The 231,053-nt window shown below is 42.2% G+C and overlaps 2 protein-coding genes across 4 annotated transcripts; both read left to right on the top strand.

Annotated features, from left to right (window-relative positions):
• Positions 1 to 28,782: 28,782 nt before the first annotated feature.
• Positions 28,783 to 160,451, top strand: LOC118399911 (protein phosphatase 1 regulatory inhibitor subunit 16B). Its single transcript, XM_035796131.2, has 11 exons — positions 28,783 to 28,949; positions 73,699 to 74,107; positions 114,755 to 114,825; positions 132,468 to 132,613; positions 132,855 to 132,958; positions 148,374 to 148,498; positions 154,969 to 155,094; positions 155,384 to 155,459; positions 155,689 to 155,818; positions 156,136 to 156,307; positions 156,552 to 160,451. Exons 2-11 carry the CDS (start codon positions 73,843 to 73,845, stop codon positions 157,029 to 157,031), a joined length of 1,695 nt encoding a protein of 564 aa, XP_035652024.1. The 5' UTR covers positions 28,783 to 28,949; positions 73,699 to 73,842; the 3' UTR covers positions 157,032 to 160,451.
• Positions 160,452 to 172,548: 12,097 nt separating this feature from the next.
• LOC118399910 (protein FAM210B, mitochondrial) lies at positions 172,549 to 197,203 on the top strand. 3 transcript variants are annotated; one of them, XM_035796129.2, is made up of 4 exons: positions 172,549 to 173,315; positions 190,115 to 190,222; positions 190,897 to 191,084; positions 191,639 to 197,203. In XM_035796129.2, exons 1-4 carry the CDS (start codon positions 172,602 to 172,604, stop codon positions 191,856 to 191,858), a joined length of 1,230 nt encoding a protein of 409 aa, XP_035652022.1. In that variant the 5' UTR covers positions 172,549 to 172,601; the 3' UTR covers positions 191,859 to 197,203. The 3 variants fall into 3 exon arrangements, with proteins under 3 accessions (XP_035652022.1, XP_052329177.1, XP_035652023.1); XM_052473217.1 differs by having other exon boundaries at positions 172,549 to 173,334; XM_035796130.2 differs by having other exon boundaries at positions 190,897 to 191,038; positions 191,639 to 191,781.
• The last annotated feature ends 33,850 nt before the right edge of the window (positions 197,204 to 231,053 follow it).

The raw sequence follows: 231,053 nt of genomic DNA, 5'->3' as shown, positions 1-231,053 counted from the left end.
CAAACACGACGAGTTGAGTTTGTACCAAAAAGTTATATTTTGGTTTCATCTGACCATATGACATTGTCCCAATCTTCTTCTGGATCATCCAAATGCTCTCTAGCGAACTTCAGACGGGCCTGGACATGTACTGACTTAAGCAGGGGGACACATCTGGCACACGTCAGGATTTGAGTCCCTGGCGGAGTAGTGTGTTACTGGTGGTAGGCTTTGTTACTTTGGTCCCAGCTCTCTGCAGGTCATTCACTAGGTCCTGTGTGGTTCTGGGATTTTTGCTCACCGTTCTTGTGATCATTTTGACCCCACGGGGTGAGATCTTGCGTGGAGCCCCAGATCGAGGGAGATTATCAGTGGTCTTGTATGGCTTCCATTTCCTAATAATTGCTCCCACAATTGATTTCTTCAAACCAAGCTGCTTACCTATTGCAGATTCAGTCTTCCCAGCCTGGTGCAGGTCTACAATTTTGTTTCTGGTGTCCTTTGACAGTTCTTTGGTCTTGACCATAGGAGTTTGGAGTGTGACTGTTTGAGGTTGTGGACAGGTGTCTTTTATACTGATAACAAGTTCAAACAGGTGCCATTAATACAGGTAACGAGTGGAGGACAGAGGAGCCTCTTAAAGAAGAAGTTACAGGTCTGTGAGAGCCAGAATTCTTGCTTGTTTGTAGGTGACCAAATACTTATTTTCCACCATAATTTGCAAATAAATTCATAAAAATCCTACAATGTGATTTTATGGCACTCTTGCACTTTCACTGGCTGTTGTCATATCGAAGCCATAAGAATTTAGCCAAATACATTTAAACTCTGTTTTTCACAATTCCTGACATTTAATCCTAGTAAAAATTCCCTGTCTTGGTCAGTTAGGATCACCACTTCATTTTAAGAATGTGAAATATCAGAATATTAGTAGAATGATTTATTTCAGCTTTAATTTCTGTCATCACATTCCCAGTGAGTCAGAAGTTTACATACACTCAATTAGTATTTGGTAGCATTGCCTTTAAATTGCTTCACTTGGGTCAAACATTTTGGGTAGGCTTCCACAAGCTTCCCACAATAAGTTCCTCCTTGCTCAGACACGCTTTTTCAGTTCTGCACACAAATTGTCTATCGGATTGAGGTCAGGGCTTTGTGATGGCCACTCCAATACCATGACTTTGTTGTCCTTAAGCCATTTTGCCACAACTTCGGGAGTGTGCTTGGGGTCATTGTCCATTTGGAACACCCATTTGCGACCAAGCTTTAACTTTCTGACTGACGTCTTGAGATGTTGCTTCAATATAGCCACATTATTTTCCTGCCTCATTATGCCATCTATTTAGTGAAGTGCACCAGTACCTCCTGCAGCAAAGCACCCCCACAACATGATAGTGCCACCCCCATGCTTCACGGTTGTAATGGTGTTCTTCGATTTGCAAGCCTCCCCCTTTTTCCTCCAAACATAATGATGGTCATTATGACCAAACATTTCTATTTGTTTTTTTGCATCTTCACAAGGTCCTTTGCTGTTGTTATGGGATTGATTTTCACTTTTCGGCACCAAAGTGCGTCTCTTGGACACAGAACACGTCTCCTTCCTGAGCAGTATGATGGCTGCGTGGTCCCATGGTGTTTATACTTGCCTACTATTGTTTGTACAGATGAACGTGGTACCTTCAGGCGTTTGGAAATTGCTCCCAAGGATGAACCAGACTTGTGGAGGTCTATATTTTTCTATAGGTTTTGGCTGATTATTTTCATTTTTTTCCTTCTTCTTTTGATCTTCCCATGATGTCAAGCAAAGAGGCACTGAGTTTGAAGGTAGACCTTGAAATATATTAACAGGTACATCTCCAAATGACTCAAATGATGTCAATTAGCCAATCAGAAGCTTCTAAAGCCATGACATCATTCTGGAATTGTCCAAGCTGTTTAAAGGCACAGTCAACTTCATGTATGTAAACGTCTAACCCACTGGAGTTGTGATAGTGAATTATAAGTGAAATAATCTGTCTGTAAACAATTGTTGGAAAAATGATTTGTGTCATGCACAAAGTAGATGTCATAACAGACATGCCAAACTATAGTTTGTTAACAAGAAATGTGTGGATTGGTTGAAAAACAAGTTTTAATGACTCCAACCTAAGTTTATGTAAACTTCCAACTTCAACTGTACATATCCCAAAGAAGCCATGAATTACAGGCAACATCCGCACCCGGCTAAAGGCTAGAGCTGCGGCTTTCAAGGAGTGGGACACTAATCCGGACGCTTATGAGAAATCCCACTATCCCCTCAGACAAACCATCAAACAGGCAAAGCGTCAATACAGTACTAAAATGTAATCCTACTACACCGGCTCTGAAGCTCGTCGAATGTGGCAGGGTTTTCAAACTATTACGGACTATAAAGGGAAACCCAACCACGAGCTGCCCAGTGATGAGGCCTACCAGACAAGCGAAATGCCTTCTATGCTCGCTTCGAGTCAAGCAACACTGAAGCATGCAATGAGAGCACCAGCTGTTTCGGACGACTGTCTGATCACGCTCTCCATAGCCGATGCGAGTTAGACCTTTTAACAGGTCAACATTCACAAGGCCGCAGGGCCAGATGGATTACCAGGGTGTGTACTCAGAGCATGCACGAATCAACTGGCAAGTGTCTTCACTGACATTTTCAACCTCTCAGCAAATCATAGATGATATGCTGAGAGGTAGATGTTCATTCTCCCCTATCCTCAGTGATTCTCTCCACAGAACAAAGAAGCAGCCCCCCCCCTTGCTTCTCCTTCACCCAAATCCATACAGCGAATGTTCTGAAAGAGCTGCAAAATCTGGATACCTACAAATCTGCTGGGCTATACAATCTGGACCCTCTCTTTCTAAAATTATCCTCCAAAACTGTTGCAATCCCTATTACTAGCCTGTTCAACCTTATTGTGGCTACCTTCACATAACCTGGTACAGTGAAGTCTCACTGAAGCTAGCTGGCTGCTTATACAGTGGAGAGAACAAGTATTTGATACACTGCCGATTTTGCAGGTTTTCCTACTTAGAAAGCATGTAGAGATCTGTCATTTTTATCACTTCAACTGTGAGAGACGGAATCTAATCAAAAATCCAGAAAATCACATTGTATGATTTTTAATTAATTAATTTGCATTTTATTGCATGACATAAGTATTTGATCACCTACCAGCCAGTAAGAATTCCGGCTCTCATAGACCTGTTAGTTTTTCTTTAAGAAACCCTCCTGTTCTCCACTCATTACCTGTATTAACCTATTACTCCTACCCCCTACTTTTTCGAACGTTCTGTTAAAAATCGCGCAACATTTCAGTGCCTTGCTACTCATGCCAGGAATATAGTATATGCATATGATTAGTATGTGTGGATAGAAAACACTCAGACGTTTATAAAACTGGTTAAATCACGGCTGTGACTATAACAGAATGTGCGTTTCATCGAAAAGTGCAGGAAAATCTGATCACTGAAAATGGGAAAATATATCCATGCACCACTAGAACCCATTGTTAAACGTGATTCACATTAAATGGGGCCAAGGTTGCAATACCTACAGCTTCCACACGATGTCAACAGTCTTGTCATTTGCATACGATTTGTTTCTTGGTCAAACAGACACAAGGCAGCGCAGTTCTTCCGGTCTCCGACCGGATATTTTGGTTGAGATTTACCCAGACATTATTTCCAGACGTACAGCTATAGAATATACATCGCCTTGTGATCAATTTGATCGCTTATTAACGTTTACTAATAACTAAAGTTGCATTACAAAAGTATTTCGAAGTGTTTTGTGAAAGTTAATCATCGACTTTTTTAATTTAAAACGCTATTTTCTTCATAGATCAATATCTAGGCTATATATGGACCGATTTAATCGAAAGAAAGAACCAATAGTGATGTTTATGGGACATCTAGGAGTGCCAACAAAGAAAATGGTCAAAGGTAATGAATGTTTTATATTTTATTTGTGCGTTTTGTGTAGCGCCGACTATGCTAATTATTTTGTTTACGTCCCGTGCGGGTCTTTTGGGGTGTTACATGCTATCAGATAATAGCTTCTCATGCTTTCGCCGAAAAGCATTTTACAAATCTGACTTGTTGCCTGGATTCACAACGAGTGTAGCTTTAATTCAGTACCCTACATGTGTATTTTAATGAACGTTTGAGTTTTAACGAGTGCTATTAGCATTTAGCGTAGCGCATTTGATTTTCCAGATGTCTAGATGGGACGACTGCGTGTCAGGTAGGAGCAAGAGGTTAACTGCACCTATTTGAACTCATTACCTGTATAAAAGACACCTGTCCACACACTTAATCAAACAGACTCCAACCTTTCCACAATGGCCAAGACCAGAGAGCTGTGGAAGGACATCAGGGATAAAATTGTAGACCTGCACAATGCTGGGATGGGCTACAGGACAATAGGCAAGCAGCTTGGTGAGAAGGCAACAACTGTTGGCGCAATTATAAGAAAATTGAAAAAGTTCAAGATGATGGTCAATCACCCTCTGTCTGGGGCTCCATGCAAGATCTCACCTCGTGGAGCATCAATGATCATGAGGAAGGTGAGGGATCAGCCCAGAACTACATGGCAGGACCTGGTCAATGACCTGAAGAGAGCTGGGACCACAGTCTCAAAGAAAACCATTAGTAACACACAACGCCATCATGGATTAAAATCCTGCAGCGCACGCAAGGTCCCCCTGCTCATGCCAGCGCATGTCCAGGCCCGTCTGAAGTTTGCCAATGACCATCTGGATGAGGAGGAGGAATGGGAGAAGGTCATGTGGTCTGATGAGACAAAATAAAGCTTTTTGGTCTAAACTCCACTCGCTGTGTTTGGAGGAAGAAGAAGGATGAGTACAACCCCAAGAACACCATCCCAACCGTGAAGCATGGAGGTGGAAACATCATTCTTTGGGGATGCTTTTCTGCAAAGGGGACAGGACGACTGCACCGTATTGAGGGGAGGATGGATGGGGCCATGTATCGCGAGATCTTGGCCAACAACCTCCTTCCCTCAGTAAGAGCATTGAAGATGGGTTGTGGCTGGGTTCTCCAGCATGACAACGACCCGAAACACACAGCCAGAGCAACTAAGGAGTGGCTCCGTAAGAAGCATCTCAAGGTCCTGAAGTGGCCTAGCCAGTCTCCAGACCTGAACCCAATAGAAAATCTTTGGAGGGAGCTGAAAGTCTGTATTGCCCAGAGACAGCCCCGAAACCTGAAGGATCTGGAGAAGGTCTGTATGGAGGAGTGGGCCAAAGATCCCTGCTGCAGTGTGTGCAAACCTGGTCAAGAACTACAGGAAATGTGTTTTTTGTTTTAGATTCCGTCTCTCACAGTTGAAGTGTACCTATGATAAAAATGACAGACCTCTACATGCTATGTAAGTAGGAAAACCTGCAAAATCGTCAGTGTATCAAATACTTGTTCTCCCCACCGTAACGTTAGCTGTGGGCAACAGGGTTAAGTAGCTGGCAGGGTTGGGTAGGTTACTTTCTAAATGTTATCCATTACATACATAGTTACCTGTCCAACACTGTAATCAGTAACATAACTTTTGGATTGCCCAAACTCAGTAACAATCTGATTACATTCAGTGTCTTCTAGATTACTTTCCCCTTAAGAGGCATTAGAAGAAGGCAAAAATATATGTTACCAATGGAAAGACATGCAGGATAAATCAATGTTAAAGTTTACATAGCTGGCCACACATGGATGTTACATTTGACTTTATGGGTTGGTTATGTAGGCTTCTTCTAACCCATCGCTTTCTACTACATATAATAATACAATTAAATTATCTTTTTTTAAATGTATTTTACCTTTATTTTACTAGGCAAGTCAGTTAAGAACAAATTCTTATTTTCAATGACGGCCTGGGAACAGTAGGTTAACTGCCTGTTCAGGGGCAGAACGACAGATTTGTACCTTGTCAGCTCGGGGATTCGAACTTGCAACCTTTACAATAATATATATAATTTCTAAATCCAAAAAGGGATGAGGCAACTACAGAGGTGTGCGACTTTGAGCATGTGTCCATTTGGCCTATGGGTGTATTTTCTCATCAGCATGAATTAGATTGAGTAATAAAAGCCCTACTTTTATTCCATAGGCTGTGATCTGCACTATGCAGCTGTTACATGAGCACATTTTCTCTGGCTGTCCACTGGTTTCAAAAAACAAAGCAGCCAAAACGTATTAAATTCAAATATACATTTAGATTTGTGAACAGCCATTCACAACAACCACAATCTGTAAGGTGCAAATAACTAAATGAGAGAGCAACAGTATGGTTCACATCAATGCGTTATGTAGATACCAATAATAAGTGACATCCGTGTCACCGTAGACTACACCACTGCTGTCATCCTTACCGCCAAGTGTTTATTCAAGTTGGATAATCTTTGGATGCCGACTACAGTCGCACCATTGGAAGACATAGCTTGGACTGTAGCCTACAAAAGCCTATTCCTGCTCTTTTCAATGTTGATTTGAATGTCATTGAGAAAACAGAAGTGTCAAAAGATTTTTTTCTCAAACATCCTTTCTGAATTTAAAAGTAATCCTCAAAGTAATCATCTAGTTTTTCAAAAGTATCTGTAATCTGATTACAATATTTTTCATTGCAATGTAATGATTACAGTTACCGGTTTTTGTAATCCCATAGATGCAACAGATTATATGTCATCCGTTACTCCCCAACCCTGGTAGCCTGCTAGCCAGTTATTTTCATGAACTGAAGTTCGATTTTAATAGGAGAACAACATGTGGCTACCTAGCTAATACTCACATGGATTCCTAAATGATTGCTAAGAATATTGAAAATAACTGCAGTTTCTGGTCATTGTTTTCAGGCTGGTTGCATTGGTGCTAGCTAGGACGGTACCATGCTAAAGCTAGTGTTATTTGACGGGTATCTTTTTTGACACGCAAAGACCCAAACAGCGTTTCATAAGTGAGTGGCCAAGCCCTTTTCACACCTACAACCTGTTTATTCATCAAAACCCAGTGTCACATTCGTCGTATTGATGAGACCAAGGCGCAGCGTGATATGAATACAATTCTTATTTAATGAAACGAAGAACACTAAACAAACTAACAAAATAACAAAAACGACCGTGAAGCTATAACAACAAGTGCTGACCCAGGTAACTAGACATAGACAATATAACCCACAAAACCAAAATGGCAACCTAAATAGGATCCCCAATCAGAGCCAACGATAAACAGCTGCCTCTGATTGGGAACCAATTCAGGCCACCATAGACCTACATTTACCTAGACATACAAAAAACCCATAGATATACAAAAACCCTAGACAAGCTGAAAACACACATACCCACCCTCGTCACACCCTGACCTGACCAAAATAATACAGAAAACATAGACAACTAAGGTCAGGGCGTGACACCCAGCCCTTTCATGCCACCGCCAGCTATTGCGCTCATAATTCCTGTTGTGAAAATATAAAAAATATTTCTGGCACACTCCTAGACCTATAGCTCTATGGCTAATGCTTAGGTTTACCATTGCCTTCTATGTTTGTTCAAATAGAGCCCCCGTTGTCTTTAACCAAATGTTTTTTTTACACAGTTAAACAGTTATATACAGTCTTTTAGATCTGTCTTACTTACAATTTCTTTATCAAACTAAGATTATTAATAGTCTGCGTAGTTATATTTTCATTACAGAGTAGACTCTCTGTGAAAGATCTTGCCTGCGTCACTGGGTTTGTCTCCAACTGAAACTGTGAATGTTTGTTTGCATTGGAAACTCAGGTTCAGGCCTCATTTGGCTTGTCTGCTGACGTGTGCATTATGCTGCATGGCTTACGAAGACCGTAAGCCTTTACTTGGTAAAGGTCCAGTGGGCATCTGTGTTTGCCTATCTATCTACAGTGTCTATGCCATTTTACACGCACATGAAGGAGTCAGTCTTGTCAACAACAAGCGACACAGCCATAGAAATAGAATCACTGACCAGTCATAGAAACATTGCTTCTATTTCTGTGGACACATCTTTAGATAGCCTCAGGCCTACAATATAAGAGAATACTGTAGAACTGAGATAGATAGCTATTACATGTGTATTTAGTTGCATGTGTGCCTACTTATCAAGCATGTGTATTATTTGTTGTCTTTGTAAAGTGTACTGAGACATGTTAAATGCACTGTAAATAAAATGTGACGACTTATTATTGCATATAACTATATTTACTGGATGTATGCAAGTGAACATTATGGACACATACAGATGTGTTCGGTTAGATTAGATGGTTTATGGTGTTACTTTGGGTTAGCACAATAAGGGTTCACTTCAGTGGGTATTATGTAAAGTAACGAACAATGGCTGCTGTTGAAGCCGGACCAAATCTCCTGCTATTTTTAGCCAGCTCTCCTCTCCCACTATTCATTTATACTGTAGTAATATCCTGAGCAGAGATTAACCCTGATCTAAGAGTGGCATGTTGAGTCTGGGGTCAGGGTGGTGGAGGGAGGGATGGGTGGTAGAGGTGTAGGCACATAGAAATATAATGAATAGAACGGGAATGGAACCTTTAACTGTGGCAATTTGACTGGTAAACTCATAGATGTGGTAAATCAAACTCGACCAAACAATGGAGTTGCCATGGAGATGGGTGGGGGAAAGGCCATGGGGTAAAGATCCCGAATCTCCTCATTGCCCGCCAGCAAAATTAGCCTGCATTTAGGCTATTGTTTATATGTGTATATGTCGAGGTACAAATATGGATGTCAACCCCAACACATGTTCATATCATCACCAATCAACTGAATTAGAGTTAAAAACGACTGACCGCCACATGTCTGTGTGCTAGCTATGCTAACCACCTTGTACGAACGGGAGTTAGAATTTAATAGTCACTTCTTCTAAACCTGAAAAGGGACAATTTCTAAATGTTATGCAGCGAAAACCGCCAAATATATCCAAATCAGACTTAAGTAACCACATCGTGGGCCTCTTTGCAATACATAAATCATGACAAATGTGACAGATAAACTTTGTTAGAACAGATGTGTTGAATGTGCACCAATCTGGTCATTGGAACGGTCGGCTTTCCATTGACTCCTTTACCGCATCTATGGGGACACTCGCAATGGCTGCCTGGTATTGTGATAATAATAATCATTTCCATGGTAATGAGGACTGTTCATTCAAATGATGTTAACTGATGTGGCTCATGCAATGGAATGTATTTTGTGTCATGTCAGTAAAGTTGACTCATGAAATCACAGCACAGATTGATGGGTACACTTCCTGCTTTTACATCCTGCTTTGCTCCTATGGGTACACTCAAACTGGCTGCCAATCCACCCATTATGCCATCATTTACTTGAATGGGGACGCACGTTCTATTTCTATGTGTAGGCCTATATTTGCTCATTTCCTGCTGAATTGATTTCCTTCTCAAAATAATTCAAATAGATCCATTGGGTTACAGAAACAGCCTGTGATGAAAGTATTAGTTTTGATTTTGCTTGATTTTACTCATCAAACAAAACATTGGGAAATTGATATTAGAATAATCAACTCAGCTGAGTACAGACAGAGAGTATAACCTACATGTAAAGGCGTTACAAGTTGTGTTCTAAACATAAGCATGTTGTAATATGAAGCTGCCTGACGACATCATTAACACGCATTAGAAGGGTGATGTGTAGGCTGTGCTCTCAGAGCTAATAAGGATTCCTTAATAGATAACCTAGCATGATGTAAACACATCTCAACAACAGCGTATGTAGCTGGGTTGCTTGTGTTACACGCACCATTTGTCATGTGGATGTAACCACTACAGCAACATTGCAATGCTGTCACCTTAGTTCCTGATCAGTACTATTGGAATCTGCAGGCTATAGTGAAATGTGCAAACAAACGAAGATGGCAAAGGGAAGCCCTACTACAGTATTTCCTCTGGGTAACTCGGGTCCTTTAGGGATGTGGTGTGTGAAGGCTTTTGTTGCAGCCCAGCTCCATCCGACTTTAGTAAAGCGCCACCAGCACCACCCTGTGGACTAGATTATGTATTGTACCAGTACTAATCCGTAAAGCATTATGTTATCTGATTTATAAATATATGGCCAGCATTTTTTTTATTGGTGGCCAGGTGGATAGTGGATTAGCATGTTCACTGTCTGTCAGTGCTTATCTGTGTATTCCTTTAAAATGATTAATTCACTTTTTCCATCCACACAGTATTGAAAAATTGTACTTACCTAATTTCACCACTGGGTGTAGCTATATGCTTTCAATACAAAAATCTCACTCTACATACGGTAGTGCAGTGTGATATTTTAGCCAATCCGTTGAGGTTTATTTGACCTTTCTCCGATTGATTTAAGAGTTGTATGTAAATATCTTAGTCCTCTTGGCCCCCTTCTACTAAAATTACACACAATGCTTGTTCAGGCCTCTTGTATCTCAGACAAATGCTGATACGGTTGCGCATGTGTCTTTGCTAGAATTTAATGTCATACTGGTGCTTTGTGGTCTGGCTGTGACAAAAAAGTTTGAATCAAGATTCCCTTAGTGTTACCCCTTGCGTGGTTTTCATGTTTTTGTTATTTTGTTATTCACCCAATGTTTCGCTGCGACAAAAAAGTTTGAATCAAGATTCCCTTAGTGTTAACCCTTGCGTGGTTTTCATGTTTTTCTTATTCACCCAATGTGCGCGGCGGGTCTGATGGACCCACAACATTATTGGGTTTTTAAAACAATACAGCCATAAGTTTCCGTAAAAATACTTAATACTTAGATAGTGACTTATATCAATTACAAGTAATATAGACAGCACACATGGTTCACATTTGCTATTTACCTCTGCTCGATCACATGAAATCACACCACACCAAATGATCACACCAAATGAGGGACAGAGTTTTGCTGTGTGTGTGTTGCAAATGTATTTCTTGCACTTGATGCATGTGTACTGTGTCTTTCTGTCCTTCTTAGGTCCACACCCATCACAGTGCTTCTTGTTGTTGCTACCGGCTGCAATCTAGAATGATGAAAACACTTAGTTTGGGAATTTTACTAACAACTCACTCACATATATAGTTACAGCCAAGGTAGGTGAGTCACACACACACACACACACACACACACACACACACACACACACACACACACACACACACACACACACACACACACACACACACACACACACACACACACACACACACACACACACACACACACACACACACACACACACACACACACACACACACACACACACACACACACACACACACACACACACACACACTCCGGTATTGGAGTTGTTGGTTCTGATGGGGCACCAGCATCCTCCTCCTAAATCCTCCTCACGATGGCTTCAGAAGCTGGGGTTCTTGGGGCATGTTGCCTCCTCTGGATTTGGGGTCTTACCAATGCCTTGCCCAGCTCCTTGAGAAAGAGCCATCTCCTCTGGAGCTTCCCTCTATTCCAATCTGGGTTCAACGCCATCCAGATGACAAACACGTTATACGCCGAGATGTCCAAGATGTTGAAGAATATCACAAGTGGCCAATGTAGGGTATCTCTTTTGCAGATGTAGCCAGTCACCGGCTTGTCTAAATTGTCTACCCGTCCTTTTGTGGCATTGTTATCTATTACGATTTCTGATTTTTGATGTTCCTGGCCACAGATTCTCCCATCCCTATGCAGCGTACTCATGAGTACTACATTTTAGTCTTTATTTGACACGTAGGACCCTAGGGACATGTCGGCCGTGAACACAAACTTAGAGAAATTGATAGGCCTGTTCTGTGTATTCAACAGCTGAGGTGGGAGCTCTGGCTTGTTTTTTCGTACTGTATGTACCATCGTCAGCTTCCTCTTGAGGAGCTCCTGTCCCAGCTGCGCAAAGTAAAAAAGTTATTGAATGATGTTGTGGCCACGGAGTCCCTGTGTCACGTCCAGGACAACCTGCATCCCTTGGTTCTTCTCAGGGGCTCCTCCATCTGGCTTCCCCGTATACACTTGCAAATTCCATGCATATGATGAAGCAGCATCACAGGCAGGCCCAGATCTTGATTCAATATTTTGCGGGTTTAGACGGTATGTACTGCCTGAAGGGGCAGTGGCCCCTAAATGGCATAAGCTGCTCATCAACAGTACTGTTGGGCCCAGGGTTGTAAAACTGGGGAAGGCGGTCCACCCACATGTCCCACACTGACCTGATTGCAGCTAGCTTGTCTCTCTGCCGCCGAGCTGGTCTGGTGTCTTGGTTTTCGAAGCGGATAATCCTGGAAATAATGTGGAAGTTTTCCAGAGACATTGTTGCATGGAAGGAGTTCTTCTGCCAGTTTCTGCATCCCACAGGGATTCTGTGGATTCCTCATTGGACCTGAAAACATCAGCAAGGATAAGAACTCCAAAGAACCCCATCGCTCTCCAAAAACACGCCTTCCCTCCAAATTACTGCAGTCCAGAATGATTTTCTGGTTGGTGTCTCGGATGAACAGTTCAAAAGAAGACTTTATGTCCTGCACATGAGTAACTGCCATCTGCGTCGGTCCTGGTTGCATCCTTATCACATTGGTAGCTATGTAGTCTCATTCCTTGGGCAAGAAGACCATTCAATTTCACAATTTTTTGACATCCATATTTCTCCTCTTGCAGGCTGCTGATGAGCTGGTTGCTAACGGGCTGGTCCTGGGGCTGGCTGCTGACGGGCTGGTCCTGGGGCTGGCTAAGGGTAAATCTCATCCTCTTCTTCCAACTCACTGTCAGACTCTGAAGGAAGCAGGAACTGTCTATCTTCCAAAGTGGAAGAAGTTCCTTCCACGGTAGCTTCTCTTTGCAAAAATTATTTCCAAGGCACTCTGAGCAGAGATAATTTTTGACATGCTGGTTGATTGTGGTAAGGAGCTACACATGCAAAGCAATTTATTTGTTGTGTCCCTCCCCCAATTTGCACCTGGCTGGGTTTGTAATGACCTCGATGGGAGACAGAGAGCTGATTTCAAGTGCAGGGTGCAGCAGGTGTTTATTTGTAAAAGACCACAGGAGGCGGCAGGTAGCTGGGTCCAGGGGCAGGCAGAAGGTCATACACAGGGGATCCAAAAGGTCAACAGTACAGGCAGGGAAAAGGCTAGTAACGTCATCCGGGATCAGGCAATAGGTTGATAACGTGAAATCCAATCGGCTAAGGTACAGGCAGGGAATAGGCAAAAGGCGTCGTTAGTGAGGCAGGCAAAAACTATCATACACGGGAGGATCAAATTACGGGAAAAACAGAGCTCCGAATAGAAGTGTGTCACAAAAAAAACAATATCTCACAATGATGTGGTGCAAAGAACTGAAATAAATGGTGTGTGATAATGACATACAGGAGATCAGAATTCAGGTGATTGGGATCTGGAGAGTGGGCTGCGTTCAGGGGATCTACATGTTTGAAAGTGTGAGTTGGAAGCAGACCTTACAGTGGTAGAGTGTGGGAAATACAGATTTTGTTTTATACAATGTATCGAAATAATGTATTGTAATAACATTGTGCAGGTTCCCGCAAGACATTGTGTGGTTTCACATACTGCAAAGGGTAAAGAGTGCGAGTAAAGCAGGAGACAGGGAGACAGGCAAGGAGACAGCACCAAGAACCTGCTATGTTGAAAAATCAGGCCCAGGGAGGAGGAAGACAGAGTGAAGGCACACAGCAAACCTTTTTGTTTCATTTGTACTTGTTTTCACCTACATTGGGACGCAGTGTGCACCCAATGAAAATGTATTAATTTACATGTTCTTCACAGAAAATGAGCCAAGGTAAATGAGCCTCAGGTGGAAAAAAGTATTCATTGTATCATTTTTCCTTTAGTAAACATTGAAAATGGGTCCCACAGACCTGAACACCACACACGGGTTAAGTATAGTATACTTGTGTAAATATATTACACTGTCATCTATGGGCATTCTCACTGCACTCATCTCCCGCAGACTTCTGCTCTCCCTCAGCTCTGGTCACAGACGCAGGCCCAAAACGACATGATTTCCACCAGAGCAGAACTGTCATTTACATGACTATGTAACTAACCTTACTGTTTTTGTTTAGTTTACCGAGTCTTAACACCAATACTGCCGAACAAAACTACCATGACTCAAAGAGAAATGGCCTGACTGTGACTGATGTTCTTTACTTTAACAGAAGCACTAACTTGAAAAGTGGACTTGGTCAATGAACGCCAGTGGCCGAAGAGACGCATGGACAGTGAAGTAATTGATCTATACTCAACAAAAATATAAGAGCACCATGCAACAATTCCATTGATTTTTACTGACTTACAGGTCACATAAATTTAAATCCATTCATTAGGCTTTAATCTACAGATTTTAAATGACTGGGAATACAGATTAGTTAGTCACAGATACCTTTAAAAAAAGGGCCTCACAATGGACCTCAGGAACTCATCACGGTATTTTTGGCATTCAAATTGCCATCGATAAAATGCAATTGTGTCCATAACTAATGCCTGCCTATAACCCCACCGTCACCATGGGAAACTCTATTCACAAAGTTGACATCAGCAAACCGCTCGCCCACACAACGCCATACATGTGGTCTGTGGTTGTTAGGCCGGTTGGACGTACTGCCAAATTCTCTAAAGCAATGTTGGAGGCGGCTTATTGTAGAGAAATTAACTTTAAATTCTCTGGCAACAGCTTTCCTGCAGTCAGCATGACAATGGCACACTCCCTCAAATTTGGCATTGTGTTGTATGGCAATGACAAGTGCACATTTTTTAGTGGCCTCTTATTATCGCCAGCACAAGGTGACTGTAATGATAATGATGTTTAATCAGATTCTTGATATGCCACGCCCGTCAGGCGGATGAAATATCTGCCAAAGGATAAATGCTTACTAACAGGGATGTAAACAAATGTGTGCAAGATTTGAGAGAAATAAGCTTTTTGTGCATATGTAACATTTCTAGGATCTTTTATTTCAGCTCATGAAACATGGGTCCAACACTTCACATGTCGCGTTCGTATTTTTGTTCAGTGTATGATCATTATTTAATTTTTACCGTAGCTAGGTAAATCATTGAACACAGAGATGAGAAATTGTGAAGATGTAAATAGATTGCAGAGACAATCACAGTAGGCCTCAGTGTAGGAGCCACACACTCCCATCCCGTTGCTATTGTCACTCACAGCATGACACTTTGCTAGTCTTCTTGTAGAGAGACACACTGGTGGGTAATCATGACTGGCTCTGACAGGTCTGAGCGAGAGAACCAATCCAAAAAGCTGACATGTTTGTTAGCCTGACAGCTAAATTTGGGCTGTGACTGACGACATCAGACAACCGAGGCTTGCTCTGCAGTTTCCAACAACAACAAAAAAACGATTTGAACATTTGAAGCTCAAAATCTAAAATATGGAAAACGGACAATGAACAAGATCAAACAGGCAGCAGATAATGATACAGAGACAGATAAGTGATAACATTATGTAAATGTGTAGTGTGGGTTACAACTCACAAATATATAGTACAATTCATAAACATGAAACACAATGCTGAAATGTAAGTCACAATCAAAATGTAAAATACTTTATTTGTGTTTTATTGAGCTTGCCCGGCTTAATTAACCAATATAAAAAAAGTTCCAAAATGGAAAACCCTGCCTATCTGGTATTGCAGGGAGACTCATGCAAACGCTAAAAGTATTTGAAAGATTGAAAATAGTATTGAACCAAGGGCTGATATACACCATAATGAAGATTAAGTGATTTATTTGGATTATTATAAAGTAAATACTTCTGGCAAAGTAGTGAGACCGATCAATATTGCAGTAGCAGTGCAAGTTACAGAAGGTTACAAAAGGTCAGAGGAAGTTGCAGATGCAGTAACTGATAGAAGACCATGATTTACATTGCTGTTACCAACAGGAAGTCACTTCTTAAAGATTCATTAGAGTAACTGTCAAAACAAATGATTTGTTTTCAGTTGAGCAGCCTGACTGAGACATAATTTACAAAATAGCCTCCATCACTCTACTCAGCAAATTGGATGCAGTCTATCACAGTGCCGTGCCATCTGTTTTGTCACTAAAGCCCCATATACTACCACCGCTGCGACCTGCACGCTCTCGTTGGCTGGTCCTCGCTACATATTCGTTGCCAAACCCACTGGCTCCAGGTCATCTATAAGTCTTTGCTAGGTAAAGCTCTGCCTTATCTCATCTCACTGGTCACCATAGCAACACCCACCTGTAGCACACGCTCCAGCAGGTATATTTCACTGGTCATCCCCAAAGCCAACACCCCCTTTGGCTGTCTTTCCTTCCAGTTCTCTGCTGCCAATGACTGGAACGAATTGCAAAAATCACTGAAGTTGGAGACTTATATCTCCCTCACTAACTTTAAGCATAAGCTGTCAGAGCAGCTTACCGATCGCTGCAGCTGTACACAGCCCATCTGTAAATAGCCCATCCAACTACCTACCTCATCCCCATATTTGTTTTTGTTCTGCTCTTTTGCACCCCAGTATTTCTACTTGCACATACTCGTCTGCACATCTATCACTCCAGTGTTAATTGCTAAATTGTAATTACTTCGCCACTATGGCCTATTTATTGCCTTTCCTCCTTACTTCATTTGCACACACTGTACATAGATTTCTATTGTGTTATTGACTGTAAGTTTGTTTATCCCATGTGTAACTCTGTGTTGCTGTTTTTGTCGCACTGCTTTGCTTTATCTTGGCCACGTCGCAGTTGTAAATGAGAACTTGTTGTCAACTGGCCGTACCTGGTTAAATAAAGGTGAAGATGGAAAAAAACAGCAATCTGCAAATATCTTCAGCCCTGGACAACAAAGCAAGCGATATGTAAATGATCTATCCATGTATTCTTTGGCCATGGTGAAACCATCTCATCTCGCCCTCTGCTGGAGAGTCACTAGTATTGCAGCTCTCTCCAGTCCTAAGCGAAGTAAACACCATTTGGTAAATGAGTCTGTTACAATCAGTTCAGAGATCGTGCCATTGCACTTTTGTAACTATGTGATTTATCTTACACTTGCTCGTCTTCTCTGAATCTGCTCGTCTCCCTGAGTCTGAGGAAAAATATCCTCTATAAAAGCACAGCTAAAAAAAAACATATTGTGATTCCAAAGTGAGGTTTGATTTACTTCAGCAAGCGAATATGGTTGAAATTACTGTCATTACAAACAGAAACTTGATGAAATGACATTATAATGAAGTCAATCCCCCTTATTCCAGACCAGGTCATATATTATTAAATTCTTTAAGTCTGCCAGCCAGCGATTGGAAAACACAGTGAGTCTCCCCAGGAGGCTGACCTCCCCTGGATTGAAAAAGCACACTTTATATACCAACTGACAGAAATGTCCTCCAGCCTCTAAAAAGTTACAAAGTGACCCTATTTGACCAGACTAACCCTTAAAGAGCCATGGTCAGCATGTGTCAATTCAACTTAGCTTGTAAAATAAGGGTTAATTAACATCCTTTTCTACGGTGAACATATAACGAAAGCAAAAGTGGATGCTTGATCACAATCTGTTTATAGTTTTAGGGACATCTAACAACCACACCCACAAACACATCCAGGCAATACCAAATAGCTGAAGAAATCCTCGCAACCAACCGGAATTTTGCACCAAACTCCAGTTGCCATGTCATTACACTACTGACCCTTGTTGATGACATCTTACACAGACATGACACTAGAGGTCTGATTGGGACATAGACTGTTTTCTTATTACCTGCTTCTTTTTTTGTTTACTTGACTCTTATTATTGGTGTTATTGTTCTTGTTTAAAGTGCTTGAGGAAGCTAGCACACAAGTATTTCACTGCACCTTTTACACCTTCTGTAAATTGCGCATGTGACAAAAACAATCTCATTTGTCTTGCTGTAATGTAAAACGAGAGCTGTAGATAGTCCTACGCTTGACACTGAATTAACATAAAATCATCCAGGAGAACTGTGAAAGACAACCTGTCTGTCTGTCTGTCTTGAGCTAGCTATGCAAATAGCTCCTCTCAGATTCCACCTGTCCTGCAATCTCACTACAATCAGTCTTGTTCATCTCATTGCAATCAGTTTTGTGTGTCTGGAGACACCCAGAGATGATGTGGCAAATTGTATTCCCTTGTTGATGGATAAATCAGTCACAAAATCACAAAGGTCGGCCTGCATGTATTATATTAATTGTATGCATTTTATCTCTGCGTAATTACAGATGCAGTTTTATTGCTGTGACGTGTTTCAAAGATTGTTTGCAGTACATGCGCATAAAAACTCATTTAACTCAACATCAGTTTAAATGCATTTTAAGCAAGCTGTGTCCCCCATTGCTCATCGCTGCTGGAGTCATCATCTCTGCTGACCTTCATTCCATCTCCGACGACCACTGGTGTTTTTAATGTTAAATTATGTTAAACTACCAGACTCCAATACCGGAGAGTGTGTGTGTGTGTGTGTGTGTGTGTGTGTGTGTGTGTGTGTGTGTGTGTGTGTGTGTGTGTGTGTGTGTGTGTGTGTGTGTGTGTGTGTGTGTGTGTGTGTGTGTGTGTGTGTGTGTGTGTGTGTGTGTGAACCTGATGTAGCCCTACCGTCTCGCCCTCTATATCCTAGTTTGTGTTTTGTTCATTGTGTGTGTAAAAACATCCCAGACACTGTATGATGTCATGAAAAATTAAACATGTTCAGACTATTAAGGGATAGGCGTCCCGTCAACAGGGATGTTGTAAATCATGCAGCGCCGTGTGTCACTATCGCAGATTTTAGAGACAGAACAAATGTCGGTACATATAAGTGTCTTATATCGGCTGAAAGCTTAAATTCCTGTTAATATAACACCACTGTCCAATTTACAGTAGCTATTACTGCAAAGAAAAATGCCATGCTATTGTTTGAGGAGAGCTCCTAACAACAAAACACTTTTTTCACTGCGATAGGTTTGATAAATTCAACTCTGAAGGTGAAATGTGTGCTTACATTCTGAAATCTTACTCTGATTTGTCATCCAAAGCGTCCCAGAGATAACATGAAGCGTCGTTTTGTTAGATAACATCTTTTTACTTATCTTAATAGGGTCCATATAGCATGCACACTCGATTTTGTATTTCCACTCTTTCAATTTGCGAAGAAAGGAATTTGTGAAAAATCTAACCCTAAACATTGTTTCAACCCATCAAATTACGTTCATATTTATTGCTCAGAGATCCTAGAATGTAACCAGACTTCACTATATCATTAGGAGTGTAGTATAGCCTATAGGACACCAAACATGGTTAGAGAGCGACGCCTTCATGGCGCGCCGATGACGCGGGTGGTCTTCACTTGATTGACTGTAACATTGTCAAATAAGCACCAATCGGGGTCAAAAAAAGCTAGCTAGATAGCCAATGAGCTGGGCTTTACGGGAGTATTCTAACATTGTGCAACAGCAAGCCTTTTCATTTTGGACAAAAATGGAAAGAATATGGAGAGTTACGAAGTTATGAAGACTGGATGTTTTGCAAATGTTGAACTTAACAATATGGCTAATAATATTGGAAAAGCTAAATCAAAGTCCAGGTATACAGATTTGATGACATTATTGCCGAAAAATGTAAATGAATCCTTCACAATTTGCCCAAATGTACCTGGGTGACTTCACACTAAATGTCATGTCGCTTGCTCGTACTTCCAGTTATCAGTCTGAAACTTTTCTCATACACCGTTGCCCTCTTGTGGACACCATCGGAACCAGAGTGATGACTAGATCTGGGACCTTTCTGTTGCATTTCAAAGATGGTGGTAGAGAAAAAAACTGGTTTGTTTCATTTTATTTTCTTCTACCAGATCTATTGTGTTATTCTCCTACATTCAATTTACATTTCCACAAACTTCAAAGTGTTTCCTTTCAAATGGTACCAAGAATATGCATATCCTTGCTTCAGGGCCTGAGCTACAGGCAGTTAGATTTGGGTATGTAATTTTAGGCTAAAATTGAAAAAAAGGGGGCGATCCCTAAGAAGTTTTAAACCGTCTACAAATGGTTAAAAACCCTTAGCAACTATGATGGAAATGGGAGGAGGATGGGTTAGGAGGTTAAGGGTGTAGGAAAGGAAGAGGAGGAGGAGAAGGAGGAGGAGAGGCTGGGTGTGTACTGTCGGAACAGTATGGGACGAGGAGTGGTTGGAAGGCTGGGGGTGACTTTGCTCTGTCAAGCCATTGACCTAGATTCAGCAAATCAGTAGTAAGACTGTTAAGATATCAAATGCAGTATTTTAGCCGTGTATTTTAGCCGTATGATATTAACCACAAGGCAGACATTTTTCCTAATTCAGGGAAAAAATATTACTTAAGATCTGCACACGTAGCTTGTGTGCTAGTTTTGGTATAAATCTGCAATTGACCTCAATGCATGATTTATACAAAAGTCTGAAAGAAGAGCACGGATCTCAAGTCAGGATTTTGGTCTCAGTGTTTAGCTCGCCAAGCACACATGATGTGCCAACAGAGCGTGTCCTCATATGCAGATGTTTGCTTTCTTTAGGTCAGAAAATGTTACATTCTTATCCATGATCCATTTTTCACAATAGGTGTGTAGGCCTGTGTAAATGTATACATCCTGTGCATTTTCAACTAATCTCTTCTGTCTCGCTTAACCTGTAAGATGTAAAAAGAGCCCAAGAGGAACACCTATGTGAGAATGCTGTTCATTGACTACAGTTCAGCATTCAAAGATATTGTTCCCTCCAAGCTTGACACCAAGCTCAGAGCCCTGGGTCTAGACACTGCTGTGAGGACTGGTAATAACACCTCCACACTGACTCTTAACACAGGCCCCCCCCCCCAGGGGTGTGTCCTTAGCTATACTCCCTGTTCACCCACGACTGTGTGGCTTTGCACAACACCAGCTCCATCATCAAGTTTGCTGACGACACCACGGTTGTAGGCCTGATAACCAACAACGACGAGTCAGCCAATAGGAACGAAGTAAGTGAACTGGCAATGTGGTGCCAGGACAACAACCTATCCCTCGACTTCAGCAAAACAAAGGAGTTGATCGTGTGTAGCATGAATGTGTGTGTGCGCGCACGTGTGTGGATGTGTGTCACCTCATGCTCCAATACTGTATGCCCAACGGTAAGGGAGTGAACAGCTCATCGCTAGCGTGTGTGGGGTCCTTGATGACGCTGCGGACCTTCCTCGGGCACCGTTTCGAGTAGATGTCCCTGATTGGTGGGAGAATGGTCCCAGTGATGTACTGGGCCGTCTTCACCACCAGCTGGAGGGCCTTGCGGTCGTGGATGGAGCAATTTCCATACCAGGCCATTATGCAACCGGTCAGGACGTCGTAGTTGGATAAGACCCCGTGTGGAATACCACATTTCTTCAGCCGACCTTGTCAAATAGAGACACTGTTGCGCCCTCTTGACAAGAATGGTGATGTTGTTGGTCCATGTCAAGTCCTTAGTAATGTGGACACCGAGGAACTTAAAACTGCTGACTCTCTACTACAGTCCCGTTGATGTGAATCGGGGCATGTTCCCGCCTCTGCTTCCTGAAGTCAACAATCAACTCCTGTTGCCAGTTCACTTACCTCCTCCCAAGTCACGGCTGACTTGTTTGATTCAATCCTATTCCCTTTGGCCCTCAGAACAGCCTCAATTTGTCGCGGCATGGACTCTGCAGGGCGTCGAAAGTGTTCCGCAGGGATGCAGGCCCATGTTGACTTCATTTACTTAGCAAGGTTGTGTTAAGTTGGCTGGATGTCCTTGTCCATTCTTGATACACATGGAAACTGTTGAGAGTGAGAACCCCAATAGCAGTGTACCCCATTCAAAGGCACTTAAGTATTTTGTCTTGCCCATTGGCACACATACACAATCCATGTCTCAATTGTCTAAAGACTTAAAAATCCTTATTTAACTTGTCTCCTCCCCTTCATCTACACTGATTTGAAGTAGATTTAACAATAAGGGATCATAGCTTTCACCTGGGTTCACCTGATCAGTCTATGTGTACTCGGTGTATAACAAGAGGAAAACTGCTGATGCACAGCTAAGTTACGAAATTGCACCTTGTGTATCGTACTATTCTAACTCAACAGTAAGTTGACTTGTTTTATTTAATCTTTACCTAAATTGTAGTAACAACCTGTTTAATTCTGATATTGTCCCCATAGCTTTAAATCTCAAGTATTTTTCATTTTTTGCTTGACTGCACTGAGCCACGAGATCCAGTCAAGAAGCAACTCCCCAGGGAATTGTCAAAGTTTTCAGTCTCAATTTGCTTTAACCTCATGAAATGACTTCCATGATTTTGACAAAATGAAGCCTGGTTTGTTCTAATGTAACTTTAATATGGTAGCTAAGCCTAAGAGCTCCTATCTAGCTATGGTTCGTCTAAACGTCAGCATTCAGCTACTGCCAGCGTGTTTATGTGAGGATGCAGCAACTATTTTGTCTAGCTAGCTAATGTTACCTAGCTGTGTAGCCTACATTATACTATTATGTGTATGTGTCACATCCTGACTTTAGTTCCTTTTTTATGTCTCTATTTTAGTTTGGTCAGGGCGTGAGTTGGGGTAGGCATTCTATGTGTTGTTCTATTACTGTGTTTGGCCTGGTATGGTTCCCAATCAGAGGCAGCTGTTTATCGTTGTCTCTGAGAACCATACGCAGCCTGTTTTCCCACTATAATTTGTGGGTAGTTGTTTTCTGTCTCCTGTGTCTGCACCAGACAGATCTGTTTCGTTTACGTTCGTTCTCTTGTTATTTTGTTTTTGTGTTCAGTTCAAATAAATATTAACATGGACATGTACCACGCCGCATATTGGTCCGATCTATCCTACTCCTCGTCAGAAGAGGAAGAAAACCGTTACAGTATGGTAATGTTACTGTACTTGTTTTTGTAAAAGAGGCCTAAACATTCATTATTGATATGCTAACATTACTTGATCACTATACCTATTGTGAAATATATTTCCCTGGATGTATAAATGTAAAGCATCTTTTTGGCATTTCCACTCAGTACCAAATATGTGACTAGTTTCAGGAAACTACTTCACAAAAGAGCTATTTGAACGTAAATTTGTATTTTCTCCTCAAAATGCATTTTTTTGGGGCAGAAATGCCTTCTGGAACATGATAACTTTCATGTGCCTTAAAAACAAACATGTATGCCATCTGTAAATACCAATAAAATTGTTAAATTACGAGCCTAGTTTGTTTAACCACAGAAAAAGTGTGCAAACTTCCTGCTATGCATGATTGGCTGAGAAAATGAGTGGGCTGGACATGCCGAGAGATGAGTTCGGATTGGTCTGCCATGTAGCGTGCTTCTGTTTATTTGAGCTGGTCAGTATGCGTAGTGGGAGGAGATGGAGCTAAATGGATTTTAGCTGACATTCTGCACATTTTCTCATTGATGAAGCATTTCATCTCCAAACTGTTTTTTGTTTCGAAAAGTAGAATCTGTATCAGAGTCAACTGTGTTTTGTAGACTTTAACCTTCAAGTTTTTAAAAATGGTGCTGTTTAAAGACTGCAAGGGTGAATTAAGTTATTGCACTATGTATTGTTAGCAAATTGAATGTGTACGGACAAGAAAATAAACCATTTACTTGTCTGCACATGCTCGTGGATTGTTGCATTATTCAAAAGCTTATTCACAGTCCTGCCATTAATATCTGGAGCTGTCCACCCATTTAAGTCATTATTCTGAACTATGGGTACAATTGGGGGGGGGTATTAATATCTAACTCCTGCTCCACTCTTAAGTTGAAGTTGAACTTGTTGACTGATGCCAAGGTAAGAAGGGAGTAGCTGCGAACCAGAGGACTGCAGCTAAGGCAGCACTGGTCCACACCTGCCCAATCTGTCGGTGAGTAGTTTGGTTGGTACTGTATGTACCTTTAGGTTCCTCTACATGTGAGGGCTATTGTACTGACCTAGGTTGTACAGTCAGTGTTTTATAAAGGTAGTAATTTGTTGGATCATATTGCTTAGGTTATAATGTGTCAACTTTAAATTCAATCTAAGCCACAGATGATCTTTCTCAATTTTTTTCTTGACCTTAAAACCTCTTGCGATGAGCAATCCCGTATCCGGGAGCGTAATTATAGCCTCAAGCTCATTACCATAACGCAACGTTAACTATTCATGAAAATCGCAAATGAAATAAAATAAATATACTGGCTCACAAGCTTAGCCTTTTGTTAACAACACTGTCATCTTAGATTTTCAAAATATGCTTTCCAACCATAGCAACACAAGCATTTGTGTAAGAGTATTGATAGCTAGCATAGCATTAAGCCTAGCATTCAGCAGGCAACATTTTCACAAAAACAAGAAAGCATTCAAATAAAATCATTTACCTTTGAAGAACTTCGGATGTTTTCAACGAGGAGACTCAGTTAGATAGCAAATGTTCAGTTTTTCCAAAAAGATTATTTGTGTAGGAGAAATCGCTCCGTTTTGTTCATCACGTTTGGCTAAGAAAAAAAAATGAAAATTCAGTCATTACAACGCCAAACTTTTTTCCAAATTAACTCCACAATATCGACAGAAACATGGCAGACGTTGTTTAGAATCAATCCTCAAGGTGTTTTTCACATATCTATTCGATGATAAATAATCTGTGGCAGTTGGGTTTCTCCTCTAAACCAAATGGAAAAAATGCATGCAGCTGGAGATTACGCAATAATTTCGACGGAGGACACCAAGCGGACACCTGGTAAATGTAGTCTCTTATGGTCAATCTTCCAATGATATGCCTACAAATACGTCACAATGCTGCAGACACCTTGGGGAAACGACAGAAAGTGTAGGCTCATTCCTTGCGCATTCACAGCCATATAAGGAGACATTGGAACACAGCGCCTCCAAGATCTGGGGCATTTCCTGTTTGAAATTTCATCTTGGTTTCGCCTGTAGCATCAGTTCTGTGGCACTCACAGATAATATCTTTGCAGTTTTGGAAACGTCAGTGTTTTCTTTCCAAAGCTGTCAATTATATGCATAGTCGAGCATCTTTTTCTGACAAAATATCTTGTTTAAAATGGGAACGTTTTTCATCCAAAAATGAAATACTGCCCCCAGAGTTTCAAGAGGTTTTAATAGATGCAGATCCAAATATTTGCAAGGAACACTTTGAACGCAAGCATCCCAAGTTTCCAATGATCCCAGTACTGGTTGATGTGCAGGCCTAAGTGACCACACACACTCACATGAACCTACAGCTGGGGTAAGATTCTTCCATCATTCACACACAGTAGACATAGTGTAAACCACCAGGGTTGTCAATAAAATGCTGTCCTCAATGCTTAAGTTGTATTGTCTATGGACTCAATTTGAGGAAATGCTGTGATCATTCATCGCCTTTAATGTTGTGATTCACAGATATACGATGACCACGATTTGAATGCTGCATCTGTGACGGAATAATGTCGAGGGACACGGGCTGAGACCTCGAGTATAACTGGACATGGGCCAGGTTTTTGTGACAATGACCTAAAAGGGGTGCAGAAGCAAACCAGCTCCCCATTTTATGTTTATTCCATGGGAAACCTTTTCTCTAGCTACCCCTTATTCCACACTATGCCTTTAATGCACCATGGTCCTTCAATGTTTGACACTTTGGAACTCTCCATCTTATCTCGAATAAACATGCCCTACCTTCAACCCTTTTCCCTATGCTGCTTCCTTCACTTGTTCTTCTGATTTGATAACATCTAGACTCGGTGACAAAGTGTAAAAGTCTTGTATAAAATATTATATATATTTTTTGAAATACTCCCCCCACCTGTTTAATGCTGTCCTCATTCTGGGGTTCAAACTGAATGCAGTGGTACATGTGCTGCTCACAATTGACTGTAGCAACATGGACCTTGACAAGAAGGGTGTTGATATAGCTACGTTTAGGCACGACTTCTTTGTTTTGAGTCTATTAAGTGTGTTTCTCATTCTGATGGAGTTGACCTAGTATTTTATATTAAACCTACCTTAAGCATCCAGCTTTTCTATTTATAACTCACCCACCAAAATCCCAATATGCTGTTTTTCATGTTGTGTTATTTGTGCTGGTCTAATTCCTAGAATGGAAAATCTGAAGAATCTGTGCGCTCTAGGATAGTAATAATAGTTCATATGATGTTCTTCGATGTCCCAGGTTTGTGGCATTGAGTAATAAATGATTTAATATTTAATTCAATGTTTGTTATGTATAAAAGTAATGTATGCATTGTTTACTATTTTGATTTCTTTAAAACAATGTAATTGTTGGAATTTAGTGTATTAATGTGATTGATGGGTTACTAGGTGCATTCTTGTCAAGTAAATATACTTATTCACTCATGATTATGGATACATTCTGCAATTGGTTAATCTAGCGTTGAATCTGCAACAGAGCATGTGTGACATGGAGTGGAACAGGGGAACCCAAGAGCAGACTCAGGCAAGGAAACTGGGATGAAGTAACCAAGGTATTTTATTGCAACTCAGGAGGAGATGGAGTGCAGGCCAGGGGAAGTTCAGGTGGGTTGCAGGAAACCAGGTACGGAGGCTGAGGCTGGAGCGAGAGGGGTTGGGACAGGGAAAGCAGGTCAGGGGGGGAAACCAAGGGAGTAGTAGAGTGTGGAATCCAGGACAGAGTAGCAGGATGACGAGATGTGGGACTGGAGACAGGGACCAGAGTCAGAGCGGGCAGAACTGTAGCGGACAGGAAAACAGCGTCAAGCAAGGAAAACAGACACAACATGATAACAGGATCTGAATAGTAAAAAACAGCTAGAACCGTAGACTGACTGAGCAGAGATTACGATCTGGCAGTGTGGAAGTGGCAGGACTGAGTATTTGTAGAGGTCTTGATTATGGAACAGGTTGCAGCTGGTGGGGATCTGCTCTGACTCCAGCACACCTGTCTCCACCCACACAATCACAGAGAGAGAGAGAGAGAGAGAGAGATAGAGAGAGAGAGAGCGCGAGCGGGAGAGGAAGAGAGGTCAAGTAGACACAGGCAGGTCAAGTAGACACAGGATGAGCAGTCGAGGGCGTTGCAGGAGCAGATGTGACAACATGTCAACAAGTTAATTATGAATTGCTTCAACACAGCAGGGCATTCTGACACCATGAATGTAATTATATTTCAACCTTGTTCATAGTGTTGGCAGAACACTATAAGGGATTAAATAAAGACATCCACTGGCTGAAGGAGACAAGGATCTGGTAAAATAAGAGTGTTACTAATATCATCTAGGTAGCAAGCTAGCTATATAGGTTCTTCGCAAAAAAGTATTCATGGCACATAAATATCTGACTGCTACTGCTACTAGGATAGTATTCTGTAGAAGACAAAATACCAAATGCATAAATAAGACAAATATTAGTTAAATGAAATATTGAACATTCAATTAAAATGTTCAATGTATATTTAGCTTTGGATCAAGGTAGCTAGTAGATGATGTGCAGGAGCTTGCAGGGATTTGTAGTCTTGCATGAGGTCTACTTTGATGCCAATTAGCATTTTTGATTCTGAGAGTAAGTAGAGTGGAATATAGGGATAAAAGCCACCTTGTCCAAAATAAATTGACACGTTATCAAAACATCAAGCCTGGGTATTCCTACACGAAACACAGCCCATATTTGTAGTCTTTATAAAACCCGCAATGGATAAAATGAACAGTGAAAAAACGTTTGGAACCACTTCCGTGTTTGACTGCTAGGTTTTAATGGTGTCCACTGTGGGGCTGTGCAACTAGAATGTCGTGTTGCCAGCCACAAAGCAAAGGTAAGGCAAGGATGTCATGTGGATTTAAAAGTTTTAAATCTCTTTTGCCACTCCGCTCCTCAGACTCTCCATCTCTCCAATAGTGGGAATAGGGCCAGAGAGAGAGAGAGAGAGAATGCATATCTCATTTAATTTTCATGGGCTCTGAGATATCGACTCACTGCCTTTTTCTTCTCTTCTGGGTTTTAGCCAGTAAAGTTAAGGTGCTTAGAATTAATTATTATCTTCTGTGGTATTAATATGTTTCAATTTAAGTCACCGAAGTTGAGCTACAGTACAGAGATATTGCTTTATAATTGCTTACCTGAGAGTACCTTTGAATTGTTTCTAATGTATCAGTGGTGTAAAGTTGATTTTTGGGGTATTTGTACTTTCCTTATTATATTTTTTGACAACTTCTACTTCACTACATTCCTAAAGAAAAGTACGTACTTTTTACTCCATACAACCGAAAGTACTCATTTTGAATGCTTAGCAGGACTATAAAATGGTCTAATTCACATACTTATAAAGAGAACATCCCTGGTCATCCCTACTGCCTTTTATCTGGTGGACTCACTAAACACATGCTTCGTTTTTAATTTAGTGATGGAGCACACCCCTGGCTATCCGTAAATAAATAAAAATGAGAAAACCAGATGTCAGTGTTATCTTAATATAAGGACTTTGAAATGATTTCTATTTTTATTTTTATTTTTTACTTTTGATATTTAAGTATATTTGACCAATTACATGCACTTTTGATATTTAAGTATACTTAAAACCAAATACTTTTAGACGTTTTACTCAAATAGTACTTTACTGGGTGACTTTCACTTTTACGTGTTATTTTCCATGAAGGAATCTTCACTTTTTCTCAAGTATGACAATTGGGTACTTTTTTTCTCCACCACTGCACTCCATATGTGTGTTGTCTGTCTGCATTTTACCCGGGTCTCCTCCTTCTCTCTTTTTCTCATCCGCAGACCCGAACTCGAGAAGTGACTTCTCGCTAGGGGCGTTCTCATATCTGCAGGGGGCGGCAACTAGCGACAGAGCTGCGAGAGCTTCCTTGCCTGCCCAGCCACGGTGGCTTTTCTTCTGTGTCGCTACTAGTTAGCCACAAGACGCTAAACGCTGCTGCAGGCTTATCCCAGTGAGTGAAATTGGAACTAATGAAAACCAAGTAACAGTCGGTGAGTACAACATTATTTTACAAATGCGATCCGTTTTCGGTGGAGGTCTTCGGTTCGATTGATTCAAATGAAACAGCGGAAAGAAAGGAGGTTTTTTTCAGAGCAGTGAGGATAGCGGCATTGGGAGGGTGCCAAGAAGGCATGTCTATAGCTTTACCGTTACATTATCGTGCATTACTGTAACCAATTCTTCTGTGCCGTTGCTGGCTCCACGAATGTTGCCCAGATTCTAGAAAATGAACACATCATACTGATTTCTGCACTATATCTCAACAATGTTTCAATCCTACTTGTATGTTGCTGGCTGGCCACTTGGGATTTGAAGAGGCAACAGTGTTCGCTACACCAGTTCGTAAGGTGTAGGGAGGAAGGACCGAAAAGAAGGATGATTGTCCATTTCAATTTGATAGATTGTGTTACTACTCGTTCCAGAAGTCACAGTACCGCGCGTTCGATGGGGAAAGACTGCCATGGGCATTTTATGATAATGTTCAGATGGATTCCTGTATTCATTCTTTAAAGTAGCTCACAAGAGAGAGGTTAGGCTACTGTCTGTTTGTATTTAGACTACTATGCGGTCTGGCAGTATAACATAATATAATATATTGGTCAATGAAGTATAGTGTTGTACCAATAGACTGCTTTATTCCACTTGTGTAGGCTAATACCCCAAAACAACTACTAGCATGCAATTACAGAGTAGCCTAATTAGCAGTAGTTGAAAAAGTACCCAATTGACATACTTGAGTAAAAGTAAAGATACCTTAATAGAAAATGACTCAAGTAAAAGTGAAGGTCACCCAGTAAAATACTACTTGAGTAAAAGTCCAAAAGTATTTATTTAAATATACTTAAAAAAAGTAAATGTAATTGCTAAAATATACTTACGTGTGAATAATTTCAAATTCCTTATATCAAGCAAACCAGATGGCACCATTTTGTTGTTTTAATTTACGGTTTGCCAGGGGCGCACTCCAACAGGCAGACATAATTTACAAAGCATTTGTGTTTAGGGAGTCTGCCTGATAAGAGGCAGTAGGGATGACCAGGGATGTTCTCTTGATGTGTGTGAATTGGACCATTCTCCTGTCCTGCTGAGTATTCAAAATGTTTTATTTTATTTTATATTTGGGCTCCAGGGAAAATACATTATTTTCTTTAGGAATGTAGTAAAGTAAAAGTTGTCCCCCAAAAATATAACCCCCCCCCCCAAAAAAACGACTTACGTAGTACTTTCAAGTATTTTTAAGTACTTTATGCCACTGCTAATTAGCCCACTATGCAATATTGGTAACCTACTAGACTAGATTAATTACAGCATTAATGGTAATGTAAATTGTTGCCTGGAGCTTGGTTGGTTTTGCTTACACTGTACGCATTTAGCTTGTGGTATTCTTCCGAATCAAACATTCTTTAGGGTGTGATTCGCTCAAGATAACAGCATAAGCCTGGTATAGTATTGGCCATGTCCTTTTTGTTGTTGTTGCTAAATGTGCCTTTGGTAATATGTTCCGCTCTCTGGCACTTTTCTCTGGCACTTTGGGTAGTGTAGCCCTTAAATGTTTGATGTGTGGGGACGTCTTGAGAGGTTTATATTGCTGTTTCTCTCCTCATCTGCACTGGCTATCAGCTACCTTTCAGGATGGGCCATCAGACATAATACACTGTGCCCACTGCCCACACAAACACAGTGCTCACACACACATGCTGGCAGAGCCATAATCACACAGGAACAATTGCCACACACACACACACACACACACACACACACACACACACACACACACACACACACACACACACACACACACACACACACACACACACACACACACACACACACCTCAGGAAGCATTCCAACATGCTTGTTGTAATCAGATAACTGATCACTGCATAATCACTGCATGGTAAGTGAACAGGCCTAGGCATGGCTTAGAGCAGAGAGGACATTTGACAAAGCCCAGGTCGTTATCAACCAACATGTTGCAATCTCAATAGAAATCCAGAACATAAAAGCACTGGGTTTGGTCAGCGGGCTGGTGTGTGAGAGAGAGGATGTGTGTGTGTGTGTTGAACATAGCAGCAAGGAAATAGGCTTTCTGCTACTGAAAAATAAGCAGGCTGGATATCATGTTGAAGTGGAACTGCTTTGATAGCAATCATCATGGATTTGATCTTCCACTAGTCTACAAGCTGAACCGGGCATCAAAGGTTTCAATGTTTAATGAGAAGAGAAATCTCTAAATCATGGTGTTGGAATAATGCAGAAGTTGGGGTACAAAACTAACTACAGAGACAGAATATATTATACATCCAGTTACTAGTTCCTCTAGAGTGCACACGGCAGTGCATACCCAAAGCAGGAGTATAGTATTGTCATCTATTTCTACTAGTACAGGTACAGTGAGATAGTAATGACTGATAATGTGTGCAACAGTGAATGTCTGTGTGTTTTGGCTGCATGTTTGGCCTTCCCGCATTGAGCCATCTAGTGCTGCATTACAGACAGTAGTAGTGTGACGGTCATTCTGCCTCAATGGCTAAAAGACACAGCATTTCCTGTACTGTCCCCAAGCATACTAGCCTTGCCTTGCACCAATTACTAGCGGTGTTCTACCTAACTGGCTACAAGGGCATCTCCTGCAGACACTTTGTCGCGAGGAATGTTGTCCTATAGCCCTACACGAGTTCTACCTCATCTGCTCTACCTCTGGTTAAAGGAGAAGTTTACTAGTCCAGTTGAGTTGTCTCTCTCTTCCTGGGGTGCAGAACTGAGATGGCAGCAAAAACGGGTCATGTGACTTGTGACTGCTGGATGCAGGCCTTTTTCTTAAAAAAAAAAAAAAAGTTGTATTTGACCTTTATTTCCCTAGGCAAGTCAGCTAAGGACAATTTATTATTTACAATGACAGCCTACCAAAAGGCCTCCTGTGGGGACGGGGGCTGGGATTAAAAATATATAAATATAGGACAAATCACGCGTCACTGCGGGTTAGTGAATGGGGGTTAGTGAATGCATGATTCACAAATTTGCGCACTGTGGACAAATGTATTGTTTTATTGAAAGCATACAGGCAAATAAGTTATTTTTGTCAAGTATCAAGAAATGTTTTGTCAGGAAATGTGTACTTTTTCACCTAAAAAAAAAAAATATATATATATATATATATATATATTTTGTTTTAATGTAGCTGACTGCCACAGCAGCAGAGATGGGTAACAGCTGCACATCTGCACCCTCATGGGGGAAACCTTGCTATGTAGAAACATCACAATATTCCCTTATATGGAGTTTGATGACAGAGATTCTTGTTTTACCGGGGGGGTACTGAAGATGGTACAGTTGCGTTATAGTTTTTCTTACAAAAAACAGCCAACTTGATTTAACAGTTTCTCTGGAATAATGGATTTACTTTTTCAGTAACTAAAGTTGTGAATTCAAACGTTGCAGATTTTTAAAATTCATTTTTGATAAAACAGCATACTAATCAGCAAAAAAAGACATATGTGTGTGTGTACATGTATACAACTGTCCTTTATAGCCTATCTGAAACTGCCTGACATGTCATCCTCACTCTCTACCAGCCTGTATAGAAAGTTGTTGTGTGTAAAACCAGTCTGTCAATGCCAAATAAATCAGTCCACCCTCAACACTAGATTACTATGGAATTCTTCATCATGCAGTATAGCTGTATACAGTATTTATACTTTTTCTATAAAAAAATGACACCTCAAATAGCCTAACAATGAGGAAAGAGTAGTCAGCTTAAAGGATACATTTAGCCACTATTTATTGTTGAACTTAGCAGGTTTTGTCTGGATAATAGTTTACAGAAATGGGCTTCAATCAAGGTAAATAAAATAAAAAAGACTCAATGCAGAGGCCTACAGTAGCAGTATGCAACTGCGTCGCCTTGTATTTTTGTGTGCAAATGTTTTCACCACGGCCCGTAGATCCAGGTTGTGGGCCCGACTGTTTTCTTTACTGAATATTGGCAACCCAGACAGTCTTTCCTGAGACATTGTGCATTATATATCCATTGTGCTGCACACAATTTAAACTGCGGGCTCTATTGATATGCGTGTTGCAGAAGTTCAGCTGTACTGCATGATTCACATTTTAAAGGAACATTTCACGCTTTAGCATTTTGTCGGCTCAATCTGAAAATACCTTTACATTTCTATTGCGGAATCTGTATCGTTTCAGCTTTACAGATTTGAGTAGAGCCCTGTCTTGAATGATGCATGAAGAGCTATACCAGTGATAAGGGACTGCTGATATTTCAACCACACAACTCAAACACTGGTTTTCCTGAATCAAAGCTGGGGACGAGAGACTGAAAAACAGCTTCTGTCTTTATGTAGCGTTGTTTTGTCCTATTTTTATTTTTAATCCCAGCCCCCGTCCCCGCAGGAGGCCTTTTGCCTTTTCGTAGGCCGTCATTTTATAAATAAAAATTTGTTCTTAACTGACTTGTCGAGTTAAATAGAATTGTATTTTTATCTCCAGGCCATCAGACTGTTCAATTGTCACGACTAAGCAGGCCTCTGCCCTGAATTTAGTCACTTGCAGGATTACCACCCGATACTCTACCCTGCACCTTAGACTGCTTCCCTATGTACATAGTCATTGAACACTGGTCCCTTTTAATAATGTTCATATACTGCTTTACCCTCTTCATATGAACACTGAGTGCACAAAACATAAGGAACACCTTCTCTTTCTATGATAGTTTTCACCTGGTCAGTCTATGATCCCTTATTGATGTCACTTTATAAATCCAATTCAATCAGTGTAGATGAATGGGAGGAGACTGGTTTAAATACGTATTTTTAAGCCTTGAGATAAATTGAGATGTGGATTGTGTGCGCTATTCAGAGGGTGAATGAGCAAGACGAAACATTGAAGTGCCTTCAAACGAGGTGTGGGAGTAGGTGCCAGGCGCACCGGTTTGAGTGTGTCAAGACCTGCAAGGTTGCTGGACTTTTCATGCTCAACAGTTTCCTGTGTGTAAAGATGGTCCACCACCCAAAGGACATCCAGCCAACTTGACTCAATTGTGGGAAGCATTGAAGTCGACATGGGCCAGCATCCAGGTAGAATGCTTTTGGCACCTTGTAGAGTCCATCCGCCAGCCAATTGAGGCTGTTCTGAGTGCAAAAGTGGGAGTGCAACTCAACATTAGGAACCCATTCCTAATATTTTGCGCACTCTGTGCATGTCTCCATGTGCAATGGCGATAACACAATAAGAGCACCTCAAAATTCAAGGATCAGGCTAGGCTGCATATCTCTGCAAGCTTGCTTTTGTTGCTTTCTCTTCTCAAAGGTGCCTTTTTGTATTTTGGCACTGCGCCAGATCCAGTCCATGGAAACACAATAGCAAAAGCTATATCATTAGATGGCATCTCTCCTTCATATGCATCTTCACTGAAGTGCTTGCTACACACAGGTTGGCAGCAGGAGTGTTTACATCGTATTTACTATTTCTGTATAATTTACCGAAAAGTATGTTTCTACTTAGTATGGTTTCCCCCACATGGGCACACATGTGCAGTTCTTACTGTGCAGTAAGAACTGCAGTTCTTACTACAATCTTCGCTACTCTGGCATTCGCCTACCTCCAAATAATTATATAAAATAATGTTTTGGGTGAAAAGTACTTTTGACAAAAATAGCTAATTCGGCCGTACACATTCAATAAAACAATGCATTTGTCCACTGTTCGCTGATTTGAGGATCAAGCATTCACTGACAACGGAGCAGAGCAAGGTTTGCATCCAGCAACATCAGGAGTCACGTGACTGTTTTTGCAGCTGGCTCTGTCCTGCAATCCAGGGAGAGGGCAAACTCCACTGAAATGGTTTCAATGTATGGAATCACTTGGGAGTTTCTGGATTTTGGGTAAACTTCTCCTTTGACACTGTTCTCATTGGCTACCTCACTAACTGGCTACCACTAACACCACATTTCCTACAGTATCCCCAAGCATGCTAGTCTACTGCTGCTGAACCAATCAATGGCTGTGGTTCAGTGCCCACAGGAAGTTAGCTCAGTGTTTGCGGCCTGTGCATAAATGTCAGGAAGACGTGTGACCTGTGAGGTTTACTTTATCCCTCCGAAAGTATTGTGAAAAGCCGAGCACAGACGAGCTGAGCACAGCCGAGCGGCGGCGGCTTATACTAGCGTTGGCATAGAGTGGCCGCGGCACAGAAGAGTAGAGTGGCGGCGACGCAGAAGAGCACGCAAGAGCGAAGAGCGGGCGGCGGCGGCGACGCAGAAGAGCGGGGCGGCGGCGAAGAGCGGGCGGGCGGCGGCGGGGGCGGGCGGCGGGCGCGACGCAGAAGAGCGACGCAGAAGAGCGGGCGGCGGCGGCGACGAAGAGCGGGGCGGCGGCGGCGGCGACGAAGAGCGGGCGGCGGCGGGCGACGCAGAAGAGCGGGCGGCGGCGGCGGCGACGCAGAAGAGCGGGGCGGCGGCGGCGCGCAGAAGAGCGGGCGGCGGCGCAGAAGAGCGGGCGGCGGCGAGCAGAAGAGCGGGCGGCGGCGCAGAAGCGCGCGGCGCGGCGCGCAGAAGAGCGGGCGGCGGGGCGGCGGCGCAGAAGAGCGGGCGGCGGCGGCGGCGGCGCAGAAGAGCGGGGCGGCGGCGGCGGCGCAGAAGAGCGGGGCGGCGGCGGCGCAGAAGAGCGGGGCGCAGAAGAGCGGGCGGCGGCGGCGCAGAAGAGCGGGAGCGGGGGCGCAGAAGAGCGGGGAGCAAATCAACCTACTTCCTTAACCTCTGGGATGGCTTTCTAAGAGGTTATTATTAGGCCACTTATCTTGAAAAAGGTATCCTTTGTAAAATAGATGCTCTGCTTTTGGCCCCATTTCGATGTAAATGGACAGCATGACTCAGTGCCTGGTGGTACCAGGGCTGTTGGTCAGATCTCCAACGCATTGGTGCGGCTGGCTTCCTTCCGGGTTAAGCAGGCATTGTGTCAAGAAGCAGTGCGGCTTGGCTGGTTCGTGTTTCGGAGGACGCACGGCTCTCGCCCTTCGCCTCTCTACTCTTTCAATTGAATTCATTGTTGCAATTTTTTTAAATGTAGCCTACCCTTTTCAATTTAGTTTGTGGCAAAAATAAGGTTTTTAGGGGTAGGAACCCCACCAGACTGCACCTCCGCTTTTATACAAAGTCAGGTGTCCATGAATAGACCTACAGGTATGATTTGAAGAATAAAGCGGGTGTTAAACAGGGCCTTTGAAACACAGAACGCAACAGTTGACGACTCCATTGTTGACACTTTAATCAAATCAGTAGGCCTACATTACCAAAAGTATGTGGACACTTGCTCATTCCAAAATCATGGGTATTAATATGGAGATGGTCCCCTATTTGCTTCTGTCCACTCATCTGGGAAGGCATTCCACTAGATGTTGGAACATTGCTGGGGGACTTGCTTCCTTTCAGCCACAAGCATTAGTACGGTCGGGCACTGATGTTGGGCGATTATGCCTGGCTCTGTCTGTGTTCCAATTCATCCCGAAGGTGCTCGATGGGGTTGAGGTCAGGGCTCTGTGCAGGCCAGTCAAGTTCTTCCACACCAATCTCGACAAACAATTTCTGTATGGACCTCATATTGTGCACAGGGGCATTATCATGCTGAAACAGGAAAGGGCCTTCCCCAAACTGCCACAAAGTTGGAAGCACAGAATAGTAGAATGTCATTGTTATAGCATTAAGATGTCCCTTCACTGGAACAAAGGGGCCTAGCCTGAACCATGAAAAACAGGTCCAGATCATTATTCCTCCTCCACCAAACTTTACAGTTGCCACTATGCATTGGGACAGGTAGCGTTTTCCTGACATCCGCTAAACCCAGATTTGTCCGTTGGACTAACAGATGGTGAAGCGTGATTTCTTTACTGCAAAGAACGCCTTTCCACTGTTCCAGATTCCAATAGCAGTGCGCTTTACACCACTCCAGCCGACGCTTGGCATTGTGCATGTTGATCATAGGCTTATGTGCAGCTGCTCGGCCACAGAGACCTATTTCATGAAGCTCCCGACAAACAGTTCTTGTGCTGACGTTGCTTCCAGAGGCAGTTTGGAATGTCGTGACATATGGGTCTCCTCCACCATCAGTGAGTGCGGGCGTGTGTGTGGTGGAAGCCCTAACCCAATAAATAATGTGCCCAAAAAATAAATTCAACTCTTACAGTGCCTTCAGAAAGTATTCGTACCCCTTGACTTATTCCACCTTGTTGTTTTACAGCCCGAATTCAAAATGAATTAAATGTAATTTATGCTCACCCATCTACACACAATACCCCATAATGACAAAGTAAAAACATTTTATTTTTAGCAAATTTATTGAAAATGAAATACAGAGATCTCCGTAACATAAGCATTCACACCCCTGAGACAATAAATAAGTATAAGAGCTTTGCACACCTGGATTGTACAATATTTGCAAAATCATGTTAAACACTCCTGAGGTGCTGACTTGCTGCACCCTCGACAACTACTGTGATTATTATTTGACCATGCTGGTCATTTATGAACATTTGAACATCTTGGCCATGTTCTGTGATAATCTCCACCCGGCACAGCCAGAAGAGGACTGGCCCTCATAAGCCTGGTTCCTCTCTAGGTTTCTTCCTAGGTTTTGGCCTTTCTAGGGAGTTTTTCCTAGCCACCGTGCTTCTACACCTGCCTTGCTTGCGGTTTTAGGCTGGGTTTCTGTACAGCACTTTGAGATATCAGCTGATCTAAGAAGGGCTATATAAATCAATATGATTTGAACATTAGTATTATTGCACAGACTCTATTGCACAGAGTCCATGCAACTTATTATGTGACTTTTTTACCCCTGAACGTATTTAGTCTTGCTACGACAAGGGGGTTGAATACATATTGATTCAAGACGTTTCGGCTTTTCAATTTTTAAAAATAAAACGTGTATAAATTTCAATATATAATTATACTTTTACATTATAGTCTATTGTGTGTAGGCCAGTGACACAATCTCAATTGAATCAATTTAAAATTTGGGCTGTAAACACAACGAAATGTGGAAAAAGTGACGGTGTACTTTCTGAAGGCACTGTATACTTTTCTGACGGTACTGTACATTACAAGGGATTCACTCACAGACTATGAAGACGCACCATTCTCTCCCAATCCTCCGTGAAAGAAATTGACTGCAGCCAACCACAGCGCACAAGGATAGTTACTGAGAGGTGGAACATACAGTAGACTGACAGTGTTTCCCTGTCACCGCTCACTTTGTGACTGACAAGGGGTGCCTGTTCTGTCAATAGATCACTAGAAGATGCATATCGTTCATTCTCATGGGAGAATGCTATAAAATGACTTTTCTGACTAGCGAAGTGAAACTTAAATGAAAAAAAGCCTAGTTAATTCATGATGTGGAAAATGTAGCGCTTATGGAGAACATGTATACTCGGGCAGGAGATTTCTCTGCTTGGTAAGACTTAACACACTGTTGTAGAACGCCGCAGCCCGTCTGGTGTTCAACCTTCCCAAGTTCTCTCACGTCACCCCGCTCCTCCGCTCTCTCCACTGGCTTCCAGTTGAAGCTCGCATCCGCTACAAGACCATGGTGCTTGCCTACGGAGCTGTGAGGGGAACGGCACCTCAGTACCTCCAGGCTCTGATCAGGCCCTACACCCAAACAAGGGCACTGCGTTCATCCACCTCTGGCCTGCTCGCCTCCCTACCACTGAGGAAGTACAGTTCCCGCTCAGCCCAGTCAAAACTGTTCGCTGCTCTGGCTCCCCAATGGTGGAACACACTCCCTCACGACGCCAGGACAGCGGAGTCAATCACCACCTTCCGGAGACACCTGAAACCCCACCTCTTTAAGGAATACCTAGGATAGGATAAAGTAATCCTTCTCACCCCCCTTAAAAGATTTAGATGCACTATTGTAAAGTGGCTGTGGCTTATGACTGGATGTCATAAGGTGAATGCACCAATTTGTAAGTCGCTCTGGATAAGAGCGTCTGCTAAATGACTTAAATGTAAATGTAAATGTAGTTAAGACGTAGTGAAATATGGGTCTCCTCCTGCATCAGTGCCGCATGCGTGTGTTTGGTGGAAGCCCTAACCTAATATTTAAAAAGCTTTAAGTGATTCTAGCTCATCTCTGCCATGTTGACATCTGTAATGGTGTGAAATATTGATGAGGTCAATTACGTGGTGTTCTGTGTGTGTCTCTCTCTTCTGGACAAATCGTGTTTGTTACGAAAACAATAACTAACCTACCTATTTTGCTGCACTTGTCATGTTTAGGGGTCTTAGGCCTAGCTACAGGGTCTGTAACCTGATTGGATGTGTGCATGCATTTGAGAAGTAAGGGTGTGCAACTAGGTTTGTTGACTGTGGGTACCTAGGAGACATCTACCTTTACCATAGGTCCAGGGCCAGCTCCTTCTTGGTCGGTGGATTATTATGATTTGTTCTGTATTTTTGTTCAGATGGTGACGAAACATAAATATGTACAAAAAAATTAATAATAAGCAAGGCATGTCCAGTCTAGAAACTCAAAAAACAAACTAAAGGCCTTACCGCCATCAAATAAAACCAGCAGCCTCATGGCCCTGCCAGAAAGGTCACTCACTGACTATCACCTTATTTGGCAGCACCTGTGTGCAAATAAAGGTTCGGCTCAGCGTTTAGACCCGGTAGATGCTGCCACCTGGGGATGGATTGCGGATCATGGTGTTGTGTTTGTCTATGTCCTAACACTAAACCCCCCCTCCCCCCATTCATAACACATTGCAGCTTTAGAAGCAGGAACTTGCTGACCAGACAGAGTTGTCCCTAAACCTGGCTGCGGGTAAGAGATGTGGTATTGAAAAGCTAGCAGTAAGAGAAACAACTGTGTGTGGGCGTGCATACTTTCACACTCTTTCACATGTGCTGCTGCTACTGTTTATTGCCTATCCTGATTACCTAGTCACTTTTACCCCTACCTACATGTACATATTATCTCACCTGCCTCATTGACTCAGTACCGGTACTCCCTATATATAGCCTCGTTATCTTTGTACTATTTAATTATTTTTTTTTTATACTTTTTCTTGCTTTTTAAACTTTGCATTGTTGGGAATGGGCTCGTAAGTAAGCGTTTCACGGTGAAGTCTATATCAAATGTTATTGGTCACATACACATATTTAGCAGATGTTATTGCGGGTCTAGCGAATTGCTTGTGTTCCTAGCTCCAACAGCGCAGTAGTATCTAAAAACGATTCGCAACAATAGACACATCTAAAATAATGGAATTAAGAAATATATAAATATTAGATTGCGCAATGTTGGAGTTGCATTGACTAAAATACAGTAGAATATAATGTATACATATGAGATGAGTAAAGCAGTATGTAAACATTATTAAAGTGGCCAGTGATTCCAAGTCCATGTATATAGGGCAGCAGCCTCTAAGGTGCAGGGTTGTGTAACCGGGTGGAAGCCGGCTAGTGATGGCTATTTAAGTCTGATGGCCTTAAGATAGAAGCTGTCTCTCGGTCCCAGCTTTGATGCACCTGTACTGAGCTCGCCTTCTGGATGATAGCGGCGTGAACAGGCAGTGGCTCGGGTGATTATTGTCCTTTGATCTTTTTGGTCTTCCTGTGACATTGGGTGCTGTAAGAGTCCTGGACGGTGTGTAGTTTGCCCCCATTAATGTGTTGGGCAGACCACACCACCCTCTGGAGAGCCTTGCGGTTGCGGGCAGTGCAGTTGCCCTACCAGACGGTGATACAGTCCGACAGTATGCTTTCAATTGTGCATCTGTAAAAATTTGTGAGGTTTCAGGTGACAAGCCAAATGTCTTTAGCCTCCTGAGGTTGAAGAGGCTCTGTTGCGCCTTTCACCACACTGTCTTTGTGGGTGGTCCATTTTCAGTTTGTCAGTGATGTGTACGCCAAGAAACTTGAAGCTTTCCACCTTCTCCACTGCGGTCCCGTTGATGTAGATTGGGGGGTCCACCCTCTGCTGCTTCCTAAAGGCCACGATAATCTCCTTTGTTTTGCTAACGTTGCGTGAGATGTTGTTTTCCAGGCAGCACACTCCCAGAGCCCTCACCTCCTCCATGTAGGCTCTCGTCATAATTGATAATCAAGCCTACTACTGTTGTGTCGTCTGAAAACTTAATGATTGAGTTGGAGGTGTGCATGGCCAAGCAGTCGTGGGTGAACAGGGAGTACAGGAGAGGGCTCAGAACGCACCCTTGTGGGGCCCCACTGTTTAGAATCAGCAGGATGGAGATAGGGTCTAGGGTCTCGAGCTTGATGACGAGTTTGGAGGGTACTATGGTGTTAAGTGCTGAGCTGTAGTCGATGAACAGCATTCTCACAGATATTCCTCTTGTCCAGATGGGTTAGGGCAGTGTGGTTGCGATTGCGTCGTCTGTGGACCTGTTGGGGCGGTAAGCAAATTGGAGTGGGGTCTAGGGTGTCAGGTAGCTTGGAGGTGATATGGTCCTTGACTAGTCTCTCAAAGCACTTCAGGATGACGGAAGTGAGTGCTACGGGGTGGTAGTCTTTAGCTCAGTTACCTTCATTGTTCTTGTTCCCAAGAAAGCTGTGGCCGTCTTGAAGCATGTGGGAACAGCAGACTGGGATAAGGATTGATTGAATATGTCCGTAAACACACCAGCCAGCTGGTCTGCGCATGCTCTGAGGATGCGGCTGGGGATGCCGTCTGGGACTGCAGCCTTGCGAGGGTTAACACGTTTAAATGTTTTACTCATGTCTGCTGCAGTGAAGGAGAGTCTGCAGGATTTGGTAAGACATCCTGGTCCACGACGGGGCTGGTTTTCTTTTTGTAATCCGTAATTGACTGTAGACCCTGCCACATACCTCTAGTGTGATCGAAGCAATCTTGAAGTGTGGAATCAGATTGGTTGGACCAGCTTTGAACAGACCTGAGCGCGGGAGCTTCCTGTTTTAGTTTCTGTCTATAGGCAGGGAGCAACAAAATGGAATCGTGGTCAGCTTTTCCGAAAGGAGGGTGGGGGAGGGCCTTATATGCATCGCGGAAGTTAGAATAACAATGATCCAGGGATTTACCAGCCCTGGTTGCACAATCAATAGGCTGACAGAATTTAGGGAGTCTTGTTTTCAGATTAGCCTTGTTAAAATCCCCAGCTACAATTGAATGCAGCCTCGGGATATGTGGTTTCCAGTTTACATAGAGTCAAATGAATTTCGTTCAGGGCTATCGATGTGTCTGCTTGCAGGGGAATATATGCGGCTGTGATTATAATCGCATAGAATTCTCTTGGTAGATATTGCGGTCCGCATTAGATTGTGAGGAATTCTATGTCAGGTGAACAGAAAAGACGTGAGTTCCTGCATGTTGTTATGATCACACCACATCTCGTTAATCATAAGGCATACCCCCCACTCTTCTTCTTACCAGAAAGATGGTTGTTTCTGTAGGCATGAAGAAACAAGCTGGTTGGACCGACTCTGATAGCTTGTCTCGAGTGAGCCATGTTTCCGTGAAGCAAAGAACGTTAGTTTCTGATGTCTCTCTGGAATGCTACCCTTGTTCGGATTTCATCTACCTTGTTATCAAGAGACTGAACATTGGCGAGTAGTATGCTCGGGAGCGGTGCGCGATGTGCCCGTCTCCGGAGCCTGACCAGAAGATAGTCATTAATAATATCCACTTAAGCCTACCCCCTACTTTTTCGACCATTTTGTTAAAAATCGCGCAACATTTCAGCGTCCTGCTACTCATGCCAGGAATATAGTATATGCATATGATTATGTGTGGATAGACAACACTCTGATGTTTCTAAAACTGGTTAAATCATGGCTGTGACTATAACAGAACGTGTGTTTCATCGAAAAGGAGAAGAAAAGCTGATCACCAAAATCTGGAAAAAATATCAATCCGCCACTTGCATGTATTGTCTATTGGAAAGCAAATTACATGGGGCTGAGATTGCAAGTCCTACAGCTTCCACACGATGTCGCCAGTCTTGTCAATTGCCTGGGCTTTGTTTCTTGGTCAAACAAGTAAGAGAGAGCCCATTCCTTCCGGTCTCCGACAGGATGTTTTGGCAGAGAAATTTCCGACCATGATTTGAAGACGTGGAGCTATTGAATACACATCGCCCCGTGATCAATTTGATAGATTATTAACGTTTACTAATACCTAAAGTTGGATTACAAAAGTATTTTGAAGTGTTTTGTGAAAGTTTATCGTCAACTTTTTTTATTTTAATAAATGACTTTTGCCGAAAAGCATTTAAAAAATCTGACTTGTTGGCTGAATTCACAACGAGTGTAGCTTTAATTCAGTACCCTGCATGTGTTTTAATGAACGTTTGAGTTTTAACGAGTGCTATTAGCATTTTGCGTAGCGCATTTGCAGATGGCTGGATGGCACGCCTGCGTGTCGGGTGCGTTTAAGAGGTTAAGTTCAGTTACCTTTGCCTTCTTGGATACAGGAACAATGGTGGCCATCTTGAAGTATGTGGGGACAGCAGACTGGGATAAGGAGAGATTGAATATGAACGTAAACACTTCAGCCAGCGGTCTGCGCATGCTCTGAGGACGCGGCTAGGGATGCAGTCTGGGCCAGCAGCCTTCTGAAGGTTAACGCGTTTTAAATGTTTCTCACGTCGGCCATGGAGATGGAGAGCCCACAGTCCTTAGCAATGGGCCACGTCGGTGGCACTGTGGTGTCCTCAAAATGTGCGAAGAATGTGTTTAGCCTGTCCGGAAGCAAGACGTTGGTCTCGGTGACCTGGCTAGTTTTTTCTTTGTAGTCCGCGATTGTCTGTAGTCCCTGCCACATGCGTCTCGTGTCTGAGCTGTTGAATTGCGACTCCACTTAATCGCTATACTGACGTTGGGTGGTATTTGCGATCGTGTATATGGTTCGCCCAATGCCAATTTTTGTCAATTTCATGGGGGTCTTCTCTTACTTATGAACTCAGTCATCGTATCCGTGTATGCGTCTAGATTATATTCGCAAGCTACTCAGAACATATCCCATTCCACGTGATATAAAAAAAGTGTGGATTCCGATTGGTCAGACCAGTGTTGAATAGTACAAAGCACGGGAACTTCCTGTTTGAGTTTCTGCCTATAGGACGGGAGGAGCAAGATGGAGTCGTGGTCAGATTTGCCGAAAGGAGGGTGGGGGAGGGCCTTGTAAGCATTCTGGAAGTTTGTATAGCAATGGTCGAGAGTCTTAGTAGCGTGAGTAGGACAGTCAATATGTTGATAGAACTTCGGCAGCCAAGTCCTCAGATTTGCTTTGTTAAACTCCCTAGCTACAATAAATGCAGCCTCAGGATATGTGGTTTTCAGTTTGCATAAAGTCCAGTTAAGTTCTTTGAGGGTCATCAAGGTTTCGGCTTGAGGTTGGATGTAAGCGGCCGTGATGATGACTGAGGAGAATTCTCTTGGGAGATATTTCATTGTGAAGTATTCTAGGTCGGGTGAACAAAATGACTTGAATTCCTGTATGTTCCTAGAATTATACATGAGTGGTTAATCATGAAATGCACCCCTCTGCCCTTCTGCTTACCGGAGTTATTTATTCCTGTCTGTGCGAGGTACTGAGATTCCTGGTCTATTTTTCATTGTTTCTCAACAGGATGTTGCTGATTGGTCCCTCAGATAGTTAGCTAACATTGATTAAGTCAGCTATACAGTGCTTGGAGAATCAATGAGGAGAAGCATATATTGTTGGTTACTGGCAAAAGTGGTTGAGAATCATTATTTGACGTGGATATTTCCTTGTGTGTTGAAGGCTGAAGTTTGTGTGCTGGCTGGGTACCAGTATTTCAGCAGCCAAGACAGTCTTTTATGTAACCGGCCTGATCTGGTACAACGTCTGGGGAGACGATGACCCAGAATCAGGTTGACCTGAGTGCTTTAAATCAACCAAGGAAAGCTTTCTCATTATACATTACCGCCCCCCCGCAGTGCCAAGTAGGACAAGTAATCCAGACTGAATAAAACATCCTCCTAAGTCCTTGGGGATGGAGTAGGGAGTAATAGAGGGGTGGACAAACTCGAGGAAGGTAAAGAATGTTCAAGATGCTGGGAATGGGTGGAGGGCGGGATGAAGTAAGGAAGACAGGCAGGCATTTGATGAGGAGTGGTACAAGTAAGAGGAGAGAGTAGATAAGGGCAAGTATGAGATAAGGGCATTTACTAGGGATGGGTGGTATACCTCTCACGGTATTTGAATGTTTGGTTTGTTAAAAGTGATGCGCTGTGTGTATCGTACATTTTTATAGTGTACTTCGCTACTTGAGTCATCTCTCTCCATACTACTTTCCATACAGCCTTAGCCCCGCCCCTGTCACTCAAGGAGCGCATTTGTTGTTCCTCAACCATGAGCCGCTTGCATTCAGTCTGCATGGTCATTGCAGCACATGCAACAATGTTGATGACAACGATGCTGTTTTCAATTTGCTTCTTAATATAAATTCACTAGCTTTTTATAATTACACTGTTGGTTTGCTTCTTACATCTGCAAACAGCTAGTTTGTCTTTTCTTAGCAAGTTGGGCGTAAATCTTTGTTAGCCATTAATGCTAATCGTTAGTTAGTTGGCTGGCTAGCTAGCTAGCTAGCTAGCTAGCTAATAAATCTACTGAGTCAGAACAAATTTAATGAGCTATATAGCCTGATAATACCAGTGACGATGTAGACCTAAATCGACATGTTTATGCAACGATATCTTCTAAATTAGAGGAATATGCAAAGAATGAACATGTTAGCTCCATGAAGAAGCTAAGAGAGAACATTCAATGTAGCCAAAGATTATAGGATCCCCGAGGAAGCACTTATCAACACTTTGGTTCCTACCTTGTCAAAATAACTCCTCCCTGGCATTTTCATTTGTTGTCATGTCAAACAATACTGTATTCAAAGTGCCCACTATTATATTCTAACAATAGAATTAGAATAATCATCCTATTTCCATGATTCCAACAGTTTCTTGTCTTACATCTGCAAGCAGAGTCTGAACATCATACAGGATGGCATTGTCACCCTCAGTCTGTGCAATGTCTACTGCTATAGGTTTCAGGCAGTTTACCACTCTCTCCCTAAACACATCATCCAAGAGGATCCTTTTGATGGGTCTGTCCATATCGGCTGTGATGTGGACATTTCTTGGAGAGACTCCTTCCCCTCCAGGAGACTGTCAAACATGATGACAACACCACCCCAATGGGTGTTGCTGGGCAGCTTCAATGTGGTGCTCTTATTCTTCTCACTTTGCTTGGTGAGGTAGATTGCTGCTATGACTTGATGACCCTTCACATGCCTAACCATTTCATTGGCTCTCCTGTAGAGTGTAATCCTTTGTTTTCAGTGCCATGATATCCTTGAGGAGCAGATTCAATGCATGAGCAGCACAGCACATGGGTGTGATGTGAGGGTACTTTAGACCAAGCAGCCTTCATGTTTGCAGCATTGTCTGTCATCAGTGCAAATACCTTCTGTGGTCCAAGCTCATTGATGACTGCCTTCAGCTCATCTGCAATGTAGAGACCAGTGTGTCTGTTGGCCCTAGTGTCTATGCTTTTGTAGAATACTGGTTGAGGGGTGGAGATGTTTGTTAATCATTCCTTGCCCACAAACGTTCGACCACCCATCAGAGATGATTGCAATACAGTCTGCTTTCTCTATGATTTGCTTGGCCTTCCCTTGAATTCTCTTGTACTCTGCATCCAGCAAATTAGTAGATAAAGCATTTCTGGTTGGAAGGGTGTATGCTGTGCAAAGAACATTCAGAAATCTCTTCCAATACACATTGCCTGTGAGCATCAGAGGTGAACCAGTTCCATACACAGCTTGAGCAAGACATTCATCAGCATTTCTGACTACATTCCTCCAATTAGTCACAAAAAAAATCTGATTCCAGGAGGACCATGAGCTATTGCTATCGATAAGGTGTCTGATTCATAATTTTCACTGAAAAATAGAAGTAGAGGGACTTTTTTTCAGAGATTGCTTTTTGTGTGAGCTGGCCAGATGATTCTGCATCTTTGTTGCATTCTTCACATATGATTGTTGCACCGTATTTGCAAATGTACACAGCTTTTCCTTCTACATCATGTTACACAGTACATGTATGTTTTGTTCGATAATGTGCATATTCATATCAAAAATCTGTTTACATTGGCGCATTACGTGCAGTAATGTTTTGATTCCAAAACATCCAGTGATTTTGCAGAAATACTCATAATAAACATTGATAAAAGATACTAGTGTTATTCACATAATTAAAGAGACTCCTCCTTAATGCAACCACTGTCAGATTTTAAAAAAAACTTTACGGAAAAAGCATTAAAAAAAAAAGCGCTCCAACCCAGCCAAAGAAATATCCGCCATGTTGGAGTCAACAGAAGTTAGAAATAACATTATAAATATTCACTTAACTTTGATTTTCATCAGGAGGCACTCCCAGGAATCCCAGTTCAACAATAAATGACTGATTTGTTCCATAAAGTCCATCATTTATGTCCAAATAGCCACTTGTTGTTAGCGTGTTCAGCCCAGTAATCCATCTTCATGAGGCGCGACCACTACGTCCAGACAAAAACTCAAAGTTCCGTTACAGGTCGTAGAAACAAGTCAAACGATATAAGGAATCAATCTTTATGATGTTTTTAACATAAATCATTAAGGTTCCAACCTGAGTATTCCATTGACTGAAGAAAAGCACTGGAACGAGAGCTAACTCTGTCGGGAGCGTGCGTCACGAGTCTGAGACACTCTGCCAGACCCATGACTTCACCCCATAGACACTGTATTCGGTAGGCCAAACTTAGAAAAACTACAAACCTCAGATTTCCCCACTTCCTGGTTGGATTTTTCCTGCCATATGAGTTCTGTTATACTCATAGACATCATTCACAGTTTTAAAACCTTCAGTGTTTTCTATCCAATACTAATAATAATATGCATATATTAGCATCTGGGAGGAGTAGGAGGCAGTTCACGCTGGGCACGCTTTAAATCCAAAAGTGAGAATGATGCCCCCTATCCCAAAAAAGTTAAACAGCTTGGAAAATTCCAGAAAATTGTCATGGCTTTAGAAGCTTCTGATAGGCTAATTGACATAATTTGAGTCAATCGGAGGTGTCCCCTGTGGATATATTTCAAGGCCTACCTTCAAACAGTGCCTCTTTGCTTGACATCATGGGAAAATCAAAAGAAATCAGCCAAGACCTCCACGTTCTGGTTCATCCTGTGGAGAAATGTCAAAACGCCTGAAGGTACCACGTTCATCTGTACAAACAATATTACGCAAGTAAACACCATGGGGCCACGCAGCCGTCATAGCACTCAGGAAGGAGACGCGTTCTGTCTCCTAGAGATGAACGTACTTTGGAGCAAAAAGTGTAAATCAATCCCAGAACAACAGCAAAGGACCTTGTGAAGATGCTGGAGGAAACTGGTACAAAGTATCTATATCCACTCTAAAACGAGTCCTATATAGACTTAACCTGAAAGGCTGCTCAGCAAGGAAGAAGCCACTGCTATTCACAAAACAGATGGCATCATAAGGCAGGAAAATTGTGGTTTTATTGAAGCAACATCCTTAAGACATCAGTCAGGAAGTTAAATCTTGGTCGCAAATGGGTCTTCCAAATGGACAATTACCCCAAGCATACTTCCAAATTTGTGGCAAAATGGCTTAAAGACAGCAAAGTCAAGGTATTGGGGTGGCCATCACAAAGCCCTGACCTCAATCCCATAGAAAACTTGTGGGTAGAAGTGAAAAAGCTTGTACGAGCAAGAAGGCCTACACACCTGACTCAGTTTCACCAGCTCTGTCAGGGGGAATGGGCCGACATTCACCCAACTTTTTGTGGGAAGCTTGTGGAAGACTACCCAAAACGTTCAACCCAAGTTAAACAATTTAAAGGCAATGCTACTAAATACTAATTGAGTATTTGTAAACTTCTGACCCACTGGGAATGTGATGAAAGAAATAAAAGCTGAAATATATCGCTCTATTATTATGACATTTCACATTATTAAAATATTGTGGTGTTCCTAACTGACCTAAGAAAGGGAATTTTTACTAAAATCAAATTTTATTTGTCACATACACATGGTTAGCAGATGTGCGAGTGTAGCGAAATGCTTGTGCTTCTAGTTCCGACAATGCAGTAATAACCAACAAGTAATCTAACTAACAATTGTGTAGGGGGATAAAGAATATGTACATAAAGATATATGAATGAGTGATGGTACAGAGCGGCATAGGCAAGATACAGTAGATGGTATTGAGTGCAGTATATACATATGAGATGAGTATGTAAACAAAGTGGCATAGTTAGTGGCTAGTGATACATGTATTACATAAAGATGCAGTAGATGATATAGAGTACAGTATATACATATGAGATTAATAATGTAGGCTATGTAAACATTATATTAGGTAACATTGTTTAAAGTGGCTAGTGATATATTTTACATTTCCCATCAATTCCCATTATTAAAGTGGCTGGAGTTGAGTCAGTGTGTTGGCAGCAGCCACTCAATGTTAGTGGTGGCTGTTTAACAGTTTGATGGCCTTGAGATAGAAGCTGTTTTTCAGTCTCTCGGTCCCAGCTTTGATGCTCCTGTACTGACCTCGCCTTCTGGATGATAGCGGGGTGAACAGGCAGTGGCTCGGGTGGTTGTGGTCCTTGATGATCTTTATGGCCTTTCTGTGACATCGGGTGGTGTAGGTGTCCTGGAGGGCAGGTAGTTTGCCCCCGGTGATGCGTTGTGCAGACCTCACTGCCCTCTGGAGAGCCTTACGGTTGTGGGCGGAGCAGTTGCCGTACCAGGCGGTGATACAGCCCGACAGGATGCTCTCGATTGTGCATCTGTAGAAGTTTGTGAGTGCTTTTGGTGACAAGCCAAATTTCTTCAGCCTCCTGAGGTTGAAGAGGCGCTGCTGCGCCTTCTTCACGATGCGGTCTGTGTGGGTGGACCAATTCAGTTTGTCTGTGATGTGTATGCCGAGGAACTTAACTTACTACCCTCTCCACTACTGTCCCATCAATGTGGATAGGGGGGTGTTCCCTCTGCTGTTTCCTGAAGTCCACAATCATCTCCTTAGTTTTGTTGACGTTAAGTGTGAGGTTATTTTCCTGACACCACACTCCGAGGGCCCTCACCTCCTCCCTGTAGGCAGTCTCGTTGTTGTTGGTAATCAAGCCTACCACTGTTGTGTCGTCCGCAAACTTGATGATTGAGTTGGAGGCGTGCATGGCCACGCAGTCGTGGGTGAACAGGGAGTACAGGAGAGGGCTCAGAACGCACCCTTGTGGGGCCCCAGTGTTGAGGATCAGCGGGGTGGAGATGTTGTTGCCTACCGTCACCACCTGGGGGCTGCCCGTCAGGAAGTCCAGTACCCAGTTGCACAGGGTGGGGTCGAGACCCAGGGTCTCGAGCTTGATGACGAGCTTGGAGGGCACTATGGTGTTAACCGAGCTTGGAGGGCACTATGGTGTTGACAGAGGTCAAACATTTTCTGTAAGTCTTCAAGGTTTTCACACACTGTTGCTGGTATTTTGGCCCATTCCTCCATGCAGATCTCCTCTAGAGCAGTGAAGTTTTGGGGCTGTTGCTGGGCAACACGGATTTTCAACTCCCTCCAAAGATTGTCTTTGGGGTTGAGATCCGGAGACTGGCTAGGCCACTCCAGGACCTTGAAATGCTTCTTATGAAGCCACTACTTCGTTGCCCGGGCGGTGTGTTTGGGATCATTGTCATGCTGAAAGACCCAGCCACGTTTCATCTTCAATGCCCTTGCTGATGGCAGGAGGTTTTCACTCAATCTCATGATACATGGCCCCATTCATTCTTTCCTTTACACGGATCGGTCGTCCTGGTCCCTTTGCAGAAAAACAGCCCCAAAGCATGAGGTTTCCACCCCCATGCTTCACAGTAGGTATGGTGTTCTTTGGATGCAACTCAGCATTCTTTGTCCTCCAAACACGACGAGTTGAGTTTTTACCAAAAAGTTATATTTTGGTTTCATCTGACCATATTACATTCTCCCAATCTTCTTCTGGATCATCCAAATGCTCTCTTGCGAACTTCAGACGGGCCTGGACATGTACTGGCTTAAGCAGGGGGACACGTCTGGCACTGCAGGATTTGAGTCCCTGGCGGAGTAGTGTGTTACTGATGGTAGGCTTTGTTACTTTGGTCCCAGCTCTCTGCAGGTCATTCACTAGGTTCCCCTGTGTGGTTCTGGGATTTTTGCTCACCGTTCTTGTGATAATTTTGACCCCACGGGGTGAGATCTTGCGTGGAGCCCCAGATCGAGGGAGAATATCAGTGGTCTTGTATGTCTTCCATTTCCTAATAATTGCTCCCACAGTTGATTTCTTCAAACCAAGCTGCTTACCTATTGCAGATTCAGTCTTCCCAGCCTGGTGCAGGTCTACAATTTTGTTTCTGGTGTCCTTTGACAGCTCTTTGGTCTTGGCCATAGTGGAGTTTGGAGTGTGACTGTTTGAGGTTGTGGACAGGTGTCTTTTATACTGATAACAAGTTCATTCCTCTCTGTTTGAGCTGGGTGAGTAGGCTAAATCAGCTAGCTGCTAGCTAATTGAAAGTGAGAAAAAAAATACAACAAAATATATTTTTCTCTCACTGCTGCTTCTCCTTAATTTCTTAAGACATTATTTTTTTCAAAGATGTTCAACTATTGTCTTTCCATTTGAGTACACAACTCTCCACATTTATGCACAGCTGTGCAAGCTATCTGTTGTTTATGCTTTCATTACTAGATTCATTCTCCGATCCTTTGATAGGTTGGAGATGTCCTCCGAAGTTACCATACTTACTGTGTAAGTCTACGGAAGGGTGTGAGAACCATGCGCCTTCTAGGTTTTATATTGATGTCAATGTACCCATAGGTGGACAGAAAATAGGTGTCCTCCGGCTACACCATGGTTCTACCCCAGAGAGTGCTGTTGAGGCTACTGTAGACCTTCATTGCAAACAGTCTTTTTTAATCCGTTTTTGGGGACAATATATTTAGTGTGGTTTTATCAAAAAATTATAACTTCAATGTTTCACTATTTTATATTTTCTCAAATTCACTGAGTAGAATGGGCCTCCCCTTCCTCCCTGAAGAGTCTCTTCTGCTTGACACCGAGACCTTCTGAGCATAACCCTCTCACCAGACTCATTTAGATCAGCATGAGAACAATGGTAAAAAAGACATCTCAGTAAATTAACTCGTATGATAATGACTCGCTATGGGGAAAACGAGAGGCTATTACTACACACGGAATGCAATTTGACTTCAATGTATTAGCTAAATAAAAATGATTTCACTCAAATATAACCCCCAGGTATTTAGAGTGCACACTTACTGACACTGCCCGTGCTTGCAAGCTATAATGTTGTCATGCATTGGTAACTCGAATAAAAGTATTATGAATGATTCAGGAAAAATTAATGGAAATCTCAATGTTACTCACAGTACTGAAGTCCCTGGAACAATAATTCCAATGCTGATGTGTATTTATAATGCAGGGCAAAAAATGTTCCTGCATGCAATGGAAGAAGTCTTCAGGTCATCCCAGAACAAAGTAGCTCCCGATCTGACGAAGGCTAGTTCTTGTTGAATCGACGATGGCTAATCTTCCACATGGCAGGTGAATTCAGGTAAATTCGATAGATGGATGCTTAACTAGTCTTGTAACAGGAAAGTAGGGTTAAATTCAAGTTTTAATGCTACATGCACAAGTACAGTGAAATGCTTGACTTGCATGCCCTACCCAACAGTGCAGTAACAATATCAAAATGGTATGAACATGAGAAATAAGATGGGAAGCTATATACAGAGTCAGTGCCAATACCAAATGTACAATATGCAGGGATACTGGAGTATCTGAGGTAGATATAGGTGGGGATTAGGAGAAAGTGATCTGGATTATTATTAATAATAATAATGGGTTAACAGTATGGCAGCAAGTGGTGGTTGGATGTGTGCGTAGTTGTGAATGCCATACTGTAACATGCTACACAACAGTGAGTGATTCACAAGGCTCTGGTCTCATTGTTGTGTGTTTTAAACAAACACCACGTGACTGGGGACTACTAGTAAGCTTCATAATGAAAAATTATGTGACAAGTGAAATGAAGAACGCAGTCTTTTTTTTTGTCTCCTAAAGTATTGCACAAGTTGACAGCAGGTACAGTGCATTCGGAAAGTATTCAGACCCCTTGACTTTTTCCACATTCTGTTTTGTTATAGCCTTATTTTAAAATGGATTAAATTGTTTTTCCCCCTCATCAATCTACACGCAATACCCCATGACAAAGCAAAAAACGTTTATTTTTGTATTTTTTTGTATTTTTTATACATACACACACAGTTGCGGTCGGAAGTTTAGCCAAATACATTTAAACTCAGTTTTTCACAATTCCTGACATTTACTCCTGATAAAAATTCCCTGTCCTTAGGTCAGTTAGGATCACCACTTTATTTTATGAATGTGAAGTGTCAGAATAATAGCAGTGATTTATTTCAGCTTTTATTTCCTTCATCACATTCCCAGTGGGTCAGACGTTTGCATACACTCAGTATTTGGTAGCTTTGCCTTTTAAATTGTTTAACTTGGGTCAAACATTTCGGGTAGCATTCCACAAGCTTCCCACAATAAGATGGGTGAATTTTGACCCATTCCTCCTGACAGAGCTGGTGTAACTGAGTCCGGTTTGTAGGCCGCTTTGCTCGCACACACTTTTTCAGTTTTGCCCACAAGTTTTCTATGGGATTGAGGTCAGGGCTTTGTGATGGCCACTCCAATACTGTGACTTTGTTGTCCTTAAGCTGTTTTGCCACAACTATGGAAGTATGCTTGGGGTCATTGTCCATTTGGAAGACCCATTTGCGACCGAGCTTTAACTTCCTGACTGATATCGTGACGTTGCTTCAATATATCCACATCATTTTCCTGTCTCATGATGCCATCTATTTTGTGAAGTGCACCAATCCCTCCTGCAGCAATGCACCCCCACAACATGATGCTGCCACCCCCATGCTTCACTGTTGGTTTGGTGTTCTTTGGTTTGCAAGCCTCCCCTTTTTTCCTCCAAACATAACGATGGTCATTATGACCAAATAGTTCTATTTTTTTGTTTCATCAGACCAGAGGGCATTTATCCAAAAAGTACGATCTTCGTCCCCATGTGCAGTTGCAAACCGTAGTCTGGCTTTTTTATGGATGTTTTGGAGCAGTGGCTTCTTCCTTGCTGACTGAGTGTCGATATAGGACTTGTTTTACTGTGGATATAGATACTTTTGTACCTGTTTCCTTCAGCATCTTCACAAGGTCCTTTGCTGTTGTTCTAGGATTGATTTGCACTCTTCGCTCCAAAGTATGTTCATCTCTCGGAGACAGAATGCATCCCCTTCCTGAGTGGTATGATGGCTGCGTGGTCCCATGGTGTTTGTACTTGCGTACTATTGTTTGTACAGATGAACGTGGTACCTTCAGGCGTTTAGAAATTGCTCCCAAGGATGAACCAGACTTGTGGAGGTCTACAATTTCTTTTCTGAGGTCTTGGCTCATTTTATTTTTCATGTTCCCTTGATGTCAAGCAAAGAAGTACTGAGTTTGAAGGTAGGCCTTGAAATACATCCACAGGTACACCTCCAATCGACTCAAATTATGTCTATTAGGCTATCAGAAGTTTCTAAAGCCATGATATTTTCTGGAATTTTCCTAGCTGTTTAAAGGCACAGTCAACTTCTGACCTACAGGAATTGTGATACAGTGATTTGTAAGTGACATAATCTGTCTGTAAACAACTGTTGGAAAAATTATTTGTGTCATGCACAAAGATGTCCTAACCGATTTGCCAAAACTATAGTTTGTTAACAAGACGTTTGTGGAGTGGTTGAAAAACAAGTTTTACTGACTCCAACCTAAGTGTATGTAAACTTCCAACTTCAACTGTACATATCCCAACCAGAAGCCATGGACTACAGGCAACATCCACACTCAGCTAAAGGCTAGAGCTGCGGCTTTCAAGGAGTGTGACCCTAATCCGGACACTTAAAAGAAATCCGTCTGCCAGACGGGAGCATGGAGAACAAACCATGACTCTGGCTGAAGTAAAACATGATCAGACACCGCCTGGCATGTACGTCCTGGAAGGCAGGGAGCTTGCCCCCAGTGATGCGCTGGGCCGTCCGCACCTCCCTCTGTAGGTGGTACAACCAGTAAAGGATGGAGCCGCTGTGAAAGTTAGAGGCCATGCCTAATAATCACATTTGACTTGTCAGATGCACCAAATACAGCAGGTGTAGAATTTTTTACAGTGGAATGCTTACTTACAAGCCTTTAACCAACAATGCAATTTTAATTAAAAAAAAGTGTAAATATTGACAAAAATAAGTAAAAAAAATAAATTAAGAACATTTCCGCCTCCTGATGGATGAGAGGCACTACTGTGCCTTCACTACTGTGCTGGTGTGAGAGGATCATGATAAGTGCTCAGTGATGTAGACACAGAGGAACTTAACTCTTGAACCATGGTTGTGGGTGTGCACCCGCCCTTGTTTCCTGAAGTCCACGATCAGCTCCTTGGTCTTGTTAATGTTGAGGGAGAGGGTGTTGTTGTCCTGGCACAATACTGTCAGGTCTCGGACTTCCTCCATGTATGCTGTTTTTGGGGATAGGACTTTTGGAAGTCAGTTTGAAACATGGTGACTTGGACAAGGAGAGGTTGAAAATGTCAGTGAAAAGGCCTGCTAGCTGGCCCGCTGTGGAATACCATCTGACACTGCTGCCTGAAGAGTATTGACCCGCTTAAAAACCTCAGCCTCGGGGAGAGAGATCACTCAATCTTCCGGATGAGCGGGGGCCCTCACTCATGGCTCTGTGTTGTTTTTATCGAAGTGTACATAAAAGGCATTGAGTTTGTCTGGTAGAGAGGCACCATTAGGTACTGTACTGTAGCCCCTGTTAAATGCAAGTCTTTTTTTTGCTAAATGCAATTTGTAATCTTTAAAGATGTGAACATTTTTAAGCTCAACAAACAAGTGTCTGTCGCCCTCTTCTCTCATGTACAGAATCACCCGTTCGATCCCTAAACTCCCGTGCAACAGCAAACCCAGTTCATGTGATTGGCTCAACTTGTTTGATGCAATACAATTTAATATACTCGGTAGTAAAATGTAAAGCTTCTAATACATGGTTTTAACAGGGTATTACACCAGTCAGAGAGAGAACGAGAATATCAGTTTGTCTGACTGGTGTTAGGTGGTGATTTACATGAATCAGTGGGACCTGGAGGAATAGCTAGGCAGACCTGGGCAGTGGCCTGGAACATACGACCTCGGCTGGGTGGGCTAAGAGGAGTTCTACCCCGCTCAGCTGCATTAACACAGACATTGAGGAAGGGGAGGACAATCCTCCTTAGTGAATTCCATAAAAATATAGTGAAACAGTTTAATCTTAAGACTAACAGTACTAAATATATTCACATCACCAAATAGTGAATTAAAACACAGTTTTGCAATAGCCTTAAAAGCACTCTCTGTGGTAGCACCATGGTGGTTCTCGTCTCCTTCCATAGACTTATGCCCTCCAACCTATCAGAGCCCTTACAGCATGAACTGACCTATTGTCCACCCAATAAAAGGATCAGCGGATTAATCTAGTACTGAAAGCATAAGCTACAGCTATCCAGTACTGCAGTGCATAAAATGGGGTGAGTAGATCACTCAGACAATAGTTGAACAGTTTTGAACAAATTAGTTTCCCCAAAAAGGAAGGAGAAGTGGGAGAGAGCTGGCTAGATTTGAGATTTTTTTTTTCTTCACTTAGCCAGGGAATGCAGCTAGCTACTCAAACACTCAGCTCAAATGGTAAAGGATGCTATGTTAGCTAGCTGGCTATGGCAATCCAACACTGGAGCTCTTCCAAGTTGAGGTAAGTTTCTAGTTTTATAAATGTATTGCCACCGGTGTAATTGCTAAACCGATTGCTGTACACTGTACTGCATGATTGTAGTGGGTTTACTAACGTGATAGTTCTAGTAGCTATGTTGATTATGACATTAGACAATATGGCGACAACCACGTAGGTTGTGTGTAGCAGATAAAATAAAAAAATGTGTGTAGCGGTTATGGTATGAAGGTTTGGCTCGGGAAGTTTTTATTTTGCTTGGTCACAGACAGCTGTTGTGTTGTGCAATGAAGTCCAGAAGCAAAGGGAAAAGGTGAGAGGAGGAGAGCACATAGATATGAGAAGTAATCATGCAATGAGCAAAGTGATCATGCTCTTTGTATATGGCTGCCATTTTAAAAGTGAACCTTGTGTGCGGGTGATCAGGGGTGTATTCAAAACATCTCTTAAACGGAATCAAATGGAACGAAACAGGATAAACATACATTAATTTTGTCCAACAGAAACTCTTGTTGAAACTGTTGGACTAATGGACTAACTAGATCAGGTAGGTATTGGCCAGGTCGCAGTTGTAAATGAGAACTTGTTCTCAACTAGCCTACCTGGTTAAATAAAGGTGAAATAAAAATAAATGAAAGGTAGAGATGGGCAATAGTGTGCAAGGAAGTATGGAAAGTGTCATTGTCTGTCACTTTGATTACAAAAAATATCTCGACCTGTGTACCTATGTTGTAAACGTTTATTATTGTAGGCTAGTTTATAGCAACATAATGGGTATAGGGAAAACGTTTGTATCATGTAGTAGCCTATATTGAGCTGGGTCAATGGAATATGAATGCCAGTCATCAATATGCTGTAATAGAAATAAGGCCATTCTCATATAAAAAAAAAAAAGTATTCCCTTAATAAACCGCACCGACCGCCATTGACTGAGGGCCATTGTGTGTTTTTAAAGATGTCATGTCCACAGTCTCTTGCATCTCTCACTTTCTCCCTTTCTCTTTCACTCTCTCAATTCAGTTTAATTCAATAAATGCTTATTGGCATGAATGGGTGGGCCACTGTTGAAAGAGCAATGTATGGGAAGTATTCCTTAAATGTACAATATGTTTGAGCAGCAATAATACTGTATATATCAATAAAAAAATTATACATGGATAATAATAATAACAAAAAAATTAAACAAACCATGACAATTGGCAAACGGGACGTCCTGAGGACATTCGGCGACGTTCCCATTAGGTCCCTTAAGGGTTCCGGTGTGAAGTTATCCCACTGACGTTCTAAGTGCGTTGTGTAATGGTCCAAAGGGAACGTTCTTTTGGGGGACATTTGTCTCGTTCCCAGGATGTCCCGGTGATATTCCCGAGGACATCCATGGGACGACGTCTTGCCGAATTTAGGCGGGCGTTTTGTTAAGTCCTAACAACAAATAATTTTTTGCAGTGGAGAAATTAAATGTACAAGGGCTCATGTGTATGACATGGTGGGGGATCTATTGTCTCTCTTTTATATTATGACAGGCCAGTACATAATCTGCAGCAAGATCTACTGTCTCTGTTTTCTTCTAAGAAACTACAGATGTTCTCAACAGGCAGTTCACGAAATCCTGCAATTCTTTCTTTCCAGTTAAAGAGACGAGTACTTTTGGTTCAGTCATTTTGAGCACTGGAGTAGGAATTGATGCTCATTCTCTACTTCACCCGACCCACAGTCCTTACATAGTATTTCTTCTCTGACCTTGGAGAGAAGAAATATAGCCCGTCTCTGTCTCTATTGCCAGACTATGGTCACCGAGTTGGTAATCCTTTTTAGAATTCTTTGATTGTTCACTAGGTTGTTGTGCTAATTTGACATCTCTATTTGCAATGAAGTTTGTAATTAAATTGAATTGGCCAATACATGTGTATATATTGGATATATATTTATTTGTTAGAATTTTGTTATTTTGTGGTCGAATGGTTTAATTTCGCTCTTGTGCGCGTGCACTCTCCTCTCTCTCTCTTGATTAAACGTGCCAATCGACTTCTATTGGCCATTGATATTGTTCTCTGTCGTTATTAGGCCTCCGGCTACCTTTTTTTAGGCTATTCAAACAACTTTTTGAGATGGAACTCTGTTAGAAAGCATACATAAAACGATAATGGGGAGTTCTGACTGGACATAGTTCAGTGCTTTTGGTGGACTTCTCTGCTCTGTATGTTGTACATTCCTCTCTTGCGTTAAGGGAAAGGGGGATACCTAGTCAGTTGCACAACTGAAATGTCTTCCGCATTTAACCCAACCCCTCTGAGTCAGAGAGGTGCAGGGGGGGGGCTGCCTTAATCGAAGTCCACATCCTCGGCGCCCTGGGAGCAGTTGCTGGTGGTGGTTAACTGGCTTGATCAAGGGAAGAATGGAAGATTTTTTTTCTCCCCCCCCTTGTGGCTCGGGGATTCGATCCAGCAACCTCCCAGTTACTGGCCCAGCCCTCTTAACCACTCTGCTACCTGACGCTAAATGTCCGCACCGTCAACAAGGGCAGCACTTAAGTTTTGCCCCATCTCATTTTGTTACCCAATCAATTCATGCTTCATGGCGGAATGTTATTATCTCTTTTACTAAACTCGGTGGAAATTGATGTGCACCAGATTCGTTCATGTAGAAATGAACTGACCTAATTGTTTGGTCAAAGACTAAAAAGTTGACGTAACCGTTACTGAGAATGTCATTGCAGTTAAACTGGTCTGTGCTTAGCTCACTGTACTTCAACGACTGCTACCTTAAGAACTGGCAGAGAAGCTCATGGATGAGCAAGAACTGAAATCTTGACTACACATCTATTTTTGTTTACTAGGAAATAGAACTTGTGTTAAATTAGTAGTTAGGATGAATGTAGATCCAAATACAAACATTGTCGATTTAGACGATACTATCGTACTATTGCCCAACCCTAACGTGTGTGCCTGCCACTGAAAACAGTGGTTGTCACTCTGCCTCCTCTGAGGAGGAGTAGGAGGAGGAGATTGCAGCTCTTGACTGGAACTATTTATAATACAATGCTATGCCCCCTCACTGCACAGCTGGCAGTGGGACCAGCTCTACCCTGCTACAGTCTGCAATTTCCCCTCCGCTGTCGCCTAGGAAAAACCCTATGATTGATGGGGTCGGGACCCATAGCCCCTCCCACTTTTTTATTTTTGCAATTGCCTCTCAGTGAAGTGTAGGAGCTGACTGAGTAATACACCCAAAAAGTAGACCTTACTTAGACTAAAGAAAGTTGCACAGTCACAAAATAATGAATAGCTTGGATTAATATTTGGGGTGCAAATGTATTTTTTGTATTTTTTCTTAACTCCACTATGTGATGATAGAAACGTGTTTTTAAACCATATCTCAGCCATCTCCCGGTGCAGCTCTCTCTCTCAGCTCTTGTGTAGTCACATCGTATTTGTTCCAATCATGGCCTCTCATCCATTTAGGTTTATTGATTTCTGTCAGGTGGAAACATGGAGAGTTAGAGTTGGAGCGGGAGGGGTCCAATCTGTGTGATATAGGATGATCGGATGGCCGTCCCATGGGCTGCGTGAAAATAGGATGGCCTTGGGCCGGGCATGCGCTACTGATCTGTGTGATTCAATAAGATGGCCACACTGTTGATCTGCTGGATATGGCAGAGAGAAGGTGATTACAGGGATCCAGCCAGGGCTGTGCACAGACCTTTCAGGGAGCAGGTGCTCAAAATGGGGGGAAAAAAGGGCACCCGCCGGCATAATAATTCATATCATGAAATTCATAACATACGAACTGCCTCTGTAGAGAATACAAATGTTTACGCATAAGCCTATTCAACAACACTCGCTCATCACAAATTGTAAGCAAGCTTGTCACAGTACTTCCTAAAGACATGATTAACATCAGAAAAAGAGAGCAGGCTGTCAGCTGATCATTGATGTTGATTGTAAATCTGCTAGTTATCAATTTTTCTTTTCGCCAATTTATATTCAATGCTCTTATAATAATATTATTCTTCTAACTGATGATATGAAGGCTGGCTAGTAGCTTGTGTGGATATTTTAGTATATGGTGTTCAGCTAGAGTCTAGACTAGAGGTCGACTGGTTATGATTTTTCAACGCCGATACTGATTATTGGAGGACCAAAAAAAGTCGATACCGATTAATCAGCCAATTTTTTTTTTTCATTTTTAAAAATTAATCAATACATTTTTGTAATAATGACAATTACAACAATACTGAATGAACACTTATTTTAACTTTAATATAATATAATACATCAATAAAATCAATCGCCAGTGTAATAGTATAGCTTCCGTCCCTCTCCTCGCCCCTACCTGGGCTCGAACCAGGAATACAACAACAGCGACCCTCGAAAAAAAAGCAGCGGAACAACTACTTCAAAGGTCTCAGCGAGTTACATCACCGATTGAAACGCTATTAGCGTGCACCCCGCTAACTAGCTAGCCATTTTACATCGGTTACACCAGCCTAATCTCGGGAGTTAATAGGCTTGAAGTCATAAACCGCTCAATGCTTGAAGCACAGGGAAGAGCTGCTGGCAAACGCAAGAAAGTGCTCTTTGAATGAATGGTAACGAGCATGCTGCTGCCTATCCAACGCTATGTCAGACTGCTCTATCAAATCTTAGACTTAATTATAACATAATAACACACAGAAATACGAGCCTTATGTCATTAATATGGTCAAATCCGGAAACTATCATCTCGAAAAAACAAAACGTTTATTCTTTCAGTGAAATACGGAACCGTTCCTTATTTTATCTAACGGGTGGCATCCATAAGTCAAAATTTTCCCTGTTACATTGCACAACCTTCAATGTTATGTCATAATTACGTAAAATTCTGGCAAATTAGTTTGCAATGAGCCAGGCGGCCCAAACTGTTGCATATACCCTGCGACTCTGCGTGCAATTAACGCAAAAGAAGTGAGACAATTTCCCTAGTTTAATATTGCCTGCTAACCTGGATTTCTTTTAACTAAATATGCAGGTTTAAAAAAAATATACCTGTGTATTGGTTTTAGTAAAGGCATTGCTGTTTATGGTTAGGTACATTTGTGCAACGATTGTGCTTTTTTTAGCAAATGCACTTTTGTTAAGTCTTCATACAGTTGGCAACGAGCCAGGCGGCACAAACTGCTACATTGAAATCAAACAACACTGATTGACAATACATTTCACATGCTGTTGTGCAAATGGAATAGACAACAAGTGGAAATTATAGGCAATTAGCAAGACACCCCCAATAAAGGAGTGGTTCTGCAGGTGGTGACCACAGACAATTTCTCAGTTCCTATGCTTCCTGGCTGATGTTTTGGTCACTTGAGTGCTGGCGGTGCTTTCACTCTAGTGTTAGCATGAGATGGAGTCTACAACCCACACAAGTGGCTCAGGTAGTGCAGCTCATCCAGGATGGAAAATCTATGTGAGTTGTGGCAAGAAGGTTTGCTGTGTCTGTCAGCGTAGTGTACAGAGCATGGAGGCGCTACCAGGAGACAGGCCAGTACATCAGGAGACGTGGAGGAGGCCGTAGGAGGGCAACGGCAAGGACGGCTACCTCCGCCTTTGTGCAAGGAGGAGCAGGAGGAGCACTGCCAGCGCCCTGCAAAATGACCTCCAGCAGGCCACATGTGCATGTGTCTGCTCAAATGGTCAGAAACAGACTCCATGAGGGTGGTATGAGGGCCTGACGTCCACAGGTGGGGGTTGTGCTTACAGCCCACCACGCCGTGTAGGACGTTTGGCATTTGCCAGAGAACAGCAAGATTGGCAAATTCGCCACTGGCGCCCTGTGCTCTTCACAGATGAAAGCAGGTTCACACTGAGCACATGTGACAGTCTGGAGACGCCGTGGAGAATGTTCTGCTGCCTGCAACATCCTCCAGCATGACCGGTTTGGCGGTGGGTCAGTCATGGTGTGGGGTGGCATTTCTTTGGGGGGCCGCGCTGCCCTCCATGTGCTCGTCAGAGGTAGCCTGACTGCCATTAGGTACCGAGATGAGATCCTCAGACCCCATGTGAGACCATATGCTTTTGCGGTTGGCCCTGGGTTCCTCCTAATGCAAGACAATGCTAGACCTCATGTGGCTGGAGTGTGTCAGCAGTTCCTGCAAGAGGAAGGCATTGATGCTATGAACTGGCCCGGCGTTCCCCAGACCTGAATCCAATTGAGCACATCTGGGACATCATGTCTCGCTCCATCCACCAACGCCACGTTGCACCACAGACTGTCCTTGAGTTGGCGGATGATTTTGTCCAGATCTGGGAGGAGATCCCTCAGGAGACCATCCGCCACCTCATGAGGAGCATACCCAGGCGTTGTAGGAAGGTCATACAGGCATGTGGAGGCCACACACACTACTGAGCCTCATTTTGACTTGTTTTAAGGACATTACATCAAAGTTTGATCAGCCTGTAGTGTGGTTTTCCACTTTAATTTTGAATGTGACTCCAAATCCAGACCTCCATGGGTTGATAAATTTGATTTACATTGGTCATTTTTGTGTGATTTTGTTGTCAGCACATTCAACTATGTAAAGAAAAAAGTATTTAATAAGAATATTTCATTCATTCAGATCTAGGATGTGTTATTTTAGTGTTCCCTTTCATTTTTTGAGCGGTGTATATTCTTGTATTGATTTTTTTGTTTATGGTTAGGTACACATTGGTGCAACGACAGTGCTTTTTTCACTAGTGCTCTTGTTAAATAATCGTCTGGTGAAGTAGGCTATGATTCGATGATAAATTAACAGGCACCGTATCGATTAAATGCAATGCAGGACAAGCTAGATAAATGAGTAATATCATCAACCATGTGTAGTTAACTACTGATTATGTTAAGACTGTTTTTTTACAAGATCCGTTTAATGCTAGCTAGCACCTTACCGTGGCTCATTGCTGCACTCGCGTAACAGGTAGTCAGCCTGCCACACAGTCTCCTTGTGGAGTGTAATATAATCGGCCATGATCGGTGTCCAAAAATGCCGATTACCGATTGTTATGAAAACTTGAAATCGTCCCTAATTAATTGGCCATTCCGATGAATCAGTTGACCTCTAGACTACCTGTGTTAATGCAGTTGGGTCAGATCGTTTTAGATCCAACCTCTCCTCTCTGCTGCCCGTATTAGCGAACCAGACAGAATACTGATGATGTTCTCAGGTGACCCAGTGGCGAAGCGGTCTAAGGCACTGCATCACAGTGCTAGAACAGTCACTACAGACTCGGGTTTGAACACTGGTATCACAACCGGCCGTGATCAAGATTCCCATAGGGCGGCGCACAATTGGCCCAGCGTAGACCGGGTTAGGGGAGGGTTAGGCCGTCATTGTAAATAAGAATTTGTTCTTAACCTTAATTTAAATAGGCAAGTCTGTTAACTATTGAAAAAAAAAATGTATAGCTGAGCACCATATACTATATATATATAAAGTTATGCTGCTCTGGCAGTATTGTTGATATTTAAACTAGGTAGCTTGCTTTATACACATGACCGGTGATCACATCTCAAGCCATGCATGTTTAGATACTAGGCACTTGCCATCTCCGTACTTGGCATCCAGGGGAAAAAAGCCCCAACAAGGCTTAAGAGTTCTGTACAGGGCAGATCAACGGACGGGGTGGGGGTGGCAAACTTGTTGTCAGGCCGACTTGGGGGCAATGGGTTCAGATCAACGGCAAAAACTGTATACAAAAAAACGAGAGCTTTTTTTATTTTTTTTGAGCAATGGTATATAAACTCAGCAAAAAAAGAAACAGAAACCTGTCTTTCAAATATAATTTGTAAAAATACAAACTACTACATGGTTTAAACTCTTTTTCCAATGCTTGTTCAATGAACCATGAACAATTATTAAACATGCACCTGTGGAACGGTCGTTAAAACCTCTTAGGGATCCCTTATATCCAATTCCCGATCGAATCCCATTAACGGGATTGATTTGACAACATCCAGTGAAATTGCAGTGCGCCAAATTCAAAAACAGATACTTATAATAAAAATTCACAAAACATACATTTGTAATACATCAATAATGCTTAACTTCTTGTTAATCCAGCCGCTGTGTGAGATTTAACGATATAATTCATGCCTTACCTTTGAAGATATTCTTCTGTTGGCACTCCAAAATGTCCCAGAAACATGACAAATTGTCCTTTTGTTCGATAAATTCCTTCTTTATATCCCCAAAATGTCAATTTATTTGGCACATTTTATTTAGAAATACACCGGTTCCAACTCGCCCAACATGACTACAAAGTATCTAATAAATTACCTGTAAACTTGGTCCAAACATTTCAAACAACATTCCTAATCCAACTTTAGGTATCCTAAAACATAAATAATAGATACAATTTAAGACTGGATCTACTGTGTTCAATACCGGATGAAAACAATGTGAAGCGCGTTCCAGGTCGCACGCACCAAAAGACTTGAGTCCATCTGAGTGACACATGGAAAGAACAGGACTACTTCTACATTTCTCAAAAGAAAAACATCAACCAATTTCTAGACTGTTGACGTCTAGTGGAAGCCATAGGAACTGCAAGCAGATTCCTATTAAAAAGGGCTTACCATAGAAAACTAATAGAAAACACCATTGACCTCAATTTTTTTTCCCCCTGGATGGATTGTGCTCGGGGTTTCGCGTGCCAAATAAGTTATGTTATACTCACAGACATTATTCATACAGTTTTAGAAACTTCAGAGTGTTTTCTATCCAAATCAACTAATGATATACATATCCTAGCTTCTGGACCTGAGTATCAGGCAGTTTACTTTGGGCACGCTTTTCATCCGAATGTGAAAATACAGCCCCCTAGCCCAAAGAGGTTTTAAGACACGAACAGCTAACAGACGGTAGGCAATTAAGGTCACAGATATGAAAACTTAGGACACTAAAGAGGCCTTTCTACTGTCTCTGAAAAACACCAAAAGAAAGGTGCCCAGGGTCCCTGCTTCTCTGCGTGAACGTGCCTTAGGCATGCAGAGTGCAGATGTGGTCAGAGCAATCAATTGCAATGTCCGTGTGTGATTTCCTACAAAACAGTTATGTCAGTGTTCTGCCATGGCCAGCGAAGAGCCCGGATCTCAATCCCATTGAGCACGTGTGAGACCTGTTGGATCTCAGGGTGAGGGCTAGGGCCATTCCCCCAAGAAAGTCTGGCTAAAGACTTAGCAAGCAAGCACGCCTTTTTAGGTTCCCACATCTGCGTGTGCAATGATCAGATTTATACTTATGTATAATATGCCCAGGCAAATATTCTTATACATGCCTATGTAGCCTGTAGCATTATCTCAATTTGATATGCTACTTCCATGCATTTGCTCCCATACCAGCTAAAAATAGAATGTTGTCATATCACTGAGGAAAAACACCTTTACCTTGTCACGTAGTTAATGGGTATTCTAAGGCTACAGTGTTTGGTTTAATGTTTAAATAGTCGCTGAGATTATATTTGGTTATGAATGCAGGAATGGTACTTTGATGCATAGCCTATGTATATCGGATCAAGGAACCAAGCAGTGCAGCTTCATGGCCCACACAACACTGCCCCCACAGCGTCCCAATGAACTCTCCAGTTCAGTCATGGATTTGGCGCTGCGCAAAAATCTGTTGCGAGCGACGTAGACGTCTGTCGACCGCATAACAGCGACATTAGAGAGGAGGACAAGACGGCAGGTATTTGAACCACTACATGTGCTGCTCGGTACAGTAGGAGTGGACTTGAACTAGCCTAGCAGTGGTGATCAGTAAGAGTGGACCACAATGACACTGCAGGACAAAAAAAAAAACTGGCAGTGTGTCCAGATAGCTCAGTTTGTAATATTTTGACAATTATTTGAAAGCATCTCTCATTTGAATATCTGACATACATGAGATGAAACGGATTCATTAAATAATCTGCTTTTCTTGTGAGCCGATTCTGGTAACGCTGAAATCTGCTGCCTTATTGAGCTTATCGAATCACATTTTATTTGTCATATGCACATGGTTATCCGATCTGTTCTGGCTTTAAATCTGTGATGGATTTGGACCGTCCTGATCAATGACCGGGTAAGCCCAAACGGTCCACTGTTTGAGATCAGAATTCTGGGTTAAAAGTGTAAAACTCTCTCCGGAACCATTTCTCTGATGTTTGTAGAATGTGCACACACTATCACTGTCTAGTTTGATATAGGGCAAGGAGAAACAGAAGTGTGTGTGTGTGTGTGTGTGTGTGTGTGTGTGTGTGTGTGTGTGTGTGAGAATCACTGTAGGTAATGTGATTACTCTCCCTGTGATTTGATCAGAGGCAGGCCTTCATCTCCTGTGTTGATGCTATTTAGCTTTCAGACTGAGCAGAACAAACAGTGGACATTTTCTTATTTGCCACACAGCATGAGACGCTAATTCACTTTACTGCCCGCTTCGCCTGCTAATACCTCCAGCCAACTTTACAAGACATGTTTCAGGCCTTGTTAACATCCTTAAGAGGAAACTCACGTGTGTGTGTGTGTGTGTGTGTGTGTGTGTGTGTGTGTGTGTGTGTGTGTGTGTGTTACTGCATTATGCATCAACATGATTTTCCCCTGTGGTAGAACAGTTAACCACTTGAGGGGAAATCGGTTGAACAGCCCAGTTGAACATATATATATATATATATATACACACACACTGCTGTGTCTTACTATACTTGTGAGGACTTTTTGGGGACCAATAATTGATTTTCATTAAAATTCCCATTTTCCCTAACCTTAACTCCTAACCCCAAAATAACCTTTTTATTTTTACAAGTCTCTGAATTTTAGTTGGTTTACTATTCTTGTGAGGACTTCTGGTACTCACAAGTATAGGAAACCGTGTCCACACACACCCCAGTAGTCTCCTGAGCCATATCCATTGGGACTTTCTTCTGTGCCTTAAAATATAGAAATCTAGCACAGTTTAAACTGCATCAGTGCGTTTCTATTTCCCAGTTTGGCGTCTTGGTTAAATCACTGTGCTGTAAAATGAATGCCTTCTGTTCCGTTTCTCCCTCATCACTTAAAGAAGTACTGTGACTGTGTTTTAAAGGTTGACACAAAGACAACACCACCACTTGATTTCAGGCTTTATCATTTGATGGTTATTGAAAAGTGATTGACAAGCCAAGACATGGAACCATGTCCGACCGTTTTGTGTTTTATTATCTTCCAAAATGGTTGGTATCCCTTATCGCCACCGACCTCTATCTGGCAAAGCACAGTCGTCGGATTTGAGAAAGGATGGTTGGAGGAATTACACTTGCCTGCTTTTAGAGAGCGCGCGCATACACTATTCTTTCTCTTTCTGAAGTTTGTTGCCACTGACCTTGCACACTCAAGATGACAGTAGAGAAGAATTGGGTTACAGCCGTCTTCCTGTCCGTGTTGTGAGAGAGCTAGGTTGGTTGCACGGGTTTCAGCCGCAGAAGGGTTCTGTGCAGTAGCGGCTTGAACAGGGGTTGTTTTCTAGATGGAAACTCTGTGAAACAAACTGCCTAATAGATCTGTGACCTGGACTGTGGAAAATATAGGCCTCTTAATTTACAGATTTGTTTGGCCTCTATGAGAGATGATACGAACTAGATGAATCCCCAATGGGAAACTGATGCTCATATTGATCCTAAACCATGTGTGGTACAGCAGGGTCAAGTATAGCCAGCAATTGGAATGGTTGCTAGGGGAATGACCTCCAGCTGAGTACTTTTCCTTAAGAGGGCATGGCAGCACTCAAATTGCCTAAAGACTTCAAGGGGCGAGTGTTTTGGAAAGTGCATGTCACGTGAGGTATAGTACGAGTACGACCGAAATGATTTGGAGCTTTTAAGCTTTTGACGAGTCCTGTCGACTTCATGCTTCTGTTTTCAACGTTTTAAAGTCTGACCCTGTAGAGGTCTGAAAGAGCCAGGATTGAATAGGCTTTTTTTCTTAATTCAGGCCTCCTTGTTTGCACCACGCTCCTGTCCCTTGTGCCTTTTACCTTTTTGAGTCATTGCTTATGCCCGACCACTGTCACACCATGGCTAGTTAGAGGATGTCCAAGTTCGTGCCTCGGTAGGATTTCCCATACAGATATTGTATACCCTTTTTGAGGATAGGTAGTCTATCCGATGATGCCGTTTTGAGCATGTGTGCCATTTTATATTATAGCAGCCAGTCTCTCATGACAGACTGTTAATCAAGTATTTCGTGGCCAGCGCATGCAAGATCGGGTTCTGAGTTGAATTGACAGTCACAACCATCGCCCTGACTGATAGTGTGTTGTGGGTGAACAGTCAGTCAGTGAGGAAGTGAGACATACTGTGGATGAGTATGGTTCAGGCCAGGATGTGGTTACTGGAGTCGAATGAATGTACTGAGGCTGACATCTGACAGTCGTCTGGTTTCAACGGCACACCAGAGAAATTAACAACGGCCAGGGTATGATTTTGCTCACAAATGGAAAGTTCAGACAAAATTGCATCGAGCAGAGGAAATAACAAGTAAACACATTTCCCCATCGTTTGATGTACTGAGGCACGTCTATTCTCTGTTATGCGCCAGTTGCTATAGTTAGACGCATCATATATTGGTTTGTTGTTGAGCTTGCAGCAGCCGGAAGTCTGAGGCTGGTTATTAGTAAGTCTACTTATCACAGAGCCGGTTACTACAAAACCAAAGGGCTTCTGTGGCATTTCCATCAAAAAGGACCCATGAGTACCAACATGTTAAGTTCATAGGAGCATATCAAATTGGGTGTCAAATGAAAGCTAAGAGTTTATACTTTTGGGAATTGAAGGCATAGATCTATATTTTTCAACCATTCTCCATCTTAAAAGTCAGGCATAAGTAAAGGCTTTTCTGATGGAAACGAGGCATCTACCAGAAAGTCTTAAGGTATCAGAAATGCATCGGAACACAATGTCGACGTAAAGACCCCGTCCAACGAATGTCAACACTTGTATTTAGTTTGCGAAATGATTTGCCTTCTGTATGTTTAAAAACATTGCCTTGTAATTTACGTGACTAAAAACCCACAAGTCTTCAATATATTTTCAAATTTCTCCCCCATGTGAGGAGGAAGGATAATGCAAGTTCACAGACGTAACAACAAAAGGTAGACATCAATTAATTATCGGGATTTTTACTGATATCAATTTTGTTTATGAAATTAAAACTTGTAATTCCATAACCTAAATTAACAAAAAAATCTGAGATGGAATTACTGCAGCTGAATTGGCTGCAATGGGAAATCATAATAGTCAGAAACTACAGTTGGGCCACCTGCTACTGTCCTCACTTCCACTGGCATATAACAGTTTTTTTTTCTCAGTTGTCTGGTGGTCAAACCAAGAGTGTTAAAACAGTGAGTCTGGATAACCCCTCCTCTCTCACCCTCTCTCCAGTTAATGTCCCCGCCCAACTCTTACTGACACGTACCCATGAGCCTCTTCACTTTCTATTTACTTTAACCCGCATCCTCACCCACTGAGGACCGGATGTCCATAGATGTTGAAAAGTATTTGAAACTTGACCTTAACGTCTACAGACGGACCCAACTGGACCAAATCGCAAAGCTATCATAGACTTATGTTTCAATAACGTGGTATATTGTACTGAACTATACTCTAACCTACTCTGCTGTATTGTACTGTACTCAACTGTGCAGCACTGTGATTACCAGACTTGTGAAACATGAGGAGAATGACATTCATATCCATAATTATGCATTTCTCTGTAGTACAGATCAGGGACCCATGTTGTCATTTTGTTACCGGGTGTAAATTCACTTTACATGCATACTGTAATTCAATATCCAAAATAGATCTTTTCAAACTCAAGATGCCATGTCATAGCTGACACCCCATTCTTTCTTTAGATATTTAAGAGTTTTTGGAAAACGTGGACGCGTAAAAACCTGACGAAGATTTTATTTGCATTTTTTCTGGATATTTTGTTTTGGTACTGTTTTAAATACAGTAAGAAGGAATTGTTGATTTTGAATGTTTGAAAACTAGTAGTGTTTCACCAACTACTTTGCAGACAGAGTTCAGTGTGTCCAAACGGAGGGCATGTTGTCCGGTCCTCTGGCAGTGTCTCAGGGTTAAATTCTCAGGCCGACTCTTTTCTCTGTATATATCAATGATGTTGCTCTTGCTGCGGGTGATTCCCTGATCCATCTCTACGCAGACGACACCATTCTGTATACTTCTAGCCCTTCCTTGGACACTGTGCTATCTAACCTCCAAATGAGCTTCAATGCCATACAACACTACTTCCGTGGCCTCCAACTGCTCTTAAACGCTAGTAAAACCAAATGCATGATTTTCAACCGTTTGCTGCCTGGACCTGCACGCCCCACTAGCATCACCATCCTGGATGGTTCCGACCTAGAATATGTGGACATCTATAAATACCTAGGTGTCTGGCTTGACTGTAAACTCTCCTTCCAGACTCGTATCAAACATCTCCAATCCAAAATCAAATCTAGAATCGGCTTTCTATTTCGCAACAAGGCCTCCTTCACTCACACCGCCAAACTTACCCTAGTAAAACTGACTATCCTACCGATCCTCGACTTCGGCGATGTCATCTACAAAATGGCTTCCCATACTCTACTCAGCAAACTGGATGCAGTTTGTCACAGTTCCACCTGCTTTGTTACTAAAGCACCTTATAGGACCCACCACTGCGACCTGTATGCTCTAGTCGGCTGGCCTTCGCTACATATTCGTCGCCAGATCCACTGGCTCCAGGTCATCTACAAGTCCATGCTAGGTAAAGCTCCGTCTTATTTCAGTTCACTGGTCACGATGGCAACACCCACCCGTAGCACGCACTCCAGCAGGTCTCTCATTGATCATCTGTAAAGCCAGCACCTCATTTGGCGGCCTTTCGCTCCAGTTCTCTGCTGCCTGTGACTGGAATTAATTGCAAAAATCGTTGGAGACTTATCACCCTCACCAACTTTAAACATCTGCTATCTGAGCAGCTAACCGATCGCTGCAGCTGTACATAGTCCATCGGTAAATAGCCCACCCAATTTACCTACCTCATCCCCATACTGTATTTATTTACTTTTCTGCTCTTTTACACACCAGTATCTCTACCTGCACATGACCATCTGATAATTTATTACTCCAGTGTTAATCTGCTAAATTGTAATTATTCGCCTACCTCCTCATGCCTTTTGCACACAATGTATATAGACTCTTTTTATTTAAAAAAATAAAATAAAAATTCTGTGTTACTGACTTGTTTATTGTTTACTCCATGTGTAGCTCTGTGTTGTTGTCTGTTCACACTGCTTTGCTTTATCTTGGCCAGGTCGCAGTTGTAAATGAGAACTTGTTCTCAACTAGCCTACCTGGTTAAATAAAGGTGAAATAAAAAATAAAAAAAATGTAAGTAGTGTCTGTATTTTTGTACCCATTAACTAGTGTTGTTGACTGCCTGTCTTGGGACTGGGATGAGTGTGTACTACAGTGGAGAGTGAGGTGTATACTCTCTAGTGAGGTGTATACTCTCTAGTGAGGTGTATACTCTTTCTAGTGAGGTGTATACTCTTTCTAGTGAGGTGTATACTCTCTCTAGTGAGGTGTATACTCTCTCTAGTGAGGTGTATACTCTCTCTAGTGAGGTGTATGCTCTCTCTAGTGAGGTGTATGCTCTCTCTAGTGAGGTGTATGCTCTCTCTAGTGAGGTGTATGCTCTCTCTAGTGAGGTGTATGCTCTCTCTAGTGAGGTGTATACTCTTTCTAGTGAGGTATATACTCTCTCTAGTGAGGTGTATACTCTCTCTAGTGAGGTGTATACTCTTTCTAGTGAGGTGTATATTCTTTCTAGTGAGGTGTATATTCTTTCTAGTGAGGTGTATATTCTTTCTAGTGAGGTGTATATTCTTTCTAGTGAGGTGTATACTCTTTCTAGTGAGGTGTATACTCTTTCTAGTGAGGTGTATACTCTTTCTAGTGAGGTGTATACTCTCTCTAGTGAGGTGTATACTCTCTCTAGTGAGGTGTATACTCTCTCTAGGGAGGGAGTGGGTACTCTTTCTAGGGAGGGAGTGGGTACTCTTTCTAGGGAGGGAGTGGGTACTCTTTCTAGGGAGGGAGTGGGTACTCTTTCTAGGGAGGGAGTGGGTACTCTTTCTAGGGAGGGAGTGGGTACTCTTTCTAGGGAGGGAGTGGGTACTCTTTCTAGGGAGGGAGTGGGTACTCTTTCTAGGGAGGGAGTGGGTACTCTTTCTAGGGAGGGAGTGGGTACTCTTTCTAGGGAGGGAGTGGGTACTCTTTCTAGGGAGGGAGTGGGTACTCTTTCTAGGGAGGGAGTGGGTACTCTTTCTAGGGAGGGAGTGGGTACTCTTTCTAGGGAGGGAGTGGGTACTCTTTCTAGGGAGGGAGTGGGTACTCTTTCTAGGGAGGGAGTGGGTACTCTTTCTAGGGAGGGAGTGGGTACTCTTTCTAGGGAGGGAGTGGGTACTCTTTCTAGGGAGGGAGTGGGTACTCCAGTAGGGGGGGAGTGGGTACTCCAGTAGGGGGGGAGTGGGTACTGTCTAGTGAGTGTTACATCATACTGTAGTGCACAGACTACTGTTGAGAGAAGGACGCTCAAATCAAAGGAAACAAGATAAGTCGGGCATTAAGCCTGCTGAAACAACAAGGAATCGAGAAGTATTTGTGGCATTTACTAAGCTACGAGTACTACTGTATACTGTTAAAAGTATTTTCTTAGTCTCTTAGTTCCAAGTTCATGGGTTACGGAGTTCAAGAAAGCGTTCTCTTTTGTACTAATATCATCTATCTCCCTCTTTCTCCCCAGCGGGTGGTCTAGTCACAACTGTCCTGGTGGCGAGGATGATGATGATGGGAGTTGGCTACTACAGCCGAAGGTGCAGCCCCCCACGCTAGTACCAGTCTACAACCCCTGGTCACCCTTTGAGCCCTGGTCCCACCTGTCCCCACCATGGCCAACCACCTGGAGCTTCTGAATGAACTGCAGCAGTTGGATAAGGTGCCTAGCCTGGAGCGACTAAGGGCCGCCCAGAAGCGCCGCACGCAGCAGCTGAAGAGATGGGCAGTCTATGAGAAGGAGATGCAGAACAAGAAGCGCAAGGCGGACAAGAGGAGGAACACCAATCATGCCGCAGCCATGGAGGCCAAACGACATGTATCGTTTGCAGCTAATGTGGCGCTATTAGAGGCGTCGGCACGGAACGACCCTGACGAAGGTAGGAGGAAAGGACACACACGCATACAGATAATTTCACCATCAGAGCACCCTAAACAGTAATGAAAAAGACAGGGTCAAGGAGAAACCATTTAATGTTTCCTGAAGGGGTGATGTAGTAAAAAGCAGTATTAGTATTATATTGTATTTTTCTGTCTACAGTAACTCTAAAAAGTGCTTATTCCACTCCAACCAAATCATACCAGACTCTATCATTAGATTTCAATAGATGTTGTTATTAAACTACAGATGAAGCCCAGCCGGTATGATGCTGCTACATTTTATTTATTTAATGAGTAAATACTGCCCAGTTGTTCAGAAAGTGTTGATGACTTTCTGTAACTAACCAATTTCATCCAAAATGGCACCCTTTTTCCTGTTATGGTACACTCCATTTGACCAGAGTCTGCCTTTTTAGGCGTAACTACAGATTCTACCAAGCTGGTGCTGCTGTTCTGTCCTTTCAGTCAATAAACTGTGGTGACATGAAATCATACCTGTTGTATGTTTCATCCAATCTCCTTTGGCTTTATATTAATGCATTTGTTTGGCATTAAAATGGCCTGAGGCTCTTTCTATATTCGGACTGTGGAGGAGTAAAATTGTGTTTTTTTTACTCATGTATGCTGCACATAAGCATGAATGATTTCAGTCACACACATACATATATATATATATATATATTCACATTCGTGTTCAAGCTGTGATACATTTAGAATGTAGAGGCATTGGAACACATGGGATATTTCTGTTCTGGAATGTTTTGTTAGATTGTATACAGTGCCGTTGCAAAGTATTCGAGCCCCTTACCCTTTTTTCACATCTTGTTATGTTACTGCCTTATTTTATTCCGGATTAAAACAGTACACTTTTCATGGTTCCAGAAATAGAGAACTGGTGGTTTGTAGAACTGAACTAAAAGCATTAAGATCTGTTGTTTATAATCCACAACTTGAGGTGAGTGGGCTGCTTGCCAGGCCACCACTTATTGTCTCCCTTCTAGTCTTGTGCACCAATAAACAAACTCTCAACAGTGACACATCGATGTCATTTTAAATGTGATTACAGTTGAGCTGGACTTCTTCTGAGCATATCCAGATTGCCTGTGGGCTGAGCTGTTGTGTGTGTGGTGTGTTGTATTGCAGTGCTAGTGCTGCGGTGGGGTGTACTGCGGTGGGGTGTACTATAAAAATCTAAAATGTTGATTGCAATACCTGTCATTGAAATGAAAGTTCCTTTTTCAAATTTTAGTACCGCTTTAACATAATGTAGAAACATATATCCTATTGAGATGCATTGCATTGAACATTGTACACAGTCTCCAAGGAGCGTCAAGTGTGTGGTGACAACATGCAAGACATTTCTCCTTCATTCATTGCTGTGATCATTGAGCTCCTGAATAAGTGATCCATTTTCCTTTGTTTCAGTCACCCGAAATGTTTACAAGGTGTAAAACAAATGCAGCCCGCAAGTAGTTTTAGAACGAGCGGCGTGGTTTATGAATGTAAAATGTGCCTCCCCCAACCCGTGGTAAAGAAACAAACAACCTTTGGCAGGTGATATGGGTCAGATCTTTTGAACTGTTTGGGTTGGAAAGTTTTCACTTTTTATTAATGGTGCAAGCATGACGTTAACAAATCTTCACTTGGGAACTGATGGTACAGCGACGCCTTATTACAACAATAAAAAAATAAAAAAAGATGTATGTGTTGGTTGACTAGAGTGTAAACCGCGTACGGTGTGTGTGTGACGTGACAGAGTGAGACCCAGTCAATCAGTCTCTGTGGCAGCTGGCTAATTGAGGATTGTCGGGTTCTCTTAATCTGGGCTGTCCCTCTGCTCTGCTCCTAAACTGCTACTCAGTGACGGGGAGGGAGAGCGAGAGCAAGCAGAAGGTTGTAGGTAAAAAGAGAGGAGGGGGAGAGAGAGGGGGAGGGAGAAAAATGCAAAGGAATCGACAGACTGGGGCAGGGAGAAGGAGAGAAAGCGAGAGAGTAAAGTTGCTAATAAAGTCTAAAAAATTCCCCCATAACGAGTAATCACTTACACTGCTTTCTCAGAAAAGAAATGAGACTTGAGGGTGACTACTTAGTGCTTAGCCTAGCTATAGAGTGCAGAGAGCTAGGCCAGTAGCCACAGAGCCTACATAGCCTAGCTACAGTAATGAGATTGCTTTGATGATGGTTTGAACTATGGCTTAATGTTTGGTTTTCAGTGTACTGCAGGGATGATCTCTGTGTGTGTGATACAACCACAGCATCATCCTGTTTACCCTGTAGTCAGTCAGTCAGTTCACTAATGTGAACATAACAGTACTGTGTTTGTGGTGTGTGTGTGTTCTCATATAGTGAAGTAAAACACAAGTATTTTTACGTATGTGTAGACTGTCCTCTTTTCTACTGCTTATCCATGGGTTGCCATGACGCTTCCTATGTCCATTACAGTTCAGACCAGAACCATCCTTGTCAAGGTTACACGTTGTACTAACTCAGTCCCTATTGAAGCTACGGATGAGGTGCTTCCTGTCTGTTCACCATTTACACTCCAAGCAATCGTCATGAGAGCTGAGGCCCTGAGACCTTGTCTCGCTCCCAGTGATATTACGTGAAGGCTGCGAAATTGCTCTGAACCTGCTGTGTCTGGGACTGATGGCTGTTTTGCGTTGATATTGGGCGGGACTGATTTAGCTTTTTTGTCTCTTTACAGCCTCATGTGACAGGGCTACATGTTGATGGGAATTAGACAGGAGATTAAAAAGATGTGGCTATCAAATATGCAGTATATCCACATTTTAACATCGCCCTGAAAATCCTGAGATAGATATTTTGGAGGAAAATCTCCAGCCAGCTATTTGAACTTTTTTTGTCTCATCTCTGTGGTTCCTGTCTTCTCTGCTGCATCCACAAGCTCACATGACGATGTCAACACCCACTGCACTAAGCACAGATCTGTTTACATCTAACTAGCAGTGTGTAAAAAGCCTCTAAGTGATGTTTTAAAAATACCTTCTGGATCCCAGATCCATTTGGACACTGTGATTTTGCTTGGTTGGTTCACCACCACTGCTCACCATGTCTCTCGTATCACCATCATTACATTACCGCAGAGGAGGACCGCTAAAGGGAAGTATGTGAAAACAGGCAAAGCTCATTTTGGGAGGTATTTTGCAGGGATGCAAACGAGTCACCTTTTGACGAAATTTGCCATTTTGAATCCAAAATAGGGAACCTACGTGATTCGTGTAGATCTGATGAGGAAAGTTTGCGTTTGGTCACTACTGGTTGAAAGCGAACAAGTCGTGCACATTTGGAGCAATACTGGCCATATCCAAGGCTCGAGCCTGGGCTCGGCCAATCGTTCACATAACAACAGAATGCAGCATGTGACTGAATAGACAGCCATCTTGGGTGTTACAGCATCAGCGTGTGCTCTGGAAAGACGGCGAAGAGTGGAAAAACTGTTTGCCAGTTACATGCTGACTAGACCGGGTCGCCTATGTTGATTTTTGTCCACCCAGACCAGACGCGATCAGGACACGCAGGTTGAAATACCAACACAAACTCTGAAGCAACTATATTAACATAGGGACACGTCAAAAAACATTAAACATTTATGGCAATTTAGCTAGCTTGCTGTTGCTAGCTAATTCGTCCTGGGAATTAAACATTGGGTTGTTATTTCACCTGAAATGGGCAAGGTCCTCTATTCTGACAATTAATCCACAGATACAAGTGTAAACTGAGTTTGTTTCTAGTAATCTCTTCTCCTTCAGGCTTCTTCTTCTTCTTCTTTGGACTTTATATGGCGGTTGGTAACAAACTTTAAGGTGCATTACCACCACCAACTGGACTGGAGTGTGGACCTCAGTTCATCTTTCAATCACCCACGTGGGTATATGCTCCAAAAACCCATGAGGAGATGGGAAAAGCGGGACTTGCAGCGCGTCAAGCATCACAAATAGAACCAAGTTGTATTTTAGCGCCTGGCTACCCAGACGCGTGCGAGCAGTGTGGGTGCAATGATTGAATAACATGTATGAGTTCATTTATTTTGCAATGCAAGCGGTGTGGTCAGTATGTTACAGCAGCGCTTCCCCCTGTATGACAACAATGAGGTAGTTGAGAAGCCTAGAGACGACAGTTATGAAGCGTACTTCATGAGCTGTAACCGAAAAACAACTGGCATTTTGAGAGTTTGAGGTGAAGGAGCACGTGTGGTGGAACAAGAATGGTTAGCATTGTTAAGTTTCTTGCTAGCTGGATCGAATTGCCTGTTAGCTAGCCAGAGAAATGTTGAGCAACATTAGCTAACTTAGTGGATCAAATAATTGAGTTGATCGTGTGAATATTAGCTGGTTAACAGAGTGTGAGACAGCTAGCTAACCTTACAATGTCAGATGAGGTAACGTCATCTCGAGGAACCAATTAGCTGTATAGTATTAACTGGTATACGACGACTTCCCGTTCCTCAAGCTATAACATTAGTTGCTCTCTGGAACCTGGCAATCTGTGTGAAATATTCACTAGTTAGTTTGTTTGTTAATTAGCTATCTATGAACTAATGTTTTCCCTCTGTGGTTAATTTTCAGAATGAGGGAATTAGGGGGAAATGAGGTGTTGCTTTTAAAAACAAGTGGATTCAAGGATCAAGTGTAGTTGGAGCTGGGCCTGGCTTAAGCTGGATGCCACTATAGAGGTGAAACCACACACTTTCTCACGTTTTCAATACAGTGGATAACAAAGTGGTATGTCAGGTTTAATATGCCTGAAATGGATCAATCAATTATGCCAACAAAGTGTCTCATGCTCTGCTGGCACATTGTAGAACATATATACACGGGCAAAAGTGTACAATGTAATTACGCTCAGTGTAGCCCAACGAGATTTGCTTTTGGAGTGTTGAACTTGACCCACTGTAACACTTGTGTGCTTTTAGGGGCGATTTAATTTTAAATTTTTAAATGTACTCAGTGAAGGTTATTTTTGTACACGTAGCTTTGTGCACTTGATCGACGTCTATTAATATCCTAGCCACTATAATAGAGCAAAAATACAATGCCTGTTTGTTTTGATTCTACTTTAAGTGCAGTATTTAGTGTGGTCACAAGCGTTCTATTATAAAGACTGTCATGGCTAACAGTCTTTATAATATTAATGTATTGTTTGTTCTTTGTACTTGATTATCATTTGCAATAAAGTCTAGGCAACAAATAACGTTGTATTGCTTTCCTTAACATTTGTAGCTGTGAGTTAGGTTTACATGAACCACTTTTTATTTTACACACAGAGACTGATCATGTAGATTAATGTTCTTTTGTTATTAATTAGTACACAGTTGAAACCTGAATTTCAAGAAGGAACCCAGCCTAAAAGTCACTAGAAATGTGCATTTTAAAGTTAGCTTGGGATTCAGTGCAACAAAAATAAAGGTAATCTTTTTTTGGGCCTTCACCAGTTTGCATCCCTGTTTTTTATTTTATTATTATAATTTTTTGACTTGAGATCGACATACTTGACTCTGAATTTTATCAGAAGTCTCTCATCGACATCCTTTGAACTATTTACGCAAAATTCAGAGTAGCTGGCGCTTAACTCCACCCTGATTCAGACCCTAAGAGCATAAGAATAAAAGTGGAACTGTAGTATTGGTCTGCTTTCCCCTTTTTCTCTCCCTATTATTACCTCCTGTAGAAACTAAGTGTCTTTTTAGTGGACCTGTTCCTCTCACTAATAAGGAAGTAGGAGTAGACAGGCCCTTTGAGACCTAATAACTGTCTTCACAGCTCTCATACATACAGTACACACACGCCGACTTGACTGTTGCACTATTTAAACCGGGTCAAACTTGACAGTTGCGCTAGTTTGACTTGACAGTTGGTCTAAGCACGACTTGCGGTCAACCTAATCTACAACCATCAACAAACAATATTTCATTCGTGTCCCTCCCTTGCCATGCCATAGCCTTCCTGTTGCTATCTCAATCTAAAATGACTACAGATTTGTAACATCAATTATGATGATAGTATGTTGACCTGACTTCCTTACTGACATTCTCTTGCCCTGTGGCATTGGAAAACCAGGTTACGTAATTGACAGCATTTTGGAATAGTCAGAAGACCTTTTACACAGTGTAGGTTACTGTATTCTGGGGCAGTGTTTTCTTGTGGTTTGTATGTAGAGAAGAATGATCAATAATTAATGTGTTGCGTTTCATGTATCAGAAAGAGTATCTAACCGTTTTTGTTGTTGGCTGAGTAGTACACTCTGTCCAGTCCAGACCACCCAGTACTAGCTGTGTCTGTCTGTAGCCTACCCTATACTGTCTATTGTCAGTCCTTTGTGTCTGTAGGCTGTAAATACTGCAGCTCTGAGCAGGGCACTCCAATCCACTCTGTACTGTCTGTGGCCTGTCAGTACTGTATCTCCGAGCAGTACAGTCTGTCCAGTCTCCTGAGAACTCTTCCTCTCCAATTCAAATTAACATTCCTGAGGCCATTTTAGTTCAGCCAGACAGGGCTGAGCTTGTGAGGAGAGAGGGCTCCTGAATGGCACTGCTACCAATGGGCAAGAGCTGGCATACACTGGCACTACTATTCCCTCTTTCCCTGGCACCCATGGTACCAACAGGCATCATCACAATATGGTCCGTGGCATCACAAGATTAACAGGGCAGAAGAACTGAGAGTCCGCTAAGAACTAACATGATCACTGGAGCTGTAACGAACTAACGCCATAGCTTACGAACACAAACCTCCAGTAGAGAGAGTGGGACCAGTGACTAATTGAGTGAGTTTTTGGCTTGCTAATGCCTATCAAATTAAGAATTGAAAGAACATTCTTATTTACCAACAGCAAGCATCCAAAAACCGATAGGGTTTTATAAAAATGTCTTTATTACTGTGTCCTAACCCTGTCCCTTCAATAATTTGTAATTTTCAAGATCATTATATACTGTGCCTTCAGAAAGTATTCACACCCCTTGACTTTTACCACATTTTGTTGTTAGAGCATGTGTTGTTTAAAATGTATTCAATTGAGGTTTTTCGTCACTGGCCTACGCACAATACCCCATTTAATGTCAGTGGGATTATTTTTTTGACGTTTTTTATAAATTAATTATAAAAAATGTAAAGCTGAAATGTCTTAAGTCAATGATTATTCAACCCCTTGGTTATGGCATGCCTAAATTAATTCACGAGTAAAAAATGTTCAAGTCACAATTTCTTTTTTTTTTCTCCTCTTTTTTTTTTAATGACTACCTCATCTCTTTACCCCACACACACCATTATCTGTAAGTATCCCCAGTCGAGCAGTGAATTTCAAACACAGATTCAACCACAAAGACCAGGAGGTTTGCTTGTAATCGTTAAGGACTGGGTAGTTTTTCAGGATAAAAAGAAACAGAATGGAGCTAAGCACAGGCAAAATCCTAAAGGTTCAGTCTGTTTCTCCACAGACAGTGGGAGATGAATTCACAATTCCGCAGGACAATAACCTAAAACGCACGGAAGTTGCTTACCAAGATGACGGTGAATGCCCCAGAGTGGCAAAGTATGTGTTTACTTAAATCTACTTCAATTCTCAGGTCCTGCCATAGATTTGTTTTCTAGCAATGATCAACAACCAATTTTACAGAGCTTGAAGTATTTAGAAAATAATAATATGAGAGAGGGAGAGTCTTTCCCGGGACTGTGCCCTGCGACCAATTGCACACCTGTCCCACCCTTGATCTGGACTGTCTCTATGACCATGTTCACCTGTACAGGGAGACAGTCCCCATCCTTGCCAAGACTCTCAAGGACGTTGCTTTAAACCGCAGCCCGACCTCTCCAACCAGGAACAGCGGTGCAATCTCCATCCCATAGTTCTGGTTGGATTGTGAGTGTTTATCTAATTTTGAAGGTAATAAAAAAACAGTTATGAAATCTTTTTACGTTGCATGTTGGAATTTACAAGGATTGAAGTCCATGGAACCCAACCATGAAGCATCACGTCCCAATAAATTACATGGTACTAAAACAGGCCTAATAGATGGAATGCAAGCAGTACAGAAATCTACCAAAAAACAATTAGTAGCCAAACAATACAATCTCTCCTAGGCAACTTTTTAGTCTTTTTTTTGTCTCCTACAGCAATGAAGGTGCAAATCTGGCTGTTTTGGAATATGAACATTTAACATTTACATTTAAGTCATTTAGCAGACGCTCTTATCCAGAGCGACTTACAAATTGGTGCATTCACCTTATGACATCCAGTGGAACAGCCACTTTACAATAGTGCATCTAAATCTTTTAAGGGGGGGGGGGGGGGGTGAGAAGGATTACTTTATCCTATCCTAGGTATTCCTTAAAGAGGTGGGGTTTCAGGTGTCTCCGGAAGGTGGTGATTGACTCCGCTGTCCTGGCGTCGTGAGGGAGTGTGTTCCACCATTGGGGAGCCAGAGCAGCGAACAGTTTTGACTGGGCTGAGCGGGAACTGTACTTCCTCAGTGGTAGGGAGGCGAGCAGGCCAGAGGTGGATGAACGCAGTGCCCTTGTTTGGGTGTAGGGCCTGATCAGAGCCTGGAGGTACTGAGGTACCGTTCCCCTCACAGCTCCGTAGGCAAGCACCATGGTCTTGTAGCGGATGCGAGCTTCAACTGGAAGCCAGTGGAGAGAGCGGAGGAGCGGGGTGACGTGAGAGAACTTGGGAAGGTTGAACACCAGACGGGCTGCGGCGTTCTGGATGAGTTGTAGGGGTTTAATGGCACAGGCAGGGAGCCCAGCCAACAGCGAGTTGCAGTAATCCAGACGGGAGATGACAAGTGCCTGGATTAGGACCTGCGCCGCTTCCTGTGTGAGGCAGGGTCGTACTCTGCGGATGTTGTAGAGCATGAACCTACAGGAACGGGCCACCGCCTTGATGTTAGTTGAGAACGACAGGGTGTTGTCCAGGATCACGCCAAGGTTCTTAGCGCTCTGGGAGGAGGACACAATGGAGTTGTCAACCGTGATGGCGAGATCATGGAACGGGCAGTCCTTCCCCGGGAGGAAGAGCAGCTCCGTCTTGCCGAGGTTCAGCTTGAGGTGGTGATCTGTCATCCACACTGATATGTCTGCCAGACATGCAGAGATGCGATTCGCCACCTGGTCATCAGAAGGGGGAAAGGAGAAGATTAATTGTGTGTCGTCTGCATAGCAATGATAGGAGAGACCATGTGAGGTTATGACAGAGCCAAGTGACTTGGTGTATAGCGAGAATAGGAGAGGGCCTAGAACAGAGCCCTGGGGACACCAGTGGTGAGAGCGCGTGGTGAGGAGACAGATTCTCGCCACGGCACCTGGTAGGAGTGACCTGTCAGGTAGGACGCAATCCAAGCGTGGGCCGCGCCGGAGATGCCCAACTCGGAGAGGGTGGAGAGGAGGATCTGATGGTTCACAGTATCGAAGGCAGCCGATAGGTCTAGAAGGATGAGAGCAGAGGAGAGAGAGTTAGCTTTAGCAGTGCGGAGCGCCTCCGTGATACAGAGAAGAGCAGTCTCAGTTGAATGACTAGTCTTGAAACCTGACTGATTTGGATCAAGAAGGTCATTCTGAGAGAGATAGCGGGAGAGCTGGCCAAGGACTGCACGTTCAAGAGTTTTGGAGAGAAAAGAAAGAAGGGATACTGGTCTGTAGTTGTTGACATCGGAGGGATCGAGTGTAGGTTTTTTCAGAAGGGGTGCAACTCTCGCTCTCTTGAAGACGGAAGGGACGTAGCCAGCGGTCAGGGATGAGTTGATGAGCGAGGTGAGGTAAGGGAGAAGGTCTCCGGAAATGGTCTGAACTTTTATATTTGACAAATTAGCCTCCTTGGCTAATCTACAGAAATATAAGAGCAAACCAAAAATAATATATAATTATAATTTGTTTGATAATGATGGCAAAAATCTAAAAGTAATTGAGAAATATATCTAATCAAAAACACAGAGACCCAGACAACAAAAATACACGATTTCAGTATGGGGGAAACACTGAAGCAATACAAACACACCCTAAGAACAAAAAAGGAACAGCCCATTAGAAATCAGCTGGATGTAATTGAGGAATCCATAGAATCAAACCACTTCTGGGAGAATTTGAGTAAATTAAACAAACATCATAAGGAATTGGCTATCCAAAATGGGTACAGTTGAAGTCGGAAGTTTACATACACCTTAGCCAAATATATTTAAACTCAGTTATTCACAAGTGATTATGATTGATTGTTTTTTATAAGATAAGTTTAATGCTAGCTAGCAATTTTTCTACTGCATTCGTGTAACAGGCAGGCTACTTGTGTAGTGCAATGGTTAGAGCGTTGGACTAGTTAACTGTGTGGTTGCAAGATTGGAACCCCTGAGCTGACAAGGTGAAAATCTGTCGTTCTGCCCCTGAACAAGGCAGCTAACCCACAGTTCCTAGGCAGTCAATGAAAATAAGAATGTGTTCTTAACTGACTTGCCTAGTTAAATAAAAGGTATTAAAAAAAATCAAAAATAATCAGAAATCGGCACCCAAAAAAACAGATTTCCGATTGTTATGAAAACTTGAAATCAGCCCTAATTAATCGGCCATTCCGATTAATCGGTCGACCTCTAATTGACACAATGTTTTTTCATGCCAATAAAGCAATTTGAATTTGAGAGGGGGAGGGAGAGAGAGGTCATGAGCAGATGAGCTGCCTAATGTTTCTGCATGTTTTTACAAAACATATAGATTTAGTGTTAGATAAACTTGGATTTTTTTGTCATCAACATATACAGGGTTGAATAAATTGTCTGTAGAGCTCAGAGACAGGATAGTTTTGAGGCAATGATCTGGGGAAGGGTACCAAAAAATGTATACAGCATTGAAGGTCCCGAAGAAGACATTAGCCTCCATCATTCTTACATGGAAGAAGTTTGGAACCACCAAGACTTCCTAGAGCTGGCCACCCAGCCAAACTGAGCAATTGGTGGAGAAGGGCCTTGGTCGTCTGCTAAATGACTTAAATGTAAATGTCAGTAAGGTGTCCAAGAACACGATGGTCACTATGACAGAGCTATGGAGTTCCTCTGTGGAGATAGGTTGTCCTTCTGGAAGGTTCTCCCTTCTGCAGCACTCCACCAATCAGGCCTTTATGGTAGAGTGGGCAGACACAAACCACAATTCAGTAAAAGGCACATGACAGTCTGCTTGGAGTTTTCCACCATAATTTGCAAATAAATCAATTAAAAATCCTAAAATGTGATTTTCTGGATTTTTTCCCCCTCATTTTGTCTGTCATAGTTGAAGTGTACCTATAATGAAAATTACAAGCCTCATCTTTTTAAGTGGGAGAACTTGCACAATTGGTAGCTGACTAAATACTTTTTTGCCCCACTGTAAATACTCTCTGACCTGAGAAACAAGATTTTCTGGTCTGATGAAACCAAGATTGAACTTTTTGGCCTGAATGCCAAGCGTCACATCAGGAGGAAACCTGGCACCATCCCTATGGTGAAGCATGGTGGTGGCAGCATAATGCTGTGGGGATGTTTTTCAGCGCCAGGGACTGGGGGACTAGTCAGGATCTAGGCAATGATAAATTTAGCAAACTATTGTGGAAGTTCTTACACAGATAACCAAAGTCAATCTTAAATTAATCATTGTGTATTGTCAGCGCGCTGGAGAGGTTCCAACAAACTTAATGCACCATAGTGAATGACTGGGCAGACCCAGCAGTTGTCTTCTATACAGCTATATTTGCATGTTTTAGCATAATTCATTAATCATTACCTTTTTGTTTCATTTGTGTGACAGACCAATACTGGTTCATAACAAGTGACAGACCAATACCTCACAAGGCTTCTTCTCTCTCAGCTGAGACCTTAACTGACACATATTTTGTTCTCAAAACAAGGTCTGGGAGTACTGCCAAATTGCTGCTACTGATAGTGAGGATTTGTACAGTCAGCCACTTGCATGAACACAGAAATTGTTTTATAGAACAGCACATGAATAGAACATAGAAATGAGTTATAAGAAAAGCACAAACATTAACATTTCCATCACATTCCGTCCTCTTATCACTTATTTACATTTACATTTAAGTCATTTAGCAGACGCTCTTATCCAGAGCGACTTACAAATTGGTGCATACACCTTATGACATCCAGTGGAACAGCCACTTACAATAGTGCATCTAAATCTTTTTAGGGGGGAGAAGGATTACTTACCCTATCCTAGGTATTCCTTGAAGAGGTGGGGTTTCAGGTGTCTCCGGAAGGTGGTGATTGACTCCGCTGTCCTGGCGTCGTGAGGGAGTTTGTTCCACCATTGGGGGGCCAGAGCAGCGAACAGTTTTGACTGGGCTGAGCGGGAACTGTACTTCCTCAGTGGTAGGGAGGCGAGCAGGCCAGAGGTGGATGAACGCAGTGCTTATGTGATAATAATCATTACATTTTAATGTAAACATTTCGATTCTAGTTTCAATGTCAACACGTTACTCCTATTAAAATAAGGGGAATCAACACTAGAAAAAAAGACAGACATTTCATCATTTCAATCCCTTCATTCTGGGTTATACAATCCAATTAGTATGGTAACACTATCATCATAATAAGGGATACTTAATGGGAGTGAGTATCAAAAATGCACACCCATACATAACGGATCTGTAGATTCAGAGGTGTTTAAATCTCAATGTTAATCATTATTCCATATCTCTTACCACAATCGGGTTGGATTGACTTATGTTTTTCACTAACTGTCCATGGGACATCAACCTAGCCAAAATATGAAACCAGTTGTTTAACAATTTTGTTAAGACCTTTCCTAAGGTCGGTGCTTGCTCATCAGCTCAGTGTTCCACATAATGTAAATGGATTAAGGGTTTAGATGACCTTACCCCCAGCTTTTTTGAAGGTTATTTTTTATTTTTATCATTACTCATTCTCCGTATCTACAGGGGGAAATGCGGGGTCATCCAGAGTTGGCAGCTTATTCCTTTCACCATCCTCTGGAGGAGTAGAACATATTTCAGCAGCTATCATGTTATCAGCCAGAGGCACATCACCTTACAGTATGTTAATAACATTTCACAGGGAAGAGGGAGAGAGAACACATGTTATAACAGTTTCACACCAACCTTGCTAAGAATTAGATTGGGGCAAGGTTAGCCCAAGCTACAATCTAGTGTCTCTCCTCACATTTTTAGGGCACAGCTCTGTCTCTGGAAGCCTTGCCTTTCCAAATCATAATTCTAACTATTGATAACCCAAATGTAGAATTATAGTGCTTTGTTGGTTACGGGCACTGTTGACCCCCCCCCTTCACGGCACTCATTCTGCCATCCCTGGCATTTCTTCATGTTCTTCAGATAAGTGTTTCAGTTGGTCCTTTTAATGGCACATGTTCAAAGTGGATGGCCCTTGATGTCTCTCACCTGAGCCACCACTGTCCTTTACAGCTATTGTAGCCAATGTTGACATTTACAGCCGGTTAGAGGGGTTGTTGAGGTTCACACTCTGTTCTCGACCGAAATATCTCCCATGCATAGGTGGTCACCTTTATTTATTTTCGAATGACAACACAGTTGAACCCCCCCCCCCTCACCTATCATCTTTGCTATCTCACTGTGGCGATACAAGTCATGGAGTCAGAGGGCTAATCGGAGAAATGCCGACCATCCAGCAGACCTAATCTGGTGAGATTTGTTATTGAAGCAAGACCAAAACAAAGAAAAAAGAAAACAACAACAGCAATACACATCTATCACTCAAGGTGGGGAAAACTTCAATCCATTTGAAGTAACATACTGACCACACCCCTCGCATCACAAAATAAATGTACACATACATGTTGTTCAATCACTGCGCCTGCATGGCCAGGTGCTAAAATATAACTTGGTTCTACTTGTGACACTCAACTCGCTGCAAGTCCTGCCTCCCCCATCTCCTCATTGGATTTTAGGAGCATATACCCACGTGGGTGATTTGAAAGATAAACTGAGGTCCACACTGACTTCAGCTTTTTGGTAATGCACCGTAAAGTTGGTTGCTAACTGCCATATAAAGTCCAAAGAAGGAAAATAATCCAGGAAGGAGGAAGAGATGACGAGAAACAAATTCGGCTTACCGTTTTATCTGTGGATTAATTGTCGGAGTAGAGGGCCTTGTGTATTTCAGGTAAAATAACAACCCAATGTTTATTTCCCAGGACATATTAACTAGCAACAGCAAGCTAGCTAGCTAAATTGCCGTAAATGTTTAATGCTTTTTGACCTGTCCCAAAATGGTTCAGAGTTTGTTTTGGTATTTCAACCTGCGTGTCCTAAATCGTGTCTGGTGTGGGTGAACAAAATCAAATTGAACGCAATGGCGCACGCACGTGTGCACAGCATGTTACTGTTGTCCATTACCAACTATTTTTTTTTTGTAAAATGATGTACAGGCAGGCATGTGAAGAAAAACAATGTTCCTTTTTACCAAAGGGCGCCATGGAACCGGTAATTCCCCCTTTGGACACATCGCATCGTTATTCATGCATACTAGCAGCATACCACCCTGCATACCACTGCTGGCTTGCTTCTGAAGCTAAGCAGGTTTGGTCCTGGTCAGTTCCTGGATGGGAGACCAGATGCTGCTGGAAGTGGTGTTGAGGGGCCAGTAGGAGGCACTCTTTCCTCTGGTCTAAAAATATATCCCAATGCCCCAGGGCAGTGATTGGAGACGCTGCACTGTGTAGGGTGCCGTCTTTCGGATGGGATGTTGAATGGGTGTCCTGACTCTCTGAGGTCATAAAACATCCCATGGCACTTATTGTAAGAGTAGGGGTGTTAACCCCGGTGTCCTGGCTAAATTCCCAATCTGGCCCTCAAACCATCACGGCCACCTAATAATCCGCAGTGTACGATTGGCTCATTCATTCCCCTCCTCTCCCCTGTAACTATTCCGCAGGTCGTTGCTACAAATGAGAACGTGTTCTCAGTCAACTTACTTAATGGATAAATAATGTAAAAATACATTTAAAAACACTGCCTGTTAAATACAAAATATATATTTTTTAGAATAAATCCAATCAAATTATCCATAAGGAAATAGTTGTATCCCATAAGGTAATGGGAAAATAGACTAGAAAGCTCTCTCTCTGCCCTTCTCGTGGTCTGAATCTCACACAGGACTATTGATAAATTATACACTTCTTAATTATTTATTTTTTCATGGCACATAAAAGAAATCCTGTCTTCCTCATGAGGGTGATCAGACTTCATCAGGTGAGTTTAAGTGAGGTTTTTTTAAATATATGTTTTTAAAAGATATTTCAAACATTTCAAAACATTTTGTGTGTCAGGTTTACATTGGGTTTTTCAGTAAAATAATTCTAATCAAGAGAATTTGTTTGCAACCAAAACTCTGACAATATAAATTTTCATTTGTGTACAGCATCCTTTCTAACCTGTGAAAACCCCTCTAAAACCAAATAAATGACCCCACACTTCTAAATCAAACAGAGTATTAACCATTAACAAATATTCATTAACCTCTTGCTCCTACCCGACACGCAGGCGTCCCATCTAGACATCTGGAAATGCAAATGCGCTACGCTAAATGCTAATAGCACTCGTTAAAACTCAAACGTTCATTAAAATACACATGCAGGGTACTGAATTAAAGCTACACTCGTTGTGAATCCAGGCAGATTTTTAAAATGCTTTTTGGCGAAAGCATGAGAAGCTATTATCTGATAGCATGTAACACCCCAAAAGACCCGCAGGGGACGTAAACAAAATAATTAGCATAGTCGGCGCTACACAAAACGCACAAATAAAATATAAAACATTCATTACCTTTGACCATCTTCTTTGTTGGCACTCCTAGATGTCCCACAAACATCACTAATGGGTCTTTTTTTTAATTAAATCGGTCCATATATAGCCTAGATATCGATCTATGAAGACTGTGATCAAGGAAAAAAATTGTGTTTTATAACGTAACGTCATTTTTTTAAATTAAAAAAGTTGAAGATAAACTTTCACAAAACACTTCGAAATACTTTTGTAATGCAACTTTAGGTATTAGTAAACGTTAATAAGCGATCAAATTGATCACGAGGCGATGTATATTCTATAGCTGTACGTCTGGAAATAATGTCCGGGTAAATCTCAACCAAAATATCCGGTCGGAGACCGGAAGAAAGGCGCTACCTTGTGTCCGTTTGACCAAGAAACAAATCGTAGGCAAATGACAAGACTGTTGACATCGTGTGGAAGCTGTAGGTATTGCAACCTCGGCCCCATTTAATGTGGTTCACATTCAACAATGGGTTGAAGTGGCGCATGGATATATTTTCGCATTTTCAGTGATCAGATTTTCCTGCGCTTTTCGATGAAACGCACATTCTGTTATAGTCACAGCTGTGATTTAACCAGTTTTATAAACGTCTGAGTGTTTTCTATCCACACATACTAATCATATGCATATACTATATTCCTGGCATGAGTAGCAGGGCGCTGAAATGTTGCGCAATTTTTAACAGAATGTTCGAAAAAGTAGGGGGTAGGAGTAACAGGTTAACAGGTGGGTTGAGTGGGTGCTGGCATGTGTGTGGCAAAAATTGTAGGGTATACACAAACAAAATGGCCAGGCCTTGCTTAATTTGGGAGGTCCCTTAACAGCTGGATCTGGGCACTTTTTAAATGCTCTCCCAAGGCACCTGCCGCAGGAAGCCTTCCAAAGGGAGAGATACAGAATCATTGATAAACATGAAAAGTACACTTGGTAGCGGACATTCCATCAGTCCCTGGGAGATAATAAAAATAAACGTACTTAGTTTTCACTATGCTACATTTTTAATCAGTCCTTAAAATTCTTAACCTTAAATCGAGTTTACTGCATCTTGGGCAGGAAGTCTTAATAAACCCATGGGTATACATAATTATACTTCAGACACATCAGATGATCCGGTGTCCTGTAAAGCTCAAATGGGCACCTTTTTAAAGTAAACAACTCTCTTGTAATCGTAATCTTTTTGACATGTTGCATTGACATGCAATTCTGTACAAACTACTCCTAATTTCCACACTGTGTCTCTCACAGCCTGTTTGAGTTCAGTGTGTACTGGTGGCTATCTATTGTTCCATCTACAGTTCCTCTATGTTTTTATTACCAATCTCTGTTGGATATTCACTTTTTGCTTCAATATTTAGTAAATGTCTATTTTAAGAATGTTATGTCATGTTTTGGAGCGATCAATATGTATTAACTGGGATGGCACGGTCTTAGTCCCCAGTAGATGTCACGAAGCATCCATAATAAGTCTGGTACCTGAGACGACAGGGAAATGGGTGCAGTCTCCATTTTGCCTACTCACAAATTGGTTTAGAACGTCATAATTTGGGATATCAACGGAAACTCCATTGGGAGTACAATAAAATACCTTTTTAAGTATTCATGTTCAACATTCATTGTTTCTATTTAACAGGGTATGGGCTTATTTCAAAATGCATTACCAGGGTGGAGGAAATCTTCTAAGCGTTTATAGTTTTTGTTGGTTAGGGGTAAGTCAAGTCCCGTACAATGCTTTAACCTTATCATACAAATGATTCATAAAGGGACCACTCTGAACAGAATACTTTTTACTCCACTTATATACAGTTTGGCAAAAAAAGTATTTAGTCAGCCACCAATTGTGCAAGTTCTCCCACTTAAAAAGACGAGAGAGGTCTGTAATGTTCATCTTAGGTACACTTCAACTATGACAGACAAAATGAGAAAAGAAATCCAGAAAATCACATTGTAGGATTTTTAATTAATTTATTTGCCAATTATGGTGGAAAATAAGTATTTGGTCAATAACAAAAGTTTATCTCAATACTTTGTTATATACACTTTGTTGGCAATGACAGAGGTCAAACATTTTCTGTAAGTCTTCACAAGGTTTTCACACACTGTTGCTGGTATTTTGGCCCATTCCTCCATGCAGATCTCCTCTAGAGCAGTGATGTTTTGGGGCTGTTGCTGGGCAACACGGACTTTCAACTCCCTCCAAAGATTTTCTATGGGGTTGAGATCTGGAGACTGGCTAGGCCACTCCAGGACCTTGAAATGCTTCTTACGAAGCCACTCCTTCGTCTACGCGGAGGGTGTGCTAGTTGTATATTATTATGATTATTTTTCTATTCTTACTTCTTTAGGTCATCATAATAACCCATTATACAAATATTATTATTAATTTATCTATAGTAACTTTCATATCACCATACATAATAACGTTATACATCAAACTCCACCTGTAGAACCAACGGCGGTGTTGGACACATGCCTAGATAACGTTACAGATTGAAAAACTCAGCTCACAGAACTGGTTGGGGCATTAATTCACCTCTGTCACACGTGAGATAGTCCCCTGATAGCTCTCATTCACTTAGTACTTAATAGCTCAATTTCAATCCTCTTATTATCCACATTTCAATCTCCTACCGTCCAAATTTCAATCAATCAGCTTATTATCCAAATTTCAATCAGCTTAACACGTCCTTTCCACACCCACACAACTCTCACACCGGGGCTAAACCCCTGTTCAGTTAATTGTGACCCGATTTAGGAAACTAGGCATATGTCACAAGTCAAGACTACTTTGGCAGAAATGCCTTCTCGAACATGTGAACTTTCATGTGCCTTATTAACAAACTTGTATTCCATGTGTAAATACAAAGAAAATTGTTAAATTTACGAGTCTTGTTGGTTAAGCCACACAAAAAGTCAGATACCTACCCACTAGCCATGATTGGCTGAGATGGAGTGGGCTGGACATGCTGAGAGATGAGTTCGGATTGGTCTGCCATATAGAAGTCTTATTTGAGCTCGTCAGTCTGTGTTGATTATCCTGGCGAACATTTTTTTTAAAGTCATGTAAGTGTTGCTCTCCACTTTCTGGAGGATCAAGTTTTGAAATGAGTGGAATTAGATTATGATAGCTAAAGAGATGGAGAAAACACCTGTCTCTGGATTACATCTTCAAACTAAGGTCAACCGTGGTATGGCATTCCTGACAGGGCGACACGTCCATGCATGATGATAGTCCAGTGTTAGCTAGCTACATTTTCAGATATTACACGTTTACAATTTTGACAACGTTGTTTCATTTCAAGCTAAAGTGTACTATTCGCTAGCTAGCTAACGTTATCTGGCTGGCTGCCTAGCTGACATTATTATTCATGTCCCAGAGCCATTTGCTTTTCTAGTTAGAGCCTGCTAACATTGAACCTGGTTGGTTAGGTCCCAGCACTGTGGCATTGTTGGCACTGTGTTCATTGTTGTTTAAATAGCTAACTTTAACTGGCTGGCTCGTTAGCGGACGTTACGTGACGTGTGAACACCCGTTGAATATGGCCGGTGTCAGTAAACGTCTGCAAAAAAGCATAATGAAATTGTTGCCAGCAGAGCTGGGTAGGCTGTTTCCATGTTATCCATAGGTAAACAATTAATCGGCAAGAGCGCCAAGTGTGCGCTCTGAGAGCGAAATGAGATGGGTGGGGCTAAAGCTTAAGAGGATGCGACCGATGCTGAAGAGCTCTTCACGAGATACCAAAAACATTCAAAGGCAATTTTCTCAAAAGTGTGTTTACAAGTTGATCAACTTTCAAAGCAGAGTTACTTTCCCATTGTTCCTCAAATGCTGTTCTCAGTGGTTCCCCGACCACATACACTTCTCATACATGCCTAAAATAACACCTTGTGCTATTACCAGGGGTTCTCAGAACACGCAGCAATTTGTCACAAATGTCTATAGACAATTTTCAGTGGGGCCTCTCCTTTCTTCACTTCATCCTAGCCTTCCACTAAGACTAGTTCTTAGCCTTCTTCTAAGAAGGCTATAATCGATGCAGCGCTGGGTGATGATTTAACAAAAGCTAATTTGCGACAAAAGCACAATCGTTGGACGACAGTACCTAACCATAAACACCAAGGCCTTTCTTAAAATCAAGGCACAGAATAATATATTTTTAAACCTGCATATTTAGCTAAAAGAAATCCAGGTTAGCAGGCAATATTAACCAGGTGAAATTGTCACTTCTCTTGCATTCATTGCACGCAGTCAGGGTTTAGGCAACAGTTTGAGCAGCCTGGCTCATTGCAAACTAATTTGCCAGAATTTGACGTAAATATGACTTAGGGATTCCACCCGTTACATAAAATACCGAACGGTTCCATATTTCACTGAAATAAACGTTTTGTTTTTGAAATGATAGGTTCCAGATTCGACCATATTAATGACCAAAGGCTCGTATTTCTGTGCGTTATGTTATAATTAAGTCTATGATTTGATAGAGCAGTCTGACTGAGCGATGGTAGGCAGCATCTGGCCCGTAAGCATTCATTCAAACGGCACTTTTGTGCGTTTTGCCAGCAGCTCTTTGCAAGCACAGCGCTGTTTATGACTTCAAGCCTATCAGTCTAATGGCTGGTGTAACCGATGTGAAATGGCTAGCTAGTTAGCGGGGTGCGCGCTAATAGTGTTTCAAACGTCACTTGCTCTGAGACTTGGAGTAGTTATTCCCCTATACAAATGGTATAGAGAGAAATAGTCCTATAAATACTATATTAACAACAACCTAAAACCTCTTACCTTGGAATATTGAAGTCTCATGTTAAAAGGAATCACCAACTTTCATGTGTTCTCATGTTCTGAGGAAGGAACTTAATCGTTAGCTTTTTTACATGGCACATATTGCACTTTTACTTCTCCAACACTTTGTTTTTGCATTATTTAAACCAAATTGAACATGTTTCATTATTTATTTAAGGCTAAATTGATGTTTATTGATGTATTATATTAAGTTAAAATAAGTGTTCATTCAGTATTGTTGTAGTTGTAATTGTCATTATTACAAATACATTTAAAAAAATCGTCTGATTTAATCGGTATCGGCTTTTTTTGGTCCTCCAATAATCAGTATCGGATTTGAAAAATCATAATCGGTCGACCTCTAGTTTGAAGTACATTACCACCATAGTTACTGTAGTAGGTCAAAGCTGTGTTCTGGAAAACATTGGTAAAGCTTGGGTGGAATAGGCATTGTGGTGCTCATGTGAATTTCCTTTCTTTTTCAGTTTCAGACCAATGCCTATTCTCACTTAAAACTGTTTTTTTGGTTTTAATAAGTTAATGATTTAGAAAGTGTCTTGACATTGTAATACATTTGGACTCCAGTCTATGGAGTACATAAAAATAACATATGTAGCCACGGTAGAAAGAGTACATTTACATTTACATTTAAGTCATTTAGCAGACGCTCTTATCCAGAGCGACTTACAAATTGGTGCATTCACCTTATGACATCCAGTGGAACAGCCACTTTACAATAGTGCATCTAAATCTTTTAGGGGGGTGAGAAGGATTACTAGCCTAATTTATGTCAAATTCATTTGATAGAGCGTTGTTGGAGCTCCGTAGCGAAAGTAAAACTGAGTTACCTCTGCTGCAGAGGATACGTTCATTAGAGTTACCATTTTAGCCCACATAAATGCTTCAGTGTTCAAGTAACAGACACATGGTCATTGCTGCAAATAAACTACGCTACTTAAGGACACCAATAAGAAGAAGTTGCTTCGGCCAAGAAACACGAGCAATTGACATTAGAACATTGGAAATCTGTCTTTTGGTCTGATGAGTCCAAATTTGAAATTTTTGGTTCCAACCGCCGTGTCTTTGTGAGATGCAGAGTAGGTGAATAAATTATCTACGCATGTGTGGTTCCTACCGTGAAGCATGGAGGTGAAGGTGTGATTGTGTGGGGCTGCTTTGCTGGTGACACTGTAGGTGATTTATTTAGAATTAAAGGCACGCTTAACCAGCATGGCTACAACAGCATTCTGCAGCGATACGCCAATCCATCTAGTTTGCACTTAGTCCCACTATCATTTGTTTTGCAACAGGACAATGACCCAATGCACCTCCAGGCAGTGTAAGGGCCATTTGACCAAGACGGAGAGATATGGAGTGCTACATCAGATCACCCGACCTCAACCCAATTGAGATGGTTTGGGATGAGTTGGACCGCAGAGTGAAGGAAAAGCAGCCAACAAGTGCTCAGCTCATATGTGGGAATTCCTTCAAGACTGTTGGAAAAACATTCCAGGTGAAGCTGGTTGAGAGAATGCCAAGAGTGTGCAAAGATAGTTTTGATGTATTCACTATTATTCTACAATGTAGAAAATGGTAAAATAAAGAAAAACCCTAGAATTCGTAGGTGTCCAAACTTTTGACTGGAACTGATATATATATATATATATATTAATAACAAACATACCTAACATGTATAGTATTTTCTCTGAAGCTCGGTTTATTAGCAGTGTTCAACGTACATCAGACAGATGTAACCTACTGCATAAGCTCCCTTTCATTCCTGTCTCCTCTGCCGCTGCTGCACTGGTCTATAGGGACACTCTGTAGTCAGAATTAGCATGTGTTTGAACCCATTAAAACACTTTCTCTCACTCGCCCTCTCCCCCCTCTTTCTCTGTTTTGCTCTCTCGTTCTCTCTGTGTTGCTCTTATTTCCCCTTCTCTCTGCTCTCGCTCTCTATTCTCTCTCCCTCTCTCTCCTGCTGCTCATAGCCACTGTGGCCTTATTTCGTAGCTAGGTTGCATCTATCTCAAGTCAGTCACTGTCAGCATACTGCCACACTCTGTAACACTCAGTTATCTTAATGGTTTCAATTTCTGCCTATACCAAACATCATGCAGCTAATTGGATTGAGTTCCCTAAAACAACCCAGACTTTTATTCATGGAAACTATTAAACTATTCAATATGTTTGACTCCCGAGAGGCCTATTTCTCATTAGGATTCGACTTGGTTCATGACTTGAGTTCAGCAGTACAGTTGGAAAGATGGTTCTATGTTCTAAAATGGAGGTTAAGATTAAATGTGCACAGTTGTGTAAATGACTTAAGTAAAAAATAATTAATTTGTTTTTGGGGTAATCTGTCCTTTACTATTTATATTTAAAACAACTTCTACTTTTATTCCACTACAATCCTCATGAAAATAATGTTCTTTTTACTCATTTTCCCTGACACCCAAAAGTACTTGTTACATTTCGAATGCTTAGCAGGACAGGAAAATGGTCAAATTCATGCACATATTAAGATGACATCCCTGGTCTTGTCTACTGCCTCTGATCTGGCTGACTTACTATACACAAATGATTTGTTTGTAAATGATGTCTGACTGTTGGAGTGTGCCCCTGGCTATCCGTAAATTCCAATAACATGAAAATCGTGCCGCCCGGCTTGTTTATTGTAAGGAATGTGAAATTATTTATATTTTCACTTTTGATACTTAAGTATATTTTAAAACTAAATACTTTTACTCTTAGTGTTTTACTGGGTGACTTTCACTTTTTCTTGATTCATTTTCTATTAAGGTACCTTTACTTATACTCAAGTATGACAATTGGGTACTTTTCCACCACTGAATTTGCAGTTGCTGTCAATATTACTGAGCTTCTCATTAAAATGAAACCGAAGGGGAAAGGTCGTTTCAGTCTTTTATCTCCTGATCTGATACAGGTGGGATTGTGGGATTTCTGGAGATTGCATCACTTTAGAAGCATCTCTATTGGAAAGACTAGCCTAGAGCTTTTCTGAAAGGGATGTGGTCTAAAATGTGGTTGTTAAGCTCCTGCTTTTTCCTTATTAGTAGTATTTTAATGATTTAAAAAAAAGATTGCCGGGGTGGAAAGTGTGTGGACTTACTTACTGAGCAAAACATAATTTACAGCATCAAGTTCTTAGCTTTTACATGCCACATGAATGACTATGGTGGTGACAAGTTTCAGAGACAATTGCACAAATTGTAGACACCACTGCATGGAACAGGTAGGACATGCTTCTGTAGCTTTCCCCTGTGAATACACAGTACTACATTCAGAACTATACAAAACAATTAAAGATTCAACATTGTCATGTGTTATAATAAAAAAAACATTGTTTGACGTTGCCTAGCTAGCTAGCAAAGTGTGTTGTATATTATGCCTACTTTGGCATAACTAACATTAGCTACGTTAGCTACACAATAGTTATCTAGCTAGCTTTTTATTTTAGAATAATGGGAAAATGTTGCACAATCCAATCCTTTAAAAAAACTAAAAAAACAAGATAACCATACACACCTACAGTCCTTTGACATTTTATACCTCTCCTATAGGCAGAATAGGACTAATGCAGTGTGGACTGAGAGATTGCACAAATTGATGTTAAAGAAGCCCTATTGGAGAGGGAGAAGAGTTCTGTCACAAATTACCTCCTATTCCCTTAGTCACTTGTCTCAGGTTACTGCATCTTCTGCTTGGTTTTCCTAATGTGATGATTAGTGAACATACAGTTAAAGTCTTAATAGCGGCTCATATTGGGTAAATTATATCAGTGTTATGCTAATTATACAAAAATGGTTTGTCAAGATCAGTGTGGAAAAACTTGACTGGCCTGCACAGAGCCCTGACCTCAACCCCATCGAACACTTTTGGGAGGAATTGGAACACCGACTGCGAGCCAGGCATAATCACCCAACATCAGTGCCCAGCATCACTAATGCTCTTGTGGCTGAATGGAAGCATGTTTCAACAGCCATGTTCCAACACCTAGAGCAGTGCTTCTCAACACTGGTCCTCTAGTACCCCTCAACAGTGCGCATTTTTGTTGTAGCCCTGGACAACCACACCTCACTGAGGGCTTGATGATTCGTTGACAAGTTGAATCAGGTGTGCTTTTCCAGGGTTACAGTAAACATGTGTACTGTTCGGGGTACTGGAGGACCAGGGTTGGGAAACACTGATCTAGTGGAAAGCCTTCCCAGAAGAGTGGAGACTGTTAGAGCAGTAAATGGGGGACCAACTCCTTATTAATGCCCATGATTTTGGAATGAGATGTTCGACAAACAGGTGTTCATATACCTTTTGTCATGTAGTGTACTTTATAAAGAAAAAGATTTATCAGAACTCAGAGGATATGCCTTCTTTAATGTCCACTCGGGTCTGTGTGCTCCCCCACACACACACACACACACACACACACACAGCGGTTAGTTAAGATAACAGGAAGGGTGTGTCAGACTTTCTGTGTTTATTGATCTTTTATCGCTTTAGAAGCATCTAGCCCCTCCCCCTCATCCCTCTATCGAAATGTAGCGACGCCCAGGAAGACATTTTGGAGATTCCGTACAATAATCACCATGGCAACCCCAATCAGAGATTCCTTTATATGATTATGGTAGAAAGTCCCTGTGCCTTCTCTCCCCCATAAGTGTGTGTGTGTGTTTTCCCACTGTTTTCACTGCTAGAGACGGTGTGGTCTGTTCTGCTCTCCCAGGGGCTGACGGGTGTGGAACATTTGTACCAACAGATAGGAATCGCCCTCAGTGTGCGTCATCACCTCAAACTCTCCTCTCTAATCTATCTCTCTCATCCTCTGTTCTTTTTTCAGCCCTCTAAATTTCCCACCCTGTCAATTATAGAGCTTTTATTAGTTTGAGTATGCACGTTAATTTCTAGAAATTAAAAACTAGAGCCATAGAGAGGATCATCAATCTCGAGATGCTGTGTTTTGTTGTTGCATTGTGTAGTGTCGTCTTGTTTTGTTGTTGCATTGTGTAGTGTCGTCTTGTATCACATTGTGTCATGTTTGTTTGTGTGTGCATGTGTATTGTGTGGATGTACAATAATTGCACGTTGAATGTGTTGAGTCAAAGCTAGGAACAGCAAGGCAGTGATTTATACGGCAGCGTAGCCTAGTGGTTAGAGCGTTGGACTAGTAACCAGAAGGTTGCGAGTTCAAACCCCCGAGCTGACAAGGTACAAATCTGTCGTTCTGCCCCTGAACAGGCAGTTAACCCACTGTTCCCAGGCCGTCATTGAAAATAAGAATATGTTCTTAACTGACTTGCCTGGTTAAATAAAGGTTTTAAAAAAAAAATACACTCATCGTTAACACGTAATTTCTGTCTGATTCAGATTGAAGGGATTAGAAGCTGTAATTAAGCAATAAGGCCCGAGGGGGTGTGGAATATTGGCCAATAGGGCCCCACAGGGGATGTCATAATATTCATAAAACCTAGCGGTCAAACACAGAAATTGTGTTTTTTTTCTTCACCATTCATTTTTAGAACCACTTCAAACAAGGACCTGTAGGCTTTCCCTGGCGTGATGTTTTGATAACCGTGTAAATCTCTCTCGGACAAGGGGACTTTTATCAGGGGACTTTTGTCAGATTCGAAAATGCTAATTAGCATCAAAGTAGAGATCATGCAAGACTACAAATCCCTGCAAGCTTGCATGTCATCTCTAGCTGACACCTTTGCTTCCTTAATCCAAAACAAAAGATATATTTAACATTTTAATTTACTATTCCATATTTCATTGAACTAATATGTCTTATTTATGCATTTGGTCTTGTACAGAATACTATCCTAGTAGCAGTCAGGTATTTACAATGTTCCATGAATACTAGGCTAGTTTATTTTTTAAATTGTTTTTTTGCTGCTTAGCTCCATTAGCAACACAATTATTTTACCACATCCTCTTCCCTTTCAGCCGGTGGAGGTCTATATTTAAACCCTTGTAATGTCTGGTAACAATATGATCGAGGTGAAAGCTATTTCAATTCATGGTGTCAGAATGCACTGCTGTATTAAATAACTAACTTGTTGACATGCTCTGTTGCAGATTCAAAGCCAGATTAACTCGTTGCAGAATGTATCCATAATCATGAAAGAATACGCATATTTATATGACAAGAAAGCACTAGTCACCAATCACGTCAAACACCTGTACTCCAGCAGTTACATTGTTTTTAAAGAAATCAAAACGGTAAACAATGCATACATATGCATTTTAAACATAACATCTAAATTGAAGTACTATTTAAATGATTTATTAATCAATGCCACAAACCTGGGAGATTGAAGAGCACCATATGAACAATTATTATTACCCGAGAGCTCACAGATTCTTCTGCTTCTCTATTCTAGGAATTAGACCAGCACAAATAACACAACATGTAAAACAGCATATTGGGATTTTGGTGTTTGAGTTATAAATAGAAAAGCTGGATGCTTAAGGTAGGTTTAATATAAAATACTAGGTCAACTCCATCAGAATGGGGAAACGAGGAAGCCTAAATGTCTCTATATCAACACCCTTGTCAATTTTACAGGTCCATGTTAAATTAACAGCTCCCCCAGGCCATGCCCAGCCAACCAGAAATAGATTTTCCTCACAAAAGGGCTTTATTGCAGATAGAAATACTCCTTAGTTTCATCAGCTGTCCGGGTGGCTGGTCTCAGATGATCCCGCAGGTGATGAAGCCGGATGGAGAGGTCCTGGGTTGGTGTGGTTACATGTGGTCTGCGGTTGTGAGGCTGGTTGGATGTACTGCCAAAAAAATATAAAATAATAATAATAAATGAGGTGGCTTATGGTAAAGAATTCAACATTAAATTATCTGGTGGACATTCCTGCAGCCAGCATGCCAATTGCACACTCCCTCAAAACTTGAGACATCTATGGTGTTGTGTGACACAACTGCACATTTTACATGGCCTTTTATTGTCCCCAGCACAAGGTGCACCTGTGTAATGATCATTATGTTAAATAAGCTTCTTGAAATACCACACCTGTCAGGTAGATGAATTATCTTGGCAAAGGAGAAATGCTCACTAACACATACAGTGCCTTGCGAAAGTATTCGGTCCCCTTGAACTTTGCAACCTTTTGCCACATTTCAGGCTTCAAACATAAAGATATAAAACTGTATTTTTTTGTGAAGAATCAACAACAAGTGTGACGAAATCATCAAGTGGAACAACATTTATTGGATATTTCAAACTTGTGTATCGCATATATATATATATATATATATATATATGCGATATATAACTGTATCGATGTTGCTTACTATATTAATGATCTGCTGTCCAGAAAGTAACCGCTAACAGAGCAATGTCTTCCCGCAGTAAAGCAAGCACACTGACTCGAGAGAGGATGCTAATCGGTTCATCTCTGAAACCTCTCAAAAGCCAGACCAAAATAATGCAGCTATCCAGGACTCAAATCATTACCGGTTTAAAATCGAGCATAAACTGTATCCTAAAACGTTGTTTACATACGACAGACCGTTAGATGGTCCCAGAGGGGAAATCAAAGCCAGTTCTGTTCTTCCATTTTGAAAAAGGAAATGTTTTCTATTCTTCAGTTCATGGACTATTTTAGCTGTTTGCCCAGCTGAAATTTGATTGGGTTTTTGTCGTGTTTTGAAAATGTAGCTGTAAGGTTGTGAAATGAGGCAGCTTGACAATGAGACGGGCAGATACTATTAGGCAGGTGTAACTGCGATTTTAGATGTAAACATTTGAACACGTCAAAAAGAGAGGGCATCCACTGATGGGTTTCAGCTTACTACAGCCATGAATTTCCACTAAAATACTTATTTAAACACAGTGTTAGACTTCACGGGTCCAATAAGTTGGACCTGTTCCAAAATAGAACCCACCAGGATTCTATATATATCCCGTTTCGCATAGACTGGGTCGGATCTAGACCGGGTCCGATCCGAGTGAGGGAAGCAGCAGAAAATGATTTTCTAAAGCTACTTTATTATCCATAGCTGATAAAACATGAGAGGAGGGAGAGAGAGGTGCTGCTCTAGCAGGTGGGGCAGAAACCGTACTGTGAGCGAGTGACGGACTAGAGACGGAAACCAACCAAGTCGACTCGCGCTATAGTATACTAATACCTGCCATATCTAGCTTATTTATTATAAAATAATATTACCTAGTACCTGTCTTGACTGCATCAAACCAAGAGAAGCTACTTAAGCTAGCTAGCAAGGATAATTGAGGCTGCAGTGCATGCACATTCTCATCCTACAGTTACAAATGACTATGAAGTAGCTCGTGGTCACAGTAGCCAGTCCTTCTCCTTTACTTTTAATTCCGTCATTTTAATTCCATCTTCCATTTATCTCCTAACTTTTGCCAAACACAGAGCGAGGCTCTATGACTTTAGCCTATTGCCGCGTTGATGACTTATGATTGGCCAACAACACGCAACACGTACCACGCTCCACTCTTGTGAAAAGCAAGAGCAAAAGCATAAATAATTACATTTCTGTCTCTCTCTCTACTGCAGCAGTCGCTTACGGATCTGTACAGGCCCTTCTGTCAAGTCAGTTCAAATTACACATTGAGACCTGTGACAGTCATATCAAGTCTGACCCAGACCTGTGACATTATTTAGAATTCTGGATCAGGACCAACTCGGCTCCCGGATCGGGTCTCGAGTATTTGGGAACAGGTGAATCCGTTAAGACCTCTAACACCGACCAAGCTATAGCTGACAGTTTAGGAAAATGTAAAAATTGGATTGCAATTAAGTGGGGCAGATGGTTAATATGATAATGGTATCTCTAATCAGCCAAGGGTGAATCATAACTTCCACTGAAGTCAAATGTTCACTTGGTCATGCATTGATGTCAGTGGAAGTGAAAATAGGGTCCTTCTGTAGCTCAGTTGGTAGAGCATGGCGCTTGTAACGCCAGGGTAGTGGGTTCGATTCCCGGGACCACCCATACGTAGAATGTATGCACACATGACTGTAAGTCGCTTTGGATAAAAGCGTCTGCTAAATGGCATATATATATAAAATATATACATATATATAAAATCCGGATTCACCTCTCAGTGATTACAGTAAAGACACTTTCTAGTCTGTGTGGCAAGACACCGGGTGCTCCGCATGTTATGTTGGCGATACAGCGGCTGTGAGAAGAAGAACTAGTATATTTCTAATCAGTAGCTGAGCATGGGTACAGGAAGGTCAGAGGTAGTGTGTCAGTAACAGTAATCACAGAGGACAGGGATGCTGAGGAGGGCAGCAATGCCCTGGAGGCCTTAGACAAAAGCTGCTGACAAACTGGGAAGTGTAGGTTAGGTAGTGTGTACTATAGGCCTACAGCGTACTATACTGAGAGAGGGTCAAGCTGAGGTGAGAAACAGGGAGGGGTGTGTGTTTACGTATCGTGTGTGTGTGGAGCTGCGGGGGAGTTTTGGTGGTTTTAAAGACGGATACCCTGTGGGGAATTAGTAATGTGTGCAAAAATTATCATCCCAATCTCATTTTCCTGCTCCCTCTCTCTCCAAATCCCCCTCCTACGAACATCCCCCTTCACCCCCCCAGCTCACAGCCCATCACAGCACTCACCCCAGAGTTGTGTCCATTCCTGGGTCTGTTTTTTTTTCCGTTATTAAAAAAGCAGTACAGGCAAAGCTGCCAAAACAGAGGATAATGATGTGAAAATAACCCGGAAAGATCAGCCTGTCTGTCAACTGTGTTGTTCAGCTCTCCCCACGCTGGTTATACAGTATATTCTGTACGGTGCATCAGATCCAGCGGCTTAATAAACACATGTACGCCCACGCACACATGCACACACACACACACACACACACACACACACACACACACACAGGAAGGGAACAATAATAATCCAAAAGCCTTTACATCACCTGCTGTACTGTCCAACCAAAGTCACTATGGCGATAACATCCTGACCTTAATTTATGATTTTAATAACCTTTAATTTCTGCTCAAATGAATTCTAGAAATATGATAATCCACAATTAATGGCTTCTGGGTTGATGGATGGGGCAAATGTAAGAGGTAATCCAGGATAGCAGAAAGAGTGTCTGGGGCTACAGTACCAGCATAGACATTTAGCACCCTTTGTATGAAAGCCTGGCGTGTTCTGCACACACAATTTGGTCTGAAAGCATAGTAAGGTATTGAGACTGGTCATGTGATAACGTCTAATTTGATCTGAAAGCATAGTATGGTGTTCAAGAATAGTCTATTTGAAAAAGTCTAATTTGGCCTAGTCAGTTGTTCAACTGAAATGTGTCTTCTGCATTTAACCCAACGGGGAGCTGCCTTAATTGACATCCATGCCTAGGGAACATTGGGTTAACTGCCTTGCTCAGAAGGACTGATTTTATTGACCTTGTCAGCTCAGGGATTCGATCCAGCAACCTTTCGGTTACTGGCCCACCGATCTACCTGCCGCCCCTAAAGCATAGGTATTGAAAATAGTATGTTTTTTTTTAACCTTTATTTTACTAGGCAAGTCAGTTAAGAACAAATTCTTATTTTCAATGACTGCCTAGGAACAGTGGGTTAACTGCCTGTTCAGGGGCAGAACGACAGATTTGTAACTTGTCAGCTCGGGGATTCGAACTTGCAACCTTTCGGTTACTAGTCCAACACTCTAACCACTAGGCTACCCTGCCGCCCCGGCAGGATAGTCTGTGATAACGTCTAATTAATTTTGGGACCCACTTGTTTGTTATTCGTCAACAGGAAACTATAAAATAGTTACAATTATCATATGATATAATCTGAAAGCATTTCAGGACTTCTAAGTGACAAGGCAATGCATTTCTACACTTTCAGTTGTGTAGTCCTGGAACAGGAATATGCAAGGCCTCCGTTCAGGAAAGCTGTGATTGGTTCAGGCGAGGGAAGGGTTCTGGGGGCTGAGTCCGACCCCATTTATCAACTGCATTGTTCTGTGTGGCTTGAAAACAATTGAGTCAAGACTCTCCAGACACCAAACAGCACACTTTTCCGTGAACAAATAAGGGTAGTAATACCTGTTAATAGCAGAAAAACATCACACATTCCGAAACTCTTAAGGTGTATGCATTTTTCCCTGCTGAAACAGTTTGTGCATATATTACGACAGTTTTTGTTCGTTTTGGACTGCTTTTCGGTCACACAAAATGTTTAATGGTGGCAAGCCGCATTTTGAAGTCTACGCCCCTTAGTCTGTGATTGGTCAACTGGAGGGGTGATGCGAGTTTCTGCTTCCTGACGGCTCAGCCCGAAACTGGATTCAACATGGCGAACGACAACTGCGATCATCGATTGACCGACGAGGTACAAAAGTACCTTCACCAGTACGATTCTATCCATCTGTCCATATAAAGACCAGCATGTAAAATTTAAGTTCGTGGAGGGAGATTGCAGAGACCCTGGGGTCAACCGCTTGTTCAAAAAAGTACGGTAGGGTTCGCGACAAGTTCATTTTGACAAGTTTGTATTGCTGGCTTGTTCAGAATGTGGAAAGACTGACGTTTTGGAGTTTGGTTAGGGTTTTGTCGGCTGTGCGGGCACACAGTCTTTCTCAATGGCCAGCTGAATTTCGGAAGATTGAGGGTAGGTGAGACGCTAACGTCCCACCAGGCCAACATCCGGTGAAACTGCAGAGAGCTAACATTCTAAATACACCATTTGTTATAGTAAACATTCTTGTAAATACATGCATCTTACATCATTTAAAAGATGAACGTCTTATTAATCCAACCGCTGTGTCAGATTTCAGGGCTTTACTGCGAAAGCAAATATGCGATTTTCTGAGGACGGCGCCCCGTACACACAAGTATTACTAGCATTTTCCAACCAAGCTTCACAAAAGTCAGAAATAACAAAATTAATCGCTTACCATTTGAAGATCTCCCTCTGGTGGCAATGCCAAGTGTCCTAACTACACAGTGAATGTTCGTTTTGTTTGATAAAGTCAATTTTCATAGCCTAACACAAAACATTTTTAAACCGCTTGCGTCGTGATTTCCGTCTCATTCAACTTTGGACAAAGCGTTCGTGGTAATTACACACACTAAACAAATGTTTATCCAGTCATGGTTGGTTTCATTGCAATCCTGGTTGTTACTAACACAACCATACTTGATGGTTCTTCTCACCTGGGACGTATTGAACGAACCGATTTTGAAGACACCAATCAATGACCTCATTGCACACCAATGGTAGGGACCGGTCTGTCATTGATTGACTGTATTTTGGCCCACTGATCATCTTGAGATCTAGCTTGGAAGATAGCCAATGAGCTGAGATAAATGCCAATATGTAATGGTTATACACTGCTCAAAAAAATAAAGGGAACACTAAAATAACACATCGTAGATCTGAATGAAATATTCTTATTAAATACTTTTTTCTTTACATAGTTGAATGTGCTGACAACAAAATCACACAAAAATGAACAATGGAAATCAAATTTATCAACCCATGGAGGTCTGGATTTGGAGTCACACTCAAAATTAAAGTGGAAAACCACACTACAGGCTGATCCAACTTTGATGTAATGTCCTTAAAACAATTCAAAATGAGGCTCAGTAGTGTGTGTGACCTCCACGTGCCTGTATGACCTCCCTACAACGCCTGGGCATGCTCCTGATGAGGTGGCGGATGGTCTCCTGAGAGAGCTCCTCCCAGACCTGGACAAAAGTATCCGCCAACTCCTGGACAGTCTGTGGTGCAACGTGGCGTTGGTGGATGGAGTGAGACATGATGTCCCAGATGTGCTCAATTGGATTCAGGTCTGGGGAACGGACGGGCCAGTCCATAGCATCAATGCCTTCCTCTTGCAGGAACTGCTGACACATTCCAGCCACATGAGGTCTAGGATTGTCTTGCATTAGGAGGAACCCAGGGCAGACCGCACCAGCATATGGTCTCACAAGGGGTCTGAGGATCTCATCTCGGTACCTAATGGCAGTTAGGCTACCTCTGGTGAGCACATGGAGGGCTGTGCGGCCCCCCAAAGACATGCCACCCCACACCATGACTGACCCACCGCCAAACCGGTCATGCTGGAAGATGTTGCAGGCAGCAGAACGTTCTCCACGGCGTCTCCAGACTCTGTCACGTTTGTCACGTGCTCAGTGTGAACCTGCTTTCATCTGTAAAGAGCACAGGGCGCCAGTGGCGAATTTGCCAATCTTGGTGTTCTCTGGCAAATGCCAAACGTCCTGCACTGTGTTGGGCTGTAAGCACAACCCCCACCTGTGGACGTCGGGCCCTCATACCACCCTCATGGAGTCTGTTTCTGACCGTTTGAGCAGACACATGCATATTTGTGGCCTGCTGGAGGTAATTTTGCAGGGCTCTGGCAGTGCTCCTCCTTCTCCTCCTTGCACAAAGGCGGAGGTAGCGGTCCTGCTGCTGGGTTGTTGCCCTCCTACGGCCTCCTCCACGTCTCCTGATGTACTGGCCTGTCTCCTGGTAGCGCCTCCATGCTCTGGACACTACGCTGACAGACGTAAAAGAGGTTCATTCGCCATTGCAAATCCTACTCGACGGAGCCACAGGTGTTACGGATAGCAGTACATATTCAATAGCATTTTCAACAATTTTATATATTTAAATTATGGCGAATAAATCCGGAAAAGCTAAATCCCAAATTAACCCAAATTATAGAGGAAATAGATGGAGACAGCGAGACCGAGTTGCTTCAGGAAGATGAATCTTTCATCGAAGCTAGTTCTGAAATATTATTTGTTTTTTGTTTTTTTGGATTTTCTTATTTTATTTGCAATATATAAAAATATCATCTGTAATGAAATGTGTAAAGTACACATTGGCTATACTGTGTGGGTGTTTAAAAAAATGTATTTTACATAAACATGGAATGGAATAGCCCTTCACCATAGTGATTATGTTCCCTGTACTATATATATATATATATATATATATATATATATATGTGTTGATACAGGGCTCATACGTGAAAGTATTGTTACTGATTTAAAAAAAAATCTTTCACAGTGGCAGTGATTCTGATTATGAGCCGCCAATGTCTAGGTGTCCATCTGAATCTGGTTCATCCAGCCGGGCCCCCGCTGTCTCCGGCTCCACACCTACCCGGGCCATCTAGAGGTGTGAAGTCAGTGACAAAGAAGAGGAGGTGGGGAAGAGAGAAACCTGCAGACAGAGGGCCAGAGGGTCATTGGCACTCTGTGTTAGAAGATGATGTGGAACCAAATCCACCAGTTTTTAGACCCAAAAGGCAGCCAGGACCTCAACTAGACATGACTGCCAAGTACAGCCCCCTTCAACTTTTTCAACTGTTTTTCACCTCGTCAGTTGTTGATTCCCTGGTGTCAAACACCAATTAGTACAGGGCTAAGAAGCAGGCAGGAAAGAAAGAGGCATGGAAGACCATTTCCATGTCAGACCTTTGCTGCTACTTTTCAATGGTCATTTACATGGGCCTGGTGAAGTTGAAAACTCTAATGGACTACTGGAAAACGTCAGCTCTTTATCAACTGCCTTCCCCCATGACTGTCATGTCTTGTAAAAGGTTTCTGACAGTCTCACGGGCGTTTCACATCAGTGACCCAGAAGTTGATGGGGAGAATGACAAGAGGCACACCAAGGTTTGATAGGCTGTGCAAAATCAAACCGCTCTACCCCAACATCGTTGAGGCCTGCAAGACCTATTTTCAGCCCACCCAGAACCTTTCCATCGATGACAAGATGGTAGCTTCAAAGGCCAGAATCAGCCTCAAACGATACATGCGTAACAAACCAACCAAATGGGGTTACAAACTGTTTGTTTTGGCTGATTCTGTGTGTGCCTACACTTGCAATTTCTTTTATTTATGAGGGGGAAAACAGTTTTGCTACCGGTAATGGACTGCGTTATGATTCCGTTATGGAGTTATTGGATTTTCAACTGCTGGGGAAGGGCTACAAACTGTTTGGACAACTTCTACACAAGCCCTACCTTGTTTACAGAGCTGAGGAATCGGGATGTGTGGGCTTGTGGCACCATTCGGACCAACAGGGTCGGCTTTCGAAAGACGAAGGTGAACGACACGCCTAAGCGGGCTGAGCGGGGTACCATGCGATGGATCTGTGAAGATGGCCTGCTCTTTGTGAAGTGGATGGATACCAGAGAGGTGGTCATGTTCTCCAGTATCCACAAGTCCTTCAGTGGAGATCACATCGTCAGGCGTGTGAAGGATGGTGCCGGGGCATGGGCCACAAAAAATGTCCCCATTCCAGCTGCTGTGAAGGACTACAACAAGAGCATGGGAGGTGTGGACCTCCCATTTCATTGACATTGCTGTGGTGAATTCCTTCATCCTCCAGAAGGAAATGGCCAAGAGCTGTGGACAGCCCCCCATCTCACAGCTAGCCTTCAGGGAGCTACTCATTCAGGAGCTTGCTAGCCACAGCAAGTCCACTGCAGCACCTTCTGTCCCTTCTGCTCCAACCAGTGGTGTTCACCTGCCCAGATTCATCTCTGCAGGCATGAATGTGCCTCAGGGCAAACAGGTCACAGTAGGGAGACGTCGTTGTGCCCTTTGTCACAGGAAATGCCCCATCACCTGCATCACCTGTTCAGTAAGCCTCTGCTTTACAGCAGAAAGAGACTGCTATGGGCCATGGCACCAGCAGCACAATATTGTGTAAAGGACTGAGGGTCTTCACAATATTGTAAATATGTAAATAGTTACCCTTGTTGTTTGTATATATATTATATATATATATATTATATATTTATATTTGGGGGTGTTAGAATAGCATTTATGTATATAGTTCTTTCCTTCAAAATGTATCACTGTACCAATTCGGCCACTTGGGTACATTTGTGTGGGACACCTGGGTGACTTCATACTCAATGTCATGTAGCTCGCTCATTTTTAAGTTATCTGTCTAAACCTTTGCTCGGCTATTGTTGCCGTCTTATGTTCTTCATTCAAATCATCCACAGCATCCTATCTGTATGTTTGGCTGTTCTTGGTCATTTGAAAGATGATGCAGCCACAATAAAAAACAGAAAACGTATGTTATATTCTCCGACATTCAATTCACATTTCCACAAAATGCAGAGTTTTTCCTTTCAAATGATACCAAGAATATGCATATCCTTGCCTCTGGGCCTTAGCTACAGGCAGTTAGATTAGGGTATGTCTTTAGGCGGAAATTGAGAAGAAGGGGGTGGTACCCCGAAGAAATTAAACTAGATACTCGTTTTGATGTAAAAAAAAAAATATCGGTAGATATTAAATTAATGATAGATTTCTTGAGTTATCTTAGATTAATTCTGGGGAAGTGTATACTGGCTATGGCATCTCAAATGGACAAACGTTACTATTGCCACTTTTTTAAAATAATTTTTCAAGCGAAGGTCTCGTAAGGGAGTATTCGAGCACACTCGGTCGTTTCAGCTCGCCGCCAGCCGAACTGAAGCATGCTGATGCCTTTATTAGCTACACATCTCAACACTTTAACCTCTTTATTTTTTTGTCCCTTTGTGCTGTTTTTAGGCACTTTGTGTGCAGTCCATCGATTCCCGTGGATATCTTTGGCTGAGTCATCACTGTTTTGTCGGGACTCTGCAGGGTCTTTTTCTCCTGCTAGCCTAGTACCATTTGGTTCAATCATGGCTGAGTGACCCTTGTCATATCCTGTGGCGGACTGCAATAGCATCGAATAGTCCCCGCGATATGCAACTGTTCAGGGAAGTCAGGAACCAATACACGCAGTCAGTCAGGAAAGCTAAAGCCAGCTTCTTCAGGCAGAAGTTTGCATCCTGTAGCTCCAACTCCAAAAAATTCTGGGACACTGTGAAGTCCATGGAGAACAAGAGCACCTCCTCCCAGCTGCCCACTGAACTGAGGCTAGGTAACACGGTCACCACCGATAAACCCATGATTATCGAAAACTTCAACAAGCATTTCTCAATGGCTGGCTATGCCTTCCGCCTGGCTACTCCAACCTCGGCCAACAGCTCCGCCCCCCCAGCCTGTTCAACCTCTCTTTCATATCGTCTGAGATCCCCAAGGATTGGAAAGCTGCCGCAGTCATCCCCCTCTTCAAAGGGGGAGACACCCTGGACCCAAACTGTTACAGACCTATATCCATCCTGCCCTGCCTATCTAAGGTCTTCGAAAGCCAAGTCAACAAACAGGTCACTGACCATCTCGAATCCCACCGTACCTTCTCCGCTGTGCAATCTGGTTTCCGAGATGGTCACGGGTGCACCTCAGCCACGCTCAAGGTACTAAACGATATCATAACCGCCATCGATAAAAGACAGTACTATGCAGCCGTCTTCATCGACCTTGCCAAGGCTTTCGACTCTGTCAATCACCATATTCTTATCGGCAGACTCAGTAGCCTCGGTTTTTCGGATGACTGCCTTGCCTGGTTCACCAATTACTTTGCAGACAGAGTTCAGTGTGTCAAATCGGAGGGCATGCTGTCCGGTCCTCTGGCAGTCTCTATGGGGGTGCCACAGGGTTCAATTCTCGGGCCGACTCTTTTCTCTGTATATATCAATGATGTTGCTCTTGCTGCGGGCGATTCCCTGATCCACCTTTACGCAGACGACACCATTCTATATACTTCCGGCCCGTCCTTGGACACTGTGCTATTTAACCTCTTGCTCCTACCTGGCACGCAGGCGTCCTATCTAGATCTCTGGAAATGCAAATGCGCTACGCTGAATGCTAATAGTATTAGTTAAAACTCAAACGTTCATTAAAATACACATGCAGGGTATTGAATTAAAGCTACACTCGTTGTGAATCCAGGCAACAAGTCAGATTTTTAAAATGCTTTTCGGCGAAAGCATGAGAAGCTATTATCTGATAGCATGTAACACCCCAAAAGACCCGCAGGGGATGTAAACAAAATAATTAGCATAGTCGGCGCTACACAAACCGCACAAATAAAATATAAAACATTCATTACCTTTGACCATCTTCTTTGTTGGCACTCCTAGATGTCCCATAATCACTATTGTGTCTTTTTTTCGATTAAATCGGTCCATATATAGCCTAGATATCGATCTATGAAGACTGTGATAAACGGAAAAAAATAGCGTTTCATAACGTAACGTCATTTTTTAAAATTCAAAAAGTCGACGATAAACTTTCACAAAACACTTCGAAATACTTTTGTAATGCAACTTTAGGTATTAGTAAACGTTAATAAGCGATCAAATTAATCACGAGAAGTGAAAGTGTTTTCTATAGGGGTCCGTCTTGAAATACTGTCCGTGTATTTCTCAACCAAAATATCCGGTCGGAGACGTGAAGAAAAAGCCTGTCTCTTGTTCGTTTGACCAAGAAACAAAGAATTGGCAAATGACAAGACTGTTGACATCGTGTGGAAGCTGTAGGTACTGCAACCTCATCCCTATTTAATGTCTTTCGCCCATAACAATGGGTTGAAGTGGCGGATGGATATATTTTTCCACTTTCAGTGATCAGATTTTCCTGCACTTATCAATGAAACGCACGTTCTGTAATAGTCACAGCCGTGATTTAACCAGTTTTATAAACGTCTGAGTGTGTTCTATCCACACATACTAATCATATGCATATACTATATTCCTGGCATGAGTAGCAGGGCGCTGAAATGTTGAGCGATTTTTTTTAACGGAATGTTCAAAAAATTAGAGGGTAGGAGGAAGAGGCTAACCTCCAAACGAGCTTCAATGCCATACAACACTCCTTCAGTGGCCTCCAACTGCTCTTAAACGCTAGTAAAACCAAATGCATGCTTTTCAACCGTTCGCTGCCTGCACCCGCACGCTTGACCAGCATCACCACCCTGGATGGTTCCGACCTTGAATATGTGGACATCTATAAATACCTAGGTGTCTGGCTAGACTGTAAACTCTCCTTCCAGACTCATATCAAACATCTCCAATCGAAAATCAAATCAAGAGTCGGCTTTCTATTCCGCAACAAAGCCTCCTTCACTCACGCCGCCTAACTTACCCTAGTAAAACTGACTATCCTACCGATCCTCGACTTCGGCGATGTCATCTACAAAATTGCTTCCAACACTCTACTCAGCAAACTGGATGCAGTTTATCAGTGCCATCCCCTTTGTCACTAAAGCAGCTTATACCACCCACCACTGCGACTTGTATGCTCTAGTCGGCTGGCCCTCGCTACATATTCGTCGCCAGGCCCACTGGCTCCAGGTCATCTACAAGTCCATGCTAGGTAAAGCTCCGCCTTATCTCAGTTCACTGGTCACGATGGCAACACCCACCCGTAACACGCGCTCCAGCAGGTGCATCTCACTGATCATCCCTAAAGCCAACACCTCATTTGGCCGCCTTTCTTTCCAGTTCTCTGCTGCCAGTGACTGGAATGAATTGCAAAAATCGCTGAATTTGGAGACTTATCTCCCTCACCAACTTCAAACATCTGCTATCTGAGCAGCTAACCGATCGCTGCCGCTGTACATAGTCTGTCGGTAAATAGCCCACCCATGTTTACCTACCTCATCCCCATACTGTTTTTATTTATTTTATTTTATGCTCTTTTGCACACCAATATCTCTACCTGTATATTACCATCTGATCATTTATCACTCCAGTGTTAATCTGCAAATTTGTAATTATTCGCCCTCCTCCTCATGCCTTTTTCTACTGTATTATTGACTTGTTAATTGTTTACTCCATGTGTAACTCTGTGTTGTCTGTTCACACTGCTATGCTTTATCTTGGCCAGGTCGCAGTTTCAAATGAGAACTTGTTCTCAACTAGCCTACCTGGTTAAATAAAGGTGAAATAAAATAAAAAAATATACTAGAGGTTTGACATTAGCAAAAGAGGGAAGGACAACTCCTGCTTGGAACTTACTGTAAGTGGCCCCCCTCTTCCTCGGTTCTCTGGCCAGTGGAGAGAGGCTAAATGTGTGTTGTCGTTGTTCTTGTTGTCTGGCGTGGATGTGTGAAGTCCACGCTGTTCTACCATGGTTTGTTAATGTGTTGTCCCTTCTGTTTCTCTCCCTCTCTGTGTTCCAGTACGCTACCTGCTGAAGAACAATGTCAGTCCAGACTTGTGCAACGAGGATGGACTCACTGCCCTACACCAGGTGAGTTTATGTTCCTCTGTCACTAATTATAAACAATATAATTACTAAGTCCTTCAATCCACATATTTTTCAGTGGCAGTCATACTTTAGGTCCAAATAGTTCTCCCCAGTCGCTCTGTCTCTCTCTAAAATCCAGGACACCAGACACTCAAAAAATATATATGGTTAACCGGCACCATCAACTGATTGAAAACCGCTTAAATGTACCAAAAAGTTATCGTATAAAATAAACATACTTGGTGGTGTAATGTGTGATGGAGCTGGTGCCAGAAAACCAGCTCGGGCCTTCAGCTCAGTCAGTCTGCTTGTCTGCTTGTCTGTCTGTCTGTCTGTCCACAACACCAGATCATCTGTACTCTTAGGATATAAAACTGAGCCTTCTGAGCCCTCCCCAAAAAATAGCAGCCACATCCAAGGATTGGGGGGGTTGTGGCACTTGCGTGTGTTTATTAACTCGGCTCGCCGAGCCGAACCGAATGAGTGTGCTCACATACTCTCAATCTGTTTTCCGAGTGTCGCAGTGGTCTAAGACTGCATCCCAGTGCAAGAGGTGTCACTGGTTCGAATCCAGACTGCATCACATCCGGCCGTGATTGTGAGTCCCATAGGGTGGAGCACAATTGGCCCAGCATCGTCCAGGTTTGGCTGGGGTACGCCGTCATTGTAAATAAGAATTTGTTCTTAACTGATTTTGCCTAGTTAAATAAATAAAGGATTCAAATGTTTCATGCCATGCAGTGGTGGGCTGCGTGCATGTTCGTGCGTGCGTCTTTACTTTGTGTTTGTCTGAGGTAGTGTTATTAATGAGTTGTTCCAGGCCATGCTATTGTACCTGCAGTGTGGTGTGCTCTCGTTATGACACGGGGCATTAATCAATGCAGCCCGGCACACACTTTGGCTCCGTCTCTATTCATGTTTCCTCAATTCCGTTTCTCAAAAAAAATTACAAACAATAAAAGGCGTATGCTGCAATAAACCCCGGGACAGTAGAGGGCGATGAGCTGGTAATAGCCATCTATGGCCAAACAAGGAAGTGACAACACACCCATGCAAGGAAGAGGCGAGCGGGAGAATAAAATAGTGTACACAGAGAGACACTTGACTGGCAAGAAAATATAATTTGTGCGAATTACCCAGGATCTACTAGACTTTATGTATCAAAACACAAATAATAGGCGAGATACGGAGACAGAGAAGATGCCCGCTACAGGTTTACAAGGGTGGATGTAGGGGCATACGGTCGAGAGAGCTATGGTGGGGTGTTTCAAGAGTCTTTTGGGTCAAAACTGCAGAAGACCCTCGATTTACAACCGCCAGCTGTCCTGCCAGGTTGTAAATCGAGCCAAGTCCTCATGTTTTCCTGGGAGATGCAACTTTCCGCCTACAAGAGGACCTCATGCTCCCTTATACATACATTTATGTTGATAATTGACTGTTGGAATCAATTTCACTTCTGTTTCACATTTCTCTTGTTTATGTATACATGTAGGCACCTCTCTGATGAATTCTGTTTTATTTATTTATATACAGTACCAGTCCAAATTTTGGACACCTAATTATAGGGTTTTATTTGTACTGTTTTCTACATTGTAGAATAGTAATGAAGACATCACAACTATGAAATAGCACATATGGAATCATAATTTTTTGTGCATTAAAATAAAATTGATGAGAAATACAGTGTAGACATTACTAATGTTGTAAATGACTATTGTAGCTGGAAATGGCAGATTTTTGAAATATATTTTATTTATTTTTATGGAATATCAACATAGGCGTACAGAGGCCCATTATCAGCAGCCATCACTCCTGTGTTCCAATGGCACATTCTGTTAGCTATTCCAAGTTTATCATTTTAATAGGCTAATTGATCATTAGAAAACCCTTTTTCAATTATGTTAGCACTGCTGAAAGCTGCTGTTCTGTTTTTAAATTTTTAATTTTACCTTTATTTAACCAGGCAAGTCAGTTAAGAACATATTCTTATTTTCAATGACGGCCTGGGAACAGTGGGTTAACTGCCTGTTCAGGGGCAGAACGACAGATTTGTACCTTGTCAGCTCGGGGGTTTGAACTGGCAACCTTCCGGTTACTAGTCCAACGCTCTAACCACTAGGCTACGCTGCCGCCCCAGTTTAAAGAAGCAATACAATTTGCCGCCTTTAGATTAGTTGATTATCTTCAGCATCATCATTTGTGGGTTTGATTACAGGCTCAAAAGGGCCAGAAACAACAACATTTCTTCTGAAATGTGTCAGTCTTTTCTTTTTCTGAGAAATGAAGGCTATTTCATGTGACAAATTGCCAAGAAACTGAAGATCTCATACAACGCTGTGTACTACTCCCTTCACAGAACAGTGCAAACTGGCTCTAACCAGATTAGAGTCCTCAACTGGCAACTTCGTAAAATAGTACCTGCAAAACACCAGTCTCAATGTCAACAGTGAAGAGGTGACTCTGGGATGCTGGCCTTCTAGGCAGCGTGCCATTGGAACACAGGAGTGGTGGTTGCTGATAATGGGCCTCTGTAACACCTATGTAGATATTTCATAAAAATCCGCTGTTTCCAGCTACGATAGTCATTTACAACATTAACAATGTCTACACTGTATTTCTGATCAGTATGATGTTATTTTAATGGACAAAAAAATACATTTCTAAGTGACCCCAGACTTTTGAATGGTAGTGTGTATTTTTTGTGTGTTGGGCATCAATTATACCTTGACTATCACCATTCATTCTCGCTGTCGATAATTCTAATGTTATAACTTCTAATTGTAACTGTATCCACTGGCGAATTGGGAGAGAGTGGAGTGATTGCTATCAAGAGCCAACATATTTTTTTGCGGCAGTGTTGTCTGCCAGCAGTAATGGTCTCTGGTTGATTGAGACATTCAATGAGCTATCATCGTTAAGTAACATAGGAAATGCAAAGCAGTGAATATTTACATTCATGCACTTTGAAATAAATGTTGTAACTTTGTCCTAGAAGCATTTAAATGCACAGCACTCCCCACATCATATGAATGAATATGCCTACCTGATACAGGGGACACAGTGAACAGTTGGAAATTGGGGCCAGTTTCATCGTAAAGTTTCCTTTAAATACAGTCTGAACAAACTTAAAATGTATAAATTCATGGTTCAGATTACGGGATGCCAAGGTCCAATTTTCCCATATTCTGTTCCAGTTAAAGGGTTTGTCAAATTCACTTAGATCTGTGAACCATATGTTTTTAATGGCTAGTTTAAAAATGTTTTTTTTTCAAAAGTTTATATATTATAGATATCAGTCCTTTCGGGAGCCCAGATCATTTATTTATAAATCCCATCATTGGATGGTTTGGTAGTAGGGTTTCCCAAGGGATTCCTTAGGACATCATAGCTGACCTAAATTGTAAGTATAGAAAAGGAGTTGGCTGGTAATACTGTATGTATGTGTCGTTCCAATCTCGGAAGGTTGTCAAACCATTACTGTCCATGATATTGGCAAGGACACGGATTACACATTTGGATCATTGGGGGGATGCAAAAGGCCACCCTCCAGATCAAATGGCATTATTGTGAAATATTGGAGTATAGATGGGCCATTTTGATTCCCAGTTACATTGTTTTTCAATTTTGCACCAAATATACATTTTGTGAGCAAAAAAAAGCACCAAAGCGTAGTTGACATTGTTTAACCTATTGCGACGAGCAATCCCGTATCCGGGAGTGTAATTATAGCCTCAAAAGCTCATTACCATAACGCAACATTAACTATTCATGAAAATCGCAAATGAAATAAATATATTGGCTCACAAGCTTATTAGCCTTTTGTTAAGAACACTGTCATCTCAGATTTTCACAAAATGCTTTTCAACCATAGCTACACAAGCATTTGTGTAAGAGTATTGATAGCAAGCATAGCATTAAGCCTAGCATTCAGCAGGCAACATTTTCACAAAAACAAGAAAAGCATTCAAATAAAATAATTTATCTTTGAAGAATTTCAGATGTTTTCAATGAGGAGACTCTCAGTTAAATAGCAAATGTTCAGTTTTTCCAAAAATATTATTTGTGTAGGAGAAATCGCTCCGTTTTGTTCATCACTTTGGCTAAGAAAAACCCCCGAAAATTCAGTCATTACAACGCAGACTTTTTTCAAAATTAACTCCAATATATCGTCGGAAACATGGCAAACGTTGTTTAGAATCAATCCTCAAGGTGTTTTTCACATATCTATTCGATGATAAATCTCTCGTTTGAGTTTGGTTTCTCCTCTGTTCAAAATGGAAAAATGCACGCACCTGGAGATTACGCAATAGTTTCGACGGAGGACACCGAGCTGACACCTGGTAAATGTTGTCTCTTATGGTCAATTTTCCAATGATATGCCTACAAATACGTCACAATGCTGCAAACACCTTGGGGAAATGACAGAAAGTGTAGGCTCATTCCTTGCGCATTCACAGCCATATAAGGAGACATTGGAACACAGCGCCTCCAAAATCTGGCTCACTTCCTGTATGAAATTTCATCTTGGTTTCGCCTGTAGTATTAGTTCTGTGGCACTCACAGACAATATCTTTGCAGTTTTGGAAACGTCAGTGTTTTCTTTCAGAAGCTGTCAATTATATGCATAGTCGAGCATCTTTTCGTGACAAAATATCTTGTTTAAAACGGGAACGTTTTTCATCCAAAAATGAAATACTGCCCCCAGAGGTTCAAGAGGTTAAGGGATATATCAGTAAAGACCACATCTTACAGTGCAACAGGAGACGTCATATGTCTTTCTATACTCAAATAATGAGAATGTATAATGAGATGACATGAGCAGTAGATTTGAGGGAAATTGCTGTTATTTACTTCGATTGACAAATTGCCTGAGCTTGGGGCCATGGATAATAAAAATAGCAAAAGAGATCACGATGTCTGCTGCATCTAGGGCTTCTGAACGGAGAAGAGCAGATATCACCTGTTAGAACTATGGCTAAGAGATTGGCATAGTGGGCCTTTACACACCTTTACAAAATTGCAGATTTGGGCACTGATAAACGCTTAAATTTGAACACGGTGGCCGTACAATTAACATGCTGTACATGACGTCAGAGCTCTGGCTCTGCTCTTCACAGCCCTGCATGGGTTTTGACTGACAGAAGTTCTGTTCTGAACTTGAGCACCTGGGACTCTAGGTATTCTGAAAGATGAGACGTTGAGGATTATTATAAATGCCGCTTTGATGTCATACAAGCAAACACCCGTGAGTTCAATTGGGCACTTCACATTTCCATATCATAAAACGTTCACGATCACTTTGTTTGATGTACCATTACAAGATGACATGGCGTAATACCCTTGGTTGTTCTGAACAGACCAGTTAGTTCTCTCACTCAAACCCTTGTCATTTTTTTTGTCTTGTGTTGCACCTACCCCCATTTCCCAGGAATATTCTCATGTTACTGAATGTATCCGTGGTATTGTCAGATTTTGTTATCAACAAATGTGGCAAAAGTTAAGTAAATGTCAAATTCAATTAAAATCAACAGTGTAATGTTTGGATTCAGTCCTGTGTCAGGTGAACTGTTGTGTCCTCGTCTTTTGGTCTAATCATTCATTCTCCCATAATCTCGAAACGGTTCCCTTTCAATTGCTGCCATGGATATGCATTTCATATTTTTTCCGCGAGAAACATTTCAATTTAGTCCTATCCATATAGGCCAATTCCCACGAGTGTAAAGGGTTAATCATATTAATGAAATAGGAGCTAATTCCCATATGTTCCAAGACAGACCAGAGATACAGTAGGACCATTCTAGTCTATCAAAAGTGTTTTCTGCATCGAGAGAGAACCCAAGGAGCTGTTGTTTCTGATTTTAGTATTTACGATATGTAAGAGTCGACTGAGGTTATGAGGTTACTTTTTTTTTAACAAACCGCTTTGGTCCTGTAATTTTTGTTTGTTTTGGATAGAAAGTGTTGTTGGTGAGAGATTCGGCACAGTGCAGTGACGTTGCTCAGGCTGATCATCTCAAACATACTGTATAATTTATGTAGCTCTCTGCTCTGTCTGGCACCACTTGGTGATGGGTGGGTGGCAAGACATCTTCTCTCTCATGGAAAATAAATAAATGTCTCAATTTAATTTCCTGTGCGATTAGTCATAAGAAGAGAAGAGTAGGCGACTTTAATTTCATTTTCTAAGTTTATATGTTCCGTTAGTCTGTCAGCGTCATGTAAATATAGTAACTCATTTCATTTCGATGGTCAGCACCACACCTCAAAGTGTGTGTGTTTTCACTTTTGTGTTTGTTCTATTCTCTCCCTGGCACATAATTCTGGACCATGGGTGGCATGTCTTGACTGAGGGGTCTGGGCCTCTTGGTCCAGTGACAGGCCTCTATGTTGGAGCACAATGATTTGTTTGATTTATTTATGGAGTTAGAAAATACTTCACATATAGATAAAGAGAATACATTAGATCCAAGAGGATAACATAAAAGTATCATATAACAACTTACATCCAATATCGTTCTGGAAAGGAAAATAATGACCAATTGACTATACATGAAGAACACACACTAGCTTTGTTATTTTTAAACCTGCTGCAAATACCGTGAAAGTATTTGTGTGTGGGGGGGGGGGGGTTATTTTATCCTTGTGGGGACATAAAATCCTCAAGTCCCAACGGGGACAGTAAAACAAGGAAAACTCAGCCCCGTTTCCCATATCCCCATGAGCACAAAGGTTATTTTAAACTTCAGTGTTAGGGTCACAATTAGCGTTACATTTACATTACATTTAAGTCATTTAGCAGACGCTCTTAACCAGAGCGACTTACAAATTGGTGCATTCACCTTATGACATCCAGTGGAACAGTCACTTTGCAATAGTGCATCTAAATCTTAAAAGGGGGGGTGGGTGAGAAGGATTACTTATCCTATCCTAGGTATTCCTTAAAGAGGTGGGGTTTCAGGTGTCTCCGGAAGGTGGTGATTGACTCCGCTGTCCTGGCGTCGTGAGGGAGTTTGTTCCACAATTGTCAAGTCTTTTTTTACTTCAGTTAATTTGAGAATACTTTCTTAACACTTATTTTTCTTTCAACTGCATTGTTGGTTAAGAGCTTGTAAGTAAGCATTTCATCAAAATTTGATTTGATGTTAGGGGCTAGGGAAAATAGGATTTTGAATGGACATTTCTTTTAGGTCCCCACGAGGATAGGAGAACATAATGTGTGTGTGTGTGCGTGTGCGCGGGCTCATCTGAAGTGTCACGACACCAATTTCAGGTGTCGTCATCCAGCTGGCTTTGTTTTATCACTGATAGATCCTTCACACGTGATGATGAGTGCACTGGAATCTGAGAATTGGACACAGTTATGCCCTGTTCACCAGTGAGTTTGAGTGCCTTCACGAAAGTGTCACATCGTGTAAAGAAATGTCTGAACACATCTGAAGGCCTGTCAATCTCACTTGCTCCCAGAATAAAAGAGCAGTGATGTAAAGTAATTAAATAAAATACCCCAAAAAATGTATTAAGTAGTACTTTAAAGTATCTGTACTTTACTATCTGTATTTTTGGCAACTTCTACTTCACTATATTCCTAAAGAAAATAATGAACTTTTTACTCCATACATTTTCCCTGACACACACTTGTAACATTTTGACCGGAAAATTGTCCAATTCACACACTTATCAAGAGAACATCCCTGGTCATCCCTACTGCCTCTGATCTGTCAGACGCACTAAACACAAATGCTTTGTTTGTAAATGATGTCTGCGTGTTGGATTGTGCACCTGGCTATCCGTCAATAAAAACAATAAACATTTGTGCCGTCTGGTTTGCTTAATATAAGTAAGTTGAAATGATTTCTACTTTTGATGCTTAAGTACATTTTAGCCATTCCATTTACTTTTGATACTTAAGTATATTTAAAATCAAATACGTTTAGATTTTTACTCGAGTGGTATTTTACTGGGTGACTTTCACTTTTACTTGAGTCATTTTCTATTAAGGTATCTTTACTCTAGTATGACAATTGAGGACTTTTTCCACCACTATAAAAGAGTAACCCAGGAGTGCTTTAGAAGGTTTTGATATAATACCAAGCAACAGTACCACACTCCAGTATTCCATACTCTGTAGCCTTCCAACTAAACAAACACTGAGGCCATATTTACCTTTACTGTACAGTACTTCAGCCTTGTTCTCTCCTCTCACCATCTAGTCTCAGATATCCCTGACCTTGGAGCAATGTAAGCCAAAACACTTAAAACATTTTTTTTTTTTTACAGACAACTCTCTCAAGTTTGGGTAGGCGGGGCTTAAAATGCGTCCCAACTGATACATTGCCGGAAGCAAACCATCTGTCTAGAGACTACGCTTCACCAGGCCCTTCATTAACTCCTAACCACCCAGTAAAACAGTTCCCCTGTCTTTCAGCCCACAGTTTATGTATTAGACTCCGTACTATTAACCAAACACTGACTCCATAATATTATTTTGTTACCCTGGACCTTTACAGTGCATCAGCCTTGCTTTCTGCTCTTCCCCTGCCCACCACCCCTCCAATCCATACAACCCACAGCCAGAGCCCAGTAACACAGCCAGTGTTGTTATCCACACACACAGATGCACAATCTGCCTCTTTGTGAGGCAGGCCTTCGTCTCTAAATACTTTGCATGAGCAGTTATGAAAGACACATTATTTCCTTCCCCGGTCGGTTCATTGTCTTAGCGCAGGCAGAGGGCCGGGGGAGGCAGGCAACAGGGGAATTACAGGGAAAGGCTTGGGGGATTAGCCTAACAGCTAGTATGTGGGCTCAAATATGTGCGTTTTAAAGCGGGTTCTTATGGTAATGCTAATGGTGGGCTAGCCAAGCTGTAATCCAGATGAGGGTAAATTATTTTGACATGGACACAGTTGGGTTTGCCTGTACACTTTGCCTAAATGTACCCTTTGCCTAACACAAGCTGAAGATTTTGACTTTATCCAATCATGAGTACAAATGCAACATTTAAGTTGTAAACCATGTTTAGCTACTGTACATTTCACACATTAGAGGTGGTTTCTAGGGCTGTATTAATGGCAAATATTTTGTAGGCCTACAAATGTATTTGACTTTACTGTTTCCACTAGTGTTTACTCTGTATTTGATAGGAAATTGTGTGGTAACAATGGTTACTTCCTGGTGACTTTCAGTTTAAAAAGAAACTTTTTTTTTCTTTCAACTGTGGCTATGGCTCATGTTATTTCACCTAGACGAACTGTACCATGTACCTTGTAACTTTGTCTCTTCTGCTGTCAAACAGTTTGCACGCACGCACGCACGCATGCACACACACATGCACGCAGAAACACATCTCACACACACAGATCGCACAGGAAGAACAGAAATAAGCACCACCACCTGTATTATGTGTCATAATGTTCTGCTCCTTGAAGCCAATAAGGAAGTTATTAAACAAGTCTCTCTCACAGACATACACATTCTGTGTCTAAGAAGGGAAATATCCCGAGAACAAACTGATCTCTTGTCAAGCTCATAGTCTGTAGAGTTATGTTTCAAATACTGTGTGTTGGCAATTCCACGGTAACGGAATGATGCTGATAATCTGATTGTTCAGTTTAAAAGTATGCCAAATAAAAACTATTGATTTGAAAAGTAAAAAAACTAGACTACTTTGAACAATTTCCAACGTTTTGCAAAAACACATTTACTCACACAAGTGCAGATGTAAAGTTTGGTAATAGAATGACTGTAAAATCTCCCTCCAATTTAATGTGACCACGTTTTCCAATAGCTCTGTTAAATACCTACTCTGAATTAAGATTCAAAGATGCCTGAATAATGTGGTGTCAGCTATGAAATTATATCTATTTTGGTTACTGACCTACAGTAAGTGAAGTGGGTGAACACCCAGTAACAGCATGATGGTAACAGAATGACATGGTTCCCTGACCTGTACTATTGACCCTTTCAAACGGCTTTTTGAGGAGAAGTGGAAGTGAACCCTGGAACCCCAAAGAACTTCCGTTGTTTGTAAACAACAACCGTTAAATCGCGGCTGTAAATAGCTAGCTGGCTAAGCTTGCTAATCTATTTTAGTTGTTTTTTCAAGGTAAGAATTGGCAGTTTGACAGAATGTATTCCCAGGTGGGATGGTCCTTACGTCCCGAGACACATCCATTTTTCTAAATTAAAGTTTATAGATTTCCCAAAGAAGCATCGTAGTGGGCTGCATTGCCTGCATGTATGGCTAGTAATGTTAGCACAGCAGGAGGTGGTGGATGATGTGTAGCACATGGGTAAGTTGTTTATTAAGTTAACCATCTATTCTAGGTAACGTCAGGTATCTAGCTATCTACCTACGTGTAAATATGATAGACTGCCATCCATTAGTTGTTTTTTATGACACAAACATAAGTTTAATCTGCTAACAACAATGTTAGCTACCAAGCTAGTAGCGAAGCTAGCTAGCTAAAGAACAATGTCCAGTCCCAAAGAGAGAACTATGACAATAAAAAAGCACAATTGCAACGAAATATCAAATGTTACATCATTTGAGAATAATTAAACTGGTCTAATTTCTATGTTACCTAACCTCAGATACAGAGACCTGTGAAAGCTGCTATTCCCTGTCTGTGGATGAAGTTCACAAAGAAACTCCATCCAAGATCTAGCTACTGGATGTGCAGGTTTCTGTTACAGCCCTGACATTCTGATTCTGATTATTTTAAACCCCCTATTCATTTAACTATTCAATCTCCAGTGGTGTAAGGTACTTAAGTAAAAATACTTGAAAGTACTAATTAAGTAGTTGTTTTGAGTATCTGTACTCTACTATTTATATTTTCGACTACTTTTACTTCACTACATTCCTTAAAAAATTATGTACTTTTTATTCCATACATTTTCCCTGCCACCCAAAACTACTTGTTATATTTTAAAAGCTTAGCAGGACAGGACAATAGTCTAATTCACACACTTATAAAGAGAACATCCCTGGTAATCCCTTCTGCCTCTTATCTGGTGGACTCACTAAACACATGCTTTGTTTGAGAATTATGTCCGAGTGTTTTAGCGAGCCCATGGCTATCCGTTAATACATAAAAAATATGGATAATGGTGCCATCTGGTTTGCTTAATGAGGAATTTGAAATAATTTATACTTTTCCTTTTGATACTTACGTCTATTTTAGCAATTACAGTCGTGACCAAATGTTTTGAGAATGACACAAATATTAATTTTCACATTCTGCTGCCTCACTTTGTATGATGGCAATTTGCATATACTCCAGAATGTTATGTGGAGTGATCAGATTAATTGCAGTTAATTGCAAAGTCCCTCTTTGCCATGCAAATGAACTGAATCCCCCCAGCACTGCCACAAAAGGACCAGCAGACATCATGTCAAGGCTGGAGGTCACTCTGTCATGCTGATTGAGTTCAAATAACAGACTGGAAGCTTCAAAAGGAGGCTGGTGCTTGGAATGATTGTTCTTCCTCTGTCAACCATGGTTACCTACAAGGAAACATGTGCTGTCATCATTGCTTTGCACAAAAAAGGCTACACAGGCAATGATATTGCTGCCAGTAAGATTGCACCTAAATCAACCATTTATCGGATCATCAAGAACTTCAAGGAGAGTGGTTCAATTGTTGTGAAGAAGGCTTCAGGGTGCCCAAGAAAGTCCAGTAAGCGCCAGGACAGTCTCCTACAGTTGATTCAGCTGTGGGATCGGGGCACCACCAGTACAGAGCTTGCTCAGGAATGGCAGTAGGCAGTTGAGTGCATCTGCATGCACAGTGAGGCAAAGACTTTTGGAGGATGGCCTGGTGTCAAAAAGTGCAGCAAAGAAGCCACTTCTCTCCAGGAAAAACATCAGGGACAGACTGATATTCTGCAAAAGGTACAGGGATTGGACTGCTGAGGACTGGGATAAAGTCATTTTCTCTGAATCCCCTTTCCGATTGATTGAGGCACCCGGATAAAAGCTTGTCCGGAGAAGAAGTGTGTCATGCCAACAGTAAAGCATCCTGAGACCATTCATGTGTGGTGTTGCTTCTCAGCCAAGCGAGTGGGCTCACTCACAATTTTGCCTAAGAACACAGCCATGAATAAAGAATGGTACCAACACATCCTCCGAGAGCAACTTCTCCCAACCATCCAGGAACAGTTTTGTGACGAACAATGCCTTTTCCAGCAAGATGGAGCACCTTTCCATAAGGAAAAAGTGATAATTAAGTGGCTCTGGGAACAAAACATTGATATTTTGGGTCCATGGCCAGGAAACTCCCCAGACCTTAATCCCGTTGAGGACTTGTGGTCAATCCTCAAGAGGCGGGAGGACAAACAGAAACCCAAACATTCTGACAAACTCCAAGCATTGATTATGCAAGAATAGGCTGCCATCAGTCAGGATGTGGCCCATAAGTTAATTGACAGTATGCCAGGGCAGATTGCAGAGGTCTTGAAAAAGAAGGGTCAACAATGCAAATTCTGACTCTTTGCATCAACTTCATGTAATTGTCAATAAAAGCCTTTGACACTTATGAATGGCTTGTGTTCCATATTAACATCTGACAAAAATATCCAGACACTGAAGCAGCAAAATTTGTGGGATTAATATTTGTGTCATTCTCAACTTTGGGCCACGACTGTACATTTGCTTTTGATATTTATGCATATTTAAAACCAAATTATTTTAGACTTTTACTCGTGTAATACTTTGCTGAGTGACTCACTTTCTTTGTTAAGAATTTAGCCTCAACATGCTTTTGGGAAAGCTGGCCCAGATTATGCCTTTAAGTTTGACTTGGTCCTTGGGAAACCCATAGATGAGCATACAATGGTGAATGTGCGAGACTCTGATTTTCTAGTTTTCTGCTATGATGAATATTGGATTGGAATTGCAGATGATGATGGATGATTAAAACTTGGCCGTGAAGGTGAAATTCAAGCATTCAAGTTTCCAGCAAGGTAATTTTCTTGGCCAAACAGAGAGGATATGTCATGTACCAAAAACGAGCACAATCTCCCCCCCCTAAGGCACCAACCACTGCAACTGGTCGCCAATATCATTTGGGATGTAGCGACATCACTCCAATAGAAGATGCACTGAAGCAGTAGCTCAGTTGGTAGAGCATGGCGCTTGTAACGCCAGGGTAGTGGGTTCGATCCCCGGGACCACCCATACATAGAATGTATGCACACATGACTGTAAGTCGCTTTGGATAAAAGCGTCTGCTAAATGGCATATATTATTTATTATATAAAATAAAGTGAAAGACTAAATGAAGAATTAGTAGTCCTCTTGGCAGTTTTTTTTATTTCATATGAATATATCAGGACAAACCCATTGTTCTAACTTTAACTCTTCCCTCTACATTTTATAAATCATTATCATTTGAAGGTTAAGTGTTGAATTAACATTGAGGGAACACCATCTAGTGGTTAGAACCTGGTAAGGTAACACTTTATTTGGATTGTCTATCCGTAGATGCTCTATAGCAGGTATTCCCAAATTGGGGTACGTGCGATGCCGTCGGGGTACGGAAAATAAAAATGTGATTCAAATACAAAAATATATAATAATAATGTGTATGTGTGTGTGTGTATATATATCATTTTATTTTTGGCAGTGAAACGAGGCCACTCAGGTAAGAGAAAAAAATATTTTTTTTTTCCTTAACTGAGTAGCCTTGTTTCACTGCCAAAAATAAAATAAAACCATCTAGTGTTAAGCCAAATAATAACACAATGTCAAATACAGGTAGCATAGTCAAATAATTATCAAATCACATTAACTGTTACTCTCTCGCGGGAATTCCACTAACGGTCCATATGTAGCCAAACGTAGATATCTCACAACTCAATGAAACCTTCACTCTTGCGCAGACATTTAGAAACAATACATGCCCACTTGAGAAATAAGCCACAGGAGTTTTTTGAGTGACAATTAATGACTATAGAATAGTAATATATGTATAAAAGCAACAGATACCATTAATAAGAAGGGGCTAGAAGCGTCATATGGTGAGTTACCGAGTGGCTAGGACAGGCAAGCCCCATACTATTGTGGAGGACTTAATTCTTCCTGTTGCCACGGATATGGCTGGGACAATGCTGTGGGAAAAGACCCAAAAAACTATTCATCAAACACTGTTTCACGGTGCATCAGTGACATGGCAGGAGATGTTTTGAAACTATTACTGTTTCGCATACAAGCCAGTGAATTCTATGCATTACAGCTGGATGAATCAACAGACGTGGCGGGCCTGGCACAGCTCCTGGTATGTGTCCGTTATGTTAATGGGGGTCAATTAAGGAAGACATCCTCTTCTGGAAACCAGGACAATATTTTTAAAATACTGGACAGCTTTGTGACATCAAATGGACGTTGGTGGTCAAGATGTGTTGGTGTCTGTACTGATGGCGCAAAAGCCACGATAGGGAGACATAGCGGAGTGGTAACGCGCATGCAAGCAGTGGCTCCTGATGCCACTTGGGTACACTGCAGCATTCACCGAGAGGCTCTTGCTGCCAAGGGAATGCCTGACAGCTTGAAATACATTTTCTACAGAGAAAATGGTTAACTTCGTTAAAGCAAGGACCCTGAACTCTCGTATCTTCTACACTATACAATGATATGGACAGCGACCATGTAACGCTGGTTATGAAGAGGCAAGGTATTGACACGTTTTTTAAAATTGAGAGACAAGCTTAAAGTTTTCTTTTAATGACCATAATTTTCACTTGTCTGACTGCTTGCATGATGACAAGTTTTTCACACGACTGGCCTATATAGGTGATGTTTTTTCTCATCTGAATGATCTGAGTCTAGGATTACAGGGACTCACCGCACCTATATTCAATGTGCGGGACAAAATTGAGGCTATGATTTAAGAAGTTGGAGCTCTCATCTGTCTGCATTAAGAACAACACACAGGTCTTTCCATAATTGTCAAATGTGATATAGCGAAGCACCTGAGTGAGTTGGGTGCGCAATTACGCAGGTACTTTCCCGAAACAGATGACACAAACAACTGGATTCATTATCCCTTTCATGCCCTTCCTCCAGTCCACTTACCAATAACAAGAGAGCCTCATCGTAACTGCAACAAGCGATTCTGTGAAAATTGGATTTAAACAGAAGCCACTGCCAGATTACTGGATTGGCCTGCGCTCAGAGTGTCCTGCCTTGGCAAATCGGGCTGTTAAGGCACTGATACCCTTTGCAACCGCGTACCTATGTGAGCGTGGATTCTCGGCCCTCACTAGCACGAGAACTAAATCGAGGCACAGACTGTGTGTGGAAAATTATTTAAGACTAAGACTCTCTCCAATACAACCTAACATTGCAGAGTTTTGTGCATCCTTTCAAGCACACCCTTCTCATTAACCTGTGGTGAGTTATTTACAATTTTCGATGAGCAAATAAGGTTTTATATGTAAGATGGTTAAATAAAGAGCAATTATTGATGATTATTATTATTATTATTATTATTTGTGCCCTGGTCCTATATGAACTCTGTCATTTCCCACAAGCCGGGTTGTGACAAACTCACACTCATTCTTATGTTAAATATATCGTATAATGTGTGTGGCAGGCTTATAATGATGGCCAAAATCAACATTGACAATAATATAATGATGGCCAAAAACAACATTCACAATAACATTGTGAAGAACAAGGCTTGCTAGGGGGACAAAGCAATGCTTGTTGTAAGGACAACATGTAGACAGCATAGGTAACTAGTTAGAAGCGTGGGGGCTGGTGGCTAGCAAATCATATCTCATGTAAACAGCGCAATAAGCTAGCTAGCTAGCTAGTCAGAATGCTTGCGGCTAATAGCTAGCAATACTGAGCACAGTAGAACGCTATAGCCACGAAGCTAGTGGGGCATTAGCTAGCTAGCAGCTACCTCGTCGTCAAGGTGCCGTGGCTAGCTCAGTGCTGCCTGAAGAAAACTGTATGGGGGCAGAGTTAGTCTTCAGATAGTGGGCTCCTGCGACCGAATGACCCACGAGGCTGAGACCGTCGCTCTGTTTAACACAAACGGGAGAACTTAGGTTAAATTACGCGAGAGAAGGGAGCTAACAATGCTAATGTGTTGCAGGTAGGGTATGCTAGTGAGGTTAGCGTGCCTCTCAGCGAGCTTACCAAGTTAGTCTAAGCTTTGCAGCGTGGTATAATCGAGTTGCAATAGCTGGCCATGAAGCAAGCTACCAATGGAGACTGAGAAGTAGAAAGGAATTTTTACACAAAACAAAAAACTTTCGGTCAGTACTCAACTTCTCGACAGGGTCCGAAGACCTACGCTTGGCGGCGATGTCCTTTAAGGTTCACTTGTGAGCAGTTAAGTAGGAAAACAGGGATCCAGTCGATCTGAGGAGAGCTAGAGAATGGTTCCCTTTGTGAGGAAGAGCAGTGAGAATAACCAGAGGTCTGGAGAGTACCTCATTTTAAAGAGGTGATGGGCTCACATCATTTGCCACTCTACCTGTCTGTCTCCAATAGATTATTTTGATTGGTTATTCCAAGAGTAGGTGATCTTAGCGAATCCCCGTTGTGAGATATCAAAACAAATCATTGTAAAGAGAACTTTGTTTGTCTTTCAAGGTTTGCCATACAGTATCTCTGATCTCTATGTTCCTTTTCTTTCATTTGTCTCTGTCATTCTCTGTACAGCCTCTGTAAAGGCTATCACAGTGACACACCTCCATAGCATTAGCAGTGGTATAAAGTATCTAGGTAAAAATACTTTGAAGTACTTAAGTTGTTTTTGGGGATATCTATCTTACTTTACTATTTATATTTTTGGCAACTTTTACTTTTACACTACATTTCTAAGGAGAAATATGTACTTTTTTACTCCCATACATTTTCCCTGACACCCAGAAGTACTTGTTACATATTTGAATGTTCAGTCAGGACAGCAATATGGTCCAATGCACGCACATATCAATATAACGTGTTGTCATCCCGACTGCCTCTGAACTGGCATACTCACTAAACATATATACTGCGTTTGTAAATTATGGCTGAGTGTTAGTGTGCCCCAGGCTGTCCTTAAATAAATAGAAATGCTGCCCGTTTTGCATAATATAAGGAATTTGTAAGGAGCATATAGCATTTTCTTTTTACTTTTACTCAAAGATGACAACTGATACTTTTTCCACCACTGTACTTAATTATATTTAATACCAGATACTATTACTCAAGTAGTATTTGACTGGGGGTGACTTTACTTTTACTCAAGTATGACAATTGAGTACTTTGACCACCACTGAGCATTAGTTAGCTCCAATTATTTCTGATGGAGAAAACAATGGTTTTCCACACCCTGGTAATTTGTTTGTTTTACTCTTAGCCCACTTCTTGCTGTTAATTACACACACAACCCACACAGCAGTGGAAATGTCAGAGTAACATCTTTGTGATGCTTAATGTATTCTTAACAAGTCTCAGTGGAATTATAAAGTTCTATAAAATACATTTATACAGCATTAGAGATTCTGTCTCATAGATTCTACAGGGTCTTGTTACATCGATGCATTTAGTTTGTAGCATTAAATTAAGCTAATATTCCATTGCTTCCTCTCTTGCTACCTCTCTCGCTTCCTCTCTCTCTCGCTACCTCTCTCTCTCCCCCAGTGCTGTATTGATAACTATGAGGAGATGGTAAAGATCCTGTTGAATCGTAGTGCCAGTGTAAACGCCCAGGACAATGAACTTTGGACCCCGCTACATGCTGCTGCCACCTGTGGACATGCAGGACTGGTCAAGGTCCTCATACAACAGTAAGACAGTGGCTTAGTCACACTACACATAACACTGCAGCTTTCCATCTATATGTCTTGTATTTATTAATGTCAGATCTGTATTTTATTTGGTCCAAGACTATTACAGTACAGTGAGAGCATACATTTTTACTATGTTTTTGATCCCTGAGGAGATTAAACCCATGACCTTGGCATTGCAATCGCTATGCTCTAACCAATTAAGTCACACTTATCTCTTATTGGTTTTCCACCTTCCCAGTGGAGCAGACCTGTTAGCTGTGAACTCTGACGGCAACATGCCCTATGACCTGTGTGAAGATGACCCTACCCTGGATATCATCGAGACCGCAATGGCCAATCGAGGTGAGCGAATAAAAAAAAATATATACTTCTTTGATATGTCAGCCGGCTTTCACTGTAGCACCGGAAGTCCTAGTTCTCTGATATCCTCAATAATATAGCTGAACGGTAGAGCAGTGGAGGCTAGTGACTTGAAAAATGTGGGAGGATGGGAGACCCACGGAATAGGCGTGGACTGCACGGAGATGACAAAGCGTGTTTCAGAGATTGTCATTTAAATTTTTTTTTTTTTTTAACCTGAAACCACTTAATAAAGACATTTATAGTCAAATATTATTGGGCTACTTACACAGTGTTGGCAAGGGATCACAGCAGTGATTGAATGAGTGTATCAATCGATCAATCAAATGTATTTTTAAAGCCCTTCTTACATCAGCTGATGTCACAACGTGCTGTACAGAAACCCAGCCTAAAACTCCAAACGGCAAGCAATGCAGGTGTAGAAGCACAGTGGCTAGGAAAAACTCTCTAGAAAGGCCAGAACCTAGGAAGAAACCTAGTGGTGGCCAGTCCTCTTCTGGCTGTCCCGGGTGGAGATTATAACAGAACATGGCCCAGATGTTCAAATGTTCATAGATGACCAGCAGGGTCAAATAATAATAATAATCACAGTGGTTGTAGAGGGTGCAACAGGTCAGCACCTCAGGAGTAAATGTCAGTTGGCTTTTCATAGCCGATCATTCAGAGTATCTCTACCTACCGCTCCTGCTGTCTCTACAGAATTGAAAACAGCAGGTCTGGGACAGGTAGCATGTCCGGTGAACAGGCCAGTGTTCCATAGCCGCAGGCAGATCTGTTGAAACTGGAGAAGCAGCACGACCAGGTGGACTGGGGACAGCAAGGAGTCATCAGGCCAGGTAGTCCTGAGGCATTGTCCTAGGGCACAGGTCCTCCGAGAGAGAGAAAGAAATAGAGAATTAGAGAGAGCATACTTAAATTCACAGGACACCGGATAAGACTGGAGAAATACTCCAGATATAACAGACTGACCCTAACCCCCCGACACAAACTATTGCAGCATCAATACTGGAGGCAGAGAAAGGAGGGGTCGGGAGATATTGGCCCCATCCGACGATACACCCGGACGGGGCCAAACAGGCAGGATATAACCCCAACCACTTTGCCAAAGCACAGCCCGCACACGACTAGAGGGATATCTCCAACCACCAACTTACCATCCTGAGACAAGGCTGGGTATAGCCCACGAAGATCTCCCCCACGGAACAACCCAAGGTGCGGTGCCAACCCGGACAGGAAAATCACATCAGCGACTCAACCCACTCAAGTGGTGCACCCCTCCTAGGGATGGCATGGAAGAGCACCAGTAAGCCAGTGACTTAGCCACTGTAATAGGGTTTGAGGCAGAGAATATGAGTTGAGGTTTTCGGGGGGTTGACTTCAGTGCAGGACGGGTTGAGATGTTCAGGGGCTAGGCTTCAATGCAGGACAGGCTCACCATGGATGGATGGTGTTGAAGTGCTCAACTCTTCCATTGAGGACAGGATTTGACTTGGAAAACGAAAAACAATAACACAATGCAGTTAGACAAATGAGCTAATAAGTTCATCAAAGCAAGGATTAAAGTCACATTGATTTGTAATAATGTTATTATGTTTGCGTATGTGATGGACTATACATACAGTAATGAGAGAACATTGATAAGCTATTAGCAGTGCTTGGAGAGGAAATATTCCAGTGGATGAGAGGGCACATGAGACATGGCTTCAGTTCATATCAGGAGAGAGTTGACACTGTTGATGGAGTGGTCATCCCCTCTTAAAGCGGCAATATTTGACCTTTTGGGCGACCTGACCAAATTCACATAGAATTGTGTGTTATAGATCTGTCATTCTCATCGAAAGCATGTCTAAGAAGCTGTAGATATGTTCTATGTGTGCTATTTCTGTGTTTCTCGTTAAATTCTCTTTCAGTTTTGTACACCAGCTTCAAACAGCTGAAAATACAATATGTTTGGTCTGACCCACAATTCCAGTGGGCCAGAAGTGTACATACACTAAGTTGACTGTGCCTTTAAACAGCTTGGAAAATTACAGAAAATGTCATGGCTTTAGAAGCTTCTGATAGGCTAATTGACATTTGAGTCAATTGGAGGTGTACCTGTGGATGTATTTCAAGGCCTACCTTCAAACTCAGTGCCTCGTTGCTGGACATCATGGGAAGACCTCCACAAGTCTGGGTCATCCTTGGGAGCAATTTCCAAATGCCTGAAGGTACACGTTCATATATACAAACAATAGTACGCAAGTAAAAACACCATGGGACCACATAGCAGTCATACCTCTCAGGAAGGAGATGCTTTCTGTCTCCTAGAGATGAACGTACATTGGTGCGAAAGGTGCAAATCAATCACAGAACAACAGCAAAGGACCATGTGAAGATGCTGGAGGAAACCGGTACAAAAGTATCTATAGCCACAGTAAAACGAGTCCAATTTTGAAATAACCTGAAAGGCCGCTCAGCAAGGAAAAAAAGCTTGACTACGGTTTGCAACTGCTCATGGGGACAAAGATTGTACTTTTTGGAGAAATGTCCTCTGGTCTGATGAAACACAAATAGAACTGTTTGGCCATAAAGACCATCGTTATGTTTGGAGGAAAAAGGGGGGACGCTTGCAAGCCGACGATCACCATCCCAACCGTGAAGCACGGGGGTGCAGCATCATGTTGTGGGGGTGCTTTGCTGCAGGAGGGAATGGTGCACTTCACAAAATAGATGGCGTCATGAAACAGGAGAATTATGTGGATAAATTGAAGCAACATCTCAAGACATCAGTCAGGAAGTTAAAGCATGGGTCTTCCAAATGGACAATGACCCCAAGCATACTTCCAAAGTTGTGGCAAAATGGCTTAAGGACAACAAAGTCAAGGTATTGGAGTGGCCATCACAAAGCCCAGACCTCAATCCCATAGGGCAGATCTGAAAAAGCCTGTGCTCGCAAAGAGGCTTTACAACCTGACTCCGTTACACCAGCTCTGTTAGGAGGAATGGGCCAAAATTCACCCAACCTATTGTGGTAAGCTTGATGAAGGCTGCCCCAAACATTTGACCCAAGTTAAACAATTTGAAGATAATGCAACCAAATACTAATAGAGTGTATGTAAACTGCTGACCCACATTCTTAAAATAAAGTGGTGATCCTAACTAACCTAAGACAGGGGATTTTTACTAGGATTAGATATCAGGAATTGTGAAATCTGAGTTTCAATGTATTTTGCTAAGGTGTATGTTAACTTCTGACTTCAACTGTAGGTCTATGCAAGGGGGTGAGAAGTACAGGCCTCCTAGGTTTTGTATTGAAGTCATTGTAGCCAGAGGAGGATGGAAAATAGCTGTCCTCCGGCTACACAATGGTGCTATCCTAGAGCACAGAGTCCCAACTGTCTCCCTGGGGCCCCTCCAGAGATTTCAGATTTTTGTTGTAACCCTAAACTGACACACCTGATTCAGTTAGTCGAAGGTTTGATGATTAGTTGACTAATTGAATCAGGTGTGCCAGTTTAGGGTTAAAACAAAAATGAGAAACTTCTATGGCGGCCCAAGGAGAAGATTGGGAAATCCTGCCCTAGAGCAGTGGTTTCCAGCCGGTGTGCCTTGAGTAACTCTCAGGTCTGAGCGAAACCTTTCCTAATCTTGATTTTAAAAAGTAACACTCCCTTATAAACGTGACCCGTGGAATGCACATGTAATTTTCACTGGGAGCACCAGTGCCGCTCAGATTATACATTGAATGGGACCTGGTTACATCTGTATCGTTGTTTTATGTCCAGTGCGCTCAGGCTGTTCTTACATTTGTATCATGTGAGGGGCGCACATCACGAGCAAAGTCATTTTTTTATTTTACTTCACCTGTGAGAACCAATAGGACAGGCAAGTCCGATTAGGCTTAACTGTACCACAGCCTCTGCCATGGAAATAAACCGCATGGCTTTGTGTCGTGAGTTACACCTTTACAATGCAGAAAATGGCTAGTCTCTAGCTCAAACCTTTCAAAACAAAATACCTATTTTATAACTGCGGATTGTGGGACACTCTTATAGGCGAACACAAATTAATCATCATAGGTAAGGAACTATGAAACGGGTTCAAATGAACCCTTTTTAATCTATAAAAAACATTTGTCACAAAATAGATTTGCAGTATGGATCAGATGAGATGGAGGTCATTATCACAAAATAAATTCATAGGGACAGTTCTGGTATGCCGCAAAAAAAATGTTTATCCCATCAAGGTGTCCTACGGTTCAAAAAAAGGTTGGTAAGACTACCCTCTGGGGTGCTGTTGAGACTACTGTAGACCTTAATTGCAAAACCATGTGTTTTAATCAGGTATTTGGTGACATATACACTGAAGAAAAATATAAACGCAACATGCAACAATTTCAAAGATTTTACTGAGTTACAGTTCATATAAGGAAATCAGTCAATTGAAATAAAAGCATTAGGCCCTAATCTATGGATTTAACATGACTGGGAATACAGATATGAATCTGTTGATCACAGATACCTTCAAAAAGGCAAGGACTTGGCTCAGAGAACCAGTCAGTATCTGGTGTGACCACAATTTGCTTCATGCAGCTCGACACATCTCCTTTGCATAGAGTTGATCAGGCTGTTGATTGTGGCCTGTGGACTGTTGTCCCACTCCACTTCAATGGCTGTGTGAAGTTGCTGGATATTGGCGGGAACTGGAACATGCTTGTCTGAATATGCAGGCCATGGAAGAAATGGGATATTTCCAGCTTCCAGGAATTGATGTTGCCTACCCTCACCACGTTGGGTCAGCCCATCAGGAAGTCCAGGATCTAGTTGCAGAGGTCGGTGTTCAGACCCAGAGTCCTAAACCTGGTGATGAGCTTGGAGGGGATAATTGTGTTGAACGCTGAGCTGTAGTCAATGAACAACATTCTCACATAGATATTAGTCTTATTTAGGTGGGTAAGGGCAGTGTGGAGAGCAATTGAGATTGCGTCGTCTATGGATCTGTTGGGGTGGTATGCAAATTGGAGTAGGTCTAGGGTGGCGAGGATGATGGAGTTAATGTGTGCTATAACCAGCCTTCATGTTTACAGCAGTGAGTCCTACAGGGTGGTAATCATTGTGGCATGAAGCCTTAGAGTTCTTAGGAACAGGAATGATGGTGGTCATTTTAAAACGTGGGGATTACAGACTGGGACAAGAAGAGGTTGAAAATGACAGTGATTATGCCTGCCAGCTGTTCGCGGCATGCTCTGTGAACGCGCTCTGGAATACCAATGGGGCCCTCAGCCCTGCGGGTGTTGACCTGATTAAAGACCTTTCTCACGTCGGCTTTGGAGAGTTAAATCACCCAGTCCTCTAGGTCAGTGATGGCCCTCACCCGGCTCGATGTTGTTGTTGTCAAAGCGTGCACAAAATACAATAAGTTTGTCTGGTAGAGAGGCATTGTTGGTGTCGTGACTTTACTTTCATTAATCTGATGACTGTTATTTATCGAATCCACTAACTATGTTTAATTGTTACCCGATTTAAACTAATCATGTAACAATTAACTTCTTGGATATAGGGGGCGCTCTTTTAAATTATCGATAAAAAATGTCACGAAAAGATGCTCGACTATGCATATAATTGACAGCTTTGGAAAGAAAACACTCTGATGTTTCCAAATCTGCAAAGATATTATCTGTGAGTGCCACAGAACTGATGCTACAGGCGAAACCAAGATGACATTTCAAACAGGAAATGCCCGAGATTTTGAATGCGCTTTGTTCCGATATCTCCTTATATGGCTGTGAATGCGCAAGGAATGAGCCTACACTTTCTGTCGTTTCCCCAAGGTGTCTGCAGCATTGACGTATTTGTAGGCATATCATTGGAAGATTGACCATAAGAGACTACATTTACCAGGTGCTCCGGTTGGTGTCCTCCATTGCAATTATTGCGTATTTTACCATTTGCTTCAGAGGAGAAACCAAACTGCACAAATGACTTATCATCGAATAGATATGTGAAAAACACCTTGAGGATTGATTCTAAATGTTTGCCATGTTTCTGTCGATATTATGGAGTTAATTTGGAAAAAAGTTTGGCGTTGTAATGACTGAATTTTCGGGGTTTTCTTAGCCAAACGTGATGAACAAAACGGAGCGATTTCTCCTACACAAATAATATTTTTGGAAAAACTGAACATTTGCTATCTAACTGAGAGTCTCCTCATTGAAAACATCCGAAGTTCTTCAAAGGTAAATGATTTTATTTGAATGCTTTTCTTGTTTTTGTGAAAATGTTGCCTGCTGAATGCTAGGCTTAATGCTATGCTAGCTATCAATACTCTTACACAAATGCTTGTGTAGCTATGGTTGAAAAGCATATTTTGAAAATCTGAGATGAGTGTTGTTAACAAAAGGCTAAGCCTGTGAGCCAATATATTTATTTAATTTCATTTGCGATTTTCATGAATACGTTGCATTATGGTAATGAGCTTGAGGCTATAATTACGCTCCCGGATACGGGATTGCTCGACGCAATAGGTTAAGTCATTTGGAATTTGGGGCACCACGAGAGCAGTTGCTGATCTCCCGAATTAAACTCGAAAGGTCTTTACTTTTCACATCCATAAAACAGTCAACGTATTAAATCATAACCTCTTATCAGATCATCATTCTGAACAGTCAGAACTTTCTTGGATCTGCAAAACCCCAACCTTACTTGTGATTCAGTACTACACAAATTGGTTTAATTATTTATTTACTAGATAAATAAATGACACAGAATAAACATACACACTTAATACATGAGGAAAAGGTCCCTAGCAGACACAATATGTTGATTTTTTAAATATTTTTTATTTTTTTTACACAATGACATGAAGCGGGGGGAGAGAGAGAGAGAAAGAGACACTTGTCATTGATACATTTTAGAAACTATTTTCACAGTAATCATATACTTTGAACATGAACCACCACCTGTTTGGCATAAGAAATCATGAATGTGTTTAACGTTACATGTGAATGGCTTCATTCGCCGTTTATCTCTGTCGGAACCAGCCCTCCTTAGGAAGGTAGTTGGCCTTTCAAAAGGGGTCTCCCCTTTCCCGTCTTCTACTGTTGTTCACTCTGGAAGATGCTCCTTGGAAGTGGTTAGCCAGCCATGTCGACGGTTCCCATTGGTGATGCGAGTAGCATACTACGGTGATTTGAGAAGAGTAGTAGGATGGTCCCACTTAGATTTGCTTTTCTAGATATTTGGCTTAGGACTGGTAATAAGCTGTACCAGTGATTGTCCGAGAGAAGAGTTTTCTCCTCTCTCCACCTCGTGTTGATGGTCAGAGTTTGAACCACTTTACATGTGCAGCTGCAGCCTGGCGATGTTCTGATCTAGTCTGGGATTCATATTAATTCATATTACATGCACAACGTATTGGATGGAAACTTGACAGATAAAGGGGATATACACTGCTCAAAAAAATAAAGGGAACACTTAAACAACACAATGTAACTCCAAGTCAATCACACTTCTGTGAAATCAAACTTAGGAAGCAACACTGATTGACAATACATTTCACATGCTGTTGTGCAAATGGAATAGACAACAGGTGGAAATTATAGGCAATTAGCAAGACACCCCCAATAAAGGAGTGGTTCTGCAGGTGATGACTACAGACAACTTCTCAGTTCCTATACTTCCTGGCTGATGTTTTGGTCACTTTTGAATGCTGGCGGTGCTTTCACTCTAGTGGTAGCATGAGACTGAGTCTACAACCCACACAAGTGACTCAGGGAGTGCAGCTCATCCAGGATGGGACATCAATGCGAGCTGTGGCAAGAAGGTTTGCTGTGTCTGTCAGCGTAGTGTACAGAGCATGGAGGCGCTATCAGGAGACAGGCCAGTACATCAGGAAACGTGGAGGAGGCCGTAGGAGGGCAACAACCCAGCAGCAGGACCGCTACCTCCGCCTTTGTGCAAGGAGGAGCAGGAGGAGCACTGCCAGAGCCCTGCAAACTGACCTCCAGCAGGCCACAAATGTGCATGTGTCTGCTCAAACCGTCAGAAACAGACAGGGTGGTATGAGGGCCCGACGTTCACAGGTGGGGGTTGTGCTTACAGCCCAACACCGTGCAGGACGTTTGGCATTTGCCAGAGAACACCAAGATTGGCAAATTCGCCACTGGCGCCCTGTGCTCTTCACAGATGAAAGCAGGTTCACACTGAGCACATGTGACAATCTGGAGACGCCGTGGAGAACGTTCTGCTGCCTGCAACATCCTCCAGCATGACCGGTTTGGCGGTGGGTCAGTCATGGTGTGGGGTGGCATTTCTTTGGGGGACAGCACAGCCCTCCATGTGCTCGCCAGAGGTAGCCTGACTGCCATTAGGTACCGAGATGAGATCCTCAGATCCCTTGTGAGACCATATGCTGGTGCGGTTGGCCCTGGGTTCCCCCTAATGCAAGACAATGCTAGACCTCATGTGGCTGGAGTGTGTCAGCAGTTCCTGCAAGAGGACGGCATTGATGCTATGGACTGGCCCGCCCGTTCCCCAGACCTGAATCCAATTGAGCACATCTGGGACATCATGTCTCGCTCCATCCATTCTTTAGTCCAGGTCTGGGAGGAGATCCCTCAGGATACCATCCGCCACCTCATCAGGAGCATGCCCAGGCATTGTAGGGAGGTCATACAGGCACGTGGAGGCCACACACACTACTGATCCTCATTTTGACTTGTTTCAAGGACATTACATTGGATCAGCCTGTAGTGTGGTTTTCCACTTTAATTTTGAGTGTGACTCCAAATCCAGACCTCCATGGGTTGATAAATTTGATTTCCATTGATAATTTTTGTGTGATTTTGTTGTCAGCACATTCAACTATGTAAAGAAAAAAGTATTTAATAAGAATATTTCATTCATTCAGATCTAGGATGTGTTATTTTAGTGTTCCCTTTATTTTTTTGAGCAGTGTACTTTCCAAGTTACAGTATTTCCTTTATAACCTTTTTTAATTACATCACAAAATAAAAACCAACATGACATTCATTTTCTATAGATCATCTCCGACCATTCCCCGCATTCTTAGACATATTGTTATAGTATTCGCTTTAGAAACTGTTAAAGTTTTGGCATGAAGACTGTTTACAAAGACATTCCTTTGGTTAATATTGGAGAGGGAGACCTCTCTGGATCTCCTTTCCTTTAATTTACGACAGGGTGTGAGCTGTCAAACCGGTCCAGTTCCCTCCTCCCATCTGTGGGTGAGAGAGATTCTGGTTACCGCCAAGCTGATCTGACCCATTCTGATCCTCACAGGACCATCATGACATTGGGCAGATCACGGTTGGGTCTTCATTTGTAATCATAATGGACTGTAGCCCCTGCCACATGTGGCGGGCTTTGGAGCCTGTGTAATATGATTCCACCTTATTTCTATATTGTCCTTTTGCTTGTTTGATGACTCTGCGGAGGTCATAGCGGGCCTTATTGTACTTATTCCTGTCTTCGGTCGTAGCATCAGGATTGTATACGAAAGCTCTGTGTGGGGTAGCCTGCTCTTTAGTTTAGCACCAACCTCGGTGTTAATCCAGCACTTTTGATTGGGGAAGCAGCGAACCTTCACCGTGGTTACAATGTTGCAGATGCATTTTCTAATGAAGACTGTGATGGAGGTGGTTAGCTCGTCGACGTTATCGGCAGATTCTCAAAACATATTCCAGCGATAGAAAAGCCAGTTCTGTAGCATAACCTCTGTTTCTGGTGACCATTTCTCAACCAAGTGAATTGCATGTACTGCCTGTTTTAGCTTCTGTTTGTAAACAGGAAACAACAGTACAGAGTCATGATCTGATTTGCCAAATGGTGGAACTAGGCTGGGCCTTGTGTGCTTGTTTGTTGGTAGAATAGCAGTGGTCTAGCACTTTATCGCCCCTAGTGACATTGGAGACGTGTTGATGGAAGTTGGGCATCTCGTGTCTTAGTGACGCCAAATTAAAATAGCTGGCAACCAGAAAGGCAGCCTTTGGCTGTAGGGTTTCCTGCTTGTTAATAGCCTTTTACAGTTCGTTAACCGAGGAGTCCCGTCCCCGTCCCCCCCCCGTTCAGCTGAAAAGGTGGCACAGGGAATTCAAAAATATATTCTTTCGAAATATTTAACTTTCACACATTAACAAGTCCAATACCTCAAATGACAGATAAACATCTTGTTCATCTACCCATCATGTCAGATTTTAAAAATGTTTTACAGCGAAAACTCAACATATATTTATGTTAGACCACCACCAAACCAAAGAAAAAACGCAGCCATTTTTTACAGCCAATGATAAAATCACAAAAGCAGGATTAGAAATAAAATGAATCACTAACCTCTTGAAAATCTTCATCAGATGACAGTCATATGACATGTTACACAGTACATTTATGTTTTGTTCGATAATATGCATTTTTATAACCACAAATCTCGGTTTACGTTGATGCCATGTTCAGAAATTCCTCAAATATCCGGAGGAATTATAGAAAGCTACGACAGATAACAGAAATACTCATCATAAACTTTGACTAAAGATACATGTTCTACATATAATTAAAGATACACTGGTTCTTAATGCAACCGCTGTGTCAGATTTCTTTTTAAACGTTACGGAAAAAGCCTAACATTGCAATAATCTCAGACGGCGCTCAGACGTAACCGCCATGTTGGAGTCAACAGAAATACGAAATTACAACATAAATATTCACTTACCTTTGATGATCTTTCATCAGAATGTAGTGCAAGGAGTCCTAGTTCCACAATAAATCGTTGTTTTGTTCCATAATGTCCAATACTAGTGTCCAAGTAGCTGCATTTGCTATCACTTTCAGCTCACGTGCCCAAAAACTGACTGCTGGTCCAAGATAACTCGCACGAAAACTTCCAAAAGATATATTCCAGGTCGAATAAACTGGTCAAACTAAGTAGAGAATCAATCTTCAGGATGTTATTATCATATATATCCAATAACGTTCCAACCGGATCATACGTTTTCATCTGGAGCCGAATGGAACAGCCATATAGCACCCACAGAGAAATGCGCCACAGCAAAATGGCATTCTGTCGGGACAATGACTATTTTCCCTCCCATTAGGTCAAAGTTCACAGCAAATGCTCCATTCCACTTTCTACTGAATGAGGACATCTAGTGGAAGGCGTAGTGGGAAGTGCTTCCAGATCCATATCTTGTTGGGAAAGGAAGGGGCGATGATGTCAAAGTTGCTCCAACTTTCAGAATGTCACTTCTTGTTTGGAAGTTTGCCTGCCCTATGAGTTCTGTTATACTCACAGACATAATTCAAACCGTTTTAGAAACTTCAGCGTGTTTTCTATCCAATAGTAATAATAATATGCATATATTAGCAATCTAGGACAGAGTTCGATGCAGTTCACTATGGGCACGCAATTCATCCAAAGTGAAAATACTGCCCCCTATCCTCAACAATTAAGCTCCAGCTTGTTATTTTTATTGTCCTGAGATAGAATGTATGCACAATAACAACTGAAAACTCCCTCGAGATAGAAGGGTCGGCATTTGACCATCAGGTTTTCCAAGATTGGTAAAAAGTGGTCGACACTTCAACCGAGCTGGAATTAGCACACTAGTAGGGGTTGAAGTAGAGGCAACCCCCATTCTATTTCCCCGACTCCTCTGTGCTGTGAATGGGGAATCCATCGAGTTGGATAGCCGTGGGGTGTATCTTGTCCAAGAGCAATGTTTATGAAGAGCAAAGAATATTGCAGTTCCGAGAGTCCCATTGGCAGCAAATCCGTCGTACATTAGCCAGGAGGGGAGAGGTGGCAGGTTTTGCCACCAGCGTTTCATCTTGGGTAGCCCGAAAATTGGGTTGGAATTACAGAGTGCCCATGAGTCGAAGTAGAAATTGGGGTAAGTAACTGCTGATCTGATGTTCTAGAGTTCTTGTCAGTTGTAAGAAATTATAGCGGTTACATTTCGTGAAAATAGTGTAAAAATAAATGACAAAAATGGCAAAGGTGCTTGCAAAACGGTGGCCATCCAGTACGGCGCCCTCTTGTGTCATGAGGTGATGACAGTAGATAAATGGAACAATAATGGGCATCAGGATCTCGTCACGGTATCTCTGTGCATTCAAATTGCCATCAATAAAATTAAATTGTGTTCATTGTCCATAGCTTATGTCTGCCCATACCATAACCCCAACGCCACCTTGGGGTACTCTGTTCACATCAGCAAACCGCTCGCCCACATAACGCCATACAGTATGCTATCTGCTCGGTACAGTTGAAACCGGGGTTCATCCATGAAGAGCACACTTCTCCAGCAAGCCATTGGCCATCGAAGGTGAGCATTTGCCCACTGAAGTCAGTTACGACTCTGAACTGCAGTCGGATCAATACCCTGGTGTGGAAGACGAGCTCACAGATGAGCTTCCATGAGACTGTTTCTGACAGGTTCCCGCATTAATTATTCGGTTGTGCAAACCCACAATTTCATCAGCTGTCTGGTTTGCTGGTCGTAGACGATCCCGCAGGTAAAGAAGCCCGACATGGAGGTCCTAGGTTGACGTGGTTACACGTGGTCTGCGCTTGTGAGGCCAGTTTGACATACTGGCAGATTCTCTAAAAGGACTTTGGAGGTGATTTATGGTAGAGAAATTAACATTAAATTATCTGGCAAGGTGAACATTTCTGCAGTCAGCATGCCAATTGCACGCTCCCTCAAAACTTGAGACATCTGTGGCATTGTGTTGTGTGTCAAAACTGCACATTTTACAGTGGCCTTTTATTGCCTCCAGCACAAAATGTACCTGTGTAATGATCATGCTGTTTAATCAGCTTCTTGATTTGCCACACCTGTCAGATGGATGGATTATGTTGGCAAAGGAGAAATGCTCACTAACAGAGATGTAAACAAATGTGTGCAGAAAAAAATTGTGAGAAATAAGCATTTTGTGCGTATTTATTTCAGCTCATGAAACATGGGACCAACGCTTTACGTGTTGCGTTCAAATCCAGGCTCTGGCTGGGCCACGCAAGGACATTCAGAGACTTGTCCCGAAGCCACTCCTGCGTTGTCTTGGCTGTGTGCTTAGGGTGTTGTCCTGTTGGAAGGTGAACCTTCGTCTCAGTCTGAGGGCCTGAGCACTCTGGAGCAGGTTTTCATCAAGGATCTCTCTGTACATTGTTCCGTTCATCTTTCCCTCGATCCTGACTTGTCTACCAGTCCCTGCCGCTGAAAAACATCCCCAATGGCATGATGGTCCCATCACCATGCTTCGCCGTAGGGATGGTACCTAGCGGCCAACTTTAGGAATAGTCTTGGTGGTTCCAAACTTCTTCCATTTAAGAATGGAGGCCACTGTGTTCTTGGGGATGTTTTGGTACCCTTCCCTAGATCTGTGCCTTGACACAATCCTGTCTCTGAGCTCTACGGACAATTCCTTCAACCTCATGGCTTGGTTTTTGATCTGACATGCGCTGTCAACTGTGGGACCCAATATAGACAGTGTGACTTTCCAAGTATGTCCTTTCAATTTAATTTACCACATGTGAACTCCAATCAAGTTGTAGAAACATCTCAAAAATTATCAATGGAAACAGGATGCACTTCAGCTTCTCAACTTCTCATCGTATAGGGTCTGAATACTTATGTAAATACGTTTTTTTTATTTGCACAAAAAAACTGTTCTCGCTTTGTCATTATGGGGTATTGTGTGTAGATCAAGTAAAAATGTGCATTTAATCCATTTTAGAATGAGGCTGTAATGTAACAAAATGTCTAAAGTCAAGTGGTCTGAATACTTTCCGAATGCACTCTACTGAACCTGGTTACGCATCCAACATATTTACATTTACATTACATTTAAGTCATTTAGCAGACGCTCTTATCCAGAGCGACTTACAAATTGGTGCATTCACCTTATGACATCCAGTGGAACAGTCACTTTACAATAGTGCATCTAAATCTTAAAAGGGGGTGAGAAGGATTACTTATCCTATCCTAGGTATTCCTTAAAGAGGTGGGGTTTCAGGTGTCTCCGGAAGGTGGTGATTGACTCCGCTGTCCTGGCGTCGTGAGGAGTGTGTTCCACCATTGGGGGCCAGGGCAGCGAACAGTTTTGACTGGGCTGAGCGGGAAATGTACTTCCTCAGTGGTAGGGAGGCGAGCAGGCCAGAGGTGGATGAACGCAGTGCCCTTGTTTGGGTGTAGGGCCTGATCAGAGCCTAGAGGTACTGAGGTGCCGTTCCCCTCGCAGCTCCGTAGGCAAGCACCATGGTCTTGTAGCGGATGCGAGCTTCAGTGGAAGCCAGTGGAGAGAGCGGAGGAGCGGGGTGACGTGAGAGAACTTGGGAAGGTTGAACACCAGACGGGCTGCGGCGTTCTGGATGAGTTGTAGGGGTTTAATGGCACAGGCAGGGAGCCCAGCCAACAGCGAGTTGCAGTAGTCCAGACGGGAGATGACAAGTGCCTGGATTAGGACCTGCGCCGCTTCCTGTGTGAGGCAGGGTCGTACTCTGCGGTTGTTGTAGAGCATGAACCTACAGGAACGGGCCACCGCCTTGATGTTAGTTGAGAACGACAGGGTGTTGTCCAGGATCACGCCAAGGTTCTTAGCGCTCTGGAGTTGTCAACCGTGATGGCGAGATCATGGAACGGGCAGTCCTTCCCCGGGAGGAAGAGCAGCTCCGTCTTGCCGAGGTTCAGCTTGAGGTGGTGATCCGTCATCCACACTGATATGTCTGCCAGACATGCAGAGATGCGATTCGCCACTTGGTCATCAGAAGGGGGAAAGGAGAAGATTAATTGTGTGTCGTCTGCATAGCAATGATAGGAGAGACCATGTGAGGTTATGACAGAGCCAAGTGACTTGGTGTATAGCGAGAATAGGAGAGGGCCTAGAACAGAGCCCTGGGGACACCAGTGGTGAGAGCGCGTGGTGAGGAGACAGATTCTCGCCACGCCACCTGGTAGGAGCGACCTGTCAGGTAGGACGCAATCCAAGCGTGGGCCGCGCCGGAGATGCCCAACTCGGAGAGGGTGGAGAGGAGGATCTGATGGTTCACAGTATTGAAGGCAGCCGATAGGTCTAGAAGGATGAGAGCAGAGGAGAGAGAGTTAGCTTTAGCGGTGCGGAGCGCCTCCGTGATACAGAGAAGAGCAGTCTCAGTTGAATGACTAGTCTTGAAACCTGACTGATTTGGATCAAGAAGGTCATTCTGAGAGAGATAGCGGGAGAGCTGGCCAAGGACGGCACGTTCAAGAGTTTTGGAGAGAAAAGAAAGAAGGGATACTGGTCTGTAGTTGTTGACATCGGAGGGATCGAGTGTAGGTGTTGGTACCATGCTGGAAGGGATGTGGTTCAGAACAGGATGTCATCTGTCTGACTTATATCACTTCTCATCTGTTTTTGATTGACAGGCATCACCCAGGAGATGATCAACGAGACCCGGGCGTCTGTAGAGAGGAGAATGATGGGAGATATACAGGAGCTGCTGACTGCGGGAGAGGACGTCAACCGCAACGACTCACAAGGAGCTACTCTGGTGAGATGATATATACAACCAGACTTCTGGAAGTATTGGATCCCTTGATGAAGATGAGCAAAAAAGACTATAAAATAAATTATACAAATCCCGAGCTATATTGTATGCACTATTTATTTGTATTTTTTTCAATTATATTTTTTCATTCAAGTACAATTGCTTAGAGAAAGAGATTTTGTTTAACAAGTAATTCAAATTCAAATAAAAGATAGGGGTCCAAATGAAAATCAAATCAACCAAATCAAAACATATTTTCTATTTGAGATTCTTCAAAGTAGCCACCCTTTGCCTTTGACAGCTTTGCACACTCTTGGCATTCTCTCAACAAGCTGAGGTAGTCACCCGGAATGCAGTTTAATTAACAGGTGTGCCTTGTTAAAAGTACATTTGTGGAATTTCTTTCCTTCTTAATGTGGTTGATCCAATCAGTTGTGTTGTGACAAGGTAAGGGTGGTACACAGAGGAGCCCTATTTGGTAAAATACCAAGTCTATATTGTGGCAAGAACAACTCAAATCATCAAAGAGAAACAATAGTCCATCATTACTTTAAGACATGAAGGTTAGTCATTCCGGAAAATTTCAAGAACTTTGTCAAATTTCTTCAAGCGCAGTATCAAAAACCATCCAGAGCTATGATTTAACTGGCTTTCATGATGACCGCCACAGGAAAGGAAGATCCAGAGTTACCTCTGCTGCAGAGGATAAGTTCATTAGTTAACTGCACCTCAGATTGCAGCCCAAATAAATGCTTCACAGATTTCAAGTAACAGACACATCTCAACATCAACTGTCCAGGGGAGACTGCGTAAATCAGGCCTTCATGGTCGAATTGCAATTATTATTTTTTAAACACTACTAAAGGACACCAATAAGAAGAAGACACTTGCTTGGGCCAAGAAACATGAGCAATGGAATTAGACCGGTGAAAATATGTCCAAATTTGAGATTTTTGGCTCCAACCTCAGTGTATTTGTGAGATGCAGAGTAGGTGAACGGATGATCTCCGTATGTGTGGTTCCCACCGTGAACATGGAGGAGGAGGTGTGATGTGTGGGGGTGCTTTGCTGGTGACACTGTCAGTGAATTTTTTTAGAATTCAAGTCACACTTAACCAGCATGGCTACCACAGCGTTCTGCAGCGATAATCCATCCCATCTGGTTTGCGCTTAGTAGGACTATAATTTGTTTTTCAACAGGACAATGACCCAACACACCTCCAGGCTGTGTAAGGGCTATTTAACCAAGAAGGAGTGATGGAGTGCTGCATCAGATGACCTGGCCTCCACAATCACCTGACCTCAACCGAATTGAGACGGTTTGGGATGAGTTGGACTGCAGAGTAAAGGAAAAGTGCTCAGCATATGTGGGAACTGCTTCAAGACTGTTGTATAAAGCATTCCAGGTGAAGCTGGTTGAGAGAATGCTAAGAGTGTGCAAAGCTGTCATCAAGGCAAAGGGTGTCTATTTTGAAGAATCTGAGGAAGGCACAGTGATGCTGAAACATTGGTAAATACCCATTAAATTGCTGGGAGATTACACATGGAGTGTGTGACTTTCTTTGTTATGGTAGTTTATATTTTGAAGAATCTAAAATATATATAGATTTAACACTTTTTAAGTTACTACATGATTCCATATGTGTTATCTCATAGTCGCTATTATTATACAATGTATAAAATATAACAAATTAAGAGAAACCCTCGAATGAATAGGTGTCCAAACTTTTGACTGGTACTATATACATAAAGAAATAATGTACAATGGGGCTTTTACTTTTTGTGTGCTTTGAACTGAAGAACTGAAGGAACTGAATCCGAATGAGTAGCTGTGGCAATGAGAACGTAGTATAGGTTGTAAAGGAATGTGTCATGCCAGTGCCTAGCCTACTGTGAGGATCACATGCAGTGATTAAGGATTATGATCTAAAAACACTGAATGAAAGGATTTGTCTCAATCGAAAATAAACACAATTGAATAAAACAAATCGGGAAGAGGACATTAAAGTATACTATCCCAAAATAATGAGCCAAAGGTCATATACAGTAACCAGTTAATGGCCACATAACATGGATTTGTATTTGTGCATCTAGTTTACTGGGAAAGGTCAACCTTTCAAAAACACACACACACACACACACACACACACACACACACACACACACACACACACACACACACACACACACACACACACACACACACACACACACACACACACACACACACACAAACACACACACACACACACACACACACATATATAAGAGAGGAGACACACACACACACACACATATTAAGAGAGGGAGACACACACACACATATTAAGAGAGGGAGACACACACACACACACACATATTAAGAGAGGGAGACACACACACACACACACACACACACACATTAAGAGAGGAGAGACACACACACACACACACACATTAAGAGAGGGAGACACACACACACACACACACACACACATTAAGAGAGGGAGACACACACAGAGAGAGTCGGAGAGAGAGAAAGATGTACAGGCAGGCGTGAAAGGCCAGGCGAGGACAAGGGATGATCCTTTTGGCTGACTGTCAACCAGCAGTAATCTTTAAAGTAGCTGTCACGTGAAAATCTCACTTTTTTAAAGTTCATATTCTGTTAACTCATGCCCAAATGTTATTGACTCATACTATACTTCTATTTGTGGATAAAGCATAAATTGGAGAAAGAACACTTAAAAAAAAAACACCCCAAACTTGTATCTCAAACAGACCATTTAAAAAAAAAAGATTGCTATTTCTTCACGCTAGTTCATTTAGCAGACAAGATTTGCTTCGGATTCTGTGGCATATTTTAATTTTATATTATGAAGATCACAATTGGACATATTTTTTCCAAACCATTTCAAAGGAAGTGCGCACATGCGGCCATTCTGTGGTGAGCGGTTAACAAAGAAACTGGTCCTCCTGTATGTTTAATTTAGAATTATTTATACAACTTTAGTTGTGTGATACAAACGTTGGGCTATATGTTTTGAAGGTTAATACATTCTAAGTCTGCGTGATGGGACTCTAATTATGTTTTGAAAAAAGTGGCAAGCTGCACACACTTCATCACTCTCTCATTCACAATTTGACAAGCACTTGATAATATTCTCACCAGGCCTTAAATTTCCCGGCGGCATCCACCTTGTGTGGCCGTAAATGCACCCTAAAAAATCCATACCTTTTGTGGCCGTTGTGCCCTTGGGCTGAATATAATAAGCTAATAGTCATTTCAATTTTCCAGCTGCCGTGCTCCGAAGCACCTCTCTTTTCGTCATCCAACGAGATTAGTAGGCCAACAGCAAAATCACTAGCCCATGTCAATATACCATCCCCCATAGCACAAAAAATGACCTATTCTATCGGTCAACTTGTCCTTCTGTGCAATAAATAAATATTCCAAACCTACGCTAGAACAGTTGGGGAGATGCGATGAGGCTGACCATTTAGCTTAAAATGTTGATAAACTATGAGGCAATTTCTTCAAATTATAAGCACAGCACACGGCAGTAGGCTATAATGTTCCAAAATGTAATCAATGAGCTGGAAAACACTGCTCTCGAAAGTGACGACAAATGTGATTATGCATGTATTGCTTTATTATAAAAGTGCATTTTTATGGGGGAAATTATCCCCCCCAAAGTAGATAATCCCGCGCAGCTTATGTGTGCCAGTTAAACTCAGCACCGGTTAGAAAGCAGATGAATGTGCTCAATTTTAAGAAGTTATTTGGACACTTTAGTTGTGACACAAACCTTATTAAAACATATAGGCCTATGGGCTAGGATACATGAGGTGTGTGACTGATTTTGAAAAGTCGCAAAAAATAACGATATGTGTTTGATATGATGTTTCATGCCTTAATGCACAAGCTGGGCATCATTCACAAGTGATAGGTTAATATTGTCACCAATCAGACTATTCTTAATTATTTTTTTATTTTTTTTAATTTTACCCCTTTTTCTCCCCAATTTCGTGGTATCCAATTGTTTTTTAGTAGCTACTATCTTGTCTCATCACTACAACTCCCGTACGGGCACGGGAGAGACGAAGGTTGAAAGTCATGCGTCCTCCGATACACAACCCAACCAGCCGTACTGCTTCTTAACACAGCGCACATCTAACCCGGAAGCCAGCCGCACCAATGTGTCGGAGGGTACACCGTGCACCTGGCAACCTTGGTTAGCGTGCACTGCGCCCGGCCCGCCACAGGAGTCGCTGGTGTGCGATGAGACAAGGACATCCCTACCGACCAAGCCCTCCCTAACCCGGACGACGTCTAGGCCAATTGTGCGTCGCCCCACGGACCTCCTGGTCGCGGCCGGTTACGCGAACCCAGGGACTCTGATGGCACAGCTGGCGCTGCAGTCCACCGCCCTTAACCACTGCGCCTACCCGGGAGGCCGACTATTCTTAATTTAATGTTGTCTTTACATATACTAAATAATACAGTGCTTTAGGAAAGTATTCAGACCCCTTGAATTTTTCTACATTTTGTTACGTTACAGCCTTATCCTAAAATGAATTTAAAAAATGTTTTCCTTATCAATGGACACAATACCCCACAATGACAAAATTTTTTGCAAATGTATGAAAAATAACTAAAATCAATTATTGACATACGTATTCAGACCCTTTGCTATGAGACTTGAAATTGAGCTCAGGTGCATCCTGTTTCAATTGATCATCCTTGAGGTGTTTCTATAACTTGACTGGATTCCACCTGTGGTAAATGTAATTGATTGGCGAGGCAAACAAGATTCTCTGGTCTGATGAAACCAAGAATGAACTCATTGGCCTGAATGCCAAACGTCACGTCTGGAGGAAACCTGGCACCATCTCTACGATGAAGCATGGTGGTGGCAGCATCAGACTGTGGGCCTGGGAGACTAGTCAGGATCGAGGGAAAGATGAATGGAGCAATGTACAGAGATTCTTGATGAAAACCTGTTCCAGAGATCTCAAGACCTCAAACTGGGGCGAAGGTTCACCTTCCAACAGGACAACGACCCTAAGCACACAGCAAAGAAAACACAGGAGTGGCTTCGGGACAAGTCTCGGAATGTACTAACGTGGCCCAGCCAGATCCCGGACTTGAACCCGATCGAACATCTCTGGAGAGACCTGAAAATAGCTGTGCAGGGGATGCTCCCATCCAACCTGACCTGACAGAGCTTGAGAGGATCTGCAGAGAAGAATGGGAGAAACTCTCCAAATACAGGTGTGCAAAGCTTGTAGCGTCATACCCAAGAAGACTCGAGGCTGTAATCGCTGCCAAAGGTGCTTCAACAAAGTGTCTGAATTTGTATGTAAATGTGATATTTCAGTTTTTTTCTTTGTATAAATTTGCAAAAATGTCAACCTGTTTTTGCTTTGTCATTATGGGGTATTATGTGTAGATTGATGAGAAAAAATTCAAGGGGTCTGAATACTTTTCAAATACACTGTATATAGACGGGCATGATTTTGCCTTTCCAAATCATGTCCAATCAATTGAATTTACCACAGGTGGACTCCAATCAAGTTGTAGAAACATCTTAAGGATGATCAATGGAAACAGCATGCACCTGAGCTCAATTTCAAATCTCATAGCAAAGGGTCTGAATACTTATGTCAATGAGGTGTTTGCAAACATTTCAAAAAAACTGTTTTCGCTTTGTCATTATAGGGTATTGTGTGTAGATTGAGGGGGGAAAAATGTTTCATCCATTTTAGAATAAGGCTGTAATGTAACAAAGTGGAAAGTGGAGGGGTCTGAATACTTTTATAATGCACTGTAAATAATGAATGGAAGAAGCTTTTACCATGTTTCATCTTCATACCAGCCAGGTAGGCTATACACCTGTTGTAAAGTGAAGCAATGTGCTTAATATTCAGAAAGTTCATAAATAAATATAAAAGTATTTTTAATAGAGGCCATCAAAACTCTGTTTTCTCATGCAATTGCATAGCCAGTAGAAATGTTATGCAACATCAGCTCATGGTTACTCCTGAAGTGTTTGATTTAGATTTTAAATCACATTTGCGTTGATGTCAGAGTGATTAGAGGGACAATAGAGTGCTGAGTACCAGGCAGTTAGCAGGTTTGATATGCTACTAATGACCATCAAGCACCATCCTAGCTTAGAGAAGCCTAATTACCATAATGTGGAATTTGACTGCCGCCATGACTAGTGAATGCTGGTGTGGTGGTAATCCCGGTAATACGGTCACTGTAACAGCCCTATCAGAGTTAGCTTCCAACTTCGGTCCCAGTCTATCGATGGTTAATATATTTCTGAGAAAGGACAGAAAGAGTGACACAAAAGGATCCCAAGAGGACATTAGATACCGTATATCAAAATAGTAGGCAGGGAATCTTTTCAAAAAAATATGTGGTGAAGAAGCGAACACTCTAAACTGTACATTCCATCGGTCTCCTCTCCTGTAACCCCATGCAGCTCCACATTGCAGCAGCTAATGGCTACGTCCAGGGTGCAGAGCTGCTGCTGGAGGGAGGGGCCAGGATGGACCTGAGAGACACTGACGGATGGCAGCCGCTCCACGCCGCAGCCTGCTGGGGTCAGGTGAGGTAACACACACACACACACACACACACACACACACACACACACACACACACACACACACACACACACACACACACACACACACACACACACACACACAGGGGAGCATGGACACACGAGGAGTGCACAGAAACGTACACGGGCACACGTACACACGGGCTCCGGCACACAAGGGCAAACGCAGACACACACAGATGCATACAAGTGAACACAAACACACACACTCTCTCTGAACGTGATTGTGGATGGCCATGTAAATACTCATAGATACTCTCCATTGTTCCAGATGCATGTAGCAGAGCTGTTGGTTTCTCACGGTGCCAGTCTCAATGCCAAGACCTACCTAGAGGAGACACCCATTGGTAAGTCGGCCCGATAGAGATCAAAACTTTAGACAACCTTATGACCTCTCTGTTGTTCTATCTCTGTGGTCTGCCCCGACCTGCTGTTTATCATGAGAACGATGATGCTATACCGTGTAAGTGATCACTGTACTAGGGTCTAAAACCCAATAGGAACCCCACACGGCCACCCCATAGCAGAAGTTGTGGATTGTTGTGCTCTGACTGCTGACCTTTCTGTGACCTGTAGACCTGTGCGAGGACGAGGAGTTCCGTGCCATCCTGTTGGACCTGAAACACAAACACGATATTATCATGAAGTCTCAGCTCAAACACAAGACCTCCCTGTGTAGGAGGACGTCCAGCGCAGGCAGCCGTGGGTACGTACTGACCTCTGCTGGTCAGAGAGGAAAACTGCACACTAGTTGTTGTTTTTTTCTCTCACTATTTTCTTCTGCAGTGGGTGCTGTTCAATGGCGAGCCACAACACAAGGGATGGGCTGTTTTTGTTACAGCCTAGCACTAACACACAATTGAACTTTAATAGCTGCATTTTCTTATTAGCCGAATCAGGTGTGTTAGTGCTGGGAATTCCAGTTACTAGCCTGGGATAAAACTAAAGTGTGCCAGGATTAGGACAAAGAAACCATGACCACTGAACTAATTCCTGGACCCCCTTCTCCTCCTCTCTGTATAGGAAAGTGGTGCGGCGGGCCAGCCTGTCTGACAGACACAACCTTCGTGTGAAGGAATACGAGACCGAGGCCATCGTGTGGAGAGGTGGGAGGGAAGGAGGGAGGGAGGAGCAGGAGAAAGAGAAGGAGGCAGACCAGGAGAACAGCCATCTGATCAATACGACTGTTACTATGGTTAGTATGGAGGAATGTTTCTCCTATCACAAATGCAAATCATATTTGTGTGTGTAAACAAGACCATGCAGCTTGTCATTTGACAAAGTAATGACCAGCCTCTAGTCTAGTTAGTCAACTAGCCGTCTATTTCATTTGTGGAGGAAATCAGAGTAAAGGTTTGTTACAGTAATTGATAGCAGTAGTTGGTAACAGTGTTGAATAACCGTTAGTAACAGTAATTTTAATGTTCTCTGTCTCCCAGGTGATTCCGGTGAAGCCAGCAGCGGAGAGGCCCAAGCTCCAGAAAATCCTTAAAGATCCTAGTGGCATCATCAAACAAAACGGCATCATCTCCACGACGACGTCTACGCCCGCTCCCAGTCAGTCGCCGGCCACCAATGGTGAGGCTCCATCCCCTGACACGAAGAGTATGACGTCCATTCCGCTGCCCGAGGACTCTTCCTCCTTGCCCAGGGAGCGTGCTCAGACACTATCAGAACTGAAAAAGCAGAGGTCGGCCGCCAAGCTGCTCAACCACCCTCTCCTCAACGGTCACCTTGGAAACGGCTCCACAGAAACCGCCGAGCCCCAGAGCCCTGTGGACTCCCGCATGCCGCTGGTCTCCTCCAATGGCAGCGCAGTTTACTACACCCCGGCCAGCGGGGACCCACCCATCCTCAAACTGAAACAGCCAATAGATGATGAGGAACTAAAGGGGCACAGCTGCTGCTGTGTCTCCTAGGGAGGGGTGGAGGTCACCCCAAGACACTGATTTAAGGTCAGGTTTACTCTGTTCTCCTCCAATGCATTAAGGTTAGGGTTCGAGGAGGGTAAACTGATCGTAGATCTGTGTCAAATGGTAACTTCTTCCCAGATAGTGTGTACCAGAGCAGGATGGTCATGTGACTGAAGTAGGAAGAGATTGCACAGCAGGACACCAAAATGCAGAGCCAAGGTCCAAGAATGCAATAGGAGTGGAGCTGGTTCAGCCAGGTGATTGGTTACCTGCCCCTACTCCCTAGTTTTCCTACCCACTGCTGTTTCAACTCCTGGCCACACCAGTATGGAGGATAGGATAACCTTAGAGAATTCAAGTAAAAGATGACTTGGAGAAGAGCCAAACGGTGATAGCTTGTGGTCGATTGACAGGGCAGGTATGTGGTGGACACTGTTGAATTCCCTGGGTGGCTGAGATGGTCCATAGACCATAAGAGTATGGAGGATTCCTCTACCCCCCCCCCGGAGAACGGGCATGCCACTGTGGTAGATTGTGGTTGATGTAGAGAGTAAGGAAGTGGAACGAGATGGCCCTTATCCCCTATGAGGAGAGAACTCTGGTGCCCTATAAAGGGGTGGATGCTTAGGCAGCGTGCTCTCCCATGTTAAGCGTATGTGGTGTCTTACTTTTGACTGAATCACTGTTTTCAAACCACATTCTTACTTTATCCACTGTTTCTGGAACTTGTTTGAGGAAAAAAATACTCCAAGAAATCAGAATACACTCTCTGTGTTATTACTGAAACAAAGAGGGATACTCTTTCTTAATTAAGACGTATTCTTGTTCAAATGCTGACTATTTCAGAAAAGGGAAGGAATGGTTTATACCTGAGTGGCAGGTAGCCTAGCGGCTAGCGCGTTGGACCAGTAACTGAAAGGCTGCTGGTTTGAATCCCCGAGCCAACAAGGTGAAAAAAAATCTATTGATGTGCCCTTGAGCAAAGCACTTAACCCTAATTGCCCCTGTAAGTTGCTCTGGATAAAAGCGTCTTCTACATGACTAAAATGTAAATAACAAAACAGAACAGTATTACAGTCAACGATCTATCTGCTCCTGTGAAGAAGGAGGATTGGAGCACTGCACTATAGACATTTGAAACAATGCAGCATTAAACTCATCATCCGTCCAGATCCGAACTTGCATCGATAAAGGTGGTAAAAAGGTGTTTGATATACCCATGTCTTTTTGCTTATTTGTAGGTAATTTAAGCAAAAAGAATTGCTTGAAAATACAGTGCATTAGGAAAGTATTCAGACCCCTTGACTTTTTCCACATTTTGTTATCTTAGACTTATTATAAAATGTATTGAGTAAATTAAAAATCCTCATCAATCTACACACAATACCCCATAATGACAAAGTGAAAACAGTTATTTTTTTATGTTTCCATTGATCATCCTTGATGTTTCTACAACTTGATTGGAGTCCACCTATGGTAAATTCAATTGGACATGATTTGGAAAGGCAGACACCTGTCTATAAGGTCCCACAGTTCACAGTGCACGTCAGAGCAAAAACCAAGCCATGAGGTCAAAGGAATTGTCCGTAGAGCTCCGAGACAGGATTGTGTCGAGGCACAGATCTGGAGAAGTGTACCAAAAAAATGTCTGCAGCATTGAAAGTCCCCAAGAACACAGTGGTGTCCATCACTCTTAAATGGAAGCAGTTTGGAACTACCAAGACTCTTTCTAGAGCTGGCCGCTCAGCCAAACTGAGCAATCGGGGGAGAAGGGCCTTGGTCAGAAAGGTGACCAAGAACCCAATGGAGATGGGAGAACCTTCCAAAAGGACAACCATCTCTGCAGCACCAATCAGCACCAATCAGGCCTTTATGGTAGAGTGGCTAGGCGGAAGCCACTGCTCTGTAAAAGGCACATGACAGCCCGCTTGGAGTTTGCCAAAAGAGATTGAACTCTTTGGCCGGAATGCCAATCGTTATGACTGGAGGAAACCTAGATGTTTTTCAGGGACTGGGAGAATAGTCAGGATCGAGGGAAAGATGAACGGAGCAAAGTACAGCGAGATCCTTAATGAAAACCTGCACCAGAGCGAACATCAGACTGGGACAAAGGTTCACCTTGTAACAGGACAACAATCCTGCGCACACAGCCAAGACAACGCTGGAGTGGCTTCGGGACAAGTCTCGAATGTCCTTGAGTGGCCCAGCCAGAGCCCAGACGTGAACCCGATCGTACATCTATTCAGGACAGACCTGAAAATAGCTGTGCAGCGACGCTCCCCATCCAACAAGACAGAGCTTGAAAGGATCTGTAGAGAAGAATGGGAGAAACTCCCCAAATACAGGTGTGCCAAGCTTGTAGCGTCATACCCAAGAAGACTCGAGGCTGTAATTTCTGCTGAAGGTACTTCAACAAAGTACTGGGTCTGAATACTTATGTAAATGTGATATTTCAGTTTTTTTTTTTTAGCAATTTTTCTTTTAAATAAAATGTTTTTGCTTTGTTATTGTGGGGTATTGTGTGTAGATTGATGAAGGAAAAACACTATTTAATTTGTTTTAGAATAAGTCTGTGACGTAACAATGTGGAAAAGGTAAAGGGGTCTGAATACTTTCCGAATGCACCATATGTACCGTTTCCAGCTTTTTATTTATGAAGAATAATTTTATGAAAAGGATATGGTTTGCAAATTCCTACAGTGTATTTATTTTATTTTTATAGCTATGGAAAGTGAATGCAGTATATCTTCCTTTCCTGTGAAGCACTGATCCTAGATCTGTTTGTGATGTCTTGCCAGCTTCATTGCTGCCATTGACATGGAGTAGGCAAAACAGTACAAACAGATCTGGAACCAGGCTAGAAGCACTGCACCTTCTAGAATGGAAATGTTCCTTTGGAGTTGACAAGGTTATTGTCCAGTCATATGTAGCTTGTGTATAACCTGGTCCCAGATCTGTGTGTGTGCTGTATTGCCAACTCAATAAAATAGGATTTCACAGGAAAGAGCACAAACAGGTCTGAGTCAAGGCATATTCCACCCAGGCTCAGTTAAATTGCTTGAAAACTAAGAGACTTGGCAAAGCAAAGTATAACACTTGCTTATTACCATTACATGCATATTAACTCAGAAAATGTATGGTATCTGACATGATGTAGCCCACTGTGTATTATTTTTTAGAATGTGTGTCTGTGTTCCAAGTTCCAACACTGGAAGCACCTACCTACTTAACAATGAAAAGTAGGATTGTAGGAAGTAGTTAATGAGGCTGGTTCATCTGTGTTATTGTCCTTTAACCTGTGGATACATACAGTATAAAGTAGTAGTAGACAATTGTCTGCTACCCTCAGATTTGTAGTAGTACTGTAGTAATACTGTAATACTACAGTGTAGTAGCAGTAGTAGTACCAGCTACCCTCAGCTCTGCCCCCCAATTGTGCCCCTATGGGTGCCAAGTAGTCTTCCAAAGGAGAGGGGACATGGACTGGGGACGGGGACCAGGGAAGGCGGCCCACCTGTATCAGTGTTGTCCTCTTATCTCCTGTACCCACCGCCATCCCAACTGCCCTGTCCTGCCTGTGTATAGTGTCAAAAATTGTAAACTTTTCCCAGAATTGCATAATAAGTTGTCGTCGTTGTTGTGACATTGTACTCCAGCCATTCAAATAGAGACAAAGATAACACAAGTTAGTAACACTTTACATTAAGTTGCTCTTATAACTATGTAGTTACAGGTATAGAGCCCCACAGTGGAGGTGCCATTCATTACTATTTAGCTAACATTAGATAAAACCTATTGGTCAAACATTTGGTTCTTTAATGGTTCCAATCATTTTTCCACCATTCATTATTCCCATATTATTATCCCAATTATCCCAAAATTATTCCCATTTTTCTAAAATCCCCTATGGGAAAAATGAATGGTGGAAAAATTATTGGAACCAATTCCTTGTTTGACTGTTAGGTTTTATGGGTATTATGACACCTACTGTGGTACTCTATAAGGCAACTTAAGTGTTCAGGGCTCTAAAGAGCAATCAATTTGGTCACATATGCAACAAAATATCTTGCTGTTATATTTTGGGAGCACCAGTGCAAGAGAGAATATATATTTTATAATTTTGTAATAATAATTGTTGTAATGATAAGCCTCCGTTGTACCTGTTGTTTCCCAAGTGCAGATTCATTAGTGTCATGCACCATTATTACAGCTAAAACTACTTGTTTCTGAACCCATATTTAGACCCTCTATCTAGACCCGACCTAACAACCTGGTAACTTTACCAGTACATCCAAACATTTGGTGGCACAGAAAGGAAAAGGGATAGCTCCTTTCGTGATCATAGCAAACAATGAATGACAGATCTCTTGCATGTTGTCATCACGATCTTGACGCTCTTAAAGAGACCATGTATCATTTTCAATGTAATGCATCTCAATAGGAAAATAGTGCTTTTAAATCATGAAAAACCTAATATTCCACAAATGACTTTGTATCAACATTTCACTTTTTTATAATTAACAAATGTATTTACAAGGCTTCAGAAGTAGAACTAAGCAGGTAGCCTAGTGGTTAGAGCGTTGGACAAGTAACTGAAAGGTTGCAAGATCAAAGGTAAAAATATCTTGTTCTGCCCCTGAAACAAGGCAGTTAACCCACTGTTCCTAGGCCGTCATTGAAAATAAGAATTTGTTCTTAACTGACTTCCCTAGTTAAATAAAGGTAAAATATAATTCATATAGGCTATGCAATATCTCAATTGGTGCTCCTGCAATTTGTTGTGCTCCTAACTTTTTAAAGTTAGGAGCACCAGTGCTACCAATGAAAAATGTTAATTTAGAGCCCTGGTTGTGTTACCAAAAATATGAACTAAACTCAGCAAAAAAAAAAAAAAGTCAAATGCATTTATTTTCAGCAAACTTAACATGTGTAAATATTTGTATGAACCTAAAAAGATTCAACAACTGAGACATAAACTGAACAATTTCCACAGACATGTGACTAACAGAAATGGAATACTGTGTCCCTGATCAAGGGGGGGTAAAAATCAAAGGTAACAGTCAGTATCTGGTGTGGCCACCAGCTGCATTAAGTACTGCAGTGCATCTCTTCATGGACTGCACCAGATTTGCCCGTTCTTGCTGTGAGATGTTAACCCACTCTTCCACCAAGGAACCTGCAAGTTCCCAGACATTTCTGGGGGGGAATGGCCCTAGCCCTCACCCTCTGATCCAACAGGTCCCAGACGTGCTCAATGGGATTGAGATCCGGGCTCTTCGCTGGCCATGGCAGAACACTGACATTCCTGTCTTGCAGGAAATCACACACAGAACAAGCAGTATGGCTGGTGGCATTGTCAGGATGAGCCTGCAGGAAGGGCACCACATGATGGAGGAGGATGTCTTCCCTGTAATGCACAGCGTTGAGATTGCCTGCAATGACAACAAGCTCAGTCCGATGATGCTGTGACACACCGCCCCAGACCATGACGGACCTTCCACCTCCAAATCGATCCCACTCCAGAGTACAGGCCTCGGTGTAACGCTCATTCTTTCGACGATAAACGCAAATCCGACCATCACCCCTGGTGAGACAATACCGCGACTTGTCAGTGAAGAGCACTTTTTGCCAATCCTGTCTGGTCCAGCGACGGTGGGTTTGTGCTCATAGGTGACGACGTTGCCGGTGATGTCTGGTGAGGACCTGCCTTACAACAGGCCTACAAACCCTCAGTCCAGCCTCTCACCCTATTGCGGACAGTCTGAGCACTGACGGAGGGATTGTGCATTCCTGTGTAACTCAGGTAGTTGTTGTTGCCATCCTGTACCTGTCCCGCAGGTGTGATGTTCGGATGTTCCGGTCCTGTGCAGGTGCTACACATGGTCTGCCACTGTGAGGACGATCGGCGTCTCACAGTACGGACATTGCAATTTATTGCCCTGGCCACATCTGCAGTCCTCATTCCTCATTGCAGCATGACTAAGGCACGTTCACACAGATGAGCAGGGATTCTGGGCATCTTTCTTTTGGCGTTTTTGAGAGTCAGTAGAAAGGCCTCTTTAGTGTCCTAAGTTTTCATAACTGTGACCTTAATTGCCTACCGTCTGTAAGCTGTTAGTGTCTTAACGACCGTTCCACAGGTGCATGTTCATTAATTGTTTAAGCATGGGAAATAGAGTTTAAACCATTTACAATGAAGATCTGTGAAGTTATTTGGATTTTTACGAATTATGTTTGAAAGACAGGGTCCTGAAAAAGGGACGTTTCTTTTTTTGCTGAGTTTATGTCAGCATGCCAGGCAGAGGGTTGTTTTCATAGTGTCCATTGTATTTACGTGTAAGTAGGAATTCCCAGGAGTCCAAATGTTTCATATCTGTATTATCTGACCACTACTATGACCCAAATTTAAAGTGACAGAACCATCTTTCGACTGTTTGTTCCTATTGTTGTGGCCAGTGCTTGTGTGTCAAACAGTCTGTCAGATGTGCAAACTGAAAATGGTTGATCAGCGTGTATTTTATAAAGACGTGTTGTTAATAATAATAAGAAGAAGAAACTATTAAAACTACTGATTTTGTAATTACTGGAAAATACTGATGGTTGTATTAACATTTTGAATAAATTGTGTATTTTGTGCATTTCGTTGTCTTCAATGTATATGAGAAGCCATTCCTGTTGCATTGTGAACATCTATTTTTTTCACAGAAAAATTGTAGCTGTCCTCTACTCTCCTCTATGGTAGCCTTGTGTGGCTGTGCAGAGAGAGTGACGGGCAATGTGATAACAGCCCTCTGCCCTCCGTTAAGCAGCTGTCAGGCGCTTGGTGTTAGCGGAGGCTCTTCGCTCCTCTCAGAAGAAATACTCATTCACTGGCTGTACTGTGGGGTTACTGGAGTCACGCTTCTACAAGCTGCATGCTAGTATCAGTCACAGCCATAACTCTTGGCATGGCGAAAGAGAGTTTAGAGGAGTGAACGAATCCATCCACAGTGCCCTATTTTCCGTGGTCACGTCATAGAAAGTATTATATTATTACACACACTGAACAAAAATATAAATGCAACAATTTCAGAGATTTCACTGAGTTACAGTTGATATAAGGAAATCAGTCAATTGAAATACATGAATTAGGCCCTAATCTATGGATTTAGTGTGACTGGGAATACAGATATGCATCTTTTGGTCACAGATACCTTTAAAAAAGGTCGGGGCGTGGATCAGAAAACCAGTCAGTATCTGGTGTGACCACCATTTGCCTCATACAGTTTGACACATCTCCTTCGCATTGAGTTGATCAGGCTGTTGATTGTGGCTCTTTGGAATGTTGTCCCACTCCGCTTCAATGGCTGTGCGAAGTTGCTGGATATTAGCGGGAACTGGAACACGCTGTCGTACATGTTGATCCAAAGCATCCCAAACATGCTCAATGGGTTACATGTCTAGTGGGTATGCAGGCCATGGAAGAACTGGGACATTTTCAGCTTCCAGGAATTGTGTATAGATCCTTGCTACAAGGGTCCGTGAATTATCATGCTGAAACATGGGGTGATGGCGGCGGATGACAATGGGCCTCAGGATCTTGTCATGGTATCTCTGGGCATACAAATTGCCATCGTTGACATTAGCTTATGCCTGCCCGTACCATAACCCCACCGCCACCATATGGCACTCTGTTCACAACGTTGACATCAGTAAACCGCTCGCCCACACAACGCCATAGACACTCTGCCTTCTGCCCCGTACAGTCGAAACCGGGATATTTTATTTCCGCTCATGGGGACCAACACTTTACGTTAATGTTGCGTTTTAATATTTTTGTTCTGTATAGCTATGTAGTTACTCTGTGCCTGTGTTCCTAATGTTTCTGCACTTCTAGTGAAGTAACACAGTCTATCTGGTAATACGGTATTTTAATTCTCGATCTCAAAGCAATCTGTTAAGGAGAGGGAATTGGAGGACTGTTTAAGTGCATGTTACCCTGCTAACATGGGTTAACGTATGTGGCATAATGGTGCTCCATACACACTGAATCCTGGGAACAGGGCAGCGAGAGGCCCTGACCCCAGTAAGCCACTGTAACCTGAATTAGCAGGATGGAACTCTCGATGGAATTAGAACTCTTAGAACTCTGAATTAGAATGGTTTTTAAAAGTGGAACTAATTCAAATTATATGAGAGAAACTCAGTCCTGGCACTGTTCCAGCTCCTCCTTATCCAGAGAGGAATAGAGAGGACTGGGGTCAATGCCAGCTGGCCCGGTCTGAATGTAACCAGCTCAGCCGAAAGGACAACGCAGCCACAATGAGAATAACAGGCCAAAGAGATGAGGTTATGGCAGAGCCGGTATCATGTGATTTAGCTCCATTGTCCCTCTGCTCTGTCTATAAGGCAGCGAGTGTCTCCATTTCAATCTGTGTCTGCAGCATGGTGCCCCTCAGTCAAAGAAGAAGGGCTACATTCATGAGACACAATGGGTGAAAAAGATCACGTGTAAGGACTGTTGACATGGCTCTATTAGCTTTTTAAAAAAATTGAACCTTTATTTAACCAGGTTAGTCTCATTGAGACGACCTGGATATTGTGTTGGTATGTGCATTCAACTCTCACTGCGAGCCACTCAACACATCGCTTCGAGATTATGAATATTCTACCGTAGGCCTTCTACCCTTTTGACATCAGCAGTTGTCACAGTTATTTAACAGTACAGTTTACATGTGTCTGCCATATTCTACAGGGCATCAAACTGAAAGCAAACAAATATAGTGTATTACATGTTTTTAAATGAAATGTGTGTGAGCTAAAAAAAAACTGGTGCTCTGCTTACAAATAACAACTTTTTATGCCTGCCTACAGAATAGCAATAAAGGGGTGTTATCAATAAACTGTTTGAAGAATCCGATTTCATGATAAACACTTGATGTCGGAAGTTTACATAGACCTTAGCCAGATAAAACTCAGTTTATCACAATTCCTGACATGTAATCCTAGTAAAAATCCCCTGTCTTAGGTCAGGATCACCTCTTTATTTTAAGAATGTGAAATTTCCACTTTTAATTATTTCATCACGTTCCCAGTGGGTCAGAAGTTTACATATACTCAATTACTATTTGGTAGCATTGCCTTCAAATTGTTTTACTTGGGTCAAACATTTCGGGTAGCCTTCCACAAGCCTCCCACAACAAGTTGGGTGAATGTTGGCCCATTCCCCCTGACAGAGCTAGTGTAACTGAATCAGGTTTGTTGGCCTCCTTGCTCGCACACGCTTTTTCAGTTCTGCCCACACATTTTCAACAGGCTAGAGGTCAGGGCTTTGTGATGGCCACTCCAATACCTTGACTTTGTTGTCCTTAAGCCATTTTGCCACAACCTTGGAAGTATGCTTGGGGTCATTGTCGATTTGGAAGACCCATTTGTGATGAAGCTTTAACTTCCTGACTGACATCTATCTGTGAGGTGCACCAGTCCCTCCTGCAGCAAAGCACCCCCACATGATGCTGCCACCCCCGTGCTTCATGGTTGGGATGATATTTTTCGGCTTGCAAGCCTCCCCCTTTTTCCTCCAAACATAACGATGGTCATTATAACCAAACAGTTCTATATTTGTTTCATCAGACCAGAGGACATTTCTCCAAAAAGTACGATCTTCGTCCCCATGTGCAGTTGCAAACCGTAGTCTGGTTTTTTTATGGCAGTTTTGGAGCAGTGGCTTCTTCCTTGCTGAGCGGCCTTTCAGGTTATGTCGATTATAGGGCTTGTTTTACTGTGGATATAGATACTTTTGTACCTGTTTCCTCAAGCATCTTCACAAGGTCTTTTGCTGCTGTTCTGGGATTGATGTGCAATTTTGCACCAAAGTACGTTCATCTCTAGGAGACAGAACGTGTCTCCTTCCTGAGCGGTATGACGGCTGCGTGGTCCCATGGTGTTTATACTTGCATACTATTGTTTGTACAGATGAACGTGGTACCTTCAGGCGTTTGGAAATTGCTGCCAAGGATGAACCAGACTTGTGGTCTACAATTTATTTTCTGAGGTCTTGGCTGATTTCTTTTGATTTTCCCATGATGTCAAGCAAAGAGGCACTGAGTTTGAAGGTAAGCCTGGAAATACATCCACAGGTACACCTCCAATTGACTCAAATGATGTCAATTAGCCTATCAGAAGCTTCTAATGCCATGATGTAATTTTGGGGGATTTTCCAAGCTGTTTAAAGAAACAGTCAATTTAGTGTATGTAAACTTCTGACCCACTGCAATTGTGATACAGTGAATTATAAGTGAAATAATCTGTCTGCAAACATTTGTTGGAAAAATTACTTGTCATGCACAAAGTAGATGTCCTAACCGACTTCCCAAAACTATAGTTTGTGGTTGAAAAATGTGTTTTAATGACACCCAACCTAAGTGTATGTGAACTTCCGACTTCAACTGTACAAGTTTCTGAAAATCAGAGGTGGCGTATTTGTTTTAGCTACAGTCATGAGAACTGTCATGGCAGTTCAGGCACAGGTTGAGTCCGAAATGGCACCCTATTCCCTACAGTGCGTTACTTTTGACCAGGGCCCAGACATTGACCGTATAATAAAACGCAGGGCGACAGGGTGAGATTTGACCTGTAAGGATATTTTCTGCTTAGATGGACACCCTGCCTTAGCTGCCTGCAAAGAGCTTAGCAGTTAACCCTGGACTGCCTGCCACACAACCACAGGTGGGGAGCTGCATGGGACTGCTATGTAGAAGCTGTTTTTACACTACCAAAACAACACACAGCAACAGGACACCCGCTGTGCTGAGGGATTGACATTAGTCCATAACACCGTGCATGGACACGGCATATTTGGTGACTTTCACTAGCACATCAGACGGATAGGTGTCAATGGAGCGACTGGAATGGGGAAATATTGTTGACTCTTCACACACTAGCTATCTACTGTATCTATGACCAGATTTTCTGGTTTCTCACCTGAGCCCCATGTATCAAACAAGAAACAGCAATGTGTTTGCTCTCTATCATCTACTGTATGTAGAGTAGACATTTACAATCATTGACATTATGTGACACATGGCAGCCAGACTACATCTTGCTGTGCAGCAACAATAGCCTTGGTGATGGAGAACAAACATGCATCTCGATGAGCTACCAGTCAGTCCCAATAGCCCAGTCATTCTTTGAGTATGTTATGAGTGCAGGGTCAGCATGTTGCGGTTGTGGAGGCTGACTGGCTGTGGCCTCTCACTTATTAGCCAACAACATCCTATTTCCACACGACAACATCAAACTGTTACGGCATCCTATTTCACTTCCTTTAAAAAAAGGAGAAATTCAACAACATCAGAACTTAATTTAAGTCTACTATAAAAGCGGAGTTCATTCATGAAATGTTAATTTGAAAACGCATTAAAAAATACACTGAGTATACCAAACATTAGGAACACCTAATTAGGAACCACTTTTGCCCTTAGAACACCCTCAATTAGTTGAGGCATGGACTCTACAAAGTGTCGAAAGGGTTCCACAGGGATGCTGGCCCATGTTGACTCCAGTTATTTCAAGTTGGCTGGATGTCCTTTGGGTGGTGGACCATTCTTTATAAACATGGGAAACTGTCGAGCGTGAAAATCCCAGCGGCATTGTAGTTCTTGACACAAACCGGTGCGCCTGGCACCTAATACAGTACCATACCCCGTTCAAAGACACCTATATTGTTTGTCTTACCCATTCACTCTCTGAATGGCACACATACACAATCCATGTCTCAATGCTTAAAAAACATTATTTAACCTGTCTCCTCCCCTTCATCTACACTGATTGAAGTGGATTTAAAAAGTGACGTCTAGGGGTTATAGCTTTCACCTGGCGATACCTGTTTTGTATACTCTGTGTATATTTTAAATAAGGCAAAATTAAACATGTAGATATAGATAAGGCTCTACTTTTACAGACACCAATGAACCACCTGTCATGTTGATGGTAGTGGTAAGGTAGTAAGGAGGGTAGAGAGTACAGTTTCAGCCCCAGCAGTAGGTTGTTTTGAATTTCTGGTTACCAGCTCTCGCACTGACTGTGTGTTAATTCCTGAGAAAGTTACTACACTGGTCACAGGTCGGCGAAGAAGAGAAAGGCACATTGTGTGTTTTGAAATCAGCTATAGAAAGAATTGCATATTGAAATCATAGCTTTCTGTAGCAGACTAACTAGGCGAGGAGCAAAATTGTGTTTCAGACCTGTTTGTCATGTGGTTTAACCATTTCCTGAGAGAGAGCGAGAGAGACAGTGTTCTATTGCACGTACACAAACTTCAACCCACTATGTAACACAGAAATACGGACAAACACACCCACAGACAGCAAATACACAGACAGTAAACCGATGGGCAGCAAAAACAGTTGATCAGGCACGCCTTCAGTTATCGATACCAGTCGGAATGTGGATAACCTTATCTGTACCCAGACACAATGGGGCAAATTATTATCTGAAAAAAAGTTGGGTATACAGCCCCACATGTACATGATGATAGTGTGAAACATGACATCCCACTGGGCACAGACATCATTTCAACATCTAGTTTTGATGTACATTTGGTTGAGTTGTCAACTGACGTGAATTCAATATGAAATCAACCAACAATGTCGTTGGATTTAAGTTAAAAAGTTGAGTTTAAAAAAAATGGAAATTCCCTTACTTTGATGACTTTTTGCAAATCCAATCTGTTTTTCACATTGATTCAACGTCATCAGATTGTATTTTTTTTCTGTTGAAATGTTGTGGAAACAACGTTGATTCAACCAGTTTTTGCCCAGTGGGATGATTGTAGACCAACTTTATGAATGCAATATGTAACATTTGCTTGACAAGTCTTTCATGGAATAGAGAACAATAATAATGGGGTCTTTTTCTAGGCACTAACAAAGACTAACTCCGACATGGGTCGTTTGACAAAGCCTATGTGGAAATTAATGTTTTTTTTTGTAGGGTTTCGGATAAATGCCGAAAATAAGGTCTTCTAAGCCTGTGTTAACCTGAGACCTTATTTTCGGCATTTATCCCAAAACCACTTTCTTTCCCCATTAATTTCCCCCATTGGAATTGCTGAACGAACCGGAGGTTTAATTTCCTGTTTTTAGGACTACAAAATGGCGAGCTATATACAGCATAGGCCCACTAGTATTTTCTCAGAAATTGAAAGTTATAAACTGTGGTTGTTTATAACCTTGACTAGCCCATCACTCTCTTTAAGGTTATTGAAATCTAACTTCCTTCAGGCCAAGACGGGAGAGAGGGCTATCATTAGTCGAACTGGCTGGAACTTCATATTACTGCCACATCTCATGGGAAAATACTTAACATACTTCAATGATGTTAGACACATACTGTCAGACTCTGCTAAATGGGGAGAGAGAGAGTGATGTTGTTAAATTAGATTCAGGGTCAAATATAGCATTTGTTTTTAATAGATGTCACTAATTGGGAACTTTTGACCCATTAATTGGCTCCAAACATTTACACACAAATATAGATGTTGACTGAACTAAAAGTCACACACAAACGGGCCAAAGGGTGGTGCAAACGGCCCAGTACATCACCGGGGCCAAGCTTCCTGCCATCCAGGACCTCTATACTAGGCGGTGTCAGAGAAAGGCCCTAAAAATGGTCAAAGACTCCAGCCACCCTAGTCATAGACTGTTCTCTCTGCTACCACATGGCAAGCGGTACCGGAACTGCCAAGTCTAGGTCCAAGAGGCTTCTAAACAGCTTCTACCCCCAAGCCATAAGACTCCTGAACCTCTAATCAAATGGCTACCCAGACTATTTACATTGCCCCCCTTTTTACACTGCTGCTACTCTCTGTTGTTATCATCTCTGCATAGTCACTTTAACAATTCTACCTACATGTATATATTACCTCAACTAACCGGTGCACCCACACATTAACTCTGTACCGGTACCCCCCCTGTATATTGTCTCTCTATTGTTATTTTACTGCTGCTCGTTAATTACTTGTTACTTTTTTTATTTTTTTATCCATATTTTTTAAAACTGCATTGTTGGTTAGGGGCTCTTAAGGGGCAAATTTGATTCGAGTTCCACACTGCCTCTGGAGTCAAGGTCAGCACAAGAACTGTTCATCAGGAGCTTCATAAAATGGGTTTCCATGGCCGAGCAGTCACACACAAGCCTAAGATCACCATGCGCAACGCTGAGCATGGAGTGGTGTAAAACTTGCGCCATTGGACTCTGGAGCAGAGGAAACGCGTTCTCTGGAGTGGGGAATCACGCTTTACCATCTAGCAGTCCGACGGACAAATCTGGGTTTGGTGGAGGCCAGGAGGATGCTACCTGCCCGAATGTTAGTGCCAACTGTAAAGTTTAGTAGAGGTGGAATTATGGTCTGGGGCTGTTTTTCATGGTTTGGGCTAGGCCCCTTAGTTACAGTGAAGGGAAATATTAACGCTACAGCATACAATGATATTCTAGATGGTTATATGCTTTCAACTTTGTGGCAACAGTTTGGAGAAGGCCCTTTCTTGTTTCAGCATGACAATGCCCCCGTGCACAAAGCGAGGTCCATACAGAAATGGTTTGTCGAGATCGGCTGTAGAAGAACTTGACTGGCCTGCACATTGCCCTGACCTCAACATCATCAAATATCTTTGAGATGAATTGCAATGCCGACTGCGAACCAGGCCCAATCGGCCAACATCAGTGGCTGACTTCGCTAACGCTCTTGTGGCTGAATGGAAGCAAGTCCCTGCACTAATGTTCCAACATCTACTGGGAAGCCTTCCCAGAAGAGTAGATGTTATTATAGCAGCAAAGGGGGGACAAACCAAACTTCACATGAATCCCCATGATTTTGGAATGAGATGTTCAATGAGCAGGTGTCCACATTCAATACAATAAGGTAGCATGTTTCGCACTGGCTGAAAGTTGATTGCATTTGTGAGAGGAGGTTGCCCCACTCTGTCTGACTCGGGTCTGAACAAATGTGACCTAGACTAATTAAGCATGTGTAGTAATTGTTAGAATTTTATTTCCCCATGGAAAAGTGATTGCTTTTTATATATATAAAAAAATAAGCTTTATCTGCCTCCCCAATGAAAATTACTTATATATTTCATGGAAAAGAGATGTTCTATGTTTATGGACAATGCACCTGCTGCCTTGCTGACAAAATGACAGAGCGGCGCAAATTACTGTTAAATTTGAGAACAATAGCGGGTCTGGGGGACTGTGACAACAATTTTGGACCCCCTTGTGGCCCCCCTAAATGTAGAGTAAGCAAAAAATTAGTTATGTAAAAATTATTTCAATCTTTCTTTCTCTTTTACATCTGTTATTAGACAGTGGCAACGATGATGATTATGAACATGGTATTTTGCCTGCTAATGCAGTAAAGAAAACGATATGACAAAAATAACATCTAATGTAACTGGCCCCCCCAGTTGAAATGGTCTAGAACCGCCACTGTTTGAAAAGGGCACTCCTCCCTCCCTGCTTTCGACTGATAACGTGATGGGGCCTTTTTAACCCGTTGCAGCGTAAAATATCTCCCTTATTATTACAGCGTTCACCTACATGCGGGCTCGTTATTGGTGGCGCGCGATCAGAAGCGCGAGATGGACAGCAGTTGAGATTGAATTTTATGAGCGTCCTCAACAAACGTTAGTTATATTTTTAATTAATCAGTTGTACAGTCCGTGCTTTGTTTGTAGTTTGAGAGACATGTTTGTGTGTCGAGGAGCGAGGCTGTCGGCGAAGGCTTTGGAGCAGGCTTTCAACTCCACGACAGGGGCAGCGGCACAATTTAAAACGAACAGGCTAACGGTAGTTGACGTTACCTGCACTTTGCCATTACGTAACATCCATGCATTCAAATGCTCCCGAGCTTTTTGTGGATATTTTGTGGCACTTTCGCCTGAGGGAAAGCGAGAAAAAAGGGAGAAGGATATGTTTTCCGTCAAGAACCGGGACTCTGTTCGTTTCATAATCACGCATCAGCAACCATTAACTGGAGTAAATTATTTTTCTTTAAATCTCTCCAACAAAAGTACTGGTAAAAGCTTATTCAGCCGTACACATAACGTCACTAGCTCAACTCTTTATCGGACGAATGGAGGCCAAAGCTGGCAGAAGAAACAATACGTAGATGCACTTGAATCTGTGTTTACATCTGGAGCCAATGTCTGCAATCATCGATTATATCCCACAATGACTGTGCAAATGAGACCTTTTTCCTCGGTTGCTGTTGCTCCCAAACTGGTGGAGGACTCGCCCGCAGATCACAAAGTGGTAAATTCAACTTTGAATGGTATTTGTTTAACCCATGTGACATCGAATTGAAATGAACAATGTTTGACCATCAATCATGCCAGTGTATTAAAGTACTAAGTGGACATTTTAGAATGTAAATCTTGGTGGGGCAAACATTATTTTGGGCGAGATGCATGCCTGCAAATCTACTACACAACACTAAACAATACATTAATTGCACTATAATGGTGAAAACGGTGCCCACAATATGTTAGGGCCTACATAAAGCTGTCCCAACACCTTACCACCGCTACACCTGGCTATCAGAGGAGCCTTGTCTGCAGCGAAACAGATCATTCAGCCTCATTTACTGCCTTTAAAAAAACATAGCTGATATGGCTGACTTGCTTAAACAAATGTAATTTCTACTTACAATTGACATGTACAAACACTGGCATAAGGGGATGACAAGCAGATAAGAGGCTATCCATAATTTCGATTAAGACATTAATGAACGACCTAGGACAGACATCGTCAATAACTATTTATTAAACACTTTTGAAATGTACAGCAGGGCCATTCTTACAGTATTCCCCTTGTACACCAAGTCAGAACCGTAGGATAAATAAAGGGGGCATATAGGCAGACAATGGCAGTTCTTACAATGTTAAATGATTGCATTTCTGTAAAACAGGTTATAGGCTAAGTCAGAACAATTAGGTGAAATTAAGAGTGGTAAAGGGACTAAATTATTAGGCTGGAATACCAACAGCTTACTACACAACATACACTTAGTATTACTTTCTTGCTACAGTATACCGTGCCTTCGGAAAGTATTCAGGTTCCTTGACTTTTTTCTCAATTTGTTACATTACAGCCTTATTCTAAAATTAATTTAAAAAAAAAATCCTCATCAATCTACACACTAGGCCATAATGACAAAGCAAAAACAGGTTTTTATAAAATGTGCACAATAAAAAAAAAATAAACAAACTGAAATCACATTTAATGAAGTATTCAGACACTTTACTCAGTATGTTGTTGAAGCATCTTTGGCAGCGATTACAGCCTCAAGTCTTTTGGGTATGACACTACAAGCTTGGCACACCCGTTTTGGGGAGTTTCTCCCATTCTTCTCTGCAGATCCTCACAAGCTCTTGTCATGTTAGATAGATGGGGAGCGTTGCTGCACAGCTATTTTCGGGTTTAAGTCTGGGCTCTGTCTGGGCCACTCAAGGACATTCGGAGACTTGTCCCGAAGCCACTCCAGCATTGTCTAGGCTGTGTGCGAAGGGTCGTTGTCCTGTTGGAAGATGAACCTTTCCCCTAGTTTGAGGTCTTGGGTGCTCTGGAGCAGGTTTTCATCAAGGATCTCTCTCTAATTTGCTCTGTTCATCTTTCCCTTAATCCTGACTGGTCTCCCTGCCGCTGAAAAAACATTCCCACAGCATGATGCTGCCACCATGCTTCACCGTAGGGATGGTGCCAGGTTTCCTCTTGTTGTGACGCTTGACATCCAGACGGGTTCAATCTTGATTTCCATAGACCAGAGAATCTTGTTTCACATGGTCAGTCTTTAGGTGCCTTTTGGAAACTCCAAGTGGGCTGTCATGTGCCTTTTACTGAGGAGTGGCTTCTGTCTAGCCACTCTACCATAAAGGCCTGATTTTGGTGGAGTGCTGCAGAGATGTTGTCCTTCTGGATTGTTCTATCAGTGACCATCACATTCTTTGTCACCTCCCTGACCAAGGCCCTTCTTCCCCGATTGCTCAGTCTGGCCGGGCAGCCAGCTCTAGGAAGAGTCTTGCTGGTTCCAATCGTCTTCCATTTAAGAACGATTGAGGCCTCTGTGTTTTTGAGACTTTCAATGCAGCAGACATTTTTTTTGTACCCTTCCCCAGATCTGTACCTCGACACAATCCTGTCTCGGGCACTGCAGACAATTCCTTCGACCTCATGGCTTGGTTTTTTGCTCGAACATGCACTGTCAACAGTGGGACCTTCTATAGACAGGTGTGCCTTCTCCAAATCATGTCCAATCTATTGAATTTACTACTGGTGGACTCCAATCAATCAAGTTTTAGAAACCTCTCAAGAATGGTTGATGGAAACCGGATGCGCTGAGCATCCATTTCTAAACCTATGTTCACTTTGTCATTATGGGGTATTGTGTGTTGAGGTTTTATAAGGCTGTAACGTAACAAAATGTGGAACAAGTCAAGGGGTCCGAATACATTCCAATTGCGCTGGAAGCACAATATCAGCAGACAGCAATTGTGGAATCATGCCACAGTTGGACTAGATAATGCTAAACAAGGTTGGACTGTTATATAAATTCAACAAAAGATAATTGATTAATTTGTTCAAAGTAAAACAGTCTGAATTCCTACTGTGGCTGTATTAGACTTTTGCATTGGGGGCATACGTACATTGCAATGTACAGGCCGTGCTGGGGGTCATGATGCCTGTGCTGAAGGGCAAGTGGGCAGGCATCACCACAAATAACCACTACGACTTCTGTTAAGTTAAACCACTTCTGCCAATACCACCTGAAGTACCTTGTTTCCATAAACCATTCCATAGACTTCTCTCTCACACACTCTCTCTCCCATTTATATATTTACATATTTTATTAGGTACACCCATGTAGTACTGGGTCGGATCTCCCTTTGCCTCCAGAACAGCCTGACTTCCTCGTGCATGGATTCTACAATATGTGGCGTTCAACCGATGCTCAATTGGTATCAAGGAATCTAACGTGTGCCAGGAAAACATTCCCCACACGATTACACCATCGCCACAAGCCTGTGTACCGTTGACACCAGGCAGGATGGGGCCATGGATTCATGCTGCTTATGCCAGATCCTGACTGCCATGACGCAATCGGACCAGGCAATGTTTTCCCACACAATTGTCCAGTGTTGGTGATCGTGTGCCACTGCAGCCGCTTCTTCTTGTTTTTTTTAGGTGATAGGCGTGAAACCCGGGTCGGTCGTCTGCTGCAATAACCCATCTGTGTTCAAGGACCGACATTCTGTGATTGCCGTTCTGCACACCACTGTTGTACTGTGCCGCCTGTGTGTTGCCTGCCTGTTAGCTTGCGCGATTCTTGTCATTTATCCTCTGACATTTCAACTAGCAGTTTTTAACCACACAACTGCTGCTGGCTGGATGTTTTTTGTTTGTCGACGCATTCTCGATAGATCCTGGGCACTCTTGTGTGTGAAAATCCCAAGATGCCGGCCATTTCTGAAATAACTTGTTTTGCCCATTCTAACATTCAATCGAACAGTAACTGGATGCTTATTTGCCTGCTTCATATACAGTTGAAGTCGGAAGTTTACATACACTTACAGGCTGACTACACCGCTCGCGTTGCATGCACGAGCTTTGCGAAATAAATTTACAAAACTATATTATTCAATTATTGCACCCACACTGCTCGCGCACGCCAACGAGCGTCTGCGTTACCAAGGGCTAAAATAGAAGTCTGTTCTATTTCTGACTTAGATTGCGCTGAAAGTCCTGCCTTTCCCATCTAGAAAGCACGTGGGTACATAGAAGCATGTACCCACATGCCATTTCCTCATTGGTTATACTCACATGGGTGACTGAAAGACGAATGAGGTCGGTGGCGGTAATGCCTAATTTATGAAAGTTGTAAAACGCAATATAAAGTCAAGAGAAGAAAAAGCCTGGAAGGAGGAGAGATGACTAGAAACGATACGGTTGTACATTTTATGTGTGGATTAATTGTCAGAGCAGAGGACCTTGTGCATTTCACGTAAAATAACAACTCAATGTTAATATCCCAGGACAAATTAGCTAGCAACAGCAAGCTATCTAAATAGGACAAATTAGCTAGCAAGTGCAAGGTAGCAAGTGCAAGCTAGCTAGCTAAATTGCCATACATGTTAAATGCTTTTCGACCTGTCCCCAAATTAATGTAATCGGTTCAGAGTTTATTTTTTATATTGTAACCTGCGTTTGGTGTCGGGTGACAAAATACATGTATGCACAGTCACGCACGTGCGGTTTGGGTTCTGGGTTAGTTTGGAATCATTAAAACTAGTTTTTAAACCACTCTACAAATTTCTTGTTCACAAACTGTAGTTTTTGCAAGTCTGTTAGGACATCTACTTTGTGCATGACACAAGTATTTTGTCGAACAATTTGTTTATAGACAGCTTATTTCACTTATAATTCACTGTATCACAATTCCATTGGGTCAGAAGTTTACATACACTAAGTTGACTTTGCCTTTAAACAGCTTGGAAGATTCCAGAAAATTATGTCATGGCTTTAGAAGCTTCTGATAGGCTAATTGACATAATTTGAGTCAATTGGAGGTGTACCTGTGGATGTATTTCAAGGCCTACCTTCAAACTCAGTGCCTCTTTGCTTGACATCCTGGGAAAATCAAAAGAAATCAGCCAAGACCTCAGAAAAGATTGTAGACCTCCACAAGTCTGGATCATCCTTGGGAGCAATGTCCAAATGCCTGAAGGTGCCACGTTCATCTGTACAAAAAGTAGGACACAAGTATAAACATCATGGGACCACGCTGCCGTCGTATCGCTCAGGAAGGAGATGTGTTCTGTCTCCTAGAGATGAACGTACTTTGGTGCGAAAAGTGCAAATCAATCCCAAAACAACAGCAAAGGCCTTTGTGAAGATGCTGGAGGAAACCGGTACAAATGTGTCTATATAGTTGAATGTGCTGACAACAAAATCACACAAATTATCAATGGAAATCAAATTCATCAACCCATGGAGGTCTGGATTTGGAGTCACTCAAAATTAAAGTGGAAAATCACACTACAGGCTGATCCAACTTTGATGTAATGTCCTTAAAACAAATCAAAATGAGGCTCAGTAGTGTGTGTGAGCTCCACGTGCCTGTATGACCTCCCTACAATGCCTGGGCATGCTCCTGATGAGGGGGTGGATGGTCTCCTGAGGGATCTCCTCCCAGACCTGGACTAAAGCATCCGCCAACTCCTGGACAGTCTGTGGTGCAACGTGGCGTTGGTGGATGGAGCGAGACATGATGTCCCAGATGTGCTCAATTGGATTCAGGTCTGGGGAACGCCGGGCCAGTCCATAGCATCAATGCCTTCCTCTTGCAGGAACTGCTGACACACTCCAGCCACATGAGCCGCATTGTCTTGCATTAGGAGGAACCCAGGGCCAACCACACCAGCATATGGTCTCACAAGGGGTCTGAGGATTTCATCTCGGTACCTAATGGCAGTCAGGCTACCTCTGGCGAGCACATGGAGGGCTGTGCGGCCCCCCAACGAAATGCCACTCCATACCATGACTGACCCACCTCCAAACCGATCATGCTGGAGGATGTTGCAAGCAGCAGAACGTTCTCCACGGCGTCTCCAGACTCTGTCACGTCTGTCACATGTGCTCAGTGTGAACCTGCTTTCATCTGTGAAGAGCACAGCGCACCAGTGGCGAATTTGCCAATCTTGGTGTTCTCTTGCAAATGCCAAACGTCCTTCACGGTGTTGGGCTGTAAGCACAACCCCCACCTGTGGACGTTGGGCCCTCATACCACCCTCATGGAGTTTCTGTCCTTTTGAGCAGACACATGCACATTTGTGGTCTGCTGGAGGTCATTTTGCAGGGCTCTGGCAGTGCTCCTCCTGCTCCTCCTTGCACAAAGGCGGAGGTAGCGGTCCTGCTGCTGGGTTGTTGCCCTCCTACGGCCTCCTCCACGTCTCCTGATGTACTGGCCTGTCTCCTGGTAGCGCCACCATGCTCTGGACACTACGCTGACAGACACCGTAAACCTTCTTGCCACAGCTCGCATTGATGTGCCATCCTGGATGAGCTGCATTACCTGAGCCACTTGTGTGGGTTGTAGACTTCTTCTCATGCTACCACTAGAGTGAAAGCACCGCCAGCATTCAGAAGTGACCAAAACATCAGCCAGGAAGCATAGGAACTGAGAAGTTGTCTGTGGTCACCACCTGCAGAACCACTCCTTTATTGGCGGTGTCTTGCTAATTGTCTATAATTTCCACCTGTTGTCTATCCCATTTGCACAACAGCATGTGAAATGTATTGTCAATCAGTGTTGCTTCCTAAGTGGACAGTTTGATTTCACAGAAGTGTGATTGATTTGGTGTTACATTGTGTTTTTTAAGTGTTCCCTTTATTTTTTTGAGCAGTGTATACAATATGCCTTACCTTTGACGAGCTTCTTTTATTGGCACTCCAATATGTCCCATAAACATGACAATTGGTCCTTTTGTTCGATTAATTCCGTCCATATATATCCAAAATGTCCATTTTTTTGGGCCTGTTTGATCCAGAAAAAAACAGCTTGCAATTTGTGCCTATAAACTTTTCCAAAATATTTCAAATTACTTTTGTAATACAACTTCAGGTATTTTTAAACGTTAATAATCAATCAAATTGTAGACTGGTCTATCTGTGTTCAATACAGGAAGACAAAAAACCAACGCTACTTTTCAAGTCTTATTCAACTCTCAACAGTGTTACCCAGTTCCTAAGATGGCTGTACTTCTTCATTGCACAAAACAATTATCTCAACCAAACTCCAAAGTCTGGTGACATCCAGTGGAAGCGGTAGGAACTGAAAACAAGTGCCTAAGAAATATTGTTTCCCAATGAGAACTCACTGAACAGACAGAGACCTAAAAAAATTAATTCTGAACGGTTAGTCCTCAGGGTTTTGCCTGCTACATAAGTTCTGTTATACTCACATACGTGATTCAAACAGTTTTAGGAACTTCAGAGTGTGTTCTATCCAAATCTACTAATAATTCGCATATCTTATGTTCTTGGCATGAGTAGCGGGAAGTTGAAACTGGGCACACGATTTATCCAAAAGTGAAAATGCTGGCCCCTATACCTAAAGAAGTTAAACAATTTAAAGGCAATGCTACCAAATACCAATTGAGTGTATGTACACTTCTGACCCACTGGGAATGTGATGAAAGAAAAAAAAGCTGAAATAAATAATTCTCTCAACTATTATTCTGACATTTCACATTCATAAAATGAAGTGGTGATCCTATCTGACCTAAAACAGTGAATTTATACTGGGATTAAATGTCAGGAATTGTGAAAAACTAAATTTAAATGTATTTGGCTAAGGTGTATGTGAACTTCTGACTTCAAATGTACAGTCGTGGCCAAAAGTTTTGAATGACACATTCATTTTCACAAAGTTTGATGCTTCAGTGTCTTTAGATATTTTTGTCAGATGTTACTATGGAATACTGAAGTATAATTACAAGCATTTCATAAGTGTCAAAGGCTTTTATTGACAATTACATGAAGTTGATGCAAAGAGTCAATATTTGCAGTATTGACCCTTCTTTTTCAAGACCTCTGCAATCCGCCCTGGCATACTGTCTATTAACTTCTGGGCCACATCCTGACTGATGGCAGCCTATTCTTGCATAATCAATGCTTGGTGTTTGTCAGAATCTGTGGGTTTTTGTTTGTCCCGCTGCCTCTTGAGGATTGACCACAAGTTCTCAATGGGATTAAGGTCTGGGGTGTTTCCTGGCCATGGACCCAAAATAGTAATGTTTTGTTCCCCGAGCCACTTAGTTATCGCTTTTGTCTTATGTCAAGGTGCTCTATGATACTGGAAAAGGCATTGTTCATCACCACACTGTTCCTGGATGGTTGAGAGAAGTTGCTCTAGGAGGATGTGTTGGTACCATTCTTTATTCATGGCTGCGTTCTTAAGCAAAATTGTGAGTGAGCTCACTCTCTGGGTTGAGAAGCAATAATGGTCTCAGGATGCTTTACTGTTGGCATGACACAGGACTGAGGGTAGCGCTCACCTTGTCTTCTCCGGACAAGCTTTTTTCCGGATGCCCAAACAACCGGAAAGGGCATTCAGCAGAGAAAATGATTTTACCCCAGTCCTCAGCAGTCCAATCCCTGTACCTTTTGCAGAATATCAGTCTGTCCCTGATGTTTTTCCTGGAGAGAAGTGGCTTCTTTGCTGCCCTTCTTGACACCAGGCCATCCTCCAAAAGTCTTCACCTCACAGTGTGTGCAGATGCACTCACAACTGCCTACTGCCATTCCTGAGCAAGCTCTGTCCTGGTGGTGCACCGATTCCGCAGCTGAATTAACTTTAGGAGACAGTTCTGGCGCTTGCTGGACTTTCTTGGGTGCCCTGAAGCCTTCTTCACAACATTTGAACCGCTCTCCTTGAAGTTCTTGATGATTCGATAAATGGTTGATTTAGGTGCAATCTTACTGGCAGCAATTTCTTGCCTGTGAAGCCCTTTTTGTGCAAAGCAATGATGACAGTGCGTGTTTCCTTGCAGGTAACCATGGTTGACAGAGGAACAACACTGATTCTAAGCACCACCCTCCTTTTGAAGCTTCCAGTTAGTTATTCAAACTCAATCAGTATAACAGTGATCTCCAGCCTTGTCCTCGTCAACACTCACACCTGTGTTAACGAGTGTCACTGACATGTCAGCTGGTCCTTTTGTGGCAGGGCTGAAATGCAGTGGAAATGTTTTTCTGCAATTCATTTGCATGGCAAAGAGGGACTTAGCAATTCATCGGATCACTCTTCATAACATTCTGGAGTATATGCAAATTGCCATCATACAAACTGAGGCACCAGACTTTGAAAATTAATATTTGTCATTCTCAACTTTTGTCCACGACTGTAGTAATGTGGGTCGCACGTCAGACATGCAAATTTTTCTTATTCCATGAAGTTGTATAACTGATCAAACCTTTTCATCCCACAGTACTGCCCTGCTTCTATTCACTTGTCCGATGTTCACCGTATAGGCATGCAGTTTTTAAAACAGGCTTATCCTTTCTAGTGCAGACGTTCCGCTAGCGGAAACCCTCGACAACATTCCGCTGAAAAGGCAGCGTGCAAAATTCAAAAATATTTTTTAGATATATGTAACTTTCACACATGAACAAGTCCAATACAGCAAATGAAAGAAACTTCTTGTTAATCTACCCATCGTGTCCGATTTCAAAAAGGCTTTACAGCGAAAGCACAACATATGATTGTTAGGTCAGAGCCAAGTCAAAAAAACACAGCCATTTTTCCAGCCAAAGATAGGATTAACAAAAAGCAGAAATATAGATCAAATTAATCACTGACCTTGGATCTTCATCAGATGACACTCATAGAGACATCATGTTATATAATACATAAATGTTTGTTTGATAGTGTGCATATTTATATCCAAAAATCTGTTTACATTGTTTTGATTCCAAAACATTCTGTGATTTTGCAGATAGCCACATCAAATCCCAGAAATACTCATACTAAACATCAATAAAAGATACAAGTGTTATTCACAAAATTAAAGAGACTTCTCCTTAATGCAACCGCTGTGTCAGATTTTTTTTTTACTTTACAGAAAAAGCATAATCTGAGTACGGTGCTCAGAGCCCAATCCAGTCAAATCCACCATGTTGAAGTCAACAGAAGTTAGAAATAATATTATAAATATTCACTTACATTTGATTATTTTCATCAGAATGCATTCCCAGGAATCTGTTTGAAAATAAATGACTGATTAGTTCCATAAAGTCCGTCATTTATGTCCAAATAGCCATTTGTTGTTAGCGTGTTCAGCCCAGTAATCCATCTTCATGAGGCGCGAGCACTTCGTCCAGACAGTTTTCCTCAGGTTTTCACCTGCCATATGAGTTCTGTTATACTCAGACATCATTCAAACAGTTTTAGAACCTTTAGAGTGTTTTCTATCCAATACTACTAGTAATATGCATATATTAGCATCTGGAACAGGCAGTCTACTCTGGGCACGCATTTCATCCAAAAGTGATTATCCATGACATGGCTTTCTCGTGTATTATGGTAATATTATGTTTTGTTTCCTTTCCACAATATTAATGAGTATTACAATACTGGTATCGTCCTGGCCCTAGTAACACACCTCAGTTGGTTCACTTGCTACTGTCCTCACTGTCACTGGCATGTTTTTCTCTTTCTGTCTTGTGGTCAAAGCAAATGTGAAAACAGTCTAGACAACCTCTCTCTTCTCGCTCTCTCCTCTCCCTCTCTCTCTTCTCGCTCTCTCCTCTCCCTCTCTCTCTTCTTTCTCTATCTTTCACTCGCTCTCTCTTTGCTTGCTCTTTCTCTCTTTGCTTGCTCTTTCTCTCTTTGCTTGCTCTTTCTCTCTCTCTTCACTCGCTCTCTCTTCGCTCTCTCTCTTCTCTCTCTCCGCTCGCTCGCTCTCACTCTCCGCTCGCTCTCTCTCTCACTCTCCGCTCGCTCTCTCTCTCACTCTCCGCTCGCTCTCTCTCTCTCTCTGCTCTCTCTCTCTCTCTGCTCTCTCTCCGCTCGCTCGCTCTCTCTCTCCGCTCGCTCTCTCTCTCCGCTCGCTCGCTCTCTCTCTCTGCTCGCTCGCTCTCTCTCTTCGCTCGCTCTCTCTCTCTTCGCTCTCTCTCTCTCTCTCTCTCTCTTCGCTCGCTCTCTCTCTCTCGCTCTCTCTCTCTCTTCGCTCGCTCTCTCTCTCTCTTCGCTCGCTCTCTCTCTCTTCGCTCGCTCTCTCTCTCTTCGCTCGCTCTCTCTCTCTTCGCTCGCTCTCTCTCTCTTCTCTCTCTCTCTCTCTCTTCGCTCGCTCTCTCTCTCTCTCTCGCTCGCTCTCTCTCTCTCTCTCTTGCTCGCTCTCTCTCTCTCTCTCTCTCTCTTCGCTCGCTCTCTCTCTTCGCTCGCTCTCTCTCTCTTCTCTCTCTCTCGCTCGCTCTCTCTCTCTCTCTTCGCTCGCTCTCTCTCTCTCTTCGCTCGCTCTCTCTCTCTTCGCTTCGCTCTCTCTCTCTTCGCTCGCTCTCTCTCTCTTCGCTCGCTCTCTCTCTCTCTCTCTCTCTTCGCTCGCTCTCTCTCTCTTCGCTCGCTCTCTCTCTCTTCGCTCGCTCTCTCTCTCTTCGCTCGCTCTCTCTCTCTTCGCTCTCTCTCTTCGCTCGCTCTCTCTCTCTCGCTCTCTCTCTCTCTCTTCGCTCTCTCTCTCTCTCTTCGCTCGCTCTCTCTCTCTCTCTTCGCTCGCTCTCTCTCTCTCTCTTCTCTCTCTCTCTCTCTCTCTTCGCTCGCTCTCTCTCTCTCTTCGCTCGCTCTCTCTCTCTCTTCGCTCGCTCTCTCTCTCTCTTCGCTCGCTCTCTCTCTCTCCTCGCTCGCTCTCTCTCTCTCTCTCTCTCGCTCTCTCTCTCTCTCTTCGCTCGCTCTCTCTCTCTTCGCTCGCTCTCTCTCTCTTCGCTCGCTCTCTCTCTCTTCGCTCGCTCTCTCTCTCTCTTCGCTCGCTCGCGCTCTCTCTCTTCGCTCGTTCGCTCTCTCTCTTCGCTCGTTCTCTCTCTCTTCGCTCGCTCTCGCTCTCTCTCTTCGCTCGCTCTCTCTCTCTTCGCTCGCTCTCTCTCTCTTCGCTCGCTCTCTCTCTCTTCGATCGCTCTCTCTCTTCGATCGCTCTCTCTCTTCGATCGCTCTCTCTCTTCGCTCGCTCTCTCTTCGCTCTCTCTCTCTCTCTCTCTTGCTCGCTCTCTCTCTCTTCTTCGCTCGCTCTCTCTCTTCTCTCTTCTCTTCGTTCGCTCTCTCTCTTCGCTCGTTCGCTCTCTCTCTTCGCTCTCTCTCTTCGTTTCGCTCTCTCTCTCTTCGCTCGTTCGCTCTCTCTCTTCGCTCGTTCGCTCTCTCTCTTCGCTCGTTCGCTCTCTCTCTTGATCGCTTCTCTTCGATCGCTCTCTCTCTTCGATCTCTTCTCTGATCGCTCTCTCTCTTCTCTCACTCTCTCTTCGATCGCTCACTCACTCTCTTCTCTCTTCTCGCTCACTCACTCTCTTCGATCTCTCTCTCTTGATCGCTCTCTCTCTCTCTCTTCTCTCTTCGATCGCTCTCTCTCTCTCTTCGATCGCTCTCTCTCTCTCTTCTCGCGCTCGCTCTCTCTCTCTCTTCTCGCGCTCGCTCTCTCTCTCTCTTCTCGCGCTCGCTCTCTCTCTCTCTTCTCGCGCTCGCTCTCTCTCTCTCTTCTCGCGCTCGCTCTCTCTCTCTCTTCTCGCGCTCTCTCTCTCTTCTCACGCTCGCTCTCGCTCTCTTCTCGCCCCCCCCAGTTACTGTCACCTCTCCCGGCTCTTTCCAACATCTACCAATGAGCCCCCTTTTCTTTCCATTTACTGTAACCAGTCCTCTCACCCACTGAGCACAGACGCTGTCCATGGACGTTAAAATTTGGTGAGTCCAGTCATAGATGTCTGTTTCACAAGTTTAGACAGTACAGGAAAAGTAGAGTGTATGTCAGTACAATTCACAGTTTATTACAGTAAAACACACTAGAGTATAGTACAGTAAAATTTACTGTCCTGAACTCTGCCATGCTCTACTTTACTGTGCTGTACTGTGTGTGATGTCCAAACTTGTGAAACAAGTCTATGATTGGTACAGATTTGGTCCGGGGACCAACCTAATTTGCTCTTGTTTGGGTGCCGAGCTCATTTGAAAAAGAGCCAGTGTGTAGAATAATACCCGAACATGCAAAGGAGGTTTTTACGTTTGTATACCTCTTCAGGAAACATCACCTGAAGATGGCATTCATAATTGTTTTTCTGTATAGATCATAGAACCACGATGCTATTCTGTTACCAGGTGTTAGTTCACTTCACTTACTGTAGCTCAATAACTCAATGTGTCATATCATAGGTGACACCCAATGTTCCCTCTAAACTGCATGCGCGCTCATTAGCCCCAAGACTGCCGTGCAGAAATATCAGCCCACAGAGAGAAGCATGTGGCGGAAGAATCAGAATTAGTAAGTTAACATAGATAATTAAGATGTCTTATCTGCATAATATGCTTATATGATATGCTTGTTATTAGAATGTATCCCTTTGGACTCTGGTGTTGGCAGTTGCACTTCCTCCCTCAGCTGGGGCTCAGTCACTTGGAGCCCAGAGATGGGAGAGGTCAGGCTTGTTTTTCACATGTCCCTGGTGCTATGCAGAATATCAGAAAGAGAAGACGACAGGAGGGAACATTGTCTTCATATGTGAATGTGTCTTTACCTATTCTAAAACCATCTGAAGGGATGTTCTGATTAATGGGGAACCAATTACTTGTCTCCACAATGTCTGTGCGCCAGTCACTCCCTACTTTGGCCTTGGGGAAGAGATCAGGTTTGAGACCAGATGTGTGGGGTAGTGTCTGGAACCATTCATTGTATGTCACATCTGATGTTGCACTTATCTTGGGATAGTGTATGACCTAGAGGCTCACTCCCCTCAGTGAGCTTGTCCAGGCATGTGGTCATGAAGGGGTTTTACTTGAGATGGGAGCATCTGGAGCTGACAATGGATTCATGCCATAGAATGAGTTTGTGCTGTGAAGTACCAGGAATGAGATCGGAGTCTCGTATTAGAGGGGCCAAACTGAACGATAAGAACAGAATTTATAGCAAATGCTATCTTGCTGCGGGATATTCCTTTCTCATCTATCAAGTCTCGCCTTGTGTCCCGTTCCACACATCTGTTTGTTATGTTGTCTAGGGGGTGGTGGATCTTTGCTATTAAAGATTTTAGTAGCCTTTGTGTCATGGCCCTCAACGAACCATCGGAGGGTGGTTCGTCGACCAGCCATCGCTATTGCAGTGCTCGCACTAATAAAGATTCAGTTTAAGTATAACTCTGACTTGTGTGATAAGTTTCTCTCCTCATTTGATAATACAGAAATGAACCACCACAAGTACGAGATTGAATTCACCAACCGTCGACTGGTCGATCTCCAAGGAATTCCTAGTCGATCGCCAAACATTTCTGTAAAAAACCCAATGATAAAGCCTTGGTTTCTGGTGTGAGCCATGACCAGCCTTTCAAAGCATTTCATGGCTACAGATGTGAGTGCTACGGGTCGGTAGTCATTTAGGCAGGTTACCTTAGTGTTCTTGGGCACAGGGACTATGAAACATGTTGTTATTACAGACTCAGACAGGGAGAGTTTGAAAATGTCAGTGAAGACACTTGCCAGTTGGTCAGCGCATGTTTGGAGTACATGTCCTGGTTATCCATCTGGCCCAGCGGCCTTGTGAATGTTGACCTGTTTAAAACCTCTTAGTCCGCCCCATCCCGCATGCGGGATCGTGACTACAGCCTCAAGCTCATTACCATAACGCAACATTAGCGATTTATAAAAATCGCAAATGAAATGAAATAAATATGCCTGCTCTCAAGCTTATCCTTTTCTTAACAATCCTGTCGTCTCAGATTTTCAAAATATGCTTTAGAACCAGAGAAAATCAATAATTTGTGTAAGAGTGGTGATAGCTAGCTTAGCATTTAGCGTTAGCATTTAGCACGCAACATATTCACAAAAACCAGCAAAGGGATCAAATAAAATAATTTACCTTTGAAGAACTTCAGATGTTTCAATGAGGAGACTCTCAGTTACATAGCAGATGTCCAGTTTTTCCTGAAAGAATCTTGTGTAGGACACAACGTTCCGTTTTGTTACTATGCATTTGGCTACCGAAACTAACCGAAAATTCAGTCACCTACACGTCGAACTTTTTTCCGAATTAACTCCATAATATCGACTGAAACATGGAAAACGTTGTTTGAATCAATCCTCAAGGTGTTTTGTCATATATCTCTTCATTGAAATGCCAGTCCTAGAAGCCTGCATTCTTCTCTGATTTGGATGGAAAAATACTGGTAGGTGACTTTTGCGCACCAATTTCCACACAGACACCGTGCGGGACCCCTGGTAAATGTAGTCTCTTATGGTCAATCTTCCAATGATATGCCTACAAATACGTCACAATGCTGCAGACACCTTGGGGAAACGCTAGAAAGTGTCCGTTCATTCCTGTCGCATTCACAGCCATATAAGGCGATCATGGAAAACGTACCCTCAAAAATCCTGTTCATTTCCTGGTCGCTCAAACATCTTGGTTTTGCCTGTAGCTTTAGTTCTATGGCACTCACAGTGAAAATCTTTGCAGTTCTGGAAACGTCAGAGTGTCTTCTTTCCAAAACTATCATTTCCAAGCATAGTCGAGCATCTTTTCGTGACAAAATATTGCGCTTAAAACGGGCACGTGTTTTTATCCAAAAATGAAATAATGCCCCTAGTGGACTAACAGGTTAAAGGTCTTACTCATGTCGGCTGCGGAGAGCGTAATCACACAGTCATCCTGAACAGGGATTAGCCACTGGTCGCCTGGTCCTCACAAGGCACCCTGATCTTTTGCCTCGAAATCTACGTTTCCTTCTCCAGCGAATCACGGGCATTGTGGCCTGGTCGGGTGTCAACAGTATATCCCTCGCGTCCGACTCATTGAAGAAAAACTCTTGGTTCAGTTTGAGGTGAGCAATCCCAGTTCTCATGTTTAGAAGCTCTTTTCAGTCACTATGTCTATCCTATAATACCTCTGTATTCCATGCCAATAACACAGATTGACGCTCTACCGTCCCTACTATATGTAATCTTTGTAAGTGTGTGTGTGTTCTCCCCATGCCCTGCATGCCGCTGTACATGTAATTATCCTACAGATAATGTGTCTAATCTCCCCTCCCGTTCATCTGAGGGTGTCTGTGGCCCGGGGTCACAGACAAAGAGTAATCACAGCCCTGCGTCATGTCTCGTGAGTGGAGCACCAGCTCTCGCTCTCTCACTCTCGTTCTCTGTTTCTTCCCCCCCAGTAGATTACATGAATAACACAACACTTTTCCAGGCAGACTCCATCTAATTAGCTGACTCAGTAGTACACTGATTCAGTATTCAATAGTTTGCAGTACCCTTGAATGAGTAGTGTGTCCAGGCTCGGTCAGGACTCCCAGGTTTAATGAATGGTTGGGAAGGATGTTGTGGTTTATTATTCAACATATTGGCTATGTATGATGGATATACAGTTGTAGTCTGAAGTGTACATCTCCCTTAGCCAAATACATTTAAACTTTTTCACAATTCCTGACATTTAATCCGAGTAACAATTCCCTGTTTTAGGTCAGTTAGGATCACCACTTTATTTTAAGAATGTGAAATATCAGAATAATAGTTGACAGAATGATTTATTTCAGCCTTTCTTTCTTTCATCACATTCCCAGTGGGTCAGCAGTTTACATACACTCAATTCGTATTTGGTAGCATTGCCTTCAAATTGTTTAACTTGGGTTAAACGTTATGGCCCATTCCTCCTGACAGAGCTGGTGTAACTGAGTCAGGTTTGTAGGCCTCCTTGCTCGCACACGCTTTTTCAGTTCTGCCCACAAATGTAATATAGGATTTAGGTCAGGGCTTTGTGATGGCCACTCCAATACCTTGACTTTCTTGTCCTTAAGCCATTTTGCCACAACTTTGGAAGTATGCTTGGGGTCATTGTCCATTTGGAAGACCCATTTGTGACCAAGCTTTAAGTTTCTGACTGATGTCTTGAGATGTTTCTTCAATATATATATGATGCTATTTTGTGAAGTGCACCAGTCCGTCCTATGGCCAAACAGTTCTATTTCTGTTTCATCAGACCAGAGGACATTTCTCCAAAAAGTACGATCTTTGTCCCCCGTTGCAAACCGTAGTCTGGCTTTTTTATGGCGGTTTTGGAGCAGTGGCTTCTTCCTTGCTGAGCGGCCTTTCCGGTTATGTCGATATAGGACTTGTTTTACTGTGGATATAGATACATTTGTACCGTTTTCCTCCAGCATCTTCACAAGGTCCTTTGCTGTTGTTCTGGGATTGATTTGCACTTTTCGCACCAAAGTATGTTCATCTCTAGGAGACAGAATGCGTTTCCTTCCTGAGCGTTATGACGGCTGCGTAGTCCCATGGTGTTTATGCTTACATTCTATTGTTTGTACAGATGAACGTGGTATCTTCAGGCATTTGGAAATTGCTCCCAAGGAGGAACCAAACTTCTGGAGGTCTACAATTTCCCATGATGTCAAGCAAAGAGGCTCTGAGTTTGAAGGTAGGCCTTGAAATACATCCACAGGTATCCAATTGACTCAAATTATGTAAATTAGCCGGAAGCTTATCAGAAGCTTCTAATGCCATGACATACATTTTTGGAATTTTCCAAGCTGTTTAAATAAACAGCCAACTTAGTGTATGTAAACTTCCGACCCACTGGAATTGTGATACAGTGAAATAATCTGTCTGTAAACAATAGTTGGAAAAATGTATTGTGTCATGCACGAAGTAGATGTCCTATCCGACTTGCCAAAACTATAGTTTGTTAACAAGAAATTTGTGGAGTGTTTGAAAAACAAGTTCCTTCTGTAGCTCAGTTGGTAGAGCATGGCGCTTGTAACGCCAGGGTAGTGGGTTCGATTCCCGGGACCACCCATACGTAGAATTTATGCACACGTGACTGTAAGTCGCTTTGGATAAAAGCGTCTGCTAAATGGCATTATTATTATTATTATTATTATTATTATTTTAATGACTCCAACCTAAGTTTTTGTAAACTTCTGACTTCAACTGTACATTTCATTAATACTTTTTGAATTGAGCTTTTATATGTATTACCAGTATTGATCTTCCTTGTCCAGGGCTCACTTGAGAACTTGTAAATCTCAATGTGACTTCCCTGAGTTTAATTAAAGGATAAATACAAATTATATCTCTCTCTTACCCGACCAGGACCAGACTCCAAAGCAGGCCTCAGCCAAAGGCCCTGAGGAGCCCGAGGTACCGGAGCCTGAGGAGGACAATCCTAGCAAGACCCAGCAGCTGAAGAAGATCTTTAAGGAGTACGGAGCTGTAGGAGTCTCCTTCCACATATGTACGTCCCTCATGTCTCTGGGCATGTTCTACCTCGCTGTGTCCAGGTACTGTATGTTGCAAGACTTCAGCAGTATTTGTCACATACACAAAAACATTACATTTGTCTTCCTAGTTGACATGGCTTGATTGACAGTAGGCTGAATACCAGAGGGATTGAGTCCAGATTATCAGCCAACTCACAGATCTCCCTTTATTGCTGTAATGGCCCTTGGATTCAACGCCCTCCTGGCCTGCCCAGTGCTACAGTTCACTAACACACCGCATAATTGTTGTGGGAGAGACATGGGGACATTCTGAAATGGCACCATGTTCCCTATAGTGCTCTGTTAGTACATTGCAGTGCACCATGTAGGGAATAGGGAGCCATTTTAGTCGTAGTTAGAAGATAAGTGTAAAGCAGCATTCTAATGGGATGAACCATTAGAAACAAGGTTGATACATTTTATTACTTAATAGTTTGTCTTCATGAAGCCTTTCAATTATCTGCGTCTGAGGTACATGTTAGCAAGGTCCTACAATTGCTTTGAGGACCATGTTGAAATCCTGTCGAATGCTAAAGTTATATGGCTCCCTCTGGTATGTGTGTTCCTCTCCACAGTGGGATCGACATGGCTGCTATCCTGTACAAGATAGGATTCAGTGAATCTCTGATTCAGTCCAAGTTGGCTGCGGGTACCAGTACGTTTGTCCTGGCGTACGCCATCCACAAGCTGTTTGCTCCGCTCCGTATCAGCATCACTGTGATATCAGTGCCTCTTCTTGTACGATACCTCAGAAAGAGTGGCCTCTTCAAGACACCCAACTCACCTACACACTGAGTGGCTGAGACCCCAACCTCCACTAACTTTGATAACTGAGACTTTCCAAATATGACCATTACTATTTCTGGAATCAAGAGGGAATCGGTGTGACAAATTCTTCCAACCATCCCTAGTTTTTCAACTGGAATTTCTGCAGGAGATAAAAACAGAACCAACCGAGGCTGACTTTTAACCCACCTGTAGATCAGTGGCGGTCTGTTCCGTTTAAGATGAGGATGATTTTAAAAATATATTTCTTATGAGCATGGCCTTATTTCTATTGCAGCATTTTGGATGACTGTCATTCATATTTCATTCACCCAGTTCAATGTAACAGTGATGGGTTTAGCCTAATACAATATACTCAAAATGTCCCTGTACCCATCATGAGATTACTACAACCTAATTTTATGAGAAGTTTACATTGTCAACTTTCATCAAGATAATTTTTAGTAATCAAGGTGAGGAGACTGTAACACATTCAATACTGCCGTGAACTCTCGTGCCTGCATCTAGATGATCTAGGGTGTAATCATTAGTCAAACAGTTGCAAACGAGAGTTTCTATTGGACAAATTCAGATATGTTTATCCCCATTCCATTTAAGAAATGTTTTTCAACAGAATCGGTGGAATGAATACACTCCTGATCACACGCAAACACAATTCACTTTCATAGCAGCCATATAAAAACGGCAAGTTCACTTTGCTCATTGTATACTGTGCATTCGGAAAGTTTTCACACCCCTTGACTTTTTCCTCATTTTGTTACGTTACAGCCTTCTAAAATTGACAAATTATTTTTTGCCTCATCAATCTACACACTACGCCATAATGACAAAGCAAAAGCAGGTTTTAGATTTTTTTTACAAATGTATTAAAAATAAAAAACTGATCACATTTACATAAGTATTCAGACTCTTTACTCAGTACTTTGTTGAAGCACCTTTGGCAGAGATTACCGTCTCGAGTCTTCTTGGGTATGACCACTATTTTCAGGTCTCCAGAGATGTTCGATCGGGTTTAAGTCCAGTTTCTGGCTGGACCACTCAAGGACATTCAGAGCCTTGTCCTGACGCCAGTCCTGCGTTGTCTTTGCTGTGTGCTTTGGCTGTTGGGGTCACTGTCCTGTTGGAAGGTGAACCTTCGCCCCAGTCTGATGTCTGTCGTGAATAATGAGGAGAGACCGGGTCAATCACCAATCAGGATATTACTTCATTCAAAATATATTAATAGGGAAAATATAGAGCAATAACGATGGCTGATCGTCGGGGGTTGGGTTGAGAGCCCTGAGACAAAGAATACAAACACCTTATAACAAAGATATACCCCCTTTTAGTCTACATTACAAACAACAGATGTGTGGAATGGGTCACAAGGTTAGGATTTGTATTCAAAAAAATATCTGCTGTAAAGATGTGCTCATTGTGTGGAAACCAGGTTCTGGCCCCTAAAACAAGGTTCCTCTCATAATAATAATCCATACCCGAGCCCTCTCCACCCTGGTACCTCCCGGCACAGAAACAGCAACTCAGTCCGAGGCATGACAAGACCATCATAAATCAGTTGCTAGAGTTAAATTTCAGAAGCTCCTCTCAGTTCACACAGACACGATAGAGTTCTAAGAACCCAATTCTGTTGCATTAAAAAACATTTGATGCAATAACAGTATTATAACATAATCTTGTAATTTCTCCATGATGCGTCCTGAGCACTCTGGAGCAGGGTTTCATCAAGGGTCTCTCTGTACTTTGCTCCGTTCATCTTTCGCTCGACCCTGACTAGTCTCCCAGTACCTGCCGCTGAAAAACATCCCCACAGCATGATGATGCTGCTACCACCATGCTTCACCGTAAGGATGGTGCCACATTTTGGGACAGGTCGAAAAGCATTTAACATTTTATGGCAATTTAGCTAACTACCTTGCTGTTGCTAGCAAATATGTACTGAGATATAAACATTGGGTTGTTATTTTACCTGAAATGCACAAGGTCCTCTACTCTGACAATGAATCCACAGATTAAACTGTAAACCGAATTTGTTTCTAGTCATCTCTAGTCACTCCTTCCTTCAGTCTTCTTTTTCTTCTGACTTTATATGGCAGTTGGCAACCAACTTTAAGGTGCATTACCTCAACCAACTGGATTCTGGACATCACCCACGTGGGTATATGCACCTAAAAAGCAATGAGGAAATGGGAGAGGCAGGTCATGCAGCGTGGTGAGCGTCACAAATAGAACCAAGTTCTACTTTAGCGCCTGGCTACGCAGACGCTCATAAGCAGTGTGGATGCTATGATTGTATAACATGTATGGTCTTTATGTTGAGCATGTAAGGCTGTAATGTAACAAAATGTGTAAAAAGTCAAGGGGTCTGAATACTTTCCGAATGCGGTGTGTATATAATTCCTTCTCAAACTACCTATGCGCTCTCCTCCTCTCACCTGTTCCCTTCGCGTGTGGACTTCAGTGCACAACACATCAGCTGCCTGTGACCAGTCAAAAAAATAAAACTTGTCAAATATCATGACCGCTAACCACTACACACAGCCTACATTGTTGTCATGTCATAGTAAACCTACCTACTAGAACTAACGTGGTATTCAACCCGCTAGCTACAATCACGCAGTTTAGCAGTTACACCGGTGGGACCCTGGGGCAATAAATGAATAAAACCAAAATCTTACTTTAACTTTGAAGAGTTCCAGTGTTGGATAGCCAGCTAGCTAATGTAGCATCCCTTTCTGTTTAAGTAGGATAAACTGGCTAGCTGCATTCAACTAGCTAAGTGAATGTTTAAAATAATACAACCAAATAAAGCTAGCTCTTCCTCTCTCTTGCTTCTCCTTCATTTTTTAAGATATGAATTTGCTCAAAACTGTTCAACTATTGTCTTTCTCTACTCACCACATTTTATGCACTGCAGTAGCTTATGCTTTCAGTACTAGATTTATTCTCTGATCCTTTGATTGGGTGGATATGTCAGTTCATGCTGCAAGAGCTCTGATAGGTTGAAGGACATCTTCCGGAAGTCGTCATAATCACCGTGTAAGTCTATGGAAGGGGGTGAGAACCATGAGCCTTCTAGGTTTTTGCATTGAAGTCAATATAACCAGAGAAGGACAGATGCTAGCTGTCCTCTGGCTACACCATAATGCCACCCTACGAGTGCTGCTGAGGGTATTGTAGACCATTGCAAAACTGTATTAATTAATTGTTTGGTGACATGAATATATTTAGCATAGTTTTATGTAAAAAGGTTCACTTTGTTTCATTTATTTGTATTTTGATGAAATTCTTTGAGGATGCTCCTCCCCTTACTCCGAGGAGCCTCCACTGCTGTAAATATCCATATTTGTTTTCCTTTACAAACTAAAGTACAGTAGTTGGTCCTCAATATATGTTTTAAGATTCTATGCAGTTGTCATTGTGTTTTCAGGCCATTGTGTTTCACCTTAGCTCCTGCTTCCTTTTTTTGTAACAGAAGTAAGTAAAGCGCCATGTCTGTCTGAATTATTTGGAACAAAATATGAAAAAGTCATATGAATTCACTGTTACAGGTTTATAATTTATTTTATAAATACAAATTGAGTTGAAATTCATCCACTCATGACCATAAAATAAAAAGACCACAAAAGGGCCATCTGTCTGAGATATATTTATTTACAATCATATTGAACCAGTGGCACCAAATTAAGTTTGATTATCACTGACTGAATGATACTAGAATCTATTCTAAACCCTACCTTGAAGTTTAGAAGGTTCTAATGAATGGTCTAAATATTTTTTAGGAATAGGAGTTGTGGATACAGGTTGGTCGGGTCAGTCAGCATCTCTTTGTGCTGTGAAGGTTCTCTACAGGGAAGGTTTGTAAAAAAGCTGATCACTCACCTCCACTGACTGGTCTTACTGTTAGCTGAGTAGCCATGTTCTTTTCTATTCCTCGTGCTCGGTGAATGAATCAGCAGAAATATTTAGGTGACCTTCTCTTAACTCTCCCCCTTGTCATTTAGCCTGGAAATGCATATGCTCTGTTAAGTTAGGGATGTCGAGAATTTAAGCAGCTTTTCGCAGCTTTTTGTTAAAAATCGCGCAACATTTCAGCGCCCTGCTATTCATGCCAGGAATATAGTATATGCATATGATTAGTATGTGTGGATAGAAAACACTCAGACGTTTCTAAAACTGGTTAAATCACGGCTGTGACTATAACAGAACGTGCGTTTCATCGAAAAGTGCAGGAAAATAGGATCACTGAAAATGGAAAACAATATCCATGCGCGACTTCCAGGAATTGTTATAGGTGAACCGGATTAAATGGGGCTGAGGTTGCAGTACCTACAGCTTCCACACGATGTCTAGAGTCTTGTCATTTGCCTAGGCTTTGTTTCTTGGTCAAACCGAATCAAGGGAACTGATTCCCTCCGGTCTCCGACCGGATGTTTTGGTTGAGATTTCTCAGGACAGTATTTCAATAAGGACACCTATAGAATTGACATCGCCTCGTGATCAATTGTATCACTTATTAACGTGTACTAATACCTAAAGTTGCATTACAAAAGTATTTCGATGTGTTTTGTGAAAGTTTATCGTCGACTTTTTTAATTTAAAAAAATGACATTACGTTCTAAAACGCTATTTTTTTCCGTTGTTCACACAGTGTTCATAGCCTAGATATCGATCTATATATGGACCGATTTAATCGAAAAAAGACCCAAAATGATGTTTATGGGACATCTAGGAGTGCCAAGAAAGAAGCTGGTCAAAGGTAATGAATGTTTTATATTTTATTTCTGCGTTCTGAGTAGCCCCCGGCTATCGCAAAATCTGTCGTTAGGTGACGGTGCAGTATTTGGGGGATACATGCTATCAGATAATAGCTTCTCATGCTTTCGCCGAAAAGCATTTTACAAATCTGACTCGGTAACTAGATTCACAACGAGTGTAGCTTTAATTCAGTATATTATATGTGCATTTTAATGAAAGTTTGAGTTTTATCAAAAACTATACGTGGCGTACTTGAAATTTCCGCTGATATATGTTCCCACCACGGGACCACTGCCCTAACAAGTTAGGGCAAACCAGTTTGGGTTCCAGACCAGTTGTAATTAGCTAAGCAGTACTGTTGTGTCCAATGCAAGTTCTTGTCCTATATGAAGTAAGGATTTACTGGGATATTTGTAGCCTACCATATAATTATATGTGAAATATTTTTTTGAATTGATTGGAGTAGTATTTTTTTCTATGTGGGTTTTTATTGCAATACAGTGCATGTTGTCATAAACATTTTATTCTGACTGTAAAAGTAGCTCTGGATAAGTCTGCTAAAGGACAAACATGTAATAAAAACATTGTCAAGAAATACAGCCATGATTATAATATGCATGATATATGGCTGCTCTTAAAGGAAAGCATGTGCCCACAGTCAAATACCACCAAGAGCCACACAGTGGCGCTCCTGAACTACAAATCATTCTGTTTCCGTCCTTTATGGATGCAATGATGGTACTATCAAGAGCTTTTACTACGTCTCTGCACAGCAAACAGCATTTATTAAAACCTCATTCATTTAACCAAGACTGTTCAAATAGCCCCCAGAGCTGCAACCTGTTTAAAAGGAAACTTTTCTCATAAAAATGCCCTAAATATCTTATTTTTATAAAACATACACGTAATTCATCTCAATGGCCCCGTACATATTCAGCTTGCACATGCACAACAGTTGTGATTACCACAGATAATGTTGATGACTTTGTCTGCACAAACATTTAACATTTCTTTGCAGGCTTCTGCTCAACCCTAAAACATTTTGGTTATATCCCCTGTTCTACCAGGTCAGGTCTTCAGGAGGTTCTCACACTATTGCTTCCCATTAAGGTTTCATAGGTCAGGGGAAAAGGTAAACCAGCAGCCCTGTCTGACTCTGACTCACACACACACTCAAGGCTCATTATCTGGGCTGAGGAGGACTCTTAGTTGCCATCACCTCACCATCCCCTGGATGTCCCCCATGGCTAGGAACAAATTGGTGACAGTTAGGCAGGAAGGCAGCACTTCTAACCACACTGTCAGGCTGTTCTAGCTACTCTTTCCCTCTTGCTCCGTTCTCTCCCTCCCCTGTTTCTCATCTCTTTCTCCCTCTTCTTTTTCACCTTTCTGTCTCCCCCTCTCTCTCTGAGGAGCAGGTCAACTCCCTGGGTAATAACCACTTCCTCTATAATAACCACCCCTAGCTGAGTCCCAGATGAGTCCAGTTTTGATGAGGATTTAATGACAAAAACACTGTTGTTGGTACAGTATGACTGCTGCCTACCACCCACAACATCATCTACCTGTATGAGACCCGGGCTGCATTCCAAATGGCTCCCTATGTAGTGCACTACAGCCCCAGTGTGAATTGTCCTCTGAATAGAAAGGCAACAATTCAACAAGTCTCACTACTTGCAACAGGATCTCTGAGCAGCAGAGCTGGCTCTACAGTGAGGAGCTGAGCACTCTTTCTCCCTTTATCTCTCCCTTTGTCTCACTTCTTCTGTCTCCTCTCTCTCTTCCATTCTCATGCTCCTCTTCTCTCTCTCCCTCTCGCTCCCTTTCTCTCCGCCCCCCACATTCTCTCTCTCTCTCTCTCTCTCTCTCTCTCTCTCTCTCTCTCTCTCTCTCTCTCTCTCTCTCTCTCTCTCTCTCTGAGTTAAGTTTAGCGGCTGTAGCGGATGGTGGAGTCAACCTGGCTGCGCTGTCAACTGTCTTCCTTCATCATGATGAGGCTCAGTTGCCATAGAGGCCACAGAATACTGGGGTTGAGACAGTGACGGTTAGAACTCAGAACAGCTACATCTTATTATTTTAAAAACAGGAGCTTCTGCCAGTCTCAAATAGATTTATTTATTTTTCATTCATTGCATTCCCCTCTCACATTTTCCTCTGGATTTTTTGCAAGTGTGGCAGTTTATAGTAGAAGGAAGGAAGGCTGGCGAGGAGAGGTAGGAGACTGTTCCAGCTTTGACAGTGGTAGAAAAGTATATAAAGTAAGGTCACAACCTGTCACAGTATTTTTGACACTTGGTGGATTGGTGTTTATTTGGGCTGTGTCATCAACTGAGGTGAATCTAGTAATTACCTGTAATGGCTGGCCAGGTAACAATTTGGTTGGGGCTCGATTTTGTTTCCGCTCAGTTTCAGTCAATTCAAGAAATGCATTGATATTTGATTCATGAATTGAAAAGCGAGTCCACCGAGAAAAACAATGTTCATTTTTCAACTCAATTCATGAATCGAGTTTTAATTCATTCATTGAATTGACTGAATTGAAATGGCACTGACTCTAACCCTGTTAGAATTGACCTTAATCCTGTCCAGCCAGTAGGTGCAGAGCTCTGCTGTGTGCTGTTCGGTTGATGGCGCTGGTGGCTAAAACCTTCTGCTTTAAAACTAACCCTTCTCCAAACACTGTGGAAAGCAAACAGACAGACAATTTCTTTCAATTAGCCCAAGCAGGCCAGCCCAATAAATTTTAGTTTGTACCTTCAGACGCAGGGCCCTGTTGTGCGTCCGGGACCAAATTATGACTAATGGCTGTTGGGGAGCTGCTGAGCTGATCTTCCACTTTATCTGCTCTCTTTCTTTCTCACCTTCTCTCTCCCTCTTTCTCGTTCTCCTCGCTTCGTCTCTCTCTGTGTCTCTCTCGGTCTGTCAAATTCAGATTGCTTTATTGGCATGAAATATAATTTAATAGATATTGCTAAAGCAGTAGTTGTACAGCATTTCAGTAAATACAGTAAAATCTAATGAGGTTAATAATATTGTGTGTATATAATAATTTATACAGTTACAACACTACTGCTGTTGTATTGTGTGATCTACAATTAATTAAATAAGGTTCTAAAAAAAGAGATGGCTAATAAATAAACAACTAAATGTACATGGATGATGGCTACACTATGTATTACTTGTAAGTTACATACAATATACAATAAATCCTTAATGGAATTAATTGTCGTGGGATGTATGTCCCTCAGGCTATGGCAATCGCATATCATATTTGCAGTTTCTCCCTCACCCAGAATAATTCCCTGCTTTATGCCATTATTAGTACAGTGCCTTCTGACTTATTCCACCCCCCCCCATCTACACACAATAACTGATAATGGCAATGTTTTTAGAAAATACAGAAATATCTCATTTACATAAGTATTCACACCCCTGAGTCAATACTTTGTAGAAGCACCTTTACAGCTGTGAGTCTTCCTGGGTAAGTATAAGAGCTTTCCACACGTGGATTGTGCAACATTTGTCCATTTATTATTTTCGAAATTCTTCCAGCTCTGTAAAACTGGTTGTTGATCATTGCTAAACAATCATTTTCAGGTCTTGCCGTAGATTTAAGTCAAAACTGTAACTGGCCCACTCAGGAACATTTGCTGTATTCTTGGTAAGCAACTCCAGTGTAGATTTGGCCTTGTGTTTTAGGTTATTATCCTGCTAAAAGGTGAATTAATCTCCCAGTGTCTGGTGGAAAGCATACCCATAACATGATGCAGCCAGCATTATGCTTAGAAATATGGAGAGCGGTAGGGTACTCGGGATTAACTAGCCCTGCCCCCTGTAATTCACATTAAAACCACAAGATGTTACCAAGTTATTTTCCCAGCACTTTCCCTGGCTGCCACTGCTCTTGCTCAACAACAAAAAATCCTCTGTCTCATCACAACTTTTGGAGATAATTCAACTAAACAATTTTGTTGTACTGTAAGTGGATGAAAAAAAATTGACATTTTGAAAAAGTTGTGGATATATTCCAATGAAGATAGATATATATATATTTTTTAAATATACAAGTAAGAAAGCCTTAAAATAAATAATCCACTTGTTTAGAGAGAGAAATTTAGATAATTTGAGTAAAGTAGTAATATGTTGGATGAGTGTGTTGGGGGCAACTCGCCCCCCCAACTGGCACTTGGGGTCTAGATAATTTGAGTAAAGTAGTAATATGTTGGATGAGTGTGTTGGGGGCAACTCGCCCCCCCAACTGGCACTTGGGGTCTAGTTATCCCTTTATGGTTATGAATGTGTTTCTACCTGTCATTTAGACAATTACTAGCCTAGTTAGCGCATGTTTATGCTAATTGCGAGATAGAAACTTCACTAGCAGTAAATGCTAGCCAGCTAGCTAGTTAGCATAAGCTGCTAGGAGTGCTAGTTAGCAAGCTTTACTACCAGATCGTCTGAGGTGAAATACATTAAAATGATAATGTAACTTAATTGCAGTTGTAAATGTTTCCACTAGTGACTAATAATTGTAAAGCTAATGTTCCTTTGTAGCTTTTTATATATTTTACACATCATTTTGTGTCATATAGCTAGATATGTTTTTAAGAGAGAGTTTTTCAATTGGCATCTCTTTCCCTGTTTTCAGTTACAGGTGGGGACTGGATTAGGTGTGAGCAGTGCAGGAGGTGGGCTCATGATTTGTGCTCCAATTCGACTGAGAATACCTTTATTTGTGACCTATGTAACCATTAGAATTGTGCAGTAGCAGAGTGTGAGAGAGTTCCCACATCAAAGTTACACTGAATTATTTAAGTTATTGTTATTACATGTTATATTCCTATGTTATTTAAGTTATATTCCAATTAATATATTTTTTTATGAATTAAAAACAACTTTTGAAAACATTTTGCACCTGAATGTAATTTTAAAGATTGCTGGGATTTAAAATCTTGTATTATTCAAATAATACATTATGTGCAATTGCACTACATATTAAAAAGGAAAAGGAACAACAAAGAAAATGAAAGTGCAAGTGAGTTAAAAATAGACTTAAGTATTACCCACTAAAGAATTTCTAAATGAAAATGATTAAATGTATTTTAAAACAGTAATAATTGCCATTTGATATTATGGGGTATTTTGTATAGCTCAGTGACAAACAAATCTCAATTGAATCCGTTTTAAATTCGGGCTGTTGTGTTGAAAAAGTCAATTGGTGTGAATACTTTCTGAAGGCACTGTAAATACACAGAAGTTGGGAATTGATTGCGATTGTTTCTCTCTCTCTCTCTCTCTCTCTCTCTCTCTCTCTCTCTACCTCTACCTCTACCTCTACCTCTACCTCTACCTCTATCTATACAGTACCAGTCAAAAGTTTGGACACACCTACTTATTCAAGGGTTTTTCTTTATTTTCACTATTTTCTACATTGTAGAATAATAGTGAAGACATAAAAACTATGAAATAACACATGGAATTATGTAATAATCAAAAAAGTGTTGAACAAGTTGTGTTGTGGCAAGGTAGGGATAGTATACAGGAGATAGCCCTTTCATTGTTCTTGACATTTTCCAGATTGACTGACCTTCATGTCTTAGAGTAATGATGGACTGTCATTTCTCTTTGTTTATTTGAGCTGTTCTTGCCATAATATTGACTTGGTCCATATTATGGTCTTTTACAAAATAGGGATATCTTCTGTATACCAACCCTACCTTGTCACAACACAACTGATTGGCTCAAACGCATAAAGAATGAAAGAAATGAACTTTTAACAAGGCACACCTGTTAATTGAAATGCATTACAGGTGACTACTCGTGAAGCTGGTTGAGAGAATTCCAAGAGTGTGTAAAGCAAGTCAAAGAAAGGGTGGCTATATATTTAGATTTTAGATTCCATGTGTTATTTCATAGTTTATGTATTCACTATTATTCTACAATGTAGAAAATAGTAAAAATAAAGAAAAACCTTGGAATGAGTAGGCGTGTCCAAATGTTTGACTGGTACTATATATATCTGTCTCTCTGTCTTGGAGCGTAAAGACTTTCTCTGTCTTGGAGGGTAAAGTCCCGAAATGGCGCCCTATTCCCTATATAGTGCACTAAAGTTGAGTTAGGCCATGGAATACCATGCCATCTAGGACGTACACTTGTTTAAGATGGATGGAAGCGTATATTATTCAGTGTATTCATATTTTAGGGCTGAGCTACATATCTGATTCACTGCTGTCATTTTTCTTCCCATGGATTTCTTAGTCACACCACTCCACATAGTGATTTCTCTGGTATACTGTAGATATTGACCGGTTTCAGTTTGAATGAGAAGTATATTTCACACGCTAAGGCCCCTCGTCTCCAAAGAACATAATTATAATGTCAATAATAATCATAAAGATGAATAATGCAGAGGTTGTCGCCACCCTATTCCTTTTATAGTGCACTAGGGGCCCAAAGGGCTCCGGTTAAAAGTATTGCACTATATAGGTAATAGGGTGCCATTTGGGACGAACACTGGAAAAACCGTAGGCCATGCAGATGGTTGATTGAGGAAGAAACACTGTTTCTCTGCCATGGAAAGATATATATTATTTACAAGTGTGTGAAGCAGGAAGAAATAGATTTTGCAATACAGAACTCAAAGAGAATTATAGATAGCTAGCTGGACCACTATGATTTGCCCCCTACTCTACTTTATCTCTATTGCTGATGTTCCCCACGGTTTTAGGAAGGAGATTTAAAGGCGGGTGAATAGTGTGTAGGGAAATTCTAAACTTTGTAAAGAGACACCACACAATGGTTATGTAAACACTTCTGTGCAGACAAACTCTTCAAAAAACATGTTGTATCGCAACCGTTGTGTCAAATGCGTTGTTCATCAGTTGTACAACCTGTGTGTTTTGGGAGAGAGATAGAAAGGAAGACACACTCCCTACAGACTCCCTATAATAACAGCACAACACGACACATAAACTACACGCATCAGAGAGTAACTTTTATTAAAATATTATTTTTATGTCTGCATGCTTCGGGGGCATGGAAATGAGAGCCCTACATTCAACCCATCAATACGGCAGCAGGGTAGCGCAGCGTAACAGCGATGTATTTCTTTTTTAGATCCCCAATCAGATTTGGTTGCTGCTCCCTGCGGGCACTTATACCAGTCAGCCACAGAGGAGTGGTCCCTGCCAGGCTGACAAACACTACAATCCCTCAGAGAGAGAGAGGGGGGGGGGGGATAGGAGGATAAAGAGAAGTCTGAGAGAGACACTAATATTAATTCTCACGCTAATAATATTACAGTCCCCTTTTAAAAACAACAAAAAAAGAGAAAAAACAAAAGGGGAGAGAAGGGTAAGGTGAGACATTTTTTACATTCAGCATCTCCCCGTCAAGGGAAATATAGTTGTATTGCTAACAAAGACATCTACATATATTTCAGGATGTTGTGTATCCCTGGAAATAATCAGAATTTGTGTAAGTATTACAGTTCCAAAAAAAAACATGGTCTATTGGCACAACTGGGGTAAGTTAAGCCATGAGACTGGGTAAGTTAAGCATCATTAAACCTCTAACGCAATAAATTAATTTGACTTGGTGAAAAGCGTTTTTTGGGGGCCTGACTTACTAGCACTTTTCCCATGTGGTTTCTTTCTTCACAGACTCCATGAAATGATCCCCCCTTCCTAAATATTTGGTGAAATTATACATTTGTGTATGATTTCCTAGAAACAAGGGTGGCTCAACTTAACCCGTAGGTTCAACTTAACCAACTCTCCCCTAATACTTTGTAATGATTTTTTTTAAAGCCATTGTCACACCTGCAGGTAATTCCATTATGGTTCTGAAATTAAAATGAAGGATTCATGAAGGCAGCATACAGAAAGAGACTGCTATTATTTCCTCTAATATTCAGATATTATACCTGCTGATGTTGGCACATTTTGTAGAATTTTTGTTTTTTTTACAAGGATTTATTCATATCTCCATCCCTGAATTAAAGTGTTCAGCAAGCATGTAGTTAACAAAACAACAACAATCTCAACATAAAGGTATGATCCTCCGTCTCCAGAATTGTCAAGATTCCACACTAAATCAACACTGCAGGATAACGCCTCACTAAAATGACTTCTTTTGTAAATAAACAATATATACCAAAGTATGTGGAGACCCGATCAAATTAGTGGATTTGGCTATTTCAGCCACACCCGTTGCTGAAAGGTGTATAAAATTGAGCACACAGCCATGCAATGTACATATACAAACATTGGCAGTAGAATGGCCTTACTGAAGAGCTCAGTGACTTTCAAGGTGGCACCGTCATAAAATGCTACCCAAAGCTTGTCGCCATTGGACTCTGGAGCAGTGGAAACGCGTTGTCTGGAGGGATAAATCCAGGGGCACAACTTTCACTGGGGGGAAACATCCCCTCCCTGAAATTGCATTTTGTCCCCCCCTGTCGTATCATTGGAATGTGATAGAAAACGAGGCAACGGTGTGCTTTAGGACCATGTGGACGCCTCCAAGTGGTTGGGTAGGTTGTTTGGAGGGTTGATCCAACTGGATAACAAAAATAAATGTATCTGCCCTCCTCTTCTAAAACTAAAGTTACGCCCCTGGATGAATCACGCTTCACCATCTGTCAGGCCGACAGACTAATCTGGGTTTGGTGGATGCCTGGAGAACGCTACCTGCCCCAATGCATAGTGCCAACTGTAACGTTTGGTGGAGGAGGAATAATGTCTGTGGCTGTTTTTCATGGTTCGGGCTAGGCCCCTTAGTTTCAGTGGAAGGAAATGTTAGTGCTGCAGCATACAATGGCATTCTAGACAATTCTGTGCTTCCAACATTGTGGCAACAGTTTTGGGTAGGTCCTTCCTGTTTCAGAATGACAAACTGAACAAGTTCCACAGACATGTTACTAACAGAAATGGAGTAATGTGTCCCTAAACAAAGGGGGGTCAAAAGTAACATTCATTATCTGGTGGGGCCACCAGCTGCAGTGCATCTCCTCCTCATTGACTGCACCAGATTTGCCAGTTCTTGCTGTGAGACGTTACCCACTTTTCCACCAAGGTACCTGCAAGTTTCCGGACATTTCTGGGGGGAATGGCCCTAGCCCTCATGCTCTGATCCAACAGGTCCCAGACGTGCTCAATGGGATTGAGATCCGGGCTCTTCGCTGGCCATGGCAGAACACTGACATTCCTGTCTTGCAGGAAATCACACAGAATTGGCAGTATGGCTGGTGACATTGTCATGCTGGAGGATCATGTCAGGATGAGCCTGCAGGAAAGGTACCACATGAGGGAGGAGGATATCTTCCCTGTAACGCACAGTGTTGAGATTGCCTGCAATGACAAGCTCAGTCGGATGAGGAATCAGAGGTCTGCCAGAGAGGCATGAGCTGACCACGCGGTCAGCTGAGCGCTGTACTCAGATTATTGCATGGTGTGCTTTTTTGAAATCAGACACAGTGGTTGCATAAAGGAGAAGTTTATCTAAAGTTCCACGCATAACACTTGAATCTTTAATCAATGTTTATTGTGAGTATTTCTGTAAATTAATGTGGCTCTGCAAAATCACCGGATGTTTTGGAACTACTGAACATAACGCGTCAATGTATACTGAGATTTTTTTTTATATAAATATGAACTTTATCGAACAAAACATACATGTATTGTGTAACATGAAGTCCTATGAGTGTCATCTGATGAAGATCACGTGTCTTCAACTGGCTTCCAGTTGAAGCTCGCATCCGCTACAAGACCATGGTGCTTGCCTACGGAGCTGTGAGGGGAACGGCACCTCAGTACCTCCAGGCTCTGATCAGGCCCTACACCCAAACAAGGGCACTGCGTTCATCCACCTCTGGCCTGCTCGCCTCCCTACCACTGAGGAAGTACAGTTCCCGCTCAGCCCAGTCAAAACTGTTCGCTGCTCTGGCCCCCCAATGGTGGAACAAACTCCCTCACGACGCCAGGACAGCGGAGTCAATCACCACCTTCCGGAGACACCTGAAACCCCACCTCTTTAAGGAATACCTAGGATAGGATAAGTAATCCTTCTCACCCCCCTTTAAGATTTAGATGCACTATTGTAAAGTGACTGTTCCACTGGATGTCATAAGGTGAATGCACCAATTTGTAAGTCGCTCTGGATAAGAGCGTCTGCTAAATGACTTAAATGTCATGTAAATGTAATCATCAAAGGTTAGTGATTCATTTATCTCTTTCTGCTTTTTGTGACTCCTCTCTTTGGCTGGAAAAATAACTGTTTTTCTGTGACTAGGCACTCACCTAACATAATCGTTTGGTGTGCTTTCGTCGTAAAGCCCATTTGAAATCGGACACTGTGGTGGGATTAACAAGAAATTTATCTTTAAAATGGTGTAAAATACTTGTATGTTTGAGGAATTTTAATTGTGAGTTTTCTGTTTGAATTTGGCGCCCTGCACTTTCACTGGCTGTTGTCATATCGATCCCGTTAGTGGGATCTCAGCCCAAAGAGGCTAACAAATAAAGAGCAGCCATTTTATTTTGTTCATCTTTCAGGGCGAAACCCTGTGTCTTGGGTGATGGAAGTCCCACCTCTGCTGGAATCCCTTGTGAGTTCAGCTTTCAGGGATAAGTGGCCCCTTGTGGTGAAGAAACTATTTTTATGTGTAAAAATAATCCATTGTGAGAACCAACTTCTGGTTACACTTTAAGAATATCCAACCCATCTCAACTGATAGGATATCGTTGTCTGATTCTATTTAACAAAGAAATTAAATTGCCAAACAATTGCGCCTTCTTCACCACACTGCCTCTGTGGTTGGACCATTTCAGTTTGTCCATGATGTGTACGCTGAGGAACTTAACTTTTTACTTTCTCCACTACTGTCCCGTCGATGTGGATAGGGGGCTGCATCGTCTGTGGACCTATAGGGGTGGAAAGCAAATTGAAGCGGGTCTAGGGTGACAGGTAAGGTGGAGGTGATATGATCCTGACTAGTCTCTCAAAGCACTTCATGATGAAATAAGTAAGTGCCACGGGGCGACAGTCATTTGGTTCAGTCACCTTTGTATTCTTGGGTGGAGGAACAAACAATGATGGAAATCTTCAAGCCTGTGGGGACAACAGACTGGGATAGGGAGAGATTGGTCTGCGCATGCTCTGAGGACGCGGCTGGGGATGCCGTCTGGGCCGGCAGCCTTCCGTGGGTTAACACGTTTAAATGTCTTACTCACGTCGGCCACGGAGAAGGCGAGCCCACAGTCCTTGGTAGTGGGCCATATGGGTGGCTCTGTAGTATCCTCAAAGCAGGTCAAAGAAGGTGTTTAGTTTATCTGGGAGCAAGATGTCGGTATCCGTGACATGGCTGGTTTTCGTTTTATAGCCCATGATCGTATGTAGACCCTGCCTCATGCGTCTCGTGTCTGAGCCTTTGTATTGTGACTCCACTTTGTTTCTGTACTCACATGTTGCTTGTTCGATTGCATTGTGGAGGGAATAACTATACTGTTTGTATTCGGCCATATTCGCCTTTCCATGGTTAACTGCAGTGGTTCGCGCTTTCAGTTTTGCACGAATGCCGCCATCTATCCACAGTTTCTGGTTAGGGTAGGTTTTAATAGTCACAGTGGGTAAAACATATCCTATACACTTTATAAACTCACTCACCGAATCAGCGTATATGTCAATGTGGCTTCCCGGAACATATCCCAGTCCATGATCAAAACAATCTTGAAACTTGGATTCCGATTGGTCAGAACAGTGTTGAATAGTTCTTAGCACGGGTGCCTCCTGTTTGAGTTTCTTTCTATAGGAAGGGATAAGTAAAATGGAGTCATTGTCAGATTTGCCGAAAAGAGAGCGGGGGAAGGCCTTGTATGCATCGAGGTAGTTAGATTAACAGTGGTACAGTGTTTTCCAGTGCGAGTGCTACAGAGTGCTACAGAGTGCTACAGACGATATGCTGATTGAATTTAGGTAGCCTTGTTCTCAAATTAGCTATGTTAAAGTCCCCAACTACAATAAATGCAGCCTCAGGATATATGGTTTCCAGTTAGCATAAAGTCCATTGAAGTTCCTTGATGGCCGTCGTGGTATCGGCTTGAGGGGGGATATACACGACTGTGACAATAACGGAAGAGAATTCTCTTTGGGAGATAATATGGTCGGCATTTGATTGTGAGGAATTCTAGGTCAGGTGAACGAAAGGAATTAATTTCCTGTATATTGTTACAATTACACAATGTGTCGTGTAAAAAAAAACCCGACCTTCTTCTTTTCAGAGAGATGATTTTTTCCTGTCGGCGCTGCTTTATCTACTCCGACAGCAAGAGAGCCATGTTTCCATGTAACAGAGTATGTTACAATCCCTGATGTCTTTTTGGAAAGCAGCCCTTGCTCTAATTTTGTCTACCTTGTTGTCTAGGGACTGGACATTATTGAGTAATATACTCAGAAGCGGTGAGTGGTGTGTGCGCCTCTGAAGTCTGACCAGAAGACAACTATCAGAGGCGGTGGTCCCCATTCTCACGTTAATTAGTAAAACCTTCACCTGTAGAATGATTGATTGCAGACCTCAGCAGCGATATAAACCCAAACTATGCCATAAGCAAGAAAACAGCAGAAATGGTCAAATACCTTGTCAAGGTTATCTCCAGTTTAGCCTTGATGTTTGGCCACAAGCAGAGATCGACATCAGTCCAGTACCGCAGTGCACAGCAGAAGCAAGAAACGGTTGCCATGAAGGGACAGGTAGAGAGAACCGGGAAACTAATGACAAAAGCAGAAAAGGGAAAAATATTGCTAGCCTTGGAACTGCATTTGAAAACTGAACAATTAAAAGTAATGGCAAAAACGTATGACGACGAACGAGCACAAACTCTTCAACAAAATCGTCTTCTACAGGAACAACACGATTTAACCAAAACTAAATACGACGAAGTCCACGCAAAACTAGATAGATCTGACGATTTACCTACAAACGGGCACAAAACTTGATAACATGCATGCAGTTTTGATGAACAACACTCAAAGCAATAATGTTCTAGTCCAAATGCTGCAGACCAAAGACAATGAATTAATGAACACAATGACCAAGTTGGATGAAAAAATTGCGGAACTCATTGAAGTCATTGATCAAATGATTGATGAGACAAAAAGGAAAAATGTATCTCTCATCACAGAATCTCTCGCTCCTCACTCAAGTCCTCTACCTGCAAACCATGACATATAAGTGCTGTAATGATATGTTTTTTGGTTCGTAAGGAGAGCGTAGCTAACAAATTGTCAGCCAACATAACGTGTAAGGTAACTTATTTGAAAAGTCATTACTTTATTACATTGAGTAGCAAGCTACCCCTTGGTCATTAGGGCAAATCTGGTCTGTGATAGGAGGGGGGGTTTTCACACCTAGCTCAACTATTAGACTATTCTATAGTGAAGCTTGAGTAGTCTATTGTTCAGCTATTGTTGTTGTTCCAATCTTGTTCCTTTCCCTCTTCCACGTGTCATCATTCTGCACCTGAGTGGCACGCTTGTGGGCCTACTGGCAGGATATGACAGCATCTTTGGTTGGGTGTTAAGAATTCTGCATACAGTAGCACGTTTGTATGAAGGTGTGGTTATTCGCAGGCTAATTTCTATTTAACATTTTTATTTAACCTTTATTGAACTAGGCAAGTCAGTTAAGAACAAATTCTTATTTACAATGACGGCCTACCCCACCAAACCCCGACGACGCTGGGCCAATTGTGCGCCGCCCTAAGGAACTCCTATGCTATGGAGGTATATTTGTGTCTTTTTGTCGAGAGCAAAACTTTTTATTATTTTCAATCAAAAGTAATTGTTCTGAGAGCAACTTTTTTCTGAGAAAGGAAGTCATAGCGGACACCTACGAGAAGGACTGTGTGATGATGGCATCTCAGGTAAGCAGCACTGGGCGTTCTTCCATCCAACGTTTACATAGCTAGTAGTTAGTTCCTACGATTCAGTGTCGGTTCATAACATTCTACTATATTACATACATACATACATACATACATACTTTAGAATGATACATTATGCAATTATTATTCTCAAGCTAACCAAAAGCATTTAGCTACGATTGCCTGTTCTCGCCATTTTCAGTTGAATTAATCTAATTTTCTTTCATGGCAACTCATAAGCAGGCCATGTCATATTTGTTTCAAAGTCGATATATAATCATATTTCATGACAGTGTAACGGTTAGCTTTTTTACAGAAGGATGAAAGAGCACAATATGTCTGTCACGAAGAGTTAGGGAGTCTTTACAGAGTGTAGATGGTGCAGGTATCATTGCATATTTCCCATCACACAATGAACAACCACAGTACCAGTCTGGTGTTAAGCTTTCTGTTCTGTATTGACGTATCCTGAAAATGACATCTGCTGCTTTAAATTGAACGGTCATATCTCGGTTATTGTTTTCATATCTACAAATAATAAGCTATTTTCTTTACTTTCAGAGAGTGAGCTGATCAAGGGGTCAAAAATGTAGTTATTGCCAGATGTTCACTGTCTGAGGAACAGGCAGTGGAAGCTTTATTGCTGGCAAAAGTGTCCACAACCAGAGGTATTTAAACTGTTCTGTTCTTTTTCTCTCTTCATCTCTGCCTGTCTTGTACATGGAACCTGTCTAACGTGCATTAATTAAAAACCCTTAAGATGTCAGCTGCTAATTTTCAGATTTACACCACATAAACACAGCCATTTTCACTGGACTACCTGTTGCTGCCAAGTCATGATTTCCCTGGGGGTTAGCCTTGCAATAACCAAGTGGTGAGACACATAGCCCTCTATATTTAAATGCTTCAGGTACACTTCGATAGGTGTCTGCGTTACCTACCGTATCTACTATTGACATTATCATCTATTGTTTGTCCTCATGTGTCTGTTTTTCAGCATAAAGTACTCTGTAGCCACTTAGTGTGGACACCAGGTGAGACTACACACACACTATAACAGTCTCTCTTCTTCACTTCATCCCTCTCTCCCTTCTCCCTAAATCCTCTAGGTTATATCACCTGCTTTGGTGAACCCCTCCCGCATCTGAACTGGCTGACACAGAGGGCACAGCATGTTCATAGGTGAGAGGTCACTTGGTCAGGTCAACAGAAAGTATTATTAAAGAGATGCTTTACTTTGAAATACAGATAGAGATGTAGTAGTCGCAGAGTTAATGATCCAAGGTCAGTTTTGCATTTCACCTCCTGATGATTATGATGACTGACCATGCTAGAATAAAAAAAACAAGGCTTAATCATGCTCTCTCTCTCTATCTATCTGTCTCTCGTCTGCAGATATGTTTTGATGTGAGAGAGGAAGCCAGTCCCGTCATCGCCACCTCACCCGCTCTTAAGGTAACCTTCGGGCCAACTGGGGGACCAAGGCTGGTTAGGAGACACCGCAATTGTGATGGACTGAGAGAATATTAGGGTAGCACTGTAATTCATTAATCATATGCTGTCTGCCACTGTTCTTACCTCTTTACCTCTGTCTTCTACACCTCTCCCCCCACTTTCTTTGTTCCTCGTTTTATTTATAATATAATATTACACTTATCATAATTACAATTTATGTATTTATAACACCTAGATAATGAACTTCTTTCAAGGAAGCGCTTCACATTCTCTACTGTTTGAAATTAAGTATCTCATTGAAATACTATCCTGTGTCCTCAAATTAATGCAGATGAAGGGAGTTAGATATGCATGGTTTTTTTCTGTGTATATGAATTACAAGTCAGACTTTACTTAAATCATGAGTATAGTCTATTGCATAGTTACAATGTGTAATCACTGATGTCCCAGGAGCAGGAGGGCTAAACACTGTAGAAGTGTAGAATTGTAATACATACATGCAGACACAGCATCGTTCAAATAATGGACATTGATATGACTGAAAAAGAATGTGTAAGAGATTCATACCTGAACCGCACATTTATTTGCCAAGGAAGAGTACATAATCAGTGAATATATTCTATGTACAGGCTACAATGTGGGAATCTCTGTATATAGTATATAATGTATATAGGACAATAAAGTTATTATATTCTACTCTATCCATAGGCTTCATTAATTCCATTCAGACTTGAAGTTGATACAACAACTATGATAGCTGAGGTTCATAGATAGGTTCTGAACTAATATTCATACCAAACGTTTTAGGGTCCATACACAGATTGGCTACACACTGTAGCTAGCTACACATCCATAGGCATACAGTTATTTTTATCCTCCACTACACAATAAGCAAGTAAATAGTTAGCGAGCTATGTTACTTCAGCTGCGTTGCAAGGCAGGTTTATACAATTGTACATTCAATTGTACGTCCTCCGAGAGAGAGAAAGAAAGAGAGAATTAGAGAGAGCATATGTGGGGTGGCCAGTCCTCTTCTGGCTGTGCCGGGTGGAGATGATAACAGAACATGGCCAAGATGTTCAAATGTTCATAAATGACCAGCATGGTCGAATAATAGTAAGGCAGAACAGTTGAAACTGGAGCAGCAGCATGTCCAAGTGGACTGGGGACAGCAAGGAGTCATCATGTCAGGTAGTCCTGGGGCATGGTCCGAGGGCTCAGGTCCTCCGAGAGAGAGATAGAAAGAAGGAGATAATTAGAGAACGCACACTTAGATTCACACAGGACACCGAATAGGACAGGAGAAGTACTCCAGATATAACAAACTGACCCTAGCCCCCCGACACAAACTACTGCAGCATAAATACTGGAGGCTGAGACAGGAGGGGTCAGGAGATACTGTGGCCCCATCCGAGGACACCCCGGACAGGGCCAAACAGGAAGGATATAACCACACCCACTTTGCCAAAGCACAGCCCCCACACCACTAGAGGGATATCTTCAACCACCAACTTACCATCCTGAGACAAGGCTGAGTATAGCCCACAAAGATCTCCGCCACGGCACAACCCAAGGGGGGGGGGGCGCCAACCCAGACAGGATGACCACAACAGTGAATCAACCCACTCAGGTGACGCACCCCCTCCAGGGATGGCATGAGAGAGCCCCAGTAAGCCAGTGACACAGCCCCTGTGATAGGGTTAGAGGCAGAGAATCCCAGTGGAAAGAGGGGAACCGGCCAGGCAGAGACAGCAAGGGCGGTTCGTTGCTCCAGAGCCTTTCCGTTCACCTTCCCACTCCTGGGCCAGACTACACTCAATCATATGACCCACTGAAGAGATGAGTCTTCAGTAAAGACTTAAAGGTTGAGACCGAGTTTGCGTCTCTGACATAAGTAGGCAGACCGTTCCATAAAAATGGAGCTCTATAGGAGAAAGCCCTGCCTCCAGCTGTTTGCTTAGAAATTCTAGGGACAATTAGGAGGCCTGCGTCTTGTGACCGTAGCGTACGTGTAGGTATGTACGGCAGGACCAAATCAGAGAGATAGGTAGGAGCAAGCCCATGTAATGCTTTGTAGGTTAGCAGTAAAACCTTGAAATCAGCCCTTGCTTTGACAGGAAGCCAGTGTAGAGAGGCTAGCACTGGAGTAATATGATCACATTTTTGGGTTCTAGTCAGGATTCTAGCAGCCGTATTTAGCACTAAGTGCTTTATCCGGGTAGCCGGAAAGTAGAGCATTGCAGTAGTCTAACCTAGAAGTGACAAAAGCATGGATTAATTTTTCTGCATCATTTTTGGACAGAAAGTTTCTGATTTTTGCAATATTACGTAGATGGAAAAAAAGCTGTCCTCGAAATGGTCTTGATATGTTCTTCAAAAGAGAGATCAGGGTCCAGAGTAACGCCGAGGTCCTTCACAGTTTTATTTGAGACGACTGTACAACCATTAGGATTAATTGTCAGATTCAACAGAAGATCTCTTTGTTTCTTGGGACCTAGAACAAGCATCTCTGTTTTGTCCGAGTTTAATAGTAGAAAGTTTGCAGCCATCCACTTCCTTATGTCTGAAACACATGCTTCTAGCGAGGGTAATTTTGGGGCTTCACCATGTTTCATTGAAATGTACAGCTGTGTGTCATCCGCATAGCAGTGAAAGTTAACATTATGTTTTCGAATAACATCCCCAAGAGGTAAAATATATAGTGAAAACAATAGTGGTCCTAAAACGGAACCTTGAGGAACACCGAAATGTACAGTTGATTTGTCAGAGGACAAACCATTCACAGAGACAAACTGATATCTTTCCGACAGATAAGATCTAAACCAGGCCAGAACATGTCCGTGTAGACCAATTTGGGTTTCCAATCTCTCCAAAAGAATGTGGTGATCGATGGTATCAAAAGCAGCACTAAGGTCTAGGAGCACGAGGACAGATGCAGAGCCTCGGTCCGATGCCATTAAAATGTCATTTACCACCTTCACAAGTGCCGTCTCAGTGCTATGATGGGGTCTAAAACCAGACTGAAGCATTTCGTATACATTGTTTGTCTTCAGGAAGGCAGTGAGTTGCTGCGCAACAGCCTTCTCTAAAAATTTTGAGAGGAATGGAAGATTCGATATAGGCCGATAGTTTTTTATACTTTCTGGGTCAAGGTTTGGCTTTTTCAAGAGAGGCTTTATTACTGCCACTTTTAGTGAGTTTGGTACACATCCAGTGGATAGAGAGCCGTTTATTATGTTCAACATAGGAGGGCCAAGCACAGGAAGCAGCTCTTTCAGTAGTTTAGTTGGAATAGGGTCCAGTCTGCAGCTTGAAGGTTTAGAGGCCATGATTATTTTCATCATTGTGTCAAGAGATATAGTACTAAAACACTTGAGCGTCTCTCTAGATCCTAGGTCCTGGCAGAGTTGTGCAGACTCAGGACAACTGAGATTTGGAGGAATACGCAGGTTTAAAGAGGAGTCAGTAATTTGCTTTCTAATAATCATAATCTTTTCCTCAAAGAAGTTCATGAATTTATCACTACTAAAGTGAAAGTCATCCTCTCTTGGGGAATGCTGCTTTTTAGTTAGCTTTGCAACAGTATCAAAAAGGAATTTCGGATTGTTCTTATTTTCCTCAATTAAGTTAGAAAAATAGGATGATCGAGCAGCAGTAAGGGCTCTTCGGTACTGCACGGTACCGTCTTTCCAAGCTTATCGGAAGACTTCCAGTTCGGTGTGGCGCCATTTCCGTTCCAATTTTCTGGAAGCTTGCTTCAGAGCTCGGGTATTTTCTGTGTACCAGGGAGCTAGTTTCTTATGAGAAATGGTTTTAGTTTTTAGGGGTGCAACTGCATCTAGGGTATTGCGCAAGGTTAAATTGAGATCCTCAGTTAGGTGGTTAACTGATTTTTGTCCTCTGGTGTCCTTGGGTAGGCAGAGGGAGTCTGGAAGGGCATCAAGGAATCTTTGTGTTGTCTGTGAATTTATAGCACGACTTTTGATGCTCCTTGGTTGGGGTCTGAGCAGATTATTTGTTGCAATTGTAAACGTAATAAAATGGTGGTCCGATAGTCCAGGATTATGAGGAAAAACATTAAGATCCACAACATTTATTCCATGGGACAAAACTAGGTCCAGCGTATGACTGTGACAGTGAGTGGGTCCAGCGACATGTTGGACAAAACCCACTGAGTCGATGATGGCTCCGAAAGCCTTTTGGAGTGGGTCTGTGGACTTTTCATTGTGAATATTAAAGTCACCAAAGATTAGAATATTATCTGCTATGACTACAAGGTCCGATAGGAATTCAGGGAACTCAGTGAGAAACGCTGTATATGGCCCAGGAGGCCTGTAAACAGTAGCTATAAAAAGTGATTGAGTAGGCTGCATAGATTTCATGACTAGAAGCTCAAAAGACGAAAACGTCATTTTTTTTGTAAATTAAAATTTGCTATCGTAAATGTTAGCAACACCTCCGCCTTTGCGGGATGCACAGGGATATGGTCACTAGTGTAGCCAGGAGGAGAGCCCTCATTTCAAACAGTAAATTCCAGTCAGGCCAATCACATCAAGATTATGATCAGTGATTAGTTCATTGAGTATAATTGCCTTTGAAGTAAGGGATCTATAACATTAAGTAGCCCTATTTTGAGATGTGAGGTATCATGATCTCTTTCAGTAATGACAGGAATGGAGGTGGTCTTTATCCTAGTGAGATTGCTGAGGCGAACACCGCCATGTTTAGTTTTGCCCAACCTAGGTCGAGGCACAGACACAGTCTCAATGGGGATAGCTGAGCTGACTACACTGACTGTGCTAGTGGCAGACTCCACTAAGCTGGCAGGCTGGCTAACAGCCTGCTGCCTGGCCTGCACCCTATTTAATTGTGGAGCTAGGGGAGTTAGAGCCCTGTCTATGTTCGTAGGTAAGATGAGAGCACCCCTCCAGCTAGGATGGAGTCCATCACTCCTCAACAGGCCAGGCTTGGTCTTGAGTCCCAGAAAGAGGGCCAATTATCTACAAATTCTATCTTTTGGGAGGGGCAGAAAACAGTTTTCAACCAGCGATTGAGTTGTGAGACTCTGCTGTAGAGCTCATCACTCCCCATAACTGGGAGGGGGCCAGAGACAATTTCTCGATGCCGACACATTTCTAGCTGACTTACACGCTGAAACTATGTTGCGCTTGGTGACCACTGACTGTTTCATCCTAACATCGTTGGTGCCGACGTGGATAACAATATCTCTATACTCTCTACACTCGCCAGTTTTAGCTTTAGCCAGCACCATCTTCAGATTAGCCTTAACGTCGGTAGCCCTGCCCCCTGGTAAACAGTGTATGATCGCTGGATGATTCGTTTTAAGTCTAATACTGCGGGTAATGGAGTCGCCAATGACTAGAGTTTTCAATTTGTCAGAGCTAATGGTGGGAAGCTTCGGCGTCTCAGACCCCGTAACGGGAGGAGTAGAGACCAGAGAAGACTCGGCCTCTGACTCCAACTTGCTGCTTAATGGGGAAAACCGGTTTAAAGATTCTGTCGGCTGAATGAGCGACACCGGTTGAGCGTTCCTACAGCATTTCTTTCCAGAAACCGTGAGAAAGTTGTCCGGCTGCGGGAACTGTGCCAGGGGATTTATACTACTATCTGTACTTACTGGTGGCACAGACGCTGTTTCATCCTTTCCTACACTGAAATTACCCTTGCCTAACGATTGCGTCTGAAGCTGGGCTTGTAGCACAGCTATCCTCGCCGTAACCCACCTGAGGGGGCGTGTCATGACTGTCCTGTGAGGATCACAGTTGGTCAGATCAGCTTGACAATAACCATACCTTCTCTCACCCGCAGAGGGGAGGAGGGAACTGGTGTGAGGGTTTTGACACCTCCACACCTGGTCATAAATTAAACAGGAGAGGACTCTCTCTCTACCCTTTAGTATAAAAAAAGGAATATCTTTGTTTCACAGACTGTTCCCGCTGAAAACTCTAACATGGTCAAATATGGATAATGGAGCAATATTTCTAACATAACAATGTGGGGAACGGTCGGTGGGGAGCTATGGAAAACTAATATAATATTGATTTTCATTTTGTGATGTCATTAAAAACTGTATGGACAAAATACTGGGAAAGTATATACCCTCTATCTGTCAAGTTTCCATCCAATATATTGTGTATATAATATAAGATAGTAATGAGATTTTAGGAGGTATAAAATAATCTCCTATAAACAATGCATATGTAAGTAGCCACGCCCTGAGTGAGGTCGGAGAGTATGTCAACTAAATTAACAATAGACCAGAAAAGCATGGAGCGGTCGCCACACGTCTGAAATGGTTGGAACTTTGAACCTCAACACGAAGTGAAGAAGATTAACTCACTGACCAGACCAGGACATTGCAGTCTGCAGCTGCGAGTGGGAAGTGCTTTGGAACTTTGACTATCTTCCCGAGGTGGAGAGAGGAGAACTCCCATCTCAGATGACCACTGGTACAGCTACGTAGCTGTTCTGAGGAATGAACACCCCATGGAGACCGGACAACTAAGAAGGACATAGTGACCTCTGGTGGACCATCAGAGCATGTACAAGTGGGCCACTGAAATTCCCAACAAAACCCTTTCCAAGAAGGCTTGGTTCCGACAGAGATAAACAATGAACGAAGGTATTTCACACGTAAATACATTATGATTTCTTACTCCAAACGAGCGGCGATTTGTGTGGAAAGTATGTGATTAATGGGAGAATAGCTATAGAATGTATAGAATGTCTCTCTCTCTCTGAATTTTATTTCACCTTTATTTTTATTTCACCTTTATTTAACCAGGTAGGCTAGTTGAGAACAAGTTCTCATTTGCAACTGCGACCTGGCCAAGATAAAGCATAGCAGTGTGAACAGACAACACAGAGTTACACATGGAGAAAACAATTTAGCAAGTCAATAACACAGTAGAAAAAAATGGGCAGTCTATATACAATGTGTGCAAAAGGCATGAGGAGGTAGGCGAATAATACAATTTTGCAGATTAACACTGGTGATAAATGATCAGATGGGCATGTACAGGTAGAGATATTGGTGTGCAAAAGAGCAGAAAAGTAAATAAATAAAAACAGTATAAAAACAGTATGGGAATGAGGTAGGTGAAAAGGGTGAGCTATTTACCAATAGACTATGTACAGCTGCAGCGATCGGTTAGCTGCTCGGATAGCTGATGTTTGAAGTTGGTGAGGGAGATAAAAGTCTCCAACTTCAGCGATTTTTGCAATTCGTTCCAGTCACAGGCAGCAGAGTACTGGAACGAAAGGCGGCCAAATGAGGTGTTGGCTTTAGGGATGATCAGTGAGATACACCTGCTGGAGCGCGTGCTACGGATGGGTGTTGCCATCGTGACCAGTGAACTGAGATAAGGCGGAGCTTTACCTAGCATGGACTTGTAGATGACCTGGAGCCAGTGGGTCTGGCGACGAATATGTAGTGAGGGCCAGCCGACTAGAGCATACAAGTCGCAGTGGTGGGTGGTATAAGGTGCTTTAGTGACAAAACGGATGGCACTGTGATAGACTGCATCCAGTTTGCTGAGTAGAGTGTTGGAAGCCATTTTGTAGATGACATCGCCGAAGTCGAGGATCGGTAGGATAGTCAGTTTTACTAGGTAAGCTTGGCAGCGTGAGTGAAGGAGGCTTTGTTGCGGAATAGAAAGCCGACTCTGGATTTGATTTTTGATTGGAGATGTTTGATGTGAGTCTGGAAGGAGAGTTTGCAGTCTAGCCAGACACCTAGGTACTTATAGATGTCCACATATTCAAGGTTGGAACCATCCAGGGTGGTGATGCTAGTCGGGCATGCGGGTGCAGGCAGCGATCGGTTGAAAAGCATGCATTTGGTTTTACTCGCGTTTAGGAGCAGTTGGAGGCCACGGAAGGAGTGCTGTATGGCATTGAAGCTCGTTTGGAGGTTGGATAGCACAGTGTCCAATGACGGGCCGAAAGTATATAGAATGGTGTCGTCTGCGTAGAGGTGGATCAGGGAATCGCCCGCAGCAAGAGCAACATCATTGATATATACAGAGAAAGAGTCGGCCCGAGAATTGAACCCTGTGGCACCCCCATAGAGACTGCCAGAGGACCGGACAGCATGCCCTCCGATTTGACACACTGAACTCTGTCTGCAAAGTAATTGGTGAACCAGGCAAGGCAGTCATCCGAAAAACCGAGGCTGTTGAGTCTGCCGATAAGAATTTGGTGATTGACAGAGTCGAAAGCCTTGGCGAGGTCGATGAAGACGGCTGCACAGTACTGTCTTTTATCGATGGCGGTTATGATATCATTTAGTACCTTGAGTGTGGCTGAGGTGCACCCGTGACCGGCTCGAAACCAGATTGCACAGCGGAGAAGGTACGGTGGGATTCGAGATGGTCAGTGACCTGTTTGTTGACTTGGCTTTCGAAGACCTTAGATAGGCAGGGCAGGATGGATATAGGTCTATAGCAGTTTGGGTCCAGGGTGTCTCCCCCTTTGAAGAGGGGGATGACTGCGGCAGCTTTCAATCCTTGGGGATCTCAGACGATATGAAAGAGAGGTTGAACAGGCTGGTAATAGGGGTTGCGACAATGGCGGCAGATAGTTTCAGAAATAGCGGGTCCAGATTATCAAGCCCAGCTGATTTGTACGGGTCCAGGTTTTGCAGCTCTTTCAGAACATCTGCTATCTGGATTTGGGTAAAGGAGAACCTGGAGAGGCTTGGGTGAGGAACTACGGGGCGGAGCTGTTGGCCGAGGTTGGAGTAGCCAGGCGGAAGGCATGGCCAGCCGTTGAGAAGTGCTTATTGAAGTTTTCGATAATCATGGATTTATCGGTGGAGACCGTGTTTCCTAGCCTCAGTGCAGTGGGCAGCTGGGAGGAGGTGCTCTTGTTCTCCATGGACTTCACAGTGTCCCAGAACTTTTTGGAGTTGGAGTTACAGGATGCAAACTTCTGCCTGAAGAAGCTGGCCTTAGCTTTCCTGACTGACTGCGTGTATTGGTTCCTGACTTCCCTGAACAGTTGCATATCACGGGGGCTATTCGATGCTATTGCAGTCCGCCACAGGATGTTTTTGTGCTGGTCGAGGGCAGTCAGGTCTGGAGTGAATAATGAGCACGGTTTTGGTTTTTGCAGATGGAAGGAGAAGACGACATTCAGAATGATGCATATGATAAGAGGTAATGATTAACAGTCATCTTGACTGTTTATCGATGAAATAGATATATACCTTATAGAGTTTAATTCAGGAGATGGTAACTCTTTAAACAACGTCTTCCGTGGTGTCCCACACCCTAATGAGTTAATTGTCACATTATTAATTTAATTGGGTAACAATTGAATATAGTTAGTGGATTAAATAAATAACAGTCATCAAATGAATGAAGGTAAAGTCACAACATATTGAAGGGGTTTGATTAATCGCGCCTCTAGCGTATTTTGCACCAGCTGAAAGTTTGGTCATGTAGTGTACCACCACTCATGTGAACCTTTCGAAACAAACAAGTAGACTATACAAACATGCAACATAGAAAATGACAAGAACCTGAATGCTTGTATCAGATGATGGGCTGGTAGTTAGCACATCCAGAATAACCCACGGAGGTGTTTACTCATTCACGTTCCCCCCCTCACATGGGAAACACAGACCTGCAAAACATCTGGTTCCGCCATAACACAGAGCAAAGTGAAAACCAAAACAGCACAGCTTTAAATAAATGTTAAATTCAAAAAATGTAAGCTTCTCACAGACCTGGGTGCAATACTATAATGACTTACTGGCTCGGCACAATGGAACCATTAGAATAGTAACAAGAGTGCAAACCCATCTGGACCTCTGGAAAACTAGAGAAAATGCTCAAAGTATTTGAAAGACTTCAAATAGTGTTTGAACCCAGGTCTGGAGCCAAGTGAATACCACAGCTTCTCACAATGCCACCATTCTGTCAGCAGGGAACACACAGGACACACAGGGATGAACACACAGAAATGAGAAAGGGAGGCAGGGAAGGAGATGACAGTCACAGGGCACCAGGTTCAACAAAGACAAAGAGAGAAGGAGAAAGAGAGGGCAGACATATTGTATTTTTTATGTGTGCTAGAATTGGGCCATGGCATTTTTGGCATTTGTGTCACAGTCTTTTGAAAAATGCATCAAAGCCAATGGAAAAAGCAGGAGAGACCGGGACTCTGGGCATACGGGTAGCCAAAACATAGGACAAGGATTTGAGGCTAGGCTACTCTGGCTGCCTTCCTCCCTACTCACACAGGTGGCTTTGAAATAAAATGTCACATCTTATGAAAATAAAAACTGTCTGAAATTATGGAAATAAGGACCTGTTTTTCTTCTTTTATCTGTCCACCTTATGTAGCCCCGCCCACTTGACCTAGTTTCTTTTCTACTTCTGGGCCATTCTCAAACAAGTAAACCCATCGTTAACTATGAATTACAATTGTGAAAACTATTATATAAAGAGCACAAAATTTGATTGGTTAATTCTATGTTAAGGAAAATGATTGCAAAACATTTCCCCATGGTATAGGCACTTGGAAGCCAACGTTAGCATAATTAGCATTATCATAGACTTAACATGGCGGGGGACATACACATACACACCTGATCTCGCACTTTTCTCTCACTCGCTCTTTCTCTCTTCTCTTCTTCTTCTCTCAGCTCTCTCTCTATTGTCGAGAACTGTTTTATAATTGAATATGTTTCTTGTTTGTCTATCCTTTTTTATGTATTTGTCTACATGTTTATATATGTTTACAACAAGCAAGGGGAAGATATCAGAATAGGGACATTGGGGAATAATAACATCTTGTACGGGATACATTTGTACTGTAGTGAAGCCATCTCTATAGTAATGCAAGGTCTCTTTCATGATCATGTGAAACATCAATTGCTATGGAAATGTTACACACAGGCACTCAACTATGCAAATTTCCGGAGTCATTATTTATTTGGACAGCACACATTCTAGTCTTACTCTTATACAGACATCGTACTCACTATCACTAAATCACATCCAATATCATCAACCTAGTCAGATTTACTACACACATAATATATTGTCTCAATTTTCTAACATCTGTGGCATTGGCTCACAGGCAAATAGGCAAGGGAATAAAACACATATTGCTAGAACCTAACCTATACTAAATATCAGACATTTGAAAAACTCTAGTTTAACCTTCATAATACCTCTGATGGCAGTAACTTTACAAGCACTAATTATGGTCAATTTAGACTGAGAATAGTATCTAGTTATGCTAAGGGGTGAAATAAGTATAGCCAGCTACAATTGTAACGGTTTAGCAGATTATAAAAAAAGAACATGTCTTTACATGGCTAAAAGAAAGGGAATATAACATCTACTGTTTATAGGAAACTCACTCTATATCTTTAGATGAAGTTGTGTGTGAAAAGGAATGGGGTGGTGAAATAATTTTCTGTCCTGGACAAAGGAACTCAAAAGGTGTGATGAATGTGCAAATAGTCAGGACTGATTTGCAAGGAAGGTGGATCTTTGTGAATATGAAAGTGGATGAAAAAGAGATTTGGCTCATTAATCTATATGGTCCAAATCATGATGAGCCATACTTCTTCGAGAATATTTATACCAATTTATTGAACTTACAGGCAACAAATGATCAAATCTTTATGGTAGGAAAACTATAACACAGTGTTAAGTACCTCAATGGAGATCACTCTACAAACTATCATCACCGTGTCCTTAAAGAAATCCCAAATATTATGGACACATTAGAAATAGTGGATATTGGGAGACTAAAAAACCCCGACCTAGTGAGATATACACGGAGGAGACATTCAAGCGAGTCCTCTTGACTACTTTCTTGTCTCTTTCTCTCTTGCATCAAAGGTTAAAAAAAAGTTTTAATAGGAGACAGAATGCGGTCGGATCATCATCTAATTGCCCTTCACATAACTTTCCACGTGGATGGGGATATTGGAAAGGTAATCACATTTTACTGGAGGACAACTTATTTTCACTATGAAAAAATATTTTTTTCAGGATAATATAGGTTCAGAAAATCCCCTTAATTGTTTGGGATACCTTTAAATGTACCTTCAGAGGTCAGTCAATTCAATATTCATCAATAATAATAAAATAAGCAGTTTCTGGCTAAAGAGACAAGACTAAGAAGGTAAATACATTAACTACTAGTACAGTTAGATAGCAATAAAAACGATACTACAGAGATACAAAATAAGTTAGAGGAAAAACAAAAGGAACTTGAGGAACTTAATCAAGAACAATCTAATGTAATCTTTTACAAAAATAAAGCAAACTGGATGGAATATGGAGAAAAATGCGCAAGATTCTTCCTGACACTCCAATACATGAACACTAACAAAAATCATTTGCAGAAACGTGTTACTGAATATGGAGTCATCTATGATTCTCCAAAATACATTTTAAAAGAGGAAGCTAAATATTTGAGTCAGATGTTCTCTTTTCCGTCTCATCCTCTTCCACTGAAGGATGATTACAGTAAGGAATTATTTCCAAATAATATCAAAAATAGAAAATTAACAAATGTACTGAAAGATCAGTGCCGAGGCCAAATTACAGAGGAGTAACTTTTTGAGGCTATTAAATCATTTCAGTCTGGAAAAACCCAGGGCTTGATGGCATACTGGTAGAGGTATATCAAGCCTTTTTGATAAACTAAAATCTCCATTGTTAGATTGTTTTAACTATGTCACGTTCTGACCTTAGTTCCTTTTTTATGTCTTTAGTTCGGTTGGTCAGGGCGTGAGTTGGGGTAGGCACTCTATGTTGTCTTTCTATGTTTTGTTCTGTTGTTATATTTCTATGTGTTTGGCCTATTATGGTTCTCAATCAGAGGCAGGTGTCAGACGTTGTCTCTGATTGGGAGCCATATTTAGGTAGCCTGTTTTCTATTGTGTTTTGTGGGTGGTTGTATCCTTTGTTAGTGTTTTCACCATATGGGACTGTTTTGGTTGTTTGTTTTTACTTTTGTTATTTTGTTCAGTGTTCTGTTGATTTTATTAAATGTATCATTATGGACACTTAGCACGCTGCACATTGGTCTGATCCTTGCTGCTCTTCCTCTGAAGAAGAGGAATTCCGTTACAAACTACTCCTGTAGAAATTGTAATCTGTGAGGTACTCAGCAGGAAGGTCTGATTTCTCTATTATTAAAACAAGACCTAGATTGCAAATATAAAGATCCAGTCTATCTAAAAAACTCTTACCCTTACCTTTCAATGTTGTGATGCAAAAATACTAGCGAATGCATAGCACTCAGAATAAAAAACTCAGAATTAAAATGGTTTTACCAGGTATTGTTCATCCTGATCAGACAGGATTTTTACATGGACCATACTTTGGAGATAATATACGACAGCTACTAGAAAGAATAGAACATCATGAAACATTTAAGAAGCCAGGCATGGTATTTATTATCTATTCATCATGGCCATTGAAATGCAAGCTATTCATATCAGATCCAATAACAACATTAGAGGATGAGAAATCCAAGGCTTAAAAACAAAGGTGTCGAGTACAGTGGGGCAAAAAAGTATTTAGTCAGCCACCAATTGTGCAAGTTCTCCCACTTAAAAAGATGAGAGAGGCCTGTAATTTTCATCATAGGTACACTTTCAACGATGACAGACAAAACTCAAAACTTTTATATACCCTTTGTTGGCAATGACAGAGGTCAAACGTTTTCTGTAAGTCTTTTTTTGTTGCTGGTATTTTGGCTCATTCCTCCATGCAGATCTCCTCTAGAGCAGTGATGTTTTGGGGCTGTTGCTGGGCAACACGGACTTTCAACTCCCTCCAAAGATTTATGGGGTTGAGATCTGGAGACTGGCGAGGCCACTCCAGGACCTTGACATGCTTCTTACAAAGCCACTCCTTTGTTGCCCGGGCGGTGTGTTTGGGATCATTGTCATGCTGAAAGACCCAGCCACGTTTCATCTTCAATACCCTTGGTGATAGGTTTTCACTCAAAATCCCACAATACATGGCCCCATTCATTCGTTCCTTTACACAGATCAGTCGTCCTGGTCCCTTTGCAGAAAAAGAGCCCCAAAGCATGATGTTTCCACCCCCATGCTTCACAGTAGGTATAGTGTTCTTTGGATGCAACTCAGCAGTCTTTGTCCTCCAAACACGACGAGTTGAGTTTTTACCAAAAATTCTATTTTGGTTTCATCTGACCATATGACATTCTCCCAATCTTCTTCTGGATCATCCAAATGCTCTCTAGCAAACTTCAGACTGTCCTGGACATGTACTGGCTTAAGCAGGGGTACACGTCTGGCACTGCAGGATTTGAGTCCCTGTCGGTGTAGTCTGTTACTGATGGTAGGCTTTGTTACTTTGGTCCCAGCTCTCTGCAGGTCATTCACTAGGTCTCCCGTGTGGTTCTGGGATTTTTGCTCACCGTACTTGTGATCATTTTGACCCCACAGGGTGAGATCTTGCGTGGAGCCCCAGATCGAGGGAGAATATCAGTGGTCTTGTATGTCTTCCATTTCCTAATAATTGCTCCCACAGTTGATTTCTTCAAACCAAGCTGCTTACCTATTGCAGATTCAGTATTCCCAGCCTGGTGCAGGTCTACAATTTTGTTTGTCAGCTCTTTGTTCTTGGCTATAATGGAGTTTGGAGTGTGACTGTTTGAGGCTGTGGACAGGTGTCTTTTATACCGATAACAAGTTCAAACAGGTGCCATTAATACAGGTAACGAGTGGAGGACAGAGGAGCCTCTCAAAGAAGAAGTTACAGGTCTGTGAGAGCCAGAAATCTTGCTTGTTTGTAAGTCCGCAAGCTACATCCCTGCAATGTCTCATCGAAGTTCTAGACAACTTTTCTGTACTCTCTGGACTAAAACCTAGTTTTGATAAGTGTACAATACTACCTATTGGATCTTTTTAAAAAAAACATTCACATTACCCTGCAGTTTACCTGATGGTAGAGTAGACATACTTGGTATTCATATCACAAAATATATAAATAAGCTCTCCACAATGAATTTCAATATAATACTTGTGAAAATAGACAGGATCCTGCAACCATGGAGAGGTAAATACCTGTCTGTTTATGGAAAAATTACCCTGATTAACTCCTTAGTCATATCTCAGTTTACTCTGGTGCTTCCTACTCCTGATTTATACATTTTTCAAATCATATGAGCAAAAAATATTTAGCTTTATCTGGGACGCTAAACCAGACAAATTAAAGCATGCCTATCTATATAATGAATATGAATTGGGTAGGTTGAGATTATTAAATATAAAAAGCACTAAACCTCTCTCTGAGAGCTTTACTTTATTCAAAGGTTTTACTGGAACCCTAAATTGTTCTCAAGTAGATTACTAAGAAAATCTCATCCTTTGTTTAGAAATAGCCTTTTTACTTTTGTGCAGATTGCCATTTCTCATTTTTGATTAATTGAAAATTATACTCTTTTCAAAGTATCTCTGTTTTTCAAGCAAGCATTGCAGAGCTGGGTACAATTTCAATTTCATCCCCCTAAAAAGATAGAACAAATATTACAACAAATATTATGGCCGAACTCAAATGTGCTGGTTGATAAAATACCTGTATTTATGGGAAAGATGTTTGAAAAGGTTATTATTGTTCTGAAATTATATTGTAAATTGGAATGGTAGAGTTATGTCCTTCATGGAATTGTACAGGAAGGTCTGCTCAAACCAAGAGTATAACCAATTGATTACAGCATTACCCCAAAAATGGAGGAGGCAGGTGGCAGTGGGAGGAGGTAGGGAACTGGTCTGTCTGCCCAATATAAAGGATCAAAACTGGCGGAGGAATAAAAATAGCATAAATAGGAAAGTATAGCAGTTTCATTTGAGGACCAGGATGTTGACAACTGTGCCATAGATTGCAAAATACTTGGGAAGACATTTTTGATGTACCGATTTCATTGTACAGGGTGTATGATTTGATATATTTAACAACACAAGATTTAAGACTTTGTGCTTTTCAGCTAAAATTATTATATAGCATTCTTGCCACCAACAAAATGTTGAATATTTGGGGCATAAAATCATCAAAGCTCTGCAGATTCTGTTGTGAGGATACAGAATCAAAATACCATTTACTTTGGTATTGCCCTCAGGTTAGCCTGTTTCTGGTTTCTGGAATGGCTGAAAATGCATAGAATCGATCTAAAATTGACCCTAGAAATAGTACTGTTATGAGATCTGGAGAGAACGGGTCAGTTAATTACTAATACTATTGGTATTTATCTTCAACTCGCAATCTGTGGAGTCTATTCGGTTAGATAGATTGAAATTGTATGTTAAACATCACAGCATACTAACATTCAAAAGTTTGGGGTCACTTAGAAATGTTTTTTGTCCATTAAAATAACACCAAATTGATCATAAATTCGGTGTAGACATTGTTAATATTGTAAATTACTATTGAAGCCGGAAACAGCTGATTTTTTATGGAATATCTACATAGGCGTACAGAGGCCCATTATCAGCAACCACCACTCCTGTGTTCCAATGGCACATTGTGTTAGCTAATCCAAGTTTATAATTTTAAAAGACTAATTGATCATTAGAAAACCCTTTTGCAATTATGTTAGCACAGCTGAAAACTGTTGTCCTGATTAAAGAAGCAATAAAACTAGCCTTCTTTACACTAGTTGAGTATCTGGAGCATCAGCATTTGTGGGTTCGATTACAGGCTCAAAATGGCCAGAAACAAAGAACTTTCGTCTGAAACTCGTCAGTCTATTCTTGTTCTGATAAATGAAGGCTATTCCATGTGAGAAATTGCCAAGAAACTGAAGATCTCGTACAATGCTGTGAACTACTCCCTTCACAGAACAGCGCAAACTCGCTCTAACCAGAATAGATAGAAAGAGGTTTGGGAGGTCCCGGTGCAGAACTGAGCAAGAGGACAACTGCATTAGTGTCTAGTTTGAGAAACAGATGCCTCACAAGTCCTCAACTGGCAGTTTCATTAAATAGTACCCGCAAAACACCAGTGTCAACGGCAACAGTGAAGAGGCGACTCCGGGATGCTGGCCTCCTAGGCATAAACTATATACGATTTAGGAATTATAGATTTATTATATATGTTTTTATTAGGTAGGAATATTTCCACACTTTTCTACTTATTTTTTTTTTGTGGTTTTGAGTTGTGTTGTCAGTGGCTGTGGTTTGTCAGTGGCTGGATGGGTGTTCTGTCAGATTTTTTTTAAACAATTCAAGCAGATTGTGTTGAATAAAAAATTGTCATTCACTGACAGCCTTAGCTGCCAATGCCTTCTGTTTATGAACAACCATTCCTCACACCTTCTGCTCCGAGGGATGGTGAATATCAATGTTAGTTGGATTTTTACCTCTAACAAGCATCTCACCGTCAATGAAAATGAGATAAAATGATTAAATGATAACGTTTTCTCTAACCAGCTAAGCCAATAATGACAACCTGGCAAGGGGCAAGTGCATGGCGGTATAAGAATACACGTCAGATATTGACATAGACAGGTTGAATAGATGTAATATAATGGGCCGGTTTGGCTCAGTTGGTAAAAGCATGGTGCTAGCAACACCAAGGTCCTGTGTTAAATTCCCACAGGGATCATATGTGTGCACTCACTGTACTGTAAGTCACTTTGAATATGTGTCTGCTAAGTGACATTGTTTACTTTTCATGTCTATAACCGTTTCAGTGTAGCCCCTGGTCATTCTGCTCCAGTCCAGTTCCATTGTATAATAAAACCATGGCCACAGAGGAGCAGAGAGCAGTCAGAGCAGCATCCATCATTTTTCAGGGAGGCAGGTGGGTTCACAGCCAGGGTCAGTATGTTGCTCCAGAACCTGGTTTAGTTGAAATGAGACATCTGTATTCCCCTGGCAAACTCTTGTCACTGAGTCTGCGCATCAAATTGCACCCTACATAGGGGATAGGGGGCCATTTGGGACACATACTGGGACCCATATCTCTCCACTCCTTTCCCCTCTCCACTTTGCAGCCTGCAGGTAAATCAGCCATCCTATTAGAACATGTAAAGGGGTTGTGTGTGTCAGGTCGTGCAATGTATTGGGGGATCCAGGCCTGGGCTGGCGGTTGGTATGATCTCCCTTTAGTGTGGTGTGGTGTGGGGCATGGAGAGGAGTGTGTGTGACTGCGTGTCATCCATGTGCGCATGTGTGTGTGTGTGTGTGTCATCCTCATCCGTTCTAACAGAGAAATTTAATCAGAAGCACTCTTCCTGTTAACTGAATCATAAATGGAAAACATTTAAATGTGCTGGATTGATATTGCACTCTGATTCTTCTTTTGAACACAGAGCGGAGCAATCCTTTGGGAGAACAATGGCTGATGCCTGAGACTGATGGGGAAGGGGCCAAAAGTATTGACTTTTTTCCCTCTCGTAATGCATCTCATTTTCCCATCCATCTTTTGTTGAACACCTTTCCTTCCCGACCGTCATCAATTTCTCTATCCTCGATTCCTCGCTGTGTGTTGAATGTTGGCGGCCATTACCGTTGTCATGATGAGGTACAAAAATAGCATATTGTTCTCCTGAGAAATGTCAAATACAACTTCTTTATATAAACTGACATTGATTTTTCTGGGCAGGGATTATTATAACATAGAAGTAGAATGATTAGAACGGGAAGCGCTAACTCCGGGCAATTTGACTGATAAACGCATGGGTACACTCGCAATGGCTGCCTGGTATTGTGATGCAATCATTTCCATGGTAATTTGGAATGTTCTGTCAACTGATGCTGGATCACCATGGTAATGTAGAATGTTCAGTCAAATGACGCTAACTCATATGGCTCATGCAATGGAATTTACAGTTGAAGTCGGAAGTTTACATACACTTAGGTTGGAGTCATTAAAACTTGTTTTTAATCCACAAACTGTAGTTTTGGCAAGTCGGTTAGGACATCTACTTTGTGCATGACACAAGTAATTTTTCCAACAATTGTTTGCAGACAGATTATTTCACTTATAATTCACTGTATCACAATTCCAGTGGGTCAGAAGATTACATACACTAAGTTGACTATGCCTTTATT

The sequence above is a fragment of the Oncorhynchus keta genome, chromosome 21 (assembly GCF_023373465.1).
Source record: "Oncorhynchus keta strain PuntledgeMale-10-30-2019 chromosome 21, Oket_V2, whole genome shotgun sequence".
Taxonomy (NCBI): domain Eukaryota; kingdom Metazoa; phylum Chordata; class Actinopteri; order Salmoniformes; family Salmonidae; genus Oncorhynchus; species Oncorhynchus keta.
This window is presented reverse-complemented; position numbering and strand designations above follow the sequence as displayed.

Coding starts and splice junctions, on each gene's coding strand:
- LOC118399911 (XM_035796131.2), top strand. CDS start 73,843: ATGGCCAACCACCTGGAGCTTCTGAATGAACTGCAGCAGTTGGATAAG. Junction 74,108..114,754: donor ACGGAACGACCCTGACGAAG/GTAGGAGGAAAG, acceptor TCTGTGTTCCAG/TACGCTACCTGCTGAAGAAC. Junction 114,826..132,467: donor GACTCACTGCCCTACACCAG/GTGAGTTTATGT, acceptor TCTCTCCCCCAG/TGCTGTATTGATAACTATGA.
- LOC118399910 (XM_035796129.2), top strand. CDS start 172,602: ATGCGGGCTCGTTATTGGTGGCGCGCGATCAGAAGCGCGAGATGGACA. Junction 173,316..190,114: donor CGCCCGCAGATCACAAAGTG/GTAAATTCAACT, acceptor TTGTTTGTACAG/ATGAACGTGGTATCTTCAGG. Junction 190,223..190,896: donor AAGAGGCTCTGAGTTTGAAG/GTAGGCCTTGAA, acceptor TTACCCGACCAG/GACCAGACTCCAAAGCAGGC.